Source organism: Balaenoptera physalus (genome assembly GCF_965194825.1).
Source record: "Balaenoptera physalus genome assembly, chromosome: 18".
Taxonomy (NCBI): domain Eukaryota; kingdom Metazoa; phylum Chordata; class Mammalia; order Artiodactyla; family Balaenopteridae; genus Balaenoptera; species Balaenoptera physalus.
In genome coordinates, this window is record NC_138899.1 from 26,696,354 (window position 1) to 26,984,711 (window position 288,358).

Here is a 288,358-nt window from a genome sequence, read left to right on the forward strand (position 1 = left end):
GGTGGTAAGCCCTCGGCTCTGAAAGGGCACCCATAAGATTGCCCTTTCCCAAACTTCCAAAGCCCTGGCGGCTCCTGGATCAGAGAAAGAGATACTGTGCCTTACAGCATCTACCTCCAATTGCCCTCTCCTGCAGGACTTGGGAGTCCAGCATTTCTTAGGGCTAAGAGGAAGTCTCTGAACAAAATGTGGTACCATGAGAGAAAGTCGCAAGACTGGTCTCACCTACCTGGTATCCGCTTGGCAAATAACTGCATGCCCATGAGCAAGTCACTCAACCTCCCGAGGCTTCAATCCATTCAACTATTCAAGTAAGAGGCTACAACCTATGATTTAATAACAGGAACTGTGACTGGATTCTTTTTTTAAAAAATTAATTTATTTTATTTATTTATTATTTTTGGCTCTGTTGGGTCTTCGTTGCTGCGCAGGCTTTCTCTAGTTGCGGCGAGCGGGGGCTACTCTTTGTTGCGGTGGGCCGGCTTCTCATTGCGGTGGCTTCTCTTATTGCAGAGCACAGGCTCTAGGTGCGTGGGCTTCAGTAGTTGTGGCTTATGGCTCTAGAGCGGAGGCTCAGTAGTTGTGGCACACGGGCTTAGTTGCTCCGCTGCATGTGGGATCTTCCCAGACCAGGGCTTGAACCCGTGTCCCCTGCATTGGCAGGCGGATTCTTAACCACTGAGCCACCAGGGAAGCCCAGTAACTGGATTCTTAAGCTGGAAACTAAAAAAAATACAGCATGAGTAAACAGCATGAGTATTGTTAAAATGCAGAGGGGGGTTCAACTCAAGTTGTTGAATCATCCCCTCATATATGAATAACATTCTCCTTGTCTTTTTGATAATTTTCTAGCAATCATTTTATTGTGTGCATGTTATCAAAAGGTGACATTGGGAGTTTGGGACTTCACCTCTGGTTTTATCTGAACTAGACCTTAAAGAGCTGTGCATCTTGGATGACTTGCTTAACCACTCTGGACCTCGCTTTTTCTCTACCTGAAAAACAAGGAGGGGAGAACAATTTTATGATCTTGAAGCTCTCTTCCAATCTATTCCATAAATGATTCCTGTTCCTAGCCTGGTGTCTTTGGGAAAGTCAAGGAAAGCAGACATAAGATGATTAGGAACTGAGCTTTCTCTTTGGCCTCCAACCTAGAAACAGGACACCTCAGGATCAGAAAACAGGAAGACAGGTTATTGTACATCTGATTTTTCCTTAAGGTGTGCATTTTCATTTACCAGGTACCATGTCCAAAGCCATCTCTGTACTGGGGTCTTTAGTTGTCAAATGTACAGCTTCTCACCTCTTAGTCTATTCGCAAGTCTCTGGCCTTTAAATACATCTCTCTGCTGCTTTTAGGATCTAACTACCAACTTGACTCAGCACTGTTGGATCTGCCTTGGTTGCTGTCAGAACCTTCGTCATGGATAGGGTGATTCCCTAGTTGAAGAAAAAGATAAAATAGCAAAACTAGTTTCCTACAATATACTGTTTCATCTGGTATATTCTGTGCTGTCTCCACTAATCCCCAGCCCCACATATATTTAAAAATGACAAGTGAGGTAGAGGTTGGTCTTTTCTCGGTCCGATGCAGAGATAGATGACTAATCAGACTCACAGCCACACTTAGGAGTTTGGATAACATCCCTGAAGCAAGAGATGGAGGCTTGTGGTCTGCAGTTTTATTAGGTCCCCAAAGTGTGTGCTGTCCCAGTTCAAATATTCCTGGTTTGTGCTTTATGCATCTTAAATCCATCCCAAAACTTTAATAAGAAAAACATGCTTTTATTAAAACAATATTGAAATTGCCTTTTTATCTTTTCATATGTTTATTTTTTCAGAGTCTCTGAGTTTGGTGTTTGTAAAAAAAAAAAAAAAAGATTTTGTTTCATTTTTTACAAGGAATACAAGAAATATTATATATACAAATCCTGCAATATAAAACGATTCACTTTTTAAATAAATCCATTTTCAGAAAAGACGTAAAACAGTGCATTTGTAACTAAGAATTTTCAGAGGAAATAGCTTTCAAATATTGGAAGTATTTCTTATATATATTTGTATATATATATATATGTATGTATTTGTATATGTTTGTTTGTCTTGTTCTCAGAAGAAAAAAAATGGCTGAATTCTTCTAAGAACTCAAATCAATAAACTTGAGAAATCAGGATTACAATTGTGACTTTATCATAAAACTGCCCTCTTATCTAGGGAAAAATTAAACTTTTTCCCCTTTTATTCCTTTTTTTTAAGAACTTTTCTATTTGTCAAGAGGCTTGTTTTAAAATTGAGTTTGTGTAGTTCAATGATTAAAGTATGGCTTTTTCTATCTTAAAATGCATCGCCACTATAAAAAGATAGTGAAAAAAATGAATGAATAAAATGAACAATATTTGCTGAATCCTATACATTTTTAAATGTCTGTGACATATTTGCAAGTGATGTTTGTTCAGTGACCCTGCCTATAAAATAGACATTTTGTCAACAATGCCCCCAATTAGATTGTATACTTAAGAGTTTATAGTTCACAGATATCAATCTTGATTAACCTACTAATGTTAAAGAAAAGATTTCTCAATAGGGCAAAAAACCATTAGTTAGTGAGCAAGATGTCGTTTCTCTGAAAAATTTCATTATGATAAGAGCCATATGATTCAGAAATGCCAACTAACCTTGTGATTCATGTATGATATTTAATGCTTGTGCAATCCTTGCCAATTAACCTTTGTCCTGGAATCAAATTTAAATTATTAGACTTCCTATGAACCTTCCTAGAGAGCAAGAAAATGTGAGTGCTTAGACATGCAGGAGGAATGGGATAAATACATACTTTTATGCCAATGTGAGTGAAAGTGAAAAGCATGTGTAGACATCATAATTATTGGATAATAAAAATCTAGATATGAAGGTCTAAGAATCATTTATACCTCTGATTATTAACCCAGTTTCATTCATTTAGGCAAACCTATTTACTGAATACCTTCTATTTTTGCTAAGTCCAATGCCAGATACCATGGATTCACAGAAGAATAGATCAGGACTTTTCCTCTTGGAGAGCTTACAAAAATTGTAATACTGTGGGTCAAGGCTAAAGGAGAGCTATGTAGAGGCTAAAATAGCGGTGTTAAGGGAAAAATGGCGGCAACCAAGCATAGTGTTTGAGAATGTGACTTCTGGAGCCCAGCTGCATGGGTTCATGTCCCAGCTCTGTCATTTACTACCTGTGTTCCTAACTGCTCTATGGCTTATCTACAAAACGGAGCATGATGATAACAGCTCTGGCCTCCTCGGGTAGTGACGATGAGAAGATGACTTAATATTTATAGAGTTCTTCAAATCATACCTGTCACATCATGAGCAGGATGCAAGTGTTTGTTGAATAAATAAAGCCCTATGGCTTGGGAAAATGATTAGAGAAGAAGAAACTATTTTGAGGTATGTGGTTCATTGTTCATGGTGAAGAAAGAAACATGTTATCCATACCAGGTACTTAGTCCTGGAACTTAGAAGTCGACACATAAAATAAGAATTCTCCCATTTAGCACAGAAATCACACACGTGGCAATCCCAGATGGGATTTTGTTGTTGAAAGTCAGATTGCCTTAAGTTTCATAACTTTATAAATGTTCCTTCCATGAGCAACTTTTGAAATTCTTCGGCTCTAATTTTAAAAATAGACATGGGGGGGGTGGTTAGAAAGTGTTAATCAATGCTTATGTAAGTGTGTATAGAAAATGGACTCTGTCTACATGCTTCATAGAACCAGTTACTCATGAATTACTACAGAATCAGATCAGCTCCTTTAAGGTAAGTTACTATTGCACCATATAAAAAAGGCAACACCCATCTCCCAAGATCGGTTGTCTCCCACCCCAAAATAGTCTCTGTGTAAATCAAAGGAATAAAACTAAATGAGAAATTCTGAGTACTAGGCAAAGGACCTTCTCTCCAATCTCACCTCTTATCCACAATGCATCCTGGTTACAATTGCATCTCTTTGTTCTTAGGACCCATCTGTAGGCATTAGAGAATTTCTCTGCAGGGAGCAGTACTGGAAGAACATTATAACCCTGTAGAACTGAAGACTATTACATCAATCTTTACCTTCCCTTTTTGTTCTCATGTTTCCACCACAACTTTAGAAGAAAGCAATCTGTTTTATCTTGTCTTCAGCTGTAACATCCGGACGTTAGTATTTCCATACTTAAAACCTAAACCGGTTCTAACACTGCCTACCAGATAAATTTTGAACATGATCGAATGTCATACAAGGCCCTCCTGAATATAGGCAGCCTCTCATCCCCCACATCTACAGCTCTGCCTCTCATCACCCCTTGAAGCAGATTCAAAATGGCCACACATTCTTTGACTCTTCTCCAATCAAAAATTTCCCCGGCGGCGCAGTGGTTAAGAATCTGCCTGCCAATGCAAGGGACAGGGGTTCAAGCCCTGGCCCAGGAAGATCCCACATGCCCTGGAGTAACTAAGCCGTGCGCCACAACTACTGAGCCTGCACTCTAGAGCCCACAAACCTCAAGTACTGAGCCCGCATGCTGCAACTACTGAAGCCCGCGTGCCTAGAGCCCGTGCTCCACAACAAGAGAAGCCACCGCAATGAGAAGCCCGTGCACCGCAACGAAGAGTAGCCCCCGCTCGCCGCAACTAGAGAAAACCCATGCACAGCAACGAAGACCCAACACAGCCAAAAATAAATATAAATAAATAGATAAATTAAAAGAAAAACAAACAAAAAAAACCAGTCCCCTGAATCTGGACTGGTTTGTGTCTCCTTTAACCAACAAAGTACGGTGGAAATCTCATCGTGTCAGTTTCAAATACAGGCCTTAGGAAACTAGCAGCTTTCACTTCCTGTCTCTTGGAACTGTCCCTCTAGGGGAAACTGCCAAGTTAAAGGTATGACTGCCCTGAGACCGCCATTCTGTGAGAGAGCCCAAGCTAGCCATGAGGAAGGGCCCCATGGACAGGGAGACACCTAACTAACATCTAGCTGTTCCAGCCATTGCAGCCCAGGAGCCAGACCTCTAGGTAAGAAGTCTCCAGATGAATCCAGACTCATATACCATCGTACCGCAGTTTCACGAGATCCCCCAGGTGAGCCCATCAAGCTCCACAATCAAGAGAGATAATAACAAGTTATTTTAAGCACTTAGTTTTGGGATAGTTTGTCATATAGCGACAGGTAACCAGAAGATTGACTTGGAACACCCTTGTGCCCCTATCTATTCTAAATTACTTAAGTACCCAAGCAGCCTAAGTTGTTTTTGAACAGCTTTTCTATGTACTCTTGCCTCTGCTTCAAGAGTTTCTGCTCCAAACCTCAAGATTCAGCATAACAATTACACTCTTAAAAACGTTTCTTTACTACTTGTCGCCAAGTGCAACCCCAGGCTGAAGCTGACTGTATGTATGTATGTATATATTTAACAAACACAAATAGCACTTTATTCAAGTATTTAATACATTCAGTCCCCTTATTATCTCCATTTTATAGATGAGGAAACTGAGGCACACAAAAGCTAAGGAATTTGTCCAAGACCAAACAGCTGGTAATTGGAAATCATGATTCAAACCCACAGAGTCTGGCTCTGATTTTGTGCCTGTAACCAGCACAGGATGCCTCCATCTGGAGCATTTCCCCCACTCCTTCTAGAGCTTCTCATGGCTGCCTTTGCTTTCCTGCCAGGTCTCAGCTCAAATGACAGTTCCTTGGAGAACTGATCATCTAAATCAAGTAGCTCTCCTCCCTCTGCCCCTCTCCCCAGGTGGGTCAGGTTCTATCTACCCTGCTTTATTTTCTGCCTAACATTTACTATAGTGAAAACAATTTGTTTTTGAACAGAGATATTGTCCTTCCTATTCCCCATTATATCCCCAGAATCTAGAGCATTGCCTGATGCATAGTAGGGCTTAATAAATATTTCCTGAAAGAATGAATACATGTACTTTCTGTCTTCTGCATCCTAACTGTGGACACAGGATCCACTCAAACTGATCATTATCACTAGCAATTTGCTTCATGACCACTCACTACTGTTATAGCAACAGTGTAACATGAGTTTAGTTCATATCAGTATAACTCAGCCACTTTTGTTTATTTATTGGTGCCTGAGTATATCTGAGTTCCTAAAAACATCCTGTAGCTAATGAAGGACACTGCTCCCTGATAACTGACTGCATCTTAATAACTTTCTCAGGAAAAAAAAAAAAAAGTGGTAGAGGGCTGTAGCGTCTAAATTATATTAAGACTGATACTATAATGCCTGAGACCAGTATTACCTAGAATTATGGTGGTGGTTGTCTGGGTATTACAGAGGTCATTCAGAGTTGGCTAAGATAAAAATAGAAAAGTTTAGGAAAACCAAGGATTCTTGGTAAGCAAGGTTGTTTTTTTTTTTGCCTAAAAATTTAATTATGTACTTTCTCTCTCTTTCTCTTCTATCAGCTTGCCTTTCTTCCTACCTCCTTTCTCCCTTATACGACCTCATCACATCCACACTCTCTTCCCACGCAATATCCTCCTCCTTCCTTTGCTACTCCATTGCATGCCATATTTGAGACAGGTCATCATATACCTTTGTTCTCTTGCTAGTGATCTTATCACTTAACTTCATGCCATCTTCTTTATCCTTCCTAACACTGCTTCAGGTAAGGCCCCTATTCTATCTTACCTAACCCAGCAGTAACCTCATACCTCTGTCTCCAATCTCTCCCTATCCTCATCCTACACTGAGCCTGTCACCAAAGCAGTGTCTCCACGGAAAAAGAGCTGATCTCATTATATGCTAGCAGCAGGGATCCAGGTTCCTACATAGTGCTTGCTCAGCCGATAATGGATTTATGAATAAATGTTCTGTAGTCGTTTCTTCGAATCGTTTAACAATGCAAATACTTGTTGGTTTGCCTTGTAATCACCATCACTGGAATCTATAAAGTATGAAGCGTTCCATTTATAAAATATCACATAGTTGAGGAAGGAATTACCTGACCTGTTTGTATGAAAGCCGAACTATGTCTATGGAATGAAATATCTGCTTCAAACTAAGGTCTTCCACAGTTGAGAAAAGGGATTTCTTATCAGAAGGGTTTGAATGCTGTTTGTTTTGCTTTTCCTGGTCAATAGCATTGCCTCAGCTCCTAGTTTTTAGCGTCACAATCATCTTGTCCTCAGGGGAGAACTATATCATGTGGACTCCGTAAATGCCCTACAATTTTATGTGCTTGCAAGATACTGTCTCCATGAGGTCTTAGAAGCGTCGGCCCATGTGTGTCCAAATGTCTGTAGTGAGTGATTTGGGAACGAATAAAAATCTGCTGAAGCTTCCTCTATGATTAATACAGATTATTTCTCAGCTAAACAAAACAAACTTAAAAAACAATTTTAGACTTAACAGGAAAGTTGCAAACATAGTACAAGTGTTCCTTTATAACCTCACTTCACTTCCCCTTGTGTAAAGATCTTACATAGTATAATTGTCAAGAACAAGATATTAACATCAGTACAATATTACTAAATGAGCAACAGTTCTTATTTGAACTTCACCGGTTTGCACTGATGTTCTTTTTTCTGTTCCAAGATCCATGACATGACATGTAAAAGGCTTCCATTTAAATTCTGCCCTTTGCCAAAAGTAAATTAACCTGGAGCACATTTGCAGTGACAGAGAGAGGTTTGCAGGTATTCATAAAGCAAACGATAGAGTAGAAGCCAGACTCTGCCTGGTGATTTCTGAGTGGATAGGAAGAGCAGGTGGCCTAAGGCACATCTTCTAACTTAAGGCTTCCTAATTGTGCCTCTGCCTTTTTGGAACTTTCTTTTAAATTATGGTATGATGATAACATCTTTGATAAGCTGAAGCCAAAGTTTTTTCTTACCCTGCTAGTACCAACTGCTAATTTTTACTGAATTTTTTCTCTGGAAGAAGCACTTCTAAGCATTGTACATTAATGGTCTCATTTAATCCCCCAGATGCTACTAGTATCCCCGTTTTTCAGTAAGGAGAATGATGCTTAGATATTAAGTCAGTTCTCAAAGTCACATAACTTGTAGGTGTTAGAGCCATCTTTGGAGCCCAGGCCTTCTGACTCTAAGATAACACAATTCATCTTCCTCCGCTCCTTCTTTTCCTCCTCCACTTTCTTCTCTTCTTACCCAACTCAGGATAAATTTCTGAACTATAATTCAAAAAGATACATGAACCCCAATGTTCATAGCAGCACTATTTACAATAGCCAAGACATGGACACAACCTAAATGTCCATCGACAGATGGATGGATAAAGAAGATGTGGTATATACATACACACTAGTTTTTTTTATGGCTGAATACTACTCAGCCATAAAAAAGAATGGAATACTGCCATTTGCAGCAACATGAATGGACCTAGAGATCTCATACTAAGTGAAGTAAGTCAGAGAGAGAAAGACAAATTCTATGATATTGCTTGTATGTGGAATGATATTGCTTATATATGTGGAATCTAAAAAAAAAAAAATACAAATGAACTTCTTTACAAAACAGAAATAGAGTCATAGACATAGAGAACAAATTATGGATACCAAAGAGGAAGGGGATGGGGAGGAATAAATTAGGAGTTTGGGCTTACAATATACACAGTACTATATATAAAATAGATAACCAACAAGGACCTACTGTATAGCACAGGGAACTATACTCAATATCTTATAATCATCTGTAAGGGAAAAGAATCTGAAAAAGAATACACATATAACCAAATCACTTTGCCGTACACCTGAAACTAACACAACATTGTAAATCAACTAACTATACTTCAATTTAAAAAATAGATTAAAAAAAGAAAGATAAATTTCTGAGCTCTAAGTCAAGGCCAAACGGACATAGTTTCAATATGAAGTATATATTATTGTACCTTCAGGATTTCCTAGGAGGTGACGAACGTGATTGACAATCCATTAATACATTAAAAAACCCAAACATTTAACAGGGATTTGCCAAGATGGAAATGCAGGTGCAAGCACTGGCAACCTGGGAATACAGCCTGGCTCTGTCCTAGGAAACTCACACATAGGAAAGGAGATGATAGCTAAGTAAATAACTGCCACGCAGAATTACAGGTGCAATAGTAGAGGTGAGCACAGGGTACAGAGTTGGGATAAACTCTGCCTTTACAATGGCTGACAGAAAGCTAAAAGGGCCTAAACATAAGAAACAAAGCTGAACTAGTTTATAATACATAATGCTTTCACAGGTAAAATAATTTCTGAACAAAACCCATACTATGCGTTATCCATTGCACTTACATTATTCCCAGCTATATGGAATATTAAGAAAACATAAAATGTCAGTCAACCCACTATAGGGACATTGAGGTTATGGATACCCCTCCCCTTAAGAAATACCCCACAATCACTGTGCCTATGGTCATTGGTCATATGGTCAAAAGTTGCTTCCTTTATGATACCGATATCGCAACTCCTCTAAAAGTTTTCATCTCTATTTGAGCTGCCCTTAGTAGTTAGGGTTATTTGAAAGAGACCTTCCTTGTCAGAACAGGACCCAAACTTTGAGGCCCAATAGGCAGGAAATTGATCTCTTGTGTCTGTCACAGAAGTATGAAGCTCTGCATGGTACAGTGTCGTGTTACGGGTGCAGGTGCATTGCTGAAATGACGTGCTGATGGCCAGGGGGTGAGGTAGCCCTGTTCTCTTTCATAGCTGAAAACAGAAATGTTGCAAATACAAGGAGGACAACTGGCATGCTTGACATTCTTCAGTGTTGAAAACAATCAGAGGTGGGGGAATGGGAGAAAAATCAAATTTCTACGAAGAGATGTCAGCAGTAAATTTAATGCAGGTGCAATATTCTCCAGACAAAGAACATTTTGTTTCTACCTTCTGTGGCTTCATGAAAACCGGCCCCTGCTGCCTCCCTGCTGTGTGTTTTTCTTTTTATCAGTGTAAGGTAGATTAAAGTGTTGATACCCTTCCTGGGCAAAAGTATTTTGAATGTTCTTAGTACAACTGTTGAAGAAGTATTAACTTCCTTCAAAGCTAAGCTTCTGGGTGTAACAGAGCTTTCTCTACCCTAAGGTTCAATTAGTTTGTTAAGCTTTGTACTTTCCTGATTGCTTCCGTGTATTACTGTGACATGGTTTTTACCGTTTGTTTGCCTTTGAATCTATAATAAAGAAAATAAAATTTTAGAAAGAAAAAGAAAAGAAGAAATTAAAAAAAATTAAAAGCCAAACATTTACCTAGCTAAGGTAGCAAATTTATAACTTAAAAAATAACAAAAATCCCTATCAAATAAAGGAGATTTTATGAGACATACACAAAATTGCAAGTTATTCATCCTCCCTTATTTAAAGGCTGTCATAAGCAGAGTGATTGCAGAGCAATCAAGAGGTGTGACTTTCTGATTAGTTTTACTTGGTGATTGCCTAGTGATTTGTTAGACTCTACTCTGATAATAGTTTACCAGAGAAGGATTTCCTGTGCCACTAATGGAGCTTAACTTCAGGCCTTACACAACTGTGTGAGAGGCCTTAGCAAGCCATTAGAACGCATTTCAAGTTTTTTTTGTGTAGAGACATTTAATTGGGGTTACATAAGCGATATGTCATGAATGTCATAATGTTATTACTCTAAGTGAACCAGCACAGAAGGCTGTAGGAGTGTTCCTTTACCAGGACAGCTAGCAATAACTGAACTATACTGGACGTGACTGCAAACGATGCGCTACGTACGTAAGGTTTCTCAAATTTGCAAAATTAAGACATTTCAATCCCAGTTGGCTGCCATTTCTTATTCCAACATCTCCTGTCAAGTTCACAGCACTTGCCCTTCCCCGCTTCCCCTCCCAAGTGGGAGTTAACATTTTGGGGGTTGGGCAAGTTGGGGAATATGGCGTTATGGCTTGCAGTCACTTCTGTGTACAGTTAGGTCATTGCTAGCCGTCCTGGTGTAAACACACCCACTGCCTACGGTGCCAGTGCACCCAGAGTAATAACGTGATCACATCCACAGCCTGTCACTTAGTGAGTGTCTCCAGCTAAATGAATCACTACACAAGAACACTTGAAATGCCCTCTAAGTCTACAGTTCGTAGGCGACAGAAATTTGATAGTTTCCAAACTTGATACAAACCTAAATGTTTAAGCAGTAGTATCAATACCATGTTGTGCAACTGAAAAAAACTTATCTAAAGTGTAAATAATAATAAATTAAAAAAAAAAATCAACACTGCAGGAGAAAAAGACTGAATTATCTTCTTGGTGTTTCTATAGAAAATATTACAAAATGATCATAACAAAACATTTTGTTCAACTGTTACCACATGGGGTATTGGCCATGTGAAAACCAAGGGTGTTGTGTTGTTAGGGAAAATGGTGGGGACAATTAAGAATGGTGGGATCTACTCTTTCTTTTTTCCTCTTTGAGCCAAGTCCTACAAGAGCTAAATGAGCTCAGACTATGATTAGACCATCTGCAAGCAGAGACGGATTAACTAACTTGGCTGTGAGACGCGCTTCCTGCAAATGACCTGGAAACGAAGTTGAGTGAAGCTCTCATGGTTTGAACCTTCAAAGATAGAACAAGCTAAGTTCTTCTCCATCTTAAACAGAGGACGGCTCAGAAGAGGCAGCTTTAAATTGGTACCTTGGGCCTTGCCCACAACTCTTCTACAAAAATTCTCTGCCAAATACGGGGAGAAAGTATTAGAAAAAAAAAATTGTTACTCTAAATGTTTGTATCCCCATCCAAGGTTGTTTCTAATTACTTCAAGGCACTGACCAGGAGGACTTTAGGAAAATGGTCAGGTCACAGAAACCAGTAGATAAAAGACTTAATGCATAAAGCTACGTCCACCTAAGATCCTTGGCTATTGTTAGTCAGAGAATTGACTGGAGCAAATAGCCTGAAAGCCTACTAAGTTTTGAGGGACCTATCTCATCTAAACAAACATCCTGGGACAGGACAATATCTGCTTGTGACTATTCTACCCCCAAAGCAATCCTTGGACTCTGAACTGCACTAAAAGCACATGTAGCCCTGAAGGTGCACTCCTACCCCAGGGCTCAATATTGCAGTGAAGGATGACAGACCAGAGAGATCTCCCAAAGTACCCAAACTGGGGCGACCAGCTGAGTCAAACCAGAGCTGCAGTTCTTATCGGCAGGATCTGATATACATCCTGAGTCATTGACTTCATTTTTTTTCCACGTGTAAATTTTTATTGCAGCTAATGCTGTTCCTACTCCACCATTGTGTACTGGAGGTTTTGCAAGTGGATAACTAGATTACTGGTTAATGAGATGTTACATTTAGTAAAAGTTACACAATCCCAGAAAGACTTTTATTTGACCTAGAAGAAGAACAATTATGAATTCAGGATATAATCCCCTTTCAGGAGAGTAGCATTCCTACATTTGAAAGTGTTTCCCAATGGGAGTCAATACTGGGATTCTGGGTGAGATAATTCTCTGTTATTCAGGATATTCCACAGGTTACAGGACAATTAACAACACTCCTAGATGCCAAATACTACTTGAACATACTGCCCTTCCCCAGTCATCTTGACAAGTAAAAATGCCTTCACACATTTTACAATGTTCCCTAAGGGGCAGGATACTACACTAAATGCATATATGGATGTTGGATATCTATAGGAGTAGACTTTGGCAGATATAACTAGTTGTCCACCAAATGTATATACTTTCATCTTCCTTTTTACTGTAAGAACCACCGTGTCAAGATAAGATGCTTATCCTTCCAGATTCCTCTGTACTTACCTGAAGTCCAAAAGAAGTATGCAGAAATCACTAGAAGGGACTTCCAGGAAAATCTTTTAAAGTAAGACAGACTTTGCTGGCATAAGGCTTTTGTCTGTTTCCTTTCCTTTGTTCCTTCTTGGAACATAGATGGGGTGAGTGAAGTTTCTAGAATTGTTCTATATTCATGAGGTTGAAGGCTATCCATTAGGTTTGGCGGGTAAGAAAAAAGGAAAGCCTGGGTCCCATGTGGTGCTCTTGGCTGCTGTATCAGCTTAGTCTACTCCTCCCCAGACTTCCATGAGCAGTATAAGCCACTTAAACCTCCGTTGGAGTTTCTGTTACTTGCCATCAAACTCAGTTCTAACTGATACAAAGTAAAAGCAACTGTTTCTGCCCTAGTCTCAATAAAGATTTCATGGTCTAAGGAGGCATAAAAAGGAGTGGAAGAGAAGAGCAATAAAGTAAGTTACAACTGTGTACTTTTGAGAAGTACACTCTGTCCCCAGAGTTCAGGCTGAACCCCAGGATGGACCTCTAGAAACCCAAGGTAAATGTGGGGATCCAAGGGAAGAGGGAAGCTCTTGCTGGATTTCTCTTACATCCCAATGAATCAGAGACTGTTTTATCAATATCATACATATAACTTGTAGGAATGCTCAAGGTAAATATGACAGGGGGAAAGTGGGAACTATTACTGTTACAAACTTTTACTCCATTCAAGGTAAAAATACATCCAGGTGGGGGGATAAATTAGGAGTTTGGGATTAACATATATACACTCCTATATATGAAATAGATAACCAACAAGGACCTACTGTGTAGCACAGGAAACTATACTCAATATTTTGTAATAACCTATGAGGGAAAAGAATCTGAAAAAGAGTGTGTGTGTGTATGTGCGCGCGTACACGCGTATAACTGAATTGCTGTGCTATACACCTGAAACTAACACAACACTGTAAATCAACTATACTTCAATTAAAAAAATACATCCTGTGTTGTGATAGAGGACTTTTCTCCTTGTTGCAGGTGTATTTTACATTTGTTCAAATGAATTGGTTGAGACCTGCCAACTATGAGTAGCTCATTGTAGGCACAAGTACAACTAAAGCACTCAATCCCAAGGGGGAAAAAAGTAGGAATGAAATAAACTTTCCCCTTTTTGATGAAGAACATATATAGTTTAAAGAGGTATTACACAGGAAATTTAAAGTGAAATCAATTAGTGGTGTCACATGCCTGTAATGTCTCACTCGGCAAATGTCCCTTAAGAGTTAAATGAAGCTGGAACCACATTCTGAAAACCCAGTTGCAACAGCTGCTCTCTGAGCCCCTTCTGCAGAGAGGAAAGAAAATAAGTTTTAATTAAATTGTATTAATTGGTTTAGCTGATCTGGAAATAGAGTAAGGGCTCTGCTCTAATTTTGTTTGTTGGCTCAAGTCCACTTATCCTTGACATGAGAATAAAGGAATGAAGCAATAAAATGCCTAGAAATGCCCCGGTAGAGACTTTTAAACTGTCCAAGGTTAAAGAGTGATGCTATCTCGGAGATGAACTTAAAATTCTCTTGCCAACTCAGAGAAGTCAGAAGTGCAAGCAAGAAAAGAGTGTGATTAAAAACCCTGCTTCCTTAAAGCTCTGCAAAGCTGCAAAGAAAAGGCAGGCATTCTTCCCATAATAGTGAGCACTTGTTATAAAGAAAAGGAGAAGGTTGTGAAAGCATCAGGGTATAATGACCTTATTTCAGGCCACTCGGCGTAAATGTTCGTATATAAGGTAACTGGGATTTTTAAGAGAGTGTAGCTTTACAGTTTGATGTTGTTCTGTGCAAAATACATTTTATTAACCCTTAAAACTATATTTGAATCCATGATCCCTGCCTGCATTGCAGCATTTTTTATCAGTACTATTTTTTAAAGATATTATTTTAAAGGTTTAATGCTATACAATCTACTTTTTTTTTTTTTTTTTGCTTCTGCTTTCCTACAAACTAAAAGTTTGAATGCAATCACAACTACCAGAAATCATTCTTTAAATGTCAAAATTCTGTGACACATAAGAGATACTCTACAAAGAATAGCTTGAACTTTGCTTTCTAGAAAACAGGTACTTGAAAGTTGGTATGGAAAAAATACAGAGGGGACGATAAGTCTGCTATGGACTGAATGTTTTTGTCCTCCTAAAATTCATGTGATGAAGCCTTAACCCCCAGTGATGGTATTTGGCGATGGGGCCTTTGGGTGGTAATTAGAGTTGGATGAGGTCATGAGGGTGGGGCCCTCATAATGGGATTAGTGCCTTTATCAGAAGAGACACCAGAGAGCTTGCCCCCTCCTGCAAGCCCCCCAACCTTCCTCCCCCCCACACACTCTCTCTCTCTCTCTCTCTCCCTCTCCACCATGTGAAGACACAGTGAGAAGGTGGCCAGAAAGAGAGTTCTCAAGCTCTCAACAGAAACCAACCATACTGGTACTCTGATCTAAAACTTCCAGCCTCCAAAAGTGTAAGAAAATAAATATCTATTATGTAAACAACCCAGTCTATAGTATTTTGTTATGGTAGCCTAAGCTGACTACTACAAAGTCAACCAGAGGGGGGGAAAAATTAACACATCATTTATAAGCAATGTTTGTAGAAATGAGATTGTATCTCTGATTTTTGGTTTTAATCCATGGTGGGGCTCTGAGAGTGTCTGATTATTAATCCCAGACTGCTCCTCACACACTCCTGCATCGTGATGCATTTTTGCTATAGTGTGACAACTGCTGAGAGCAAACATCTAAATGTCGGTGACTCAGGCAGGCACTAAGTATGTATTTCCCATCTGTCTTGTATGTTAGAACAAACTGTGTCCCCAGAATGCAAATCATATCTCTAGAAAGAGGTATATTTGCTGTTTCCCTTCTACTGGAAGGTCCATGTGTTTGTGCTTCAAGAGTTGTAGCCAAATGATGGTATGATTGAGAATGAATTCTCCACTAGGAAGAGGAGTGGTGATGGACATTGGAGTGGATACAGCTCCAGTGAGGGGTCAATGCTCTGCTGGAAGGAGAAACTTACTCAGGGTAGGGCCAGGAATGGGAGGAAGAAGGAGGAGAATTAATACACAGAAGGACCAGAGCCCCATCCCCCTTTCCATGTTTAGGTCCACTAAGCCACTTATGAGTTTTCTCCCTCCTCTTTGAATGCCTGCTCAACCTTAACACATACATAATTACACATATAGTTTCAAAAGCTGAGAATGCCTGGCTTTGGAAAATTCTGACATACAAAGCCATACAGAATGCTCACCTGGATGCAATTTCTTACTCCTTCCCCTGCTATAATATCTTCTCTCCTGGCTAAAGTAGTCAGTGGTCAAGGATGAACATTCCTTGCCCCTTCCACCACTATTACCTTCAGGGAATAGTTTCTGAAGGTAGTTCTCAGGTGGTCCTCCAGGGGTGAGGCCCCAGAGTTAGAGAGTAGAAGGTCACCACTCCTGACAGGCTGCTCTGTACAGCCTCCTCAGATAATATCACATGGTCAGCATTAAAGCCTTTTAATTCCATTACGTCTTGTGGGGTGGAGGAAAGAAAACTTCAGTGTCACAGTACCTCCTTTTTCTTCTTTCCTGGGCGGGTAAACTGTTACAGAAAATTGAAGATTTCTCGCAAATATATTTAAAGTAACTACTTTTATAAGCAGGTTTCTAATTCCAGGATGAATGCTCTTCTTTCCAGATCACTCAGTCTTCTAGGAGTGCAGAAGGATAAAAACCCAAATGCCGAAGTTTTCACAATGACCCTTCCCCCTGTGAGCTTGTGCAAATATTCTGTGCTATGCAGTGATGACATCTGCACCCTTTCCATTTCCCTCTTGCCCAGGGCAAAGGGTCAGCTTCTAAGGGTAATTGTACAGGAAACATTCACAAAGTCCTTTAGCATCTCAAATTCATTTTTTATTTGAATGTCCTTTTTAAAAAGATATTCACTGCTATGTTTATCAAAATAATACCTTCATGTGCTAGTCATTTATTACTATGTAGCAAATTACTTCAAAACTTAGCAGCTTAAAATAACACACATTTATTATCTCAGTTTTGGGGGGGTGGGTTGGGAATCTGGACACAGCCTAGCTGGGTCCCCTGTTTCATGTCCTCTAACAAGGCTCCAGTCAAAGCCTCAGCCCAGGGTCTCATCTGAAGGCTTGACTGAGGGAGGATCCACCGTGAACCTCAGTCAGTGGTGTGGTAGCCTTTGTTTCCTTACAATATTTGGCCTGAGGCCCCCTGTCCCTCACGGGCTGCTGGAAGCTGTTCTCAGGTCCTGGCACAATGGGCTTCTCCCACATAGTAGCTTGCTCAGCAAAGCATGAAAGTCAACAAGGTGACAGAGAAAGTCTGCTAGCAAGACAGAAGTCACAATCTTTTGTGATCTTATGAAAGTGACAACCCATCATCTTGGCTATATTCTATTGCTTAGAGACAAGTCCTGCCCACATTCAGGAAGAGGGGATTATAGAAAGCTGTGCATTCCAGAGGTAGGAATGATCGAGGTCATCTTAGAGGCTGCTTTTCACACCAATCATTAGAGAAAATTTAGAAGATGCAGAAAAATTAAAAGAAGATTATTAGTGTGACAGAAAGTCAACCACCCATGTTTATATTATTGCTTCTTTTTGTTCTGGTCTTGGCTTCCATGTACAAGTTAAAAAAAAAAACTTAACGATCATCATATTCTACACAATAAATTCTGCTTTTTTTTTAAAGTTACCACTAAGTTATAGTAAATTAATTTTATTTAAATTAGATAATTTAATTTAGTGTAAAGATGTTTCCATATTATTACAGCACTCTCTCTTTTGCATTAATGTCCATCAGACAATTTATTATTCTTTATTTAAACATTCCTTTGTTGCTGGAATTCTGTAATTATTTTCCTATTATAAATAAGGACACTGAGCATCGTTATGAACTTACTTCTTCCTCTGTAGTTTGGCTTTCCCTTCTAACGGACTCTTAGAAGTAGTCCATCAAAATTAGGGTTATGTTAAAAACATTTGATAAATATTCAGAGTAGTTTCCGACATTCCTACTAGTGAAATAGTATGGTGGCAGGTAATAGATGACACTTCAGACAGATCCTCGCTGTAAGGGAGGCGCTAAAGGGGGTAAACAAGTGATATCTCAGGAGAAAGTCAGTGAGAACATGATAATGGAGAAAATGGAGGCAGGTGAGGGGCAGAGAGTTGGGCAGGATGACAGTTTGCCTTAGGAAGACTGAGTAGACAGGGAGAAACAACCCTTGAACTAATGAAGAGAGAGTAGATGGGATGCCAACACAGTTATCCTTTGGTACTGGGTCCAGGACCCCCGTCGATACCATCTGCGGATGCTCAAGTCCCTTACATAAAATGGCATAGTACAGTCAGCCCTCTGTATCTGTGAGTTCTGCATCGGATTCAACCAACCACCGATATGGAGGGCTGACTGTACGTAAGAGAATGGACAAGTGACATGATGATAATTGGGAAGGATGAGTAGGTTATATCCAGGTAAATACTCGGGGATGGGTCAATATGTCTGATATTCAGCTATTGGTGACAAAGGGGGGGCACTTTGTCACTGGGACAGGTCAGAAGCCAAGTCAAGACAAGGGTAAACGAGGTTCATTTAATGTTGATTAATCAGAACTACTAAAATAGGGCTCCTTCAATTTCCCTCAATAACAAAAGGGTTGTTCCAACGTTTATAATTCAGCTGGATCTATTGATGGATTTAATTGGAGGGCAGAGGAATGGGGTTTAGGAAGCAGTCTGAGACTTTCAGCATCATTTAGGATCATTTTGTATGATGGGAACAAAGAAGCTGTGAAGTGGGAAAAAAAGAGTGCTCCAAGGAGCGTGAAAAATTTTATGAATTAGAAGGAGACAGTTATCTAATTTTTAAGAAATGTAATTTCAATCATGTTCTTGCGCAGACTTTTAAAAAATCCTTCATCTTACTTTGAGGAATGAAAAAGGAAAAGAAAATGTCCACCTGTATATGTGGATTTTGCACAAAATATTATTATGAAGTCTGTCCCAGGACCAAAGAAAGAGAAACATCCTACTTAGTGTTGTTTAAAACATCCTACTTAGTGTTGTTTAGAGTTCATACAGCAAGGATGTTTTGACCAAAAATACGGCAAGAATCAGAAATAACTTCATATGTTGGTCAGTAAGATCTAGCTAGAAGAATAATTCAATTTCTTAAATTTTCTTCTCCTAATGAGATAAAACAGTTGTGGCAATAATAATTAGCATTTCACTTCTCTACAACTAGATCTTTGGTAGAGAAAATAAAGCTCTAAGAGAAAAGCCCCCATACCTCGTGGGACAAGGTTAAGAGAGAGGGATCAGTGATGAGCCCAGTTTGCTGGGAGGAGCGGGGCAGCGTGATAAAAGGACTGAGGCTAAGAGTTTGGGATTCCAGCCACAGCGTTTGGATGTGCTGCACGGAGACTCAATGCTACTCTTTCATCTCTCTCTGGGACAGGAAATGGGGGGAACTGCAAAACTGAGCTCTGGGCCAAGAAAGGCCAATAATATCACGTTCAGAATTCTCCCATCCATCCCACGGAGGAGAATGCCAATACATGGGGGTATCCTCCCTTGGACTCTGGAAGGGAGAATGAAGGGTAGGTATTTGGTTCTATTTCTTTTCTCTTCCCCAAACCCAAATAAATAAACCTGTTATTATTGTTTGTAGGGACCTGTCCTAAGGACTGTTCAGTCTGCCAGAAATCTGTTTGTAGAAGCCTGTTGTAAAGACTGTTTAAATGGTGGAAGCCTGCGTGTGGGTGGACCAGGAAGAATTAAATAGAGCATCTATAAAATACTCTTCCTAGTTCAGAGGTCAAATACACAGCAGTCCATATGAGGAACCTGGACTTTATGACAAAGACAAAAGAAATGGCTACACAAACAAATCTGCTTATGTAAGCTAGCTGAATACTGAGAGCAAAACTTGAAGCGTAGGCTGATTATTATTTTGGAATTTTAATAGGATCACCTAATAAAAATTATTATTATAGAGCATTTATTACAGAATACTGACAGCACTAAATAGTAAAAACATTATTTGGAATGTGGACAAAATGCTGTCCAGAGACAAATTCATGTTCTTTAATATTTTTATTTCTACATATGAACGAATAAAAAAGAAATTAAACATTAAACTCACAAGTGTAGAAAAAGAATAACTAAGTAAGGTAAGTTATACTGTAGAAAAACATATTTAAGATAAATGTAAACTCTTCAGATAAATGTAAACTATTAAGGTGAATGCTCTCTGAAGCTCCTAACCGGTGCTTTAAGAATCACTAGTTTTGTTGACATTAATGTGAAAAATATCCCAAATACCACCACATTTACATGTGCCATTACCCAGAGTCATTTACTGTCTTATTTCCAGTATGTGGTCTTTTTAGGAGAGGTTCTGTGTCATAAGGTATCCCTAATGTCTAATTTAGTGCCAGGATGCTTGATAAAATTTTATTAAATGAACATTTTTTTTTTTTTAAAGATTGATTGATTGATTGATTGATTGATTGCTATGTTGGGTCTTCGTTTCTGTGCGAGGGCTTTCTCTAGTTGCGGCAAGCGGGGGCCACTCTTCATCGCGGTGCACGGGCCTCTCACTATCGTGGCCTCTCTTGTTGCGGAGCACAGGCTCCAGACGCGCAGGCTCAGTAGTTGTGGCTCACGGGCCCAGCTGCTCCGTGGCATGTGGGATCTTCCCAGACCAGGGCTCGAACCCGTGTTCCCTGCATTGGCAGGCAGATTCTCAACCACTGCACCACCAGGGAAGCCCCTAAATGAACATTTTAATAAGTAAGTTCTAATGCCATATGTTATTCAAATCACATATATTCTTGATCCAGTTTGTCACATAAATATTTTGTCATATTTAATCCATATTAGGATCTTTTCTCATTCTTCATTTTTCAGCACAGAGAATTCTCAAAGTCTAAGCGATAGAAGCATCTTCATTGTGGCTTGAGAACAACCGCATTGTACTTTTCCTAATATCTAACGTTGACTAATTCTCACATGTATTTCAGAAATATGAATAACATCTTCATGCAATTCCTATAAGGCACAGAAAATAGGTACCATTATTTCTGTTTTAATGACAGATTTTGAGGTTAAGGTGACTCATGAACAGCTGAGCAGTCAGTCAGCAGGAGAAACCAAAATAGAAGGGAAACGCCTCCACTGCCACCCCCGCGCTCAAACCTCCTGCACACCCTCCCTGGGGACTGCAGCGTGATGCGCCTGGGAGGGAAGCGTGCAGCCTTCCTGCAGGTTCATGCGCTGCAGAAGGATCAAGGGTCGGCTATCCCCATCAGTGAGCACGACTCACTCTCCTTCTAGCGGATAAAAATGGAAGACAAAGGGAACTCTGAGAAGCAAGCCCGTAAAACACGGAGCTTGTTTTGTTTGGAGGCGGATGACTCATTTACCTTTAACTGAGTAATTTTCAAAAATCACCATCTAAGTCACCTAAACAATAATTTTTACATCCCGGAGAATGTCGCCTTAAAAGGCAAACTACCTTGTGTGTTAGATGGACACTGCCCAGCCTTTTACTCTCTGTGAGGGGAAACAATATTTTATCAAATGGGTTTCTCTGATTCTTTTCACGTACCCAAGAAAAGAGTAGCAGGGCATGCTTCCATCGCAGGCTATGTATACTTAATTTACTTTTAAAAAAATAATCAATGATGGAATTAGCAGGTGTCAGTCTTTGACTTGCAAACAAATTATTCTTGGAATTCTTAAGGAGCTTAAGAATGTTCTTAGAATACTTAAGGAGCTTAAAGGTAATTTTAAAAACGTGTTTAAAAAATATTACCAGTCATCCTGTATCCACAAACAAAATGGCCCTGAGCAGATGAATTAAAAATTACATCTGTAATGTGTTTGATAAAGTTGAGATGCACCTCTACCTGCCCCATCCAATTCAAATAATCGTGTTGTCCAATGCAAATACGATTTTCCAGTAACTGAAGTCACTCCTTTCCCTACACCTCTGTAACTGGAGGCACGCACGTCTATCTTACTTACTGAGGCTGCTTTCATAATTCCAGTGGGCTGGGTTCTAAGGAAAATTTTAAAACTGTTTTGCTCTCCACCAAGTTTTTTTGCCACAGTACTATAGCTTACAGCAACCTACATCTCACAAAGAGGAGAAAAAGATAGTTACCAAAACCTTTGCTTAATTCACCAGAAAATTTCAAATACTATTACTGCCCATCCCATCCTCACATTATTGTTGCATCGTATCCCACAGCCTTACATGATGATTGATCCTACTTGTTTGATTTTCTCTGCTGAACACTAGTGCCTGTGGTTCTTCATTATCATTAATTTCTACTCTGAAGTTAAACTTCTAGGATTTATGTTCTCCGGTGTCCAACTATCCCACCTCCTCTGAAAAACAAGCATGAATACAAAGCAGTCAAGCCATTGGATATGAGGAGAAGAGCCTGTGAATGAGACAAGCACTTATAGAAAGTAAATCAGACACGTTAAACTCACACTTGGCTGTAAAGAACAGCCTGAGTCTGATAGAAGGACTTCAGCCAAAACAGAAGGTTCTTGTAGTGAGACGGCTGATACGGTCAGGCTGGAAAAACCTCTCCACTCCTTCCTGTGGGCACCTGAATTCCACAGGCTTGCAAATGGCAAGAGTCACTGAGTAACGATTCCTTAGAGTTTTCTGTGTGCCAGTTGGAGGCCTTGCACATGGCATGTGGCTCAGGACATGATGATTTCAGTTCCTTGAGCAAACTCAGATAAAATAGGGGGGGGGGGAAATACTTCCCTGCTTATCCTGGACACTGTCCCATGAAAGCGAGGCAGTACAGTCAAGTAAAGTTCTCTAGGGAGTCTTAGTAAAATGTGACACTATTCCAGTGTAATCTAGCTGGTAGGAGGTTCGATGGCTGCCAATGGCTTCACACACTACATATTTGCTGTGTACAAGCTAAGTGGCTATGAAGACACACTTTTCCTTACTTTTTGGATGAATCCAATGGAAAAATTGCATTTGGCCAATGGATCCCTTTTAAAGACCCTGTATCCCCACAGAATTTGATAGTAATTTACTTCTCCCTGGAAGCTATGAACACAGTGTGGATCCTGAGAAATTTCAGTAACTTTAGTTAAGATTAAGGCTAGATCTTAGAGAAGTTGGCTATATCTGGAGTAACTCCACTGCAGAAAAAGGATTCTTGGGGCAATTCTTTGGCTTTATATTTTGCCCTGCATGGCTTTGCCTAACCTAAAATCTTGCACAGCTAACACAGTACCAACTGTGTAGTCTCACTTCTGCCCATTGTAATGGGGAGTTTGATGCAATTGTTGAAGTATCAAAAAAGTGGCAATATTAGATGGAAGTTGACCTTCAGAATGAAATGTTCTCTGGGAAGATAAGGCTATCACTGATCAACCTCTAGAAATTTTTACTCAGGCCTTCATGACACCCTCTGATAGCAACTTGGATGAGATTCAGAGTATCTAGAGAATACCTTGAAATTATATGCCAAGTGATACCATAATATTCACAAAAGGGTGCATAACCCAAACCTGTTAAAACTTAGCATCTAGAATGAATCTTCTTATTTCATTTTTACCTTTTTTCGTTTGGTTTTTCCCTTCACCAATTCTTTTCCAAGGATATGCTATTACTTCCCCCACTGCCATTGCTTCTCTCATTCAGTTCAGCCTACTCCCCAAGATGCTCATTTTCCATCCATTCATTCACTCATCCATTCAACAAGTATTCGCTAGGGTGCAGGGCCTGTTCTGAGTGCTAGGGTAAGAATAGTGAAAAGAAAACAAGATCCATTGCCTCAAGAAGCTGTTGGTCTAGTGACGGGAGATGGTCAAAAACTAGAAAACAAGTAAATAAATAATTTCAGATAGTGATCATAACTAAAATAAATACTCTAATGGATCTCAGGTATGTCTTTTAAGTACACAGAATGATAAATGGATTCTAGGTATGTCTTTTACAGTTTGGACATGGGCATGGTAGAAAGACACGTATCAAGGATTTTATCTTGAGCACTTAGAAGGATGGTAATACCATTTTCTGAAATGGAGCAAACGCCTTTGGAGGGATAGAGGAAAGAGAGAACCAACGATTCTCTTAACTTTGAGATGTTACCATAGGTGCTTAGGAGTGAAACCAGGGATAGGGTTCCAGTCTGGTGAGTCATCGGCCTACAGGTAGTCTTCAAGTCAGTGGGCCTGGGAACTACCAGCTGCGGAGAAGACCAAGGACAGAGAGTTTAGAGGGCCAATAGATTAAGACAAAGGACCAACATACTTTCTTAAGGCATAAGCTGCTATATAGATTGCAAACATAAGTGATTAATACGTGTCAGACATTTAAATACGTACATTCCCGGACTTGAGAAACTTGTTATTCAATAGTGGAAATAGAAATAAATGGATAATTTCAGTATAGCATGTTAAGTATTTTTTTGTTGTTTGTTTTAGGGAATGGGTTGTCTCGTCCTCATGTATTAATCTAATACACATGTATATACAACTGCCTTAGATGTAGGTATAGATACAGATAGATATAGCAGTTCTGATCATATCCTGCTCTCCATTTATTCACAAATATATATTAGAGTATAATCTATTCCAGGCACTGTTCTAGGTTCTAGAAATACAATTGTGAAATTATGTGATTACCGGCATTATGTTTTAGTGGGGAAAATAGATATTTAACAAATAATCACAGAAATAATTGAAATTACAACTGTGCTAAGAGAGATAAAGGGTGAACACAAGGCTTTCTTAAAGGCTGAAGCTGGCCTAGTCAGACTAAGAAGTACCATTTTAAGCCTAGGCCTGCAGGATGGCTGGTGGAAATTCAGGAAGTCAGAGCCAAGAAGAGCAAGGAAGGGGAACAGCCTATGCAAAGGCACGTAGCTGAGAAGAAACTTAAGAAAACAGCATGACCAGAAAGCCATGAAGGAAGCAGGAACACTCCTCATCTCCATCACAAGACCCAAAAGAATATTGTGAGACTGCAAACAAAAAAGAATTCCGGGGATCAGTATCTGAGGAAATCAGAAACTGTTTGGAATTCCAGTGAATGGTTCCGGAAGTTGACCATAAATAGGAACCCATGTCTGGGGTAGTTCCTGGTGAACATTGGCTTTTAGAGGTGAGGATGGCGCCTGCCAGCTTTGGAGAGCAACACATTTCAGGATCCCTTGTGTACTGCTCTCATAACATCGATCACTTCTTTTTAGAATAATTCCCATAACTAGGTTGAAAACTCACCTTTGAAACTTGTGCATGCCTAACATAATGCTTTGCTCCCATTAGACAATCAAATGATGAATTGTTTAATTCAAGTGAGCAGTTTTATGGTCACCTGGGGCAACAGTCCTGACTAAGAGTAACATAGTGGGCAATTCGTATTTGAGGTCTCATTTGGAGCAGACAAGTCCATAGAGACAAAAAGTAGATTGGTCTACTCCCTTGGGCTTTGGGAGGGGTGGGAGGGAAATGGGGAGTGACTGCCCGTGGGTACCGGGTTTCTTTTTGGGCTGATGAAAAATTTAGAAAATTGATTGTGGTGATGGTTGTAGCTCTGAATAGCACTGAACACTTTATATGGATAAATGGTGTGGTATGTGAATTATATCTCAATAAAGCTGCTTTAAAAAGGAATGGGAAAGGCCGGAGGATTTGCCAGGGGAATTTCTATGATGTATTGTTATTTTATATCTGAAGCTCTTAAAAAGCTTTGAGAGTCACTTAAGAATCAGGAGGGCCCAGAATCCTGAACCCTACCAGGTTCTCCTTTGAGCTGTTCTCCTTAAACCTTGTTACTTGCCCAGACAGTATATGTTACCAAAAAATTGAGAAGAATAAATGGTCTCAGTTCCCATTGCCTGCAAATCTTGGTTGGATACGTTACTGGGACGGTTAGAGCAGTGGTGTAACTTGACATCATTGGCGTGGGAAGGAGGGAAGAGGCATGATGGAAGCCTCCATAGATGACCTCAGACTGCAGCCCTCCAAAAGGTGTATGTCAGTTGTGAATCTGTGGTTATCAATTATTCTGGAAGGAGGTTCTTTTATCACAGTCTCAGAGAAATCTATTGCACCCCTCCCCAAAGAAAAAAGAGGTAAGCTTTAAAATTTTGAAATAGAAAATGCAGACTTTAAAAAGAATACCACTTCCTAATTTAAAATAATTTTGTTTCACTGGTTGGGAAAGGAGGAGTGGAGAGAGGACAGGAAAAGGAAAGAGAGAGAGAGAGAACACTAATTCCTGATTTCTGAAAGGAGGAAGCAGCATTTCCTAAGGTGTAGTCTAAATTAGACTCAGTAGAGCAGGAAGGACTGATTGAATCTGCTTGTTCTCTCTTCCTGTAATCATTTTAGGAAAGGGTATGGTTTATAAGAATAAGCGTCAACTCTGATGAAGCAAATGAGATGAATGAGAAAGCCATACTTCATCTAAACACTGCAAATCAATGTTATCCCTCCTCACCCTCTCATTGAAGACGCCTGCCACATGAATGATTCATGGTGAGCCATCAACTCAGCACAGTCACTCTGCTAGAACACCAAGGGTTTGCTTACACATAATTACTCAGAACTGAGTAGGAGGAAATCCCTGTCTTGGATCATGGGAGATAATGGAATTCCAACTAAGGATGCCCTTGGCAAAGTAGAAGGACTTTCCCTTGGACCTTTGAAATCCTTAATGAGTTGAATCATGTCAAGTAACAAAATAAACAAGGATGGGAAACATCAGTTGGGTTTGGTCCAAAGTCTAGCCTGCTTAAGACTGGGCTTCCCCCATCACTGCTTAAACATAATACAGTTTTCTATCAGCCAAGCCTGCGGTTTCATTTCATTTTTTTTTTTTTTTCTTAAATCAGATTTCAAAAGCCAGACACTAGCTGATGGTAATTAGTAGGCTGAATTAGTAGGTTGAAGTTTATTCTTACCATTCTTTCCAGGCATGCATAATTTTTGTGAAGAGAAAAGAAAATCCAATTATCCCCAAATCCAGCCAGTGTGGCTCATCTGCTCTTGTGTTAGATCTTTAGAAATGGTTCTTAACAATTGAAAGGAAGACCTATGATATTTGAGAACAGTGTCTTGTAACCTCATTTATAATATTAAGGAATAAAAGCTCAGTCTTGCGATCATTTCCATCCCTCTTCACGAAAATCTGACACAAGAAATATCGATTCTATAAAACGTGTGACATAGAGGCTTGTTCATATCGTAAGGAATTTACTGGTGATTTTATTTCTAAATTCCCTCTTACATTTTAAACAATTCCCTTAAAAGTGCTTGACTTGAAATTTTCCAGGACCACTTACACAATGCAAACTAGAAACATCTGATATAATGTTGAAGGACTCAGATTTTTCACATCAGGGAAGGTAGGAATTTATACTCAACTTTGCAAAGGTTGGGTCTATGACAAAAGATTCAGTCAATCAAATAATCTCACTAATGAAATTCCTTCTTGAAATGCTGGTTAATTTTGGAAACTTCACTGATCTTTGAGTTCCTGCAAAGACTTTAGTATTACGAAAGTAAATATTAAACAAAATTTTGGTAATAAAATATACCCTTTATCATTTGGATTAATATTGTTTAGGTCATATTTTTCTTCTACCCATATTTATATCTAAGGAATAAATATGGTATGGAAGGCAAACCGTATCCAAGCTGCTTTTTTTTTCTTTTATCATTTTTTGCTCAAGAAAATTTTCTTATTCCAAACAGTGAAAACTAAGAAAAGAAAACTAATTGAAAAAAATTCCAGTTTACATTTTTAAATGAGCCTGTATCGAACCCGTGTGACAAAACCATTAGTTCAAGGACAATTTGCGTATATAATTGATCTTCATCACCCACCTTGTTTCTGAATAGATATATTGTTGGGTTCAAATAACTTCATGTCACAGACAAGCAGAAGGACAATCCCAAGATGGCAAGACCCTCTTTAGCTTCAGGGAATTTTTTTTTTTATTTTACTAAATTTGTGGCAAGACATTGATTATGGACAGAATTTTACAGTCATAAAAGCTTTTTTCTTGTCTGGATAATAGTTTGATCATACTATGTTTCTACTAAAGGACTTCTAAAAGACTCTGTGGGAGCAGAAATGGGAATAAGACACAACCTCTGTTTTTAGGAAATCACAGTTTAGCGTAGAACGTGGACATGTTAACATACGTGTGAAATAACACATTGTAGTAAGGGCATTCGAGATTTAATTAAGGAAGAGATTTATTTAAGGGAAAAACATAACCAGAAGAGATAATAGTTGATTGGAACCTTGAAGGATAGGCAAGAGTCTACCATAAGAATTTGAATTTTGTCTGGTAAGTTTATTAATGTATATTACAAGCCTTCAAACATAATTATTAAATGAAGAGCTAAGAAGATGCTGTGCTGCTTTTCTCCCCCCGACTCATTTGTCTTCCCTAGTTTTCTTTTTTACAACAGCCTTATGAAGTTCCTAAGGCTACTAGTGCTTTACAAATAAAATACAGACCCGAACGAAGCTGATCCAGTAAGCAGAAGATATGAAACTGTATTCATTCTTCTGATTCTAAGGTCTTTGTTCTTTCTACTCTGCCTTCCTACTCCCTCACCCTTCTTTTGAACTTCCTGACCGTTCCTATCACAAGGTGAACTCAGAACAGATACCCAGCAACAATTACTTATTGATAAACAGAGGCATATAGTTTTGATGCCAAAAAAATTCTTTTTATTGGAGTAGAGTTGCTTTACACTGCTGTGTCAGTTTCTGCTGTACGGCAAACTGAATCATCCATACATAAATATATATCCCCTCTTTTTTGGATTTCCCTCCCATTTAGGTCACCACAGAGCACCGAGTAGAGTTCCCTGTGCTATACAGTAGGTTCTCATTAGTTATCTATTTTATACATATGATGCCAAAGTTTTAAAAAATTAATTAATTAATTAATTAATTTTTGGCTGCGTTGGGTCTTTGTTGCTGCGCACGGGCTTCCTCTAGCTGCGGTGAGAGGGGGCTACTCTTTGTTGCGGTGTGCAGGCTTCTCATTGCGGTGGCTTCTCTTGTTGCGGAGCACAGGCTCTAGGCACTCGGGCTTCAGTAGTTGTGGCTCGCGGGCTCTAGAGCGCAGGCTCAGTAGTTGTGGCGCACGGGCTTAGTTGCTCTGCAGATGTGGGATCTTCCTGGACCAAGGCTCAAACCCATGTCCCCTGCATTGACAGGCTGATTCTTAACCACTGTGCCATCAGGGAAGCCCTGATGCCAAAATTTTAATACAGATTTTCCAAACACTCCAACAGCCTCTAAACTGGGCCTTTATCCCTCTTAAATACTTCCTCAATCAGGGCTAAATTGCTTGCTTGTATGAAAACAGAAGCATGTAAACTTTAAGCAGCCAACAGTGCCCCTTGTTGAAGAATCTCGCCCTGAGCTCTTGTCAGAGGAACGTTAGAAGCTGGAAGGAGAGGAGTGTCCACAGCCCTGTAGGAATTTCTCAGATGTCACTTATCTCAACGACGAATACTCTCAATGACCCTGTAAGGTTTCTCTGCAGCCCTAGCTCAGGGTGTGGGAACTTCTGGTTGCCCACATGCTTACTTTCCAAGGTTCCAGGTCACAGCAGGGATTCTAATTTCCATGACTGCATTCATGCGTCCGTTGAATTACTCCTTTCCAGAAGGAACTGAAAATTTTTGATTCATTGTCAAGGTTTCCCAGGTGTTTGTATTTGAGCACACACCTACGGTTAGTTGACTGGCAAGAAGGGGGGTGGTGACTGGGGAGAAATTCTCTGCTTTGAATTCTTGCTTCCCTTTCAAAGATATTCCTAGAACACTCCATTGACCCTTTGTGCTTGGGACGATGAAAGACATTCCTGGGTGGGCTGGTGTATTTTACACGATGTTCTCAGATGCTTTCCATGAATGACTCAGGCAAGTGTAAGCTGCACAGAATTCCGGTGCAGAGGAAGGGAGAGAGCGGTACTCTGCTCAACCACAGGTGTTCTCCTTCTGAGCAAGCTGAGTAATGCTGTGCTGAAGGTGACTTGTCCAAGGAGAAGCCAGGGAGTAGGAGTCAGGCTCTCTGACTTTAAACGTCAACATAAATGGAACAAATATGGGCAGGTGATTTAACTTCTTTGGGGCTCATTTTCTAATCTGTGAAGCAAGAAAATGAATACCTATTTGCTCATTTGTAGTGATGGGAAAGGTTAGGTGCAAAACCAGGTTGACCAGTATTTACTGACTGTTTGGTGAAAGAAGAGTGGCTGAAAATACTTGCAGTCATTAGAAAAGGTGCCTGAAGGAAAAAGAGATTGTTCAACCCATGTTTCGTGTCTGGTACTAGGGATATGGTAGTACCATACTACACTATGGTAGTGCCAGACACACAAAAATATGGCAAGATGTGCTCTTGCCCTCAAGGGCTCACATGGTAATTTAAGAGATAGACATTGAATAATTAACTGTGCATTTAATTATACAATTAAATTCGTGATAAGTACCACAAAGAGGATTATGGTATTAATATATGAGAATAGAAGAAGACTTAGTCTAGTCTCAAGAAGCTGTTCTATATGGGAGCGACATTTAAGTTGAATTATGAAAGATGAAAGGTAAAGAGGGAGGTGGCAAAGATGTGGGAGGTGCTTTTAGGAAGAAGAGGCACTGCATATGCAAAGGTTTGTGAGGCAGGAAGGCACATGGCAGGAATGTGGAATTGAAAGCAGGCCTTTGGGGCAAGAACAAAAAGAAGGAGGGATGGGAGAGTGGTACCAGATAAGGCTGAGAGCTAGGTGGGAACCAGTCCAAACAGGGCCTTGTGGGACAAGGTAAGGATTTGGAATGTTTATCTTTAGAAAAATGGGAAGCCTTTACAACCTACAGATCAGAGAAAACAATTGCAAACCATATCTTTGATAAAGGGTTCATTTCCAAATATATAAGGAACTCCTACAACTCAGTAGTAAAAAAATGAATAAACTAATTAAAAAATAGACTTGAACAGATCTTTCCCCAACGAAGACAAACACATAGCCAACAGGTATATGAAAAGCTGCTCGGTGCCACTGATCATCAGGGAAATGCAAATCAATACCACAGTGAGGTATTATTTCACACGTTAAGGTGGCCATTATGAAAAAAAAAAAAAGACAAGTGACAGTGAGGATGTGGAGAAATTGGAACGCCTGTACTCTGCTGGTGGGAATGCAAAATAGAGCAGCCACTATGCAAAACAGAATTGAGGTTCCTCAAAAAATTAAAAATAGAATTACCATATGATCCAGCAATCCCACTTCTGGGCATTAATCCAAAAGAAATGAAATTAGGATCTCCAGGAGATATTAGCACTCTCACGTTCATTGCAGCACTATTCACGGTAGTCAAGATGTAGAAACAACCTAAATGTCCAACTACAGATGAATGGATAAAGAAAATGTGGTATGTACATACAGTGGAACATTATTCAGCCTTATAAAAGAAGGAAGTCTTGTAATATGTGGCAACTTGGACAAATCTTGATGACATTACGCTAAGTGACATAAGCCTGTCACAGAAGGACAAACACTGTATGATTCCACTTATATGAGGAATCTAAGACAGTCAAACATACAGGAGTAGAGAGCAGGATGGTGGTTGCCAAGGGGTAGGGAGAGGAGACAATGGGAAGTTGTCGTTCAATAGGTATAAAGCTCAGTTATGCAAGATGAGTAAAGCTTAGAGATCTACTGTACAGCATTGTGCCTGTAACTAGCAATACCGTGTTGTACACTTAAAAATCTGGTAAGAGAGTAAATCTCATGTTAAATATTCTTACCACAGTAAAATTTAAAAGAAAGAAAAAAATAAAGAAAAATGGGAAGTCTTTAAAGGGTTTTAGTGAGAATGACATAATCAGATGTTTTTAATCACACTGAATTCATGCTGGAGAATGAATTACTGAGGTGTGAATGCACGAAGGGAAGCCAGAAAGGATATTTTGAAAAAGAGACTTTCAGTTCCTTCCTGCTATGGAACGGGAATCCAGTGCCGCCATTCTGGTGCCTTTTTTCAGGCTTGACCTCTTGAGTAGATTCTGAAATTTTTGTTCTCCTCTTTCACACCCATAAGACTTTATTTTCTTATATTCTATTCTTTCCAAACCTCTGTATGGTAAAGAAAATATGATTACTTCTTGATATGATCTTGATGGGAGATACACTAACCTTCCCAAGTAATGTAGCTGAATTCTAACAGTGCTGTTATTATCTTTCCTGATCATCGCACATTTATGAAGCAAATATAACCTATAAAGAAAAGTCAAGGATAGATAAATAGATGATAGATAGATCGATCATATCAATTAATATGCTTTTAGCTGCAAGAAACAGAAATCCCACATAATAAGAAGGCTTAGGGCAGGGTAGCTCTAGGTTGGTTCATTTGAAGACTCATCATTATTTCAGGGATCTAATTGTTTTTCTTTTTGTATTCTACTGTTCTCAAGCTCTCTTGATGGTGCAGAGCTAGACGTAGCACTATTACTAGCATACCCTATCATTCCAGATCCAGAAAAAGGGTTCATCTCTTCCAGATGTATCTTTCTGAGAGAAAAGAAATCTTCCTCAGAAGCCTCCGCTGACTTTATTCATGTCTTATACTAAATCATTCACAGGGGAATGGGATTATTATGCATTTCAACTATTAACTAAATTATCTTAAACTTATTAAAATTCTCATCCTAGGACTGGAATTGAAGGCAGGTTTTCCTGAAGCAAGAGGCTTTCGTGGTCCCTCGATACAATTAGGATCTCTTATCAAGGGAAAATGGTTGTTGGTGTCTAGAACATCAATAGTGACAGCCTCACACATAAAAATTAAAGGTAAATCACAGAACAATTGAGCAAATGAAGGATCTCAAAGTGTTGTCTTCAGAACTGCAGCATTAGCAACACCCGAGAGCTTGTTAGAAATGCAACTTCTCCAACCTATTCAGGGCCTGCTGAAGCAGAATGGATGGCCATGGGCCCAACAGTCTGTGTTTTAAAAAGCTTACAAGGATGGACTTCCCTGGTGGCGCAGTGGTGAAGAATCCGCCTGCCAATGCAGGGGACACGGGTTCGAGCCCTTGTCCAGGAAGATCCCACATGCCGCGGAGCAACTAAGCCCGTGTGCCACAACTACTGAGCCTGTGCTCTAGAACCTGTGAGCCACAACTACTGAGCCTGCATGCCACAACTACTGAAGCCCACGCGCCTAGAGCCCGTGCTCTGCAGCAAGAGAAGCCACTGCAATAAGAAGCCTGCACACCACAATGAAGAGTAGCCCCCTCTCGCTGCAACTAGAGAAAGCCCGCACGCAGCATGGAAGACTCAACGCAGCCAAAAATAAATTAATTAAATAAATAAATTTTTTTAAAAACTATAAAAAAAAAAAGCTTACAAGGGATGCACAGAAAAGTTTGAGAAGCACTGCTATAGAATTAGAGAACATGTTAGAAGGTTGTGTCACCCACAAATTGGCACTTGCCATTGGCACTTGCCATCTACCTCTACAAGGTTTAAATTATGAGCCACTGCAGCTGCTGACCTTCAACACCCCCTGAAAGGAGTTCAGGGTGGAGATCAGACATGAGGCACTCTGTGCTCTGGAAAAAACTGGCAGAACAGGTCTTCAGATAGATATTTTCAGGACATGATTTTATGAGCCCAATTCTTGCATCTCCTCATATCTAGAAAAGCACTAAAATCCTTCATGGTGACGACTGCTCCTTGTGACTAGCAGAAACCTTCTGCAAAAAATGTGTGTTTGATTTTATGTACTCCCCCTTCAGCATCACATATATACTAACCTTCCCCCCTACTTCTTTAGAGCAGTTTCTCAGAGCTATCTGAAATGCCATCTCTCGGGCTATAGTCCTCATTTTGTCCCAAATAAAACTTAACTCACAACTCTCACATTGTGCATTTTTTTCAGTCGACAGTTGAATGACACCAAGCAAGGAGTTGAAAATATCAGGCAGGGGTGTGGGAGAGAGATCAGGCCTGGAAAATGTGACAGGCCAATGAAAACACAGGCCTTACTTCATACCTCGTAAAGGAGACATTTTGCAAGAAAGCCATTTACCATCCTCTAAATCATATTACCTTTCTTATCTACCGGTTGAACCCATCCTGACTGCTGGAATAAGACAAATGGGTAAAGCTAAGAAAATATCCTGCAAAAACTATATGAAAAGGAAAGTATAATAAATAATTCATTGGGAACAGTGCCCAGGCATAAAAGAATTTGCGTAAGTTTAGAATTTGGGAAATTGATCGTGATTTCTGGAACATAAATATGGAAATGAAGACACAGAATGGTTGGAAGACATGCTATTGTACAGATCCAGAATAACAATTATAGGTTCTTTTTCTGGACATTTCCAGAATGATGATCAACGAAGAACACTTGATACGGCTGCAAACAGCCAGCAAATAAATCTATATAGAGATTTATATTCTAAATGGGAAATACTTTTGTGAAACTGAAATGTGGGGAAGGGATAGAAGTTTTCCTGTCTATTCTTTGCTTCTAGGAGTACATGTGGAAGCTACACATCTGCTCCGGATGTTGCTCAAAGAAACGTGGAAGCCTGGTTTGTAGCAGGTTGAAGTGTTTTAAACATGAAGTGCAGGAAATAATAGCACAGTTACCATCACGAAGGCCATCCTAGGCCAGTCACGTGGAAAAGAAATCCAAGGGCCTCAGCTGCCTGGGCAGATCCCAGCGCCGTGGCCCACTGCATCTAACCACAAAAGGCCAGCTTCGGAAGACAGGAAAGGGGAAAAGCAGGGTTCACAAGGGGATTGTTAATACTTCCAAGGTAAAAGAAAAACTAGCCAGGCTTCACGTAACAAGAACAATCATTTCCCAAAAGTGCCTGGGCTAACTTCAACTCTATGTGAAGTGTACTGTACAAAATTAGTTTGCATATTATTTGATGTTCTCTCTGGCTTTCTTTTTTTTTGTTTTTTTTTGCGGGGGGCGGGTTCAAGTAAAAGGCTTTTAATGAAGGTTTTAGAATTGAAGAGCTCCACGTTTAGGATGTATCATCTAACACCTCAATGTTCAGAAAGCCTGACTAAAAGAAACCAAACCAAAAGCAACCCACTCAGCATTAACATACAACTCTTTTCTTTTAGTTGAATTTTACTTTAATATAGAATGAAAACAAAAACAAAAGCCCAAAACCCTAATAGGTTAAAACAAGTCAAACAACCATTCTACACAAATAAAACCTTCACAAAGGTCAGCCGAAGTAATCTAGAGCTAAAACTGAATTGTGCAGATTTTCAATGAAGTCACCAGTCATGTAACATAAACAAATTATTTACACACTTGCAAGCCCTCTAAGAGATGTGCCTCAAGAAGCATTAACCTTTGTTTTTTTCATGTGCCATCCTGAAGACTTGCACATTTTATTTATCAGATAATTTAACATTTTTAATAGAGTGCGTTCTCTACCAAGTGGTAATGCTTTGGTACTATTCATACATGATTGCATATCCTAAAGATTTGACATTTCCCTGAGAGGAACTTTGATTCTGCTTTAGAAGTGTCATATAAATTAAAAACTTTATCAAATACCAATATGGAGGGAGGTGACACACGATGCAACATATGCAGTCAAGTTAGCTCTGTATATTTAGAAATTACTCCTTCAAGATATTCACACTAGAGAGCTTAGTCTGTCCTGCTTAATATTCAGTAGTACAGGTCTGAATCATCAGAACCTTGGCAACACCTTAATATTTCAAAGTTATTAACAACTATCTCTAGGGGCAAGTCTGTGTTTACTGAGTTATGACAAATTTATTATAAAGAAGGAAAACAAGTGTAGCCAGCCATCTTAAAAAATGTCCCAACCACTGCTTCTCAATATAAAAAGACTAAAACTACATATATTTGTCATACAACAAATCTCATCTCTGTCCCCTGAAATTCCCCTAATTTCATTCATTAGAAGGGGATTTTAAAAAAAGACTTAAAGAGCACCTTACAGCAGCATTCAGCTTTCCTATGAAATAACTCAGCATCTTAAATATTATGTACACTTCGTTTTTTCTTTTAGTAATCTAGATACTGGCTTCAGAGTTTGTGGAACTGGAGGGAAAACAACACACTCAAAACTACTCTAGGAATCTTCCTTTGGCAGAATAGTAGGTATACAAGTTAAAAAATAGGAGGGTCATTTTGTTGCTTTGTTTTCCAAAATTTAAATCGTTTTTTGTTCCCCTTCTACATAAACCTCAGTCACCACTCCTGAGTGGAGATGGGCAGAGGCTCTGGCCCCTGCTCCACCGGCTTCCCAGCAGCTGCTTTCTTATTGCTGCAGCAAGGCTTGAATAGATGTATGTCAACAAGGACTTCCCCCAAACGGCCTTTATAGATAGTGCCACAGCGTATTTTCTGTCTTTTCTAGTACGTGAGATCTAAAAAGGAAAACACTGGCGTTCTGTTAGAGCCAGAAGCCATCTCTGTATCTGAGCCATCATCTGACTGGTTACTATGACAAGGAGATTGAGCTGGAGAGGCACCTAAGGTGGTACTGTGAGCGTCAGAATGGTGACGTTTAAATTCCTTCTGCAGTTGACTGATCTGGTTGCTTTTTATCTTGTTTCCAGATAGAGTTTTCACTTTCTTTGGTTTCCGTGTAGTCTTTAGACTGGGTCCTGCCCTTGCATCTACCACATGATTCCAGTTTTTTTTTTTTTTTTTTTTTTTTTTGATCCTGCTGGCAATTTCTTCCATCTTTTCACAAGCAGGACACTGGCATTACAGATGTCTCCTGAGCGAGTCTCATGTAACCCAAAACAGCTCTGTAAGTCCTTTTCATAGCGTTAACTGTCAGCGAATCGAGAACTGGAGGATTTAGCTCTGCAAATATAGCAGCCCTCTATACTTCCCTACACCTTTGGCTTGTGAAAACCAAACATCATTTCTTCTGGGCAATAGTCTTAGTATGCTTTGAAGGACACCAATAGTCCCTCCAATGTAATAACTTCCCCAATTCCACTTTCTAGATTCCTTCTGGGTAGTAAAGTGTTTCTTATATTCAGAAATACCTTTCAAAACTCAAAATGCCACTGGATGGACCCCTGGGCGCGCGACGACGGAGACAGAGGCACCCAAACAGCAAAGAGAACAGCTCCCGGCGGCTCGGGGGGTAAACGCAGCATCTGGGGTGGGAGGGAGAGTTCCGGCGGAGAGCTGCCCTCCGGGGCGGGCCGGGGCGGGGTGGCCGGAGGGAAGCGCGTCCCGAGCCGCCGCCTCCCTGCCCTGCGCCTGGCCCTCTTCTTAAGCTGCGGTTCTCAGATTTGAGTGTGCATCACCGGGAGGGTCTAAACAAAAGCCCAGCTTCCGATCCAAGGAGGTCCACAGAGGTGCCTGAGAATTTCATTCTTAACAAGTTAGGCTATTGGTTCAGAACCACACATAGAAAACCACTGAAATACTATTTAAGATTCTTGAAGTTAAACTATTTTTTTGTTTTTTTGTATTTTCCACTTCTCCTTTGATATCCCATCACACACACACACACACACACACACCATAAGACCTAGAAATTTTTCCATAGTGTAGTCCAGGAATCTTGTGATAATTGATGGCTTAAAATAGCTAGTGTAACACCAGCTCTGTTACCCCTCATGCCGACCACCCAGTATACTTATAACATTAGAAGGGCAAAGAAGGAAGGCCTACAGGTGTGATGATTCTTTTTTGTTTACCAAACAAAGGAATGGGAGCGTCTTAAAATTCAAGCTAGAACATAGGTATTCTACTAGGAAGCAAATAAGGAAAGAAAGACAAGCCGTAACCAAAAATTAGTTTTTTGGTAGTTTTAGAGAATAGCATGCAACTCTAACAGAGAAATTGGATACATGATGTCCTGGAAATAAAACTGACTAATAATACATTAGAATTGGAACAAGCTGTGAGACCTAACGTTTATCAATATTTCAAAAAGGATAATCAATTTTACCAAAGACAGCTGAAGCTGGGCTAACTGAAAAAAGGGGGACTAGGGTATGAGGTTAGAGTCATTTTCTAATGTTTTCATTTGGAAGAAAAACATAGTTCACGAACTATGTGTGTGAAGATTAGTATTGCAGAGTAATTTTAAGTTTTAAAATGTATATACATTTTTGAAAATAAAATTTATTTTATTCCAAGTATAAAAAGATGAATACAGCATTTTTGGAAAATTTTTGGAAAATTTAAAACTAAAATTTTAAAATGTTTACCCATATTCTCACCTTACAAATACAAGTTTTACTATCTGGCTGTATTTTAGTCTTTTTTCTAAGCATCACTTTTACATAATTTTTATACAAAATTGACACATAATTTTTACAGTGTTTCTTTTTCTAAATATTATAACGAATGTTTACCATTATTCAAATATTTCATTAGCATATTTAATGTCTAAATACACATTCATAAAGTATCACAATTTATTTAAATTTCCTTTATTGTCAAACACTTTGTTTCCCCCCCCTTTTTTCCCTATTGTAAATAGTACTACAATGAGTACATTTGTACATAAAACTCTCTCTGTATTTAAGATGATTTTTTTTTTTTTTTAAGATGATTTTTTTTTTGGATAGATTCCCAGGTTTAGGATTACTTGTCTCAGCCTTGGACATTTAAAAGACCCTTTCTACATGTTGTCAAATTATTTCCCAAAGAGGCTATAACACCTTTTTTCTCTTTCTCACTAGCAATACTCTATGTCCAGTATTGAGCACTCCGAAATTTTTTATCTCTGCCAATTTGATAAGAAAAAATTGTCTTGTTTCATTTTTATTTGCATCTCATTGTTTACTAATGAACTGAATCTTTTTCATGTTTGCTGATGAGAGACATTGTCTCTTGTATGCATTTCCTAACACTTAATTCAGTTAATTTTCAATTATATAAATATTTTCATATTTATTTATGAGAAAAAATGAGTATGGATTTTAAGAATTTTTAAGAATATAGATTTTTAAGAATTTAATAAAATAAAACCTGAAGATACATAAAACAATTTAGTTGGTGTTAGAGAACCGAGTATTATACACAGAAGAGCTTGTGGTTCCAATTTTCATCTTTGGAGCTCAGATTTCAGTACTGTTTGAGGAAAATAATTTCAAAGTGAAACAATTGTCACATTAGGATAACTATATGCCAGTGCACTTGAAATCTTCCCAGCCTAAGCATAACATCAAAGACGTGGCCGATTTAGAGACTGTCACCCTCAAATGGAAGAAGTTTGCTCCACATTAAATGGTTTATGTTCTTTCCTTATGATCAAACTATTAGGGGGAGAGGGTCTAAGTGTTCAGTGCAAACATCCTAAGTAACTGCCCCACCGTTTCCCAAACTCTTCACTGACCACAAGAATAAAAACATCTATCAATCCATTGCTTACTAAACACTGCCTGGAAGAAAGCAAGCTTGTTGATTTTGGTCGGTTTTCAAATTTCCTTTGCCTGTGGAAAGGTGACAGAAAGGGTGTCAAAAAGGCCAATGCAACACCTGGATATGAACTGCATCTGGAAACCACTTTTTTCAAGATTCACCCTTTGGAAGAAATACTTGGCCTTGGTCAATGGGGCAATTGATCTCTGGGGCTATTGACAAAAGCCATAAATGTATGCTCATTATTCTTGTTCTGTCAACAGCCTTTGACATTTCTATTTGGCCCATCATAGATCAGTCATGGGGAAATACAAGGTAAGTGACTGGCTTTCCCTTAAGTTCAGAAATTTAAAGTATCTTAGAAATCGAATTCTTTACAATTTAATACTTTTGCTTTAGGTCTTTCTCAAGAGGTGAAGCGTAGTTAATGCTCTACATACATGTCTATATGTAAATAGTAAATAAATATATAAATATATACTTATTTTTTATTTTACAAATAAATATATGTCTATATTTAGTGGAATTTTTTTTCTATTTAAGACAGTGCTGTGATGATGTTCTATATAACATTCTGTTTATTAACCTTTATTAGAAGACATTTATAAATTTTAGAAGAATAAAAATTTTGAACAACCAATCATGTACAACTTTAATGTCCATGCTTCTGAAATCTATTTTATTTGTATCAGTTCGCATCAATGATATTAAGTTTCCTTTAGAAAATGAGAGCAGTGCTGATAAGGAGAAAACAATTACTTCATAAAAAATACAAAGATGAAACTCTTCTAACATTTAAGCATCTATGTTCAGTATGGAAGTGTTTGTGTGTAGCTATCCTAACTTTCCTGTCTCCTTTTCCTGCATGTCCAGTAGAGCGTATACAAAAAATTTAAAATACGAATTCCCAATTTCCCACATCTCCTTTGGGTGCCCCTTCTGCCAGCACTCCTCTTCGATGTGGATCGTCTCCAGGGAATTTTAATGGCTTTTGTTTCCAAAAGTCTATGCCCCTAAGGCAGTAGCTCTCCATGAAGGGCAAATGCACCAGGGCCATTTTGGCAAGGTCTGGAGATAATTCTCAGTTTCCACAATGCGGGTGCTACTGGCATCTCGTGAGTAGAGGCCAGGGATGTGGCTGAACATCTCACAGTGAACAGGACAGCTCTCCACACCCCCCAACAAAATATCCAGCCCCCAAAGTCAATAGTGCACCAGTTGAGAAACCCAGTGCTTGAGCAACAGTCAGGACTCTGTGCAAGGACAAAACAAATGTGAGGAATATTATAAGACAGTTGATCTCTCCCCTGCTACAGAAGATGATTCATTTGGATGAGAAAGAAGACAGGATGGATGGGAGGAAGCAAGTTGAACAGAGATAACCTTGGGGTCCCAGAGAGAGACATATGCTTCCTCCACCTCCATTCCCTGCCTCCGAGGTTGGGTCTCAGGAAGATAGGGGATGGCTGTGTGTTTGGTGTAGGCAGATGGGACCATAAGGAAATGACAATTCCTATGCCTCAGCACAGAAGCAGCAGAAAGTGTGGTTCCCTTGGCTGGGCTTGGAAGAAGCATAGAGAATGCCACTTCTGAATGAGACTTGAGCATGGGAACAAGAGACGCCTCAGCGGCTACCACGTGGGCCAATGACTGAGGCCCAGATGCGATGATGGATATCTTAGCAGAGGTCAGTCTTGTACCCCTCTAAAGTCCCTGGAACACAGATACGACCCTGGAAAAGTGGGGGAACCCAAACTGACTAGCCCTCCACCCCAATAAGAGAAGCTGAAAAATGAAACGGATTTAAATTTTTATGTTACACGTACAAGTTGCACGTCAGACATTGTGGTCCATGATCACTACATGCTGCAAGTGGAAGTTCCATTCCAAATTACTCAGATGATTGGAGATATATAAGTTTAACTCAACTAATTTAACTGAAAGCAATCCTCCTTTTCATTTTGTTGTATTGAGTCAGAATAGGTATTACTAACCATTCAACATGATATTGGTGTTTGATTCTGAGATCCCCACCTCTTCCATTACCAAAAGTGTTTTAGAATTTTACTCTGTGTTTGTGTATCAGGCCCAGTGACACAACTGAAGACAGTCTGGCAGGTTTAAAACCAGGGCTAGCTTAGTATAACTACCTGGTTCAAACCCATTTCACATATTGAATTGCTATAATTTTAAGGAGAGTTTAATTTAAAAAAAAATCATTATCTGGTATGACAAATGTAGTTTTGTGGTATTTGATGTGGCTCATTTTTTTTAAATGTAAGATTATGTAACAAGCTGTCACTGACACCTCTGTTAACTAAAGCCAGTATTATCTTTCAAGGGTGTCACTGTTCTATTGATATGAGTCTCCACCCAGAAACCTAGGAAATTTACCCAACTATTCATCAAGAATTCTGGACACCATTATCAAAGGAACAGGACACGTGTTGGCAGAGGACACAACACCCTCTGCTGCCAGTTCCGGCAACGATCCAATGTTTGTGCACCAACCCCCAGCCAGAGGAAGGCTTTGTTCCTATAGCACATCTACTACATTGTCCCCTTTGGATGCAAGCTGGTCTTCTCCCTCTGCTAGTAAGCAATCTGTTTATTTGCTTTTGCCAAATCATTTGGTGTCCTTACCTCTCATTGGAAACTAGATGTTAAGATGAGAACCTGGGAATTCGCCTTCCTCAGTGAAGACAATTATTTATTAGACAATCCTTGACAGCATACTCTTCTGCCATAGCAGCAAGTTGACTTGGGGATAACTGACACTGATACGCACCCTACTTTCCTTCCAGCAAATCTACATCTGCATTGGGTATCCTTTGCCAAAGCATCACCGCTTAAGGCTATCTATTTATTTACATTGATAATGCCTCCATTTATTTTTTGAGGCTCTGGGACATATTACACAAATTCAATAATAAAAACATTGCCCTGATATAAAGACATTTCTTGGAGTCCAGAAATAACAAGTTCAATCAGCGCTCAAAGTTACATAAAAGCATTTCTAATCTAAAGTCAATCTCCTCTCCTCTACACAGTCTGGAACTACTGGAAATGTGCCATGGTTTCTTCTCCTCTTGGGTTATATAGAAGTTGCTTTACTGTTTATTCTGGAACTGTTTATGGGAACATCTCTGACATGTCAAAGTGAAAGAGATTAGAGTGATTCCTGATCTGCATAGAACTTTATCTAGCATTACCCTTGGAACTTACTGAAATCTTATACCAGTTGGAGTCACCATAATTTTACAAAAGTGATATCACTGTAAAATGTCGTTTGTAGAAGAAAAGAAAGTCAGAAGGGTCTTAAATAGATTCTCAGGAGAAATGTTATGGTATAGAGGAGATGTATTGAGCAGAAGCTTCATAATTGTCTTCATATTTATGGAAAGTTATCATAGTTAAAGTACTTATATTATCCTTCATCTATGAAGAAAACACCAGGGAGGGGAAAGCCAGAATTTATGAGTAAGAAAAAATGGTACCAGTAGTAAAGATGGTTGGCAGCATGACATCATGGAAAGACTGTGGATTTTAATGTTAACACACCAATAAATTAGAATCCCTAGTATGTCAATATTATTAAGTATTAGATCTTGGGTGAGAAATTGACTTCACTTTTCTCATAAAATAGGAAGTAGTGATGCAGGATTTTTGGATGGCTTAAATGAGACAAGCATATTAATGCACTGAGCACAATACCTGACAAGGAATAAAACCTCAACTATGATGGTTTTTTATCTGACCTTTCTGGTCTTTGATTGATTTTAAAAGTTAATGACTTTCTGATTTTTTGACCCAGAGCTGTTGATAGTCACATGAGTCTGACAATAGTCCCAGAACCACAGAATAATTTAGGTGGTTGAGATGAAAAAAAACCACAACTTTTCAGTAATCTGCAGCTCTCTGAGTAGATAGTTCTCAAACTTACCCCCGGCAGAAAGGGCTGGAGAGCTTAGCACTTCCTACAGTAATGTCACCCCACAAACTACTTTGCTTAGCTCTCTCCATCTATGCTTCAACTCTTCTTGCCGAAGATCCAGCACTTAAATCCTTCACTATTGTACCCGAACTTGCATTGCTCACACCTCCCCTCCCTGCAACTTTCACTCCATTCTCGTCTTTCTTCAGCCCCCAATTACTCTTTTCCTAACGACTTTCAAAAGAACTGTCCCAGAGAAAGACAAATATCATATGATATCACTTATATGTGGAATCTAAAAAATAGTACAAATGAACTTATTTACAAAACAGAAACAGACTCACAGACATAGAAAACAAATTTATGGTTACCAAAGGGCAAGGGGGGGTGGGATAAATTGGGAGAAGGGGATTATCAGAGGCATGCTGTTAACAGATGCTACGTAAGATAGATAACCAACAAGGAATGGGAAAAAATCAGAAAGGAGTATAGATATATACATATATATGTATAACCAAATCACTTTGCAGTACACCTGAAATTAACACAATATTGTAAATCAACTATACTTCAGTTAAAAGAAAAGAACTGTCCCATGGTTCACATCATATGGAAATAAAATTCTCATGGTGACTGAAAAGTTATATGGGAAAAGCTTCACATAAGCTAAAATTTTGTATGGAACAAACTTTTGGTTAAGAATGGATCACTATACAACTTCAACTTGACCTTCCAAACTGCCTTCTATTAGTGGTCTCAAAATCTCTATTAGTTCTTTTCTTGGTTCCTTAATAGGCTTATCTCATCCTTAACAGCCAATGTTAGTTTTCCATTATTAAACTCTTACACTGTGGCAGGCACTCTACAACAGCCTAATCTCATTGAATGGTTATTGCAATCCTGCAAAGTAGTCCCATTTTTACCTACAAGGAAATTGAGGCTTATAGAGATTACATAACTTGCTCCAGATGATCAACCTTGGCTCTGAAATGGAAGCAAAGTTTATGGTAAAAAACAAACAGGATGGACAGTTGATAAGAACATCTCCAGTGAACAGAGGAAAATTCTGGTAAAGACTGATTTATTTTCCACCATGTTTCAATGTGTCCAAGAACCTCCAAGATTTCTGTTTTCCATGAAGCATGCAATTATGCTTATTCTAACACTACTGAAACCATTTCTCTGACTTATAAAATCTTTTTACTAAAAATATCATTTCCACAAGTCTTGAGTCCAGTCATGGAAATAAGTGGTACCAAGCTCAGACGAAAAGGTTTTCCTTACCTATTTCCTATTACTATATGAAAAAAGTGATACTGAATTTTATTCTTAGGGTAGATAGACATCCATATATATATATATTTATGGCTTAGTTATATTTTGGCTTGGAGGTAGAGAGTTAAATGACATAATTCCTGGTTGTTTTTAGGATTGGCTAGTTATAACAGAAACTCCAAATAATTGTGATTGAAAGAAGACAGATGTTTATTACTTTCTTTATTACTTTCTTTACCTTCAGTGTAAAAACTGAAGGAAGGAAGCTCAGGGCTGTTTTGGTGGCTCCATAGTTATTTGGGAACTTAGTGACTTCCAAATTTCCACTCCATGTTTCCCATAGTGTAGTTCTCATTCTCCTGGTCTAAGGTGGATGGATTCATTTCCTGGGGCTGCTGTAACAAGTAACCACAAACTTGGTGGCTTAAAGCAACAGAAATTTATTCTCTCACAGTTATAGAAGCTCAAAGTCTGGAATCTGGGATCAAACCAGGAAGGCTTTCTCTGGCGGCATCTTGGGGACAGTCCATTCCTTGCCTCTTCCAGCTCCTGGTGGCCGTGGCATTTCTTAGCTTGTGGCCACACCACTCTAATCTCTGCCTCCATAGTCACATGGTCTTCTCTTTTTTCTGTGGCAAATCTCCCTCAGTCACTCTCATAAAGATGGGTGTATGATTGCATTTAGAGCCCACAGGGATAATCCAATGTGATCGCCCTGTCTCGAGATCTTTAATTTAATCACAACCGCAGAGTTCTTGTTTGTAATATTAGGTAACATTCACAGGTTCCAGGGACTAGGATGTGTATCTCTTTTGGGAACAGGAGGGGAGAGACAGCATCCAGATTACCACAATAGATCTCTAGCCATTTTATCCCTGTTTCAAGAAAGAGCACTGAGGAAGGGGAAGAGAAGGGACATACCCACTCCCTTTAAGAACGTGTTTCAAAAATTGCAGGCATCATTTCCTCTCACTTTCCACCAGCCACATCTCAGTCACATGGTCACAGTTAGCTTCAAGTTAGGCTGGGAATTAAAGTCTTTTATTCCAATTGATTATGATCTCAGTTTTACATAGGAGGGCAGAAGAGATATTACAGGACAAATAACATCGGTTATCACCTGCCACTTTGGCCACCCAGATATTCATATACACCTTTCTTTCCAGAAACCCCTCCTCCTCAGTCTCTCTCCAAGGGAGAGATTTCCAAAGTGCATCAAGTCTGGGATATCTGCATTGATGGGCGGTTATCTCATCTCTAACAGACACATACATGGCTCCACATAGTCCAGTGATCTGCCCCCAACAAAAATATACCTCAGTGCTTCAAAAACGTGGCATCCACAATTAAAAACTCCCATTTAGAAAATGGAGAATGGGAAACAGAACCATCTTGGAAGTGATCGTATCTTGTTGGGCAGGAATAATGATGACTCCCTTCTTGTTAGTAGGGTAAGTTCCCAGGTTATTGCATCTGAAAGCGCCTTTGAGTGGACTTCCTTGATCACTGTTCTCCATGGCTCATCTGAGGTGGGCATTGGAGAGGGCGCCCTTTTAAAATCTGTATGGTTTTTGTAGCCTGCCCCTCACTGGTACTGGTTCAGAGGTCAAATGTTTGGTTTCAGTCCCAAGCTTTTGGGATTGAACAGGATTTGGGTTTTTCTGGTAATATCATTTCTTCAAAAATCGAGTGGACTTCCAGTTTATTTGCTTCTGGTCAGTTCTATGTGTTAATAATAGATAAATATCTTCTAGAGTCAGAGTTTTTAAGAGTGAAGAGACACAGGTCTTTTACTTATTGCCTCTGGGCTCTCTGCCCATTCCCCTTTTTTCATGCTTCAGCCTGGTTTTCTTAAAGCCATTTGAAACAAAGAACCAGGATGGGAGACAAGACTCTTCATCTGATCTTTGCCACTGAGCTGGCTCCCATTGTCTGGCAGAGAAAGATTAACTACAGGTGCTTGGGAAAGTCTCAGAGGCACCATCTTATCTTTTGCGAAGTCTGCACCTTTGCAGCCTTTACTTAAGACTGCTCCAGTCTGAGGTAGAAAAGCAGTTAGCTTTTTCAATCTTATAAGGTCCAAACTGCTGACTGTTAGGAATATGGACTTTGGACCCAAATTGCCAAGTTCAAACCAGGTTCCTCACTTATCAGATGTGCAACTGGCAACTTACTTAACCTCTTTGGTTCTCATCTGCAAAATGGGGCTAAAAACAGTATCTGTTTCATTGTGTTGCTTGAAGATTAAGTCACTTAAGACATATAAAGCACTACAATGGTGCCTGGCACAGAATCAGCAGCGTGTATCTGTAGTTAGTATTAACTTACTAATATAACAGTACTGGACTCTTGGTCAACTTGTATTGCAGGATGTAGTCTGTTACCAGACTGATTAGTACCCAAATGAGTTCACCTCTTTTGTAGACTCTCCTAAAGCAGTAAGAAGTAACAAACATAAGACCTCTTGAATTTTTCCTACGATTTCCCCTAATGCTAGAGCCATAGCCTGTGGTCTGCTTTCTAAGATGCCATAGGCATCATTTCATCAAATATTTTGCTGTAACATAACAAGAGTATTTAGCTTTTCACCTTCCATTATCTGAGGCATCAGTATCTACATTTTAGACTTTGTCACGACCAACTCTCTACTTTCAGGCATCCAATTCTGTATCCATTAGGGTTTATATTTGTCAGCTCCTAATAGAGATCTTAAATACAGGAAACATAAACAAGATGAATCTTCATTTCCTTTTGCATAAAAGTCTGGATTGAGGTAGTTTAGATGATTCCACAGTGATTCAATAGTCAGATCTGGGGCACACGATGCTTCCAGTTTTCACGTCACCATTGCAAGGATGCTTCCTTACCCTCACAGTTCAAGATAATAGCCAGCCATCACACCCATGTCCAAGCAGCAGGAAGGAGGGAGGGGAGAAGGAGGAAATGTTTCAGAAGTTGAGCATGACATATCCAGGACTTGTCACAGGGTCACACCTAGTCAGGGAGATTGAAAAATGTGGTGTTGCCTCCAGTGTGTTTGCCAAACCCAAAATCAGACGTTCTGTTATCATAGGAGACAGTGAAAACAAGCCCTATGAGATGAGCAGAAGCCTCTGCCACATTCACTGAAAATGGTTCATTCTTTAGCTTAACATAATGTCTTTAAAAAATGCCTAAGCCATGACCTTTCATTCTATCTTTATTCCCTACTACACAATAATGTAAAACCAGTGGGTGCTATGTATTCAATAAAAAATAAAACCCAATATCTTACATCAAATGACAATTCTATCCTGAAATTGTTATGGTTTTCCCTTAGGATATAACTGCATTTCCTAAAATTGAAATTAACTTGCATTTGTATTTTAAAAATAAAGACCAAACTATTTGCATGTTTGTGTAACATATGGTTGGTAGAGGTTTATTTTATTTACACTAAAAAAAAATACCTATTTTAACCCCTATGCTTCCTAAACTTGCATACAGCAAAATTATATTCTTAGAAGGTATAATAACCAAAATATCTGAGTTAAAATGAAAATCAGGATATTCCAGTATACTGAATATTTAGAGGAGATGTGAAAGACTGAACAGCTTCCATTAAATTTTTTTCTTTTCCTTTTTCAGATTATCTTCATGAGAAAAACAAAATTGAATTAGCAAAAAACTAATATTGGGAGTTTTTAACTGCCATAAAACTTCAAATTAAAAAAAAAATTACAATTAGCTAAAGAAGACTAAGCAATATATAAATGGCTTGTTTTGTTTCTTCATCAACCAACATTGCTGTATCTACGCCTAAGCTTTTTTTTTTTTTTTCTTTTTTTGGTTGGTTGGTTTTGTTTGGTTTTGTTTTGGGTGATGTTCAGCATTTTGTGTCCTGATAGGAATTTTAATGAATGTAAAACAAAAGCACTGGTACCAAGCTGAGCCCAGTGGATGAATCAGGTATGCGTGTGTATTCACTGCACTCATTACTGACAATTTTCTTGTGCCCAAATGTCAGTCAATCAGACATGTCACCAGAGAGGCATATTTTTAAAAGATCTGGACACGTTTTAAAAAATAGGTAGACTTCAGAGATGGAATTAAAAGGAAATTTACAAGACCACTATGCAAGTCTGAAACATTCTGCACAGTTTCCCTGTTTCAGACACAATGGAAGTAGAAGCAGGACCCGGCCTGAGAAAGCGTCTGCTTTGGACATAACTCTTCGACATGTCACTGAGATAAAGTGCTTCCTCGGAGCCAGGAGGCATTAACCATTTCCTTTTGCAGTCAGTCCAGTTCTTAAATAGAGTAACGGCTAATTTATTTTTTTCCTTCATCTTTAGAATACTAATGTGGGCCACAGGTATTCAGAGTTTATTGGTGTAACACATTTTACAACAAAAAAAGGAATTTCTATAAGTTTCAACAGGGTACAAAAGAGATATGACCCATTTCCACTGGTTAACACTTAGTTATATTTTACTTAACCAGAAAGGATTATATTTTACTTGTCCAGAAAGGATTCAAAGCAACCTACTGGAATTTTCAGTTTAACTCACTGCCCTTACCCTCATCTGAAGGTGACTTCAATATCTGAGCAACTCTTTCCAGGCCTCAGTTTTGCATGGTCTAAAACTAGGATGGGCCTTCCTCAGCTTCTGTTTTAAAACTCTTCAAAGGTTTTCATCCTCCAAGGTCAAGTTCTTTAACATGGCGTACAAGCCCTTCATGCTCTCACCTCCTCCTGCCACCAAAGTTTCATGTTTTCCCTGATAGCATATGACTTAGCCAGAACGTTAAACAAAATATTTTAAAGAACATTCTAATGGAAAGAAAGCAGATGCACATGAAAATGAAGTTTAAATGATGACCAAATGGTTTGTTTAAGGTATTGGCCAATTGTGCGTTATTTTGTTACTCTTTGTGTGTATTAAAGTATTTGTGTCAAACTTTAGAATGATTAGTGCTTTTTTAATTTATAATTCATTTTTTTGTTTTGCACTGCCATATAGCAAAAACTTTGAATAGCGTACATGTCCATCAAATTGTGGTTTGCTTAAATTAACTATAGTAGGTTATAATGTAGTGCATACATGGTATGATTTCATTTTACAAAAAAAATCAGTAATGTATAAGAATATATAGAAATCATATAAAAGGGCTTGGAAAATATTTGGCAAGATAGTAATAGCAGTTATCTTTGAATGGGTGGGATTACTGTATTCTTTATATTTACTCTATTTTTGTTTTTTTCCTGAAGTACTAATTCATTGCTTTTTTTTAATGAGGAAAAAGTAATAGAAGAAACTAATGATGAAAGAAGCTACCTTTTAATGAATGAGAGGTTACTGTGTGCTGGGCCCTGTGGGAGCTTTTAGTTTTAATTGTCTGTTTTAATCCTCAATAATTCTGTGAAGTAGAGATGATGAATGTCATTTTATCAATGTAAAAATAGGATGCCAAGTTCAGGTTCAAGGCCATATTGTCGCTATGTCCAGACATGGGATTTGCACACAGACCAACCATGCTTCTAAATAGTCATTATACTTCCTGCTACTGATGGATATTTAGGTTGTGCTTTCAACTATTAAAAATAGCCCAAGGAAGAAATAAATAGCTAAGCAATTAGTTCAAAATTTTAAAAAGCAAAATTAAAATTAAAAAGCCATTTTACAAATCAATAATGCTTCAAGCCATATGGACGATTTATTTCATAGTGCACCAAAATGAGCAAACTTTGAGGGGAAAAAAGTAACTAGCGACACTCATTTCAACAACAAAAAAATTTTTTAAGGGAATTGTTATGTTGATCATCTGTTCAAAAAAATTTAGAATCAAATTGCTTTAGAGACAAATTATCTAGAGTCCCCTGGCCCCCATAGGCACTTACTTGGCACCCACTGTAGCCATTTTGGACTACTTCATACTTCCACATGTAGTGAAGAATGGTTGGAATCTTGACCTTCATGCATGCCCTAGAATTCTCTTTCTACTACTTAGTAGCTCTTTTTTTTTTTTTTTTTTTTCTTAGTAGCTCTGATTAATTCTTCAGGGTTCTGACTCTACTCTCCCAACAGGCTTCCATTTCCAACTGAAGGTGAGTTAAACTCAATTTCACTGTCCTCCCACCTCTGAAACACATAACAGCTAACATGGCAGATCAAGTGGCCAAGCCAATATGGCCTTGGCTAACCAAAACAGAAACAGCCACGCAGAAGTCCCACTACAAACCTGCTGGAAAGATCACGTGTATTATCTCTCCAATAGGTACCTAAGCTACTTGAGGACAGAGGGCACCTGATATTTAATTTTATGTCACAGGGCATATTAGCTATACTGGAGCTGAATTAGGATGGCAAATAGAGCAGTTCTCAAGCATATACACCTCTTTCTTTGGTCTAGAATGCTCAGGGAACTTCTTACCCATCACAGAATATGTGGTATTCACAGAAACAGTGCTTTGGTTACCAGTCTGATTTCCCTGGAACTCCAAAATGTCATCGGAAAGCGCATGGAACCTGCCCACCATTGGTGTTCGACATATGCAGATATACCTAGTAAAGGGACGGAGGTGGGGAGAAGGAGCCAGACTTCATTAGAAGACTGTGGGGCCCTTAAAGGAAAAAGCCTCAAGTCAAATCTGGCAGGCAGGGCCTGACCCCTCAGTGGGCACTGTGTGAAAGGGGAGCAGTAGTTCCACATGTAAGTGAGATGGCTGGTGACCAATTCCCCACTCAGCACCCTCCAAACTAATCCAGAATATCTGTACCCCAGATGGAAGAAGGGTATTAAAAAAATAAAATTAGAATATTACCAGGGGTGCAAGCATTTCTCAGTTAGATCCACCCCTCTGTACTAAAAGGCATTGAGGTGAGAAAGGTAGACATGTCCTCTGGTCTGTGGAGAGAGAGTCATCAAAATTCAAAGTCAGAAATAAAAGGAATCCAAATCAGAAAAGAAGAAGTAAAGCTGCCACTGTTTGCAGATGACATGATACTATACATAGAGAATCCTAAAGATGCTACCAGAAAACTACTAGAGCTAATCAAAGAATTTGGTAAAGTAGCAGGATACAAAATTAATGCACAGAAATCTCTTGCATTCCTATACACTAATGATGAAAAATATGAAAGAGAAATTAAGGAAACACTCCCATTTACCACTGCAACAAAAAGAATAAAATACCTAGAAATAAACCTACCTAAGGAGACAAAAGACCTGTATGCAGAAAACTATAAGACACTGATGAAAGAAATTAAAAATGATACAAACAGATGGAGAGATATACCATGTTCTTGGATTGGAAAAATGAACATTGTGAAAATGACTATACTACCCAAAGCAATCTACAGATTCAATGCAATCTCTATCAAACTACCAATGGCATTTTTCACAGAACTAGAACAAAAAATTTCACAATTTGTATGGAAACACAAAAGACCCCAAATAGCCAAAGCAATCTTGAGAAAGAAAAACGGAGCTGGAGGAATCAGGCTCCTGGACTTCAGACTATACTACAAAGCTACAGTAATCAAGACAGTATGGTACTGGCACAAAACCAGAAATATAGATCAATGGAACAGGATAGAAAGCCCAGAGATAAACCCACACACATATGGTCACCTTATTTTTGATAAAGGAGGCAAGAATATACAATGGAGAAAAGAGAGTCTCTTCAATAAGTGGTGCTGGGAAACAGGACAGCTACATGTAAAAGAATAAAATTAGAACACTCCTTAACACCATACACAAAAATAAACTCAAAGTGGATTCAAGACCTAAATGTAAGGCCAGACACTATAAAATTCTTAGAGGAAAACATAAGCAGAACACTCTATGACATAAATCACAGCAAGATCCTTTTTGACCCACCTCCTCGAGAAATGGAAATAAAAACAAAAATAAACAAATGGGACCTAATGAAACTTAAAAGCTTTTGCACAGCAAAGGAAACCATAAACAAGACAAAAAGACAACTCTCAGAATGGGAGAAGATATTTGCAAACGAAGCTACTAACAAAGGATTAATCTCCAAAATATACAAGCAGCTCATGCAGCTCAATACCAAAAAAACAAACAACTCAGTCCAAAAATGGGTAGAAGACCTAAACAGACATTTCTCCAAAGAAGATATACAGATTGCCAACAAACACATGAAAGGATGCTCAACATCACTAATCATCAGAGAAATGCAAATCAAAACTATAGTGAGGTATCACCTCACACCAGTCAGAATGGCCATCGTCAAAAAATCTACAAACAATAAATGCTGGAGAGGGTGTGGAGAAAAGGGAACCCTTTTGCACTGTTGGTGGGAATGTAAATTGATACAGCCACTATGGAGAACAGAATGGAGGTTCCTTAAAAAACTAAAAATAGAACTACCATATGACCCAGCAATCCCACTACTGGGCATATACCCTGAGAAAACCATAATTCAAAAAGAGTCATGTACCACAATGTTCATTGCAGCTCTGTTTACAATAGTCAGAACATGGAAGCAACCTAAGTGTCCATTGACAGATAAATGGATAAAGAAGGTGTGGCACATATATACAATGGAATATTACTCAGTCATAAAAAGAAACAAAATTGAGTTATTTGTAGTGAGGTGGATGGACCTAGAGTCTGTCGTACAGAGTGAAGTAAGTCAGAAAGAGAAAAACAAATACTGTATGCTAACACATATATATGGAATCTAAAAAAAAAGGTTCTGAAGAACCTAGAGGCAGGACAGGAATAAAGACGCAGATGTAGAGGATGGACTTGAGGACACGGGGAGGGGGAAGGGTAAGCTGGGATGAAGTGAGAGAGTGGCATGGACATATATACACTACCAAATATTAAATAGATAGCTATTGGGAAGCAGCCACATAGCACAGGGAGATCAGCTCGGTGCTTTGTGACCACCTAGAGGGGTGAGTTAGGGAGGGTGGGAGGGAGATGCAAGAGGGAGGAGATAAGCGGATATATGTATATGTATATCTGATTCACTTTGTTATACAGCAGAAACTAACACACCATTGTAAAGCAATTATACTCCAATAAAGATGTTAAAAAAAACCCCAAAAAACCTTAGGCAAGGGACTTCCCTGGTTGTCTAGTTGGTAAGACTCCATGCCCCCAATGCAGGGGGCCTGGGTTCGATCCCTGGTCGGGGAGCTAGATTTCTCCATTGTAAGGTTGCCACTTTTCGTTTATTGTTAATAAGTGATATATGAGCTAATACTTTGAAACTATGTGAATAGCCTTTTCCCCAACCCAATGATTTTAGATCCATTGATGATCCTTATTTGAATAAATTATTACACTGAAAAAAAAAATTCAAAGTCAGATACATGAGCGCTCTAGGAGAGTGTGGGAATCCTGTTTCCCAAGGGTGTGGACAGACAGGACGTCTCCATCATAAAGATGCTTCATTATATTACTACAGCTGCCATAACAAACTACCACAAACTTGGTGGCTTAAAACAACACAAATTTATGATTTTATAGTTCAGAAGTCTGAGATGAGTTTCACTGGCCTAAAATCAAGGTGTTAGTGGGTCTGGGCTCCTGTTGAAGGTTCTGGTGGAGTATCTGTTACCTTGCCTTTTCCAGCTTCTAGAGGCCACTCACATTCCTCGGATGGTGACCCCTTCAAAAGCCAGCAATGGTGGGTCAAGTCCTTCTTATTTTGCATCAGTCTGACCTCCCCTTTTGTCAACCTCTTGCATCTAAGGATCTTTGTGATTACATTAGGCCTACCTGGATAATCCAGAATAGTCTCCTTATTTTAAGGTCAATTGATTAGTGACCTTAATGCAATCTGTAACCTGAATTCCTTTTTTGCCACGCAACATAACATTTTCATACGTTCTGGGGAATTAGGTCCTGGACATCTTTTGGGGGGGCCATTATTCTGCCTACCACACATGACTAAACAGATTATACCTAGGAAGACAAGAGCAGTAGCAGCATTGAGTGAAGGATGACGCCTGGATGGGCCTGGCTGTGACACAGGAACAAAGAAAGACCTCAGAGGAACATCAGACAAGGAGGCAGAGGGAAAGCTACCATCAGGCAGTGAGAGCAGGAGCCGCTGGAGCAGTGGACAGATGATGTGGTTACATGTAGGCAGCTCATCCGTATCCCCACCCCACAGGATTCCTAGAGAGTTAAGAAAGGAAGGGCCGACACACTGTCTCTTAGTATTTAGGAACTAATCGGTGAACCTATAGACAAACTGGAGAATATTATTATCAAGAACATACATATTGGTGGATTCTGGGCTACTTCTTGGCTCCACTTACAGAACCCTCGAGATTCTCTACTATTCGAGAAGGCACGGGCTTGGAGAATCAACATGTAGAATTGCTGAATGACATCAAATTTGTTCTCACTGACTGATCCATCATGGACATTACTCTTTAACATACATCTTCAAGGTAGAATAACATATGGTTTAAAGCAGTTTTTCAGTAATTACGTGCTAAATGAACACACGAGTGAATGCTCTCATCTCAGGTAGCATTTGGCAGAGTGGACAGATCGCTTCTGAGTAGTTTAAAAAAAATTCTTAAATTACATTTCTATAAAGATGAAAGTATATTTCCTCCTTTTCATTAAGCTAATCTTCTCTGGCATACTCAGCCCTTCAAAATTTGTTATTTATTTTATTTTTTAATGGGAAAACCAAACAAAACTTAATAACATGTATACATGGGAGAGACCCAGGAAAACTGAGTAACTCCTGTTATTTATTTTAGAATTGGAATTCAAATACATTTACAATTACATACTGGTTGGCCAGAGGGTGGACATTTGAAAAAAAAAAATCAGTGTTTGTAGTAGCTATGTGAGCTATAAAATCAATTTGAAAAAAATCGGTTATTATACACACAGAAAAGTTGTAAAACAATGGCTGATTCTATGACTTCATATAGACATATAAATCCAATGTGATTGTGGCTCTTAAATAAAAGATAAACTGCCATAATTATTATAATACATCTACCACATGATTTTCAACCTTAAAGTCATTTCTCCAAGAAAATTCTCTTAATTGAACATTAAAGGATGGGTTGTAGATCGGGGTGGAAGATGTTTTCTATGCTTTACTTGAGGATGACAAGAGGAGACAATTTATTTTACTCCAGACACTGAAATGTCTAATACCCCTCAGTGCTGTGCCTTGCCCTTACATCTCCCACTGCTAATCTTTGTCTAGGTGAATTGGTAGACAGAGCGCTTAGCAGCAGGACAGTGAGATGCATAGCTAAGTACAGCTACTCTATTTTCAGACAGATAAGTGATCACTTGTTCTGAGATATTGCATATAGATGAACACAGTAGACAGCAATATCTATAAACAGAAATTTGTGGGATTCAATTCATGGATCCAAAAGTTATTTTTATATTAATACCTTTCCTGGCTCATGTAGAATATTTATTTCCTGTCTTTTCTCATGACACACTCAGGGTTCAAGGAAGAAAACTCTTGATTTAGGTTACTTTATACAAAACCAAATGCATTTAGTCTACAACACACCATCTACGGTGATTCATGATCACACAAGTTACATGTCTGACTTCTAATTAGCTTTGCTTTACCAACTGCTAATTTTATAAGTAGCTCCTCGAGAGCCAAAAGCTGGATGATTTGCCAGGGATCAAAGTCATGAAAAGGGAGGCAGTTTCTTGGGTTCATTATAAGATTTTGACCAAGCCACCTTTCTACAAACAAGCTTATAATCTCCTGTTCTTTTTCTATCTCACAGGAATGTTGCAAAGAGAAATTGCAAACAATATGGTTGCTTCTAATTATAATAATATATTGAAGTTAATGTTAATTGAGATGAAGGCACAATTAAATGTTTTTATGAGGCTAAATTTCCCTTTTCAGTTTTAAAAGAACCCAGTCCTCTACATTTAGGTTTAAATATATTGCCTTAATTCAACCCAAACCAACAAGATTGCCTGGGAGTCAATTTTGGGGAATCTGCTTGAGAACATTCAAATTAACGTCAACATATAATATGGTACAGCAACTATACTTCAATAAAAAATAATAAAATAAAAATAAAATTTAAATAAGCATTTATCCCCATACACACACCCATTACAAATAAAAATAAACAACTGAGTTAGATAAATACAAAAATAAATAAATAAAATAAAACAGATAAGTAACAAGGATATACTGTATAACACAGGGAATTATACGTATTATAATAACGTTTAATGGAGTATAATCTGTAAAAATACTGAATCACAATGCTGTACATCTGAAACTAATATGATATTGTAAATCAAATATTCTTCAATAAAAAAATAAATTGACATTCAAATATTTCTATATAAATGAGTGGTATTTAAATCTGTGATCAAAAGAATTTTGAATATTGCTTCTAGGGCTCAGAGAAAGGGGCGGGGGGCAGACAGGAGCAAGAGTGGTGGGGTCAGTGATGCCTCAGAGGGAGAATATCACTGGGGTCTAGAGCATGAGCTTTAGGCTCAAGAAGACCAAGATAGTTTGAAATCCTGTCTGCCAAGTCACGATCTCTCTCCAAGCCTCAGTGTCCTTCTCTTTTAAAATAGGGGCAGCAGTAGTAACTCCTCATGGATTTATCGTAAGGAACACTGATCTAATGCATGGACGCGTCTTAGCACAATGCCGGACACTAGCAACTCTCCTGTGACGATCGGCTGCCTTTAAAAAACACTGTTACTATAGGAGAAGGAGAGAGAAGAGGGAGAGGAAGAAGAGAAGGAAGGAAAGCAGAGGATGGGGAAGGAGGAAGGAGACGGGGAGGAGGTCCAAGGGCATATCTCCTGGACGAGATAGCTCAGGGTATGCTGCAGGGCTGTGGCTCCCGAGCAAAGCTACAGACGTTAGAAAAAAGTGAACCAGGGAGGAAAGAAAGTGCCAGCCTCATGTGGAGACTTGAGTTGATACTGAGAGGAAAACCAAGGACACTGCATCCATTTAAAGCTCTAAAATGAATCAAGCCACAAAATGTCAGGGAGACCAGTGACCGGAGGAACCTCCAACATGCCTGGGAGACCCAGGCAAATGTCAGGCAGTCGTCAAGGGGAATTCAGGGAGTAACTCATGAACCCAGATGAGTCCCCCAGAGCACAAACCCTTCATCCAGAAGAGGGACAACCTGGGGGACTGTGGATGCTTAAATATTTTGTTTGTATTGTGCCCAGTTTGGTTTGGGCATCTGAGTGAGATCTACTTTGCAGAAGGCAATCACAGGGAAATGGTAATAACGGTCCTAGGAAAATGAGATAGTACCTCAAGGAGCTCACAGTAGAATGTGGAAAAGATGAATACATGAAAACTATACACAATGGTGCCAGCCATTAGATGAACACACAAACGGAAGCTGTATACAGTGGTGCAAGCGTATACCAAGTGTTTGGGGAGCCGAGAGAAGAGTGCAGTCAGTCAGCCTGGATGGAGACAGGAAAGGCCTGGAAGAGTATGCAACTCTGGAGTCAGAGGACACGTTCACCAGGAGAGCAGAAGAAAGGGACATTCTGAGTGAGGGAACAGCAAGAGCAGTCATGCAGGTGTGAAAGGGGATGGCAAATTTGGGACACCGGGTATGGTGGTGTCCCAACATCAAGGGTATGTGTACCAGTGACTTTAACATCAAGGGTATGTGTACCAGTGACTCAGTGACGGGAGGAAGGAAAGCAAAGGAGATGGGAGTGAAAGGAAAGCCTTGGCTGTTTTGGGAAGTGTCCCCATGTGTCATGTGTATTGATAAATCCGTTCTTAGAAGTACATTATTCTGTGCGTAATGGGTCACAATAATTACATGACCCTATGTATAATATATTTATGTGAGTATATTGATTTATTGTTTACAGAATATGTCTGCATCTTATTTAATTTTTATAGCAGCACAGGAGGATAGGTCGTGCCATCCCTGGATTTGCAAATGAGGACAAAGTCTGAAAAAACATTAGTAGGTTGCATGCCTGGGGTTGCTGTGCATTGACCAAGACTGGCTGCCTCGGTATTCATTCATATTCAGCAAACATGTACTGAGTTCCTACTCTACTTCCAAGTGCTCTGATAGACGCTGGGAATACAAAGAATGCTCAAATGAATATGCAGAAAGGAGGGGAAACTATTATATAAAGGATGAATTAAAATATAATGAAGTAAAAACTACTATAAGGATGTGCATGAGATTGCAACTCAGAATATGCACAGAGAGACATAGGAAGAGCTGCCCAGAACCGGTGCCACCCGAACTATGAGTGGGTGTTCAGGGGTGGAAGAGAGAAAGGTTGGTCCAGGCCTGGGACCTGCATATGTAAAGCCATGGAAACACGAGCGAGTATCACATGAGGCCAGACCGTGAGCAGTTCAGGGAGGATAGTCTTGGGTTGCAGATGAAAGACATAGGAGCTAGATCAAAAAAAGTCTTTGCAGGCTACATTCGAAGGTTTGAATTTTCATGCTGTAAGTGGCTGGGATCTACTGGAGTATTTTAATAGTGTGAGTGTCAAGATCAGATTTGTTATTCAGAAAGCACACTCTGACAGCAGTTCAGTGGGTGGAAAGGAAAGTGGTTACCCTGGAGACGGGCAGACCCAGTAGAAAGCTATGACAATAATCCAGGAGAGAGAAAATGAGGATAGTGGTTGGAGGAATGAGCAGATTCAAAGACATTTTGGAAAATTCACTGGCTATAAATGCTGAATGAAAGGAAGACTCAAGAATGATGGTCAGGTTTCTGGCTTGGACATCTAGGAAAATCATTAATCAAGATGTAGAGTTCCAAAGGAACAGAAGATTTGGAGGAAAATATTATGAGTATATATGGGATGAGTTGATTTTGAGGTGCCTCTGGGACTTCTGGAGGACATGGTTAATATAATATATTTAAAATTCAGAAGAAGATTATGACTAAAGACATAGATTTAAGAGTAATCATCAAATAGTTTGTTGTTAAAATTTTGACAGTCTCCAAAACTACAAGATCTGGGTACCATTGCTTCTACCCAATTCATTTGCACCATCTCTGAAGTAAGTACTAGATCAAGCTTTGTTCCAAAGTACAAATTAGCATAGCAGCTCAGTAAACAATGTCTCTGAGTTTCTGGAAAGAAAGATGTTCAGTCACCATAAGGCCCAGAATTAATGAAAATCATGGAAATAATAGCTCTATTCTCCAGTTGCTTTTGAACCTCAAATCACTCTTTGGCAACAAGGTAAGAATTTACAGAAACTGCTGAAAAGACCTTCTGGTAAATAGGGCAGCAAAAAGAGTTTGTTTTTAGTATTCATTCTAAACCATATATGTGGTTGTATTTTGAAACTCTAGTTCACATACTTGACCTGAATTCCTTTTCTAATTGGAAAGTCAATTTTGATTTTGATTATAGGATAAAATTTCTTTAGAAAAAAATCTCCCATGAAAGTTAGTTCCTTCTCATTATATTTTTTACTAGATAAAATTACAAGAATTGAATGATATGTGCATATGTAATGGATGTAGTATGCCTATATTTTATTAGAAGGCAATTCTTAGAGGAAAAATATTTTTGCTCAGCTGCGGATAAACATCAACAACATAACTTCAAATGAAAGTTGTTATTTCTTTCAGGTTGGGTAGAGATGACCATAATGTTAGAGCAGAGTGTTATAGTCATTAATGCTTGGGAAAAACACTAAAAATCAATATTTTGTCTCCAAATTGTCACAGATATGAAACAATCAATCCCACTACTTTTCTGTTCTTATCCCCACACTTCCGAATTTGGATCGTAGTGGAAAGAGGAGAAGATTAATTTGTCACTTCATATATTTTGTCACCAGAATGAATATCAAGAAGGAAGGAAGGAAATTACAACAGAAGCTTTACACATTTACTCTCCTCACATTAGTTTTCACAATAGTCACAGAGCTATACATTTAAAACTATTAAAACAATAATAGTAAAATGATTAAAGCAGTAACAATTACATGATAAATGCTCCATAAGTATTCAATAGTCTTATTACTAACTAGATATATCTCCACTCTTTACCTGAGGAATCCCATACGCAGGGGGTTAAATATCTCTCCAAAGTGACATAGCTAGTAAGGGATGGGTCCAGGATGGGAACCCAGGTTTGCTTGCCTCCAGAGCTTATGCTTTTTCTATTATTCTATACTGCCACTTAGTGACAAGTAAATTTAGTCCCTACTGAAAACAGTATTCCCTTACAGAATATTCTCATGGAGAGACTACTAAAATAGGTGTATAAAAAATAATCCAACTTCTATCCTTTGATAGCTGATTCCAAGTAATCTTTCGATTTACCTGTGTCTTAGTTTTCTCATTTGGAAAATAGAGATGTCATTACTTTCCTTCTTTGCCAATATACTATTCAAATATTCAATATACTGTAATAGATTACAGTTTCTATGTTACAACTTTGGTATACAGTATCTCTTTTGATCTTCAGAATAAACCTAATTTGACCTAATGGAAAGCACATCAAATTTCCAGTTCCACAAACTTGGGCACATTGCTTAAGTTAATGAAGTTTTTTGAGTCTCTGTTTTCTCACTTATACAAAGGCTAGAGGATGAATTAGATGTTCTCACTGGTCCTTTAACAATTTTATAAAATGGGGCTGTGTAGGAATTATTCCAAAGTTTAGATGTGGGAAAAGGCTCAGAGCAGATCAATGGTTTTCCCAGAGGGTGTTCAGAAAATAAATGATGAAATCCTAGGACCTGGGATTTTTGACTCCTAATGCAAGTTCCTTTCTATTCTACTGAGCTACACTTTATTCTGATGGGCAAAGACACATTAATTATGCTTGATATGAGTGATAATTCGACTCAACAGATGATTGCTTTGCCTTTAGGTAGATTGATAAACTTCAAAGTAATTAGCATCTACAATTGCTAAAGTGAGATCTGAATGACTTGGTGACCTGCCAAAAGAAAACAGTTGGCACCAGGCTTTGTGAGTTGCCCTTCATCAGCAAGCTTCATTTTAACACAGCAAAGTTCACCCTGCCTCTACCTGAATTGCCCTCTTGAAACAAGTAACCAGTGTATCTTTCTCTTGAATTGGCTGGCACTGCTGTGATATCAGTTATCACATAATATTCCAAAAGGCAATTGTGATCTTTAGCTTCAAGGTGTTGGCAATCCACTTGGAGAAAATGAAGTTTGATGTTAAGCACCTGGCAGTTTCTATCACAGCTGGATTGAACAAAAGGGTCCTTACATCACCTGGAATATCACTGAGTACTGTATAAATGTGACTCAATATTTAAACTGGGTGAGAAGTCATAAAACCTCAGGTTTCACAAAAGTAGAGCTTCAACTAACACAGCTATCAGGATCTTGGGAATCATTTAGTTTAGTCACCTTATTTTGTAAATGAAGAATTTACCACATTTATACGGGCAGGGGAAGAAGGAATTGGAGCTGGAGTTTCATTAGCTAACTTGTTTTAGGGAACTACAGAAGTAAATGGGTGCTTGGCGAACACCAACTACACGAGAGGCACCAGGCATTTTCTAAATGCGTGTTGACGTTCCTCGTATAAATCCAAACTATTCCAGCATTGCTTCGGAAGCAAGCATCGCAACCCTTAGAAATGCTGGAACCCAAGAGAGGTAATAAAATGCAGCAGCCCCTCCTCCTTTCTTGCTCTAACCATTATCCACCAGCTTCTCTGGTCCATTTTTCACATGGTCATTACTGACTATGTCCTTCCTAAGGCACTGTTTCCCCTCCAAAAACAGTCCGACAAGGCAACTCATACCCTACCTGCTATAGACTGAATGGTTGTGCCTCTCCAAAATTCATATATTGAAATTTGAACCCCCATTGTGATGGTATTAGGAGATGGGGCTTCTGGGAGGTGAGAATAGCTTCCTCAGGGATGGGATTAATGCCCTTATAGAACAGATCCCAAAGAGCTCTCTCACCCCTTCCACCAGGTGAGAACACAACAAGAAGACGGTTATCTATGAAACAGGAAGTGGGGCTCTCACCAGACACTGAGCATGCTGGCACCTTGATCTTGGACTTTACAGCCTCCAGAACTGTGAGAAATAAATTTCTGTTTTAGCCCCCCAGTCTATGGGATTCTGTTATAGCAGCCCAAACGGACTAAGACACTGCCCGTGTTTTTCTAATAATGTGCTCTCCCCTCTCTCCGTCTCTCTCAGTTGCCCTGTATCACTGTCACCAGTTCTGTTTATGGCTTGGAGAGTGGCAAGAATGCAAGGGCTCGCTATTGGATCTGTTTCAGATAAAAGCTAACAATTATTCTGGAGAACAAAATGCTATACTCATCCAAGTAATGCAGTGGAGGCTTTTCTCTAGGTCACGACTATCTTCAGTTCCCAAGCCTTCTCCGTCCAGCTGTGCTTAATAAGCCCAGGGTGCACACAATGATCTTCCACTTACATCTTCAACTGGATGAAAGATGATGGGGAGGCACATAGGTGGTCCAAGGGGTCAGTCTTCCAGAACGAAGAAAAAGAAAGTGGCTCTGATATCACTACCCAGGAAAGACCTAAAGCTGTTTGGTGTGGCCAGAAGAATATGATTTTCCTGAGTGACCTGCCAAAGAAGTCTCATTACTCTGTAGCACCTCCCTCTCTCTCTCTCACCATATGTGTGTGTGTGTGTGTGTGTATATATATATACATACATACATATATATATATATATTCAGAGCATAGTTTCTTTCCCAGCCCTGGAAAAGATGGTGGAACAGCCCGACTTTCTCTCCCTCCTTCTACCTTCAAACTGCAAGATATTAATTTTGTGTGTCTTTTCTTTTTCAAGGCTGTCTTGATGTTCACCATAACCTGAGCTCATCTGGATAAAAGCATGATTTAGGACAAGGTACTCAGAGAATCACAATCCTGAGTCCAGAGCCTCCAGGGAGGAGCCAGGCTCCAAAGCTTACCGAGGAAAGAGCCGTCTGATATAATTTAAGAGACAGAATTCTCACCGGCCTGGATGGAAAGTGAAAACGTGATCGAGCTGCTTCTCACTGAGAACATAAAACACTGGCACCAAAAGTCTTGTTTTCTGTTTAATAAATTAAAGAAATCATCACAAATGGAACCTAGAGCTGAATGACCACATCATCATACATTCATTGCATATGATGAATAAATCACCTGTGTTTGATGGAGACATTCCCCAGAGTAACACTAAAGTAATGAAAATCATTAGGGATTGTTCTTTCTAGAGAAAGATGATGCCACTGACCTACCGACAGAGTCAGAATTGTTTTCAGCAGTGAGAAAGGATTTGCAACATAACAAATGAGAACTAATTGAAAGTGCCACCCATAGCTGTGAAGCAGAGAACATCCCGCAGAAGTTTTAGCCACATTGGTAGGCGATCCCGCATCATCGCTGCCGCAGCAATTCCGATTCTGATACACTGAAAACGGAGGACACAGGTTTGATGAAACCTCAAAATAATTAGTGCTTGATGCCTGTCCCCCATACACACAAAAACAATTTTGGCCATGGCAGTCTTTCCCCCCAAATTACAATTGTGTAAGTGATAAAATCTGGTATTGAAATAATATATATACACACACACAATTGTATTAAAACACGCAAAGAAAAGGGAAATAGGGAAATGACTAACTGTGAAACTAAACATTTTCAAAAATAACAACCATATTCCTAGATTGCCATTCTCTAGATAGTAAGTTGAACAAATATGTATTGTAACATAAGCAGAGGTGAAAGGTATTTTACTGGTAGCATTTGAATATGGCGGGGGGACTTCTGTTTTTGGCTATGAGGAAGTCATTTGTATCAGACTCATTCTCTGATAGAACAACTATAAAATCTGTGTGTGTTTTATTTTAAAGAAAATACTACTTGAATATTACAGAAAGAAACCAATGCAGCCAAGAGTTGAGGACTCTAGATCCTGAATCCTTGAAAGTTTTGCCAGGATTCCAGAGAAAAAGAAGATACTTCGATGTGCGCCTCACAAGCCCTTGGGGAACAGTCTGATTTGGGACACAGAGCATGGAAGCAAAACAGAGAACAGTGGTGTAGGGTTTGTAGCATTCTCACTACACTGCAGAGATAAAAATCAAAGTTTTAACTGAGGAAACAAGAAAATATTTGGAAATGAGTGACATGTGCAACGTAGAAAGAGTAGTGCTTAAGGTGAAAAAATTTAAGCTTTAAGTAAATTTACTAGAAGAGGGAGAAAAAAGCTAAAAATCAGTGATCCAAGTATCCAACTCAAAATCTAGAAGAAAGAACAATTAAACATATTAAATAAAAAGGATGGGAAGGAAATAACAATTAAAAAAAAAGAGATCAGTACTCAATGTAATAAAAAACAAATATTCAATTGGAAAAATTAAAGGGGTAAAAGTTGGTTATTTGAAAATATTAATATAATTTATAAATTTCCAGAAATACAGATCAAAGAATGGAGAGAAGGGAAATATTAGAAACAAATGATTAATTTCGGGAATAAAAAGGGAACATCACTACACATATTAAAATATAGTAAGAGGAGGTCATAAATTTACATCAATTAATTTCATAAATTAGATAAATACCTTTCTTGAAAAGAACACAACTTATCAAAACTGATTTAAATAAAGAAATAGAAAGTCCAAATAATGTTATTATCTATCAAAAAGATTGATTTTAAACCTTTCCAGAGAGAAAACTCTGGGCCCAGATGCTTCAAAAGAGAAACATTCTAAATACTTTATGAAGAAATAATCTCACTCTTTCACAAACTTTTTAAAGTCTAGATACAGGGGGGATATTTCCCAACTCATGTTATAAGGCTATCGCAATCTTGACAGCAACACCAGACAAAGACATAAAAAAAGAAAAATTACAGATCAATCTTTCTTGTGAACAGAGGCACAAAGCATAATATATACCCAGAAAATTGGGTTTAAATCAGGAATGCAAGGTTGATTTATTGCTCAAAAATCAATTACTGTAATTCATTACACCAATTAATTACAATTAAGGAAAAAAGCATGTAACCATTTCAATAAATGCAAAAAAAAAACAAGTAAATAAAAACGTTACAAACATTCATGATTGAAACAAAACAAAGTAACAACAAATTCCTTTTAGAAAAATAGACATAGGAGGAAATTTCTTTATATGATAAAGACTTTCTTCAAAGAATATTTATAGCAAACATCATACTTGATGAAATATTGGAAAATTTCTTCCTGAGATAAGGATATCTCAGGAGATAATACAGCCCCATTGCCATTTCCATTTAACAGTGTCCTGGAAGTCTTTCCAAGAGGAGATATGAGAATGTACATAGAAACTCCAAAAGCTAAATGATTAGAATCAATAAGAGAATTTATCAGTCAGTAGATATAAAGTGAATATACAAAATAAACTGTATGCACAAAATACTAACGAATAACTAGAAAATAAAATTAACATCAAAAAATTAAGTATCTAGTATTATATTTAACAGTAGTGTGTAAAAAGGAAAACTATAAAATATTATGGAAAGAAATTAAAGAACTAAATCAATATAGCATACAATGTGTCCATGAGTTAGAATACTTTTATACATATATTTTCCTACAATAGTGTAGGAAAGCCATTTCTCTCCAGATTGATTTATAAATTATATGCACTCCTAATCAAAATCTCAACAGGTATTTTTGTGAAGTTTAAAAAGCTGATTTAAAACAATATGGAAATGTTAGAGACCAAGAATAGCCATGATGGCCTTGAAGGAAAACAAAGTTGAAGACCTATAGCACCAGATATTGAAACTTATAGATATTGTAAGTTTACTGTTGGTTAAAGGATAGACAATAGATGCATTGAACAAAATATTCCAGAAACACACCAACATATCTACCGATTCTTCACTGATGATGAAAGTGTCATCACAAGCAGTGAAAATTATAGTTTCTTTTGCATTCTGCTCCCAATAAATTGTGCTGTATGAATTGGATGTCCACAAACAGAAACAAAAATGAGCCTGAATACCACCTCACTATCTTATATCATATACAAAATTTAACTCCAGGTGGAACAGATTTCAATATAAAAAGTAAAATAATACATTTTCTGTAAAATAATACAAGAGAATATATTCATGAGCTTAGGAAAGGCAAAGATCTTTAAAACAGGACACAAAAACACTATTTATAGGAAAACGATAGATAGGTTGGACTTCACTAATTTAAGAACAGATGGATCGTTGATGCTAGACCCTTCCATGTTTTAAAAGAAGCTAGAATATCCAACTTTTAAAATTTATAACTATTTAAACTTTTCAAAAACTAACATATGGGTGAATTAACTATATCTAATCAGCAGAAATCTTGTGGTCTAAAAAAAAAATTAAGACATTTATTGAGGGACATGGAGTTTCTCAATAGAGATGCAAGAGACAACTACTTGATTGTAATTTAGTTAATCCTATTTCAAGTGATGTAGTAGGGAGCTAAGTCTGTTCTTCAGAAAGCTTTTCAAAATTCAAAAGTGGTTTAAAAGGGAAAAATTAATCAAAATGTTTGTGAACATCTGGCTTCACTCTTCTTTAGTTAGGCTTTTCTGAAGGACAGTTTTGACAGAACTAACCCATTGAGTTGCACCTTAAAAGTGGAACCAAGTAAACATTGAAAGACTATCAGGGAGAAAGCAAGTGAGTGTATGAAACATGCACAGAGATTCTTATCTCAGAGAAATAAGGCCAGAGGAATGTATTCAATATTTAGCATGGAAGTTAGACTTTAGAGTTCTATCTTATATCATTACCTATAATTAATAGATCATGTTGTTAAACTGTGTGTGTGTATTGGTTGAAGGGAGACCTAATTCCAAGAAGAGAAATAGAATACGAACAATACCCTGTCATCCGGAAGCCATGAGTTTAAATAAATCAGCCCCCAAAATGAGGCTATGCAATTTTTAAAAAGAAAAGAAAAACAAACAAAAAAAAGCCTTCATGCATTATAAAGCAAAAAGACAGATCTGCAAGATAATAGATCCAGCAGGCAGGACTGGCTACATAATTTGTAGGGCCCAGTACAAAGTGAAAATGCAGGGCTCCTTGTTCAAAAATGAGAAAGAGTTTCAATGGTTGGTGATAGCAGAGCATTAAACCAAGTGCAGGGCCCTTCTGGGCACTGGGCCCTGAGTGAGTGCCCCATGAGGCTGACCCTGTTTGCAGGCAAAGATTACACACAAAAATCAAGTTTTTCGGGGCTTCCCTGGTGGCGCAGTGGTTGAGAATCTGCCTGCCAATGCAGGGGACACGGGTTCGAGCCCTGGTCTGGGAAGATCCCACATGCCACGGAGCAACTGGGCCCGTGAGCCACAACTACTGAGCCTGCGCGTCTGGAGCCTGTGCTCCGCAACAAGAGAGGCCGCGACGGTGAGAGGCCCGCGCACCGCGATGAAGAGTGGCCCCCAGTTGCCGCAACTAGAGAAAGCCCTCGCACAGAAACGAAGACTCGACACAGTCATAAATAAATAAATAAATAAATAAATAAATAAATAAAAGAACGTGAATTTCTTTAAAAAAAAAAAAAAAATCAAGCTTTTCTTCCACACTTGCCTACAGGGAGAATCACACCATCAGCAGTGTTGTCTCTAAGTATAGAAAACTACAAAGTGAAGGTTTGGATTTGCTAAGTTTTTCGTATGAGGTTAGACAGGGAATAGGATCCTCACAGCGAGTCTTCACTGTGCTTTTACTTCTGAAAATCATAGCTTGCTGATTCAAGGCTGTGATTTTCGGAATGCATTCCCATTTCTGTTTCCAGTCTTGTGTTACTTAGACTGCACTGGGCCAATCAGAAATGACACACGTGCAGGGCTTCCCTGGTGGCGCAGTGGTTAAGAATCCACCTGCCAACGCAGGGGACATGACTTCGAGCCCTGGTCCGGGAAGATCCCACATGAGGTGGAGCAACTAAAACCTGTGCGCCACATACTACTGAACCTGCGCTCGAGACCCCGCGAGCCGCAACCACTGAGCCCGCGCACCTAGAGCCTGTGCTCCGCAACGAGAGGCCACTGCAATGAGAAGCCCGCGCACTGCAATGAAGAGTAGCCCCCGCTCACTGCAACTAGACGAAGCCCGCGCACAACAACGAAGACCCAACGCAAAATAAATAAAATAAATAAAGACCCAAAAATAAATAAATTTTAAAAAAAGAAGAAATGACACACGTGCACATAATATCTAGCTTGCTTTAATTCCATCAATTAACATAGAGAGTGAGACTATTTAGACTATTTAATACAAAGAACAAACCAATGCCATTACATGAAAAATGTAAGAACTAGTTTCAACTGTGTGCTATTCCATCCTGCTCTATCTAGCCACTTTATCTGCATGGATTTATTCCAGGAGATAAATCTTTCAATCGGAAGTTTTTTGTGACTGTAGTCCATGTCCTGTCAGGTTGTCTATCAATCAAAATTGCAGGTGAATTCTCCCCTCTTGATTCTGCTAAACTGGAAAAGGGCTTACAAAGCAAGAAATCTTAGACGCTTCATTCATTCTAGGCACTGAAAAAATGGTAAACATATTTTTCTCCTGCTAAACAAACTACCCATCTCCTGATATGTTCCCCTGGAGATACGACAAAGCACAGATATTTGCTTTATCTGAAGGACATAAAATGTACACTTAAAGTTACATTTCAGGGTTTAATTTGCTATTTCTTACCATTAAGAAACACATTTCCAAAATCAATATCTACTTCTATTTAGATTTCTTGGAAGGGAAGAATGAAATTGAATATGAGAAAATGTGACTGGTAATGAACAGTAAGAAAGGGGTATTTATACTTTATCTTCTGCAGTCCATCCTGTGAAATAATAATGAAGCCAGGGGATTGATGATAACGATCACTTGCTTTTATGTGCTAGGGAACCACCATCTCTGATGGTAGAAACCACTAAGGCAGAGTGAATGCTGCGGGTGGAAGCAGAGCCCTCGTGCATTATTTAGGGATCGTGTGTTACAGGAGAGACTTCATCAAGATGCATACAAAGTGAAGAACTAGTGCTCTGTGATGTCAAATAATTACTTGTCTTAGTTGAGGTTTTAAGGAGAGCAGGAAGAGGCATCGGCAAACTCCTTACATTTTGGATTATTCTACTTCTTACCACCATCTTTCACTTACTTTAAAATCTTTTCAACATTGGGTATTAGGTTTACTGCATTCTTATCTTACACAATTTTCTTCCATGCCATTTGATAAGCTCAGAAAATAAAAGTCCCTGTTTACCTGCTTGGGAAACCTTCCCACTGCATCTTGAGAGCCATTTTCCATTATTATTCCTTTAACCAGCTCTCTTCCCTTGTGCCGATCTTCTTGGTCTCTCAACTGGAATATTTAATGACCTTGATTGCCCTGGTTCCAGCCTTCTCCCCTTCTGATCTGTCACTCAGATGACTTCTAGGTTCTCTTTTGAAAATGCATATATCATCATGTCACTCTTCTGGCTCACAGGATGAAATCTTGGCTCCCATGTAGATTCAAAGGAAGCTGGCAGAGTCCAGGTGAGCAAGGCAGGGGAGAGTAGTCTTGGCCAAATCCATGTACATCTAGCTTCCCACCTCACCCTGGAGCACCAAAGGCTAAAGCCCCAGTGCTCATTGACACTTAAATTGGATTTCAAGGTTCTTAGCTAACTCTAACTAATCAAACTCTAATCTGGAGATTGCTCAGTGTTTTGGGGTCATGCCTGGCTTACCACTATCACTTTTCTATTCCAGGGAAACACACTTTTCAGGAAAAATATTCTGAGCTGAGCCAGAGATACAGATGGAGTTTTTACTGATGAATACCAGGTGGTCCTCAGGGGAAGGAGATAAAGCAGTCTGCTTGGACTAGCTCACGTTCTAGGCGTAAACTAAGGCACAATAGAAGTTCAAAGGTTCACATGCGGTCCAGGTCATATCAACAGGTTCAGGATTTCATTGGGATTTGGAATCAAAGCCCACAGTAATCAATTCTGTGTTTGAAATGCCCCCCTTCTGCGTATACCACTGGAGACTCCTCTTGATGAATTTGGAAATTCAGAATCCTGATATATCTCTTTCCATCAAGGTTCACTAACAAAGACTATCTACATCACATCAGCCTACAGTAGGAATTTGAATGGTTCTCCCAATGACATTAAATGAATTCAGTAAACAACAAAAGGGTACAACTCCAAAATGGAAATCACATTACCTACAACTGAATTTTATAAGCTTTTTTTTCAAAATCATATATTTATACAGTACTTACCTTAAGACTGAGGAGAAGGATATCGAATCTCTGAAAGATCTTAACAAATTACGTAAAGCTCACTTTCTTTGCAGTGTAGAGCCAAATGTTTCCTATTAATGAAAGATTTCTTTACCAAATTCCCATAATAAAGCCGTTTATGGTATTTTCTAAATGAACAGAGCCACGTCCGTCCTCAGTGCCACACTGTCGCCTTGTAGCCTTAGAAGATTTTTCATATTCCACAAGGGATTTCATTTAAGAACTAGGCTTTTAACAATTATGTCTTTCTTAATACTTTAACAACTTTAGAGACTTCTTGGGGTGTGGTGTTACACTGAAGTCTCTTCAAGCTTCACAAAAATGGATATAAAAACTCTCAGAACTATGCCCAGAAACAGATGAATCCTTCATGGGAGAAACTTCGATCATGGGATCACAGAAAACATCACTTTCTTGGTGGCACGTTAGGATTTCTGTACAAACTAATGTCTTCTGTTATTATCTTTACTTTCTTTTAATAGAAGAAATTTAATAACGAAAAAAAAAAAACCCTCAACCTGTAGTCCCTGGTATCAAGTGAATAGCTGACAAGAAGAGGACTTCATAACCACAGAGCTACTCATTTTGACATGAAAATACTCCATCAGAATGTGCACTCTGCTTCAATGCATGGACAGATACTGTTTTCCTGATGCTTTTTGGTGAGACTTCACAAGGAACTTGTCTTCATCATTTCAGTCACTTAAAACTGAACAAAAAGCTAAAGCTGTTGAGGCAGCAGAGCTCACAGTTTTGACAAATGGATAAAATGTTCCTTTGCTAGATTTGTAAAAACCTGGAAAACTGTTTCTGACATCCTTCTATGTCAGTGTGCACGCACTCCCACCAGGAAATCCATCTCCAACTTGTTGCTCCTAGAGCTCCTCTAATCTCTCCTCCCTCTTTCTGGCATCAGCATGTTTTCCATGACGGCAGTGTGAGTTCTTATAAATGAAGGTGCTGACATCTGCATTCGCTTCAGGGCCTTCGTCCTGATGTCTCAATATTTCTGGAAAGCATGACTGCCAACCCCCCTGACCACAGAAATCACAAGATGGACTTGGACTTTAAAAGTCTGACCAAAAATAATTTTAGGCCATGATTAAAGGACTCAGTCCAATCACAGCTCCCTTTCAGTGTGTTTGCTAAGATCCTATGTAGGCAGCATTTGGTATCATAAAGGTGTATAAAAAAGGCAACAGAGAACAAAATGCACAATGTCAATGGCTATGTTTTGAACCACTAATTCTGTTGGGTTTAAGAGTCAGTCAATGCACATGGTCCAAGAATAAAATTCCAGCCAGCACCAATATGAAAATAAAAGTAATTAACTTAAAAATTAGATAGGAAAGGATAGGTGTGAGATATATTCTGGGTGTCCACCTTGACCAGACTGAGATGTCAGGTCAAGTCCTCACGTGTTTTGTTTGCATTCAGGCTCCAGAAGTTTCTGGACAATATGATGAGGAAAATTTACAGAAATGATAATTACTGTCATCTCCAAGAACATAAATGTCACTGAGATTAATGCCCTTGAACAGAAATGTGAGGTGAGGTCCATCCACCAACAGGTGCCATGGCCTGCAAGGAACTTGCTCTGAGATGAGAAGAATCAAGTTTCCTGAGTTCTCTCCTGGGCATGGTGGTGTAGCACTTTGCAAATACACTCTGCCCCAGGCCCTAGGGAATCTTCCCTAAATGGTTTTAGGTAATGTTTTAAAAATTGAAAGAACAGGGTGGCTTTGAGGATAAGAAGAGACTCAAGAAAGAGCCATATTCTCTTCATGGCAAAGACATGTATGAAGAGAAGTGTTATGTCCAGAGTGAAGTGACAGGGGTACAAACAACAGGGGTGATAACCTCAACGTCCCTGGTATCTCCAGCACTCCTGTGCTTCATCAGTGGCATAGAAACCACTCCACAAGGCCGTTGAGTGGCACTCTCTGAATATAGGCAAAGGGAATCCTGGGGACAAATGTCTGCATTCTGGTTCTAGGGGCCATTGGAGAATAGGTCAATGGCAGATGGACCCCGGGGCCAGAATGGTTTTGGAGAAGGGATGAGTGTGGAGAAGAACAATTAACCACATCTGAGTGTGAAAGTAATCTCCCTGCCTCTGGTGCTTACATGGCATGAGTAAATTTGTTTTACTTCACTTCAGAGCCAAAATAGTGAAGTGAGGCAAGAAGCATTATGATGGGAGAAAATATTTAGCATTCTAAGATCACATAATTGGAATTTTTAATTTTCTTTCTTTAGAAAAAAATAATAAAATGCAAATTTTAGATTTCTCTAGCTATCATAACAACTTGAAATTATTCTTGGTTTTAATTTATAAATATCCAATATTATTTTAAAAGACTCTTTTCAAGGAGGGTTTCCATTTATAAACTTTTTATCCCACTTAGCAGAATTAACAATTGAAGCATTGAACAGCTGAACTATTGAGTCTATATGTATTGTAAATAGCTGTCTCAGGCATCTCAAGACCATTCCTGAACTCTCCACCTTTTTCCTAAGACCATCTTTTCTTCGTGTGTCCACATCCCAGAGGCTGTCACCACTATTAACTGAAAGGCCCAAGCCAACAACTGGAGGTCATTCTCAATTCCTGTTTCTCTTTTCATTCACTTATCCAATCATTCATGTATTCAATTACTTTTTTCACTCAACAAATATTTTGGAATACCACATATGTGCAGGGCACTTTAATAGGTGTTAAGATAAATGACTCAGACCACATTCCTGTAAGTACGGCACCTTCTACATCAAGTCAGTTACCCAGCCCCTTTGATTTAGCTTTATAAGCATTGCTTCAATCTGTCCACTTCATCCCATCTTCACTCTCACACCTTAGCTTAGGACAGAGTTTATCAGCTTTGGCACTCCTGGTGTATTGGAATGGATACTTCTTTTTGTTGGGGGCTGTTCTGTGTATTGTATTGTGTGTATAACACACATACAATTCTGTGTATCGTAGCATGTTTAGTAGTATCCCTGGACTCTACACACCGGATGCCAATGACACCCACCCCAGTTGTGACAACCAAAAGTGCCCCTAGACATTGCCGAATGTCCCCTCACTCCCGCCGACTGAGAATCACCCTCATCTCACTGCTGAGGTATTGAAATAAACACTTAACTAGTATCCTTTCTTTCTGTCTCCTCCTCCGATTTGTCATACACATAATGGGCACCTCCATTTGCTGAGCCATTTCTAAACTTGATCCAACCTCATCCCTTTCTACAAACAGGGCAATGAAGGTCCAGTGGAGTGATTTTCCCACGGTCACAGAATAAGTAGGAGCCAGTATTCAAAACCAAGATCTGATTGAATTTTAAAAACCCCACAAAACAAAGAAAAAAAATTTTAAACTGTGCTTTTAACCAACAAGTAATACTTTCCAGATTGTTTATTCTAATATTAAGAACCAAATACATTTTTCTCAGATTAAACTCGTTTCCCGGCTCCCCATGGACATTTTTCCCTCTTCTTAAGTTTTATGTCTTTGCTCCCTCTTCTCTGTGAGTAGTTTTTCCATGGCTCCCCGAACAGTTCAGAGTCATTAAGTATCAGTCAGAACAATTTTATTTTTAAGCCTGATTATTACTATCAAACAATTTGCTTCCCCAAACTCAAAGAAAATTATGAGAAAGTTACTAAAGACAAAACATCAAACTACTCATCAAATTACTTGGAGCAGAAATTGGTTTGGGGTTACAAATTCACTTAGCAGAAAAAAATAAATGTTTTCCTATTTATCATCGAGTAAAAAATTTCTACATTTATCATTAAAGACCAATTGTATGCATACTTTTACAGTCAGTGTTATTTTCCATCCTTTATTAAATTCTCCACTGGAAAAGGTATAGATAAGTTTTAAGAAACGATGCCATTTAAATGCAAATCAAAGCCCCTAAATCTTACCTAGATCCATTCCTTCCCATAATAATTTATTGAGTTGCTTGATGTTCCAAATAAAAGGTCACATTGTGCTGTGTTAAAAGAACTTCTTTTGAAAACAGAATTGTACACTAGGGAGATGGATTATGATTTCCTTGGGAATGGTGATTCTGAATTTTCAGACTTTGGAGTAACTGAAGTCTTATTCTTAACCTCATATTAACATAGTTTAGGGCATTAAAAGTATACTTTATTATTGGGAGATTTGGATTGACATATATACACTAATATGTATAGAATGGATAACTAATAAGTTATCCTGTATAAAAAAATAAATAAAGTAAAAGTCAAAAAAAAGTATATTTTATTATTTATTAAGCATTCGGTCAAAATTTTTCATACCAAAATGATTTATTTATTTATTTTTTAAGCAAATGCTTTCAAGCTTGAAGTTAAACAAATGCACTTCATTGCTCATTATTAGAGATAGTCTTGGTTTGATTTAGAAAAATATAGAACATATTGACCACAATGATTTCACAAGTAATTCTTCTTCTTTCGTCATATAAGAAAGTGTAGGACCAACATGAGAACTATGTTAGGCTCTTTCTAGCTAGTAGTTTAATAACCATAAAATTATATATTTTTTCTGCTGCTGTAAACTTATGAAGTTGGGTTAAAAGGAAATTATATATAAAATGTATGTATACACATGAATATGTATATAGATATAGGCACACGTTTTATATATAATTTATACACACACACATTTTCTTGAATTAGAAACAATTTGTTTTGTTTTTGTGTTTATTTGTAAAGCATTCTTGACCTATACTGAGTAGTGACTTTGTTATTACTGTGTTCCTTTGAAGCACTACAAATGAGTTAATTTGATAACAGACAATATCTGTATACATAAAACATAGCTGCTTTTTGTGATTGAGGATCATGCTGTGACAGCAGCTACTATTGTCATTAATGTTAATTTTAACCAGTTAGGAAATTGCAAGTAAAACTGGGCATGGGACCTCAGTGATGAGAAGAATATAAATGCCTTAGTCTTTACCTAGCTTCATATACCTTAGACATACATAAATGAGGCTCTGTTCCTTCTTTAAACAAATATTTATAGGCACTAGACTAAGCATTGAGGATAAAAACAATAAGACAGACTCTTCTCCTGCCCTCACATAACTTGCAATTTCTCAGGAAAGACAGGTGATTACACAAATAGAGTGTGGTGTGGGCTTTAAGATTTTTTTTTTCTTTTTTTTTTTAAACATCTTCATTGGAGTATAATTGCTTGACATTGTTGTGTGAATTTCTGCTGTAGAACAAAGCGAATCAGCTATATGTATACATATATTCCCATATCCCCTCCCTCTTGCATCTCCCTCCCACCCTCCCTATCCCACCCCTCTGGGTGGTCACAAAGCACCAAGCTGATCTCCCTGTGCTATGCAGCTGCTTCCCACTAGCTATCTATTTCACATTTGGTAGTGTATATATGTCCATGCCATTCTCTCACTTTGTCCCAGCTTACCCTTCCCCCTCCCCGTGTCTTCAAGTCCATTCTCTACGTCTACATCTTTATTCCTGTCCTGCCCCTAGGTTCTTCAGAACCTTTTTTTTTTTTTTGATTCCATATATATATATTAGCATACAGTATTTGTTTTTCTCTTTCTGACTTACTTCACTCTGTATGACAGGCTCTAGGTCCATCCACCTTGCTACAAATAACTCAGTTTTGTTTCTTTTTATGGCTGAGTAATATTCCATTGTATATATGTGCCACATCTTCTTTATCCATTCATCTGTTGATGGACACTTAGGTTGCTTCCATGTCCTGGCTATTGTAAATAGTGCTGCAATGAGCTACATGTAAAAGAATGAAATTAGAACACTCCCTAACACCATAAACAAAATAAACTCAAAATGGATTAAAGACCTAAATGTAAGGCCAGACACTATCAAACTCTTAGAGGAAAACATAGGCAGAACACTCTATGACATAAATCACAGCAAGATCCTTTTTGACCCAGCTCCTCGAGAAATGGAAATAAAAACACAAATAAACAAATGGGACCTAATGAAACTTAAAACCTTTTGCACAACAAAGGAAACCATAAACAAGATGAAAAGACAACCCTCAGAATGGGAGAAGATATTTGCAAACGAAGCTACTAACAAAGGATTAATCTCCAAAATATACAAGCAGCTCATGCAGCTCAATACCAAAAAAACAAACAACTCAGTCCAAAAATGGGCAGAAGACCTAAATAGACATTTCTCCAAAGAATATATACAGATTGCCAACAAACACATGAAGGGATGCTCAACATCACTAATCATTAGAGAAATGCAAATCAAAACTACAATGAGGTATCACCTCACACCAGTCAGAATGGCCATCATCAAAAAATCTACAAACAGTAAATGCTAGAGAGGGTGTGGAGAAAAGGGAACCCTCTTGCACTGTTGGTGGGAATGTTAAGTGATACAGCCACTATGGAGAACAGTATGGAGGTTCCTTAAAAAACTAAAAATAGAACTACCATATGACCCAGCAATCCCATTACTGGGCATATACTCTGGGCTTTAAGTTTTTATGGGCTACCAGGGAATGTTTCTCAGAGAAAATGCCTTTGAGCTGATGTCTGAAAGATAAATTAAGACTTGACTGGTAAAGTTTGAGGGGAGAGGGAGAAGGAACCAGGGCAGGGGAATAGGATGTATCAAGATCCAAAAGCAAGAGACACCATGGAGACTTAAAGACCCTGGAAAGAGTTTGGTGTGACAGTAGGACAGAATTGTGTGGGGAGGGCTTGGAGGTGAAGAGTCTTGGAAGCCGTGGTAAGTTTTAACTTTGTCTTAAGAATACTGGGAAAACTTACAACTGGTTGAACTGGGGAATGGCACAAATTGGGGAACTGGCATTTACAGAAGACTGTGGGGATTAAGAATGGATCCAAATTGTGAGGCGTTTTCAGTGCTCTAGGTGAGTGATGGTGATGGCATGGATTAAGGATGGTGGCAGTCATGCTGGAGAGTTGAACAAAATTGAAACATAATTCTTTTATTCACTATTGACCTCGTGCTTGATTAAGGAGTGAGAGAGAAGTCACAGATGGCCCCCATGTTTCTGACTTGGGTAATAGTGCTACCATTCAGCGACATAAAAACACTGGAGACACAGCATTGAGAAGATGATGGATTTAATTTCTGAAATGTTGAGTTCAAGGTTCTTAGATGCCTCTAACCAGAGCTATCCAGTCCGAAGTTGGCTATGTGGCTCCAGTTGTCTGCAAATAGGTCTGACTTAGAAATAAGATTTGGGAGACATTTCACAAAGCTGCTGAACAAAATCCACATTTTCTCTTTCATCATGGGGACATAAGTGGACTATATTTCTTTGTATCCTTTGCAGTTGGATGCTGCTGTGTGACTAAATCTGGCCAGTGGAATTTGAGAAGAAAAATACTTCACCTGTGAACTAGACCTATAAAAACTTCTCCCATGCTCTGGTCCATGGTCTTTTTCCCATGCTCTTTTTCTTTTTAGCAGATGCTGGAGATGGCAGGACCTCTGTCAGCCTGCGTTACTAAACAGCTGAGGAGGGGTCCTTCTGCTAACCTTTCCACTGACCCATTCCTGCTACAGGAGAAACATCTAACCTGTATTATGACTGAGGAATCATATATTTAGGGGGTGAGTTTGTTACAGCAACAAAGTTACCATAACTAATTCAGGAACCTTCTGATGGGTAGAGAAAAAATGACCTGAAGCCTCAGATGAGATTGTACAGGGAGAGGGTTGTCTTAGTTTCTGATTGCTGCTGTAAAATTATCACAAACTCAGCAGCTTGAATCAACACAAATGTATTCTAGTTCTGGAAGTCAGAAGTTTGTAGTAGGTCTTAGAGTGTCAAGGTGTCAGCAAAGCTGCATCCCTTCTGGAGGCTCTAGAAGAGAATATATGTCCTTACCTTTTCGAGCTTCTAGAGGCACAACCTGTGCGTCCATCACCACGTCTCCTTCACTGACTCTCCAGCCTTCCTCTTTCCCTTATAAGGACTCTTGTGATTACAATGGCTCAGTTTCCATCTCAAAGTCCTTATGTTAATCATATCTGCACAGTCCCTTTTGCCATGTAAGGTAACATAGTCACAGGTTCTGGCAATTAGGATGTGGACATCTCTGGGGGGAGGGGTATTATTCTGCCTACCGCAAGGTATGGAATGGCAGAGGAAAAGCATCAAGACTACACTTTGAGTAGCATCAAGTTAAAAGGTATGGGCTGAGGAAGAGGAGACAGCAAGGTAGCCATGAATGAACGTATACAGACACGGGGGGAGAACTAGGCAGTGCTGTGACATGGAAAATATGAAGGAAAGTATTTTAAGAAGGAGGGAGGTTGGGATTGACATATATACACTACTGTGTATGAAATAGATAACTAATGAGAACCTGCTGTATAGCACAGGGAACTCTACTCAGTGCTCTGTGGTGACCTAAATGGGAAGGAAATCTAAAAAAGAGGGGATATATGTATACTTATAACTAATTCACTTTGCTGCACAGCAGAAATTAACACAACATTGTAAAGCAACTATACTCCAATAAAAATTAATTTAAAAAAAAAGAAGGAGGGAGCAATCAGTTGTATTTTTATCAGTGAGAGATCCAGGAAGATAAAGACTTACAAAAGTTCTTTGAAGTTAGCTACAAGGAAATCGTTAGTGGTCTTTTAAAAATCTGCTCTGTGGGGCTTCCCTCGTGGCGTAGTGGTTAAGAATCTGCCTGCCAATGCAGGGGACACAGGTTCAAGCCCTGGTCCGGGAAGATCTCACATGCCGCGGAGCAACTAAACCCGTGAGCCACAACTACTGAGCCTGTGCTCTAGAGCCCGTGCGCCACAGCTACTGAAGCCCACGCACCTAGAACCCGTGCTCTGCAATAATAGAAGCCACCGCAATGAGAAGCCCGCGCACCGAAACGAAGAGTAGCCCCCGCTCGCCGCAACTAGAGAAAGCCCGTGCGCAGCAACAAAGACCCAACACAGCCAAAAAAAAAAAAAAAAATTAATTAATTAATTAATTAATTTTTTAAAAAAAACTGCTCTGAGTAGAGCAGTAAGAATGGAGCACCAAGTTGAGTCATCGTTGGGCAGGGGCGCTGTGGATATATCAGTAGACAGTTCTTTCAAAAAGATGGACTCTAAGTAGGGAAAAAAAAAACAACTAAGGAGAGAGCAGTGGGCAGAAATTAGAAACAAGAGAGTGTTTCCCCCACCACTGGGAATATATATGTACATTTAAATTGCCTGTGAAGAGGGAATTATTAAATATACAGAGAGAGATGAAATAATCAGAGTTAAGTCCCTAAGAAAAAGGAAGAGAATCTCTTTCATTTTAACGGGGGACAGAAGAAAAAGGTAGGGTTGTATATAAGTAAATTGAAGGAATTACTGTTTAATTTCATACTTGTTTTCTCTGTGAAACAGAAGACAAGATTAGAGGTTGATGGGGAAGGGGATCTGGGGAGGGAGCGGTCATACCTTTGAGAGATGTAGGTATTGTCTGAAATGCCACATGGAATTTGGCATGTTGACCAGGAAAAATATAATATAATATAATATAATATAATATAATATAATATAATATAATATAATATAATATAATATAATATAATATAATATAATATATAAAAATATAGTACATATTTTTTTTTATCAGGGAGCTACAGGTGCCTCGTCAAGATTAGAGACACAAAGCTGTGGTGGACCAATCCTGACTATTGTGTGACTTTTCCCTTGAAATGTCAATGAGTTGAATGCAAAAGTAGAGAGGGTAGCAATTACCTTTAGTAAGGTTTAAGGAGTTTTCTTCCATCCGGTGTGATGGGGAAACAATAGAATAAGAGGTTTCAGAATAATGGTAAACCAAGGGATGAAGTGATGGCATGGGTAAGGAGCTAAGTGAAGAGAAGAGGGACCTAATGGGAAAAGGGACAAGGGACTCCAAACAAAGATACAGAAAAGTCAAAGAACTGGTGTGTTGGGATTAATAATGTGAAAGAGAGAGAGAGAGTGAGGGGGCGGTGTCTGGAACACATGGTTAAGAATGAATGTGATGCTTTATTTGAGTGGCAGTGTGATCTGGCTGTGACGAGGTCTAGGGTGTGGCCATGGGGTGGGGCCTGAGAGGGGGACTGATGCCCTTGAAGGTGAGGCAGGCAAGGGAGCACCAGGCGAGGTTGTCATACTGAGTCACCTAGAATGACGTCAGGCTGAGGGTGGAGAAGATGACTGTTGGCCAGGTGTCGAGGTCTTCCAAGGATTTACCGACCATATCATCAACAAACAGGCAAGGAGAAAAAAACTCCAAAGTTGCCCACAGAGGCAAAACACATTTAAGCAATTATCTGAATAACTCAATTAAAAATCCTTCTTATGGCTTTTTAGCAAGAGGAGACTTTGCCTGTATTAGCCTAAATGAATTCACCTGACAATTTACAATATCTCCCCCCCACCCCATCATTTTTCCTGTCTGAATAGTTAGGAACTCACCGGCCACCTCTGGTCCCATCTGGCCCTCAGGCCTGAGAATGGATTAACACTGGACCTACTGCCAATGAATGTACGCAAGAGAATGCTGGTAACTCTCTCCTTTTTTTAGATTAGTCAAGTCACAAAGAGAGGGCTGTGGTGGAGAGTTTGGACTGGAGAAGGTGCAACGACACTGAGAGTATCCCTGCCCTAATCTGCGTTTTGCCCTCTGAGCTGCAAAGGAATTGCTTGCTCACACCAGTTCCCCAGGCCCATGATTCAGCCTTGTCATAAAAGAGTATTTTTAAAAAGATCTATAAGACCTTGCACTGTTTAATGTACTCTGTAATGCAGGACAAACTATCACTTTCCTTACCCTCCAGGAGTGAACAATTGTGTGCCTATTTTTAGTTGCCTAAAATCATAGATTAAACCATTTAGTTTACACTTCTACTTGATATGAGTGATGTGCAAGCAAGTTAGTGCCTTTAAGTGATGATAAACAGGGATTCTTAAGAAAGGGCCCATCAAGAATATCACCATCTGTCTTCTTCCAACTCAGGAAACTATAGCATACACTTACTGACCGCTTGCCATGTACCCAGGACTGAAGCAAGCACAAAAAGAAGGTACACACACATGCTTGCTGAGCACACTTATAGGCTTGTTTGGAACATACATAACATTCATAAAACATACGACTTTAATCAACTACCAAAATCATCTGAAATAAATAAATGGCATTTATTATAGGATGGATGAGCTCTGTTCACTTGAAGATGAGTGAAATATGGTTCCCGTTCTTGTGTAGCTCACAGTGTATGGGATGGGGACGAGGGGAAGCAGCATGTACACAGGGAAACCACAGAACCACAGAACGTTTCTAGAAGTCATATTAGAGACTTGGGAGGCAGAAAAGAGGAGTCGCTACTGGAAAAGTTAGGAACATTCTCTCAGGCGAGATGAAATTGGAACCAGGTCTGGAAGGCACTGCAGAAATTCGCTGGAGAAGGGGGTGGTGAAGGAAAGGTGAGAGACCAGCCCTCCAGGTATGAGCCTTCTTGGTAGCTTTCTCTGAATAACATCACTCTAACGGGTCCCTTGCTCAATAATCCATAGTTTGTTAAATACTTTTGGAACTAGAAAGAAGAAATGTTAGGGATTCCATGATTCAGAAATTCATTTGTGAACACTGAGATCCAGAATTTTATAAGTCCTTATCAGAGCTCATCAGGGGACAAACTGGGACTAGACAAATCAATAAATGTCTGTGGAATAAATGACCACACAGGCTAACCAGTGCTGGTACAAAATGTGTAGAAGAAGAGAATAAAAAAGGCAATAAAGGCAAAAGTTCAACATTGAACAGTATTTCTAATGGTTATGACAATGCTTATTTTTGTTGCTCTTAGGATTCTGCTCAATGCCATTCAATGCCATAGTAATTAAACTAGACATAACTTGGTTAAAGGAGGGTTTATTGTCCTGTTCCCTTGCACAAATGTTCTGTGCTTGCTTATGATATTTTTGAAATTGCAACTGAGTCTTTTAACTTGGGTGGGGATCCCAGGCCCACAGTGAGCAATTGTTTATTGGGAGGGACAGGCAAGGCAAACTCATGCTCCACAGTGAAACTTCCACTGCCTCAGAGGCTGACAATGAAGGTTTTACCTTTTTAGCTTATTGGACAAAGTGAGAACCAGATATACCAGAACTTCACAGTAATGTTCCTGATGACCCAAATATTGCAGAATGGGAAGATCCAAGCCTAGCCTACTGTAAGCCAACAATAACCAAAATTGATGGGGCTCCAAGGATGTTGTACATAAATGTGAGTATTTAGAAGAGGTCAGAGTGACTTTTGGTTTCTGGTCCGACATATCAAGAGCTTAGAAGTCACTCTTCCATCCTAACCAGTAAAAAGCTGTATGAACTGAAAAAACAACAACTCTTCTTAGACATGTCAGACAAGTCAGGTCAAAGGGAAAACCACTGCCCCCAACATTGGAGAGACAGACAGATGGATACAGAGAATCACAACTTACTGGAACATAAACCCACAGGCAGAAACTTCCATGGTACCAGTGCCTGGATAGGAAGACCTGAACTGTAATTGACAAATTGCTGGAGGCTCAGTGTGGACAAGTCTGAGAGTTAAAAATTCTCAGGGAGCCAAGTCACAGGGGATCCCCTGCACTTTTGTACAGACACCAAGCAGGGTAAGTGTTAAACAAAACAAAACTCTACACCTAGACATATATCATTTTCAAACTACAGAAAATCAAAGATAATTTTACCTTCAGAAGCTCTACCAGGTCCCCACAGTGAATACTGGAGGAAAATCCCCTCATGCTTCTGGAAGAGGAAGGAAAAAAGCAACTGTTTTGAAATATGTCAGAGCATTCTGTTCTTCTTAATAAGACCTGCCCTCAGGAGAAACTATTTTTACCAGAGCCTAAACCTGATGGGGTTTTATCAGAGCCTAACCTACAAGGGGGAAGGGAAATATCTGAGTCCAGCTCCCTCTACCCATCCTGCCCCACCTAAGGGAGGGTGATGGGACTGAGAAGCACTGGCAAAATTCACAGTCCAGGGGTACAGGCTCAGCAAAAGACTGAGACTTAATCATGGGACCACAGAACATTTTCTCTCCCTCACACACTAACACTGCATTATAAAGCCCTGTTTATTGCAGTTCCTTTTACCCACTATATCTTGCCCACCTATCAACAAAAAAAAATTATGAGGTACTTTAAAAGGCAAAGAACACAGTTTAAAGAGACTGAACCAGCATCAGAACCAGAGTCAGATATGGCAGAAATGTTGGAATTATCAGACCAGAATTTTAAAAAACAAACTATGACTAATATGCTAAGGGGCTTTAATGGAAAAAGCAGACAGCATGCAACAGATGCATAATGTAAGCAGAGAGATGGAAATTCTAAGAAAGAATTTAAAAGTAATGCTAGAAATGCTTCCCTGGTGGCGCAGTGGTTAAGAATCTGCCTGCCAGTGCAGGGGACACAGTTTCAAGCCCTGGTCCGGGAAGAACCCACATGCTGCAGAGCAACTAAGCCCATGTGCCACAACTACTGAGTCTGCGCTCTAGAGCCCGCAAGCCACAACCACTGAAGCCCGCGCGCCTAGAGCCCATGCTCCACAACAAGAGAAGCCACCGCAGTGAGAAGCCTGCACACCACAATGAAGAGTAGACCCCGCTTGCCGCAACCAGAGAAAAGCCCACACGCAGCTATGAAGACCCAATGCAGCCAAGATAAATAAATATAATAAAGTAATAAAATAAATAAAACAAAACAATTTAAAAAAGTGATGCTAGAGATCAAAAATATTATAACAGAAATGAAGAGTGTCTTTGATGAGCTCATTAGGGCATGACATGGCTGAGGAAAGAATCTCTGAGCTTGATGATATGACAACAGAAACTTCCCAAAAAATGAACAAGGAAAATACTGAAAAAAAAAAAAAAAAAAAGAACAGAGTATCCAAGAACTGTGAGACAACTACAAAAGGTAAAACATACATGTAATGGGAATTCCAGAAGAAGAAGAAACAGAGAAAGGAACAAAAGCAATATTGGAAGTAATAATGATTGAGAATTTTTCCAAATTAATGTCAAACACAAAACTATAGATCCAGGAAGCTCAGAGAACACCAAGCAGGATAAATGAAAACAAATAAATCTACCCTAAACATGTAATATTCAAGCTTTAGAATATCAAAGATAAAGACAAAAAAAAAATTGAAAGAAAACAAGAGGAAAAAAATCTTACCCTTAGAAAAGCAAAGATAAGAATTGCACTTGATGGGCTTCCCTGGTGGCGCAGTGGTTGAGAATCTGCCTGCCAATGCAGGGGACACGGGTTCGAGCCCTGGTCTGGGAAGATCCCACATGCCGCGGAGCAACTGGGCCCGTGAGCCACAATTACTGAGCCTGCGCGTCTGGAGCCTGTGCTCCGCAACAAGAGAGGCCGCGATGGTGAGAGGCCCGCGCACCGCGATGAAGAGTGGCCCCCGCTTGCCACAACTAGAGAAAGCCCTCACACAGAAACGAAGACCCAACACAGTCATAAATAAATAAATAAATAAATAAATAAAAAAAAAAAAAAAAAAAAAAAGAATTGCACTTGATATGTCCTCAGAAACCATGCAATCAAGAAGAGAGTTAAGTGAAATATTTGGTTCATTAAAAAAAAAAAAAACACACAAAAATACCCCAAAAAACAAAAAATACAACAACCTAGAATTCTGTACCCTGCAAAATTATACTTCAAAAGTGAAGAAGAAATAAAGACTTTCTCAGGAAAACAAAAATTGAGGGAATTTGTTGCCAGTAAACCTGCCTTGCAAAAATAATGTCAAAAGACGTTCTTCAGAGAGAAGGAAAATGATATAGGTAAGAAACTTGGATCTACATAAAGAAAGAAAGAACATCAGGGAATGAATAAGCGAAGGTAAAATAAAAACTTATTTTCTTATTCTTAATTGATCTAACAGAAAATAGTTTACATGAAATAATAGCAAAAATGTATTTGATTAAGTATGCTTATGCATATGTATATACTTCTGTGTAAGTGTAATGAATGACTGTAATGGTAAAAGGGATGGGAGGTGTAGGTATTGTTATTATAAGATATTTATACTGCTTGTGAGGTGGTTTAGAGTTATTTTAAAGTGAACTTGGATTAGTTTTAAATGTGTTTTGAAAACTTTAGAGCAATCATCAAAAATTTTTTTAAAAAGAGGTATAATTGATATGCAAAGAAAGCAGAGAAAACAGAGATTGGAGTGAGGGGGTGAGTGGGTAAATGGGAACTCTATACATTTTCTAGTCAATTTTGCTGTTAATTTTAAACTGCTCTAAAAAATATTTTATTAAAAAAAAAAAGAAGGGGTGGGTGACAGAATATTTAATACTTGGGTTCTTAGAGAATGATATCTAATAATTTGACCAGGAATTTGGGTCAAAAAAAGATGGGCACTGGATCTAAAATGTTAAATTACCTGAAGATGGTTTGAAACTGGAATATTGGGGAGCTAATCTATTGATCTTCTTCTTGGAAATATTGATGTTGCCTTACAATTCTCATCATTAGTATATTTATCATAAAGTACAAGAAATAAACCAGCCTTGGATTAGACATGTATTTTCAAATGTATAAGCACCCATTTATCCAATCTGGATGTCAGGACTAGATGGAAACAGGTGTGGCATAAACCACATGGATAGAAAAGGCAGAGATAGGACAGCTCTCCACTCTATGACAATAGTCTTGAACAGAAAGAAGTGATACGGAGAGTACCATTCTCTGGGCTCTGAGAGATACCACAGTCTTAACTTAAAAATTAAATGCCCAAGACTCTTTTGAGAGTCATCCCTCATTATTTAGATCATTATAATCATGCTAAATTGTTATTATAATAATAACTGATATTTAAGTACTTGCCATATACCAGGCACTGGTCTAAATAAACACTTTACTATATTACAGATGAGGAAACTGTGACACAGAGGAAACTTCATCACAGATGGAGTGATAAGCCCTAGGCCACACAGCTAGCAAGTGACAGTGAGGATTCTAAGCCAGACTTGCATCCAGAGCCCATGCCCTGAAGCCTCGTGCTAGACCGCCTCTCACTACACAGAAAGAGCCCAGAGTCAGCCAGTTTGGCTCATGCTTTGTGTGGCCTTGGTCACATTGTGTTGCTTTTCTGAGAGTGAGACCACTCACAGATACATCAAGCAGCCTCTGGTTGTTCTATCAGGGAAGATGGAAGGCATCAAGAAGCCTTGAATTCTTATCTTTGTTCACTTCGACTTACTTAACTCTTCCTAAATCCTAAATCCCTTTGGGAAGAAATAAAGTTATGTTTGGGAACTGATTTCTGCATAAGGTCCTGAGGGTCCAAGGGATACACCATGATTCAACACATAGTAGGCAGTCAAGAAATGCTTGAATGAATAAGTGACTGTATCAATGAACCAGTCAATTCAATTAAGTATCTAGATAGTTACGGATTTAATGACCTCCTTATCTCATTTTACAACCATTCTTCCCTGCATCATCACCATATTACCTTTAACATATATTATCTCAAACTACTTGTGTTCAAACACTTCAATCAAGTTTAACTCTTTGTTGCATTCGCCAAAGCTTTCTTCCTTTGTGTTATGCTGTCATCGCTCAGGGTCTTAACTGTACCCAGAATGCCCTACTTTGCCAAAGCTGAACGTTCAAATGCAACTTATGGTTAAGATCCAACTCAAACACAGCTTATCTCTACTAGAGAAAAGTAATTCATCCCACCTCTGATACCCTACATTATCATTACTCTATACCATATTCGGATCTGAATATGCCTTATCTCCCCACAGTAAGTTGTTTGACAAGAGATTACTGCTTTATTTTCTCTGTCCCTCTTAGTGGTTTTTGTGGTATAAGTGGCATCCAAAGGAGATAGTACTGGGTTTGAGTTGTTAGCATTTATGAATAAACCCTATATTCCATACGTTATATTCCTTATCAACTTTTGATTTATAATTCATCTTTTATCAACAGAGTATTAGTTAACTCTGATAGGAGTATTTCAAATTGTTTTGTCCTGTGTTCGTAATTGTATGTGCCTTTTGTGAATTAATTGCTGCAATGATGAAATCTCTTTAAAATTTATTAGAAATGAGATCCATTTTGTTTTATTATCCTAGAAAATTTGGGGTTACTAATGAGAAAAATACATTTGTAAGTGTATATTAAAATTTACATTTAGTACAAGATTTATTTTTAAATAAAAAGTATGCAATAAATGCAAAATTTAAAATCATATTTACTGTGATTCTTTTATCAGAAAGAAGACTCAATCAGTGTTGCATGTAGACCTTTGAATTTTCTGAATTTAGTTCCTAGGACATATATATATCACATGTAAGGAAATCAGAAAAGAGACAGTCTATCCTGATTATTCAAAGAAACTCTGAAAGAAAATAGTAATGACTATGATACCTAAATGTATTTTTCAAAATAAGTTCCCATTATTACACTATTCTATTTTGCAATAGAACTATACCTATAATATATTTATATCTGAGAATAATTTTGAACTATATGTAGCATTTTATTTTTTGACAAGATATTATTGTTGTAATCCATATTGTAATGAATTGTTTCCTTTTTTAAAACTGCATTTAAAAACAGAAATATATACATATAATATAACTGCAATGCTTATATGTACATAACACACATCATCCCATCCCAGAGGGCATTGCAGTCTCTACTCCTACATCTCTTTCAATCCTTTAGGAAGTTAATTTTTAAAAATCTTCATTTCTTCAGGTCTCTGAAATTCCTGGGAAACACTCACGCTCCTTCACCTAAAAAGCTTCATATCTTCTCCTTACTATTCTGATCTCTCACATCTTCTCTGTGCTGCCTTTTGCAACAGAACATCTTAGGTTGGTCTCTTCTAATACCCCAACACAGAGACACGGACGTGTACAGTACGCACGCACGCACGCACGCACGCACGCACGCATGCACGCCATCCCCACCATGAACAGGTCCCAGCTCTGAATTCCTCTGTAGTGAGAATCTGCCTGCATAACTTTTATCCTTTCCCTTTCTCCTCCATGGAGTGTTGGGTGTGGCGAGGGAGAAAAATGGAAAAGTCTATGAATACATGCATTATTAATTTTTTTCCTGTTATGTTTATCCAAACTAAAAAAGAATAATAATAAATGACCTTTATAATGCCTTGTGTTAAACTAATGCCAGTAGGGTCTGTAAGTAGTACCAATTTTCCCTGCTGAATGTAAGGGATATATTGTATTTTTAAGTCTTGGTAAACTATGTAGTTAATGTTTTAGAGCAGTTCTAGGTTTACAGAAATCCTGAGAAGATAGTACAGAGAGTTCCCATATACCCTGCCCTCAGTTTCCCTTATTATAAACATCTCACACTAGAATGACACCTTTGTTATAATTAATGAGCCAAAATTGATACATTATTATTAACTAAAATCCACATTTTCTTTCAACATCCTTAGAAAAGAAAACATAATGTCCGTTTTCTGTTCCAGGATCTCATCCAGGATACATTATTATATTTTGTTGTTATGTGTCCTAAGTCTTCTCTTGGCTGTAAGAGTTTCTCTGACTTAGCGTCTGATTATCCTGACACTTTAAAAAAGTATCAGGCAGGTATTTTGTAGAACTTCCTTCAACTGAGATTTTTCTAAATTTTTTCATGGTTAAACTAGGGCTGTGTGTTTGGGGAGAAAGAACGCAGGGGTAAAGTGTCATATTCATCCCATCATATCAAGGGCACGTACTATCAACATTCCTTGTCGCTGTTGATGATGATTTGATCATCTGCCTGAGGTATTGCTTGTCAGGTTTCTCCACTGTGACGTTACTCTTCCCTCCCCCACTTTCCACAGGTGAACTTTTTGGATTAGATTTTCTTCAGTGCAAACATGGATTATATTGCAGGCTTCAGAGCATAAGATTAGTTGATACTACTGAAAAAAAAAATCCCCAGCTAAAATGTTAAACAACAGGGAATTGGCATAATTTTTCCCAATTACACTTTTGTTTGTTTGCCACAATTTTAGGGATAAATATGTATTTAACTCCATTTTCTGGAGAAAATAGCATACAGAGTCTTTCTCAAGTAAGGTCAAGTCACTTCAGTAAAAGTTTATTAGATCATATATAGACTATTTGGTAACAGGAAAAAATCAGATTTCATTTGTAACAAAGCAAAAGGACTATATTTAACATGTACACACATACACACGTGAAGTACACATAAGTAAAAGGAGAAAGAATCTATCTAAAACTTAAGGGAAAATCTCTGGTCATAACAGCTGGATAAAGGTTTTTTTTTCCTATAATGAGATGATTTTTCATTATTATTATTATTATCATAAATGGTACTTATAACAAGAACCATTAAACTAAAACAAAATTAAAACAGGACTTCCCTGGTGACGCAGTGGTTAAGAATCCGCCTGCCAATGCAGGGGACATGGGTTCGATCCCTCGTCCGGGAAGATCCCACATGCCGTGGAGCAACGAAGCCCATGCGCCACAACTACTGAAGCCCGTGCGCCCTAGAGCCCGTGCTCTGCAACAAGAGAAGGCATCACAATAAGAAGCCCGCGCACCGCAATGAAGAGTAGCCCCCACTTGCCACAACTAGAGAAAGCCCGCGTGCAGCAGCGAAGACCCAACGCAGCCAAAAACAACAAAAAATTAAATAAATAAAATGAAATTAAACCAAAACTATGAAGATACGAAGAAACAACTCTGTATTCTTCCTCTCACAATTTCTCTTAACATCTTTTATGCTCTTTCCTTGCTTGCTTGCTTTTCAATATATGTCATGTTTAAGAAGACATTTTAAATGGTCACCTCTTACAATGGATTTAAAAAGAGTTGGTGTCTTCAGTAAAGAGATCCCCAAAGTTGAAACGTCTGTTTGGGTTAAAATTGAAATGAGGTTTTAGATTCTCTGTTATTTTATTTTCTACTAAGTTTTAAGTAATACAACATTAGCAAAACTCTCACATTGATGTGAAACCACAGAAGGATTAAGAAGCAACTTAGATGGGCAGGGTCCCAGAGCTCCAGACTGAAAGGTCAATAGAACATACTGGAATAAGTCAGAAATATGGTGCCAGTTAATTCAGGTTTCCTCATTCAACTTCTTAAATAACCAGAGAAATAAAAAGACATTGACTGGAAACAGATTTTTTTTTTAGGTCCTCACTGATACACCCTCTCTATAAAGAGCACCGTAATCTCTGAAGTCAGCTTGCACGTAGTTCTACAAAGTTAGCCATCTCAGCAGAATTTCTGAAAGCTAATAATGTCAACCTAGTCCATTTTGCTAAAAAGTTATTTGATTACCTAAATTTTAGGAGTTACAATGCCTCCCAAGAAGATGTATGATATGAGAAATAGCATGTAATAAAAATATGTAATAAATTCCTGATTTTGCTTTATTTATAAGATTTGTGAATTATTAAAGAGAATTAATACACATGAGGTGGAAAGACACTCCATGGTGTACAGTGAGAAGTCCCCATTTTTCCCCTGCCCCCCAGCTACCAGCTCATTCCTCAGAGACAACCATTTTCAGTTCCTTGGATAAACCTCATGCATTTATAAATTTATCTACAGAAATATTTTTTATATGGTAATATGTGATATATATGTTGTTCAATACTTTGTATTTTTTCAGTTAAAACATCTTGGAGAACGTTTCATATCATAAATATAGAACTTTATATTTTTAAAATGGCTCACATGGTACTCTATTGTGTGGTTGATCCATAATTATTTTATAAACACCTACTGATGGACAGTTAGTTGTTTATACACTTTGGCTATTATATTATAACTGATGCTCCAATTAATCTTTATTATGTATTATTTCTCATATATTCCATCTTTCCTGTGGAAAATTCCCTCTTGTATGCAATTTTTGTTCATTGGAAACCAGTTTCTCTTTAGACTCCAAATAAATATTAAACTAATATTTATGGAATACCAGTTTGAAGGGAGATGTGAGCAGTTAACCCACTGAGGGTTTGTGTACCTGAAACACAAATCAAGATACTGGGCCAGAAAAAAAGGGGTTTTAAAAAAGATTTATAAATGTATTTATATGAAGATTTTTAAACACTAGGGAAATTAAGTCCTATTTACTTATACATTTGAAAAATGATCAGTTTCTTGAAATTGGAACTCTACTGGAAATTCCATGGCTTATGGTTACCACCCACATAAATATGAAATGGGGAAGGTCGATGGCAGCATTTGGTGTGCTGAGGTATGAGAAAGCTTGCCCCACTCCATCCAGGCAGGCTTAGACTGACAGAGACCAGGTGTCGGACATCAATGACCTCTAGTTACTATAGGTCAATAGGCTTCTGTCAATAGTAAGGTAAGAAAATTTCCTGCCAGAGAAGAGGAGATACTGTTTGAGAAAAAAAAAAAAAATCAAAACATCTTTCTCATTAACTCTGAGTTCTTAAAGTGTTGACAGGGGAATAGACAAATGAAAATCTGAGAAAATGTCTCAAAACTAGAGCGATAATTTACAAGGGAAAAATGTGGCAATTAAATAGAATATTTTTGGAAATGATATTCATCGTGACATATGGATCCAAGTTGTAATGTAGGAGACCTTGAAGAACACTAAACAGGAGGACATAGGTGACCCACAAAGTTTAATTATTATTATTTAAAGTTTTTTGTTGTTGTTGTTGAATGATCTATATAATAACCTGTTTTTTTTTTTTTTAAGGAGTTCTAATGTCAGGTATTATTATTCTTTTTAATCCAGTGAGTTTCCTAAGGATATTGTTAAATATGATATACACATAAATTGTTAGGTTTTATTAAAAAATTTATGAATTAGAAATCATTTTTAAAAATCTGCCTTTACCCCAAGTGAAAAATGGGCAAGCAATCTGAACAAACATTTCTTCAAGTAATATATACAAATGGTCAATAAGCACAAGAAAAGATACTCGACCTTCATCATCAGGGAAATGTAAATCAAAACTACGAGATACCACTTCACAACCAGTAGGATGGTTGGAATCAAATGGTCTGATAATAACAAGGGTTGGCAAGGATGTAGAGAAATAGGGACAGCCCCCCCCACACACACTGTTGATGAGAATGAAAATGGTGCAGTCGCTCTGGAAAATAGTCTGGCAGTTTTTCAAATGATTAAACATAGAGTTACAATAAGACCCAGCAATTCCACTCCTAGGTATATTCCCAAGAAAAATAAAAACATGTTCCACACAAAAGCCCATGCATGAATGCTTATAGCAGCACCATCCATAATAGCCAAAATGTGGAAACAACCCAAATGTCCACAAGCTGATGAATAGATTAAAAAAATGGGGTATATCCATATAATGGGGTATTATTGGCCATAAACAGAAATGAACTACTAATACATGCTGCAACATGGATGAACCTTGGTAACACCTTGCTAAGTAAAAGATGCCAGTCACAAAAGGCCACGTACTATATGATTCTACTCATACGAAAATCCAGAAAAAACTATAGAGATAGAAAGTAGATTAGTGGTTGTTTAAGGGATGGGAGGAGGGGATTGGAGGTAGAAAAAGATTGCTAAGGGTACAGGGCTTCTTTTTGAGGTGCTAAAAATGTTTTAAAAATTGACTGTGGTGATGTGATGGCATCTAAAACTGAAAATATACTGACTTGAATATCCTAAAAACCATTGTGTTGTATGGTTTACATGTGTGCCTTGCATGGTATGGAAATTATATCTCAATAAGGCTGTTTTTAAAAAGTCACCCACCCCCGGGGGAAAAAAAAAAAAAAAGAAAAGAGCAGAACCCGCCGTTGTTACATAATACTTATTCTGCTATAGGTTATTTAGATAATCTCTGGTTTCTGGAAGAATTAGCAGTTTTGTAATAAGACAAGGACAGTTTTACAAAGAAGGAAATAATCACAGTGGTCTTTTAACCTTCCGTATAATCAAGCACCATTGAACACCCAGCAGCCTACTGTCAGAAGCAGCTTCTGCCAGCATATTCCAAAGCATTTATGAAGAACAAATTACTCTGATTTCTGAATTGTCAGAATGAGAAAAGGCACAGCTGCTTTCAATGGAAAGAAAATTAGATTGAAAAGAAAAGTGGCAAAGAAATATCCCTATTGTTTGTGAAATTCTCTTCCTCTCTAGATTCACTCATTCCGCGAGCTCTCAGGAAATGAAGCCCTTAACCTGATATTTCTGTATACCAATTTATAGCTACTTCTGCCCTGCACATACAGAAAAACCAGTGAGTTATTCCTCTCAGCGAAATCATTAGCGAAATTGAATGTTTATTGTGCACTCAGTCTGCAGTACAATGTAAGATGGGTATTTTTAGGAAATAGAAGAAATACTTGTCACTAAAATGATATGTCCAAAGCTATTTCTTCTTTCAGCACGGTATTTTTTCAAGCCCCCAGATCTGCATATACTTCAGGCAGGAAGCTAAGTGCTGTATATAAATTCTCATTTAATTTCACACTAATACTATGAAGCAAGTGAGTTAGTACAGATCCTTAAAATGCAGGACAAAGATGCTAAAATAGTGTACAAAATTCCCATAGACTCAAGGCTAGGAAGGAGCTTATACGCGTGGTTCATTCATTTATTTACCTGTTCGTTCAACAGTTCTATACTATGTCTCAGTGACTAGCTGTGCAGTGGTGAGTGAAACAAAGTGCCCTCCTATAGCTTGATGAGGTGATGGGCAATGAATAGCCAATCGAACAAATGTTGACAAAATATGAAACTGCAATAATAGAAGAAAAGTGTGCTACAAGGGAGAAGATCATGGGACTGTATTTAGATGGGATGATTAACGAAGGCTTCACTGAGGAGGGGGCAGTGATGGAGGGCAGGAATGTATGAGAAGGAGCCGAAAATCCAGGGAGGGGAAGACCATCTTTGCAGAAGGAAGATCGTATGCTCAAACCTCATTCAGGAAAGGGAGGAGTGGAATGAAGGGCCTGTGACTAGCACGTCGTAAGTGAACGGGAAGGGATGTGAAATCAAGTTGGAGACGTCAGCCGGGACCAGACCACATAGGGCCATGATAGCCAAGGTCAGAGGCTACTTCATTCCCTGTGCCTTGAGAAGCTTAGCCTAAGAAAGCAGAAGTGCCTGGAGGCAGCCTTGACCTGCCATTGATCCAAAACTTGGGTCAATTGAGCACCACACTTCTATTATGCTACAGAAATTGTGAGGGTAAATTAAATGACATTCTTGAAAAAGCATGCAATTATCATGGCTTTCATAGATTTAAGATAGCTGAAAAATATGATACATTTAAACTTCCAGGAAAAATGTATTTAATATCCCTATCAAACTTATCATCCTTTAAGTGCTGAAGCCAGAACTTGAATCAGATATTCTAAATCATGTTCTTTGCATGACATCACAAAAGACATCTCTTCCTTGGACCCAATCGCGATACTCCAGTGTTTCATTTAACATGAGGTTCACCAGAGCATCGCACGCTTAAATGGATGTACTGAGACCTTTGTAGGAATCCTCTCACTCGGTAAAACATCCCTGCAGTCTGACAGCATTATTTGCACGTCAGTCATTTTGATTACAATATCATCCTGCTTCATCTGCTTTTAGATGTTCTTACGGTTACAGGAAACCATGTCTCCCTCTGAGTTCTCCACTCCTGTTTGATCCTCACAATAAGCATGAAACTTTGGCCAAGTAAGTATTTTGTCTCCATGTTATAGATGAGGTGCAAGGCAACCTCACTGAGCTTCAGATTTCTCACCTATTAAACAGAGGCAATAATGCTCACCTGCCACCCTCTCATACTTACCAAGAGGAGCAGATAAAATAATGGATGGGAGAGTGCCTGAAAAACTAGAAATAAAAGGTAAGCTGTTATTATATTATCATAAAAGAGGACACATCTGTACCATATACTTTGCAATACAGACGTGCAAAAAAATGTACATAGTATCCATATCAGATCTGCATCTTGTTCTGAGGTCCCACGGTGATGGACTTGGGGGCGGGAGAAGACCTAAGCCTGCCAATTCAGAGTGATTCGATATCTTCCAGCTTAAAACAATCCCTTTTTAGGTTAATTTGGTCCATTCTTAGCAAAGAGTCAAAGTAAAGCTGAAGCTTCCCATCATGACTGTCTCCCTGATTCACAGATTCCCCCGCTCTGTTCCCAGATAACACATGAGAACAAGGGGAAGCTTACAGATCCTTACGGCCATACCGCAGGAACCCTGGTGTTAACCTGGCCCTGTGCTTCTCTTCTGGCCCCCGTTGGCCTTAGGCTGACGTAAACTCATCTTACCCGTCTCCATTTTGGTCTCTATCCTCTCTGCATCTGCTCATGAAGTTCTATAGCTGATGTAATGCTAGTTTCTTCTCTCAGTCCAGCCACGGTCCAGCAGTTCACACTCTGCACCTCAGCCTGACCTCATTTTCCTCTGCCCTTCGGATCTTCTGAATCTTGGCCTTGGACTCCATCTGATCCCTGGCGAGGCTGTCCTGTCTTCAGCCTCTGCTAGGTGCTCCCCTCGTCCCCACTGCTGCAGCCCCCTGGCAGGCCTGCTGCCTCTCAGCCTTACTCATCGCTGGCGATATGTGGGAAATTCTGGATTGCCCCAGTGCGACCAACAGGTGCTAGGGAACAAGAGGTTCTCTCTCTCTCTCCCTCATGCTATGCCACCATTTCTACACTCATTGTGGCTGTTCCTTGTTGGCAGAGAACAATTTCCCTCCATTCAGAGTCCCAAATCAGAAATGGGACACAAGCCCATTCTGGTTTTGGTTTTTCAACTAACCTATTCTTTTTATTCTACCTCCATTCCTCACCTTGAGTTTCAATGAAAAAATTGGAGAAGAACAAAGGACCCTTGTTGCTTCTCTCTCTCTTTCTCTCTCTCTCTCCCCCTCAACTCTTTTCCCCTTCCAGGAATTGTCATGAGCTACTTTACAACATATTTTCCTTCCTCTTTCCACGTGGTGAATAAAAGGGTAGCAGACCTGCTGATCAAAAAGGGACTATATCTGTAGGTATTATGCCCATTCCAGTCTTTGACACATCCGCCCTTGTAATAGACCCTCAAAAGCCAGAGACTCTGTTATGCATTTTTGCGTCAGCTGCATATAACCCAGTGCTTTGCCTAGGATTGACGCTCACTGAGTGTGTTGAGCATATCAGTGATCGAATCCCCTTAATTTATTGGTAAAGAAACTGAGGTGAAATATTTTGCCCAAGTTAAACATTGAGTTAGAGGCTTAACTGGGACTAGGTCAAGTACTCTTTTCAACATGACCTGCTGCTTTTTATTTAGTCTTCCTCAACGGCTGGCAATACAGAGCCTAGAATATAAGACCTAAATGTGAGGAAAGGAGTGAGGAAGGAACAATAAATCAAAAGTTCTCCCCCCAAAGAAGAACCAAGCTTTGGGACTGACATGTACACACTGCTATATTTAAAATAGATAACCAACAAGGACCTACCGTATAGTGGCAGGGAACTCTACTCAGTATTCTGTAATAATCTAATTGGGAAAAGAATTTGAAAAAGAATAGATACATGTATATGTATAACTGAATCACTTTGCTGTACACTTGAAACTAACATAGCACTGTTAATCAGCTATACTCCAATATAAAATAAAAATTAAAAAAATAAAATGAAAAGCTTAACACACTAAAAAAAAAAAAGAAAGAAAGAAAGAAAGAAAGAAATCCAAAGGCAAGTATCTGAAGGTAAAATATTGTGGTTTTTCTCTTTGTCTCTGCAACATCAAATCAGCTCAAATCTGTACTACTAAAATCTCTGAATAGGGATCTTACAGAATGCTGCGTTTCTGCTGTGATCCGACTATTTGTTCTTGGGGGATGGGTTACAGCAGAAATTCTTCCAGCCATTTTCCCCTACAGATATATATATGAAATTAGGAGCATCTCCTCCTAATAATAATATATGAAAGGTTTAAAAGAAATTAAATTCCCTTGAGACTGGAATTCTCCCGTTTTGCTGATTTAAAATTCATTAGTTGTTGAAAATAGTAACTGGCCGTTTCTCCCTCTAACAGATTGACCACATTCAGAAATCCTTTTGGAGAAATGGCTAACTACTACACACAGAGTAGTAACAAGATCTGAAATTGCAACATATGCTCAAATACAGCATCTTGATAAACACACACCTAAGAAATTTGGGCAGCTTAAGGTTTATGAGTTTGAAAGGTTATTTTCTTAACGAACAACAGTAGCACTATTCTCAGGAAGCATACCACAGGGGGAGGTGGGATTTTCGATCTATTTGTTGATGTTTCCAAAGGGGATTTAAGCAATCCGCTTTCGTACAGTATGTGCCCTAGCAGACCAAGGCAGCAACTAGGATATTAGTGGGGCATGTTTATACCAAAAGTTATGATCCTTTTGAAGAATGCAATGGTGGACAAGCAGGGGGAAATCCATTTGCCCCGCTTAGCTTCTGCTTCCTTAGTTCATCATCTTCTCTTTGCCCCTACATTGTTCATTTCTCCTTTTGGGGGGGTTCCAAGATGGGGTGACGTGTGTTGCTGAGGGTTTGGGGGCTCTAATCTCTTAAGACAGTCACACACAAGGGCCCTAAGCAACAGAGTATGTGTATACAATGACGTCAGTCCGAAGTATTAAACTTTGTCACCAGAATTGTTTTCCTATTTGGATAATGTAACACGACTACAGATAGTGACATAGTGTGTATGTGTGTGTGTGTCCCGTTAGGGAGAAAAAAACCCTTGTAAAATTCTTAGAAACTGAAAATGCATCAGTGAATAGGGCTTTATGTTAGATATTTATGGGGAATTTGGTTTGTTTTCTGATTCTGTTTCAACTTTTAAGGAGCACCGTTAATGTGATTAATTAGCAAGAATTTATTGACTCGAAAAATCTCGACAGCCAAACGTATATGATTTTTTTTTAATGTATTTTTTCAGGTGAAACTATAAACTGGAGGCCTAATTAAGACCTGCTGTTTCCTGAAATTTCGTGTGCACAGCTCTGGGAAGGAAAGTTGCATGGAACTTTACTTGAAGGGGTATGTGTAATCTTAGGAAAAAATCCCAGCATTCTATTCACTTCTTTCAGACGTAGTCCTTACTTAAGAGCCCCAGTGAATTTATGTCCATGGTGAACATGAAAGCCTGCTATGGAGTCAGCTTAGGGAAAACTCAAATCAGCTCAAACGTCACGAGTTGAGGACTTCGGCTGTTCCTAGCCAATATTTCCAAATTTATGCTTAAACACCATGATGGATCATGCAGTTTTAGTCTTTTGACATTTTCTTACATGTTTCCTTCCCATTACTTTGCTGAGGATGAAAGTCTCTCTAACAAGAGAGAGTGAATCAGCCTGCAAGAAACATAATAATTATACAAGAGCATACAGTGTAACAAAAAAATTTTCACTTCTGATTGAGGTTGCAGAAGGCCTTAGTTGACTGATTTCTGACTGCCACCCACTTTACCTGCTTTCATTAGAAAAATCTCTTTTCCTTTCCTAAGGTTGCGTTTTTATTAAATCGTTCTGATGTAGACTTTAAGCTGCAAGAATAAAAGAAATCTCTAATACATAATTCTAAAAACTGTCAAAGTTTTCTTAGCTCAGCAACATATTTATATGACTTATCCCCAGATGTCACTATCCGGAGGTGATAAACTTTTGAAATCAGAATTGCCTCAAAATAATAAGCGAATATTTTTTTACTCACTTAAAGGAAGCTCTCCTCTAATGCCTCAGGTAGAAAATATGAACTACTTAGAACTTGAGAACAGAAACCGATCTCATAGTTGTCATTCAGCTATACATTTGAAACAGGTGGTTTTGCAAATGTATTAAGAACGGTAAGGAGTTGGGGGAAAAGAGTCACAGAACTTTAAATTTTTAAAAAATATTTCTAAAAAACCATATCATGAAAAGAAAATTGTCCAGCTTGCAAATCTCAACCAAGAAACAAGTTATTTCCTTTAGATAATTCACTAAATATCAGATAATGGATACACTAACGATTCGCCGTCCCAGTGCATAATTCCGTTGCCTGTAAACTTGACAGAGCCAAACTACTTACTCACAGATAATACACAACACAAAGCCCCCTTTTCCACTTCATGGGTAAAGCCTCGTTATGTGCCTTCTTAAATGTGGAGGAGAATACGGGCTCTTCCTTCTCTTTACAATGCTGTATACAGTGCATTTTTCCAATAGCTCTTGCCCCAGAAAAGGTCTTGGTCATTTCCTATGAGACATTCTCCAGTGCCCTCAAAGACCTGGAGATAGAAACATCCGTGCTTGCCTCTTCAGACAAACAATTTGGCTTCCCTGGCTCCACCTTGCTGCCTGCCTGCCTCATCCCAGATCCAGCCAAGCTCTTGCTCAGGAGCTCAAAGCCCCAGGCCACACAAGGGTAGAGCAGGCACGTCAGAGCTGCTCCTGGCACCAAGGAAAATTATTTGCCCCGAGAGGCAAACACAGCTTGAGCAGTGTCCAGAGTATCAATTCCTCTCTTCTGTGTTATAAAAGGCCCTATTGTAGAAATACAAATCACTCGGAGATGGCATGTACGATGTCTAATCACTTGAAAGCTACTGGGCACCCACTGGGTACGGGGCCCAAACTAGACAGTGTCTGTAACCTATTCACTGGAGGAAGGCAGGGGAGAACATGACACAGATTTGTATTCATCTCCTGTTCTAGCCCTTCACACCATGGCAAACACACATCCTTTCAAACCAGTAGACAATTACAACCATAATAGACATGAAGACTGTTTTGACCTGTGAGTAGCAAGGTAAAGGACAGAACACAAGCTTGATATTCATCCTGACCTAGTTTTGAATCCTGCTTCTATAATTAATCAACTGTGTAAATTTGGGGAGTTTGCTGAATCTCTCTGGGATTTTCTCTCCTTATTTGCAAAATGAAAAAATAATATCTACATCATAAGTGCTGTGAAGAATACTTTCTCTAGTATGTAGAAGTGCCAAAAGCTCTATGTGGCATATAGTAGGCAGTCAATAATTTGAGTTCCCTTCCCCATCTCTAGAACTCTAAAGGCTCGTCAAGATATCTTACATACATTATCTGATTTGATCCTTACACAAATCCTACTCGCAAATATTTTAATCTTAGAGACAGAATTTTAGGTCTTTGCATTTCTTCTGTTTCCTTTTAGGAAACACTATCGAAAAGATACACTTGTTTTCTCCTATTACCTTAGCTTTATTCTTGGGCAAATTTTACAAAGTACCTGAAGTAATAAAAAGGGTTAATTTTATTCCAATGTTGCAGATATCTTCAGCACCTTGACTTTAGTAATACACTAAGAATAGTAAGTCTTTTTAATGAAAGTGAAAGGTATGCATTGTACTTAAATCTGGAACTTTTTCCTCCTGAAGAAACTCTGCCACTGGGACTGCCATCCCGCCATTTTAGACAGGATGAGATATGTTTTTGCTCAGGCTTACCCTTTTTCAGCACATTTCCAACCAACGGCAGTTGGTATCCAAGCAGTTAAAACTACATCAGCACTAATAGCTATGAGCTCATCTTGTATAAAGACATTTTTAGTTAAACACCACAATCTTGGGGGGAGAAAAAAGTTAGCATGCTTAACCAGGCTGGCTTGGAATAGCTCACAATATGACGCATACCACAGGAAATAGAGTGGTATGAGGCACCTACAAAATATTTTTCAAACAAGTCATTGACGCTGTAAGCCCCATGCCTCAGCTTTAGGAAGTCACTTATTAAGAATCAACACCGGCCGTGCCAAGCTAAGCTTTTGCTCTTGGTGATTTTCCAATTGAATATTCAGGGCCCTGTTTCAGTCTTGTTTTCAGGGGAGTACATGCCTGGAATGCTAGCAAGCTATTTGCTGGAAAAAATGCCCACAACAGGCCCAATGTTGATCACATTAATGCGTTTGAGTGAGTATGGAGTGCAAATGATTGAAAATGCTTCCAGATCCCCGTTGCAAGGGACAAAGCAGGCTCTGTTCTCTGATCTGATGGTCATTTTTTTTCCAGCGGAGGATGTGGTGCAGGAAGAGGGAAGAGGGCCAATCTCTGTCTAATGGTTCCAAACAGGGCCTGGGCCTAGCTCTCTGGATGCTGACGAGTGGGAAATGAAACACAGATGGGTCAGATGGGTAAGGAGAGGGGGATTACAGGTCAGGCCAAAGAGTTGGAATAAATTAAGTGCTTATGAGGTACAGAATGGCACATTGTTTAAGTGAATGGACAGGGAAAAAACATTCCAGCATTGTTCAGTCCACTGAGTGAACCCAAAGCTCCTCTTCCCAGGCGAGCGCAGGCCACAGAGAGCCTCATCGTCAGGATGTATGTGACCCACAGACGAAAACGTGGCCAAGTGGTGCCTGAAACATTCTTCTAGACTCCAGAGAAGCCAATTTTGCTCTATTACACATGAGATGTAATTTATTGGGAGAAATGTTTGGGTTCATGTGTCAGATCATGGAGAGTCAGATTTGGAGTTCCCCAGGGATCTCTGAGGAGAAGGTGAGTAACCACAAATTAATACAGCAGGGAAATAAAGTGACAAAAGAAATGTTTCATTGTGCCTGAAATATTGAACCAATTTCCCCCTTTTTAGCCTTTTAAACCTTTGCTCACAAATCAAAGAGTAGTGCAACTGAGAAAACTTAGCAGAGGCCTGTAATTCCCGATAACAAAAAAAGGGGTGGGGTTGAGTCCAATATTCTTCCTTACTTGTAAGTGCCTTCATAAAGTAGGGAAAAACAGCAAAAGGGACTTTTTCAGAGTGTTAGAAAATAATCCAAAAAACTAGATAACTGAAAAAAAAAAGGAAGCACCAGTAACCATAATAGATCTGTCCATTGTGTGTTCTAGGTGTATTAGAGAAATCATGAAATCCCAGAAGGTACACAAGCCTGATTATTTAATAGCAAGTCATCATAAGACAGGCTGGAGAAAGTGTGTTTTCCTGAAGGAACCAAACCAATAGAATGTGAGGGCAGAAAGTGTCACCTCAAAGGAGAGAGCTAAAGTTGCCGCTGCCAACGGAATTAGAAAAGTTCTAAAGCTTGGAATTAATGGTTTCTTTTTTAGAGTGGCAGAAATTATTTTCAGAAGTTTATTTTCATACCAGCCATGTTTCCATTTTATGGGCTTGACCTTTAACAGAATATCCCACAGGCAAAGCTGGAGACAGTGGTTGTCGGCAGTCATCAGGGCGCTCACGCTGTGAGTATGAAAAGCTTCTCAGTTTATCGATTGGGGCACTGCAATTCCAGAGACTCAGGGAGATGATTCCAGACAACCAGTGTGGAAAGTCTGGATGCAGCCCATCTTTAAAAGGCCGGTGATTTACATTGTTATTATTTTAGTAAGTTGGTTCAGTGAGTGATACCAATGATATGGACATGTCATCTTTTCTACTGTATAACTGTACTAGTTAGAATGTAAATATTTTAACTTTTCCCCCCAATCTTCTCCCCTCCAAAGCTTTTATTAGTCCTGTGCTCTGAATCTTGGAAAGGAACCCCAAGAATAAATAACCAGTTCCTAAAGCAAATTTGAAAAGCGATCATGACACCGGCATCACTATTAAGAGTTGGAGAGACAAAAAATGACTGCGGAGAAATTTCTAGCTTATGCTGAGCAAAATCATAAAACTATTATTCACGGAAAGAAGGACAGACCCATAAGAAACTAATGTCTGGTTTTGGTTGTTTGCTTTTTCCTTTCCAATAAAATGGATGAATTTTAAAAAAAAAATTTTTTTAGTATCCTTTTCTCTCTTGAATAAAAAAAAATGACAGTGGGAAATGTTTGTGGAAGAATCTGAAGGCAGAAGTTATTTTGATAATGCTGACATGGCTACATGTTATAAAATTAGAGTTCATTCTTTTCAGGAAGAAAGTATATGTAACAGAACAAGGCTCCCAGGAGACTGCTGGTTCATCCGGAACACACGTCCAGCATCCAGCGGGGTGCCTGAGGGTCAGGCGGAGGCCACCACAGAGCTCTCAACTCGACTCTCTGGGTTAGACCCTGAAGTATTAACCAAGGGGGTTGAGTAGCAGAGAGGTTTCTCATGTACCTAAGAGGATACTTAGGGCACCTGGCCTCATGCCCGGGATTACCAGAGGATGGAAAATGTACTTGCAAGCTAGCAACAGAGCCAGCCAAATCTCTGTGACTAGGGCATAAGCCTAATACAGGACGCAGAAGCTTCCATGACAAACACCCTTAAGCAGGGAAGTAATGATGAAGCTGTTGTCACCTCCAGCCACAGCTACCTAGCTGCAGCCATGCCTGACTATCCTCTCACGCCTGGGGACATCTTCTGAGGGCCGTGGTCCTCTGGCTTACCGGGCTGGAGAAAACACTACAAAAGCACAGCTCTCTAGAGCAGTGGGATAAATCTAACATGTATATCATCCCTGTAGTCAGCATGGTACAGTAGACAGCAATTTCAAGTGAATCTCTTAAAAGCATCCCCAAATTTTATAAGCTCCAGATCCCACAAAACCTGAATCCACGCCTGGGATTACCATTTATGAGGTGGAACTATAGAGAAAGTTTTCGGAGAGGGAAGGGAAGTAGACTTGCTTTCTTGATATGTCTGGCTTGAGGCCCTGTAGAATTCACACAAAGCCATTTGGTTGGTAAATACATGATCTGGAGAATAGGGCTGAAATCCAATTCTTCTAATCCCCACTACATGACTGTCATGGGACATCCTACAACTTTCATTTAACAAAGGATCTGGGCAGAAGCCTTTCGCCTAATCTAGGCATTCTCCTAGGAGTAAGTTAACAATCCCTAAGTACTTACTACTTCTTTTTTTCTTTTTGTCTTTAGAAACATATAATGCACACAGAAATGTGAGGACTTGGGGCCACACTGTAGGAATTTTATTTTCCACCAACCAGCTTCCGAAATAAGGAAGGAAATACAATCGTCGCTTCTTATCCACAGTTTCACTTTCCGTGGTTTCAGTTACCTGCAGTCAATCATGGTCTGAAAATATTACACTGAAGATTCCAGAAATAAACGATTCACAAGTGTAAAATCACATGCCGTTCTGAGTAGCGTGACAAAACATCGTGCCGTCCTGCTTCACCCTGCCTCATTCAGCCAGGGATGTGAACCGTCTCTTTTCCCAGAGTATCCAGCCTGCTGGTCACTTAGCAGCAGCTGGGTTCAGGTCACCCTTACTTTACTTAATAATGGCCCCGAAGCTCAAGAGTAGTGATGTTGGCAACTCAGATGTGCCAAAGAGACGCCGTAACGTGTTTTCTTTAAGAGGAAAAGGTGAAAGTTCCCGACTTAAGAAAAAACTCATATGCTGAGGTTGCTAAGCTCTACGGTAAGAACAGATCTTCTATCCATGAAATTGTGAAGAAAGAAAAAGAAATTTGTGCTAGTTTTGCTGTCCCACCTCAAACTGCAAAAGCTACAGCCACGGTGCATGGTAAGTGCTTAGTTAAGGTGGAAAAGGCATTACATTTGTACAATAAGATACTTTGAGAGAGAGAGGGAAGGAGAGAGAGACCACATCTGCATACATTTTATTATAGTATATTGTTATAATTATTCTATTTTGTTATTAGTTTTTGCTGTTAATCTCGTACTGTGCCTCACTTATAAGTTAAACTTTATTGTAGGTATGTATGTATAGGAAAAAACAGAGTACATACAGAGTTTGGTACTATCTGCGGTTTAAGGCATCCACTGTGGGTCTTGGAACGTATCCCCCTTGGATAAGTAGGGGTCTGCTGTATTGACCAACTATCTGCAAAGCACAGGCTTCATACTGTTTTCAAATTGTGGGGACAGATTCATACTTTTCTCCCTGGACTCTCTTATAAACAAAAGCAAGTGTTCACAAAGCATCCAACTAGGGCAGGATGTGTCCTACAAAGCTGTCTGTATGATACAGAGGCAAACACACCCCAGACTCCATCCTTCTTAGGAGAGGTTCAAGGTGCTCTACATTGTGATGAAGAATGCTCTGTCCTCTCAGAGGCTAGAAGGGAAGATATAGTGTTCTTCCTTCAAGGGGAAGCCCTGACATTACTATTCTTACAATGATTCTTTGGTAATAAATACAAGGAAAATACCATCACCCTGAAGATAAAAATTAATGCACAAGGGACTTCCCTGGTGGTGCAGTGGTTAAGAATCTGCCTGCCAGTGCAGGGGACACGGGTTCGAGCCCTGGTCTGGGAAGATCCCACATGCCGCGGAGCAACTAAGCCCGTGCACCACAACTACTGAGCCCGCGCGCCTAGAGCCCGTGCTCCGCAATAGGAGAAGCCACCGCAATAAGAAGCCCGCGCACCGCGACGAGGAGCAGCCCCCGCTCACAGCAACTAGAGAAAGCCTGCGTGCAGCAACGAAGACCCAATGCGGCCAAAAAAAAAAAAAAAATTAATGCACAAGAGGTACATAGTAGAGATTGCATTCAAATCAGGGACTTCTGTAACCCTGTCTGCCAGGCCAATATCACCTGCATCCAGTCACTTTACAGCACTTGGGTGTTTGCTGTGCGCTCAATTAAAATCCTACTCTGGTGGGAAAAACCAGGTTTCCAAATGGTAAGTTTATTGATTCAATAACATTTAAGAAATTCTGCTTATGGAAAAACTCATTAACCAAAACTAATAAATAAGAGTTTACCCGGCAGTCTGGTTCCTCTTTATTTGACAGAATTGAAAATCACTCTGGAACAACTTAGTTCATTTTTCACTTGTTAATTGAGCTTAATAGTTTAGTAAAATTCGCTTTCTGTTCTAAGCTCGTGAACTCTTCATTCTTTCTGGCACAACTGGCATTCTCTTGCTGTTAACTTTACAGAGCATACAGTTACAAAGAAGTTTCACATAAGTGAAGAGCATGGAGGAAGGGGGAAGAAAGGAAAACTTTTACTTGGACCAGTGTAATGACTTAAGGCTCAGACCAGCCTTGAGGTATGGTGTCAAATTACACCGCACTGTTAAGCTTCTACAGCATAGTTTCAAGTGCAATGTCCATGTGAGGGACAGTGTTATTATCAAATACTTGTCACAGCAAATTTCCACTTCTGTTCAACATCCTCTATAAGAAATTGCAAAAAGCCAAAATTGTGCATGCACTGGACAAAAACTTTCAATCTCTTTTACCCTCTGGCACAGAGTTTTCCTTTGGGAGGCTACTACTGTACAAATGTTTGTTTGTTTATTCCAGTACAAAATATTATGCCTGCTTTTTTTAAAGCAGGAATTTGTTAAAAGTAGCTTTGACGGGAATATGGATATGTTACGATCTTTGGGATAAAGTGCAAAGCTTGAGGGGCAATATCAGAGTTTGTCAAAATACTTTTGCCCCTTTTCCGTTTTCCCTTCAACCTCTGGATAGATGCCCCAACCTCATCTGTTCTAGCCATATAAGTCAGACCCCAACCAACCTAGATCCTCTGGACCAACCACTACCCACTAAACTGTGACCACTAGTCAACTCTTACTGTGTAAACCTTAAAAGTTAGTAGTTGTAGTAAGTCAGCCGGAGTTGTAGTCTTTAAAATATATCATATGGTTTAATTTTATATCTCTCTATGACCCTTTTTTCCACCTTAAGCTATATTGAATTAGGGAAAAATGATTTTTTAGGCAGGCAGGAACATTCAAACTAGTTCAATCATACAGATAAAAGTAAATAATTGTTTTGTCTCTGGATGTAAATTAAGTACTACTACTTAATAAAAAAAAGTGAAAGATGCACCTGAATGCAGCACTATTTACAATAGCCAAGACATGGAAGCAGCCTAAATGTCCATCAACATATGAATGGATAAAGAAGATGTGGTATATATATATAGTGGATTATTACTCAGCCATAAAAAAGAATGAAATAATGCCATTTGCACCAACATGGATGGACCTAGAGATTATCATACTAAGTGAAGTAAGTCAGACAGAGAAAGACAAATATTATATGATATCACTTATATGTGGAGTATAAAAAACGTATTTTCAAAACAGAATCAGACTCACAGACATAGAAAACAAACTTACGGTTACCAAAGGGGAAGGGGGGAGGGATGAATTGGGAGTATGGAATTAACAGATCCGCACTACTATATGTAAAATAGATAAACAGCGAGAACCTACCACATAGCACAGGGAACTATACTCAATATCTTGTAATAAGCTATAATGGAAAAGACTAGAAAAAAAAAGAATATAGACATATACATACATATGTATAACTGAATCCTTTGCTGTACACCTGAAACTAACACAATATTGTAACTCAACTATATTTCAAAAGAAGAAAAAACAGGAAAGAACCACCTGCCACAAAAACAAATAAAAAAGTGAAAAGAAAAGCCTGCACAAAATTAGATAGTGCCAAATTGTTTTCCAAAGTGGTTGTATCAACTTATGCTTCTACCAGCATTGTGTACATGTTACCATTGTTTTACACTCTTGCCAATTTAGATCTGAAATTATTCATAATTTTAAACATGCAAAATCACTTGAAATATGCAAAAGCAGTGAGTGTTTTTACTTCTATGTGAAGTTATTGAGATGAAGTCAAAGGGAAAATTGGTGAAGGATCTGGGCTCAGTCGTCAGCTCACTTTTCTTCTCTGTCCTCACATTCAGAGTTGATCTCACTTAGGTCTGTGGCTTTAACCACCCCTGGGTGACCTCCAAATTTCTTTCACCGCTCCTGACCTCTCTGCTGCTTTTCACTCAATTGCCTACTCAGGATCTCCTTTTGTATGTTTAGTGTGCTTCTCATTCACCTTCCCATTTCTATACTGGCCACCTGAATTTCACAGAAAAGAAGGTGACAACTATAAATGGCTAGATTGACTCATGTCAGCTCACATCAAAAACCCTCATGGTACCCTCATGTGAAGAACCAAATTTTTTATCGTTTATGAAAAGGATTCATTCTTGTCCCACCACTACATAGAGGTTTTACTCTTCAACCATTTTGATCTAAGTAACAAGTGAATCGATTTTAGAGCTTTTATATTTGCATAATTTCCTGCCAGTTGTGAATCTACTTAGTATGTGATTTGGCATCTTGAATTTTTACTTAATTTTATAGTAGGCACCTGACTTATTATCACAAATTCTCCTGAAAACACAAGTATAAATGTCTGCATAATATTCCACCATGTATATAGATAAACCATAAACTACTTCTTTGATTTCTCTACTGTTAGACACTTATATATTTCTAGATAGATTATGCTGCTTGATTTTCTTAATGATTTCTTTTTCCACTATGTTTATGCAGAGTATTTTTGCTGGTACATAGAAAAGTTATTAAATGTATTTATCTTGTGCCAAGTCAGTTCACTAAACTTTTTAAATACTTATAGTTTCTACTAATAATAGTCATGCAGTTGATTCTTTACTGTTTACAAGGATGTAGTACAAATAATATATAATAAAAATAATGTAAATAGAAATATTTTCTCTTTCCCAAAATATAATTTTTATTGGTTTCACACTCAAGTACTTCCAAAATAATGTTAAGTGATAACATTTATCACTTCTTGAGCATGAAATAGTACTAGGTCCTCTCATAATTTCTTCATAAATATTATATATTATTTATTAGCTCATTATTTCCTAGATTTTTTCCTAATTAAAAAAAAATCTCCAATATCCTTTTATATCTGATTAGCTACTGGTTTGAAACAGATATAGTTTATCATGCTAAGGCAAGTAACTTAAATTTCTTTTTTAAAAATAAGTTTTATAGAAAAGTTCTAAGGATAGTACAGAGAATTCCTATATACCCTCACCCACTTTCCCCTAATTTGACTGGTACATAGTCACAATGCGTTTGTCAAAACTAAGATATTCACATTGTTATATACTATTAAATAAACTCCAGATTTAATCCAGATTTCTCCAGTTTTCTCACTAATTTGCTTTTTCTGCCCCGAGATCCCATCCAAGGTACCCTAGTGCACCTGGTCCTCAGGTCTCCTTAGTTTCTTGCAGTCTGTGACAGTTTCCCAGTCTTGTTTTTGATAACCCTGGTAAGTCTGAAGAGTTCTGGTCAGGGATTTTGTTCAGTGCTCCTCAGTTTGAGGTTCTCTGATGTTTTTCTCGTGGTTAGAGTTATGCGCTTGGGGGAAGAATGCAACAGACAAGTGCCCTTCTTATCACATCGTATGCGTGAGTACATGATATCAGCCTTACTTGTCTCGTGTTAGTCTTGATTAAGGTTGTGTTTGCTAGGTTTCCCCATTGTAAAATTACTATTTCTTCCCTCTTCCATACTCTATTCACCAAGCCAGTCATGAAATCTAGCCTACCTTCACCTCCTAGGGGAGAGAGCACCTACATTTATTATTTAAAATTATTCTATAAGAAAGCTTGGCCCCATCTCTTCCATTTATTGATTTATAAAACATTGATTTATATTAGTATGCACTCACAGATGTTTATTTCATACTTTGGGTTAGAATCCAATACTACTACATTATTTATTTTATTGCTCAAATTGTTCCATCTTTGGCCAGCTGGCTTTTTCAGTTGACTCCAGTGTCCCTTTAACATGCCCCATCATTTGTTGTTGTTCTGTTTCATTCTGCTCCCTTTGTTTCTTTGAGCACTTCATTACTTTTTGGCAAGATTCTCCAGGCTTATCTTGTACTTTCATCACCCCAAATCTAGAAACAGTCATTTCTCAAAAGAGTCTTGGTTCCTTTTATTGGAGAATGGTATTTAGAAACCAAGATCTGAACACTATACATTGTGTTCTTTTTGCTTTTAAAGTGTTTTGTGCATCCCAATGTTCATGGCAGCATTATTTACAATAGGAAATATATGGAAACAACCTAAATGTCCATCAACAGAAGAGTGGATAAAGAAAATGTGGTACATATATACAATGGAATATTACTCAGCCATAAAAAGGAACAAAACTGTGCAATTTGCAGACATGTGGATAGACCTAGAGACTGTCATACAGAGTGAAGTAAGTCAGAAAGAGAAAAACAAATATTGTATGATATCGCTTATATGTGGAATCTAGAAAAATGATACAGATGAACTTATCTGCAAAGCAGAAATAGAAACACAGACATAGAGAATGGACATATGGGTATCGGGGGGGGAAGGGAGAGTGGGATGAATTGGGAGATTGGGATTGAAATATATACACTACTATGTATAAAATAGATAGTTAATGAGAACCTACTGTATAGCACAGGGAACTCTACTCGGTGCTCTGTGGTGACCTAAACGGCAAGGAAATACAAAAAAGAGGGGATGTATGTACGGCTGATTCACTTTGCTGTACAGCAGAAACTAACACAACATTGTAAAACTTCAATAAAAATTAATAAAGGCAGCTACACAGCTAAAAAATAAAAAATAAAACAAAGGAATGTATATGGCAAAACAGAAACAGACTCACAGATAGAGGGAACAAACTAGCAGTTACCAGAGAGGAGAGGAGTGGGGGGAGGGGCAAGATAGGTATAAGAGATTAAGAGGCACAAATGACTAGGTATAAAATAAATAAGTTGCAAGGATGTGATGTACAGCATAGGGAATATAGCCCACATTTTATAATAATTTTATACGGAGTATAATCCATAAAAATATTGAATCACTATGTTGTACACCTGAAACGAACAATATTTGAAGTCAAGTATACTACAATAGAAAAAAAAAAAGTTTTTTGTTTTACTCTTTAAAAAATTGTGGTTTACCATTGTAACCACTGTTATGTGTACAGTTTAGTGGCATTAAGTACATTTACATTTTTGTGCTACGATAACCACCATCCATCCACAGAACTCTTTTCATCTCACAAACATGAGGTTCTGTGCCCATTAAACAATAACTCCTTATTATCCCCTCCCTCCCAACCTCTGACAACCCTTCTAATTTCTGTCTCTATGAAACTACTGTAGGTCCCTCATACAAGTGAAATCATACCATATTTGTCCTTTTATGACTGACTTATTTCACTTAATATCCTCAAGGTTTATCCATGTTGTAGCATGTGTCATAATTTCCTTCTCTTCAAGGCTGAATAACATTGCATTATATGTATATACCACATTTTGTGTACCCATTCATCTGTTAATAAGACAGTTGGGTTGTTTGCAGTCCTTGGCTATTGTGAATAATGCTGCTATAAACGTGGGTGGACAAATGTCTGAGTCTCTGCTTTCAGTTCTTTGGGTTATATACCTAGAAGTGGAATTGCTAGATCATATGGTGATTCTATGGTTTTTTGGGGGTTTTTTTCAGGAACTTCTACACTATGTTTCACAGCAGGTGCACCATTTTACATTCCCCTCAGTGATGCCCAAGGGATCCAATTTCCCCACATCCTAACCATCAACTCCAAAATCATAGAATGGACAACACCAAGAGGAAACCCTAATGTCTGTACTATAGGTGTTGATGATGTGTCAATGTAGGTTCATCAGTTGTAACAAATGTACCATATGGGGATTTGTTGATAATGGGGGAAGCGCTATGCGTGTGTGGGACCCGAGGGTATGTGGGATATCTCTGTACTTTTCTCTCGATTTTAATGTGAACCTAAAACTTCTCTAAAGAAAATGAAGTCTTTAAAAAAGATTTAAAAAAATACACAGAATATTTCTCAACATTTCTCTATGGCCTTAGTGAGTCCATTGAATGATAAGTTGAACTTAGCCTGTAGGGATGGGCAAGCAATTGCATTGAGACAGCGTCAGCTGAAAGAATTAAGATATTTATTTTTAACAGCTTCAAATGAAACAAAGTTTATTTGACTTCTCTCTAGAAACCATTAATATTTATTCCCTCATGGTACTTATTCCTTAGCTCTACCTACAAATGAAATAGAAGTTTGAGGTTCATTTATTAAATCCATGGCAAGCTATTTGCTGTGAAAATGCTATCTAAGCAATCACTAGAGGTATTAATACAACTTTTAAAATAACTGGTAAGAGAATAAGCTGACAACTTAGCAAAGAATGTTGGGAGGTGAACAAACTTTTTGACATCGTACTCCTTTTCTTTGACAAACTCAGTGAGGATAAATTTGTGAGGATAAAAAAGCTTTTCAAATTGGCTGATTTAACAACGGCTTCTCACTAGAGAAAAATCTTTTCACTCTGATGAGGCTAAAGCAATCTAAATGGAAATATTGGTTCCCACAGATTTCTATTGGCTTTGATGATAAAACCTTTTGCCTCATCTATTGCCTTTTGATCTAGTTGAAAAAGGATGCTGGGAGAGGCTCGGACCAGGCTCCTTCAATGACCAGCTGCTGATACAGCTGTGGCTTGTTAAGGCCACGGGACAAGAAAAAGTTCCAGCATGTTTCCTGTTTTATCACATTCTTAAGTTAACATTATAGTACTGAGAAAAGTGATATCCACACAGATGCAGAAATATGGTATGTACTGAAGGCCAAATGGATTGTAAAAATGAGGGTCCAGCTACATATTTCAAGAAATTATTAAGATGTAAAAGCTTATCAATAGCACCTTTATTCCAACTTAGCAATTTGAAACAAAGATCTGCTTTTATATAGTTTACTTGTCTAAGATTGATGGGGAGAGAGTTTTAAGTCTCTGGAGAAACACACATTCTGGTCTCAAGTATCCAGATGGATTTGCATCCTAGATCCAACCTCAGAGGCTTAAGGAATGCTGCAGAAGGTCTCCAGCTGATAGGAGGCATCTTGACTATGACTCTCACCGCTTTCCATTAAGGAAATGAGAAGCAACTCACTTTTTACAAGGTGTTAACTAAGCTTGGCTGAGCAGCCCAACTGAAAAATCAAACATGCCCAAACACTTCATGTTTATAAAAACAAACTCCATTAACGTGCTTGGCTTCCCTTTTCATAAAATTGCAGATGATTTACTGCATATCTTAGTGCAGTCCAATTTTCCTGTAAAATGCATGTTCTGTATTATGTTTGGCACATTTTAGGCGATCAATGTGTAATTGCTGAATTGAATTAGAATTGATTTGTTTTCCATGAAAATTATAATGGAGGATTTTATAGAACCAGTGACTATCCAACTGGCATAAAAGAGAGTATTTATACAAGCTATAAGTACTGGTATGCACTCCTAAAAGGAAGTTAAACTTTTTTTTTTTTTTAATACCACAGTGTTCATCCTTCCAAAGTTGGACTTAAAAGGAAGAAGACCAAATTCTCTAACAACATGCTCCATCAAGTTGGGCCTCATTACAACAAGTCACTTCAGAGTAATTTAAGTGTCTCCAATCCCTATATACCTGATTATTTAAATCATTCCAGTAAACCCACTTCCAGGACTAAATTTCTTAAAATATTTCCAGGATAATATCTACTATTCCTCTTTATCCACTTTAAAAAAAAAAAGATATTCAATAATAAAGCAAGAATATACAGTAATCATCTCCGTACCCATCCACAGAAATAAAATATACAAAGAGAGTTGAAGCCCTCTGTTTACCCATCCCTGATCACAGTACCTGCCCTTCCCGCTCAGAAGGACCAATTTATCCAAGACTTAATTCAAATTTGCTCACAGACCTGTGGCCTGGGAGCAGGAAAACACTGTAATAGGTTCATAGTGGAAAGTAGTTTCACTTTTAATTTTCTGCAAAGCACAAACTTAAGTGAGGTTGTGATGATTTCACATATTCTTCAGAAGGCACTGGTCCTCTCCACCCTATTGCAGAGATATACTTACTAAACTTACTAAAGTGTTGGCCAAGAAGAGATGGACATTGTAGAGGCTTCAAAAACCCATGCTTTTTTGATTGTGTTAGCAATTTAGTTCCCTCCCTTGCACAGGCAGGTCATTGGCATTCTCCCTGCATGGCCAAAGGCACGTTTCTGCCCTTTTCTAACTCTCTACGTTGTCCTAAAGAGGAGAACAAATCGAGAATGATGAGATCCACAACTGTCCAGGCACTTCTCTAGAGCTGTGGTCTGTTCCCAAGTGGGGTGTTCACACCCAGGACAGAGCAAGATGAGCCATTAGGTTGTGGACAAATTCCATTTGAATTGCTATTTAAATTTATTTTTATCTAAAGCTAAGAAGAAATAGATTAAATATCAATAGAAGTACATGTATAACTTATGAATATAGGGGATGCATGCTCACAATTTTTTAAAACTCATAACAGTTTTTAATCAAAAAATGTTGGAGACCACTGCTCCAAACAACTCACGTTTACTATCTGTGTGACCTAAGAAAAAAATAGCTTCAAGACATATTATGTGATTTAAATCACATTCAGGTACTATTTATGTACCAATATATTTGTCTGGTTAAAATAAATTATGTTCCTCTACACCTATGTAAAGTGATATACTTCCTTGAATTTTTAGTTCAGCTAAGCAAATAGTACTAAACTTCCCTGATTCATCACCTGCACACTCTAGGTCTTGCAATAGATTTAAAACACTGTTTTATCCTCAGTGCCAAAATCCACATGGAAGGACTAATTGTACAATACACTTTCAGTCCTAAAGGCTGTTTGTTTGTTTGTCTGTTTTTGAGAATCAGAATCTAGAAGAATTTTTCAGTTAAGGATAGTCAAACTAAAATTATAGTTATATATTCTTCAAATATTTATGGAGCACCTACTATGATACACTGAAGATACAAAGGTTAATAAATATTTATTTAGTGTTTGCTTGTTTCAAGCATTAAGTAATGAGATTAAGTAATGAACAAAGTAGAATTGATGATTCCTGTCTTCATGGAGTTTACAAGCTATTGGAAAAAAGATACAAACTGAAATAAAATGGAGAAAGTTTTAAGCAAGATATGAACAAATCCTTGTAGATGGTTTCTCCATGACTACCCCTCTCTACTTCTTTCAGATTTCCTCTTCTTTGGCCACTGTTGCAAAAAAACAGATCGCTAGTCTTGTTCTCATTTGCTCATATCTTGGGAGTCCCTAAGTATTCCTGACCTTGACTTCCCACCTCATACTTCTCTGTATGTATTTTACCTGACCAACCTCATTTAGGTGACAACAGGTTATAATGAGTTTAATTTGACTGATCCTGGCTTTTCTGAAGTTCTTCCTGGAAATATAATGGTGTAACCCAACAGAAATGAGATATCCACAGAAAGTCCTGAGAAAGGGAGGCCAGGAGCAGGAATTGGGAGCACCAGAGCAGGCTTTTTTTTTTTTTTTAATAAATTTATTTATTTATTTTTGGCTGTGTTGGGTCTTCATTTCTGTGTGAGGGCTTTCTCTAGTTGCGGCGAGCGGGGGCCACTCTTCATCGCGGTGCGCAGGCCTCTCACTATCGTGGCCTCTCTTGTTGCAGAGCACAGGCTCCGGACGCTCAGGCTCAGTAGTTGTGGCTCACGGGCCCAGTTGCTCCGTGGCATGTGGGATCTTCCCAGACCAGGGCTCGAACCCGTGTCCCCTGCATTGGCAGGCGGATTCTCAACCACTGCACCACCAGGGAAGCCCCAGAGCAGGCTTTTGAGGTAGGCTTTTGAGGGAGGCATAAATCATTTCATAGAGGGCAGCCTACTCTAAAAGTTGCATGTAGGAAACCCTGTGGGTCCCACTCCCATTGGATATTTCCTTTGTCTTGAATGATTCTTAAATTATTTTAAATAATAATCATTTTAAACTGATGTATTAGTTCTCTTAGATTGGAAGCCTCATTTCACAGTCACGGCGACTTCCTTTGGATTTTTTAAGCTTGCCTTCTTCCCATGCAGCGCAAGACTCAATACTAAGCAAAGACTCATTCCTCCCAGGAACAGTTATTGGACGCTACCTCAAACAAGCCCTGGTGACAGTAATGTGGAGGACACAAAGCCATAACATGTCATTTTGACCAAGGGAACAAGGATTAGGTTATCTCCCTCTTACAAACACTCGGAAATGTTGTGAGCATTTGATACTTGAAAAATGACTTTTAGATATTGCTTTCAGCCACATATCACACAGCACTGACAAATATATTGTGTCAATATAATATTATTATGTTTCCATTCCACATCATCAGTCACAGCCTTATCTGTGTTACGCAGTCTCCATTTCAAAGCCTTTAGGAGACTCTACGGTGGGTAGTGATTTAAGAAGAGATGAGAATAGTTGCACATTTCCTAGAGTCGTGGGTCTATTTTGTGGGAATGGTGATGATCATGATCATGATGATAATGATAAGGTCCCCAGCTGTCGGTTGAAATTCCTTTCTGGGAAACAGCTGGAGATTCATTCTCTAAAGATCGCATCTGGCTTGATTTGCCAGCACTCAAATCCCATTGATCTGGTTCTGTTCTAGCCCTCTGTACTCACAGTTCAAAGAGCAGGGAGGCCTGTAAAGAAATTACTGCCATATTGTTCAATCGGCCACAGTGAGCAATATATACGATTATAATTAGGAACACATTAAGGGAAGCAGCTCAGTGGAGATAAGCTGCTTGACTGCATACGCTTTTTGATGAGGGCTTAGCGCCAATCCGAGAAGAAAAAGATTAAATGTTTGTTACCAATCCTTTTGAACTTGTGGCAGAACATGTGGTAAAGCATTTTTGATTCAAATTAAAAGCATCCTAGGATAAAAATAACCCTGTTCTCCCAGGCCTTTCCAAGTGAAACCATTTGGAGGCTGATTTATTGTCTAGCCCTTAACCCCTTTCCACCAGCATGATTAACGTAAGCATTTCTGAATCCCATGTAAGCCTGGACAGGTATTTGTCTTGTTACACATCTGTGGAACAAATGGCAATACAAATTAGACACTCAACAGATGCAAGTTTTCAAAGGCCAGGCAAATTTAATTTGACTGTGCATGTAAATAAAAAGTTCATTGAGCACCGAGGTCAGGGATGTGGGTTACAGGTAGAGAGGATGGTTGCTTCAGATGTCACCAAAAGGCCAGCAATTCAGAAACTCTGAAGAAGGGGCTTCCTAAACCAAGCAGAGAAAATACAGGCGGCTGCGGCAGGTCCAGAGAGCCAAGCCTGGGGAAGGCTGAGAAAGAAAAGGTCTGGGTTGACCACATCAGCGAGAAAGGCTTTCCATGGTCATTGGGAAGAAAAAAAAGACCAGATGACCATGTCAGATATTCTAAGCTGGTTTAGTGATGTCCTCTGGGAGTGGAGAATAGAAAGGTTATTCCAGATTCAGCCTCTTACTTCCTCTGTGGCCTTGGGCAAGTCTCTTAACCTCTCTGTGCCTGTTAATCCGTAAAACTGGGACACTGGTTTTTACCCACTGCCAGGAATCTAAGGGTCCTGAACGTCCTTCTGAAGTGATTGCTGACCTATTGAAAATGATACTATATATTTTTCACGAGTCTGAAAAGTTTGTAACCGCATTATCTGCCAAAGGAATACTTTAAGTTGGTTTTAACTATATCATGTGTTATTTTAATTTCTATAAACAGTGAAGTCCCTAGAAGTGAAGGAAAACGCAACTACAATATTTTCTCACATTCTCTCACCCAATTTCCACGCCACCCAACACACACACATTTCCTCGTCCCATTGCAAATTCTGAGGACTTTTCCCTATATAATTTCCTCCCTGGTTAGGTGGATGTCATCAATAGCAGTAATGCTGAACTTCTGAAAGCAGTACAAATCAATAGGTAATACCTAATAGGTAATACAAGCAAACTTTTTAGCACTTTAGTTATCAAACTCTATCAAGATGTCCATATTCTATTATCTAAAGTAGCCGCCAAGTTCCCAGGGATGTTCATAGGTGTTTTTTGTACAAAGATCTTTGATCATATCATTTTGGAACATATTTGGTTAAATCCAGTAACTTTCTTGAATATGATAATATGCATTGTGAAATTCTAAGAGAGGAAAAAGTATGAAATGCTTTCCTAACTTTTTTGGATCCCTTTACCATTCAATTCTCTCAGACTTACTGTTCTGACAATAACAATTGGGGAAATACTAATCTAAAGGGTTTTGTTAGGCTTTCGCTGTTTGAGAAAGGTGAATGAAAGTGGGGCTTTTTAAACAACAGGGAAGTTATTTCTCAATTCAAACGAGATTGATTGAGAGTAGGATTTACCTTTAGAAAGGAGATTAAGGCAAATGGACAGGTATTCTTTTATACTCTTGCTTCCACCAGGAAGATAATGTTGCTATTACAGTGGACCTTTGAACAACACGAGTTTGAACTGCATGGGTCCACTTATACGCAGATTTTTTTCAATAAATACATACTATAGTACAATCCACAGTTGGTTGAATTCACAAATGCAGACCCTCCAATGTGGAGGGAGGACTGTAAAGTTATACTCGAATTTTTTTTTTCTCTTATGATCCCTTTATTATTAAATGGTATCTTTTTCTTTTTTCTTTTTTTAATTTATTTTTTTATTGAAGTATAATTGAATTACAATATTGTGTTAATTACTGCTGGACAGCAAAGTGACTCAGTTATACATATATATACATTATTTTTCATATTCTTTTCCATTATGGTTTATCCCAGGATATTGAATATAGTTCCCTGTGCTATACAGTAGGACCTTGTTGTTTATCCATTCTATATATACCAGTTTGCATCTGTTAATCCCAAATTCCCAATCCAACCCTCTCCCACCCCCTCTCCCTTGGCAACCACCAGTCTATTCTGTGTGTCCCTGATTCTGTTTCTGTTTCATAGGTTCATTTGTATCATATTTTAGATTCCACATATAAGTGATATCATATAGTATTTGTCTTTCTCTTTCTGACTTACTTCACTTAGTATGATAATTTCTAGTTGCATCCATATGCATGCAAATGGCATTATTTCATTCTTTTTCATGGCTGAGTAATATTCCATTGTATATATGTACCACATCTTCTTTATCCATTCATCTCTTGATGGACATTTAGATTGTTTCCATGTCTTGGCTATTGTGAATAGTCCTGCTATGAACATACAGGTGCATATATCTTTTTGAATTACAGTTTTGTCTGGATATATGCCTAGGAGTGGGATTGCTGGGTCATATGGCAATTCTATTTTTAGTTTTATGCATACTCGAATTTTTGACTGCAGGGCTTAACCCCCATTGTTCAAGGGTCAACTGTACCCTTGTGCTTTGTTTGCTTTGGTTCTTTGCCATAGGAATAATAATAACAAAAATATTTGGAGCAACCTAACTCTATTATAAATCAATGCCAATTACTAGGGGGTCAAACAAACCAAACCTGTACTTGTTGATAGTTTTATAAATAAACATGTTATGTTTAAATGATCCTTATTGTTCTTTGAAATGCCAATTAGTCAGGAAACTCTTGCTGCTTTATAGCCATTAGTCAAGGAAAGTGGGACTTATGACTCCACAGGCATGTGAGAGTAACTCATTGCCTCACTCTTAAATGGCAAAGTTAAAAGGGAGCCAGGGACATCTTTCAGGCAAAAGTAGTATGAATGAAAATGAAAATCCATTAACAACTTTTACAGCCGATAGCTAGGTAACCACAGTGCCCTTCCTGTGAGTACCTTTACGTCATGTGTTTTTCGGGTCAGCCTTCCCCATTAGACTCTGAGTTCCTTGAGGTCAGAGACAACATCTTACTCACGTCCTTTTTCCTGGAATATTCCGTAGTGTTTGAGTCATAGTAGGCACCTGTCACACATTTACTGAATTGAACTGACATCAAGTGATTTGGAACTAGAATATTTACAAAAATATCTTTCAATACAATACTTAGAGTACCGAGGTTGAATCTTATTTTCAAAACGAAGTAGACAAATTTTATATTTACCTAGGTATTTCTAGCCAGAATGTACAGCTCATTTGTGGCTAAAAAAGATGACATAAAAGCATAAAGACCTTATAATATCTATTCTGGGTCCTAGCGACCGTGCTCAAATGCAATGTTTACCTACATGATTTTTTTTTTTTTTTTGATGATATGAGGAACATTACTGATACCCCAGGTAAATTTCACTATTTGATTATAACCTAATGAGGTGATTTTGAATCTTGACTTTTCTACCTGTCATGGAATCATTCCTCAGTGCTCTCTGTCACCTGAGTATGTGATAACCCTGTCCTCAATGTTATCACCCAAGACTTTGATGAAAATTTTAAATCCATGGCCAAGGGAAGAATTCAGTAGTAAGAAAATAATTTCATTTAAGTAATCAACAGCATTGGAATGTGGGCTTTTCATTTGCAGTTATGTTCTCATCTAGCCTGCCTTTCTTTGATATATGCAAGGATATTCCAACACTGTCAAATCTTTGCTGACGAAGATACAGTTTGAGTCTACTGTCATTGTAAATCTGTTACTATGACACCAGTCTCAGAGCTGACACCAGTTGCACAACTGAGCTTAAACAATCATGAAGATTGACGTGGTCAAAACTCATGAACCGAAAGAACGATGCCATCCAACTCGTGTCAGGCACGACACATACCTTCACACCCCTGTCTTCACTGACAATAACATGGTCACCGCCATCGTGCTCATAGTCATGAAACATGTGGCCAGTGGCAGGCTCCCTCATACTTCCCTGCCCTTGGGCTGTTTGTGATGTTAATCCTCTACTTTACATTTGTGTGTTGTAATGCCTTCCTTTTCCTCTGAATGTCAGGTAATTGTCACAGAATGCCTTTAATTGATGGCTTTTGCATTTTGAGAGCAGCCGCTTGAGATATTTTACTATTTATTACAATCTATACTAGAAATTCCAGGAGTTACCATCAGGCAGATTATGGTGCCAGACTACGAATTAAGGGATACATTTTCTATCAGTTTTAAGAAGCTAAAAACAACAACAGCAAGAACAACATATCAGAGAATTAAATGAGAGAATTCCAGTACATATGGGAATTTGATAAAGACAAAGTAGTAGTTTAATTCATTGGGAAAAGAATGGATTATTTAATCACTAGCAATGACACAGAGAAAGAAAATCAATCTAGCAGCATTTAATTCAGATGGACTAAAGACAATAGTAAATAATACATTGATTAAAAAAAATACTTGAAGAAGATCTAGAAGACCTCATGTGCAATTTTAAGCAACACAGGAAACAAAAGTTAAGAGAAAAGATGGACATGCTGTACTTTAGAAAAACTAAATTGGCAGAGGGTATCAGAGTTAAAGGACCAACCTAGAATAGAAAAAAATAGTTTTCAATCAAATAATAAAGGGCAAATACATAATGTTCACTGTGATAGATAGATAGATAGGCAGATGACAAGTAGGTAGATATTACCAATAAAAGAAAAAAGAACTATTGAGTTATACGAATGAGATAACTGTAGACAGCTCATGGAAGAGTAAATCCAGATGACTAACAATCGTATGAAAAGATGCTCAATTTCACTAACAGTCAGGGATGGGACAAAAATGTATCACTTTATCAATTTGCCCTCAAACTAGCAGAAGTTAGAAATAAGAACACTTTTTATAGATTTGGATAAAAGGAAATAATATGATTTGAATAAAAAAAGGGAACCCTTCCCACAGTGTTGGAAACAATGTGCAAAATCTGTTAAGTTAAAAATACTCTTCAATCCAAAATTCCTTCTCTGGTCATCCTATAGAAAAAAAAAAAAAAAAAAATATATATATATATATATATATATATATATATATATATATATATATACTACATAAGGATTTCATGCAACATTGTTTGAATATATTTCACTTAGGATTGTTTCAAGAGATAAAAAGAAAACTAAGTGGAAACAAATGAAAGTCTGCTTATAAGTGAATGGTTGAATCCATGTGGTGTAACCCTACCGTGGAATATTATGCAGCCACTAGAGATAAGAAAATAGAAGTAGACCATTGGATAGGGTACAAGTATTTTCATGTGGTATTGGTAAGTAAGCAAGTAAATTGCAGAAAAGTTCTATGATACAATCTCTTGATAAAAAATATCCCCATTATGCATATGCATAGGTGTGTGTGTATATATATGTATGTATGTATTACATATATATTTATGTGTGCATGTATGTATATCTGTATATATATTTTTGCAATTACCTAGACATGGTAAGATATATAAAAGATGAATGAATATAATATTTTTATGGGTCACTGGATGGGAGGGAAGAGGAATGTGAGAAGAGAGAAAAGGAATCACAAGCAAAAAAGTATAAGAAAAAAGTTCTACACTAAAAACCTCTAGCTTATATACAGCTATACACATATATAACATGTTTATACATTATGCAAAATAATACACAGGTATTTAAAGGTATGTTTGAATGAAAAGGGGTGTGTGAACAAGTCAAAATTCTCCTTCTAACTAGTTGAAACTACTAAAATTACAAACTAAATGAATCAACTTCTGACCCTAAGAGCACCTATGTCAGCTCTCCTTATTCACTGCTTTAGAGAGTACCAAATGCTTTCCCATGAATTGTCTCACATAAAACTCACAACCCCGCCTATGATTCAATATAAGGATGAAAAACAGCAAAAATCACTGTCATTATATGTAACTTGTATCCAATTTTGCAAATTTAGATTAAGAAATTGATATGCTTTCAGGTCAGATTTTAAAGTCCAAAGTTTAAATTATAAACTTTTATTCAAAATTCCCTGCCATCTTATAAGGCCACAAAATCTAAACGATACTAAAAGCAAACTATAGAGAAGAACGCTTAGAGGCAAAAGGCTGTGCCTGAGAATTTCAGTATTCTACCAATGAAGCTACAGGCACTAACATTCTTGTAAAAAGCCCCAGCTACGCTGGGAATGAAGACTCACAGCTTCTAATCTCGGTTTTGCTGAGAACTTGCAATGTGACTTTGAGTAAATCACTTGACCTTTCTGAGCTTCTGATTGCCTGTAGGTAATCATCCTGGCCTTATCTCCCTCATTGTTTCAAAAATAAAATGAGATGGAGGATTTATGTGAAAGCACTTTGAATGGTAAAATGTGGCATATTATTATTCAAACAAGGCATTATCCTCTCAAACCTACTTAGAAGGGGGTTGTAAATGAAATACTGCATATTAATGTGATCCTGGGCTTCAGAAAACTTGGCTTCTCTGGGCACCATTACAGTCTCGGCTCTTTTTCAGCTCAGCATAAATTATGTGCTCCAAACAAGTCTTCAATACCCCTCGGAAGCCTGAGAGGCGAGTGTGAGGCTGCTTAGTGCCCCCAAAATAGGTACCACTGAAGAGAAAGGAAGAGCGTTTAAGAAAACAGTGAACGGGCTCTGCCTGCCAAGTCTTTGCTCGAGCTGCAGTTTCTCATGTGCACGGGTATTGAGAATAAAGGAAGCATGTCTAAAAACCCAAGTCTAGGCAGGAATTTCCCTACCCTCTGGGTATTTTACGGAGTTACTATAATAGATGCATGTCCGTGCGTAAGTGTGAATATACACAAACATGACATTATAAAAGCAGATGGCTTTGCCACGACGTTACACACCCAATTCATGAAAAGGCATCAGTTCCACAAACCTTATTTGCTATTGTAATTGGGTCCTTTTGCAAGCTTGTTTTGTGTGTTTTTGACCCTAGTCATTTCCCCATTCTGCAGCATTCTAGGTATTCACAAAGTGCTTTTTTTCCCCACAGCTCTAGGTGTAGGTGACATCTCAAAAGTAATTATTTTCCTACTTACAAATCTCAGAAACTCCTGAACGGTTTGTTATTGTTGTTGTTGTTTTAAATATGAGAGCTTTGGAATGAGGCAAGACTTGGAAAGATTTGGTCATAGATTCTCTCAATCTGGGGACCCTGACTCAGTCAGGGAATTCTCAGTACCATTTTATTAAAAGCACCAAATCCACTCATTACCTGTGAGGTTTCAGAGGATGTGAGATCTCTAAAACAAGGTTTCACTTCTGTGCCCCTCCTTCCTGGTTGCCAGAGCCCTTGAGGCTGTCATTCTTTACTCCACAGGGCTCCTGATAGCCCTTATCACTGCCAAGAAAGAGTTTTTCTCCATGCAACAGCTTAGTGGTGAAGGGTCTGAGAGATTCGAACTGACATCCCAGATCAAACACTTATGTGACTTTGGGCATGTGTCTTAACCTCTCTGATCCTATTTCTTCATCTGGCAAATGAACATAATAGTTTCTAACTAAAAGGATGGTGGTGAGGATTAAATGAGATGGTGGCTTAGGATAATACCGGCAACATAATAAGTACTCAACCAATGGCAGCCAGTAGTTACAGCAAAATAGTAGCGATCACAGGCATTCTCACTACTGCTGCAGTAAGAAAAGTACACAGTTACAGAGGGGCCTAAGCCCTTTAAAAGAGAGAAAAGCAAAAAAAAGGAGTATATTCTCTAAACTTAAAGGGAGATGAACTATACACATCAATTAGTAAGAGTGTAACTATGCAGACGGCTTTCCTGTCCATAAATCACTGGTCAAGCTACATAAAGTATGTTCAAGGAAACCAGGAAGAGGGAATCTGCACTCTCTTGGGTGACTCCTGAACAGCTCCATGACACAGAAAGAAAGGAAAAATAAACCTTAAACACTTAGTACACTTGAGGTATTTTCATATGTAGCTTAAGATGTACACATTACAAAACACTATAGATCATGTGTGTGCTGAGAATTATCAGCTCTAGGTGGGAAGAACCAGTCTCCCTGCCCTTCGTATGACAGCTCAGGTACAACAGTGTCTTTGGTTTCGGTCTTGTCTTTTAAAGAACACATCAAGCTTATCTGTGTGGATCCTGAGGACGCAGTGGTAACACAGCTCTGTGGGCACAGCTTGGGGTGGGAGCAGCCCTGATTTGTAGCATTTGTCAATTTCCGTGATGTAAATACTCCCACCATGAGACTTCATTGAGAGCAAAATCGAGAAGCCATACCAGTACAAGCGGCTCCTCTGTACCACTGTGTAAGCGGAACTAGCCCTGGGGGCAGATGTGATTAAGAGGAAGATTTTGGCTCTCTGGATTTCTCTAGTCAATCTCACTCTAAAATTGTTGGATTCTATTTTTCTCTTCAGGCTGACTTACTTCCATCCCCTTCATTTGTCCCACTGATCTTACCTACTTGTCCTTGGTCCCTCCTATTGTCCTGCTATGAATCTTGAGGAACCTGCATCCTTCTGACCATGAAGATAATGAAAGAGAGGTATACAGAAGTTAGTCATTTAGGGAAATATAGAGAGACCTGGATTTCTAATAATGCTGTTACAAAATAAGCTTATTTTAATCAAGATTCACTGTAATATGTGTCCAGAGTAAATTGCTGATACTCAAGTTCAGGTCCTTACGGTTGCACATGTGGCCTATTTTCAATATGCATTAATGTGGTTTGTCACCTTCTCTCTCCACCCGATCCAGTCTGCACATTGCTGCCAGAAACAGCTTCCTGAAATAATACTTGGATCACATTTCCCATTCAAAAGTTCTAGTGGTTTCTCCATCCCTTTAGGAAAAAGTCCAAACTCTTAGCCCTCAAGGCCTTTCAGAGCCAGAACTCCAATGGCTTCGGGTGCCCACATCTCTCATGGTCTCTTTACACAGCCTGCTTGCCATCTTTTTCCGCACTTGGACTCCTGTCTTCCTTTGTGTAGAGAATGTTTTGATTTATCTTTGGCTGCTAAACTCACACTCTTTCTTCAGTTCCGACTTCAAATTCTCCTTTTTCTGAAACTCTCTTCTGAGTACTCTTTGTGATTTGATCTTTCTTCCTCTGACCTTATACAGGTGTCTTGTCTTTACTTCCCAAATTTCTCAGAATTAACACTGCTTGAAGCTATTTGTTTACATAATCTCTGCAAATGGACTACCAACATGGACAGCACCAGGACCATGTCTTTGACTGTTCCCCAGCACTTCCTGTAGAATCCTCTGTGATGGTGTAGATGTTTTTATCCACACTGTTCAGTATGGTAGCCACTAGCCACGTGTGGCTATCAGCACATGAAATGAGCTTTCACGACTGAGGAACTGAACTTTAATTTTATTTATTTCAATTTATTAAAATTAAAATTTAAATAGTCACATTTGACTAGTAGCTGCACATCGGACAGCATGGTTAGACCCTCCACAGGACATAGCACAATTGTCTTCTACTTTGCAGCTATTCAACAACTATTTGTTGACAGAATCAGTGAAGTTTCCTTATGACATAACCCCAAAACTGGTTCTAGCTCATCCTTAGTTTCTAACTCTTTCTTTCTACAGCCTGTGGCCAAGTCCCAATCTCCCAAAACCCTTCTGGTGACCTTGTTGACAATAGTCGCTGGATGGAATTTAAATGTTCACTAGAACACAGTCTGTTTCCAGCCCTCTAATCAGAGGTGAGTGCTGAGCTTGCCGGAATGGAACATTTGAAAGCAAACTATTTTTTTCCCCGGGCTCACCTTCGGTCTTAAGGGCCAGTGTGCCAAAGCCTGCGTGTCTTAACGTCTACACTGAGACTTTCTAGAAATTGTCCTACCACTTTGGGTCATTTCTGCCATGCTACTTAAACTCAGTAAAAGTCTACATTTCAATTTCTCATAGCTGAAACATGGTTAACTCTGGGTAAAAATATATATATATGTATATATGTACGTAATAGTTTAATTTGCAGCAAATATTCTCGTGTATTTTCGTTCATTCGCTTGCACAAATGGGACAACAGTTCGTTTGTAATTTAAGGACTTTAAAATAATATAAACACTCTGTTTCAGCAATGTTGAAGAAAAACTAGAAAATTGTTCCTCTCAAACAACTTGGGAAATGCTAAACTTCATTGAGTAATAACTCCAAAGAGAATTTTAAAGCACAATGGAACTTAGACCTCAATGAGCCCAATGCACCCACTCTACACTCAACAAATATAATCATGGTCATTTAGAATTATTTTCTTAAAGCTATTAGTAAATCTTTGCCTACAGCAGCGATAACCAGAAATATATTCTATTTCTGCAACACTCTCCATTAATTAACAGAATCCTAGTTTACTGGACTATTAAAATGTCTTTTATTTAAAATGGGCAAATTAAATTAGATCACTTCACTTTATAAACATAAAAGTAAAATGCTGTTTTCGTCCTTCACGCTGTAGTAGTCATTTAGAATAAGGTAACGTAATAACATCTGTCTCATACCAAAAAAAAAAAAAAAAACAATGTCCGTAAGGAAAGGAAACATTTACTTATTTGCCTTGTGTTTTTATTAGATACTGAACTTTGCAGATGTCACTTTCCCTGAATAATTCACCCCAGAATTTGGCCCAACTCCTTATGAGCTTCTCTTTCTCAGAAGACATTGAAAATTGCATTGCGTGGTGACCTAGCACATTCACACATGCACACACGCAAAAATGTAGTGTCAAGTGTACTTAACTGTTTTATAGGAAAACCTAATTCACAGAAGATATTTTTTACAAAGCTTGTATTATCCTATCAATACTCTTTGTAGAAAAATTAGAAAACATTCCTAAGCAACTAGTCATTTTGTATTTTGCTTTCCATTCCCAAACAATCTTTGACCTCCGATTATACTGAATTGTGCGCCTTGTTATGCTACTCAAAGATTATATTGTTCTACTGCAAGTCCCCAATTTCGATATTAAAAGGAATACAAATTCGCTTCCAAGATAGTGATAGTAAAATGTACTCACTGTCAATTGATGATTTCCCTAGCTCTAAATGTATTAGACTATAAAAAGAGATATTTCTGATAGCCAGATTAATTATACAGGATGCTTAAATAAATTCAATGTTATTATCTTTGAACTCACATAGTAACCAAACCAAGCCAAAAGATGTTACCAGAATATTTTCGCAGATAGAGGTTATGTAGCACTTTATGGTGTACTGAAGAATGTGTATAGAATTAATATAGTTTATATAGAGTGCCCTGATGAAGAGCTTATTGTTATTTCCTCCCCCCCCAAAATTTCCCCGCGCTCATCCACTTACCTTGGTTTTTCTCACTAATGCGCTTTTAGCCCCTTTCTACACAAAATACAATGGTCCTCTCTGGCTCAGTTTGTGATATTTATCTCAGATTACAAATAAATGGCAACTGTTTTCTTACAATATTACAGTGTACTAGGAATAATTTTTGTTGTTCTATTTTGGTTTAAATTCTCAGTCTAGCCTCCAGGAAAATCAATTTGGTCTGAGACACAGATATTTCCTACTTGAGAAATGCCTACATCTATGCAACCTTTTGGATGGATGGGCCGAAGCCATTTAGGGTTCATGTATTGAGCAGAACCAGTTCTACACTCCTGGACACTCACACTTCTGAAGAGCATGTTTACAGCCTAAAAGCTTTCTTTACTTGAAGCCCCAGCATGAGCTCTGTTCATATTTTAAACAAATTAGCTTACATTTATATTCAGGACAACAGACACTAGAATTGGCTAATGTGTTCCAACAGCATGAAGACAATCCGATGGCAGAATGTGGGTCTAACAGTTATGCTTGAGCCTATGACTCAAAGCCAGGCCCAGGGCATCATTGATTAATCAATTGCATAGCCCAATAAAAATCATTTCTCATGTTTAAAAAAGAAGGAATCCCTAAAAGCACAAAAGATTGTTTGGACATAATGGAAAGAAAATCCTGCTAAATAAAGCCAAATGCTTTCTTTACCAGGAGAAAAAAAAAAATTCTAACACCTCATAAAATTGAAAGCAAGATATACTAAAGTCAGTAGAATTTAGCATTTAGAACAGAAAAAGAAAACTATGTAAAAGATGTCAAAATATTATTATTATTAAGCCACACCAAAAGCACTCTGTAAAATAGTAAATACAGCATGATGTCATTTTTTTAAAGAAACAAATGTATAGAGCAAACTATTAATGGTGATTGTCTTCAGATAGTATATTGATTATTTTTTGCAACCTACCTGTGCTAAGTTTTTGTATAATAAATAGGTGTTCATTTTTAATTTAAAATTTAATAGAATAGTTTAAATAGTTTAATAGTTTAAATTTTAAAAAGAAATATTGATTGGAGCTAATAGCAGTACATCCTGTAGTAATAACAACAGCAATAACAATGATGTTGATAGAACATACCTAGATATGCTCTGCTTATTCCAATTATGCTTATTTTGTCATGAAAATATTGCTCTAGAGCCCAATTCAATATTCACAATTGGTTGGATATTTCGTATTCACACAGTCAATGTACATTGTCAAACTTGATGAATATGGTCCATTTTTTAAAGTGAAGTTTTCAATCTGCTATGATTTACTTCTCATGAGATAGTTTCTGTGCTGGGTAACATGCCTCCGCCAGAGACCTGACACTGATGATGAAACAAGATTTTTTTTCTCTGCTGCCTATTTGCCGAAAGGTTGCTTAGCAAATCACTTGATCCATTCATAGATTGAGCAGTTATGTGTCCCAGGCACAGTACTTGAGATACATACATGAAAGATACAGAAACATAAATATCACAAGATTCTGCCTCCTGTGGAGAAATGTTGGGGGAGGGAAAAGAAGATATGGAAACAACTAATTACAATATGGTGTAATACGTGCTAATAGAACAAAATACAAATTACTAGTGGAACGGTGGGGGAAGACTTTCATCTGGAAAATAAAGACATTCTTTCTTCTGAGTCTATTAAAAGCTCATTAAGAATACTTGTGTCCGCTAGGATCATACCACTTTAGCGCCTATGGATGCATCAAATTAATATACACAATCAGATATAAAATTCAACTGGGATTTACTGAAATTCTTAAGTGATATCATAATGGGGGTCAGGGAGACCTCTACATCTTCATTAGCACAGTTCTATTGGCAGGTATAATGGGAATAGCCAGGATATTAAGTCACTGTGCTGTCCTCCTAGATAATCCTTACTTCCTAGTTTTTCCATGATTCCTTATATGAAAAACCACACCTGGCTAATGCATATTTTAGAGTTTTTTCCCTTGTACAGAGAGTATATCTCTGGCACCCATGAAGGCTAAGACATGAGGCTTAGCAAAATAGATGAGGCCTAAGAAGTGTTTCAATCAGAAAGAAAGTGCAATGCAAAGCCACTTGATGAGCATGGTAGAGTATAAAAAAGTGGAGAAGAGTTAGGCAATAATGGCAGAACCAGATTCCTAAGTGTCTAATCCCTACCACCCCTTAACATCTTGGAAGATCCAAGAACATGAGTTAATGACCCACTCTCTCCGGTATAATTTGAAGGATGGAGAATTTGATTTAACTTGATGGATTTGTCTCTGTGTCTCATCCAATATGCCACCAGTATGACGATGCAGCAAGAGGAGAGATGTCCCTTGAGAGCCTGAAGGAGCACTTTTCAGCATGGGACGTGCCTGGATCCTATAAGCTGCAAAGAGAGCACACGGAAGTGTCGAGAAGTCTGGCGGGAGTCTGGGTTGCAAGCAAGGGCAGCAGAGCATAGAGACTAGAGACTGCAAGCAAATGGCTGGGCCCACAAACGTCAGGTGTGGATATCAACATGATTTTTCCAGAAACCACATGGAGCAGGGACATGTCAGCAGACCCCAGGGGGCCAGCACAGACTAACTCCCTCACCACAGAGCCTGAGAACAGCACCCAGAACAAGGACCTGCATTCACAGATGCTCCACTTGCCCGCTGCCGAGGGATTACACGATCTGCCCCGACCCCCAACATTGAGACATATGACAGCATCTTGGGGAAGAGAAGGGAAACGGTTGAGAAGTCTGAAAGACTGAACATTTACCCTAAAGAGACTGAGTCATCCAAAAGAAATAATCTAAACAGGAAGAGACAGAAATGCAGTTAATTAGCAAGATTAAAGCACCCCACCCCCTACCCTTATGCCACTAATAAGCAGAGTTAACAAGCTCAAGAGAAAAATTAAATCATTATCAAAAGATTCCCCCAAGCTTCTGAAAAGCCTATGAGAGGGAATTATACCAAGTAGTAGTCACAGGGCAAATGTCTTTTATCCTATTACACTAACACCCAGCACTCAAAAGCTGGTCTCTTTGAAGCACTGTGACCCTCACTCAGTTGACAACTTGAAGTGATCACGGTAGAAGAGAAGAGATGCTCTGTCAGTAAATCTTTGATGTCAATAGAGATCATTTTTTTCATCAGCTGCTTGCTGCTACTTGCTTCGCCCTGCAAAGTGGGTAGTCAGTGATGAGGGTTAGCCAGAAATACCTATCCCTGGCTTGGTTTCTCCTATGTTATTACCCCTAGACTCATATTTTGCAATTATTATGAGATGGATAATAAGAAAAAAGTAAAATGTATTCACGAATTGGGTACATGTTTTGGTAGAGTGTAAAAAATCTGGGCTGGGAGATAGTAGATGGAGTGGCTGATAATACTTCATCACCGACTTTCCAAGTTTTCACATAAGGTCTACCATTCTGGAGAAAGAATGTTGTCAAATGAGTTTGGAATGCTGAGTTAAGTAGAATTAAGCAGACTTCTTATCTGAAGAGCTACCGCTAATAAATCTAATGTGCACAGTGAAATTCCAAAAGGGCTAAATATGCGGTTTCTTAAACTTACTCCAGTAGCCTGCTGCAGCTAGCCGGTACCAGCTCATGAGAGATGTGGGCCTCTCTTCCCAACTCTGAGATATCACTGGGAGTTTGAAATTAGCCATGGTGGGAGCATTTACAACATAGAAACTGACAACACTAATAGGGTGTTTGTTTGTTTGTTTTTCCTAGAGAGCTGGTTCTTAAACATTTACCAGCATACCATCGTCTTAGAAACCGTTTCTTAATAAAACATGTGATAGCACTAGTATATTAGTATCCGGTTGCTGCTATAACAAATTACCACAAAGTGAGTGGTTTAAAACAACACAAATATATTACCTTACAGATCTGTAGGTTAGGAGTCTGACACTCAGCTAAAAGGCAAAGGAAGACAAGGTGCCAAATATATAAACAGCAAAAAAAAACAAAAACAAAAACAAAAAACAACATTTTCATAAGTAATAAAATCATTTATTTGAGATACAGGGAAACATCAATCAATTTAGGAATCAAAACTTAGGATTGAGAGTATTTAGTCTCACTGGGCTAAAATCAGGGTGTCAGCATTCCTTTCTGGAGGTTCTAGGAGAGAGTATATTTCCACGCCTTGTTTCCAACTTCTAGAGCCACCTGCATTCCTTAGTTCATGGCCCCATCTCTCCATTGTCAAAGCCATTAACAGCAGGTCAAGTCCTTCTCATGTTTGCACCATTCTGACCTCTTCTGCCTTCCTCTTCCACTTTGAAGGACCCTTGTGATTATATTGGGCCCACTCAGGTAGTCCATGATAATCTCCCTATTTTTGGGTCAGCTGATTAGCAACCTTAATTCCATCTGCAATAATCACTACCCTTTCAATGTAAATCAACACATTCACAGGCGCCAAGGATTAGGATATGGATATCTTTGAAGGGTCGTTATGCTGCCTAACATGGCTAGTGTTCCAAGGAACACATTTTAAGGAGTCACAAACATCCTTAAATGGAAAGTGCATTGGGCTACTCACTTTCTAATTTATCTTGCGTAAATTATTTATCTTTTTAGAGCCTCAGTGAATTGCTCCATGAAATGGGGATAATGTTTTATCTACTTTGAAAAATTGTTTGGCCATAGAAGTGATAATGTCTTAAAAAATGATGAAGCTCTCTACCTATATATCACTATTATTAATAATAATATAATACAAGGTTTTATTTAAGGTCAAAATAATTTTATAATTTCTAACTCAATCATCCCCTACATGCATATATCCTGAAAAACATGCAGCCATAGGGCTGGCTCTGGCCCCCTGCCAGGAGGACGGTGTAGAGAAGTAAGGACGTAGGTCCCTTTAGATTTTCACTTGAGCCTAGATCGAGATTAGATCTCCCCGAGTCCTTTGAATTAGTGAAAAACCTGGGTAAATGCAGGATCTTCCAGGCTCTTTGGGACTAGATCTGGGCAAATTCCTCTTAATGAGCTACTCTTTCCTCTCTCTCCTACTTCACCTTTGTCAATAACATCCTTAAGCCATAACACAGATAAGTGGGTTGAGGTGGGATAAAGAATGAAAGACATCTTTAATAACTGCTTCCTTTTAGACACACCTGAACCCCAGATCCTTTCCAGAGGGAGTCATAGAACTAAACACCCTCAGTCCTAGGTGTTGATGGCTAAATTGTTTGATGTTTCTCTGTATCTCAAATAAATGATTTTATTACTTATTAAAAATATACATATATATGTTTTGCTGCTTATATACTGAGCACCTTGTCTTCTTTTGCCGTATGTGTTGAGGTTACCTTACTTAGAATCACTTTCTACTTGCTAATTCACCCATGTGTGGATACTTTGTCTTCCCAGTGATTCCCAGCATTCTAGGGGTCTTATTACACATATTGTTTCCTGCACCATCCACCAGCCTTGACAAAGAGTAGATGCACAGCTGGAAAAAAGATTATTAAGGAATGTGTTTTTAAATGAACCATAGATTTGACATGGAAAAGAAATCGTAACGAACTGTGTATTCATTTGACTGTGTAGAATTTCAAACCATTTTACTCTGCCTTACAGAGAAAAACAAGATCTCTCCAAATGTTTCTGGCAAAACAAGTAGCTGTGAGATGTTAAGTTATCAGCCTCTGATAAACCTGACACTACCCCAGGTTGGTTATATAATCCACCACTCCCTGGTCCTGGAGACGGTTCCACCTTTGGAATCAGTGTCACATTATGCTGCCATCAACAAAACCAGCCAGGCTAGATGGTGACCTGGGCAGAGCTAAGATTACAAGAACAGGATCACTTTCTGTTTTGTTTTGACTCTATTGTAAGGATTCTAAGTGTCAGAGTTAGAGTCTTTGGTGTTAGGGCTTTTCTGATAACACCAACAGGTCCCAAACTAACTTGTCCTTTCTGGGCTTTATTCCAAAGAGCCAGCAGGGAATTGGTAGCAGCAGCAACATCTTGGCGAAAAGAGTCTTGAACCTGCCTTGGCAGCCAGTTGGGCTTCTGTGGGCCAGTCCTCCCTGTGAACCACTGTGATGGGTGCATTTTCATTCCCTTTGGCTTCATGACAATGACTAAGGCCCTTGGATTTGAAATGTATGAAATGCACTTGCACAAGAAGCAGCAGCAGGCCTTGAAACCTAGAACTGTTTCCACAGGAGATGAGAAAAGAAAATGCTAAAAACAAAAATGTATCAAGTGGGGAGAGAGAGAAATAATTATACAACCTGGGTGAGGCCTCTCTTACATATTCTTACGAATATTTTGAAAGCAGATATGTATATCTGACTTTCAGATTCTTCCTTCCACGAGGAAAAAATAACATCCATTGGGACTTTATTTTTCTACTTTTTCCAAAAAGTTTGGCTTAGGCCCTGGGCTCATTCAACAAAGATTGATATGCCTCCAAAATAATAAAGCATAACCAGCATAATATGACTGCTCAATAAAAACAGCTGTGTAGACTTCCAAAGAAACAGTATTGTTTTATGAAAAGTCTTCAGATTTTAAAACAGGTCTAAGAATATCCCCAGGGCACTTCTGGGGAACTCAGGAAACAGGCCTAAGAAGGTGTGGGCTGGTCATGAGATGTCAAGGGCTAGGCCGGCTCAAGGTAATCCGATTCCATTAAAATATAACTGGCACATCCTGGATTCTGCAGAATACACCAAGGCTAGCGGAACGTGAGCCTTGCTTTGATGAAATCTATGGCTTGGTAGCTGGAAGAAGGTGTGGGTTGGCGGAAGGAAATATATTATGTAGGAAATATTTCCAAGCAGTTAGAATTAGACTCAAAGTTTCATTCTGGTCAAAAAGCACACACCTCTGAAAGTGGACTTTCAAAATATCTTACCCTTTCTAAAACCTAGAGAGACCACTGGATCTTCCTCCGACTGTGATTTCTCTACCTCATCACCATGGAACCTGATTCCTCCCCTTCAGACTCACCTTCACCATTGAGCATTCCTTTTTAATATCACCTGGCTCCCATCTTTCATGCATTCTGTACCTAGTTCCATGTTTACATACTATGGGTAGCTTTACATATTGCAAATATACAGTAGCAACAGCCGTACAATTTTGAGAGGGTGCATCTGCTTGTCTACCTTTCCCATAAGATGGTAAATTTATTTAAGGACAAAGACTGTATTCCTTTCCTTGGAAGGTCCCACATCTTCTTATAAAGCACTTGACAATTTAGCTCTTCATAAATCTCTTTTTCTAATATTGATCAATATTTATCACAGAAACAGAAGTCTGAGTTCCTTTTTATCCTCTAGATCCTAATTTACTGTTTATTTCTATTGCCTTGGGAGACTGACCTAAGAAAACATTGGTGCGATATATGTAGATCCTAATTTACTCAAATCAACTCTTGTGAGAGAATCTCTGAGAGACTTTCTCTAGGAGTGGTGGTCAGACACATTTAGCAGGTCGGAGATGCATTGTCTTAGAGAAAACTGAGCCAGTCAAGTCACACCCTCTCCAAAATCTGACTCTGGCAAGAAGCCCCCCTGAAGGGTTCTAAGAAGTTTTACTCCCAGCATAGATTAGGCATAGTTAATGCTAACATGAGTTTAGTGGGAGTCAATATGACACATGTGATCAGTCAGAACTCTGCAAAATTTAGTTCTTCACCTTCTGTTCTCATGTAGGGGAAGGATTTACCACATGTTGAGTGAGAAGAAATGAATGCGCATGAAATAGAGTCCACAGGGAAGCAAGGAGTAACTGATCTCAGCCTTATCCACAATACTTGAACAAGGCTTTGTTAGAGGAAAACCATTCCTCCTTTGGCTGTTTTAAAGCATGGCTGGAATTCTTTGAACCACCCCCCGGCCAAGGGATGAGGTCTGTTCTTCTCCACTTGAATCTGGGTGGCTTTCTGACAGGCTTCAGCAACAGAATAAGCGGAAGTGATACTATGTGATTGCCAAGGCTAGGTCGCAAAGGCCATGTGGCTTCCGTCTTTTTTGCTGGAACGTACATTCAGAAGCCCAGAGCCACCACCTCAGAAGTCTCACTACTCAGTGGCCACCATGCTCAAGTCACTTAGAAAGCCCATGTGTTGGGCTCTGGTTGGTAGAAAAATCTGAGCCAAGCTCTCAAGTCATCTCAGCCCAGGGGCCAGACATATAAGTGGAGAAGCCTCCAGATGGTTGTAGCCTCCAGTGGGGTTTGATTCATGCCCAGTTATTCAACTCTTCCCTGGCTGAGACCTCAGACATGGTAAAGCAGAAACAAGCTATCTCTGCTGCGTCCCTTCTGAATTCGTGACCCACAAAATACATGAGCATAAAAAAATACTGTTTGATGCCTCCCTTTTTTCTGCTTTCAGGGAAGATTAAAAAGGCAGGTTCATTAAGACTATGTCATTTCATTAACTATCAAATCCCTCATTTTCATAATTCAGTGGCAAATATTAAGTTAAATGTATCACCAGAAGAATGCACATCTAGTTTATGGTTTCTGATACCAGAAACCACAGTCTGTATATCTTGTTAAATCACTAAAAGAGTTTGTCTCCAGTGGGCAAGTTCATACCACTTGCTTCTTCTTTCTTACACCAGAACACAGAGAGGTGCTTTCTTTGAGAAACTTAGGGAAGACAAGCATCCTCGCTCGCAGCTGGTATGGCCTGAAGCAGAAATGAAGAGCCACCCCAGCCTCATGGACCATACTCAAGAGATCAGATGTCACAGTCCTTACTCTTGAACAGATAATTAACAGAAATAAACAGCAAAATGTTTATTACTGAAATCACAAAAATTTTAGCAATGCTACTATATTAGCATGCTAATTGGGTAAAACAATATTTTTTATCCAAAGATACTTGGGCTAGAGATGCTCAGAATATTCATACTTTTCAAATATTGGAAGAAACAGTATTTAGAGTGAGAATAAAGGAAAGGTTAAAAATAGGAAAAAAGGTATAGCAAGCTAATAAAAGACAATCTACTGAATAAGAGTACTGATTAAACTAGTCTGAGAAATGTTCTGAAAAATAAATTATAACTATTACCAGGTGTACACTATTTATTTCATTGAATAATTATTTAGTTTCTATTTGTGTAACGCAAATATGTCAAACTTAACAAAACAGGCTACAGGCCAAAATGTGATATATTTCAATATGATTAAAGGACATTTTTATTATGAGGTTTAATAATATTTTCACTAAATAGCGGTGACTTCATTATTTTCATAATTTCATTGACCATATTTCAGACACCTGAATTTCAGACACCTGGGATTCCTAAGCTTTGGATTTGGCCTGATCAAACCAATTAGTGCAATTATTTTAAGAACACAACCAAGAACACCCTAGCATTAATATATTTGGAATTATTGAGGGGACGGTCATGACTTGTTAAACTTTAGTCAGCTACTACCCAAATCTGGTTGCTTACATGGACCCCGTTTCTCCCCAGACCCGATTCTGAGATTCCAACTCAATTTCTTGGTTGGTTAAAGTAATTTTAAATCTGACGCATCCATTTAACAGTGAGAAATGGTGAGCACATCACATTTTTCCACCAAGGAAGAGAGCATACAGGAGGGATAGATTATACATAGTCAGGTGCTAATGAGACCAAGGGTCCTTTGAGGTCTGGATTGATCCTGGGCTTCTTTCTAAAATGTAGTCCCAATACCTTCCCAAAGCTTAGAAAAGCTAACTCATAAATCTCTATTAGCAATAGGGAAGACAGTTGAAGGAGTGTGGGTACATGTGTGCAAATCTATCACTGTTCGTAGAAAAAGTATTCACAACACAATGAGCAATGTCAGGACACTTCTCACCAAGAAGATTCATTCTTCATCCCTCCTGCCCATTTTGCTCTGTAGTTGACAAGACCAAAGTGCTGTAAAGTGAACCATCTACAGGAATTCACCTGGAAGCCAGCAGATTAGCCATCATGTGCCCTAGAAATGCTGGAGAGAGAGCAGTAGATGCCCACAGAGTTTTTTTTCTTTCTAATTCTGAGCATTTCCACTTTGCCTGAGTATCATCTCCTCTGGAAAACTTAACTCTTAGAAATTCAGCTGAAGTTCCTGACATTGTAAATCCAGTCTAGCTGGCAAAGTCTCTGCTTTTGACAGTCTTATTCAATAAAAATGTACTATTTTCTGTGAATTTTTAGTACCTCTGTGCTGGCTATATCCAGAGGACACTTTTCATTAACGAAATGTGCATGCCCTGATGAATCATTGATAATACGCAATTAACCATGTCTCTTAATCTCCTACAAACTAATTGGCGAGTAAGAATTTAAATAGTACTGGACGGGAGAGGGAGAGTACACTGTGAAATATTTTAAGAACAATGTTAAACAGCAAGTTGAGCTACAAAATATGTCTTCTTCTGTTTAAATGCCATGTTCTTAAATACTTCCCTACCTATTTTTCTCTCTACTTTTATTTTCAGTTCAAAGTTGGTTTGATATCAACCTGTAAGATTAACTACAAACTGTCAATTTGCCTTGTTCTAAAATTCATGTGATCCTAAGAATGCCTACTATTATTGAGGCATATGTAATTATGCCCTTGAAATTTTAATTTGCTAAAACGGCACCTTTATAACCATTTTTCTGTAATCACTTGAATGAATATTGATCTGTAAAGCTGCATCAGTTCCAGTTAGGCATAGCTGGCAATGAAAATGAAATGTGGATTCATTCATATGGTGAGGATTATTTTATTAGGCTACTTGCCCTGGTTTTAGAGATACCATGCATTTAAATTATTCCCTTTTCTCGCAAGAGGATAAATCCTTGATTGAAATAACTTTCTCCTTTTTTTCAATCAGCTATAAAAGGGAAATAAATGAATTAAGCACTAGGATTAAATTGACGCTGAATGGAGCAGCTTATAACCACTTCTCAAATTTAGTACTGTTCATCAGGAAAAGAGAATACAGAAGAGAAGCATCAGCTGAAGACACATAAAGGGAGAACTGGACCATGAGTTAATTGCCTAAGGGTCACCTAGGAACTTTGATTAAAAACATTAACATCTTGATGTAACAAATCTACAGGACTTCTTCATCCCTCTCCCCCAAAGCTCCCACAGGCTTTTGGGGGCCTTCTGGTTGCCCTGGTCACAGAAGGTTTTCTTCCTTTAATCAAATCCCCCCTCCCCTACTCCTTAGTCTCCTGCTTTTAAAAAAAAAAAAAAAAAAAAGAAAGCCTTTGCTCAGCAGACCAGCTCCACTTTTATTGCTCTTTCCTCTGGCCTCTAGCAGCACAGAGCCCATGGTTGGCTGGCAGCTGATTCCACGGTCACACAAGGATTTCCAGGAGAGCTACCTGAAACGGGGACAAGACCTCAAAGCCCACTGGCTGAGAAGTTTCTAGGGGATCTGCTTAGGAAACTGTGACTACGTATCACAGATATCTGATTCGTATTTGTCTTCCATTCTCGAATGTCCTGAAGGTTGAGTCCTTAGTGCTCAGGTCAATAGTAGGAAGGAGGACGTCTAGTGTGATGGACACCTCAGGAATTGGCTTCCCTCTGGGTCTAGCTCCTCTTGGCAATTTCCAGTTCTCTCTACTGCTCTTTTCTGTGTATGATGTTTATCCTTTTCCCCTTTCTCCTCTATCAAGTTGAACAGTTCTAAAGAGTTACAACTGGGTCCCCTATTCCTCTTACAACCACAGTGGAGCAGACTTTTCTGTGATTTGAATGCTCCGGGAAAGCATTGCATATTCATCCCTCTGATTCCATCTTCTACCCCAACACCTTGTCCCCGCTAAACCCGACCCTGAAGTTCACTCTTAGAGCGTTGTCAGTCCAGTAATCCTCTAGAGGCAGAAGACGGCATAGAGCCAAAACACCCAGAAAGTTCTTTTTTTTTTTTTAAACCACAGAGACTTCCTTCCCATGGGAGATGTATCAGAATGGTTTGGAAGAGCAGAGTGATTTCTATAATTTGAAAAGACTGACCAAGAGGTGCTTATTCTCCTCCTCTTCCCCTTCCTTCACTACACACCCCTCCTAGAAACATCCTGAGATTATGCTGGGAATGAGGGCTTTAAGCTAAGCCTGTGATTACCAAGAGAAGGTCAACTAATCAAGTCACGCACCTCTTGCTGATAATGGTTTTTACTTCTTTCCTTCTTGTTCAACCTCAGGCAGCTTTTGGAATAGAATAGTCACCTTCTAAAATGCGGCTCTGATTAAAACCTACAGTGACTCTCCTTCATCTCAGAATGAAGCTCTAACTTCACAGTCTGTAGGCTCATCTACTGCGGTGTCTCTACATGTTCCCCATCATATAATCTCACTCTAATTTAAGGGACTACACACTGTTCCCACTTGGTGCTTCAGACATGATATCCTTTTGCCTTGAGTTGATCTTCACGTTTAACATCCCCACTCTTCCTCTCACTCGTCACGATTCACCCAAGAACACCTTTCTCCAGGAACCCTTTTGAAACCTCCAAAGCTGGGTTACGTGCTCATCTTAGGTCAGCACCTCTTGCAAACCTCCTGGACAGCACTTCTTATCACACTGTATTTGGAGCAAAGAGTCTGGCTCTATTTTTTGGGTGTTTGACTGCAGATAGCTTTTAAGCCCCATTCTTTCTTTCCTTTGTGTCCCACATTTGGACAAGCTGATAAGAAAGCCAGGGTGTTTCTCCTTTGGCGCCGGCAGGAGATTCAAACCATGCAAGCTCACATCCTCAGGCGGGACCTCCCACTCTGGCCTCACCCCCTGACCACAATCAAAACCCGAGCCAGTCTCCTTCCCTTGTTCTTTCAAGCATTTCAGATCTGCTTGAGAGGCTGCTCTGCTCGCCTCAGAGACCTCAATTACTTGAGCAGTAAAACTTTTCCTACCCTCTTGGTGTGTGTCGGGTCAGAAGTCTCAACATCTGAACTAAACTTTGGGTGGAAGGTCCATCTGCTGTTGAAAGTGACCATGACAGTACTGGAACCACTGATTTTCTTGCCCATCTTTCCCTCTAAATTATAAGTTATTTGAAGATAAGAACTGTATGTTGTTTATTTATGAGGCACCGCTGTGCCTCATACAGTGTCTGGCACAGTAGTGGATGTTCACAAAATATTTGCTTACTGTATAAAGCACGTCTTTAGCCAAATCTTTGTCTCCATTAAATAAAATATAAATAAGTTAGATTTTTATGATTTAAAGGGAACTCAGGTATCATCAAATACAACCCAAACTAATGAGGCATATATGTGGCAAAATACATATATAATATATATTATATGATATGTAAGTACATATATTAATATATATTGAAAAATGGATATTTGCCTGTTACGGCAAAACAAACACACCAAAGGGCTTTTGTTATTTTTGTTGTTGTTGTTTATAGTCGGCTGTTTCAAAGAGAAACGTACTAAGATACAAAGCTATTCTTTGTGGACCAGGCTGAGAGGCTATGAGATCACGACCCCGGGAGGTATTTAAACAGGCATCTCTTGGAGATGTCTATTCCAGTCTCCACAGCTCCAATGTGGTTTGTTAGGATTACCATTGATTTGGATAGTTTGAAGAACCTGGAAGTAATCATGGACACAGAGCCAGGTAGCAAATTATACATATATTTATTACACATTTCACAATTATTTCGAAAATGCTTTCAGATGGGATGCTTATATTTCAAAGCAGTCAGTATCAAAGTTAAATCTCTACCAGTAGCTGACTTTAATAGCTGCCTATAATACACTCAGATCATCATCTGCATCAATTACAAGGATAATACGTAAAAACTCTGGTGAACTGGCTACACAGCATAGTGAAATGAGGCAATCATCTCCCAGCGGTCACTGATTTGCACAGACATACCCCCAGCCCTGCTACCAAGCCTTCCGTAGTTCCCCAGGCATATCTCTGCGGGAAGAATATATTGTACTATGATGTAACCTTCTGTGCTCTTTTCCATCTTCCTGCTCTCTCATGTATCATGAAAGGTGAGATTGTCTCTGGTTCCCTGCTGCAGTCCCAGCTTCTAGGGAGATGCTAGCCACCAGGACTGCATTATGACTTCCTTGGGCTCTGGGCACTATAGGCTTTTAGGGTCCCTCCCTCAACAAACTAATTTTTAAAGTGATATTTTATGATCGTATTGGTAAAAAGAGGAATTCTATATTAAAATGTTCTCTTGGACCTAAAAATTCATTTTTTTCTTGTGATTATAAAAGCAATTAGAACACTTCTCTGGGCTCCCCAAAGTATTGTTGATCTTAGTGCCTATTGGGTAAGTTGGCCCTGCTGGTCATGCGAAAGGCAGTCAGTCACTGTGAATGGATGGATGACGGATGGGAGAGGGAAAGAGAATGCAACCAGCCAGCTAGCGGTCAAATACATGAGATCATATGCACATCATCAGTCTAAACCTCCCCTCCCCTCCCCACCACACACCCTTTGAGGTCATCAGACCCAAAGAAGTGGGACCGCTGCTGCGTTTCAGGGGCCCCTGCTCTTTGGAGTGTCATCTTTGATATTTTCTTCCAAGTCCCCATCTTGTGCCTGGGGCCAGCAGGGGTCACAATACTATCTGGGCCAGGTGCCCCAAGCCTTGGTCAGGACCCACAGGGACCCCAATTTCTGTTCCTCCTCTTTGAGGTGTTCTCTAGCCCTTTAACCCCCTTAATCTACCTCCCCCAAGTCAAATGCCCCAGGAGTTCCAGGACTTGTGCCGGTGGGATAGTCTGGGAGCTCTGTGGCTGGGACGAGGTTCCAGGAGGGTGACCTGGCAAGCAAGCAGGTCATTCTCATTGTCCAGTATGGCAACTGGGAGGCCAGAATAGCACTGCTGACATGCTGATTTGGATAGATTCTTATCCACCTCAGGCAAAGGGCAATGTCAGGTTTCGGGCTCACCCTTGGGCTTGAGGAATCTGTGTGAGTCCTTTGCATGTGCCAGCTACAGTATGGTCTTAGGTCTACAGCATCGACGATGACCTGGTGGTGCTGGCATCTTTTGACAGGTGTGCCCCTCCCTGCCCCAGGCTGGCACCCAGGATGGTCACCCCGCCCCCTCCACTGCCCTACACCATGTGGCAGGCAGTCCTCCAGGGTAGCCACACCTATCTTCCTGGGACATTCATTGCTTCCAACACCAACAGGCCCTCCTCACTGATGTGGTCACAGCGTGCTCTCTGGGTTGATCTTAAGCCCGATGAGGAACATATTTTCCTGGCTGGAATCACTTTTCTTGCTCTGGCCATGGCTCTCTACGTATCCTTCCTGCTGGTAACCATGGCTCTCTATGTATCCTTCCTTGGAAGGCAGGGTGATGGTCAAGATGACAAGATCTAGGAATGCAGTGATTATGATTTAATTCTTGATTAAGAATTCAAGAGATAATGTGGTTGAGAGATGTATTTGTTTTATGTTTACGCCACAAATTTCCAGACAATAAATTCTATAGGACCAGAAAATGAATTATTGTTCACATTTTCTGTGTACTTTGAAGAAGACTTGCATTTGTGGCCATCACTACTGAAGCCCAATAACAACCTTAGAGAGAAACTTCGGAAGCAGTATTTGTGGGCAGTGGGAATGGCAGCGGGAAGCCTGAGGCAGATAGTGAATAATGATGGGGACCAGCTTCAAATAAATGGAATACATGGGAATTTCAGAGGCAAAAAGATCAACATTGTTTTAATACGAACTGGATCCGAAGAGCCACAGTACTGTGAGGGATAACTCAGTTGAGACATTATTCTCATGGTGGGAATTAGTACACTTAACAATCAAGAACACGAAGAGATGGTGCCTGGTTCTGAACAGAAAGAGGTAATAACTAAACACTACACAGAACCTTCCTGTTTTTCCATTGACAATAAATAAGTACCTCTTCTCTACTTATTAGTCTAAATCTTCATTGATAAGGCACTGTGCACAAGTTCATGACTGTTGTAATAGAATTTTTAAAAAAATCATCCTTCTGTAGACCCAGGCCTTGCAAAAACTAAAAATTTGCAGACTTGGGGCTCTACACACCCTAGGGTGCTTTTCAGGTTTTTTTTTTTTCTGATTGAAGAAAAACAGTTGGAAGGAGCCTCCCTTCTTTCCAGGTAATGTATTCCTGCAAGGATGCAGATTGCATGATTTCTACCTTGATTTCTCACAAATTCTAAGCAACAGGAGGGATCACGTAATTAACATATCAAAGCTGTTTGCCCCCTCCCCTGCCATCCCCCCCACTCACACACTCACACACTCACACACACTTCTAGTGATAAGTCTGCTTTAAGCCTTCAGGCCCCAGCAGTTTATCATTTTCATGGGAACTGCCAGAAGTACCCTCAAATAATAGCAGCTCTTTGAAGAACTGTAGTGAAACTCAAGCCCTATTGAAAAGATCTGAAAATTGTGCTCTCACAGTAACGAGAAAATACTTTCTTTTCCAAGTGTCAGGAGAAGAAATTTAGTCATCACCACAGTTGCTCCATTTTCAGAGAACCGGGGGTGGGTCTCTTCATTATCTTACTATTAGCCGAAGCAAGCAGACACTTAAATGGGAGGGAGAGAATTTTTAGATGAAGAATCAAGCACCGTCTTCTTCAAAAGCGTCTGAACAAAGCTTGATAAAATACCACCATTTCTGATACTTCCCATTCCTTTTTTTTTTTTTTTTCATTCACAGTGAAAAGAGCATTATGTCAGCCAAGACAAAACTCAGGAATACAGCTGTTCAAAAATGAGATTCTGCCCTGATGAGAAGAGTCAGAACAAATAAAGGAAACATATGTTGGTGTTTATGAAATTACATATGATGATTTTATGGTAAGACAAACAATGCGATAAGAAATAGGAAGGGGAAGCTGGGCTCATGTTAATTAGCAAATTCCAGAAGCACTCTGCAAATGTCTTCAACAGTGAAGGTCTGCTATAATGTTTTACAAGAATCTAGTTTGATGGCAGGATGCACATCAACGCATATTTCTGATCCTAAAACCCAGTTGATTATTCCAAATAAAATGTATACATTTTTGTAATCCTTGAGATTTCACTAGATTCAACTACCTTTAACAGTATTGAGAAAGGGAGGCTAAGTCATTGTCCCATCATTTGTGAATAAGTAGGGTTGATAAGATAAAACATCAGCAAGAATTATACTGCACACGGTGTATCAGGCTATTTATAATTTAAACAACAGAAGAAACTTGAAAAAATTAGAAGCTGGGCTTGTCTAATAATGACGTTAAATAGAGAATCAAGAACCTACATAAGCGAGGGTAGTTAGTAATGGGTTTTTGCAAGAATGAAGAGGATAAGAACCAAGATGTGAGAGGCGGGTATAAGGACTTCATTTGGCATGAGGTAGGCTGCGTTTTTATAAGGAAGTGAGAATGTGAAAAGTACTAAGATCTCCAAACTTAATTTGTAATAGAAACATGTAAGAAAATAATTTAGAGATTATCAAAATGTCTGTGGTAGGCAGAACGATACACCCTCAAAAATGTCTACATCCTAATCCCTTGAACTTGTAAATACGTTACTTTCTATGGCAAAAGGGACTCGGCAGATGTGATTAAGAATCTTGAGATGGGAAGAGTACCCTAGATTATCCAGGTGAGCCCAGTGGAATCACAGGAGCCTCATAAAAGGAAGGCAAGAGTGTCAGGGTAGGAGAGAGATTTTGAAGATGCTATTAAAACTGCTGGGTTTGGAAGATGGGGAAAGGGGCCATGAGCCAAGGAATGCAGTCGACCTCCAGAAGCTAGAAAAGATTCTCCCTGAGGGCCTCCACAAGAAACACATTCCTGCCCATACCTTGATTTAAGCCCAGGAAGATGTGTTGAAGTAACAAAATTTTACGATGAAGATATGTTTTCTTTTTACTTTTTGCAGAAGGGATACTTGTAGAAACGAAAGTATCAACTGACTTATTAAAATTATTTGTGGAAGATTGAAGATTACATGAAGAAAGTAAATTTAAACATAAGAATGGCCCCTACTAAAATATAATTGTATTTTTTACTCTTCAGAAAGTTCCAAAAAAAAAAAAGTTCCTGTCTCCCTCTAAACTATTCACCACTCCTTTCCCAAGGCAGTAACTTAATCTTTGTATCACTAGCACTTAGCACAGTGTCCAGCAAAAAGAAGGCTCACTAATATTTGAGAGGGATAATAATAAAAAGAGCCTATTTGTATTTTTAACTATATTAAATTATTTAATTTCTACTAAAACACTCCAAGGTAAATATTAGCATGATCATTCATATTTTATATATTAAAAAAACTGAGGCACAGACAGATTTGGGAACACGTTGAAGGCAACACAGCCGAGATTTGAACTCAGGCATTTGGAGTCTAAAGCCTTAGCCACTGACCACTGTGCGCGAGTTCTTTGCATCTTAGGCAGCTAGGATATCAAGCTTCTAAATAGCCAGGGGATTGAATAACTATTCACAGCTAGGAAGCAAATCACAAAGGGAGCCGAGAAATTCTTTATTCACTGTTTCCTTTCAACAGCACAGTTTTATATGTGGGAAATAAATTCCTCCACTATAAAATTGAAGTTTTTTTAAACATGTAGTTTGAATAACATGCAGTTTTAAATATCAGTCATTTGTTGTTATTGTTGTTGTTGTTTTTCCCTAATACTTTAAGCCTGGAAGGTTTGGAAGGATTTCCCCACAGAGGCAAATTCTAGGTAGAGGTAAACCTCTGAGGCACGTGAGAAAGCAGCTAGAAATGTGTGTGGAATTACAAGGTCGGGTGTCTGATGGATGAGACGTGTACCAACCTTCATCGGGCTGAGCTACAAGAACAGGTTTCTTTCCTCTGTGACTCCTTCTTCGAGACTGTTTTTCAGATTTTTCACGACTTGTTTTTCCTATTATGGAAAACATGGCCCTTCTTCTGAGCTATAAGAAGGTTATTTTAACATGAAGCTCATAGATTTATCCCACTGGGGGTTCGCCGTGACCCGATGTCATGTCGGGGTGGTGCCTATGCTTGTGTGGACAGGCACATGGAAAATAGGCTGTGAAAGACACTCGTCATTTGCTATAATGACGCCACCAAGGTTATTATTTTTTCCCCATCAAATTATCCCCATCTTGAGAACCCTGGACGCAATTCTTTCTGGTTCTAGAATTAAGAACATTTCGGCTTTTCTTAAACTATTAGTTTGCTTATTTATTATGCACTGTCAAGAGAATTGTGTTTGCTTTTTAAAGGGAAGTTAAACCTTAAGTCAGAAGAATGAGGCTGGGAAGTTGGAACTTCAGTTAATTAGTCAGTGGGCAGGAAATAAAATTGGGGGGACTCTTCCTTTTTTACTTCTGAAATAAACCTAGCTCTGTCACATAGAACGCTGTAGCTCAGAAAAGTAATATGCCCTTACATAATATGAAACCCCCCAAAATAATCTAGCTACGTTGCACAAAGTAAGACAGTTAATGGAAGGATAACGATTCCGTCAGACATGTATTTTGTAAATTTTCTTTAAAAACCAAAAGAGGATAATGGATTTTGGAATGGGAATGTTCTAGTCTGCCTTAGCCTCCCACTCTATGAAGCCAACACTCAAAAGCAAACAAACCAAGTTGGTCCATGTGAATGGAAATCTAAATAATTTAAGTTTTCCTTGAAGGATCTATGCTACTGTATACATTTTTAATAGAGTGGAGTTCTGTATAGCAGAAAATTACATACCTTGGAGTAATTCATACATGTGAATGAAGAGATATGTACGAGAATATTCATAAAGAACAAAACTGAAAACAACCCAGGTGCTTATGACCGTGAAACTGGATAGATCTACTGTGGTTTATCCAACAAATGGAATCCTATGCAGCAATGAAAATGAATCATTTACAGCGGCACACCTCAATATGGATGAATTTCAGAATCACAAAGAGGAGTGAAAAAACTAAAAGTCACTACAGAACATTTACTATAGGATACAATTTGTATAAAGCCCAAAAATAACCAAAAAATTTTTTAAAGTTTGGGTATATGTAGATCTGTCATAAAATGACAATCAAGGGGCACAAAAATAAAACAGTGCTTGTTCCTGAGCAATACAGAAAGACACACAGAGATGGAGAGGCATGTAGGAGATAGCCACATTGGTAATATACTGTAGTATTTCTTAAACAGGGTAGTCATGTTACCATCCTTTGTATCTCCCACATATTTGTTTGCACTGCCTATGAGAAATACTTTATAATTTTAAAAAACTGGTGGAACCAACTAGCTTGCTTGGCCAGAAACTAACTAGTCGTTCACCAAACCGTTTCCTTTGTGTGTCTGAGTACACAGCTGGCATCCATCTTCCAGCCTTCCGCGTAGTTAGGTGTTGCCCTGTGATGAGTTCCAGATCAGGGATTATGGGCAGAGCAGGTGCAGAAAGGCTGCCAGGCACCCACCACACTGTTTCCTCCATGAACCTGCTAATCAGAGGCAGAGAGTCTAGTGCAGCAGGATTCCGTGGCCTGAGTGGCTGGGAGAGGCATTGTGTGGTAGCAGAACCCCTGCACCTGACTGTTGGGAGATTTGGGGGTGGCAACAGCAACTAGCTTACTCTGCTCAATACACTTGCTATAAAATGATGACCATTCAGCCTCTGTCTTCCAAATGGAATTAAGAAATTTAATAAAATCAGGGACTTCCCTGGTGGCGCAGTGCTTAAGAATCCGCCTGCCAATGCAGGGGACACAGGTTTGAGCTCTGGTCCGGGAAGATCCCACATGCCGCGGAGCAACTAAGCGCGTGCGCCACAACTACTGAGCCTGCGCTTTACAGCCTGTGAACCACAACTACTGAGCCCGTGTGCCACAACTACTGAAGCCTGTGCACCTAGAGCCCATGCTCCGCAACAAGAGAAGCCACCGCAATGAAAAGCCCCTGCACCACAACGGAGAGTAGCCCCTGCTCGCTACAACTAGAGAAAGCCCGCACGCAGCAATGAAGACCCAACGCAGTCAAAAAAACAAAAAAAGTTTAATAAAATCAGAATACAAACTAAAGTCTATTCCAGAGAAACTACATCAATCTCTGGCGATTAAGAAGATTCAAATCCATTTAAGAAGCTGGGCCCAGAAATTTCCTCCCTTAGAAAATCAACAAACAAGAAGTGAAAGAAAGTCAATACCACTTTACAAAACAAATAAGAGCCTTCAACTAGTTTCTTACTTCCGGTTGCCAGTTCATTTGTGAGAGAAAGAGAGAGCCACCATCGAAGTGTTTGTAATTTAGAGACCAAGCATTCAAAAAGCACCGGATGATGGGCTCACAATAAACATTCCACAGAAAGATTCCAAGGAGAGGATAAGCAATTACCTCTTTTGCACCCACACGACCAGAGCTGCAGAAAGTACCATTTGGAAGAGAGAAATAGCAGTGGCTAAATTTTAGGAGGACTTCTTTTAGGCCAGGCGTCCTCATTGGCTTGCAAACACATTTCGTCCTCGTCAATGTGACAGCGCTGTCATCACCAAGTGACAGATGAAGAAACTGAGGCACAGAGAGGAAAGTGCAAGGTTCAAGGCTTCTCGATACCCTATCTTAGACTATGTTAAGGAGCAAAATGTGACTCTTCCAAAATATGGGATAGGTACCTCCCCTTAAATATATCTGTTATACAGACGCCCCAGTCCTCCTTGAATTTTCTCTTCCAAATTCAGTGGGCCCAGCAGTAAATGAGAAACACCACTAACTGAAAGTAGCAGTAATAACTGAAGCCCATCCCTATCCCTCTAGAAGACCAATAATAGGCAGCAGAGAAAGGGTGCAGCAGAGAAGGGGCTTCAAGCAGTTTCTCATTTTCCGCCGTCCCTCTTGCTACTGCTTTTGAAAATTAGCAACCTTATTTGGAGCATGTTTTAGAACCCCTCATTTTAAAACAAGGAAAACGATTAATGTACATGTCCTGAGTTCCTATTGGGTGGGTAATGTTCCATTAGACACAAAATAAGGCTGGTGTTACTTGGGAAACAGGGTTCCCACGTCCGAGTTCCCACGATGCAGAATAAAACATAAACACGTCAACTACACCATTGGACCAAAGGAAAAAAAAAAGTCAACATCCTGTTTTCCTGAACCACGGAACTGCTAATTGCCTTTAAGTGAGTAATATATATCAGTGACGTCAGATGAGCTAATTGCCTTCCTTTCAGAAGCCTATCATAAGGCAGGAATGGGAAGGAGCCTCTGCTTTTATTAAGACTGTTTAAGAGGAGTATAAAATGTATGTCCTGAAGGTAAAATAAACAAAGAAATGAGGAAAGGAAACAATGAACAACAGAGACATAAAATGTAACTAAAAAGTGGGAAAAGATCTAGCAACTCTGGAAACATCAGGAGTTGAAAAGCATCAGAAAATATGTCCATGGATCCCCGCCACCGTTGCCTTCCCCAGTAATAAAACTCACCTAAACAGGTGCTTGTTCTTTTCCAGGCACTGCTATAAGCAGTCTATGTGTATTATCTCATTTAAACAACCAAGTTCTATGAGCACTATTCATGTTCCATGTTTTAGATGAGGAAACAGAAGCACAGATAGTTTAAGTAGCTGGTGCCAGCTTTTAAGAGACACAATGAATATTTTAAAATGAACGTGGGTGCGAACACTGAACCACCTCTACTCTGACCTGCTTTGGTTCCTTTGCTTAAATCTTCCCGTTTTCTAATGGCCTTAATGAATGCTGATGGTGAGAAGTCCAGGTAATTCTGATATGCATACCTTGAACACAGTTATCTGGGGAGAATGCTCATGAGTAAGTATGAAGAAAATTATAGCGACAGGGGAGTGAGCCGCAGTGGCTGCCGGAAATCCTACTAGATGGCGTGATGTTGTCAAATAGCATTGACTGATCGCTTGTGCATCATCTGGAGAGACAACGTGAGTGAGAGAGAAATAGAGGATGCCTGTGCCAGTGTGAGAGACCGGGGGTGGGGAACAGGAGTGAGAAAGAACAAAAGGTATGAATGATGATGTTATAGTAGTTTCTAGAAGGTTATGAGCCATATTGCAAATATGCATATTGTTATATGAATTGTATATGATTCTTACAGAATAGTAACTTTGCAGGAGACCAAAGGTATCAGCCACTCCAACTGCTGAAGTTAAGAAAAGTCAAGTTACAGGGCGTGAGGCGAGTTTTTTTTAAGTTATCCAGCTGGTTAACATCAGAGACAAGAAGAGAAATCAAGTTTCCTAACTTAGAGTTTATTGCTCTTTCCATAACCCTGTGCTACAGTGTCTAATAAACAATGTCAAGTTTTCATTATCAACATCTAAATCTCATATGAGCCATAGGCAGCAAAGTCTATGGCTTTTAGATTGTTTTCCTCCACCTGTGTGAAGTTGCTAATTACCTGCTGTCAATGGAAACAACCCTCGTGGGCCGCTGAAAAAATGGATTGGAAACAGGGGTTTGAAGTCATGTAAAAAACACAGGTGTTGCTTTGTTCAATTAAAGCCTAACAAGAAACATAGTGGGATGAAAGGGTGGGCGATGGGAGAGGAAAAGGAAAAAGTGACATCATCCTCGACTAGAATTGCTGGAGAAAGGAGAAAAGTAAGAAAATAGCTTCCTGAGCACTTCCTAAAAGAGAATTTGGAAAGCTGAGGATTCACAGGACTAAATTTTGTCCACGAAAAAATTTACGTTTCAGAAAAAATAATTTGTGAAAAGATTTCCCATTTTACTCCATCTTCAAAAAATGTAAATAGGAAGTCATGGTGGTTACAATGAAAGAAAAGATTAGATGCTGATGGAAGCAGGCAACAAATTATAAAGTTGAGGGATTTGGGTGTTTTGTGGTTTTGGAGGGGAGCAGGGGGATAAGTTCTAATTAATTTTTAAAGGTTAAAATTCACATACTGTAGAATAGTGTACTGTAGCAGGCTCTTCACCTGGGCTACTATAGTCAGCGTTAAGAATGTCTTTTTGGTTTGTTTTTAATAATAGTAATTTACTTTTCAGAAGTCTCATACACAATAGGCAACGTTCCAGAATTAAAATATATTATGTACTATTGACTCTTCACTTGAACACTGCCTAATTCTCATATTCCAGTTAGGAATTCCGTTTAATACAGGAAAACAGCAACATTTGTTTTGATTACTTATCTTGCACACTCCAAGGCAAGGAATTCTCAGGCCCTGTAGAATGTATGGAAAAGCTCTGGCGAGAAGCATTACTTAAAACTTCAGGAAGAAAAAAACAAAACAAAAAAAAACTTCAGGAAGCTCTTTGTGCCTCTTCCATCTCCATCATCTTTAAATCCAGGTACAATTGTCATAGGAATTTGTTCTTTGAAACCCTGCAGCAATATGTCTCTTCATATCCATGACAACAGCTCTCTATCAGCTTCTGAAGGAACTTGCCTGTATTGTAAACAAACCTCTCTTGGCAATTGGCCTATTTTCTTTCTCTATCTCAACTTCCATCTGCTCAAAGCTTTGCTTCAAAAAGAAATAAATTGCAGGTGTGTACTTTTTCTTTCTTCACCCCCTCCCTATTTGTTTCTGAAAGAGGTTGATCTGAGAGATTAAAATTCTCTTCACTAGGGACTTAACAAGCTCTCCAAGGAGACAGTACCTGTGTGTACCTGTGAACCGAATTTGGAGCCTATCAACAGAGAGCTTGCTTGGTTCCCTTTAACACAAGTCCCTTCAGCAATAAGAAGCTGACTAATACATTTCATCAAGTAAATTCTAACTGCAGGAAAAAACCCAAGAACTATTTAGTGCCAGCCAAAAATAAATCAGAAATATGGTTTTTTCCAAGATCTTTTTCATGAAAGACTAAAGTGTCTATTATAGACATAATTTAATGATAGAAACAGAAACTTACCACCCGTAATCAAGACGAGAAATTAAAAAAAAATTTTTTTTTGAAAAAAAGAGAATGTCTTATATGTTTAACTTGAAGTTCCATGAGCTCAAAATGGCATACAGTTTTAACCTCAGGGCTTGGAATTCATGTCAGTTATTGGTCCAATATCATAAATATGACATTTTCATAAGTTCACTTACTGACACTCTTAAGTCTTTTTTAATTCAGTATCCCAGCTATTCGATCAAGTGACTACTAGTATAAACACAATTATGGAGTGTGATGCCAGGTATCAAAAAAAAAAAAGTCCAGCAAAAAAAAAAACCAAAAACGATATATTTCCTTCACAAAAACACCAAATTTGAAGAGAGATAACTGGAAAGAGAGTGTTTGGCTAGAGTTTTAGAGAGGTTTGGGGCATATGAATCATGGTTTCAGGTCTCCATTGAAAATGTTGTTTTATTTGCTTGTTTTGTTTTGTTTCTAATTTTCCTTAGGGTTTGTGGGAAGGACCACATCACTGATAAAATCAGAAGAAAGATCTTTGAAAACTCCAATTTGGGAAGTTCAAGGGGCCTTCTCTTAGGTAAATGAATTTTCATGTTTTTATGGTCTAACTTTTGTATGTGTAATTACATAAATTCATATTCATATTATAAGGAGAAAATTCAAAATTCAATGTAGCTGTGGAAACAAACAACAATAAAAAGAGTCTTTTCACCTTTCTTGAACATATCCTGACTAATATCCAATTGTCAAGTGACAAAAAAAACAACAATGATTATTCAAGACAAAATACCTTTAACAATTTATATCAGGGGTCTCCAACCCCTGGGCCATGGACCACTACCGGTCTATGGCCTATTAGGAACCGGGCCGTAGAGCAGGAGGTGAGCGGCGGATGAGCAAGCAAAGCTTCATCTGTATTTACAGCCGCTCCCCATCGCTCGCAATACCGCCTGAGCTCCGCCTCCTGTCAGATCAGCAGCAGCATTAGATTCTCATAGGATCACGGACCCTACTGTGAACTGTGCATGCGAGGGATCTAGGCTGCGCGCTCCTTATGAGACTCTAATGCCTGATGATCTGAGGTGGAGCTGAGGCAGTGATGCTAGCGCAGGTGAGTGGCTGCAAATACAGATTATCATTAGCAGAGAGGTTTGACTGCACAGAGACCATAATAAATCAATTGCTTGCAGACTCATATCAAAACCGTATTCAGTGAGTGGCAAGTGAAAACAAGCTCAGGACTCCCGCTGATTCTGCATTATGGTGAGTTGTATAATTATTTCATTATATATTATAATGTAATAATAATAGATATAAATGTAATGTGCTTGAATCATCCCAAAACCACCACCACCCCCCGCCCCAGTCCATGGGAAAATTGTCTTCCACGAAACTGGTCCCTGGTGCCAAAAAGGTTGGGGACCGCTGATTTATACCCAGGAAGGTTACAGAGATGCTTGTTTATTGTGGAGAGAAAGATTATCTGGGGTTTATCATTTAGTTCTGATACTTAATAACTGTGTCCTTAGGCAAGGTACTTACATTCACTAAATCCATTTTTATGTATAAGTTTCCCACACTGAGAATGGGAATAGCACTTCTCTCCCAGCACATAATTGCAGGCAATAAATGCGAGTTTTATTCCCCATGTAGTGACTAGTGAAGATTATCATTGTGGGCAGAGACATTCTGGAGAGTGGAATCCAGTATAGAGTTAGTCTTTTGTTTTTAATTGAAATGTCCAACACTGTTTTATTAAAAAAACAAATTATAAGTGAGGTAGCATTCTTCACAGATACACCATTATAAATATTCTCCAGCAAAAGACATCAGCTCACGTACTTTGCACCATCGTTCCCTGGCTACTCACCTCTTGTTCTTCAGCAGTTCCCCATAATGTCATTTGCTAAGGGGATATAGAAAGTTGCTACCGTAAACTCACGCTGGCTTCATCTGGACACCGAATAAGGTAGAGAATTGAGTCCAGATTCTAAACAGGACATAACTTCCTATATGTTTAAGGGGGTCAATTGGAAAACCATTTAGACGTCTCAAGACAATAGGAGATGGGGATGGTGTGAAATTACATCAAGATGGAAAGAACCAGGGCCGATTTAGTGTACCACATCTAGCCTTGGAGAATCATTTTCGAGGCTGCTCTAGTAATTCCAAAGAAAGGAGCTGCCCAAGACCAGGAGAGAACTCATCAAAATCTGGCCGCCTTTTGGCAAACAGGTACAAGGTCATCACCTGTCTTGGAAAGCTCTGTATCTTCCTCAACGGCAGTCCTGTCTTGCTCTTAGGTTCACTGCTTACCTGTTGGTACCTCCCACTGTCGCCTACCCTGACTCCTTCATTGTGTTCTCACCTGGCTTTCTGCTAACGGTGGCTGAATTCATAGCTGCTTAAGGCATTTGGGAAAAGTGTCTTACATAAGACTTGTCTCCAGGGTTGTTTTTTTTTTAATATAAATTTATTTATTTTATTTATTTATTTTTGGCTGCACTGGGTCTTCGTTGCTGCGCATGGGCTTTCTCTAGTTGTGGCGAGCGAGGGCTACTCTTCGTTGTGGTGCATGGGCTTCTCATTGCAGTGGCTTCTCTTGTTGCGGACCACGGGCTCTAGGTGTGCGGGCTTCAGTAGTTGTGGCACACGGGCTCAGTAGTTGTGGCGCATGGGCTTAGTTACTCCGCAGCATGTGGGATCTTCCCAGACCAGGGCTCGAACCTGTGTCCCCTGCATTGGCAGGTGGATTCTTAGCCACTGCACCACCAGGGAAGTCCCAGTCTCCAGGGTTTTTAAAGGAGCCTGAAACCTCTAAAAGATGCCTGGATCTATGCTCTTTGTGCACTTTCTTCTCACTTACACCTATATGCATTTAATCATTCCCAAAATAGGTATTGAGTGCTTACTTCGTGCGAGGCACTGTGCTAACTCCTAGGAATGAGGTGGGGAATAAGGGCATCTCTATCCCCGTGCAGTTTCCTGGGTAGTGGAGGGTATATGTTTTAATCAAATAATCACACAAATGTAAAATTATGATATAAGAAATTTCGATAGAGGAACTTGACATCTAGCATTTGGAAATAATTTTCAAGGAAGACCTTGTAGAGAAAGTGAGTCTAGAGCTAAAATTTGAAGACATAGTAGTTAAGCAGACAAACAGTCCTATATAATGTACTTATTGCCTCTCCCTGCTCACTGGGATTTTAGCCCCACAAGAGCAGACTACTCTGTCTTCTCTGCCACTTATCCTTTGGGCCCATACTGCCTGATACAAAATTTGACACGCAATACATCTTTATTAAATGAACGAACTAAAATGTGTTGAAAAAGAAAAGGGAAGAGCAAGCCAGGCCGGCATTTGCAAAGTCTCTTTAGCTGGAGGAACCATAGAAAATAAGATACTGAAAAAGGCCGTAAAGCTAAAAAAACTGACTTAAGGTTTAGGGCCCTGGGGTGTTAGAGAGGTGTTTCAAATCCCTCACTGTTGAGGCAGTGGGTGGGGTCCTTTTGACTTTCTTCCCCCTTTTCCTCATTTATTTTTTCAATGAGCAGCCAAGATTCCAGGGTTTATCTGGGCTGTGATGCTTTCAAAGAAACGACCTCCTTCCCCTCTCGCTGTAGACCTAGTATCTCCCCTACGAAAACTGTGACCAGTTATTATTCTCATATAGAAATGAAAGGTAGTCTAATATACCCCTGGGGCAGGTCAGGGGCTGCTGTATAGAGATAAAATCTCTCCTCCTCCTCCTTCTCTCTGTCTCCCTTCTTCCCTCTTTCTCTCTCCCTCCCTCCCTCAATGACTATGCAGGGCATTCATTGCTCTGAAAAATAGTTGGTGCACATGTATAAAATACAAGAACAGGGCTGAGAGCAGAAAATATTTTGGCCTTGAGTTGAGTCAGTCAATAGTCATTGAATATTCCCTGAATGACCAGGTCTCTCCTGGACCCCAGTTTTGGGGGAGGACTCTCTCCATCCTGAGCAGGCATCCACTTAGTTGGAGAAACTGAAACAATATCCTCAAAAGAAGTTGCCAACAACAAGATTACAACTCAGGCGAATGAATTCTATGTGGCATTGTATCTAAGGGCACAGTACATGAGCTAAATCAAGAAGGCTTCGTGAAGAACACTGAGATTTTTTTTTTTAGTTTGATTTTGAAAGAGAAGAAGGATCTAGATCATCAGAGAGGAACAAAGAGGTAAATTCCTGGAGAGAAATATTTTTCTTTGCATAAAGTAAATGTCTTCAAAAACCTAGGATCACTTGGGGAAAAACTAATCACCCAGTTGAAGCAAAATCCTGATATGATCACCATAGTTCAGTGGAAAATACAGTGAACAAGGACAGCCAAAAGAATGATTTCCCTTATTCCTTTTCAAGGTCAAACAAGAGTCCTTTCCCTGGTACACCAGAGAAATGTGCACACGTTCATCCAAAGGGCAGGCAATGGGCTCAATAATAAAAGACGACATTACGAACCACATAGCAGCAAATTTCTTCAAGCTGAAAATCTCTTAACCTAAACTACAAATTATTCATTTTGATATTAACCTTTATGTCATCTTTCCTCTGCTACGTAAAAAAATTCAGTATTGCGGTATACCATTAACTATTTCTTTCAGCATGCATACCGTAAAATTTTTAAACATATTCCATAAGACAAAAAATGGAGACAGTGTGCCATTTGTTAGGAACCTTCTTACATGAAGGCACAAAAATTAATGCACACTGCCTGTAAGTTTATGCTGTGAGTGTTTTCACCTCTTTTTGGATCAACACCTGCTAGTCTGGTCTTGTGTCTCTGTCACTTGCTCAGATAGTATTTCACTGCTTAGAGGCCTTTGAAAGGCAACAGATAACAAACACTCTTTGGTCCCTTGCCTTTCAATAGAATAACCTGAAACTTCTTATCATGAAGGCCCAGGCAGACCATGATACTGAGGAGGGGCTGGGAGTCCCCAGATCCTAGTTCCATGTATAATTTGATTTCTTTTAAATAAAGAATAGGTTAAATTGAACCTAAATTCATGCCAAAAATAATTTTTTAAAGCAGCATCAATGACCTGCCTAGGTCGTCCCATTTTCTTCATTTCAAAACTTAGCTCTCTGTTTCCATCACATCATATGCCTGCACATGCGTGACACACACACAGGAGGCCTGGCTAGACATCACGGCGTCAAGGGCTCTGTTTCAGTGGGAGACTACAGTGAGTAAATGCGCATTTGCAGAGCTCCTGACGAAGGGGCCTTTAAATAGCCCCAAACAAGTTGACCAGCCCAATAGTCAATTCAGCAGGGATCGAGGAACACCCACCTATGGCCAGAGAGGAGATAAAATGATTTTGCCGTGCACACCCCACATTATGTGAGACATTTGCAAAGCCATTTTAGGAGAAAACCATTAGTCCAGCTAAAAGAGCTTTGGTTTTCAAATATTAACAAACAAATTGTGTGTGTGTGTGTTTAAAGGATTTCTCTCTAAGAACGTAATATTTACTTAGCGTGTTGTGATTTGCAAGAGATCAGTGCTTAGAAAACTATCTGCTTTAGAAACTACGACTTGCAATGCACACAGCAATTATTCATCATACATAGCCCAGGAATTTGCACCTTGTAGGCGCTCATTCTTTGTTGAATGAGTGAGTGAACGAGCAAATGAATGAACGAACGAACATCGTTGCCCATCCTATTCAAATTGAGAAACTCAACAGCACAATTGAGATGGGCTAGTATGAACAAACTGACAAAAGCTAACATGCAGTCTTCTCCTTGCTGAGCACACATGGAGTCTGTCACGGTCAGTTATATTTCTGGCGTGGCTGGCGATGCCTCTCTGAGTGGCCAGTGGCAAGTCAATTAACTTCTCTTTAGTTCTATTTCTATATTTGTAGCTTGGAAATGAAAATACAGACTGACCATCTTCCTCAGAGCCAGCATGAAGCTAAAGGAGACACTGCCAGGCAGAACAACAGAAGCCAACACAATTGGATCATCTGGATAAATCCACAGAGACAGAAAGGAAATGGGTGGTTGCCAGGGGCTGGGGCGTATGGGAGGGAGGATTGGGGAGTGACTGTTTAATGGGTACAGAGTTTCTTTGGGGCCGATGAAAATGGTTTGGAGTTAAATAGAAATGGTGGTTGCATAATGTTATGAAGGTACTAAATGCCACCAAAGTGTCCACTTGAAAATGGGTAATTTTATGTTATCTGGATTTCAACTCAATAAAAAATTTTATATCATAGTATTTATAGCTCTAAAGCATGCTTTTGCCAAGTCTGTGAAAAGAAAAGTGTGGTGAATGTTGTCTCTCTACATGTTTCAAAAGGACAACAATTGCTCCATAGTTTTTCGCTAAGCTTATGATGAGTTTATAGAGAATCAGAGTGGATAACAATGTCGAATGTGGTGATATCCTGATAAAGTGACACTGATCTGAGTGTGGACCTGAAATCAGGGCAAATTTTGTGACTTCTTCATACAGAATATTTCCTGGCAAGCAAGAAATTATTTACCTCCTTGATCATTTTAAAAGAAAACTCACTAATATCCATACATCACGTAGGAAAACCCTGTTGAGCAATCTTAATTTGGGATTACAGTCTATTTACACATATTCTCTGAAAGCAAGATTTCTTTCAAGGAAGCTCAGCTGTCACAAGGACATTTGAATTTCACAAATCTTGCTCTTCAATAAATCAACAGGTATTTACAGGGCTCTACTCTACATAGTGTGTGCCCAGCATGGCTGCCAGACTCTAAAGTGTGATAGAAAATGACAAAACAGGTTTTTATCTCCATTATTTTATTATTTACAAAGTTGGCCTTTATCAAACAGATAGTATCAAATGGTAATACTTAGAATTAAGCAAACAAATGCAACATAACCCTGCACTTATATAACTCTTGGCAAAATGCTTTGGCATCTATTACTCTTACAGCCAACGTGAGAGGCAAGCAGAGTAGGACTGTCTCTCACCATGCTGGAGGATTAGAAAGCTGCAAGGATACACAGTAAGTGGTACAGTCAGGAGTAGGATTCAGGTCTCAGATACCTGGGCTGGTAGTCCTTTCATGACAAGTAAACCAGGGGTCAGAAGATCTGAGTTCTAACTGTGGTTCTGCCATTAACTTGCTAGGTGGCATTGAGCGAGTCCCTCAGCCTCTTGGATTTCAATTTCTTCCTCTCTTAAACATAGCTGGGGCACATTTTCTCAAATGTGCTTTTTTTTTGGAGCCTGCATTCTCTGTTAGCAAATGCAGAAATTGCATGTACATTAGGGAACTATTCTTCCCTGTCATTTCTTAACCCGGGTGAGACTTTTAATGTAACGCAGCTCTCAGATGCAGTAACCCACATTTTTAAAATGCTCACTATGTAAAGTTTGTGTTTGCAAAGCCACTTCTATTAAAGTAGTCTGACAAAGAATTTCCTCAAACTCCTCAGCAGACAGCTTGCGAGCTTTTCAAGGTCACAGGGGTCCTATCCATAGGTAGCTTTCTTTCTTGCCTGCATATCCCTCACTGTATATGGCACTTCAGTCGTTGCAAAGTGCCTTTCCACTCTCTTGTCTTACTTGACATCACTAGTACCAGGCAAAGGCTCAGACTAAGCCCCACTATCTCTCCCTAAACTAACACGGCCCCATTCCCAGTCCTATTGTTAGCTGACAAGGATGGGACAGAGATAAGATGGGGTGGGAAACTGACCCAGTGACAGCCAATCACAAGAGCTTTTGTCTGTGGATCTGACCGGGGTGATTCATCAGCCACCAATCCCAGAGGCTTTCAATGGGAGAACAAAAAGTCCACTATTGCCCCAAAGGCCGTGCTTGGGTTTATTCCCTTGTGCAAAAGAAAAAAAAAAAAAAAAAGTTAACTGTCAAGAGCAACTTCCCACAAAACAAAGCTCAAGAGAGAAGATTCAAAAGAGACAAGCCAAGTGTATTGCTTCTGTGTCTCTACAGTTACAGAAAAGAGTAGAGACAAGCTGCATAATTAGGATAACCTGTCCCCAAAAGAATACCCCAATAACCTCATTTATCTTAAATGTCTACAAAATCATTGTAAAAAAATAAATTATCGAAAAGAATGACCTCAGCCTTCCAATCATAGATGGAGTCTTACTTGTACATCAGTTGTTTTTGGTCCTCCCTGGTTCTTATTTTACATGATTATGTAAAGACTTTATTTTTTCTTTTTTAGCTCATCTACTCTAAAGTATCTTTTAAAATACAAAATCAAGTAAGCTCTTTCTTTCTCTTATTTAAATTTTTAAAAAAGTTTATTGCTGTGTTTAGAATCTGGAAAATCTCTATCCATAATTTGTACCAGGGAACACAAAGTGTGCAGAAAACCATGGCCAAATGACGTGGGTGGGTAAGTATTCCAGAGAGTGGTAGATGGTGGAGGGATGACCTTCTCCACCCCGAGAAAGGCTCTGACCACCCTTGTCTACAACGAACTTCCAGAGTTAGAAGGGAGTGACATTGGGAAGGAAGGAAACAAAGCAAACAAATAAGCAAAACAAGTGGTCCTTTACAATATGCTAACATTATATTCAGGGCCTGCCTGCTTTATCTAGGTGTCAGCTTTTTCATTATTTCATTTTTTCGTTAGATGCAAAATGGTATAGCCCAAACCAGCCGTGGAAAGATAATCAGGAGATACAACCTCTGGCATTACTATTATATGTCCTCATCCTAGTCATCTCTCATTTATTTAATCACTCACCATTCAGTAGTTACTTATCACGTGTGTAATATTTTCCAAACACCATGCTGGCTGCTGGCTCCAAAAGCCTTCCGCGTTTAAGATTTCTTTCAAAGAAGGTGGTACAGGTGATTCCTTACGTATCAATTTCAGTGATTTGTCCTCTGAGACCCTGCTACCGTGACCATACTTGTTTGGATTAGGAATTGGCAGTTGATCCAAATGCAGCCATCTATTTGCCTTCCAGCAACTTATAAGAAACAGCCCAAATGCTTGTCTATACTGGATAATACCCAACTGAACCATTGTAAGAATCTCTCAGGGAGGTTAAATGTCAGATATACAGAGAGGAGAACAGGCAGTAGAGCAAAGCAGAAGGCAAGAAGGCGGGATACAACTTTATGCATGGCCGTGGGAACAGAATCCATGCCTCGGTAGACACGGTGAGTAGAGTGAAGACACTGGAGAATTGATAGCAGAAGAAGTAGAGATCTTGGTGAAGAATAACTAATACCTGCTGCCAGGAGGGAAAGAACCATGATAGCGTGGAGACATCGGAGAAGTAAGGGGCAGAAGAGAGCAAGGTTAATCTAGAAAGTTAGACAGAGGCAAGATCATACCAAGCCTTGAAGGTCATTTTAATGATTTGGGTCTTAATCCCAAGAACAGCGGGAAGCTGTCAAAGATTCCAATAAGGAGAGGCAAGCTGAGATGTGCATTTAAACTGACAACTGTGACGGTCACATGGGAATTAATGGGAAGGGCTCACAGTGGAAAGACCAGGTCGGAAGCTTCTGTAGGAATCCAGGGGAGAGTTGGTGACGGCTTGGACCAGGGGGCTGGCCAGTATCCTAAACATGCAGGGCTTCAAGGTGGGAAAAACATTTAATTCATCTCTGCATTTATACTGTGTGGCACAGGCCTGGCACCTAGTAAATACTCAGGAAAGTGTTGTTCAATGAATGGAGATAACTTTTCCAAAGTCAGTGGACAGTAATAGTTCAACGTTTCCTCTTCCACATTGAATCGACCCTAAATGAGAGAAGTCTCATGATGGAATTTCTGGTACTATGTGCTACTCTCTCAGAGGAGATATTTGAGAGTAAGGAAAAACTTTAGCCCCCTGATATGACCCCATTAAAGGTCTCTCTGTCCAAGAGGCAGAAAAGAATAGTGGTTAAGATCATAGGTTCTGGAGTCGAAGAACCCAAATTAGTCTCCTAATTCACCAATTTCTCATTGTGTTAAAATAGGTATACTATTAAACCCCTCTCTGTCTCCACTTCTTCATTTGTACAATGGAAATATTAACTGAATTAAAGCCTACCTCGAAGGATTATTGTGAGGATTAAATATGTCAATCATTTATCACAAGATGACATACAGGAAGTGCTCAATAACCATTATTATTATTATTATTCTCACCTAGACTGTGAACTTCTCAGAGGAGAGCACTCTTTATTAGGAGATAGGGCCTGTGACATATTAGCTACTCAACAAACCTGTGTAGTTGACTTTGCACCCTGATCCATCATCCTGAACGTGAGGATTTCATTTCAGCATGTTTCTTTCCAAGCCATCTTTTTTAAGCAGGTCTCCTAACATCTTTTGTATCCTGAAAGGGAACATTCTTCTCGCCCTGTAATTATCAGCCTTTCCATCCCCTTCCTCTTTTCCTGTTCCAAACAAAATTATTCAGTCTGCTTACCCTTCCCCCCACAAATCCTGCCATTTCAAAGTTAATTGCTTCTACTTCTATTATACACCTGCCTTGCTTTATTCTGTCTATTAAAGTTGCTTTCTTGTAAGTAGATTGTATCTATTCCACTTGTCCCCTTTCCCTTATTAATGAACTTCCTAGCCCTGGCATCAGTTGAGAGTTATCCTTCAACCCAGGCTTCTGAAACCAGTCTCCAAATTCTTTGCTGCTTAGGTGATTGCTTTTGGCATCCTCCTTGCTAATTCACCTTTGTTAATTCACCTCTGAAGACATCCCGTCCTTACAGAGTGCAGGAGGGAATTATTCCTCCAATTTTTTTTTAACTTTGGAGTTGGTTTTATTTTCTCCTCCCTTTGAATGTCTAGTAATCTGCATCTTCCAGCTAGAATTGCACATTGTCTATACCTCTGGCAGGTAAAGAAGAGAATAGCCTTACCTCCAGGCATTCTTCCAAAAGGCATCAAATAAAAGCCCACCCAACTCTGTCCCTCTGGGTACCTCTGAGCATAGGCTGGTTTCCTTCATGAAGATTAATTCTGCCTTTTCCAATTTTTGTGCTCTGCTGGCATTCCTTACCTTCTATATCTTAATGCTGTGTGGGTTGATTGTTCTCCTCAATTGTACTCTTAACACTGATTATATCTACTTATTCTGAACCTAGTTTCATGGTTCATTTGCAAACTATTTATCTCTCTACCCACCCCGACAATCTCTTGGATTTCTTTACACAATTCTTAAATGAGCTTCTTGAGATTTTGTTTGTTTGAATCATGTTTTTATGTGGGGACTCCTTTTTGTTTTGTTTTGTTGTTAACTCTTACTGGTATTTCTCTAGGGGTGGTTAGTGGGGAGGGTTGCATTTTCCAAGCTCTGTGTTTTTGGCTGCATTTCTGCCTTCACCCCTAAGCAGTCCACTTAGTCAGTCACTTGACTCATAATCAGTTATGTTCAAATTTGTCTCTTTATTTGCTGCTGGTTCAGTGAGAGGGAGGGTTACTGGATTGAGAATTCAAAAACCTTAGGGTTGAAAGAACCTTAATCTGGCCCAAAATTCTCTCCAAAATCATGTTTTCCTGACTGCCTTCAGATACTCCAAGTGACAAGAAGCTCACTGCTCTACAGGCAATACCTTCCACTTTTAGACATTACTATGTTGTACAGAGTACTTCCTAATCACTAAGTAAAATCCACCTGGCTATAATTTTCACATGTGTGGACCACTTTTGCCCTCCAAGTTGCAACGCACTACATTGACTCATCATTTTCCCTGAGTATTTCAGGTATTTAACAATAGGTGTCCCAAGTCCTTGATTACTACCCTTTTCCAGGCCAATTATCCCAGATTGCTTCAACCATTGATCAAGTGTGTTGGCCCCATCTCCCTTCCCCTCTCCTATAGAGTCCTTGCCCGTGAGTGCCCCCTTCTGATCCCTTCTGACCAGGAACCGAGTGCAGTGTTCCCCAAGGATCCAACCAGCTCAGACCATGGTGCAAGGATGAGCACTTCATTATTTTAATTAGCCTAAGATCATGTTAGCTTTTGAATGTCTTTACTTTTTAGCGACTCATAAAATGTTTAATTTCTAATTTCTATAAGAATTACTTCTGAATCAGATGCCTTCTACTCGAGAATAGCACAGCTAATTTTTGGAACCTAAATATAAGGCTTTGAACTTAGACTCACTAAGCCGCGTTTTGTGAATCTCAGGCCTTCCTTTCAACTTTTCCATTTTTAAAAAAAATTCCAGCTCTAATATTCAACAGAGTTACTCTGCCTCCACTTTTCTTCAGCTGTAAATTAGATAACTACTTCTCCTCCTATACCATAATACAAATCACTGGGGAAAATGTCAGACTAAGCGTCACCAGAGAATCCCACATAAAGTTGATTATCACGGAAACAACCATCACTCTTTAGGTCTACTGCTATTCAGGAGCTATAACTCTCTGGAATGCATAGTAATGCCCTCATTTCTTCAGGTGGTATACAAAAATAGCATCTGCATCATGTTTATGATAACAGCTAACGTATATAACGAGTCTTTCAGGGCTAGGTATTTTTCTAAGAGGTTTGCGTGCATTAGCTCATTTAGTCTTTGTAATAACTCTATGAAGTAGGCCATGTTATTATTCCCATTTTACCCATAAAGAAACTAGGACATAGAGCAATTAAGATGCTCAGTCAGACAGTGGTGGCAGAGGGATTTCAACTTAGTTCACAAAGACTCCAGAGCCTGTCCGCCTAACCCTTCATTGAGATTTTATCAAATAACATGCAAAAAATACAGGCTTTTTATGATTCTCCTGATTAACCCACCTAGTGCTTTCCAAAATAAGAAATACAGCTGGTTTAATGTGGATTCGAAGTGAATCTGAGTGAAAGAGAATGTGGTTTTTAGTGATCACAACTTCTTTGTAAATCATCACAAACCACATGTGCAGTAATCCAGAGCTATCGCTTTGTTGGGAGTAGAAACCAAGTTCACAGCTCTCTAACCTCAGGGTTTATGTTTGTTGCATCTTTTTACGCTCCACATGACGTGTGCAGTACAGCTACCCTGACAGCTTATTGACCGTGCTTCAGAGGCCATATTTCCTTGGTTACCCTCAAAAATAATAGAACAGTTTAAATATTTAGCCTATCACTCTTCTAATCAGCTCACCTTTCTTGAACTTCAGTTCTCTTTTAACCTTGACACCTGTGACCTTCAGCTGCAGAACATCTCTCAGATTAAAAAAAGAAAAAAAATCAGAAAAAAACCAGAAGTTGAGTATTTCTAGTCTCTTGCTGTCATCTGCAAACCTTACAGCATCTTTTCCTCCTAGTGGGCCTTTCTCCATTGCCCTGGAGGTTATAGTGAAAAATGTCAGTACCGCGGGACATCTACTTTCCTGCTCCAAATATGGCTGAAGGGAAGATTTTATCAAGGCATATAGCATGCTGGAATGTTTCAGGGACAGAATATAGTTCCACCCAAATATCATACACAATCCCTGTAGGAGAAGATGACGTTATGCGGAGTCCAGCTGCACTGACACAGTTCACCGCGAACGGCTTGACCAGAGTGGGAGCGGCCACGGCCATCAGAACCCACAGACAGTGATACAGAGCCCAAGGGAATCAGGGAAGTTGAGGGTTCACAGTCACTGGCAGAAGAAAGAATGGGAACTAAAGAAATGAAATATGAGACGATAAGGACCAAAGAAAAGAAGACGAAATGGGGAGAAAGTGATCCCTATGGGCTGGGGTAATTAGCGTGGGTCATGGGTGTCTTTTAACAGTCAGCTGGCTTGCCTTTCCAGCTCAGCTCCCAACGTTTCCCTCCCATGACCCTAGGGTACACCCAAATCTAAATGTTACCCTCACCTGAGCATCCTGGGCAGCACATCATGACATCGTGACCCTTTGCCTTTGTTCAGAGTTAAAGAAGATTAAGCAAGGAGAGTGTTTGGTGCTGTGCCTAGAATATAGTAGTTGTGCGGTTTTCATTATTAGTTATTTTCTCTGTGGTTCAGTGACACTCAACAGAAGGAAAAACTCACTTTTGCTTTAAACACAGACCAGTTTTAAGGGCCTTGCAGAAAATGGCTGGGATGGGAAAATCCAAGATTGGCCTTCGAATGACCTTGAGCAGTGGTCTGAGTATATAGACAGAGCTGAATCAGGCAGCCGACCTAAAGTTCCTCGACATTTATTTCATGTTTAGTATGTATATTCCAAAAGTATGCCTCTATGAGCCATTGACCACAAACATAAATTCTTTTTCAAAAACCACACATTTAAGCCAGGATGTAGTTAGTGCTCACTGTAGATGCAAGGACCCCCTCCACTGCCGCACCCCACCCTCAATACATTTCCAGAGAAGATTCATTAAAAATGTATTTTTTTTTTTTAATAAAGCAAACACTTTCGAAAAAGAACTGCATTGGCGGTAATCTAGCAACACGAGTTGTGCATTGGGCTTGACCTTTTGAATAGCGGTCAGTGAGAGAATGCGTAGCTCATGGTTTACAGAAAAGTATTGAGAAGAGTGCTGTTCACATACTGCTACTAAAACAACAGAAGTCGTTTTTGTCTCTAGATGTTTCAGGACAAATTGAATCCAAAAGAAATAAAGAGGGGGAATGTTTTTCCTGGCTGCCTCTCTCGTGGCTCTCAGCATCCTGGCTTGGTGGGTGCAGAATCACGTGACAATCTTTTTGAGATGGAGAACATAGGAATAGCCCTTTCTCAGACTGTGCTTGCGATCTGTAAATTCCAGCCAAGCCAGATTTCATTCTCCCTCTCCAAAACTGTTGCCAGGCATTAACACCGAAAGAATTATACTGCAGAGACTTTTTAAAGACATCAATGACAAACATCTTTTATCAGCCAAACAAATTCAACTACCAGAAATATTTTGTGTGAAACATATATAAAAACCCACAGTGGTTTTGCGTGGTGTGTACGGGTCAAACTTCTTTATGTGCCAAGGTAGAATATGATGAATGAAACACAACTTTTCACAATACACCGCATTTTTTTCTCATGCTTCCTCTGTGAAGGATTGTGAATGTTAAAGACCAGCAAGGGAGAACCAGCAGCCAAAACAGAATTCAGGGTCATTCTCGCTGACAACATTGTGAAGTTACTGAGGGAACGGCAAGATGAAGCTTTCAGCTTTTTTCAGTGTCTAGGAGAAAATATTTAGAAGTAAATTGTGCTTGGGGAAAGTTTTGTTAGCTTCAAAATCAAGGGAGAGTCAGGATGCAATTAGGCTGAAGGAAAGAATTGCATCTGAGATCCCTAAAGGGTGAAGCTGAATTTTCAAAGCCACTAATCAGAAAGGGAAACAGCCTTAGAAACACAGGGTCTGTGAAGAAATGTGTTATGTACAAGATGATCCCAAATTCTTTAATTAATCTACTTCCTACCAGCTACAGGTACCTGGAAAATTTGGTCAAGCTAATAAAAATGACTGGCTGTCACAGGAAAATTTCCATATATGGGAATCCCAAGTCATGTTCAATATTGGACCAAAATTAGTAGAAAAGTTTCTAGATCTTCTGTAGGAACCCCTCTGTGTCCAAACAGAAGGAAAAACAGGATCATAGGGATAGGTGACATCCTTTGGGAACTGAGGACACATGATTTGTCCTGTCCTCCATATGCTAAGGAGTCCATATATGAAAGTATAATACCCAGACCTTCCCTGAGATTCTCTCTGAGAAGAGCTAGTAAGCATCTCAAATTGAACATGTCTAAAGCTAAACTCATTCATCACCTTTCCTGCCAATTCTGCTCCTCTTTTTATGTCCTCTGCCTCAGCAAAGATCCACTCTGTTTATCCAAGCTAGAAACCTTTTTCTTTCTGAACACCTTGTATCCAGTTCTCATCAAGTCCTACTGATTTTACTTCCCAGACATCTTTTACAACTATACATACCTTTTCTTTCCAGTGCCACTACCCTAGTTTAAATCAAAATCCTCTTCCGTTCAGACCACTGAAATGGTCTTTTAGCTGGTCTTTCTGTCTCTTGTCATGACTCTTCCCCACCTCCACCCTCCATCCATAGTCCTTTCCTGCAACCAGCATGATTCTGAGAAAATGCAACCATTCAAAAAGAATTCCTTACCATTGTAGACACTGGTCTGGGAACTCCAGAAGCCAAAATTAGATACTGACTCGAAATTATAAACTGCTAAATTATGATTCCAATCAAAATAACAAACTCACTAGGTCTCTTGTGTAAAAGGCAAGGCACTGACTGGAAAAATAGGGCATCTGTACATTTGGAATAGGACTGGCTATCTACAAGAGTTCAGAGGACTTAAAGAACACTCCAACCCATATGTTAGTACTTCTTATTTGTTAATTTCCTTTAAGACCTTCTTCTCATTGTTGCCAACTGGATGGCCAGCCCTGGACCTCAGCGTGGTCCAAAAGATAAAGCATGGCAACCAAGTAAGGAGCTATTCCCAGACAGAATGACAGCAATTCTCTAATTTATATTTTTAAAAATCTGGGGGAAATAATGTCATACATTTTGAAGATGTTCAACCAAAGAGGATACAACATAACTTTGGATAAGGTGGCAACCACCAATGATAAAAGTGTAATCGCCAGAGTGTCTGAATTCAGTATGCTTGCCTAGGCAGCTGGGTACAGTTCAAATCAGTTGCTGGGCTAGCTAACTCAAACCAAGATTAAGCACAGGATTGCACTAGGTGATAGCACAAGGCCAGAAAATCCTTATGTTTATGTGGAAGGGGGCCTTAAAGGACTTAGAGGACTTCTGGATTCCCAAACTAGATTGGAACGCTCAACCCACTTTCTCATCAGTCCCTCAAGAGGGCCCAAAAGATGCCCTTCTCCTTTACCATAAGGAAAAGACTGAGAGGGTAGCAATCCAGCCTTTTTAATGCACTTAATAACTGAGTTTAGTGCTGGGACTGTTGATTGTATTCATTTGAAATGGAGAAGAGAAGTAGGAAGAAGAGTGGGTATAATCATAAAAATAGGCAGAGCGCCTAATTTGGAAATCAGATTTCAGAAAATGATCTGACCTGCAGATGTGTCCTACTGTGGCCATTTGATCTCGGGGATGTAGGTATTAAGTTGATGGCCTTATGTGACAGGCAGAGGAGGCCCCTCTAGAGAGTCCTGGCACCTCCCCAGGTGCCAAACCCTAGTCAGTCCTCAAGCCCAGAGCAGCTTGCATAAAAGAAAGGCTGGGCAGCTCCAAGGGTTAGCTCTCTTTTACCACCACACTGTTATACTGTGAATCTTGTTCCTGTCCTTTACCCAGACAAGGAAATCCTGAAAAATTGTGATTTCTTTTGGATACTGCCTCTAAGGTAGCACTGAGACCTGGGGTCTCAGAATGAAACTTATGGGTTTCACTTGTCAGACTTCCTTTTGGCTGGGTGTTAACACTGATCTCCCTTGTCCTTGCAGCAGGTATAGGGAGACTCAGACATATCCTGTGATCATTGCCCTAGTTTCCAGTGTCTAGATGAAATGGATGGATATCCTCAATAACTGCCAGAATCCCCACAGTGGCCTTTAGCCCTTAAAGTAATGGCTTAGTGGAATTCATTGGTTCAACTCCTCCCTACACAATGAGTACATGAAGCAATACTGCTCCCTGAGAGAAACTGAAGAGATTCGTGCAATTAAAAAGCCTCTGAATGGGCAGGTACATTGCTTGTTATCAGATTATCACTGAATTGCCCAGTTTGGCCTGGCTTAGAGGTGACGTGGGCACATACTAGGTGAAAGGAGAGTGCTATGGGATGGAAGTTTTTTCCAAGGCTAACCCTGAAATACAGTGGGGTACAGAGTAATCTTCAGTGCACATTTCATTCTCCACTTTGCCTAGAAGAACAGGTCCAAGGACATGAACTCCTTTGATTCCTAGGAAGCCGCTACTGATCCGGTTCCATGACCAAGAACTTGGAAAGAGACGTATTGGGAGTTGGCGACTAGAAATTTTGAGAAAGGGCTATGTGAATAGACTTCTTGGAATGGGTTCAAGGCCTGAAATTATGGTACATCATGGCAAGTTTCTCTAGAGCACACTCCCTGCAGAAGAAGGTCCAGCTAAGGTAGAATAGCCAGCTGTTAATGTTCTCACCTCCTTTGTGTTCCAGTAGTGAGACTGGAACATAGCCTGTGGTCGTTTCCCTGGATGCTCAGTGAGAACAAGATGGGCCATTTGGTGGGTGGTGTTAATCCTGCTCCTCCAGGCAGCCCAGGGCTTTCTCAATGGAGTCACAGGGAAGGAAGCCACATGGGCTCTCCCGGATATATCTCCCATCACCAAGGCTGATAAGGCCACTTCTACAGCTAAGGGCCCAAACTGACACTAGGAAAATGATCGAGATCCCACAGCACATTTCAAGGAAACCAGCCAGAAAACCAGCTAGTGGCACTTCCATTTCCCTGAACCCTAAATTGCAGCAGTTTGTCCTTGTTGAAGTAGAGGCTTGTTCTCCATGTTATATTGTTGGAAGACGTTTTCTTTCTCTTTACTCTTTCTCTTTATTCACATCCTATTAAGTATAGAGGATGTAATTGGTGGATAAATTTAACTGTTTTTCCTGTACGTTAAAAAATAATATAGTCTCATGATAGAACTAGCAGTGGAATGAAATATGATCTTTGCCTCAGTGAGCATCTGATGAGGGTAGGGAGATAAAACGAACACCAGAAAAAAAGAACATAACAATAAAAATATACAAGGATGCAGGAAGATTGCTCATGAAATAATTGCTTCCAGAAGGAGAGCTTACTGAGGATCTGAGAACTCTAGAAAGGGCCAGTGGGCTGGTGCAACAACCTGAGCTTGGTGGAGGGATATTTATATGAACGTAATGAAGCTGGACAGCAGCCATGAGGGCGAAGTGGCAAGAAGAAGGTATAAGCAGGGAGAAGTGAGGAGAACACATCGGTGATTGTGCATAGATCCAAACTTTGGGTGGGCAGGTTTCCATCTGGACACAGACTCAACTCTAAGACCCAGAATGTCCCTGGATCTTTTCTTTGTTCAGGAAGTATGTTTGCAAAATCATCATGTTATCTGAAACATGTTTTAGTATACTTTAAAAATGCATTCTTTCCTTTTCTGCCCTTTAATACCACATAATCTATTTCAAGTCCTCTAGATTCCTAAGGAAAATGTCTTTGTCACTCTCAGCTGCTAATACTCTTTCATAAAGAGGAGGTTTTATTCAAACCTGATAAAAATGCAAAAGAACAAACAATAATGTTCTGCATTCCATTGCATTTCCTTTCACCCAAAGTTCTTAAAGCACTTTGAAAATATTAATTATATCTCTGAATAGCTGTAATATAACTCTACCATCATCTCTTTTTTTAACCAATGAGAATAAAGCACAGAGCAATATAACTATTGACTCAAGTAAATGAGGTCCCAGAATCCAGGCTAAGAGCCAATACATCACTTTACAAACCAGGCCATGAAAAGGAAAAGAAACTAAGGATATAGGTCTTGCAGATTAAAAGAGGCAGATTCTTTTCTCCTTCTTAGAACATAAAAGATCTATTCAATTCTCAGTACTTTTTTCATCTGTGAAATAGGCATAATAACTTTCAATGACCTTGGAACGCGTGTACAACACTTAAGACACTTTGAGGGAGGGCAGAAAAGGAAGCTTTTCTATTTTCCAAAATTATTTTTCTTTTGCTGACAAGCATTTTTTACCAACAAGACAAATTTTGGCAAGATATATTTTTCCCCAATAAAAAGGAAATGAGCCTCATTTGCCTGAACTAGAAACACAAATGGTCTCTTTAGCCATTACTTCTAGCTATAATTTAAAGTCAGCTCACACCCTCTAATTTCCAGGAGAATTGATAGAGGATTTAAAGCCCCAGCTAACTCTGCTATGGAAATGTTTCCTTTGCATCCAGCGTTCCTGAGCATTTTAATCCAGCTTTGTTTACAGAGCTTTCTTGAGTTTCCAGAACAGCGTTTCACAGTTGACAGCAGGCAGCAGGGTAGATAAACTTTCCGCTATAACAGCATTTCCTCCCAGCAATTACAGTGTTAAATTATGAGCAAACAAGTTCTTTTTAAAATAAAGAACTCTACCAAAGTGACCACTTAATTAAGAGCATTCAAATCCCTTGATGCCTTGGTTAATTCACCTGCACCCTTTTCTGACCTAAAATAAGCCATCTAATCCAAAACATGAGATATTTTTTCCTGGGCCAATGAAGCCACAATTTGTCACTCAGGTCATTTAGTGCCACATATTGCCATAAGTCTCCCTAATGCACTGCAAAGTCATGGTTATGACATGTAGGGTTTCTGGGTAGCCAATTTTAATGAGGAATAAATAATTTCTCCTGTTCAGCTAATACCTGTTGGTGTAGAAAGGTAATCCAAATGTCACTGCTCCATCTCTTTCCTGTAGAAAAAGAATAATGGGCAACATCTGCTTTGAATATGTTCCCTGGGGGCAAAGGCTCGAGGTCTCTTTTCTAATCAAGAATGATCTCTGATGGGCTTCCCTGGTGGCGCAGTGGTTGAGAATCCTCCTGCCAGTGCAGGGGACACGGGTTCGAGCCCTGGTCCGGGAAGATCCCACATGCCGCGGAGCAACTAAGCCCGTGTGCCGCAACTACTGAGCCCGTGCGTCGCAACTACTGAAGCCCGTGCACCTAGAGCTTGTGCTCTGCAACAAGAAAAGCCACCGCAATGAGAAGCCTGCGCACCACAACGAAGAGTAGCCCCCGCTCACTGCAACTAGAGAAAGCCCACGCACAGCAACAAAGACCCAACGCAGCCAAAAATAAATAAATAAATAAAAGAATGATCTCTGAGAGCTGAGGCTGTGTACCCTCAAGAGTTACAGTGTTACAAAAAAAAAAAAAAAAAAAAAAACAGGAAGTTCTGGGAATAAAAGGCTGCACTATCATTACTGCTTACATGTGTTCACATCTCGGCTCAAAAAAGGTAGAAAAGTATCCAGAGGAGGAAACCGCATACAACAAATGTGTTTATTGCCCCTCTTTAATAAACACTGGGGATAAGAGGAAATTTGAGAGATCGTTTTGGTTCCTTCCAGCTTTAGCTTTGTCCACAGAGCTGGTGGGAACCTGGGCGGGATGCTCAAAAATGGACGAATTGGGGCTTCCCTGGTGGCGCAGTGGTTGAGAGTCTGCCTACTAACGCAGGGGACGCGGGTTCGAGCCCTGGTCTGGGAGGATCCCACATGCCGCGGAGCAACTAGGCCCGTGAGCCACAACTACTGAGCCTGCGCGTCTGGAGCCTGTGTTCCGCAACGAGAGGCCACGATAGTGAGAGGCCCGCGCACCGCGATGAAGAGTGGCCCCCGCTCGCCGCAACTAGAGAAAGCCCTAGCACAGAAACGAAGACCCAACATAGCAATCAATCAATCAATCAATCAATCAATCAATCTTTAAAAAAAAAAACAAGGACGAATTGACAATCTAGCCTCTGTAAAGAACCCCAAGCCGCATCTTATCCAAGTTGCCTTTGTGCCCTGCTCAGCACCTGTGACGCCAGGGGACACGGTGTCAGAGCCTGATGCCGGTCCCCACCTGCACCCATCAGCTTGCTTCCAATGGGGACCAGGCTTTTCCCATTTATCAGAAGGCTGAAGGCTTGTTTTGGTTTCTTGGCTTCTTTCTTTGCTGAGATGTCTGGATATTTAATTTTTCTCCTTTTGGGAGCATATACCCAGATTTCTCTAGATTCAGAAACAGAAAAATAAACTCAGTTACAAAATGAAGGAACATAACATGACACTCTCTGGGCCTTTGGCATCTGCTTTTTCCTGTTGTGTTTTTAATTTGGTCATTCCTCTGTACAAATTTGCAATGCACCAATGTTTAAAGTAAACAAATAAAAATAAGGCCTTCTTTTAAATACTAAGTCACCAACTATAATATGCAGCTCTCTTTAAGAAAAACATATATTACATATGCAAAGAACATGAAGCCAAGACTTTGTGTTTGTGTAAAAACAGAGATGTGGACTTCCCTGGTGGTCCAGTGGCTAAGACTCTGCGCTCCCAATGCAGGGGGCCCAAGGTCAGGGCCAGGTTTGATCCCTGGTCAGGAAACTAGATCCCACATGCCACAACTAAGAGTTCACATGCTGCAACTAAAGATCCCACATGCCACAACTGAAGATCCCGCATGCTGCAATGAAGATCCTGCATGTGGCAATGAAGACCTGGAGCAGCCAAATGAAAAAATAAATATTAAAATGAAAAACTAAATATTAAAAAAAATTGTTTTTAATTAAACAAATAAATAAAATAAAAACAGAGACGTGGTCAGTTGTTTAAACTGATAAGGAATTAACAAGAAAAAAAATGAAAAGAGCTTTGTTCTGTCCTCTTTACTTTAGATTCCATTATTCATTGAGGACCTGTATTAGCGTTATCTAGGTTAGGTTGCAATAAAAACATAAAAAAAAAAAAAAAAAAAAAAGCTAAATCTCATTGGCTTGCACAAGGAAGTTTACTTGTTTTGGTTTTTTTAATTTATTTTTTTACATCACACTTGTAGTTCAGATGGCTGCCCTGGGTTCTCCCCATGGTACCAAGCTAACTTTCTGACCCCTGTACTATAAGGACGTCCCTATAACACTTGCATCAGTAGGATCAGTAGGGTGCTGTAGGAACAGATCTCAGTGCCACTGGTTCCACACTGAATCTTTTTTTGGGACATTATGGTTAAATGAAGAACTTTTCCCTTAAGGCCATCAATTGAAAGTCATTCATAAAAACTAAATTTCAAAAGTAATTGGGGAAATGATGGCAGGGATGGTTGCTAATTATCTCATAAAAGTACTATTTCGGGCTTCCCTGGTGGCGCAGTGGTTGAGAGTCCGCCTGCCGGTGCAGGGGACACGGGTTCGAGCCCTGGTCTGGGAAGATCCCACATGCCACGGAGGAACTGGGCCCGCAAGCCACAATTACTGAGCCTGCGCGTCTGGAGCCTGTGCTCCGCAACAAGAGAGGCCGCGATGGTGAGAGGCCCGCGCACCGCGATGAGGAGTGGCCCCCGCTTGCCACAACTGGAGAAAGCCCTCGCACAGAAACAAAAGACCCAATGCAGCCATAATAAATAAATAAATAAAACTTAAAAAAAAAAAAAAAGAAAAAAGAAAAGAAAAATATCCCCCAGGAATCTGAAAACAAAGACTAGATTCCAAAATAATTACTGTGAATGTACAGGGAGCGTATCTTTAAAAAAAAAGTACTATTTCTTCTATGATTATCTATGAATTTATCATGTGATCTTTAAATTGTATGTGGCCAATGCAAAACACTGACCACTCCTTTATGTTATACTTTTCTTTGGATCCTGCTTTCTGTTTTTTAATTTTTAAAAAAATTACCTTAAAAAAATTTTTTTTCTGATAGGGTGTTTCTTATTGATATATAACATATTTATTGGTGTATTCTATTATATGTTATATATATTTATCTATATATTTATCTATATAAATATGTATGTTTCTAACATGAGGAAAACATAGCATTTCTCTATTCTAGCTTCCCAAAGTTTCTTAAATTTATTTCTACTTTTATGTGTTCCTAATTAACAACAACAACTACAAAAATCACACTTTGCTTAAGCAGCCTCAAATTCCATGGCCTCTTCACATAAGTAAATGTAAAATTTTTTTTAAAAAACTAAATAAGTATCTGATAAAGTAAAAATGAGCATCATGGGGGAAAAAATGAAGATATGACGTCACTGCAGCCTCATCTTGAACTGGGCTGCATGTCCTTTGAGAAGTCCACGTAGAATGCCAATATGTACTCATGTTCAGAGAAGTCTTTTACATTTTGAAATTCTGTCCTTGGCTGCTCTGAGAAGGATCTGTGGACAAGCATAGGCACCTTTTCTCTTTACCATCATCTGGGCACTGCACCAGTTACCATGAAGTTCATCCACAGATGTTCCTGGTTTTTTGGTTCGTTTCATTGTTCTTTGTCTTTTCTTTTCCTCCTCATGCTGGCAACATGCTATAGTGAACAGAACATGAGTTCTGGAATAAGGCAGGCCAGAGTTCAAAACTCTGTTCCATCTCTGAGATATAGGCCAGTTACTCACCCACTCAGATTATTTCTTCACTCACAAAATAAGAGTAGCTCTTGTGATTCAAAGGCACATTCACGGATCTTATAAGTCTTAAACTGAAGTCTTATAATGTAACTTTGAGAACATCTTCATATACTTTCTGGAGTCCAAGTCCAGGTAATCCTACACCAACTGAGGCAGTGCTGTCTCTATAACAATCTGAAGAATGTATTTTAGGAACCTAGCTGTGACAATCCTGGGCCCACTGGAATCAACCATATGATGTTGGACAAAGTGTGGGAAATGCTGATTTGAGAGGCACTGGGACAGTAAAGGATGACTGAAGACTGACATGCTTCACCTGTGTGTGTTTCCATTTGATTAGCAACCAACTTCCTTACAAAGGGGAAGATGTTTGACTCATTCCCAGCTAGAGATGGAATCATCCCATCTGCCCAGATCCAAGTCTGTTCCACCCTAACCTAGCTCTACACTGTCAACACTGACATCTTTATACCTACATAGGGTCCATCCTGAGAGAAGAAGACCCCGACATGAGTGTGGATGAAACTTCTGCCCCTACTTCTCTAGGAAGTCTCCAGAATAAGGAGACTGTCACAGGATGATCATCAAGGCTGCAGAGGGTGCATGGAGGAGCCTTGAATAAATGCACGATGATACACTCCTCAGTTTATAGGAGAGCTGAACATAAGGAAGTGGCCGCAGGTCCTTTGGGGGGAGGAACTGAGGTGAAGTTACTACGTACAATGGCCTTGTTGTTGCAATGCCATTTTCACTGGGATTCAACCTCTCCTTCAGTCAGTGGCTCTGAGTATGAGAACTTGGCTCAAGTTTGGAAACTAAGAGATCTTGATTTTTTTTAGGGGCAACTGCTCTCAGCCTCCTGGTCTCCCGTTCTCCCATGATTTTTTTTTTTTTGGCTTTTTTTTTTTTTTTAACATGAGTTGAGTAATATTCTTGTTGGCTGCCCATCTATCTTTCCCATAGAAAAGCACAGTGTTCTTTTAATCATTTCCATAACTCTCTGGCCCTGTGTGCCACTCTGACCTAGATGCTCATTTTGAAAATTGTAGTCGCTTTACTGCTGACAGATAAGCACAGCCACCTGGCTTTTATTATACTGAGATCTTTTTATCCTCATTGCTCTCAGAGAGTCCTGTTTTGTAACAGCATCTCCCACCATCAGCCTTGGCTTATAGAGGACAGTCATCCCTGACCTTTTCAACAATACGGGTGTCCCTCTTTCCAATGTCCTCAGGGCCCTCCTATGTAACTTGTTGAGCTGGTGGGTTTCGTGTCCTTATATAATATATCCACTCTTCCATGCCCATCTCCCTACCGCTGTCTGCCGTGGTAGTTCGGACATTTCTACTTGAGTTAATGTGTGCCATTGCTTTATCAAAGCTTTCAAAATCCATTCTATTAGTGTGTTAGCACCATCTCTCACCTTTGCTACGTGTTTAATCCCTATGATGAGAAAGTGCTCCTGTATTGATACATTCTTCCTTATCTATCTTTATGTCCCTCCCCCACTGATCTAAGTCCCTCAGAATCTAGGCCCACTAAGATCTTGATTGTACATATTAGCCTAGAGTTTATTTCTCCCTTAGCAGGCCCAACTTTTTCCCAGTTACTGGTCCAGGACAAGGGGGCCAACTGGTAGACCCTGTGGAGGCTGCATGCTATCTTGAAGGGCAGAAGCCTCTGCATTTTCTTCAAGCAATGAGGGGAGTGTTAGTCTTTAACAGGAAGGAGTAACAAGTTATTCAATCCCAAAGGCACAGGGGAATCTCAGGATTCAAGGTTCTTTGAGTGTAACAACCCAGATTTCCCTATATTGGAATCAGGACTTCTTCTTCCCAATCAGAGCACTGACCTTGGCATAGTAGACTTGGCCTAAGTGAGAATTGAATTTCTCTAGAGCTGTACCACTCTTCTAATTAAGTCCTGGGCCTAAGCCTTAGCTTTTGTTTTTTTAGTTATAAAAGATGAGAGTCTCCATAAGCTGCCAAGGAGGCCCTCTGGCTTTTAGACTTTACCTTAAATGCATGATTAATCACCCTCAGCTTTTCATTGTCTTTCTTCGATGCATCAGTAACAACTAGCCAGAGCCATCTGATTCTATAATCTTTGTAATTACTTCTTATACCAAACCTCTCACATGCCTGAGGTATAACACCCCACCAGTTATCTGTGTAGTCCCTCCCTCTGATATCCCATCCCAATTCACAGACAAGGAAAGTTTTTAAAAGTATATTACAACCATATGTCAATGTCCATCAGTGCTCTGTGTTCTACCAGTTATGTGGTCCTTATTGTCAGTCATCCAGTCAGCAAGGAATCTTATAGAAATAAAAAAAGATTATGAAGGAATACTATGAACAATTGTATACCAATAAATTAGAAAATTTAGATGAAGTGCCTCAGTTCCTGGAAAGACACAAACTACCAAAACTTACTCAAGAAGAAATAGACAATCTGAGAGATCTATAACAAGCAAAGAGATTGAATTAGTAACTGAAAATCTATCCACAAAGAAAAGCCCAGGGACAGATGGCTTCACTGGTGAATTCTACCATACATTTAAGGAAGAATTAATATCAATTTTTCACAAATTCTTCCAAAAAAAAAAAAAAAAAGAGGTGGGAACACTTTCTAATTCATTTTATGAGTAAGTATTACCCTGATACCAAAACCAGACAAAGATACTACAAGAAAACTACACACCCATATCTTTTATGAATAAAGACACAGAAATCCTCAATAAAATACTAGCAAACCAAATCCAGCAACATATTAAAAAAAGTATACACCCCGACCAGATGGGATTTATACCAGGAATGCAAGATTGGTTTAACATCTGAAAATCAATTGATGTAATATACCATATCAACAGAATGAAAAGCAAAAACTACATATTTCAATAGATGAAGAAAAAGCACTTGACAAAAATCCAACACCTTTCATGATGAAAACATTCAACAACTAGAAATAGAATGGAACTTCCTCAACCTGACAAAGGGCATGTAGGAAAAACCCAGAGTTAATACCATACTTAATGGTGAAAGACTAGAGGCTTTCCCCTGAGATCATGAAGAAGACAGGATGTCCACTCTCACCACTGCTATTCAACTTTGTACTTGTGGTTCTAGCCAGGGCAATTTGGCAAGGAAAAGAAATAAAAGCATCCAGAAGAAGATAGATGTAAAACTATCTCTATTTGCAGATAACACATTCTTGTACATAGAAAATCCTAAAGAGTCCACTAAGAAACTAGTAGAACTAACAAATGAGCTCAGTAAGCTTGCAGGATACAAGATCAAGATACAAAAATCAATTGTATTTCTATACACTAGCAAAAAACAATCCAAAAATGAAATTAAAAAACAATTCCATTAACAAGAACTTCAAAAATAATAAAATACTTAAGAATAAATTTAACAAAGAATTTCAAAACTTACACTCTGAAAACTACAAAATATTGTTGAAAGAAATTTTAAAAGATCTAAATAAGTGGAAAAACGCCCCACGTTCATGGATCGGCTGACTTAATATCATTAAGATGGCAGCCTTCCCCAGTTAATCTGTAGATTCAATTCAGTCTCCGTCAGAATCCCAGCTGGGTTTTTTGTAGAAACTGAAAAGCTGATTCTAAAATTTTTTATGTGATTGCAAGGGACCCAGAATAGCCAAAGCAGTTTTGAAACAGCAGAATGAAGTTGGAGGATACACACTTGTTAATGTCAAAACTTCATGCAAAGCAATGGTAATCAAGACAGTCTGCTGCTGACATAAAGGCAGACATAGATCAATGGAACAGAATCGAGAATTCAGAAATAAAGCCATGTGCTTCAGGTCAACTGAATGTTGCCAAAACCAGGTAAGGAAATGGAAAGGAACAAATCTGTACCATATGACATAAAATAGGTCAGGCAAAGCCTGACAATAGGAAACAATAGAATTGTTTCATAGTTGTGACCAGCTCTGGGCTCAGTTTCATCTGCTTGGAATTCCAGCAGGACATTCTAAGATGGCAAAGAGTCCCAGCTGTGACAAGAGTTGGGACACTCTTTCTATGTGGCCAGCACTCATGCTTTATCACCAACAAGATATACTAGTTATTTTGGTTTTGCAGAAGCAAAGGATAATACTTTCCATCTGGCCTTCTGGGTTGTAAAGAAACCAATTCTCCTCCTTTTGGCATCAGTGTATGTGAAGTGAGACTCCCTGAAGAAGAAAGGATGGTAGGAATAGCTTAAGTCTTCCTGATGATAAAAGAAAGCACCAAGCTCATTCCTTCCCTGGTAAAGCTAACTAAGTCCTAATCAACAATAAGAAAGCGTACCCCCTTTCAGAACCTTGGCCTCGGCTTGCTTTTGGCCTTAGGAAAACTTTACCTTTTTAGAAACAGAAGGCAGAGCAGCCACTTCTGCAGTCTCTCAGCCCCTCAGCTGAGGTTCAGTGTCAGAAAATTCTCTTGTTTTAATCAGCAAAAGAGCTATCTTTCTTCTGCTGTTAATGATTTTTTAGCACTGTTTGAACTCAATATTGTTTTTAACAGGAAATAAGATAAAAAGAAGGATCAAATCATACAGAGAAGCGGAAAGTGATTTTTACTTTACAACTCTCAGTATTCATACCACTTTCCCTGGGAGAGTTTAATTCCAAGTGCCACTAAGTTATTTTCCAGTAGAAAATGACAGCAGCCTGTCTGAGGAGAAAAAGGGAACAAACTACATTAATATATCACCTCCCCTGCTCCCAAACTCTGCCTGCCTTCCTCCTACAAGTGTGTCTGTCCAAGAAGCTAAGAGAGGGCATTTGTGGCTAAAATGTACTCTTATAGTTTGCAAGAAGCATTCTTTACATTCTTTACATTTTAAATACATCAGGGTCGGAGGAGACAAAAGAAGGAGCTGCCCTTTATTATATGGGGTGGATAATAATGGACAAGGCAAAAAACAAGAGGACTTCCATGTCATTTTTTACCTCACTTCTCCATGGAGTGGTCAATTTTAGTCCGATGACCAGTGCAGGGGGTGGAAGTCTTCCAAAAAAGAAGAAAATTGGATCCAGAACTTCTGCAACTTAAAATGCTCTCAAGTCAATAGGCAGAAATGGTTGGAGGTTTTTAAGGCTCTGCCAATTAGTATTTTAGAAAACTCAGGGAGACTGTGTGAAACACTCTTAAATCTGACACTACCAAGTCACCAACATAACAATCCCAGACTTCTTTAAAATGTTATCAAATGATCCATGTGTCGGAACTAAAGAGACCACGAGGAGCAAAATAATAACGACCAAGTAGATGGTCTTCAATCCCACTCTGTCTAGCCTCCAGGAAGGGGGAAATAATAGAGATATTTTGGCCCCAGGAAGTTCCCCACCTAAGCCTTTCAAATAAAATCTTAGTGCTAGATTTTATGACAACAGAGTACTGCCGTAGGTGAGTTGATAGTGTCCTGAATCCCATGGTGGCCACAAAAAATGGCCTTGAGGGCAGACTGAGAAGATTCTGTTTACCTTGGAGAACATGCACTTAGCAGGTCCCTCTTTCCCTGTTTTTCCAAGGTTGGATGTGAGAGACACTATTGTGGGAGGCTCACTTATAAGCTCCCAAATAACATAGCCTGCTGTTCCCAACTAAGCCTCCCGTTCATTGGTTCATGTCTTATCACCCTAAACCCCAGCCACACTGGCCCATCAGCCTGGGTGTGTGAGCTACCACCAAAGGCTGGGAACCACGTGCATGCTGTGTGATGATTTTGCACACTTTGGGGATGACTTTCAGGAGACAGGGAGTAGTGGACACAAAAGTAGATCTCTCTTGGATCAGAAGAGGGGAGTTCGTAGATTCCCCAGGGACAAGAAGAGTGGGGTAAAATGAATGCTTGAGTTTACCTAAGCCATGATCAGCACAACAGCTGGCAAGACATGGTGATCAAGAGCACAGACCCTGGAGACAGAATCTTCTGGGTTTGAATCTCTGCTGGGCGGTTAATAAGGTCTGTGCCCAGAGCCCCCCATGTCCAGCTTCTCTGCACCACAGTCCCTCAGATACAAAATGGGGGTAATAGAGCCTACCTCACAAGTCTGTTTTGAGGATTAAACATAACATTGTATATAAAAGCACAGTATAGGACACAGCCCTTAGTAGATGCTCAATAATTGTTATTACCATGACAATCCCATTACATGGGGGACACTATTTTTAAAAATTTCCCAATCCTTCCTGCTCTAAATCCTCCTTTGCAAAGCACATTCTGGGTTTTAAATAGTTTTCATATACAAGGGTTAGAAGCTGCCCTTCTTACCTGGCAGACGTCCCCTTTTGGTGCCCGTCTGCTTCCACCATCCTCTCAAGGTTTCTGGCCTAAAACTCTCAGATCAGATTTGAAGAAAAAAGTAAAAAGGGAATTCTTTCCCTCCTTTTCAAACCTATGAAGATGAATTGCTAATTCCTTCTCTTAGGAAATAAGGCAAAGTATGTTCAGTAATTAGTTGGAGGACAAAGCATGCTTGTCAAATTAGGCAAAGCAGATGTTCTCTTGGAGGAGTGACAAAAGAAAACTGGTGAGGGAGGAACAAGATAAGGGAGAGCAGGGCTGTCAGTCTGTAGAGAATGCAGGGCAGTGTGATCCTGCCTCAATGCTCATCCATCGAGGAGCACCGTCCAGAATGTCGACCTTCCATGTGGTCTCCATTCCCCAGACTGCCTCTACACGCAGCCCCCTGGACTCTATATGGGGGGGTTCTTCAAATCCTAACCTTGGAGAAAAACGCTGCAACTCTGAGCTCAATGCATTTGACTGCCATGCACCACGTTTGTGCCTTAGCTCCTAACACTGGTCTCAGCGAAGTTCCAAATTAAAGTCCCACAAAGTCCCACTCTTTTGGGATTGGACCCTTAAGTGAACACATTTTGGTATTGTTCTTCTCATGTAGAGAAATTGCATAATAACGGAAGAGAAGATGAATATATGGGTGGGCAAAAATTTTAAGTGCCTATAAATATCTCATGTATTTGGCATATTTAATCTTCATAAAATACTAAAGTTGGGATTGTTTCCTACATTTTATGGACAAGAAAGAGGCTCAATTCAGACTCATCAAGAGAAAAAGGGAGAAGGCCCAAATCAATAAATCAGAAATGAAAAAGGAGAAGTTACAACAGACACCACAGAAATGCAAAGGATCATAAGAGACTACTATGAACAACTATATGTCAATAAAATGGATAACCTAGAAGAAATGGACAGATTCTTAGAAAGGTACAATCTCCCAAGACTGAACTAAGAAGAAGTAGAAAATATGAACAATTACCAGGAATGAAATTGAATCAGTATTTTTAAAACTCCCAACAAACAAAAGTCCAGGACCAGTTGGCTTCACAGGTGAATTCTACCAAACATTTAAAAAAGAGTTAACACCTATTCTTCTGAAACTATTCCAAAACATTGCTGAGGAAGGTACACTTCCGAACTCATTCAATGAGGCCACCATCAGCCTGATACCAAAACCAGACAAAGATATCACAAACAAACACACACATACACACAAACTATAGGCCAGTATCACTGATGAACATAGATGCAAAAATCCTCAACAAAATACTAGCAAACTGAATCCAGCAATACATTAAAAGGACCATACACCATGATCAAGTGGGATTTATCCCAGGGATGCAAGGATTTTTCAATATGGGCAAATCAATCAACGTGATAAACCACATTAGCAAACTGAAGAATAAAAAACCAGATGATCATCTCAAAAGATGCAGAAAAAGCTTTTGATAAAATTCAACTTCTGCTTATGATAAAAACTCTCCAGAAAGCAGACATAGAGGAAACATATCTCAACATAATAAAGGCCATATATGACAAACCCACAGCTAATATACTCAACAGTGAAAAGTTGAAAGCATTTCCTCTAAGATCAGGAACAAGACAAGGCTGTCCACTGTCACCACTTTTATTCAACATAGGTTTGGAAGTCCTAGTCACAGTAACCAGAGAAGAAAAAGAAATAAAAGAAATCCAAATTGGAAAGGAAGAAGTAAAACTGTCACTGTTTGCAGATGACATGATACTGTGCATAAAAAATCCTAAGGATGGCGCAAGAAAACTACTAGAGCTCATCAATGAATTCAGTAAAGTTGCAGGATACAAAATTAATATACTTAAATCTGTTGCATTTCTATACACCAACAACAAACTATCAGAAAGAGAAAGTAAAGAAACAATCCCATTTACCATTGCATCAGAACAAATAAAATGCCTAGGAATAAACCTACCTGAGGAGGCAATAGGTCTATACTCAGAAAACTATAAGATGCTGATGAAAGAAATTGAAGACAACACAAACAGATGGAAAGATATACTGTGTTCTTGGCTTGGAAGAATCAAAACTGTTGAAATGACCATACTACCCAAGGCAATGTACAGATTCAGTGCAATCCCTATCAAAATACCAATGTCATTTTTCACTGAACTAGAGCAAATAATTTTAAAATTTGTATGGAGACACAAAAGACCCCGAATAGCCAAAATAATCTTGTGAAAGAAGAACTGGCTTCAGACTATACTACAAAGCAACAGTAATCAAAACTGTATGGAACTGGCACAAAAACAGACACATAGATCAATGGAACAGCATAGACAGCCTAGAAATAAACCCACGCACTTATGGTCAATTAATCTATGACAAAGGAGGCAAGATATACAATAGAGAAAAGAGAGTCTCTTCAATAAGTGGTGCTGGAAAAACTGGACAGCTACATGTAAAACAATGAAATTAGAGCATTTCCTCACACCATATAAAAAAATAAACTCAAAATGGATTAAAAACCTAAATGTAAGACTGAATACTCTAAAACTCCTAGAGGAAAACATAGGCAGAACACTCTTTGACATAAGTCACAGCAAAATCTTCAGATCTGTCTCCTAAAGTAAAGGAAATAAAAGCAAAAATAAACAAACGGGACCTAATTATATTTCAAAGCTTTTACATAGCAAAGGAAATCATCAACAAAATGAAAAGGCAACCCATTGACTGGAAGAAAATATTTGCAAATAATATGACCGATAAGGGATTAATATCCAAAATATATAAACAGCTTGTACAACTCAACATCAAAAAAAACAAATAGCCCAGAATAGGCAAAAGAACTGAATAGACATGTTTCCAAAGAGGAAATGCAGATGGCCAATAGACACGTGAAAAGATACACAACATTGCTAATCATCAGGGAAATGCAAATCAAAACCACAATGAAATACCACCTCACACCTGTCAGAATGTCTATCATCAAAAAGAACACAAATAACAATTGTTGGTGAGGATGTGGAGAAAAGGGAACCCTCCTACACTGTTGATGGGAATGTAAATTGGTACAGCGACTGTGGAAAACAGTATGGAAGTTTCTCAAAAAACTAAAAATAGAACTACCATATGACCCAGCAATTCCACTCCTGGGTATATATCCAAAAAAACCCCAAAAACACTAATTCAGAAAGATACATGCACCCCAATGTTCATAGCAGCATTATTTACAATTGCCAAGATATGGAAACAACCTAAGCGTCCATCAGTGAATGAATGGATAAAGAAGATGTGGTATATATACAATGGAATACTACTCAGCCATAGAAAAGATTGAAATTTTGCCGTTTGCAGCAACATGGGTGGACTTGGGGGGCATCATGCTAAGTGAAATAGGTCAGACAGAGAAAGACAAATACTGTATGATATCACTTATATGTGGAATCTAAATAATACAACAAACTAGTGAATAAAACAAAAAAGAAGCAGACTCACAGATACAGAGAATAAACTAGTGGTTACCTGTGTGGGGTTGTGCTGGGGGAGTAATATAGGGGAGGGGGAGTGGAAGATACGAATTATTGGGTATAAGATAGGTCAAGGATGTATTCTACAACATGGGGGAATATAGCCAATATTTTTCAATAACTGTAAATGGAAAGTTACCTTTAAAAATTGTTTAAAAAATTTTTTAATTAAATGATAATTTTAAAAAAGAAACACAAAAGAGGCTCACTGAGAGGTAAAGGCAGGCTTCAAATGCCGGGCTCCAAATCCTGTCTGGTGCTTGTCACCACACTGATTTGACTCCCTGTGGTATTACTGCAAACTGGGTATCCTTAGCCTCTTTCTAGCACTTTTATGAGCTTTTTCTCACTTAAAAAGTTTAGAGATTGGAATAAATCACCTCAAAGTTACTTCCCAGCTCTGTCACTTATTAAAAGGAAGGGCCTTCCTGTAATGGCGAGGCCTGAGGATAACAGGATTCTTTCAACGTTTGGAAACACCCAGCCCCCTCACTCAGGGTGGGAGACAAAGCTGGGATCCGTGGGGAAGCTGGTCGTGGGCTGAGAAACCAGGCAAGTGTGAATTCTAATCCTGGTGCTGACATTGACTTCCTCCTAATCCTCGCAGTCACTTTGTTTCTGGGTTTCCATCTCTGCAACAAGGTTAATAGGACTCATCAATCGCCCAGGAGGTGTTCACGTCTGCCCTGCGTTTGCAAGGAGCTAAAACCTCATTTCTGAATGCTTGTGGCTGTCTTACATGGAGGAACCCTCAGAAACAAAAATCAGGAATGCTGGAGGGCAAGTTGTTGAAAACCGCATTTAAAAAAATAGCATGTGTGAACCTGCTCAATGATCTCAAATCTAAAACTCATTTTAAGAAGCAGGAGTTCCATTATTTGTTCAGCTATTAGGGAAAAAATTTTGCAGCTAGAGTCCAGCCTAGGAGAAGACACATAGGAAAAAAGTTCTAGAATAATACCAGACATTTTGGAGCTCACACTCACAAAAGCAATGTACTCTAATCTCTTTCTTTTCTTCCTTTTTTTTTTTTTTAAAAAATATTATCTTTACCAACAGAATGACAGACTGAGTTGGAACACAGGATAGTCGTTTACATCCTCATTTAAATGGTTGACTTTTAACCCTGAAGAAACATTCTGGAAGAAGTAGAATCATCCAGAACTTGCTCAAAGTTTCAAATGGGTAGAAATAGCTGAACACAGCAGGAAATCCCCAGATTGTACGCTTGTCTGTGAGGTGAAACAATTTGCCGGGTGAGCTTCATCTTGTCATGCCTTTTGTAGATGAATATATACAAAACACACACACACATTCAGAGCATACAGCTTTTATCAAAAAGTTTTTCCTACCCTGCTGTGATGGGGCGCCTGCCGTGGAGAGTCGGGGGAAGAGAGTGGGTCAGCCAGCTGTGCACCTGCATCTGTAATTCCTCCGACCTGCGCATTCAAGGGAAGAGAAATTTCCTAATGTCTCTCTCCGTACCTTCTCATTATCCTCAAAGGCTGATCGTGTCTGCGCTCCCTCTTAAGAGCAGTGAGACTCACTTTTCTTTTATGCAGGTCTTCCTTATGATTCTTTTTCCATCCTGAACTGAATTTCTGACTGCTTTTCTCAGGCTGTGATAAATCAGGGACTTCTGTTTCCCACTCCGACTCCATTCTGCAATCACAGTAGATATACAACCCACAGAGTTAGGCAAACAAAAGAATTTTTCATTTTCTCTTTCATTCAATAAGGCTCCAATTTCTGTCACCCTCCAACCTTTTGACCTGTGTCCTAATGGCACCGGTCACTCAAGGGCAGAAGTTCAGCCGCAGGTTAAGTCTGTGTGTGTTGATGTGGAGGAGAGGGTGTGTGCTCACTTCCTGTTGTCTATGCCTGCACGGTGAGATTGCTCTTGCAGGGCCCTGAAATCCCACCTGCTGAGTGAGCTCCTTCCCCTGAAAGGTTAAAAAAAAGAAAAGAAAAAGGTTGTTTTCCCTTTTCTTTCCCTCTGGTCACCAAACCCTTTTGTCTTTGCTGCAGCTGAGCTGACATTAGCCAGCCTTACCTTGAAAGGTTTGAGGGAATAAGTGCTGTTATACTGACTATTCCATTTGGTTGTAACAATTTCCCAGTTTGCACTTCCTAGCATCTATTCATCTATGAATCCTGAAGATTGCATTCAAATGTGCCTTGGGTTGCTGTTTTAAGATGTTTGAAACTAATGGGAAACTATGTATTCAATAACTGAAGCACCATGGAAACACAGACTATATGGGGAAAGTTCTAATTAAGTCACATAATTTCCCTCATAGGATCTTTCTCTCCTATATGCCTGCTCTTGCCAGGTCACCTGCTACTGCCCTACTCTGCCATCCTACCACGCTGCTTCCAGGAGATAAACTCTCTACCTGCCACTAGCATTTGTGTTAAATAGCTGAACTGTTATGGAAAGTGTTGCTTTGAATCCGCCTGCCGATGCAGGGGACACGGGTTCGAGCCCTGGTCTGGGAAGATCCCACGTGCCGCGGAGCCACTAAGCCCGTGCGCCGCAACTACTGAGCCTGTGCTCTAGAGCCTGCAAGTCACAACTGCTGAGCCCGCGTGCCACAACTACTGGGGCCCGCCCGCCTAGAGCCCGTGCTCCGCAGCGAGGGAGGCCAGCACAGTGGGAAGCCCACGCACCTCGGCGAGGAGTGGCCCCCGCACGCCACAGCTGGAGAGAGCCCGCGCACAGCAGTGAAGACCCAATGCAACCAAGGATAAATAAGTAAATTAATTAAAATTTATTTTAAAAAAAAAGACAGGAGCTCTCATTTTTTGGTAAACAAACAAACAAAATTCATTCATTTATTCATTTGTGCATTTATCCAATCCGCTCAGTTATCCATTCAGCTGTTCATCTCTCCCTCTTCTAGGCAGACCCGGGCTCTAGACAGTGGACAGCTGTGAACTAGCCTGAGTAGTTCAGTATGGCTCCAGTATAGGGTGGGATGAAGGCCAGGTGAAACCATCCTGGAAAAGGACGTAGTATTCATTACCCACTCATAATAATATACACCACGCCTTATATCTCCTGTCTTCCCAAGACCTTCTCTGCACAGCCCACACCACGTGAGCAGGCATTGTGTACATAGCATGGCGGTGCCCTCCAGGGACCCCGTTCTCTCACATTCAGCTGGCCCCTGAAAGATACCACAGAAAGGATATTTAATTTGGTACCTCTCCAGAAACACTGATTTACTCTCCCTGCTGGTTCTCTCTTTCCCCTCCAAGTCTGTATGACAGACTCTAAGACAAACAATGGGCATGTAATTAACTACTTGACCTCTGCTCAGCTATGTGGACAGATGATATGTAATGCTTCCTTTCTTCTTTTCCGTTTTTGCCAGGATTCCAAGTTATGTGTGTCTTTCGGTTGCTCAGTCTCTTGTTTCGCCTTCCCCCATATGGTGTGACAGATCACTACAACAGACCATTATGGATGGGCTCCCATGTGGGAAGACTGCCTTACTGAGGCAGATTAATGATCACCCTGGAGGAGTGCCACAGTCTGCTTTCCAGGGACCAAATCCGGCTGCTACTGAGGAAGATATAAAAAATCTATAGGCACTTAATTGTGCAATGTTATACTTCTCAGTACCAGCTGGTGATCAAATTATGAGATGAAACAGGAGGATTTATAATCCTTGAAATTTCAGCTGAGCCTGTGTTGTCACAGAGGCAGTCTGACCATATGGTCCATCCCTCTTGCAAAGTTCCAAGAAACCCCCCCAGGGTACTGAGCCCCCAAGGGTTAATTTCATCGTCTGTTTACTTCCTATTAGAGCAAGAGATAAGATGCAGTGGGGTACTCCTATTCCATTTATTATTTTTCTTTGAATCTATGTTCTCATCAAATATGAGTGGCTCTCTCCCTAAAATATGTGACTCTTTTCCCCAAAATGGTTTAGCATTTCTTACTGTAAATCCTTCATCATACAGCTGTTCCCTGTTCTTTATCTGAACTGTCATACTTTCCTTCCTAGGATTTCTATCATTGTCTTCATTCTGGTTTACTATAAGCATTTCCAGAATTTTCATGGTGACTGTTTTTCTCGTCTCTAACTCAAGGATCTGTGCCAATATATAAATATATGGGACATAGTTCTCTATATATGGTTTTGTTCCAATATCAGCAGGAAAATAAAGTCCTTATGTTTCTCTCCCCCAACGTTCTTCTATATCTGTGTATGGAACTTAAGAGACAAAAATGTCTCATTCAAGATATAAATGGCAAACCTAAGGTATTTAGGAGATGTATAAAAATCAACGAGTTGCATTTTAGACACAAAAAACCATCATGGATCTCTGAATGGAGATATTGCAAAGGAAGACAGTGGCCAGCCTGGGAAAGAGTAAGATACCTTCAACTGGATTTCATGAGTAAGTGTTGCCCAAAGATGGATCTATGTAGAGTTGCAGGTACTTATAGTAAAAAAAAAAAAAAAAAAAAAAGAAAAAGTTTTGAAGGAGCAGGAAAAAGATGGGAGACTCAAGGTCAAAGTCATGGACAGTAATCTAACCAATGCACAACATTGAAAACGTCAGAGGAAAGTGGAAAAAACTATCTCCTCTGTAAAATGGTGATAAGAATAGTATTAACTCCGCAAATTGATCCATTGATTATGAGAACTAAAGAAATATGTTAAAAAATGATTTATATTTTATATGTATAATATATATATGTTATATATCTATAATCATATATATATATACATAATTTTTAACAGTTCCTGACACACAGTAAGCACCACATAAGGATTAGTTGTTGTTGTGTTACTATTGGACAGAACTAAGAAACAAGAAGGTACTATCACTATTTTGACCTTTGTCAAGCCAGCTGGCTTAGGACATAGCAATAAAACTCTGGACAGCTACATTTGCAGGATGGAAAAGGGGGAAAATGAGCCAAAGGGAGAAGGAAAGAATAGGGATGCCTTAAAAATAATCTCTGCACAGTTCACATTTTTTCCAGAGCTAGGTCCAACCAGACCCTTTATCCCCGCATTTTCAACACCTCAACTCCCCGTAACGGGGACTAAAAATGTAACTCACTGCACATATCTTCTGCCATCCTTCTGGAAATCACCTAGGATATTTGCTGTTTGTAATCAATTCTCTTTTAACCAGATTAGGTCCCAGTCCTCTAGCCTCTATGTGGATTCACCCCTAATCTCACTAAGAGGCAGATGAGATTCTGTAAAGGAGAGGTTGGTAGAAAATGCTATCAGTGTGAAGGGAACAGCTAGAGCGAAGGCAGAAAAAAATAGGAATCATGAGGGTAAATTCAGAGACCGTTTGGACTAGAACACAAGTACTTGAAGTAATGTAAAGGAGAAAAGGGAGCTGGGACCGGGCAGACTTGATGAATGCCAAGGTGAGGACGTCATGCTTAACCTGGAAGAAAACACAGGGGGGCCCTGGGGGCCTGGGAGGAGAATACTTGTTAGTATTCATAGTGTACAAGCAAAACGTTTAGGAGTCCAACCTGTTCACTCCCTAGATAACCTTGCTCACATTTCTTCTCTAACCCTCAGCGTCCTTATTGTTTCGATTTTTAAAATATGTCTGGAACTTCTACTTTGTGCCAAACACTATGTGAGGCCCTCTAAGTAATTAATACCAGCATTTGTACAATTAAAGTCAGACCAAGAGACCTGTTCTGCATGTTCCAACTCTAACATCTTATGATGCTATAATCAGGATCCAGCCAACCGGATTCCCAATCCCATTAACGAAGAACAGCCAAAATATTTACCAAATGTTGTTGCATATATTCTACAGACTATTAAACACTGAAAAATTTTGTTCAGATCTACTGCCACTGGCCTGGCAATCATTTTACTTTCTCCAGGTGAATAAACAGGTGAAGAAAACTGGATAAAGAGTGATTGCTTCTCTATACTGCCTAAGAAATTAATTACATATATGAGAATGAATAAAAAAAGGAAGTGTAATATGGAATGATAATCAGGAGGTACATTATCTTGCCTAATTTTAATCAACTTTGGAATTATATAAATAGAGGTCTAACTAGTTGGTTAATTCTTTTTCAGTTTGTGTGTTTTCAAGTGATTTGTGATTTTTTTTTTAAATGTCTTTCTCCTTTCCTTTTAAGAATCCCTGGCAAGTTGACATACATATGGTGAACATATGGCCTTCTCCTAATTGATTTAATTCAGAAGAGGACCCAGGGGAAAGCTCTGAGCACTATCTGTTTGAGAGGTTTGGGGAATGTTTATTTCAGAGTGAAGGGTCTAAGTGTGATAGCATCAGAGCAGTGCAATTGAAACAGGCCAGGCAGTACCCACACATGGTCGGAAGTATCAGTGGTATAAATCATTAGGATAATTTTAACTCAGAGTCTCTGAATTGGCAGAACATTATAAAAAATACATTTTTAAGTAAAAGAAGGAGTTACTGATTGTGATGTTTATTTCAAGAGGGTTTTTTTTTAATTGCTTGTACTAAATTTCCCCCACTTGTAAAACTGTCTCTCCCCAGGTGAAGCTGCATTGCCTAATTAACCAGTGGATCAATTTGCTTACATTCCAGAAGGAGACTATGTTTGCCTAATGCATCGTCCACCTGATAGAGATAATTCTGTAGCTAAACTACGGCGGAAGAGCTGGGGCAATCCACCGCATTCCTTCCCTACAGACGGCTATAAATAAAGCCATGTGTCTATCGTCTGTTTGCTAAATGGCTCCTAGATGATAGTAATCCAGCTGCAACAAAACCGAAACCAAATTGAGTGTACTCTCTTTATTGTCCTTCCTGGTTTGGCTCTACCAATAAAGTCAAAATACATGTCACTAGCTGATGATGACCTTATTGACTTGGAGTTTAAATCCTTAATATTGGGTCACAGGACTGAATTTTGAAAATGTGACATCTGGCCATGGTTCTATCAATCTAATGCCCTTTACCCAAAGCCTATTTTGCTTTGTGATGCAAATAAGGGACATACCAGATAAAATCAGCCCTTCTGAGTCAGGCACAGGAAATATATATAATATATATATTTATGTATTTTTATATATCTAATACATGTGTATATATGTAAATATTTAATGTATGTGTATATAAGTATATATGTGCATATATACATGTACATATATAACATATAAATGTGTATGTATATGTATATTATATATGTGTGTGTCTTGTTTCTTGTCTCTTTAGCCCTCAGCCTGACACATATGTTTTTAATAAATGTTTGTTGAATGAATAAATGGTTGGGTTTTTTCCCATGGTTTACATAAATAACCATCTAGTGGATAATTTTATAGTGGCAGTAGCACTAGTACTAGTAGTAATAATACTGCTACTACTAATACAGCTCCTATTAACTGAACTTTTACGAAGTCCAGGCGCTAATGAAAATGTGCTTAGAACTAAATACTCTGTCTCATCGAATCCTGATAATTGTCCTACAAGAGAGATCTTGTTATTCTCCAGATTATAGATCAGGGGGTTGGGGTGTGAGGAGTTTAAACAATGTGCCTGAAAACAAATAGGTGATAATATAGAATCCAAATAATCTAAATAGTCTGCTTGTAATCACAGCAAACCCAACTCAGGGGAGTACATTGTCATTTCAATGAGAATTCATTGGAAGTTTCAACACTATTTTTGTTTGAGCAATATAATTTCACTTAAAGATTCCTCCTCTGCTAGGAGTTAATCATATTAAATTGTTCTGACAAATTGTTAATGACCCTGTTTTCATAGACTATAAAATAGAAGGGGTAGGAGTGGGGCCTTTGATTCTGGACACAGATTGTAGTTAAGAACAGAGTAAGACAGGAGCCAGAAAATATTATATTTCTGAAGTGCCCTTGTCCATTTCCATGGGCCTGAGCAATTCTCAGAAAAAATTATTATTGTACCTAATTAGCAACCGTTGGATCATCTTCAAATCCTTTGCAAAGGAGTGGAATATCATTGCTTCAGCTCCATGGAATGTTTAGGAATTTTCTTTTAGGAATTCATCCTAAGGAAGAAGACTTTAAGATCTGCTCTGTGCAGCACATGCCAGAGTATGCTAGCACATTTTGATGTTTTGTAAAGCGATGCAACATAAGTGCCATAGAAAACAGCACCCCAGTCAATGACCCTAAATTAAAAATTCCCTTCCTGAATTCATATGACTATAGTACCAAGAGAAAAAGGAGACCTGATATATTTCTCTGTGCATCGTGACAGTACACTTTGTCTACCCAGTGGAACCCAAAGAGGGAAAATCAAACCAAATATTATTTCAGAACTAACTGTTAGCTCATGTGATTCATTTCACACAATAGAGTTACTAACACCTCTGGTGTCATTTCTTAATCAACTGGAACTTGACCCTCCATAGTTATTATAATTAATTGCATAATTTGAGCATAAATTGTACACTTAACATTTCTGCATTATCACAGCTATTGACTTAATAAGAGGAATAATGTAGACTCATACTAGAGGTCTCTTCTGGATACCTTGAATGTCATCTCTATTCGTGAACAGAAGCAGAATTGGAGTCTATCCCTTTGAAAGTCTTTTCACTGAATTTCCTCCAAAGCCTTTCCAGTTTCATCTCATGAACCTCTCTTTAATTTATAGGCAAGGTGATTATCCAGTGCAAAGTTTTCCAGACAACATAGTTATAAATATTCTTTTTCATAGGCCACATCTGCACACTCAGGGTGGTCAGATTGTGTGTCCCGATTTGAGGTTTGGAAGCCTGGCCACAGGACGCACGTAACGACTAAGCAGCATAAGGTGAAGACAGTGCCGTGTCTATCCCAGAACTGGACAGTATTTTGAAGGGAGTGGAACAAGACTCATCAGACTACAAGGGAATTCACACCATGGGAGCTAGTGATCCTGCTAAAATAGTCCCCTTGCTAAAGAAAGATCATTGGAGTAAATATTTGTATGGTGAACAGTCCACATTCTTCCTTTCCCGTAAATGTCTACCTATCATCAAAGATCCACTTGTCACCTGCACAAATTGCAGGTGTTGAAGCCAGGCCTGTGACCCTGAAGACCATCTTTGCCGTTTCTGAATGACCTATGCATCCAAAAATGTGCCCAACGTCTACAAGCAGTTGAGCTCCTGAAATGTTCTCGAAGGAATACAAAGCATATGCCATGCAGCTGGCTCACATATCACCCATGGTGTCAGACAACTGCTCTCTGAAGTGCTCTGGTTTTCTGATCAGGAGACACCTGTCATGCTGGTCATGCAGTGGGGAGAGCCTGGGGCTGGGATGCCAATGACTGGATTCTGGGCCTGACTTGGCCACCAGGAATGTTTGGGCACAGGAGAGATCCCTTTTTCCTAAGCCTCCACTTCCTTGCTTGACAGGTGGCTCTATGAGCTTTAAGGTCCTTAACCCAGTTCAAAACGCCTGTGCTCATATGATTTTATAATCAAACAGGATAGTGGGAACTTACTTCAATCTACTCTGCGAGCTTCTTTGGAATTCTACTGGTTATTAGATACTTTGGAGAATATTATTTTCAGAAAATTACTTTTTGGTAATTTTTCACTTGGAAAGAAAGTCCACACCCACCCTCCAACAAATCTACAATACGTTATGAACATCATAAACTACCATGTATACCTTTTCACAAGCACAAGCCCTCACTGCATTATCACAGCTATTGACTTAATAAGAGGAATAATGTAGACTCATACACTATGAGTCTCTACTACATTATATAAGTACACAAGGCCTTATAATCAAGCATACTTATCCATTTTGCAAATCTGGTTCAGCAGATTCATAATAGATGGAAGCTAGCACAAAGACATCCGAACTTATTTTATGGTGACAAAGAACTGGAGGAAAATAGAAAATAACTATTTTGTCTGCTTGAAGCATTTTGTCTGAGTGACTGGGATTCATTACCCAACCAGGACAAGTGGCAAGAAGTAGGTCCCTCAAAGAACTCCTGTTTCTGAATGGCTGTTTCCTCCAGCCATTCAGAAACATCCTGAGCCATGGTGATTTACCACATCAGCCATCAATGATCCCTCCAGTGTCAAGTTGACCCCTGTCTGAGAAGCAGCTCTTGTTTAAAAGCTCCCACCCAAACAGAAGAGTGCCTCCTCCTGAAGCACTGGGTACATAAACCATGACATCCCTAAATAATAGAAAAATAACAACATAAGAATTAATGTTTTCATGACAATTTACACTTAACAAAGCAATTTCACCTTCCCAATTCAAACTCCCCCCAATGATCTTTAGAAGACATTTCCCACAGAACAGGTGCTTTGTTTTGCTTTATTATTATAATTTTCTCTGCGTAGGAAATAGTATAGACACACAACAGACTGCAAAATCCAATTTTATCCAAAATCACAGACCTTGACATGCTGGAAGCTTTGAAAATGTTTTCCAATTTCAGTAACGATGAGAAGCTATGCACCCTGCACCTGTAAATGTAAAACATGAAATGGAAACAGGCAGCCATTCATCTGCTTTCCATTTGGAGCTGTAAAACTGTCCTGGGATGTGCTGAGGAGGCATCTAGGGGTGTTTCAGAGTAGAAAGTACTTGCTAATGGGAGACAAATTTAGGTGGCCAAGAGTTGAGGGAGAGCCAGATTTAACCCCTCAAAAGCAGATACAAGTTTGTCGGGAGAAGCTTTTAAATAAACCATAGCTCTAGTGATACTTGCTTTCATTAGGACTCATAGTCCCTCATGTAGGCTTTTTAACCCAGTTCAATAGACCCCTCCCGGTTTACCAGATGTCTCTACTCAGGATGGCCTCTGTAGACAAACCCTCTCTACTCTAGTATCTTTCCCCTTATCTCTTCCCGAGTTTCTTCCTTGTCAATCACCCACCCAGAGAGCCTCCACAGTCTGCCCTTCCCTCTCTCCCAGGTGGACACCTTCAGTTGACTTAAGGACATCTTGGTGTAGCCTGCTGTCTTGTCATCATTCTTAATACTGCTGCCTTTCTCTCTCAAAAGTACCTCTTTTTGGAAGATAAATTATATGGTTGCCTTCTCTTATCTTGCCTTCTTCCCTTGCTCCTTTTATAATATCTTTAATATCTATTTCTGTAGCATCAAAATACCGTGTCAATATGAATGTCTATTGGGTCACTCCTCCAGCCCTGCCTCTCCCTTTCAAGCTGCAGACAAACAGTTCCATTTCAGTGTTCTATGTCGATTTGAGTGTCCTTCTAGAACCATAGATCCAACAAATAATAAATCAAGTCATCTTCCCCTCTTTCTCAGACACATACAGTTACTCTCTGGCATTATTATTTCTGTTAAAGGAAACCAGTAAAGCTCAATATTGGAAAGTCATCTTATCAAAGGAATCATATGTCATTTCCCATAACTCCTTCTGGGTCAAGATGCTCCAAACCCATGTTTTATGCTCCCTTCCACTGGAAGCACCTCCAGCCCTAATTTCCTCACTCCCAGACTATTACAAATGCTTGCTCACAGCTGTTCAAAAATTAACCGTGATTCCACAGGACTGCTAAATGAACTTAAACCCCTTGGCCTGGCTTTCAAGGGCTTGCATATTATGCCTTCAAATCAACTTGTTGATCTATTTCAGCTCTAACTTACCAGAACTTTAGGATTCTAAATATCCTTCCTTATTTCTCAGTAGTAATCAACCTTGTATTCTATGCCTCAGGTGAATCTGTCTACCTACAAACAGGTTGTATTCATTTCTGAGAATAATCTGTAATTCCTTGCCTTTGTGGCCTCATCTGTGTCACTTTGTAAAAAAAATTTTTTAAACAAACTTTATTTTTCATAATAGAAAAATTCCAAAGATAGCACAAAAAGTTTCAATACACTGTGCCATTTCTTCACCCTGGAATGTTCTCATCTTTGTTTCTACCACTGAAGTCTACCCATTCTTCAAAGACCTATTCAAACACGGCTGCCTCAGAAAACCTTTCTTTCTCCACTCTCCCGCAAATAAGTAATGTTTTCTCGGCTTCATGTTCACCACTATTACCATCATTCTTTATTTTCAGAACTTTACATTATAGTGGCCTCTGAAGGTTTCACTTCCTTTCAATAATAGCCAGATCCAAATTCATTTTCCATATTGCTGTCAGGCTGATCTTTCTAAACATGAAACTCATCATAGCATTTCCTAGCTTAAAGGCTTTTAATGATTCTCTTTCCCACCGGACAAAATTCAAACTCCTCAACATAATATGCAACAATCTGGACACTATTTATCACTCCAAACTCAAGTCTGCATTTTCCCAATTTTCATCCTTTGGGCTTCAGCAACACTGAACCTCATAACTTTTCCCAAACAGACTATTGGGTGTTTTGCTATTGCCTCTCCCCAAAAGTCCTTTTCCTCCTTGTATACCTGGATAGCTCCGCTAAACTCAACTCTGATGATAATTGCCCTATGACACTGTCTTTGATCATCTACTATTTTTGCCTTCTCCACTCCAGACAAGAGTGATTATTTTCTTCTCTTGGTATTACCAGATAGTACTTGTATTATTTCAGTTATCACAATATATTTAATTTGATTAGATTTTTCTACTAGATTGCAAATGCTGTAGGAGGAGGACTTATGTCATGGATAAGAGTATGGACTCTGGAGAGAGAATGTGAGCTCAAATCTTATCTCTGCTACTCACTAACTGAGTGCTCTTGTACATCAATTAGTTGTGACTACAAGAATGCGGCATAACAAGCCACGACAAATCCTCAGTGGCGTTAACAACTCTTTTTATGCTCATGAGTCTATGGGTTGACTGGTAGTTTGGCTAATTTAAGTCAAGCTTGGCTGATATTGGCTGGGCTTGTTTATGCATTTGTGGTCAGTGGTGGGTCAGCTGGGGCTGGACGGTCTGGGATGGCCTCAGCTGGGATAACTAATTTCTACCTTTCTCTCATCCTCCAGCAGACTTGCCTGGACTTGTCATCGTAGTGGAAGCAGAATTTCAAGAGAATTTCAGGGATATACATGGCCTCTTGAGACCTAGACTGGGAACTACAGCAATGTCATATTTCTCCCAAATTACTGGCCAAACAACATACAGCCCAAATTCGAAGTGTTGGGAAGTAGACTCCAAATCTACCAGAAAAGATGCAGAGACACATTGCAAAGGGCATAGATATAGGGAGGCCATTACTGGAGCCACTTGTGCAATCAATCAACCACATATAAGGCAACTACAACATTAATAATTAACAAACTTTTTCAAAGCATTCACTACGTGCCATGTCCTATTCCAGATGACAAGGAAAAACAGTAATCAATAAAAACAAAAACCCAGTTCTCAAAATACGTGAATTCTAGAGGGAAGACAGGGTATAAATTAGAAAGGAAAGTTAAGCATATGATTTGTTAGTAGTGATGAAGGTTAAAAGTGAGTGAGTATAAAGAAGAGAAGGTAGAAATGAAAGTTGTGTATAGGGTATGTTTTAGATTGAGCGGCGAGAGAAGAGGATTAAAAGGGGTGAGAGCATGAATTATGAGGATTTGAGACCAGGGGCTATGGGGATGTGAGAGCGTGAACTATTGGGATGTGAGAGCATGAAGTGTGGAGATGTGAGAGCATGAACTGTGCGGATGTGAGAGCATGAACTGTGAGGATGTCAGAGAATATAAACTGTGGGTTGTGAGAGCAGGAACTATGGGGATGTGAGAGCACGAAACATGGGGATGTGAGAACAACAACTATGGGGAAGTGAGAGGACCAACTACAGGGATGTGAGAGCATGAATTTCAAGGATGTGAGAGCATGAACAGTGGGAACGTGAGAGCATGAAATATGAGGCTGTGACAGCACGAATTATGAGGCCATGAGAGCAGAAATTATGAGGATGTGAGAGCACGAATGACGGAGCTGTGCGAGCTCGAACTATGGGGAAGTGAGAGCATGAACTGAGAGCATGTGACAGCATAAACTATGGGAATGTGAGGGCATGAACTTGGGAATGTGAGACCATGAACTGTGGGGATGTGGGAGCATGAACTGTGGGGATGTGGGAGCATGAACTGTAGGGATGTGAGAGCATAAACTGTGGGGATGTGAAAGCATGAACTGTGGGGATGTGGGAGCATGAACTCTAGCGATGTGGGAGCAGGAACTGTGGGGATGTGAAAGCATGAACTGTGGGAATGTGGGAGCATGAACTGTAAGGATGTGGGAGCATGAACTATGGGGATGTGAGAGCATGAACTGTGGGGATGTAAGAGCATGAACTATGGGGATGTGAGAGCATGAACTGTGGGGATGTGAGAGCATGCATTCTAGGGATGTGAGAGCATGAACTGTGGGGATGTGAGAGCATGCACTGTAGGGATGTGAGAGCATGCACTGTAGGGATGTGAGAGCATGCACTGTAGGGATGCGAGCGGATCAACTGTGGGGATTTGGAAGCATGAACTGTAGGGAGGAGGGAGCATGCACTGTAGGGATGTGAGCGGATCAACTGTAGGGATGTGGGAGCATGAACTGTATGGAGGTGGGAGCATGAACTGTGGGGGTGTGAGAGAATGAACTGTGGGGATGTGGGAGCATGAACTGTGGGGCTGTGAGAGAATGAACTGTGGGGATGTGGGAGCATGAACTGTGGGGCTGTGAGAGAATGAACTGTAGGGATGTGGGAGCATGAACTGTAGGGATGTGGGAGCATGAACTATGGGGATGTGGGAGCATGAACTGTACGGATGTGAGAGCATGAACTGTGGGGATGGTAGAGCGTGAACTGAGGGGATGTGAGAGCATGAACTGTGGGGATGGTAGAGCGTGAACTGAGGGGATGTGGGAGCATGAACTGTGGGGATGTGGGAGCATGAACTGTGGGGATGTGAGAGTATGAACTATGGGGATGTGGGAGCATGAACTGTGGGGATGTGGGAGCAGGAACTCTGAGGATGTGGGAGCATGAACTGTAGGGATGTGGGAGCATGAACTGTACGGATGTGAGAGCATGAACTGTGGGGATGGTAGAGCGTGAACTGAGGGGATGTGGGAGCATGAACTGTATGGAGGTGGGAGCATGAACTGTGGGGCTGTGAGAGAATGAACTGTAGGGATGTGGGAGCATGAACTATGGGGATGTGGGAGCATGAACTGTGGGGACGTGGGAGCATGAACTGTGGGGATGTGGGAGCATGAACTGTAGGGATGTGAGAGCCTGAACTGTGGGGATGTGAGAGCATGAACTGTGAGGATGTGAGAGCATGAACTGTGGGGAGGTGAGAGCATGAACTATGGGGATGTGGGAGCATGAACTGTGGGGATGTGAGAGCATGAACTGTAGGAATGTGGGAGCATGAACTATTGGAATGTGGGAGCAGGAACTGTGGGGACGTGGGAGCATGAACTATAGGGATGTGCGAGCATGAACTCTGGGGATGTGAGAGTATGATCTGTAGGGATGTTGGAGCATGAACTATGGGGATGTTAGAGCATGAACTGTGGGGTTGTGAGAGCGTGAACTGTGGGGATGTGGGAGCATGAACTGTAGGGATGTGGGAGCATGAACTGTGAGGATGTGAGAGCATGAACTGTGGGGAGGTGAGAGCATGAACTATGGGGATGTGGGAGCATGAACTCTAGCGATGTGGGAGCAGGAACTGTAGGGATGTGGGAGCATGAACTTTAGGGATGTGGGAGCATGAACTGTGAGGATGTGAGAGCATGAACTGTGGGGATGTGGGAGCATGAACTGTGGGGATGTTAGAGCGTGAACTTTGGGGATGTGAGAGCATGAACTGTGGGGATGTGAGAGCATGCACTCTAGGGATGTGAGAGCATGAACTGTGGGGATGTGAGAGCATGCATTCTAGGGATGTGAGAGCATGAACTGTGGGGATGTGAGAGCATGCACTGTAGGGATGTGAGAGCATGCACTGTAGGGATGTGAGAGCATGCACTGTAGGGATGCGAGCGGATCAACTGTGGGGATTTGGAAGCATGAACTGTAGGGAGGAGGGAGCATGAACTGTGGGGGTGTGAGAGAATGAACTGTGGGGATGTGGGAGCATGAACTGTGGGGCTGTGAGAGAATGAACTGTGGGGATGTGGGAGCATGAACTGTGGGGCTGTGAGAGAATGAACTGTAGGGATGTGGGAGCATGAACTGTAGGGATGTGGGAGCATGAACTATGGGGATGTGGGAGCATGAACTGTACGGATGTGAGAGCATGAACTGTGGGGATGGTAGAGCGTGAACTGAGGGGATGTGAGAGCATGAACTGTGGGGATAGTAGAGCGTGAACTGAGGGGATGTGGGAGCATGAACTGTGGGGATGTGGGAGCATGAACTGTGGGGATGTGAGAGTATGAACTATGGGGATGTGGGAGCATGAACTGTGGGGATGTGGGAGCAGGAACTCTGAGGATGTGGGAGCATGAACTGTAGGGATGTGGGAGCATGAACTGTACGGATGTGAGAGCATGAACTGTGGGGATGGTAGAGCGTGAACTGAGGGGATGTGGGAGCATGAACTGTATGGAGGTGGGAGCATGAACTGTGGGGCTGTGAGAGAATGAACTGTGGGGATGTGGGAGCATGAACTGTGGGGCTGTGAGAGAATGAACTGTAGGGATGTGGGAGCATGAACTATGGGGATGTGGGAGCATGAAGTGTGGGGATGTGGGAGCATGAACTGTGGTGATGTGGGAGCATGAACTGTGGGGACGTGGGAGCATGAACTGTGGGGATGTGGGAGCATGAACTGTAGGGATGTGAGAGCCTGAACTGTGGGGATGTGAGAGCATGAACTGTGGGGATGTGAGAGCGTGAACTGTGGGGATGTCAGAGCGTGAACTGTGGGGATGTGAGAACGTGAACTGTGGGGATGTGAGAGCATGAACTGTGAGGATGTGAGAGTGTGAACTTTGGGGATGTGAGAGCATGAAGTGTAGGGATGTGGGAGCATGAACTCTAGGGATGTGAGAGCATGAACTGTGAGGATGTGGGAGTATGAATTGTGGGGATGTGACAGCATCAACTGTGAGGAAGTGGTCCCTGGAGGGGGGAGTTTCCTAGGCAGAGGGAAGAGTTCGTGCACAAGCAGTGAGGTGGGAGTGTACCTGGCACTTCCCGCAAATAGTGAGGCCACTCTAGCTAGAGAATCAGCGTGAGGAGTGGGAGGAAACATGCAGGGATAGGAGAATGGCATGGCCAGGAGGATTCTGTCTGTTACTCTAAGTTAGATGGGGAAGCCATTGCAGTGTTCTGCAGGAGAAATGACATAATGACTTAACAGAACAAGGAAGGCCGCTGCCAGAAATAGCCTGAAAGAGCACTGTGCAGAAGGAAGACCGGTTTGGAGCCTGTTACCACAATGCTTTGATATCCCACACAGACCTCACATTCTTCAGAGCCAAATGTGCCTTCAAATCCAGAGCAACTCAGTCTTTTTTGGTTTCTCTCACTGCCCACTCTTTCCTCCTCTCCTTCCTGTGCTTTTTATAGACGTGACATGACACAATTTTTCGTCCTGTTTCTACCACCTGCCCTCAACTGCCACCCCAGGGTGAAGGTCTTAATTGTCACATCGTTTCTCACAGGAACCAGCATCTTTGGAACTTTTTGAAAATGTACTTCTGAAATATAAAATATCAGAATAAACTCAACTTCTTTGTATTATTTAAAGCAATTTGAAACATTTTACAGACGATGGGATGTAGTAGAAAATTTAAAGTTCAATGTGTCATCTGAGTTAAAGGACATACCTACTAATTGTGTCCCCTTAGGAAAACAGCCAAACTGGTCTCTGCATCCCATACCATCTCCTTGAAAATGGGGATAAAAATACTGGTTATGATTGACGATGGCAAGGAGTAAATGAGAGAGTGCGAGAAGTCCTAGAGTAGTGTCTAGTGTGCATGATAATTCCCTCCTTTTCAAAATGGGTGATTTGGGGATGGGGGAGATCTTATGTGTGAGTAAAGTTATAAAAAGATAGAATTTAAGTCAATTAATGCTAAGGTGGGGTGAGTTCGTTTTATATCCCTGAATCTGAGTGAAGCTGGACTGATGGTAGGCATCAGATTGGAGCTCACTACAGTACTTTTGGCTGGTTTCGAAATTTTTTAACTCTGAAAAAAATTGACTGCCCCCAAATAACCCACAATTTGCCTTTGCCTTGGGCTGACTGCAGCCCAGCATTTGCCAGAGTTGGGGCATCGTCTTTAGGTCTCAGTGTGTTAAGGCCTTTGAGATTTGCCCCTACTTTGCCCTTGGAGCCCTTACTTTGCCCTTGGAGCCCCTACTTTATCGCCAGGGTCCTTAACGTGTCAGGCACTTTTCCTCCGTTCCTCACAGCTACCTCCACTTACCTTGTAGAAAACAGTACTACAAGCTCCCACTTCCTCCAATTTAAAAGTCTAAACAACAAAGAACAGGCAAGAGTAACTAAACAAATATATAGAGATTGCTAGAGTTCCAGAAATCACATAATGTGCAGCTCAAAAAAAAAACTGTTATGAAAGTTCTTGGCTGATTTTAGAAATTGTCTTTAGAAATCTGGCCCAAAACTATCTTGATTGGACTCTACATGGTCTTACTTTGGTGCCATTGTTTCCTCTAACCCCAAATCCCCCAATTAACTGGTAGGGAAATGGTTGATATTAATAGTAATAGTTAAAGGTATTGAGTACATGAAGTGTATAAGTGTGGACACACCCATTTAATCTTTACAATGCCCTATGACTTAAGTACTATTAAACCTACCCCTATTTAACAGACTAGGAGTCTTAGTGAGACACAGAAAATTCAAGTCACTTAATCAAGGTCTGTCTTGCTGGTAGGTGGCAGGATAGGGAGTTGGTCCCAAGATGTCTGTTTCCAGAGCCTGGGCATATTCCTGCCTATCAGACATGAATGTGACCCAATATGACTGTGAGGGAAAAACCAAAATCAAATGGAAATATCTGGATGGTGCTTGGGAAGATGTTTCTATCTCTACGACATTGTCAAGAATGTAAATTTCTAGCAGTGGTTGGTACATTCTTCTGTTCCTCTGGAGTATAAAAGGTGAAAGAAAAAAAGAAAACAGGGGGATGAAGGTAGAATTGGAAAATTCACTGTATTCAAGAAATATTATCTGACAAAAAAAGACTTAATTGGCAATCATTTTTAAATAAATGTACATGCTTTTTATCTAATTAACCATTTTAGAGTAACAATGTGAATAAATCAGAGTATTTTATGATGAGTGATAGGCATATGGAAATAAATCTAAATTATTGAAAAGAACAAAAGTATTAGTACACGTAATATCATCATCATTAGTGTATTGTCTGATGATGACAGAAAAATAACTCAGTACTCTTTGAGTGGCAGTCAACCAACTTCATTTACAACACTTTGCATTAGTGTCTTTCTTCATTTAGCTTTCTTTCTTTCTTCCCCTAATATGGAGTGACCTCTTTTTTCAGTTTTGAAAAGGGTCATTTTCCTGACGGATAAAAAATGTTGATTTTGAACTGTTGCTTACCTATCCTCTAAAAATGCTCTTATAAGCTTGAACACAGACACTCAAGATGTGGAGAAATATTTGCCCCAAACATTGCATGAGGCAGTTTAATTGGTATCTGTACTTTGAGCTCCTCTGATGAATATAGAAACAACACATTTAAAAGTAGATTCAGGGGTATGGTCCTGTGTAGCCTACAATTCAATGAACAGTAAATAAATTTTATTAAAATAGGCATTTAAAATTACTATAATCAACAATAACATATGTGGAATATCCTACTTAATTTTATGAGCTATCTTTACACAATTGAAATGACTGTTTCATTCTTAAGTATTCTATACAAAACCAACACAGTTTGATTCCTAAACCAAAGACTCTCAGAGTAGTCTTACATATTTATATGACAGTTTTACAGGTTGACTTGTTTCTGAAAAATAATGTGGTAGCATGAAAAATGGATAAGGATTCAGGCACACACATTTTTTATTGTCCATATGATTTCCACCAGAGTTAATGTGTATATCAAGTTTAAGGCCTCTGGTGAGCATTCTTATGTGCATAAACTAGAACATACGTTATTGAGGAGAATAAGATTTTTGAAACCTAAGGATTCAAGAACATTTAAGTCCAAAGAATCATTCTGGGTTGTCAGCAAGTCCAGAGTCTGATACATGTTGATAACAATCCTTATACCCCCTAAATAGAGTAAATAGATGTGTGAATTCAGACCCAGAGGCACGCACCGATACCCCAGACTGATGCGGATATAGGCGATCCTTTATGTCTGTTCTGACTTTGGCTTTTGCAGCTGCTGTTTTCTCAGTGTTGTCTCCGGGGCAGTTTCCTGTTGCCATAGCTGATGGCCTGCCCACGCCTGCCTGGGCCTTTCAAGTGTCAACACTCCCAGGCCGGCTGCAGTGGTCAAATGCTTGTTAATGAGATATAGCAGCTGGGTAGGGGTGAACCACTGAGACGGATAAAGGAATGCCTCTGGTGCAGGAAGCGATGCCTTTTGAATCTTTTCAGCAGGGTGAAAGCTTTCAAATCAAAGAGGGTATGTTGTATTCATTAATAAACCCAAGTTCCCATGCAGTCACATTAAAGCCAGCAGTTTAACTTTGCATCAGACAGGTGAATTTCCCCCCCGATTTTACCCTGAAAGACAATGAGCAAGAAAACAAGGCTTTAGGTTGGAACAAAGCAGCACTTCCTCATCTGTGAGGCTGACCGGACTGCTAAACCAAGCAGGGGTTGCTGCATTCTTTTTCAATTTATCCTTTTGTCCGTGTATTTGTATGTGTGCATGCACACGCACGCGTGCGTGTTTCAAAGCTCATAGCAACCACTCCTGCTCCCTTCTCTTGAGTCGTTTAGCCAGAGCGTTTCTTTTTTTCCCTTTCTTTTAACACCTGACTTCAAAAACAGAATTCACAACTTAACAACTACGTGTGAGGAAAAAAATAGACAGGCGTGGCTATGGGCCCATATCACCTCTGTCTCAGAAGGAATATACCTGCCACCCCCGCCAGTCTCCTACCCCCCTCCCAACCTGTCTCTGCGATGGTTTCTCCAGGGGCCTGTGGAAGTTGGCAGCATCATGAGACAGCTCCAACAGCTGGGAGAAGGCAGAAGGGGAAAAAAAAAAAAAAATACTGAAAGCATCTAAATCATCTGACTGGGGGAGTTCTAAAGATAGTGTTGAGGAAAGTATTATTATTTCCTTAAGTACATTTGCTAGAAAATTAGACTCACAGAGAATGCAAATAGCCACAATTAATAGATCAAAGATGGATTCTCTGTTTTAGGGTTGTGTAAGATAGTTCAGGATAAATGACACAATTTTAGAAGTGTGGATGCATAACTTGAACCAACAGAGATACAAAAATATTCTAGCACCACTGTCCCCATTTTTCCAACAATCTTGTGAATTAGCTAATAATTCACCAGGGCTATCTAATCACTAGAAAGCAAAGGCACTATCTATGTATTATCCTGATGACATTAACTACAAAGAAGACTAGCTATCCAAGGAAATAAATAAACAGAGGGGAAGAGATGCATTCTTCAAAGTACTTCAGTTTTTTGAATATTCACAAACTGATATATTTTAGGTCTCAATTCTTATAAGAAGGCTTTAAATAACCTACGTGAAAAAAGAAATGGAAATCCCATTTATTGAATGCTTATAATAATGTCAGGCACCAAGCTAGATAAACACTTTGAAAAAATGTATATATAAAAATATAGATGTAGGGCTTCCCTGGTGGCGCAGTGGTTGAGAATCTGCCTGCCAATGCAGGGGACACGGGTTCGAGCCCTGGTCTGGGAAGATCCCACATGCCACGGAGCAACTGGGCCCGTGAGCCACAATTACTGAGCCTGTGTGTCTGGAGCCTGTGCTCCGCAACAAGAGAGGCCATGATAGTGAGAGGCTCGCGCAGCGCGATGAAGAGTGGCCCCCGCTCGCCGCAACTAGAGAAAGCCCTCGCACAGAAACAAAGACCCAACACAGCCAAAAATAAAATAAAATAAATGAAAAATAATTTAAAAATATATATATATAGATGTAAATATATATAATCTCTTTAAATGTTAATAATACCATGAGTAATTTTATGAAGCCTTTTTTACTAATCAAGACCTTCAGTTGTGGAGAATTTATATCATCTCCCCAATGCCGTAACTGATTGATAATTTTTAAAAGAACACTCTTTACTCTGCCTGCAATTTTTATTTTGCCAAATTGCTTCCCTGACTGGTCTGATTTTGGCCACATCACTCAGACCTATCAAGTACTGCTTGGTAAAAAACAACCAACCAATCCAGAATATTCAGTGTTGTATGTAAGTGTGCATGTGAGTGTGTGTTGTGTCTTTGTGTGAGGCATGGTAGAGGGCTGCATTAATACTAAATAACCCAGAAATCTAAAGAAAGTGCCATAATGGGCTTCCATGGAGCCTGTATTTCCACTAGATTTAGCCTTGAGGTGACTATGGGGGATGTTATATTTATATTTCATATGTTAAAAGGCACCTCAGGACTATGTATCTTGATAGCACTCCAGAATGGGATTAGAATGAAAGAAGAATTGAGGAGGAGAAGTCAGGTCTGCAAAAGGTCCTTGATTAGAATCTACAGAGCATCTCCTTCTGGAACGCCCGCTGTGCCCAATCCCTCTTCTATGCCAGATCAGGAGAAGCCTTCCTTGTAGTAGGGATCTAAGGAGGTTCTGCACAGAGAAATTCTGCCAAAACTTGACAATTCATATTTATTTAAAAGACATCGTCCAATGGTTGGTTTTCTAAAATCTCATCTTCTGCCTTCACCCCAAGTTCTGAGCGCCTCCAAGGAGCTGTTGGGTCTTTTCCTTCCAGCTGCAATAATAGTCTGACTCATCTGGAGCCCCTGCCTCTGCCCTGGCTCCCAGGAATTGGCCTGTCTTCTTCATAGCATACAGTTCAACCCCATACAGTGGTAAACTGAGTAGCCACCAGTAGCCTAGAGTGTTTTCTCCCGCCCAGGGGTGGAACACAGAAGCACATATCCGAGCCCTGTAAGCAACTCAGACCTGAACTTTTTTGCCTGTATCCCTCTGTTTTTAAATTCACTGGATCTTATTAGTTCCTTGGAAAGCCAAGACCCTAAACAGCGCAAAATTATTACAGTTTCTATGTAAAACAAAGCAGAAATCCCATCCCCAGAACACACGTGCCTTTAATGTAAGTTTGGCATTTGATACACTACTGAATTTTGTTCTTTTCTTTTCTGCTTCCTTCCAAATCACCCCCACTTTACACCATATTCCCTCATATCTTTTGCTTTTTTTTTCTGGCTAAGAAGGTTTTGACTTAAAACTGAAAATATTCCAAGTGACAAGTAAGTAGCCCCTTCTCAAATAAAACCTGCAATAACGTGCCTGGGCTACATTAAGGAATGCTGGAGGGGATCCCAAAAACCAGTGTTTGAACAGTCAACCTAACAGAATCCTAGGACACCACTGAAAGGGCTCCAGTTACCTAACTGACTTAGAGCTAATCGGTGTAATCCGCATGACAATACATTGTCTGACTTCGGGAATCTGCTGCATTACCGGCAGGAGGGGGAGAGCCAGAGGGAGCCACTGGGAGTGTCCCAAGCCTCTGTCACACCAATGTGACAGCAGCTGCCTTGCCCTCTGGCTCTGCTTTTGAACAATGTGGAGCAAGAAGTTTCATAGAGTGAGATAACTTAGATTTATTAGGGCGAGTAAGCTTAACACGGAGACAAAAACAGAGAGAAAACCACAGAACGCGATCAATAGCTAACATCCAAATCCCAGGAAACAGAATAGCAGTGAGCGTAAGTTTCTTGGCAGGAAAACCAGATTGGTCTAGAAAGAAGTTTTGGGAAAATGACTGAACCAGTGTCAACGGAATGAAAATGTTTTTAAATGAGCCCTTTGACTAATTTTTCTCTCGGACAACGTGAAGACCAACTGACTGACGGCAAGGTTAAGTCTTTTAAGGGTAACTTAGACTTTTTTAAGGGTAACTTAGACTTTCCTGTGGCTATTTAACTCATCTCTGAGAATTTGTTTCAAGACTCTTTAAAGCATAAGAATGAAAGGATAAATTCTCAGTGGCGGTGGATCTGTCACCTCCTGGATCTGGGTTGAATCGGTAGGTAGCACAAGTCATCGTAGTACCAACAACTGTGTCTTTTGTCAAATGTCCCTCCCACTCAAGAAAGTACACCCAATATCTGCTATTGACACTTTTCAAAAAGAACACTTCTGTTGTGAGATTCTTGTTTGAAACTGTTTGATCAGAGAGGAAGGTATGTATATTCACACGCTGGTTTCGCTTCATTTCAGGCCATGCAGCCCATGAGAAGAAGGCAGGCTGATAGAGAATGGCACTCTTGTTTCTACTTACATCCTGCAGACACAACTTATGAAAAATAAAGGATACTAGAGGGAGGGAGAGGAAGAGAAAGAAGTTGAGAATTAGAAGGTATATTCTATGGCTTCTATATAATTTTGAGTGAGATTACTAATCTTCAGTGGCTTGAATAGCAAGATGGTCCTGTTGACTATCAGCACAGGCTACGGTTAGATTACTATTTCTTATCTCTTGTTCAAAGCTCTACTTCAAAGGACTATTATCAACTGTTCAAGTAGACAGCAAAACCTCGCAATGCCTTAGAGTACTCCAGAGTGAGGAAAATGTGAAAGCATTCTTTCTTGAGATAGAGGTAGGTCTGGGGCATGTTGAAGAGAAGAGAAAATGGCTGCTAATCCAGTCACAGTGTTAAAGTACTGATGAGTGAATAGACACCAAATAAGTCCATGGAAAATTACAGAACTTAATTAGAAGTCAGAGTAACAGGGAGTTTGGATGAAACTGAATTTAATTCTAATCTGGGGAAAGCTAGACACTGTATCGCAGCAAAACCATTCAATTTGTTCCAGTAATTTTCTTAATGATTCACTCATTCAACAAGTATTTATTGAGCTACTATTAGCTGCCCGGCTCTGTTGAGGGATTGGCAAAGCTGCAAAGAACAAACTAGGTGAGAATCCTGCCATCATGGAGCTTGTATCCTGGTGATTATTACCATTTTGCTATACAGTCAATGCAACCAAGCTGAGACTGCAAAGACTGGCCTTAGTCAATCATTCTGACCATTTTTCTCTAATAATTTATATTTAATATAGCATGTTGAAGTCTATGATTAATCTAATCTATGAAGAAAAGACACCTTTTATGTCAAAGTACTATTAATCAGAGCTTAATTTGACTGTATGTGTGTGTGTGTGTGTGTGTTTGAGTGGGGGTAGGAAGGCATTTTAAAATGTGAAATCCAGAAAATAATCACAGAGAAGAAAGTTATTTTAGGGAGAGAGAGTTGGTCTTCCTGGAGGCACTCTATATTTTTTCTCCAAAATCACAGTTTCCCAAGAGAAATAATTTACTTTCTAAAATCTCCTAGGACATTTCCTTCAGGGTCAAGTGGTTACAATTCACCCAACTCAAGGGAAAGGAGAATAGCTTCAAGAATATGCACCAGGGACTTCCCTGGTGGCACAGTGGTTAAGAATCCATCTGCCAATGCAGGGGACACGGGTTTGAGCCCTGGTCTGGGAAGATCCCACATGCCGCGGAGCAACTAAGCCCATGCGCCACAACTACTGAGCCTGCGCTCTAGAGCCCACGAGCCACAACTACTGAAGCTGGTGCGCCTAGAGCCCGTGCTCTGCCACAAGAGAAGCCAGTGAAGTGAGAAACCCGTGCACCGCAATGAAGAGTAGCACGGGCTCGCTGCAAATATAGAAAGCCCACGCGCAGCAACGAAGACCCAAAGCAGCCAAAAATAAGTAAATAAATAAATAAAAATTAAAAAAAATAAAAACATGAATATGCACCAAACACAGGGAATTTGTAATAAGGACAAAGTCCAAGGATATAAGAGAAGCCTATGTGTTGCAAAGGGGAGAATGAATCTGGAAATTGACTCTTTATTAAATATGAATTCTGCTAACTATTGTTTTGTGCATAGAAATAGACCAAGTATTACCTAATTATAATAAAACTTGAATTCAGAAAGAAGAAAGGCAGTAGCCTTTGAAAGATAAATATAAGTTGTGACTTGTTACATTTTATATAAGATTTGCAGCAATAATAAAATAATCATTGGGACAAATCCTTATCTTTAAAGATAAGGATTAAAGGATTCAATACAGTATACTATATTTTCAAGTGTAAGGACAACAAGGAAGTACTCTGTAGAAAATGCCCATCTATTTGAAGCACTTTCTTTCATTTTCCCACCTCTGCCTTATATTGGGTTCTTCCCTCTGCAGTGCCTGAAAAGGTATGTGGTACTTTGCTTTCCAACACATTCTCTTGAGGTACCTAATAACTTTTGTCCAGGGTTATAGACAGATCATAGCTGATTTGACTATGCAATATATTTATTTTATAGGTCATTGTCATTGTTTTTATAGGTCATTTGTTTTATAGGTCGTTGTATCCATTCTATATCCTCTTCCGTCCATAGAGCGCGTGCACGCACACGTGCACGCGTGCACACACACACACACACACACACACACACACACACACAAAGAAAAAAAAACCCTAACAGATCAATCGCAGACTGATCCCATAGGAGGAAGCCAACCCTTTGATTTTTATCTTAGGTAAGCTCCAGTACAAACAACGTTCAGCTGTTCACACTCAATTTCAATTTCAGCCATCTTATCTCAAACTCCAAATTTATGGATATTACCAGGTAACATAAAAAAACTATACCTCATTTTTCTAAAATTCTTTAACAGACATCTATAGTATAGATGCATCTATTCCAAACTATATTTTAACCATCTGTTTTCATTCAGTGAGTCTTGATGTTGGCATGCATTGAAACCTCTGTTCCCAAAGTGATGCCACTTTTTTCTTTTCCTTCTTCAAACTGCATCAGTGTAGTAAAGGGAAATAGGACATTTTCTTCACACAATAGAAAGAGCCCAACTAAATAATGAACATCAAAAAATATTCCCTTTGGAAATTATTAAATCAAATAAAGTTGTTTTTTCTGAGTGGTCAAAGGTCTGTATTTGAAGCAGACAGTCTTTTACTCTATATGATATTTTAGGATGGTTATAGAGGTCTAGTGGGTAGAGTAGCATCATTATAAGTTGTCTTGAGAATGAGGAAACCCAAAGGCTGGGTCCAGTTGACTGAATGTGGCTGATGCAATCCACTGACTTCCCAGTGGATTGAGCCACAAGTTATATAAACCATGAAGATGATTGATGTGATCAGATTAGTCATGCCATTATAGTTTAAGAATCACCAATAGACATCCAGCTAAAGTCCATGTTGCCTCAGCTCTCCCAGAACCTCATTGATTCTTGAAAGCATTGCTGAATTATAGGTGTCCCTCATCCAGGAAAACAGACTTAACAAAATCCAAAACTCTCAAAAAAAGTTACTACAAAATAATCCAAACTGCAATAAGATTTTCCCTGTCAGTTAGCCTTAAAGTATAAGTGCTTCGATAGTGAGAGGCCCGCGCACCGCGATGAAGAGTGGCCCCCGCTTGCCACAACTAGAGAAAGCCCTCGCACAGAAACGAAGACCCAACACAGCCATAAATAAATAAATAAATTAATTAAAAAAAAAAAAAAGTATAAGTGCTTTACACATGTAAGCATTGTGTGATTTGCAAAAACGTGAATTGTATTCAATGTTTCTGTGTCACATTCATTGTATAAAACAGATGGCACATGAATTAAAATCTCAACTTTTATGGAATATGAAGCGCAGAGGAACTGATTGGAAAATAATCTAGGTTCAAAAACCCATTTTACACAAAACAATGAAGAGCAAAGGATAACCAGTCTGACCAGAGCAGTCACAAACCCTAGAGATTGAATACAACCATCAGCACGTCTTAGACTTCTAAAATATCGAATGTTTTAGCCACTACACTCTTTTTTAATCTACATACTGTTGACTATAGTGTATGAATCATTCAACAGTCACAATTCAAGTTTGACCTTTTACTTTCTTATCTAGAGACAATTTCATTTTCAAGTGTCCAAGAATATTTAAACTATTTAAAGTATTTCAAGAGAACTTTTGGCCCAAGTCACCCAAGCTCAATAGCTAACAGTTGCTGCCACCTATAGGCCCAATCTCAAGAGAAGGAACTGGGACAAGAACAGAGGCTTGTAAGTTTCAAAGGCACAGCTCAACAAAGCAAGTTTTTAGGTTTTTTGGTTTTTGGGTTTTCTTCATAGAAAAACACAGTTGGTACCAGAGACTGTTGATGCAGTTCCCTGAAAAATTGTATTAGATATGACAAATTTCATTGGTTTCATCAACCACAATCTCCTTAAACCACGTCATGAGGGGCAAGAACTTTAAAGCAGCAGCCTCTCCACTCACAAAACAAGCAAATGAAACAAAATGAATCAAGTTAGCGAGGTCTTCAGTCACATCTAACTGTGATTGCCATGGCTATACAATCGTGTGAAAATAAGTGACAAGGAGATATTTTCTCTTGTGTCCATTAGCATGTATCACATGTGAGAATTGAATTTTTGGGGATAGACCCTCTCCCTTTTGGAGATTTTGTGAAACTTTCCCTGTGATAAATATATAGATAATATAAGTCCATCCTAAGGCTGAAAGAAAAGAAAAAGTTGTATACATAAAACAACTCGAACTTAAATCTCAGCTTCAGGATTTTTTTATCAGTGGAGATAATAATGACTACCTTCAAATGTCATTTAAAGATTAGAGACATTTTATTTTTATAGATTATATATACATATACATAAGCATATAAACATTTATATTTATTCATCGAATATATTTACACACATATGGATATATACATGTGTATATATATATTCTCAATGAGTAGCACATGACAGTTTATAAAAGTGTTACCCCAGTCACACCCACTAATTTTATGATGTTCTGTAAGTCATTTCATAATTGGACTTTTGCTTCTTTATTTGTAAAGTGAGGAGCTTAGACTAATTCCTAGATTCCTCCTGGGCTGAGTATTCTAGCATAAGGCATTTGAGTTTGGCATCCTCTCTACCCATACCATTTGGACCTGTTTCTGTGTTTGGGCTGCCCTTATGTTGGATAAGTGGTTGAGAATCACTGCCCTCTAGTCATGTGTTTCCTCTGTATTCTGTACTCGGAGACCAGAAGAGGAGGAAAGTCTTCTTGGCTGATGTCCATTTCACTATTCCTAAATACAACTGGCCCCCCTGTTATGAGCTGAGTTGGGCTCCCCCAAAATTGATGGGTTGAAACCCTAACTTCCAGTATCTCAAATGTGACTGTATTTGGAGACAGGGCTCTTAAAGAGATGATCAAGTTAAAATGAGGCCATCAGGGCAGGCCTTAATCCAATCTCACTGGTGTCCTTATAAGAAGAGGAAATTTGGACACACAAGATACACCACTTTGATACACCAGAGACACCAGGGTACAGGCCCAAAAAGGAAAGACCGTGTGAGGACACAGAGAGAAGGCATCAGGAAAAGACAACATCTACAAGCCAAAAAGAGAGGCCTCAAAAGACCCAATCCTGCCAACACTTTGATCTTGGAATTCCAGCCTCCAGAATACGAAAAGATAAATTTCTGTTGTTTAAGCCTCCCAGCCTGCCGTATTTTGTTATGGCAGCCCTAGCAAACTAATACACTTCTTGCCTTAACCCTGTGACTTTGATGAAGTTATGTATGTTCTCAGATTTCTTATACTTCAAATAGAGATACTTTCTTTGAAAGTTGTAAGATTAAAAAAGCTGATGTATATAGATAACCTACTATGTGCCTAACACAAAGCAGTTACTCAAACATTAATTCTTTCCCTTCCTGAATCCTGCCTCTGCTGCCAAGTGAACTTGAATTTATGGAATGTAATTTAACCTATTCTTCATTCTTCCAGTAGTCACATAGTCTATGTGTATGGAATTCAATGAAATATTTTAAAACAAATATGGATATGTAACATCATTTGTGAAACTATAAACATTAAATGTAATTAGTTATATTTAACAACATATTTTGTTGAAAAGAACAAATATATATGTGAAATAAAAAACCTCCTAATCACTCCAGATAGTATAGGTACCATATCTGGGTGAGCTCTAGGCTTGCCTTACAAAGCTTCATGGATTTCACCATTTAGATAAACACTTCAAAGTCTAACTGTTCATTCAGATCTCACCTTAGGCATACATGTATGCTGAGCTTCCAAAACCTAGTATGATCAAGATCATCTTAATATGTCTTTTTTCTCTTCCCACCTTCTAGCAAAGGTTCAAACAAAAATGTTGGTGCTTGCTTCTCTTACAGCCAACATCATCTCTCTACCTTCAGTTATATCCCAGTTTCTGCCTTCTTATGTCAGTGTAGGGTTAACTCAGTATCTTCCTAATATATTTTTTTAAATTTACTTCTGCAGATTTTATGAACTAGTAAAGCTTAGGGCTAATAAAAACAAATCAATTACTATACTTATAAAACTATACAAATTCAAGGAGGCAAAACTTTCAATAAGAATACTTACCCTTCTTATTCTTTTGGCCCAATTCCATAGTCTTTTTATTTCTCCCTCCTCCCTTTTCCTCCAAATCCAAAACCCAAAGCAGACTCTCCCCAGAAGCCCATGAGAAAAGAAAAATAATGCAAACAAATGTATGTTAAACTTTTTGCAAACTTCAGAAAATGAACTGTTCTGGTTCATTTCAAATTTTTTGGCAAAGATCCAGGATCAAATAAGAACCAAGATCAGATGTCCACCGTGAAGGGTGGAGAGTGCACCCAGTATAAAAGAAAAAGAAGAGCTGAACAAGTATTAATCTAATTAAGAATAGGGAGCCAGCTTTCATAATCAGGTAAAGTCAAGAATTTTCCTCATATATGACTGAGAGAATTATCTGCCATAACCCCACATTTAAGATTAAAAAGTAATATAGCAAAGTTCTCAAACTGACAACTGCTTGAATAAATAGATGACAAAACTTGAATAATCTTTACTTTAGCATAAATGGTAAATACAGGAAAAGAGAAAAATCATTTGAAATTAAATGTGTCAATCTGGTTCTTTAGTTCCAAGTAGCCCCAAGTATGACTATTTATTTGAGAAATAGCAATAGAATAAAAGACACAATTCAAAAAATAGAAGAGAACATTTATTAAAATTCCAGTTAGTATCTTTGGTGGACAGGGTTAATTAGCCAACTCGATCCCAATCACAGCTCCTCCTCTTTAAACACCTTCCAATGACTGGTCCATGGTTGCCATGTGACCCAATTCTGGATAGTGATATTTAAACAGAAGTCACCAGGTAGGACTTTCAGGAAAGATTTTTTCAATATATAGCTATCTTTAGATATAGAAAAGATACAAATTCATTTCAGCCTTTTGTCTTTATCTTTTTTCTTTTGTCGAACCTGACAAGATGCAAAAAAGTGCAGTAGAGCTGTCTTACGACCATAAAGAGATAAGCACAAGGAAAGAGGTCCACATGCTAAAGATGGCCAGAGCCCCAAGATGGAGAAACCCTCTTTGCTGGATCAACCCCAGGCTGCCTATCCCCAGACTCCTGCTTCAAGAGACAAACCCTTTTGTTTAGTAAGCTACCATAGTTGGATTTTCTACTACTCAGGGCCAAACACACTTGTAACTGATAAAATATCTTTAAAGAGATTTATAAGGTAGTTCATCCATAAAAACAAGAACAGGTTCCTATGAAAAAGGAACAACCAGAGAACTTGAAAGAATTCTTGTGATTTCTACACAAGATTGTCAAATTTTAAAAAATAATAATAGAAGGGTTAAAGGATAGAGTAAAATTGGGAATTCCCTGGTGGTCCAGTAGTTAGGACTCAGCACTTTCACTATAGTGGCCCGGGTTCAATCCCTGGTCGGGGAACTAAGATCCTGCAAGACGTGCAGTGGGGCCAATAAAAAATAAAGGATAGAGTAAAATCGATTTCTATGATTGTAAAACAAAAAGCAAAGATATAAAATTTAAGAGAAAAGTTCAAGGAAATGGCAGATAAATCCAGTAGGCATAAAATCTGGTCCAATAAGAGCTCCAGAGCAAAAGAAGAGGAAACAAATGGGAGAATATAATCAAAGAAATTGAAAGAAATTTATTTTTCCACTGAACTGAAGTTCAGTTCAAATTAAAAGGAATCACCAAATGTCAAACAAAATGAATGGAAAAAATATCTATACCTTGGTACCTTATAGGGAGGCTTTAGGAGTCTAAGAATACTGATACATCTAATAAGCAACCAGGAAGAAAATATAAGGATTTCATCTACAAAGAAATTGTCAACAGACTTTTCATCATCAACAGAAGAGGGTAGTAGAATATTTAGCAATGTATTTAAAGTTCTATAGGCAAATGATATTCAATGTAATGTTGTACATTCAGGTGAACTATTATTTTAGTATGAGGATATAATAAGAATCTGACTCCATTCTTGACATTGTACCACTGACAGTTTCCAATCTCCACCCCTCTTGGTTCCTTCGTGCCATACATCTAGGCAAACTTATAAGAAGGACCATGTACTTCCTCTCTTGGCACTGGCAGTGGTTCAAATGCTTACTCTAGCTTTATGGTACCTCTAATCACAATTAAAGCCAAAGCCACTTGTCCCTCCTTTCACTCAAGCCTCTTCTGACTGGCTTGGGTACCTGCCCTGCCATCTCCCAAGAAAGCCTCATTATGTAAGTGATCATTTTTCACACCACCCGGCTGAATGTATGATGGCACGTCTCAACATTTAGACCAATTTTGAGTGGGGGACTGATCCTGTCCACCTGGAGGCAACCACAATATACAAGGCCTGAAAAAGCTAACTTTCCATGTACCTTTCTGGAAAAAAAAATCTATTGAAGATGTTCTCCAGAAAAGTGTAAAATGTTCCCAAGATGATATCTATCTTAAAAAAGAAATATGTTTCAAGACATAGAAGACTTAATTCAGCAGTGTGATAAAAATAAATCCTGGGATTTCTATGGCAACTCCAGAAACGAGTTAGACCAAATCAGAACAGGAAGTCAGAACTCCAAGTAGTCAGAATTTCTAGAATAACTTCAAGACAAATGACTGAGAAGTTTAAACTTCTTAGTGACATGAATTAAACATGTTTCTTATGTCAATAAGAATAAGACAACTGAAAACTTCAGGGGGAAAAGAGCTCAATAAAAAAGTTATAATACAAACACGGAGCAAACTGAAATGAGAAATGATCTTGAGTAATTGACGGTAGGAAATACAAACAGCAACAATGCAAAGAATCTCTCTGGCACTGATATTCATTTAGCAATGTAGAGTTATTATTTCTTTCTCTGTGTGTCAGATCTTACTATTTGGTTCTTCAGGTAAAAATATATACATGCTATATTATGAATATTCTTCATTACTTTCCAACTTTAGGATCAACATACAGATAAAGCATAAAAGATATAGTTTCATATTAGAATGTCATTGTTAAAAATCTTAACAATGAAAAATAATATCTTAGCTAACAGACACCTGAAATAAAGATGGAGAGGGTAAGAGGAGACAGAGTAGATAATGTGTGTGTGTGTGTGTGTGTGTGTGTGTGTGTATAGACATAGATACACATATGTGTATATATATATACACACATAAAAGATATATAAAAAAATATGTATATATAAAAGATATTGTGTATATATACAAACAATATCTTCTTTATGGTTTTTTTTAATAAATAGAAGAAGTTCTTAATTTTAATGATGTCCAATGTATCAATGTGTATTTCCCTGGTGATGACATTCTGGGCCTGTAGTTTTCTTCTGGGTAAGTTTTAAATTATGAATTTGATTACATTAATAGATATAAGACTATTCATATTTTTCTGTTTCTTGTTGTGTCAGTACTGGTAAACTTATTTTTTAGGAATTTGTCCTTGTCATATAAGTTGTCAAAATTATTGTAATAAAGTAGTCTATAATATCTTTTCCTTACCTTGTACTAGTGTATGATATATACTCTTTGTTTATAGAATATATATATTCTCTATCTTCTTGAATTTTTAAATGTATGTATATGCATATATATACATATATATAATAACAGGATATATAAAGCACACTTGTGAAGCAGTAAGAAAATATTGACAAACCAATATTAAAAATGGGCAAAAGACAAATATTCTCAGTTTCTTTATCTATAAAACGAAAATAATATCTACTCCACAGAGCTGAATTAGAAAATCTTTGTAGAATAAAACACATGAAATGAGGCAATTATAATTATTTTATTATTGTTATCTAATATTAAAAGAATCTAAGAAGTAAACAAAGTTGGATGATAGATACAAAGACATAAGGAAACATAGCCTATTTCAAATTTTCATCTTTCAACTAGACGTGTTGTCCCATAAGGAGAGTCAGAACGAGAAAAAGAAAAAGAGAAAAAAATTTATCAATGTGGCCGGAAGATTCGCTACCAAATAAATTTAAGCCAGTGCAGGAACCACAGTCTGAATTAATCAATTTTCATTAATATCAACTCTTTACTCCATCAAGACTGTGTCACCATTTTCTAAAAGAAGAATGTCTTCTGATCTCATAGGAAATATTTTATAGATCCAGAGCTAGAAAGATAGGACACAAAACTTCTGATTTTTCAACTTCAGAAAAATCTCTTCATTATCAGTCTGCATTTATCAACTTTATCTGCTAAATGACATTGATAATAAACCTAAAAAAATACCTAATTTAAAAAACATATGTGCAAAATACCAATAAAATAATACCAGAATATAAAAATAGTATTCACTAAACATTTAGCAGCACTAGCTAAACCACACGGATTTGTTTTATATTGTTGCCAAAAAAAAAATCATTTCAAGGTTTGTCATTAGTTTAGACTCTAAAGCTGACAACACTTTGTAAAGTAAATTTTGTATTTATGTAAAGTATTGGACATGATTATACATTACCTTAAAAATTCCTCAGAGTTCATGAGTTTTTTCAACACCTATGCAGCTTAAATATATTATGGGATGTCATTAAAAGTGTGATGGATGGACATTTAAATGAGGTGCAGCCAGCTGCTGTGAGGCGGCCACTAACCTGAACTAGATCCCAGAGTGGCTCACTTTTTTTTTTTTAATTAATTAATTAATTTATTTATTTACTTTTGGCTGTGTTGGGTCTTTGCTGCTGTGCATGGGCTTTCTCTAGTTGCAGTGAGCGGGGGCTGCTCTTCGTTGCAGTATGCAGGCTTCTCATTGCGGTGGTTTCTCTTTGTTGCGGAGCACGGGCTCTAGGCACGCGGGCTGCAGTAGTTATGGCACGCGGGCTCTAGAGCACAGGCTCAGTAGTTGTGGCGCACGGGCTTAGTTGCTCCGCGGCACGTGGGATCTCCCCGGACCAGGGCTCGAACCCGTGTCCCCTGCATTGGCAGGCGGGTTCTTAACCACTGCGCCACCAGGGAAGTCTCGGCTCACCTATCTTGATTTCAAGAATTCTACATGGAAAATAATCCAAAGTGAAACTGGTCTTTAATCTAAATGAATAATAAAGCTGCACCAAAAAAACAAACAAAAAAAGCATCAGAGGAAGGCATTATTTATATTTTAACATCTAATTTTTATCCTAGAATTTATCTATGAACCTTACTGTTCCTTAATGGACTCACAAAATGTGCACAGAAATGTATTTTTAATGGGGAGTGTTAACTGAGACCATATTTTTATTTTCTTGTAAAACCTTATCCTCTGGAATTACTAAGTTTTGTTTGTTTGTTTTTGTTGTTGTTTTTGTTTTGGCCATGCCACACGGCTTGTGGGATCTCAGCTCCCCGACCAGGGATTTGAACCCGGGTGACAGCAGTGAAAGCCCAGAATCCTAACCATTAGGCCACCAGGAACTCCCAATAAGTTATAATTTTAAAGGGCAATCAGGCTGTTTCTCTAGAGGTAGAGCCTTAAATTCTGCTTTGAAGGAAAGAAATTTTTTTTTCCTGTTCTTTTTTCTAAGCATGGACATTTGGCATATTCAACACGAAAACCAGGACCTCTTCTGGAATTCTCTATCTTGAAATATGGAAGAGGTAGGCCATGAGGGGATTGTTTTCTTGTTGGTGAAGAGTGGCCTTAGTGGGCCATGATGCTTCCCAAAGTTCAGGTGAATGGATTCTGAGAGGGAAACTGGATGGGCAAGGACATTGACAGGGTAGATGTCCTGGTAGATGGGGGTAGAGAAGCCTGTTCAGGGGAAACATTGACAGATGGAGAGTGGGCTGGGGTAGATAAGACTACCTTCAATTCAACATGTTTCACTAAGGGTCACACTTGTAGCCATTGCCTGAGGCTGCATTCTGGATGTTTAGAGCTGAAGTTCAGAGTAGAAAAGGAAGGAAGGAGGCCAAAGGGGAGAAGATGACCATTATCTTCCAAAGTTCCATAAAGCTAGTTGCTGTGTAACTCTCAGTTTGAAGAAGAAATTAATGACTCAGATTAAAACTTGTTTTCCAGATAAATCTCTGTTATAATGTTCAGTTAACTAACGTGGATAGCTGTTTACTCCCTAAGTAAGGTATTACAGTTCACAACTTAAATAAGATAATAATAAGTAACTTTTTAAGTGAATAAACTTAACGTTCTTTTATGGAGGCCAAAGTTTGCTAGGATGAACAAAACAAAACCCCTTAATAATTAAAGAAAAACTCAAATTAATGGATACAGTAAGAATCAATTTAGTTTACAAACAACTTTTTACTTCACCTTCATTTTCTGAGAAACAGATAATATTTTGAAGAGTAGGCCCTAGTCTTCCTTCAAGATAAGGAAAAATCATAACAATTAACATTTATACAGGGACTTCCCTGGTGGCCCAGTGGTTAAGACTCCACGCTTCCCCTGCAGGGGCCACAGGTTTGATCTCTGGTCGGGAAACTGGGATCCTGCATGCCGTGCATGGCCAAAATATATATATATATTAGTCTATCAATAAAAATGTATGATTCCAATTTAATAAAAATGCACAAAACATTTTTTAAAAATTTACACAACCTTGGAATATGAAGTTTAACTTCCATTGAGAGTCCATGGATGGTATCTATGAACTTTGTGAAACTATGTGAAAATATTAGCCTTAACTGCATTTTAATGCATTTTTTTCTGAGAGAATATTCACAAATTTTTATCAGATTCGGAGTCCAACGTCCCCCAAAATGAATAAAATCCAGAAGCAGTCCCCAGAGGAGGCCACAGCCACCACATTGGAATAGATGGCATTGGAAGCCCTGATCTTGTCTAGGAGAGAACCAGTATCCCCACTGGGGGTCTCACTCTCCCCAGCGTGAGGCACTACTTTGTCTTAAGCAGGAAGAGTCTCCACCCTGTCTTTCTCACGGCTGTCAGCCACAGGGAACAAACAGAGGATACGAGTGGCCTCTCCATTTCCTCCTCTCTTGCAAAGAACATTCGAGTCCGGGCCCTGGGTCTGCCTTCTCGAGGGTTGGAGAGATAGGAAAAGACCCCTCATGCCACTGGCCAGAGTCTGATTTGCAGAACCCAACTCTTGCCTGCAGATGGGTCTCAAGGTTGAGTTTTGAGAGCTCATATTAGGTTCCCGCAATTGGCCTCAGGTCCATGCCATATACTTTAATGCAACTTTAGCTGGGAATGACAGCTTTGAGAATAATTGGACCCCCCATCAATACTGTTGATCTCCCTCTTGGTCCTAGCATTTCTTCTTTACTAGTTAGAACCCAGAAGAGTGGATGAGTAAGTACCTAGGAAGCCAGAACTCCAGTAGGAACCTCTAGAACAGACTTTGCAATTTACAAAATACGTTCACTTTCATTATCTCCTCTACTCTTTGTTACAACCCTAAAATTTAGATAAAGTATTATCATTCTATATATGAAAAATGTTCAGGTTTGGACAGCTGGTAAATTGTAAGGCTAGGGTTCAAATGCAGATCATTGACTCCAAGTGAATTGCTTTCTACATCTCCTCATCCCAACAGATACAGAGCCAAGGTCATTCCCCTGAGGATGGTGTGCGCCACTATGGTCCATTCAGATATCAGGATCTGAGGAGAACCTGACATCCGCCCAGCGAAGTGTGTTAAGTGGCCACCCTTTCCCCCTGATATTTAGATAAACAGCATTGCCCTCCTTATATCATCCTCATCACTTCTGTTACCTTAACTGCTAGGCATTTAAGTGGAGACTTAAATCACCAAAATATATGGAAGCAGAGATTAGAGAGAAGGGGTGAATATAGTACTGATGCCTTAATTTCCACAGATAAGCACCAAAGAAACTAAATTAACAAATTCTTCTCTAACCAAATACTATTGAATTATCATTAACGCTTCTTCCTTGGTTATGAGAAGAAGGACATATGTTTTAAGGGCCTCGGAGGGTAATGGGAGATTAGGCCCCATTATAAGGGAGCTACCCACCAATATTCTTTCTGTTACTCATACATTTGTCTAAATTCCCACTTAGTTCCTTTGATATTCAGCATCCTCATGGCTTTATCAGTCACCCCCACTCAGGCCACCTCATCCGTCTCTTCTCTCCTACCATGAATCAGCTCAATCCCCTCTCCTTACCTCTGTTCTCCCCTGAGCTCTGAGTGATCTGACCTTTCAGTTGGGTGCCCTTACAGGTTGCTTCTTGGAAGGATATTTCAGGGAGAGACAAGAGAAACCAGACCACTATCCAGACTAGAGGGATTAGTAAATCGGGATGTAAAACAGGGAGCTAAGTTTGTGATTAAGACTATAGGCTTTGGAGACAGATATACGGATGTCCAAATATTCAAATCCTACCCCTGCCACATATGCACTTTGAGTGTATCTCTTATTGATAAATTGGCCAAGCATCAGTTTCCTCATTTGTCAACATGAGGATAATAACACCTGCCTCATCTAGTTACTGTGAGATTAAATAAGATAATACGTGTAAAGTGATTCCACAATGTCTGCTACATAAAAGGTGTTTAATAAAGGAAAACATAACTTACTGTATTCTATGAAGATTTCCTTAGCCAGAACTGAACCTCCCTAAATCTTACAGCTTTTTTGCTCATGCTAAAAAATGCTATTTTATAGCCATTTATCTCAGTTATCGGTGTTCATGCACCATCTCATCTACTGTTCTTGAAACTTTTTGAAGGAAAATCTTGCGTCTTATACACTTTTGCATTTTCCTTAATGCTCAGCAATACTCCGCATAAAGTAAATATTGAAAGTTAAAAGCAATTTGCATTTAATAGCATGTCCTCACTGTAAGACTGATCTCACTACTTAGCTATGACGTGTGCCTTTGGCATTCAAAGCTGATGCCTCAACCACACCCAAACTTTCCCTTATCCGTGTTCTGCTCAAAGGAGCCAACTGAGAGGGGATGGGGGCTTCTAGAGGAGAAGGCCACCAGTCTGAAGAGGGAGACTTTATTCTACAACATTTCGCAACATTCTGAATTATTTTACTCAGTACTTAGTTAATTTTTTAAAGGAAGAGGAGGATTAGGAGAAAGAAAAGGAAAAAAAAAAAAAAACCGCTACTCTTGGTCACAGACCTTCCAAGGAGCAGAATTTGAGTTAGGGGGCCCTCCTTTGCAACAAAACACAGTTAAAACCTCCAGGGCTGAAGGTACAAAACCATGTGTTACGAATGACGGTCAGTGTGAATATGGCTTTTCCAAAGCGTACATTTGATTAGATTGTCCGTGGCCCAAAAGGCACTAAATTTTAAAATACAGTTTTATTAGGATAGATATTTATAACCAAGAAAGTGCTTTTATGAGAAGATTAACTCAAGGGAGATACATTCAGTCCAAGCAGAGCAAAATATACACTTTATTTTTTTTTCAATTTAACTGCTAATGAATCTAAGTTTTTTGGGTTTTGTTTTTCTTTTTTAAAGTGCCAAATGACCTCTGCAAATAGTCTTGCTAGTGCTTCTGAATGAATTGGGTTGCTGGTAATTAACATCCATTTAACATCCCCCACTGAAGAAGAGTCTGTAAGACAGTCTGGCCTGATTAAAAGCCAGTGATGGTATGTGTCTTCATGTTGCAGGAAACCTCTTAGAATGTGCCTGGTGTGCTGAGAAAATCCTATGTTTTGTAAATAACCTCCCTCAAGTCTGATCTGAAAGTGCTCTCTTCCTGATTTCATCAATAAGGTTACTATGTGACTTTAAAAAATTCCACTGCTCTAGGAAAACTTCTGTTTCCTTTTATGCCCAGATTTAGCAGGTTTTTCAAAGCCCTTCTTATTAAGAAAAGTTGTGGCTGGAAAAATGGATAAGTAGTTACAACTATTCCAGGAAGCTATAAATATTCTGGTTTAAGGCATTTAAGAAATTATCCTCTCCTTTATTGTCTCCCAGGGCCCACCTACAACTGGGTGCTGCCCTCCCAAATTGAAGTGGATGGTCCTAAATGATCATAGGTGGGTTTTAAAAAATAAACACAAAATTAGTTTCACACCTACTTAGACAGCTTAGAATTTTAATGTGTGAAGTATGCCAGGAATCTGCAGTGAAATAAAGCTTTGCATTCAAACTGATGTCAGCCAATCAGAAAACAGTACAGAGAGCTGCCCATTTCATAATTAGGGAGCATTACTCCAAGTTCTAGATTTTACTTATTAATGAATAAAGCATTTCTTGACCCAGTTTCGCCATTTATTCAGAAGGACCTTGTTTTCAAAAAGTGTTAAAATAGCATGAAGGCCCTGATTTATGCCCACCAAATCCAGGAAATTCAAAGTTAATCCTCAGAACTATTCGTGTCTAGTTTTGCAGCACACATTCTATATAATACTGTGCTCTGTTCGAGGATGATACAAAGTAAAGAGACCACGCAGGCCGTCCTGCAAGCTTGACTTTTACAGCTTCAAAACTTTAAGTTATACACTGACATATTTTCTATTGCATTTCTCTTTCTGCCATAGCTTATTTCAGTTTGTTTGCCTGTCCTTGATTATACCTTTGACATCCATGGGACTTCATCCAATAGTCAGGAGCAATGGCAACTTTGACCAAGAGTCCCAGTGGGGTAAGAACGCTCAAAGGCCAGGAGGTGATAACAGTTACAAAAGCTCTTCTTCTTCCTCCTTCCCCAAACTCCTCTCCCTGGAATCATTTTTAGACATACCAGATATTGAGGAAATGTTCTTAGTGAGAGGAACACAATACCAAAGTGATTGGAATATGAGTCAGGAGACCATCATTCCCGTTCCTTCCCTGGAATGCCATCTGCTCTATACGTCTAGACAGTCCAAACCCTCACTCATCCTACACATGCCGTTCACATGCCATCTCCTTCAGCAGGTTATCCCTGTCTTTCGGTTCCAGTTTCCCCAAGTGTGACATTAAAGGGGAGATTCAGATCTTGAAGGTCTGCTCCAATCCTGAGATGCTGTCTTTTTGTAACCTCCCAAGTACACAGTGATTTTCCAGGTCTGAACCTGGAAATTCAAGAACATTTTGTCCTATTCATGTGGTACTTAACATTTGCTGACTTATACTACTTCAAATCCCAGCTTTGCCACCGGCTACCTGTGAGACCTTGAGCAAGTTACTTAATCTCTAATTCTCAGTTTCCTAATCTGTAAAATGCAGATCATAATGGTATGCAGCATACATTACAGAATTGTTTTAGTGACTACAGGACAGAACACATAAAAAGAGCTCACCACCACGACTGACAATTAGTAAGCGCTCCATGAATATCAGCTCAAGCTAATTCTGGCTGTTTTTTCATGTATAAGTTCCCTGTCAGCCCAAACATGATCATAAGCTACTTGAAATTGAGAACGATATGTTTGTTTGTGTGCCCCCATCTTGCTTACTACAGTGTCCTAAATATAATAGGAATTGAACAGTGTTTTGTTGATTACTTGATTGTTACAGCTTTATGTCTGATTTTCAGTCATCAACTTTTCTGTACCTAGGTTTTCTATCTATGACGATGTAACTTCTGCCAGTTAGCTCTTAAAACTGTGTGGAGATAATGATCTATGACAATAGTTTAAATTGTTTCCAACTCCATTGCTATGTACATAATTTTAGAAGAGCAGTCTAAAAGCAAGAGCCTATTGGAATTAGGTTGGGCTCTGCCCTGCTCAGAAGGCACTCAGCGAAAAAAGGCTGAACCAAAGTTAATGGAAGCCATTGTGCTTCTCCATTACACTGTACATTGCAGTGGTTTTGAGTGTATTTGTGTGTTTGTCATTTGTTTTTGAGAGAAGGGAGGAGGAAAGGATGACGGGAGAATGGGAAGGGGAAAAGTGTATAGAGGAAGAAAGAAGGAAGGGGAGAGGAAGAAACCAAAAGGTAAGAACAGAGAAAAAGAAGATGGAATGAAAGGTGTTCTAGGAGAGACAGGGTGAAAGGCAAGGACTTGTGAGGAAGGAAGGGGAGATAAAGAGAAGAAAGGCTACTGTGTTTCCAAAGCTGTAGAGAAAACTCCATCTCCAAGTCCAAATGCGCAGCCTGCTTACCTGGCCTCAAAAATGTTAACAAGAGGCATGGGAATTACTTAAAGAGGGTTTCACTCTGAAGCTGAAAGTTGGCCAACTCTATTATTAGCTTACTGTTGTTATTTGATGGAGATTTCCATTGTGGAATAGAAAATGGTGGGTTTGCAGGCTGAGGGAACCACATCAAATCATTATTTCTAGTCTGACTTTTCTACAGAAGCCTCTTCACGATCCTGAGGAAAGTGGGTGTGCAATAGACATAGGTTTTTAGAGATTTTTTTTCTACCAGGTGCTTTTTTCCCCATTCACACATCAGAGACTTCTAAATTCCAAGTTCTGTAAGGAAAAAGACAGCGCTGCAGTGACTTCCCAACTGGCTGAATGCGCCCCCAGAAGAACCAGCATCATTTCACAAAGCAGTTTCAACAGTCTACACTGACATCTTCTGGGTTGCTGAATAGTTTGCCTTTCAGTTGACTTAAGAATACAGTGCTCTTAACCAAACCATGGCCCCACTGGGGAAACCAATCAGACACCAGGCTTAAAACCCAAAAAGTAACATGAATGGCCTTCTGTGAATCCGAGATAAAGGGTGGTGTTGTTAGGAATTACCCAACCTTCCAAGCAGATCTGCATGTATAGAAATTGATTAACACACCCCAGTCCCAATCCACCTACCTTTCGGGAAAACAGGTTTCTGCATCCACATAGGCGGCTTATCTCTGTGGGCTACAGGGATCTTCAGTGAAGATTAAGTGTGTTTCGTAGGGGAGACATCAGCAAAGATCCCTGTAAGACATGGCTTTCAAAGTCAGAACTATCAGGAGTGGGATTTGGAGGTTTTAACTGCAAATGTTACCAGCAAGCCTAGCGGCAGCTGCTTCTCTAACAAGCACACGGATTTACTGGATTGCCTTAGCTCCCACAAGGGAAGAAATCATTTCCTGAGAATTCTGAGTCCTGCAGGCTACTACCTCTCCAAAGGCTACATTCCTCTGCTGTGTAGCAGTGGACATCCCTGGCCCGTTTCCATGGAAGCACATCGCAGGAGACTCTAGTGCCTGGGTACCGGACCAAGAACTTTCCACTCTTAGAAAACACATTGGCCTCTAGAATTTCAGTGCCATTTGAAAACAGATACTTCAGTTTTTAAGAGTTCTCTTGTGAAATGTGCAGCTATGTCAGGATTTAAGTCATGCCTTATCATGAGATGGAAAAACAAGTCTACAAGGGTTAGAAAAGGTGAATTTACATAAACCTCCCTATATGTGCTTTCCTTGCACTGCTCTGGAACACTCTGACACTCTGAAACCAGGGCTATTTGAGACATTTTGGTATCAGGGAGTCAGATGGCTTAGGTTTCAATCACAACCCTACCACCTCTAGCTGTGTACCTTGGGTAAGTTTCTTGACTTCTCTGAGTCTCAGTTTCCTCATTTGTATAATACAGATTTTTAAAAACAACTGGACTTCTAGGGTTGTTATGAGAATAAAATGATATAATGTATTTGAGGCCCAGCATAGAAGAAGCCGTCAGTAAGTAATAGACTCCTCTGATGTGAGATCAAAGTGGGTAAGGAACTTGATATCAAAAGAGAGTCATTATGGAAACTAAAATTCATGTTTCCTAACTTGTTCAATGGCCTGTTAAACTACATCACCTCCCTGCCTAGTGGCTGTCTTTCTCCGAAGATTTTTCAAGTTAACTCTCACGTCATGTTACAGTCAGGTGGCTAAAGGATGTAATTCTGCTCCCCGCTACGACAGGAGTATTCTGATGCATATATGTTAACCTGGGAAAGTTTGGGTTTATTTAAAAAAAAAAAGTTTTTATCTGCCACCATCCCCGCCCTTGCTTGCTCCTTGAGCCCTTCAATCCAGGCCCCTGACTGTTTAGTTCCCCCACAGAATTCTCCCCTGACTCTTCTTCAAGCCTCACTCTTCCCTCCAAGTTCAGATTAAGATCTTTATAGTACACTCCTAATTAATACCACCCTCCTTGTTTTCTCTGAAATGCATAGAATTTATGGCCTATAAAAAACAATTTTAAGATGTGGTACATACGTACCATGGAATATTACTCAGCCATGAAAAAAGAATGAAATAATGCCATTTGCAGCAACATGGATGTAACTAGAGATTATCGTACTAAGTGAAGTCAGAAAGAGAAAGACAAATACCATATGATATCACTTATATGTGGAACCTAAAATACAACACAAATGAACATATCTACAAAACAGAAACAGACTCACAGACATAAAGATCAGACTTGTGGTTGCCAAGGGGGAGGGGAGGGAGAAGGATGGACTGGTAGATACAAACTATTACATTTAGAATGGATCAACAACAAGGTCCTACTGTATAGCACAGGGAACTGTATCCAATCTCCTGGGATAAACCATAATGGAAAAGAAGATGAAAAAAAAGAATGTCTCTATGTGTATCACTGAGTCATTTTGCTGTACAGCAGAGATTGGCACAGCATTGTAAATCAACTACCTTTCAATTAAAAAAAAGAAGAAAAAGAAAAAATTTTACATTTAATTATATCTTATTCTTACTGGTTCATGTATTAATTGTATCTCTAGCTATATAAGTTCTTTGAGCACAAAGACCATTTTCTGTATTCTTCCCCCATAATTGCCAACCTAGTTTTCAGCAGAGAAGGTGCTCAGTAAATACTTTTTTTTACTGAATTGAGAATTACCAATTGGTAGTTGGTATAGTTTTATCAAAATTATCATCTGCTTTTACATCAACCACCTACACAGAGTGTTTGCAAATGGGGCTTCAGCCATGGCAATATCTCGTCCGGTGCTTCTCTCTCTCTCAGCTCTACCTGTGACCTATACTTAACATCTATTACTATCCCAGTCTCACCAACAGTGCGACCTAAGCATGTTTCCACTTCCCCAGCACTGAATTGATGCTTCCTTGAGTTCAGGGCTCACAGGAAGGATACATAGCTATCAGGCACTAAAACATGTGATTTCTACTGTAAGAAATATTATAGAAAAAGCCAAAGCAGAACATGTTATTCAGGCCCCACATAGATGCCTTGGACCTTCAAATAATATAATACCTCTGTAGAATTCACAGAAGCAAGAAGCATGGGTAGGTCAGCCCAGGAAACAAATTAAGTATGGAGGAAGAAGGTGGTGCCTTCACGTTGGAGGAAAGTGAACCACCATGCAGTCTACTGCAGGGAAGAACACGAGCAAACAAACAGATGACATTCCATAAAATTGCACAACTCAAACATAATGCAGTTAACATTTAGTAGAGATGATTCCAATTTTGTTTCCAGGTAAATATATATATATATACATGTTTTTAAGTTGGGATCACCATGTACATAATGCATTTATGAAATAACATTTATTTCAATTAATAATTTATAATTATTTTTATGTCATTCTATATACTTCTGCAAGATTACTTTTAATTGCTCCAGAGTATTCCATTGCATTGGGTGGAGAAATTTCTACAAAATTTCCATTTAATGACATTATTAGCCATCCCGAGATACAAATTTATAGCTAAAACTTTTGTGTATCCTTTATTATATCCTTAGAAGTTCCTGGAAGTGGAATTTCTGGTACCATCAACTCTTGCTCTCTTAACTCTATATCTTCCCTCCTGTCACTAGTCCATTGTTGATCTTTGTGCTGCGTATCTTGCACTTAACTCTCCAAATCCACTCCCTGCCCCTCTTCTGTATCTCGGGAAATAGATCTGCATGAACTTCACTGACAAGCTCCCTGGCCTTCTTGCTTTTGTTTGGGTTCAGTCACTGAGGCATGAAACCAGAGATCGGAGAGATGGAGAGAGGAGAGTAAAATTGGGGTAGACATCCCCTTGACTCCTTTACCTGGAAGGTTGGCCATGGGCTAACTGCATCCCTCCACTGAGCACCACAAATTCCATCAGGGGGTCCTCTCCACGTAGCTCTTCTCCCTTTCCCTCTCCAGGTTCTAGTAATGACTCCCTTCTCTCACCTCTTCAGGTTAGGGTAGTAACAGAGCCCACTGTTAGGTTAGGCCCGCAGTACTGTGTTATCCTTTATGGTTTTCCCACTCCCTGTCCAAACCTTTGCAAACAGTCCATTTATTAAAATCCTACATTATCTAAATTGAATTTGCCATCAGTTCACTGTCATGCCACTGTCCGAGCCATCCCCTCTACAGCAAAACTCCTTACATGAGCTGTTCTCATTTATTGTCAAGGCTTTCTCTCTTCTTTTTCTTTTTTTTTAAATATTTATTTATTTGGCTGCGCCGGGTCTTCATTGCTGCATGCGGGATTTTCAGTTGAGGCATGCGGGATCTAGCTCCCTGACCAGGGATCGAACCCGGGCCCCCTGCTTTGGGAGCACGGAGTCTTAACCACTGGACCACCAGGGAAGTCCCTCTCTTCTTTTTCTATCTTAAGAAACTCCAGTCGTGCTTGTGTCCCATCACTATCACAAAACAGCAATGCACCTCACGTTGCCAAATCCAAAGCATAGATTTGAGCCCCACCTTTCTTGGCCTATCAGTAGCATTTGGTCCAGTGAATCCGTCATTCGTTCTTCAAACACTTTGGTCACTTCACATCAGGGACATCATTTATAGTTCACCCTCCTTTGCTGGTTCTTCCTTACCTCTCTTAACCTCTAACATTAAAATTGTAAGTGCCCCAGTCTTTGGACCTCGTCTCTTCTCTATGTTTACTTCTTCTTGGTGATTTCCTTTAGTCCCATGGCTTTAACTATCATCTCAATACCAACTACTTCCAGATTCATATCTGCAGTCTGTACCTCTCCCCCAAACTCCAGACTCACATATCCAACTGCTTACTGCTTACTCAACATCTCAATCAAAACTTATCTCTACTGTCTCATATATAAAACCTAACCCTTGATTTTTGTTTCTTTCCCCTGCAAATGTGTAGATGGCAACTCAGTTTGTCTAGTTCCTCAGACCCAAAACTTTGGAGCCATCTTTCTTTCTCCCATATTATGTGTCCACTCTCTCAGGAAATCCTGTGGACCCTGACATCAAAATGTACAGAAACCCACAACTCTCTCCAGTATGATTTCTCACCAAGGTGAGAGAAATGCCTCGGAACTGGTCTATTTTCCTTCTTGTTTTGTCCCTTCCCCAACAGACTCTTCTTCTTAGAGCAGCCAGATTATGTTATCCATCTGCCCAAATCCCAGTGGCTGATGTCTTTATTTAATGTGCAAGGCCCTAAGTCATCTTGCCTCTGCACACGTTCCTCTATTCTTTTCTCTTACTCCTCTCCCCTTCACAGATTGTCCTTGCTAGTTCTTCAACACACCAAGCTTGCTCTTAACCTCAGGGCCTTTGCATTTACTTTCCTTCTTCCTGGAATGCTCCTGAAATGTTTGTCTGCTAGATATTCACAGAGATTGCTTCCTGAGTTTCTTTATGTATCTGCTTAAATACCATGCCATCAGAGAGATTTTCCATAAGGACCTTGTCTTGAAAAGCACACAACGAATCCCCTTGCAAAATTCACTTAACCTGCTCCTGTTTTTATAGCAGTGATCACAACTTGCTGTATTTTATGTTCAGTTTTATGTCTTTGTAGCCTTTTCCTTGCCCCTAGGATTAAGCTCATTGAGAGCAGAGATACATTTGCTCCCTACTGTATCCCCAGCACTTAGAATTGTGCTTGGCACATAGAAATGCACTTAATGAATAAACAAATGAATGAAAAGATGTGTGCATTTCTTTTTAAATGTTTATTATGAAAGTTTAAAAACATACACAAATTAGAAGAAATCGTTTAATGCGTCTTCATTTATTCATTAGTGAACTTCAACGATTATGAATATAAGGTCAATTTAGTTTTATTCTTTCCATTCAACTTTCCTCCACTCACTTCCTACTAGATAGTTTTAAAGCAAACTCCACAAGTCATGTCATTTCATCTGTAAATTATACATGTATTTTTAATTGTCCTCTAAAAATGTATGCAATTTATACTCACGGTGAGCAGTGTTGAAAAAGCCTATTTCCTCATCTCCTACTCATACTAGCAGATATGATCTTATAAAAATCATCTTTGCCAGTTTTATTGGTGAAAAATCTCAATTCTTTCATTTTTAAAATAAAGAGAACAATAAATAAAAACAGTATTCCTGAGGTCTGTGATAATGTCCTCTCCCTTCTGTGACCTCTCACAATTCCAAAATACTAATAGACAAAAATGTATTAAATCATCTTTCCTTCTCTTAAAGTCTGTCTCGTATAATTATATACAATAACATATAATTATAAGATCAGAGCCCCATCTTAATCCTCTCAGCACATAATACTAAAAGGCATATTAGAAGCATCATAATTTTTTTTGGAAAAAAACCCCAAAAAACTCCTTCTTTGATTTTAACAGTTTAAGTAGAGGGTCTGGAGTAAATAGAGAAATTGCTGAGAAAAAGAAGGTGCATGACCCTAGCCAGTATCTTTTCCAATTGGTCACCTCCATGGTTAACCTTATAAAAAAAAATCTTTCTGGAACCTTGGCTTCATCTTTGAAGCCATCTTCCAACTGTGGATGGAGAAAATCTGTCCAAGGTGTCTCTCATCTGCTGGGACTGGAGACCCACTGCATCTTGGCAGTGCTGGGAGGGCTCAGGTTGGTGGCTCTGGAAGTCACACAGAGCAACTCTGCGACTCTCCCAGGAGAAAGCCTTCTGTTCTCGTAAGTGTTAGCATATTAAGCATCTACTGCATGGAACAGGATGGGGAGGGGTTCGGAGAAGAAAACGTGAAGACAAATGGGGATATTTAAAAGCAGAAAAGAAAATCTAGTGCTCAGAAACAGCATTCTTTAACTTAGACTAGCTATAAATTTTCTCTCTTGTTGATTTCCTGTCTTGGAAAGAACCCATTAATGGAAAAAAAAAAAAAAAAAAGTACCGGCTGGAAACTCAACTGTGATTTTTTTTAATGGTAAATCTGGTACCATTCATATCCAGGAAATGTGAAAGGCAGATTTGAAAATCGCATTTTGTCATTTTACCCAAAAGCTTCAACAACCTATTTAAAAGACAAAAAAACAAATTTACAATCCGGGCGGAGGTTGAGGAAGTGCCTTTCTTGCCTCTCCTCCTCCTCGCTTTACCAACGGAGCTTGACGCTTCTTAGTCTGTCGTCACATTTAACTCCACTCCTTCCCTGCCAAGAATCTGATGGCCGAGGTTCCGGTTAGACTGGGAGTAGAATAAATCTCTGTTGTAATTTGCTGGAGACCCTATCCAGCTAGATTTCTGGATGAGAAATTTACTGTGTCTCTTCACTGAGGGATATAACAACAGGTGAGCAATTTCCACACCCCATGTGAATGGACGTTCAGTAGACCATGGATGTGGTCAACTTACCCATCAGAGTGCAAATTTAATCGGAGGCAAAGGGTGGAAGTGGAGGGCTGCAGGGAATGAGACCTCCTCAGGCTGATCCTTTCTGCACTTCCTAAAAGGGCTCTGGGGTTTCCGAGCAGCTTCTCCAGGTACCTGTGGCTCCTGCCTTCCAAGTTCTGAGGGACAGACTGGTCCTTCCATGAGTTTCCAGAGGCCCTCAGAACCCTCTCACAGCAGCTGCCACCCAAAGTTCACAGACTGGCCTTCTGGGGTGCCTGCCCAGAGCCTTTTAGGAACATAAATCTGAATAATACCCAGAGTGCCAGGCTGCTGGCCGTTCTCTCAGCACCCTAGACTAAGGCAGGATGGATATTACGCCACCGACTCTGCCTTGGTTGAGGGTGCGTCCTCGCAATCCCCAGAGGAATCCTTTCCCAGGCAGGAGCAAGCCACTTCATCCACAGCGCAGAGCATGGGCCCTGTCTGTGCAAGAAAGCAGCCTGGAAGGAAAAGAAAGAAGAAGAGGACAGGAGGAGAAGGGGAGGTGGGGAAGGGGAAGGGGAAAGAGGGAGGAGGAGAGGGAAAAAGCAGGGCGTTTACTGCTTTCATTACATCTGTTTCTTGGTGTCATTCCAGAGACTGAAGACGCCAGTCCGAGATAGGGGCTCTTCATTTAATTGCTTGATAGATGTAGAAAGGTTTCAGTAGTACCTCAACTTACATAGCAGGTATGCTCCTCAAACTCTTTTTTCCTTCTTTAATTTATATAAATTCATATACCAGAAAGATTCCCTACTTAAAGGATCCCTATTAGGAACCTATTTTAAAAGTGAAAACTCCTTTTGAAACGAGAACAATTGCTTCCTATATTTTGTTTTATTAATGTAAAATTCCCTTTCACAAGTTATATAAAAACCAGAATTAAAATGTTATATTTAAATAGAACCTGACTTAGAAGTTAAAATAGACAGTTTTACTCATTCTTTAAAATAGCCTGATGAGGAAATAATATACTGACTCTGCCTCTGGCCAACAACACAGTTTACAATGTGAGTAGAACTTGGGTCCCCTGGCACTAAGAGTATTACCTTTGAGAAAAAGAAGTTGTAGCAATGCCTCATTTAATAACTTATTTGGGAATAAATATTTTCAATAACAAAGTCTCTTTTAAAAAGAAATAAATACTTTTGAAAAGAACAAAGATTTGAAGATAAAGCATTGCGTGAGGACTGCCCTCTGTTCCTCAATCTCCTCTTTTATTTCCTTTTCCATCCTTAGATGTCAGTCCCTCCCCATCCCACTCCAATTCTCCCTAAAGCTCTCTCTCACTTCCTTCCCTATTAATCACTTACTATCAGCTAATCAAAGAAAACTTTAATGTAACAGAGTTTCAGAGTATCGACCTAAACAACAATGGTATTAAAATAAAAGGTCTGTATTTCACTGTATTCGTTTAAAGTTTTTGCCTCCTGTAAAAAATACTTCAGAAAAAATACACGCACCCTAATGTTCATAGCAGCACTATTTATAACAGTCAAGACATGGAAGCAATCTAAATGTCCATCAACAGATGAAAGGATAAAAGAAGATATTATATATATATATATATATATATATATATATATATATATAATGGAATACTACTCAGCCATAAAAAAGAATGAAATAATGTCATTTGTAGCAACATGGGTGGACCTAGAGATTATCAAACTAAGTGAAGTAAGTCAGACAGAGAAAGACAAATGTCATATGATATCACTTATATGTGGAATCAAAAAAAATAATATAAATGAACTTATTTACAAAACAGAAATAGACTCACAGACATAGAAAACATATTTATGGTTACCAAAGGGGAAGGGGGGAGGAGCGATAAATTAGGAATTTGGAATTAACAGATACACACTACTAGATATAAAATAGATAAACAACAAGGATCTGACTATACAGCACAGGGGACTAGATTCAATATCTTGTAATAACAAATAATGGAAAACAATCTGAAAAAGAATATGTATATGTACATGTAACTGAATCACTTTGCTATACATCTGAAACATTGTAAATCAAATAAACTTTAATATAAATAAATAAATAAGAAAACATCAGACATAAGCAAATAGATAGTGCTACATAACTTTTTTAAAGTCATGAGGCCATATTCCTCCATGGATTTTTGGTGGTAGGGTGAGGGGCAGAATTAGCCCAGGATAACTCTTTGGAGCTTCATGTTCTGTCTAAATGTTTTCTTTCTGGCATGTTCTTCCCTCACTGATTTCCAATCTATATACTCTCTTACTCCTTTCAACCTCACTACCGTCACTGCTTCCACCTACTTAAGACTCATATTAGATTTTGATTCTAAGACTATCTTAGAGTTACTAGCGTTTTTATCTCAATTGCGGTGGCAAAACATAATTTTTGTAACTTAAGAACTGATTCACACAAATACACAATGAACATGTATAAAATTTATTCAACTCATTAATTACTGAGGACACCAGTAGATGGTAAAGTGGTTTCAAAAAATATTTTAAGGACCTGGCTATTTATAGGCAATTTGAAAAACAGGAAAGAATAGTAGGATAAGATTGCTAGCTTGACACAAAACTGGTTAATGTCCTACAAGGCAATAAACCACTGTGTATCTTTTCCATCAGACAGAAATCATTTGCATCGCTATCAAACAAAAACTACAAGTAAATATGTAATTCCACAGTGCCTGGGACCAATCAATAATAAATTTCAAAGTCAAGCAGTAGTACATTGGTCTACAACAGTAAATAATTTGGAAATGGGCATAACATATGACATTAAAAGATAATGCAGTTATTCTCTGGACCTTGTTTGTAGGTTTTGGATAATTTTTTTTTTTTAAGTAGGAATGCAAGTCCTATTGCTCTATCATTATTCCAATCCAGTTTATAATGTTTCTGATAATATTTAAGAAGGGTCTTTAGAGCATATGTTTGTCATTAGTTGAGGTATCAGTACATCTATGTATCTTAAATAGGAAAAATATTCAACTAAAAATATTTGCTAAAGGACACATCTGTCATGCCAGACAGTGGCACTCATCAGACTGGAGCCTTCAAGGAAGGTCACTAAAATAGAAAATCTGAGTAATCAGAAACCATGTCTGAGATGGATCATGGCAAGCTAGAGACTGGGAAACTGATTTAAGAATTGGGATCAAGGAGTATGCAGGGCTGGGAAAGCTAGAAAGCAAAGCTTGAGGATAGACTAAGTCAGATGTCAAGATCTATAGCCAAGATCTTAATTAGCCAACAGGCCTCAGAGGTCAGAACAGATGAGGTAGACAGACAGGGCCAAAGTACTCAGAGAGACTAAATCAAGGGTACCACCTAAGAAATGTAAGAGCTTTGATCTCAGACTATACTTGACACCCCTCATCTACCCACACTAGAAAGGTTGCTTAATACAAGGGCAGAGGCTCCATCCCAGGGTCAAGTGTTGCCCAGCTATGTGGACTCTTCTACATGCTCCAGTGTTTAGAAACTACAGATAAATTTTGACAACAGAAAAAAATAAGAGATAGAAGAATAATATTCCTGTATTCCCAAAGTCCTGGTTAAGTGGTCTATTTCCTCTCAAACTAACTGCTTTTAAAAGAGAAAACTGAAATGAAGTTAATACCTCCAGAAATCGATTTTTGAATCATTCCCAAGTTTTTATTGGATCCCACTGACATACCTTTCTGATGTCAGTGAAAGTATAACTCCTATTCTTATGTAAACAAGAATCTTCGTCTCTTTTGCATTGATGAGTGAAGGTAATTTGAATATTAAACAGTGAAATTAATCAGCATAGGAAGTTAACACGAAGAACACTTATCCTTTGGAGTGACGACCCAGGACATGACTATTTCTCTTTAAGAATTGCATCTCCCTCTCTACACATAAGGGTTGGCCCTGGCTGCCATGTTGATCCTGTCCCTTTGGCAAAACTGGTTGAACCAGGGGTGGTACTCACACAAGTTGGGCCAATCAACGTTTCTCTCTTGAGAAGCTGGAACTGGGATTCAAGGAAGCTAGTTAGTCTCTGCTCGTTGCTCAAACTGAGGGTGTGCAAAAGCAGGCACTCCTGGGGAGTGCTTTTATTATTTTGCCGTCTAACATGGCAGAGTCGAGCCTCATGTGGCCGTTTAAGTTTAAATTAAAATGAAAAATTCAGATATTTAATCACCCCAGCCTTATTTCAAGTGCTCAATAGCCACATGTAGCTAGCGACTACCATATTGAATGGTGCAGTTATAGAATATTTTCATCACTGCAGACATTTGTTGAACATCACTGATTTACCACATACTCGGAGAAGCAGAGAAAGCCTGTGTGCAGAGGCAGGGGAAGGAAGTAGATGTGTAGACAGAAGTAGAACCAAGAGACAAAGAAAAGGCAGGAGATTAGCTACCTCTATTTTTGAGGCCCTTGTTCTAGTCTCTAGTAAGACTCAACTCTTACCTGCCTTTAAACTCCGTGATATATGTGTCTATATCCCTATAATAATTTTTCCTTTCTCACTGAAGCCAGTTCATTTAGAATGTTTTACTTGCAACTCAAAGATGCTAGATTAACACAATTTGAACCATTTTAGCCTTCCCCATTTTCTTTCCCATCACACTGGTGCTGAATTTCTCGGATCGTTATTGCTGTTTTTCACTTCATTTTGTCTACAATATGTTTTTTACATTTATCTGCAGTGAAAATTTCAAAAATGCACTGAGCAGGGGGTATTAATTTTTAATTTTAGATCTTCAAATTAGATAGTCCAGGCTAATTCCTGTGGGTAAAACTTGGGTGGGTTAAAGTGAGGTCTTAGGTACAGAATTAATTGGAAGGTGACTTGTTTACTTCCTCTATCCAGAAAAGTACTAAATAAAGTGCCTCCCGGAGAAAGAAAGGACTAGTCAAGATGTAGCATGAGTCTCAAGCTTGCCACATACATATTATCTCAGAGAACTGCAGAGAACTGCAGAATCTGTGTAACTTAGGAGCCCCCTTAGAAAGATTTTATTTCCACTTAGTATCTTTCTTTGCTACAACGTTTTGGGAGAGAAGGCAGTGGCCTTATATCTGCAGACATAACTTTAGAACACACAGGCTTGCAAAGCAAGAGGAGTCTTGACCTCCGGCGGGCAGAATACCTTTGATCTTCACCAGCCACGTAGCTGCCTGAGATTATCTCAAATGCTAAACAGAGAGAGAGAGAGAGAGCTAGCCTGAAGCTACACTAACTCCACTACCTGCCCTGTGCAATGATCCTTACAAGTGAAGGGACTGCTGTGAAAAGCAACTCAAGTCCATGGGTGGGACGGTGAGGAATTTCTATCTGAGAAAGAAGCAGTTTGCCACCTGAAACTCTGCCTGTTGTCTAAGGGAGGTGAGTCACCTTCCTTATGTGTTGATGGGCTTGTGTCTGTAAGTTTAGGAGTAAGATCCAGAAGTACAAAGGGGAAGATAACTGGAATTGGGAAATCAGAGGAGAATCTGAGTAGAAAAAAAGAGGCGATACCAAGGCTAGATTCTATGAGAGGAAAAATCCAGAGAGAGAGAAAACTAACAAACCCAGAGAAGTGGCCCGGAAAACACTTTAAGGAGGAGAAATGTCTCATACTTTCAGGTTTAAAAGTTGTTTCTTGTGAGATGCTCAGTGCAAATGTTCACTCCAACTTCTCTCCTATAAAATTTTTGTAACACATCCTCCCAAATAGCAAAGGCCTCTCCTGTTCAGGGAGATGAGCTAACCTAACACAATTCATGAGAAGTGGGCCAAAGACAAATCCCTCAGTAGGAGGCTATTCTATGTAATTCTTCTTCATAATCAGTACTTAACTTTTATTAACAAATGATGGCCTTGAGTAAGCTTTGTGAAGCTGTTCAATCTCATAGGAAATTACATTTCAGCCATCTTAAGTTCAACCTTCATATTTTTGCCCAACAAAGGTTAGTTGGTGCTCAGATTTAACGTGAAGCAATGAAAAAGGAGCAGTAGTAATAAAACCAATAACAACCACTACAACAATAATGGCTTTCATTCACTGGCCATTTATTATATTCTTGGTACTGTACCCATCTATCTCATCTAATTCTCACAACAAACGTAAGTGGTACTGCCCTGTTTTATAGATGGCATAATTGAAGCCCAGTGGATTAAGTAACTCACTCAAGGTTAATCTCTAAGCGATGGAAGCAGAATTTGTATCTAGGCATACAAGTCATAGCTATAGTAAGAAATAAATGGCCCACAGGAAAATTGGAACTCAGGGAGTTTAATCAATGCATGTGGAAAGTATAGGGAAGTATTCCAGGGCTAGTTCCGGTGGGAGCCATCACTATCCTTGGCTCAAAGGGACAGGAGATGTGGTGCTTATCAGCAGCTGGTGTCTTTCAGAAGCTATGACCTTTGGTCAGGGATATAGGTAGCCCATGGTGACCATGGAGAGGAAGCTGGTGAATTTAGTACCCTGACCACACACTCTTCCTTCTCTCTACTGGAGCGCCCCCATCGGTAAAACTGAATGCGAAGCAAATGCTTTTTGTGAGCAGATTCTTTGAGGCTTTTGAATTTCACATCCGAGCCAATGGATAAACCACAGAAAGTGAGAACCCAGAACCACAGAAACTAAGAGGCCCACAAGATAACAAGGACAAGGAAATCTTGGGGAGGCTTAGACTTCCCCAGGTTATGGAATTAGGGCTTTAAGACTATTATGTCTAGATGTCAAGAGTTGGAGACTCTCCTGAGTTCCATTTGATGTCTGGTTTGCATAGAGATAGAGTTCACTTAGGTTTGAAGTTATATCTACTGATTGCTGAACTTTTCATTGTTCTGAAATATATATGCAGTCAGTTCTGCTGTATTCTTTGTTTTGAAAAAAACTATTTTTTTACAACATGATTGATATATTAGGGAACAATTTGAGCATAATTGCTCGTGCACAGTTTTGTCCAGTAGAAACACTAGAGTAAATACAGAAAGTTACACCAGCTGAACAAAGCTGCATAGAAATACACAAAACAATATTAATGCATGTATGTGGAACCTAGAAAAATGGTACAGATGAGCCAGTTTGCAGGGCAGAAGTTGAGACACAGATGTAGAGAATGGACATATGGACACCAAGGGGGGAAAACTGCGGTGAGGTGGGGATGGTGGTGTGCTGAATTGGGCGATTGGGATTGACATGTATACACTGATATGTATAAAATTGATGCCTAATAAGAACCTGCAGTATAAAAAAACAAACAAAACAACTAAAAAAAAAAAAAAAAGAAAAAAGAAATACACAAAACACACACACACACCTTAAACATCTACCAGCTATCTCAGTTCCTTGTATGTTATGAGCCACACCCATTCACACCTGATATTATAACTTTCCATGCAAATGTATGATTTTGCATAGCACAGTGATTCTTAGGAAAGAATATGTCACATTGTAGCAGAACTGGGTGTATGTATCACTGATGGGCCAAAGACTTATGTCAACAACTGGTGCTCCACTGCCCAACTTTTCCAGGCAGTCTCTGAAATATGAGATGTTCAGCCTAAACCATGGGTACTCTTAGAGGCTCTCCTACTTTTCCTTGCTCGTGTTTGAGCCCTTCCTTTCCCCAGATCTCTACTGAGGTCTTTTCTCCTCACATGCTTAGTAGATCATGGGAGAGACTGTCAAAAGAAAATAGGGCCCACTCTCTCTCCCTGGTTGAGAGGTGATAAAACTTGGGTTTAAATCTCTTCTGCTTGGTCTAGGCCAGAGGTTCCTCCTAATGTCAAACCATCAACTAGTGGTGGTTGATCATGAAGTTCCTATAGTCCTTAGGAAAATAAGAAAAACAAAAATAATGTGATTATTTTTTCATAAAATGAGATACATTGAATTTTAAGGATTATCTTTTATTCTGATCTTTTGTATATGAAATGGTCATTATTTGGGGTTCTATTTTTTTTCTTAACACCCTTACCTTCCAAAATGAAAACATTTTTAAAGTCTGTATCCCATTTTTTTTTTTCCATTTACTGTACTGTAAAGTTCCAACACTTAGGCATCACTTCTCCAGATATGCAATTTTAGTTTGCCAGCCCTCAGGGGATATGCTGGGCTCTATTATCTTCTTGATCGTGGCATTTTGGCAAATGTACTGTCAAGAGAGCAGACCCCGTAACTGCCCATGAAGAGACAATCTAGACCCCCTTAGTCCTCTGTTAAAATACTCAGAATAAAAGTTTTAAGTCAAACAGTTAATTTCCCATATTGTTTAATTTTCTGCATTCAAATAGTATGGGACAGCTGTCACTTGTAGACACAAAGAAAGGAAATCAGATGTGTATAATATATAAAAACTGTGTCCAGTCCCATGTCCTTCTACCCTGGCCCAGATGGTGAGGGAATACACCAAACCTGGGAGGAAAAACAGTCTCAGGACCAAAGTGGGACAGCCAGTGGAAATGAGATTTGGTAGGAAGGGGAGTGGTCTTGGAAGCGCTAATGGGGTTATTTCATTCTTATATGAAGAGGGCTACACCATCTAAAATTGAAAGAGGAAGTTAACACCAACAGACTGAATAAAGGTAATAAAACACTTGTTCTACACCTTTATCAATCACCTGTTTCATCCTGTCTAGCTCTCTGACAGATATCACAAGGGATTCTCAAACAACACACACACACACACACACACACACACACACACACACACACAAATATATAGAGAGATAGATATTCCCTGTCCTCAAGGAATCAAAACATGTTTTTCTTAAAACAAAACAAAACAAATATTGTTAGGAGAATAAACTAAATGATATAATAAGGACAAAAGTAAATCAAAGTCAGGAAAGAAAGAGAGAAAAAAAAAGAATGTGTGTTGGAATGATTAATTTCAGGAACTCCATGAAGTAGAAGATAGAACATGTGGGGAAACAGCAAATAAACCAGCTTCTCTGGGTGGAAGAGTCGGGATGGGGTGGGGTGAGGTGGAGAAGGCAGTAGGAAATGAAGTTAGATAAGAAGACCCAAACCAGCTTACAGACGGCCTTGGATGTAAGGCAAAAAAAACCTGCCGTCTCCACCTCCTCTTTTATTAGTTCGTTCCTTTTTAACATGTTCTCTTACTTCCAATGCCAATCTCTCTAATTCCACTGACTTTACTCCTTACTCAAAAGTAGGCAAAATGTACCAGACCCGAAGTTCTACAAACAGCTGTTCAACGCTTCTGGATAGCATCTTGTCTTTGCAAAGGTGTCCCAGCTCAAGTTAAGGAGACCCTGTCTGGAGGAGCCACAGGGCTGGCAGAAGCACCGGACACCAGGGGTTCTCCAGCTAAAGGCACGTTACAGAATTTACATTGGTCATAGTGATTCCCGGATTCCTATTATCTTTAATCTGCTGAACCATCACTGGGATCCAGGAAGGGAATTTAAGTCATGTGAAAAAAATTATCATTCTGAAATTCATTTCACTAGATATTTTGGGAGATTATATTCCTTGCAATACATCATCTTTGATAAATTACAAGGCTGCTAATACTTGACTAATACTTATTTTACTTTTACCTGTGAACTTTGATGAGATTTTCTGGGCATTTTAAAGCCTCTTTAGTCCAAAGTGGTAATGAATTATGAACATCTAGTCTTATTTCCTCCTCTGCTGTCACTTGCCTAATTATTTTTGGTGTCACGGTCTTCCATGTCTAGGATAATTGTTGGATAATTTCCCCCTTCGTTCTGGTACAGAGTTCAGTTGGAGTGCACACCATCCCTCTCCCCCTGGAAGGAATAACATGAATGTTCATGTCTTGTTTTAACAAGTGGATGATCTGCCCCAGCTTCAGAGTCAGAACTTCACACTGTAAAAAGGAGACCATTATGTTTAAATTTTTGCCCTGTGAGAAAAGCAGGATATGTCAGGCCTCCACTTAAGTTTTGCCTTTTATCCTTATGAGTTCCTCTCATGAGCTAATTTCTTTCACAGACTATATAAGCCCCTTAAAGAGTGGGACGGTTCCCTGACAAACACACTGGCACGCAGTTAATCATTAATTTTGCATGGTCCACATCTGCTGTCTGCTGGACTGTATATTGTTTGAGAGACTTCCTCCCATTAGTATAAATGCTACTGTGTGAGAGTCAGTGTGAGATGTTTATCTGAGCTATTATCAGCAGTCCAGACAGAGTCTCAGGCCTCCCCTTAACAAGTCCAACTTACAGTTCACAGGGCTTAAACCTACATGAATACAGTAGTATTTTTTATGGCAAAACAACAGCTGCAGGGGCAGACTCAGCAACACGCCAGGCTGAGTATGACAGACACTAAAGACAGGTGCACCTCATGACTCAAAGTGTTGTGCGCTGTAAAAAATTTAAAAAGAAAAAAAGCGTGACATTCATTTCTTCATCAGAGCAAGGTCTAAATAAAGTATGTATTGGGGGCACATAAAGGAATTCAGAAACTTGATCAGCTGAAACACCAAGGCTTTAAAAAAAAAAAAAAAAAAGAGCCATAAAGGTAGAACTTAAAATCGCCAGAGCAGGATTGCGTTTCTTTTACTGCTGGTGAGTACACTACCTTATAAAAGTCTAAGGAGGCAGCCAGCCGTGCACATAATAAAAGTTACTTTTTAATGGCAAGCAAATTAAATTATATCATCTTTCTTCTCTTTCTTGGTCTTGGTCTAGGGTTCCAGTTTTATACCACTTGGGGAAAAGTTGAAATTAGGCTTTGTGTGGGTGGAGGAGAGGCAGATTTGAATGTGATCCTGTCCAAATAATCTCTTGCAGCCTCGCTCTAGGGTGGGCCGTGAAGACTGGAAAGAGTGAGCCTCCCAGCCCCCGGCGGAGGGGCCACACCTCCGTGACCACGCTGCCAGGAAGGCTGCAAAGGCGGTGCCCAATAAATGTCAACGTTGTATGGCTCTTTCAACTTGAAAGCGACTTGCACAAGTTTACTTGGAAATTAACACTGCAGTCATACAGAAGGGGGAAAGGAACGTGTGTTGTTTCCAGACATAATTGAGATTGAATTCTAACCAATTCCGAAACAAGCGATACTTTCCGCAGCCCTGGAGCAGCCAGCTGGCCTCGGGCAGAAGGGAAGTATTGCAACCGTCGGGGACACAAAGCGCTCTGTATGCAGCTCGCAGAGAGAGGCGGCCCTGCCACTCGGGCTGGCCATTCATCTTTGTGTGTCCTCGTGACAGAGGTAGTGTTGAGAAGGAGATGTACACACCCCCCTCCAACGTGAGTGCTGCTTCTGTGGTCTAAGTGGTCCCCACAGCTGCGATTGAAGCATTGCTGACCCAGGAAAGGACCCAAGATCACTTTCAACCTGCTGTGTAGACATCAATAATGCAGGCCTGTCCCCCAGAGCTCTGAGCACTTCCCTGCCTTCTATGGAGCCTGACTTGTCCCCGGCTCTTGGGGAGGTCAGCAGCAGCCCACTGAGGAAACCAGAGACAACCTCAAGAGACGTGATTCAGCCCCGGCAGAATACTGATATGTGCAGGCTCTCCTTGGAGGCCTGCCACTCTTAGATTTGGAGACTGAGAATTCTCAAGTTATGTAAAAGTTGAGTAAAAATAACAATGCTGCTGCTACCTTTTATTATAGAAGTTACACATTTAGTCTCTTGCAACTCAACCCCTGGGGGTGTGAGGATGACTGCATTGCTGATTCACTGGCTTGGGACCCTCTGGGGTTTCTATCTTCAGTGGAGAGCCAGGCCTTTGATCTGGCGTAAAATAAGTTACGACGAATGGAGTAGTTTATAGAAATAATTTTCTTAGGCATCATGGCAGTATTTTGAAGCTATAATATTCTCAATGGTATAGTTTTGGTTTTTTTTTTTTTTTTGGATTTTTTGTTCCAAGGAAGATTATAAAAGTTTCAAGCAAGGGATTGAAGGGTTTTAGTTATTTTACTATCATGAGGTTACCACCCCTGACCCCCTCCTCACAATTCCATTGTCAAGAGAAAGAACTGAATTTTACTATTGAATTAACTGTCAAAAAGATAATTGATACAAATTCAAGTGTTTCTGAATGTATTTAGCTAAAATGTTTACATACTGATAAAACATTTACAAATGCAGATAGAAGTGGGTAGCTGCTGAAGCATGTTTGTCTGCCAAAATAGGACTAGTGAGCAGTCTGGGTTGGGACTGACAAATGAGACATTAACTCTCCCTCCATTTAGTTGGGGGAGAGGAGTTGTCAGAAGCAACTCAGCATTCAGAAGGTGGAGCAATCAGAAGAGTCCACATGGCATCATAACAAGGAGCATGGACTTTTCCCACAGACCGATTTACTTTCAAACCCAGTTCTACCAGTGGGAACCCTGAACACATTGTCTGAACTTAACCTTGTTTCCTGCATTTTAAACTACCTGAAGGCATGCTGTGCTGACTAAATTAAACAGCGGACTCCTGAAAGGTGTTATCTGATGTTGGGTATAAGCAAGAGTCTCAAAACCAGGCATGTGAAGCAAAGATGAGTATATCCAGGCTCCGAAACAGGTAAACAACTAACAATCAAGAGGTTGAGGAACTGTGGTGACAAAGAACAAAACTGAAGTTGCCAGAAGCCGTAAAAGTACCCAGACAGCTAGGGATCGAATGGTGGACCTGGTGATCAAGACTCAGAATTTCAAAAGTCTGGAGGTCAAGCAAAGAGAAACCTTCAGGCCTGAAGCCAAAATGTCACAGTGAGCAAACCTAGCATTGTCTCCATCCCAACAGGGCAGAGAGTGATTTGCAGTGAGGACTGAATTGAGCCCACGTGGCTCCTATAGCCAGCAAGGCAAAAAGGAACAAAGTAGCATTCAGCGGTCCCCAACTTTTTTGGCCCAGGGACCGGTTTCGTGGAAGACAATTTTTCCACAGACGGTGGGGGGCAGGGGGTGTTTTCAGAATGATTCAAGTGCATTACATTTATTGTGCACTTTATTTCTATTATTATTACATTGTAATATATAATGAAATAATTATACAACTCACCATAATGCAGAATCAGTGGGAGCCCTGAGCTTGTTTTCCTGCAACTAGATGGTCCCATCTGGGGGTGATGGGACTGCCTCAGCTCCACCTCAAATCATCAGGCATTAGATTCTCATAAGGAGCACACAGCCTAGATCCCTCGCATGTGCAGTTCACAGTAGGGTTCGTGCTCCTATGAGAAGCTAATGCCGCCGCTGATCTGACAGGAGGTGGAGCTCAGGCGGTAATGCGAGTGATGGGGAGCGGCTGTAAATACAGATGAAGCTTCACTGGCTCCCTAGCCCACCGCTCACCTCCTGCTGTGTGGCCCAGTTCCTAACAGGCCATGGACGACTACTGGTCCGCGGCCCAGGGGTTGGGGACCCCTGGTCTAGACAGAGGACAGGAATATTCTAAAGATATTTATCAGCTGTCACTTGCTCTCTAGATGATGTCATCCAGTCTTAAGGCTTTGTATTCGTTTCCTGTGGCTTCTGTAACAAATTACCACAAACTTATTAGCTTAAATCAACACAAATGTATTATCTTAAAGTTGTGGAGGTCACTGGGCTAAAAGCAAGGTGTCAGCTGGGCTATGTTCCTTCTGGAGGCTCTATGGGAAAATCCACTCCTTTGCCCCTCCTATCTTCTAGATGCTGCCTGCATTCCTTGGCTCATGGTCTCTTCCTTCATCTTCAAAGCCAGCAGCTTATCCATCTTCAAGTGCCTCTCTCTCCCTCTCTCCCTCTCCCTTCCCCTCTCTCTGACTCTGGCCCTCCTGCCTCCCTTTTATAAGGTCTCAAACTCAATATGTCAAAAACCAAACTACTGAATTCCACTCAACACCCTGTCCACAACAAAACCCGTCCTTCCTACTCCTTTCTGCTTCTCAACCCATGGCTAGTACATTATTTCTATGCTCAGACCAAAAACCTTGAAGCCATTCTTGATTTCTCTCTTTCTTTTATATTCTACAACCAATGGATATGTTTGCTCTCTCTGTATGTTCTTACAAATACTTATACACAAATGTTCATAGCAGCTTTATTTGTAAGAGCCCCAAACTGGAAACACCTCAAATGTTCATCAACAGGTGAATGCACAAACAAAGTATGGTATATCAGTATATCAGCATCGCATAATGGAATACTACTCATCCTGATAAAAAGAATAAACACATAACCACATGGATGAATCTCAAAATAATTATGCTGAGGAAAGAAAACAGACAAAAGAGTATACACTACATCCATTTAAATAAAATTTTAGAAAATTCAAATTAATCTAATAATTAATTTATAGTGACAATAAGCAGATCAGTGGTTTCCTGGATGCAGAGTTGGGGTCATGGGTAGGGGCAGGAGGGAGGAATTACAAAGGAGCACAAGGAAACTTTGGGGGGTAATGAGTATGTTCACTGTTTCAATTATGATGATGCTTTCGCAGGTACATGTATGTGTCAAAACTTATCAAATTATATAGATTTTGGATATGTGCAGCTTATTGTGTGTCATAGTTCAATAAAACTGTTAAAAATATTGTAATTATGAAAAAATATGCCTTGTTTTTTAAAAATGAGGTTATCTTCTTCCACATGGGAAGGTATTATTTAAAATGATTCACAGTTGAAATAACTACTGACATTTTGCCAAGAATTCAACACTGTTAAAACTGTTGAAATTGCCATGATTTCAAATTTGATATTATAGTTTAATTCTTCTTCAGAAAATATAGTTTTAATTCAAAGAAAAGAGGATATACTAAAATGACAAGGTTAAAATTTTCTGAGTGGGAAAACTATTCTTTTACAATTATGTTTTTATGTAATTTTTTAAAAGTAAATTATGCACTTCCTTTTCCTGAAAAAATGACAGAAAAGACAATCTGCAAAAAGGTAGAAATGACAAAATCTCCCATTGCAAAACATCTAGAAATTCTGGCTAAAAATCACCTTCATCCTTCAAAACACAAGGTGAGTTTCTATGGAAATATAAGGTGGTGGTATTTTACATATCAGAAATGACTGGAGAAAGAACTGAAAACCAAAGTGGTAACTTTTTAAACTGAAATTTCAACTGCTCCTATGGGGTTGTATGTGTTCATCTCAGTTTTCAAGAGTCTGAATTCTAATACCTACTTCATGGTCAGAAAATATGGCCTGAGTCCACTAGGAGCTAGAAATTGTAAGAACCTCATACAATGTCAGAACACTCAAAGGACTGTAATTTTCAGTAGTAAATAGAAAATAATAATCCAACCAACAACACAAGAAAACAACAGCAACAACAAAATGTCTATCTCAGTCTAGACTCTGGGTAGGAAAAAATAACCTCCTCTGAGAATTCCTCATCATGGGGCAAAAACTTTCATGGGTCTGGGATTTGAAACTATAATATTCATGTGGTCTTTGAATCCTAGAATGAGAAAGTAACATTAAAGATTACACAAAGTCAGTAATATGCTTGGGATACCTGGAAGAAGCAAACTCAAAATTCCTTCAGAAGAACAAATCTTCAGACAAGGATTCTCACAGATAAAGCCCCGCTTATGATGAATTCACAATCCAGAATTACTGAATGCATGAAAAAAAAAGAATCCATGTGAACAAGAGACAGAAAACCCAGCAGTGTTATTAGGACCTCCACTCTCATGAAATTCAAATGCTAGAACTCTCTGATATAAACTGAAATAAGTATGTTAAAGTTGATTAAAGACATAATAGAGAGACTTAAAAATCATTAAAAATAACAGATTAAGAAAAGAAGAAGACAAGGCGAATTTGAAAAATTACCAGATGGAACTTCCAGAATTTTTTTTTAAACCTATTTAAATGTAAAACCAAATGAATGGGCTAAGTGTTGATATGACACAGCTGAAGAGAAAATTATTGCAATGATAGATACAGCTGAAGAAATTATACTCTTATTCAGCACAGAAAGTAAAGTAGATGGAAAAAATAAGAGAAAAAAGAGACAGAGACACAATGAGAAAATCTAACATATGTCCAATAATATTTTCAAAATGAGAATAGAGATTATGTCAGAGAGGCAATACTACCTAAAGAGATAGAATTCTCCAGGATTTATGAAAGATATGAATCAAATTCTAAAATCATGTTTAATTCTAAGTAAGATACATATAAATAAACCCACCCCAGGCATATTGCATTGAAATTGCTAAAGGCCAGAGGCAAAGCGACTTAAGAGCAACCAGAGAGAGAAAGACAGATATTATACAGATATAACAATTAAAATCCAGAAGATAAGAAAAGAAGAATAACACCCTCCAAATTCTAAGGTGAAATAGCCATAATAAAATAATAAAATTCAATGACACTACATATAATTGGAATCTTTGAAGAATGAGATAACCAGTTGAGCGAACATTTCAGGTAACTGAAATTATCTCTTTAAATACTGTAGCGGTTTACGTTTTGGCTAAATGAAACCCTTTTTTAAATTACACCCATTCCTGAATCTATATTCAAAGCACAGTAGCTATAATGTAACTTTTATTGAAATCTCAAGCAGTATGCCATAATTGCAATTAAAAAACAAAGCATGAATAGGGAGGTTTTGGTTCAAGATAACAAACCAAGTACATAAGTTTACTATCTTCTCCAAATCAGTGAAATGTCAGTAAAGATGTATAAAAGGGAGTAATTCATAACAGTGCTGAGAGAGGGAGGGAAGCCCATCAGCATGCCAGAGACATGACAGAGCACCAGAAGAGAGAACACATATGGGAATCTTATTTCCAGGTAGCCAGAGTGGAAGAAGCTCAAGTCCAGAACCCTCAGTCCAGGAAAAGACCCAGCAAATGTGTGAATCTTTCCTCTTGACCATAAGTGCAGCTGTGGCAGGGATGGGTGGCAATACAGTAATCAACATATTGATAAGAGGGCAGTATATTAACCTCTGGGCCAGATCTCCTACCACCTCTCCTCTACACATACAGGAACCTGGAAGCAGGAACGTTTGCACTGTGACAAAAGCAGAGATGGATTTACTAAAGAAAATATATCATCTTCCAGGGAAGTGCTAGTATGAAGGTCATCCCCCAGGAGTAAAGTCCCTTTCATTTCGACGTTTGGGGTGGGGAAAGCTCTCTACTGTTGCTTTCACCCCAACAGCAAGTCAGTTAAATCCAAGAAGGAAAGTCAATTCATTTAAATAATTAATATGAAGGAGAGGGTGAGTTATCTTAGTAATAAGGTAAAAGTATACATTTCTTCTCAATAAGGAAAAAACAACTAGAAGCTGCAGAGTAGGAAAAATAAAACAGCTAAAACAAGAAAATCATGGTGTATATCTAAGGCGTACTTAATTGCAAAACGATGCTGAGCATCTAATAAAGCAGGAGAGAATCCTTTTGACATTGACTCTAACCCTCCCTTGAGCGGCCCAAGTTTTGTGAGAAATAATTTAATTTCTTTCTTATAGTCTGGCTATGAATAACAATCGCCAATATTTATCATTTTTCAATTTTAAAAACACGCCTATAGTCAAAGCACAGAAGACTAAATAATACTTACAAAGCAAACTGCAACATTTATAAACTTCAGCAATTTAAAAAAATACAGCTGGGAGATATATAGATCTGGAAAAGGCAGGATAAGGTAAAGAAAGAGAACAAGAAAATTGTCTGAAGTTGACAGATTGAGAAGTGGAAGCCTAAGAGATTATTATGTTAAATTATAAAGGAAATTTAATAGAATAAATTAAATTAATAGTATATCAAATATAATAAAATTTGGTAAAGAGGAAAAGGTAAGAGAAACTATAATTAGCTAAATTCTTTCTATTTCATAAAGGGAATTAATTAAATTCTGTCTAAAGTTGACAAATCAAGAAATGGGGCCTATATAAACACATTATTAATGATATCAAATAATCCCTGAAGTGCTGAAACCAGAAATGATTTTAAGTGGTTATTTCTAGAGAGAGCAGGAATTTTCACTATTTTACATAGTTCTGTTTTATCTTTTTATTCTATGCATTTATTGTTTTCGCAATTAAATAAAAATAATAATAAACTTACACTTCTAGGAAAGATTAGAGATTACCCTTATTCTGAAATATTTTTCAAATTTCATATATAACTAAATATCAAAATGTTTAAGTCTGAAATACATGAGAGAAAAATTTGAGAAGAAATTATGGCACAGATTCCTCTTAAGATGAAATAACACTTCAGCATATAATTATAATTTATCAGGGGAAAAATTTTAAGGTATTACTTTAACTTTAAAAACCACATAAGCATAAAATTATATACTGCATCTTTTACTTACTGTGTGCCCATAGGCGATTTATTTAATCACTGAATCTCAATTTTCCCAAAATCTCATAAATAAGCCTAATGATATCTGTAAAGGTGGTTGGCAGAATTAAATGAGATGATTTTAATGAAATTACTAGCTCATTTCAGATGTTCAAAACTGCTAGATTATTAGCACCAATATCTACATAATAAATACCTGCCTGTATATGAAAAACAGCAACAACAACAAAACAAAAAACCTTCAGGATGGTATAATGGAGAGATCACAGATTCTTTTTCTTTAAATAGAAGGTATTATAGATCTATTTGAGCTTTTTTTTTAAGTTTATTTATTTATTTTTGGCTGTGTTGGGTCTTCGTTTCTGTGCGAGGGTTTTCTCTAGTTGCGGCAAGCGGGGGCCACTCTTCATCGCGGTGCGCGGGCCTCTCACTATCGCGGCCTTCCTTGTTGCGGAGCACAGGCTCCAGACGCGCAGGCTCAGTAGTTGTGGCTCACGGGCCCAGTTGCTCCGCGGCATGTGGGATCTTCCCAGACCAGGGCTCGAACCCGTGTCCCCTGCATTGGCAGGCAGATTCTCAACCACTGCGCCACCAGGGAAGCCCACAGATTCTTTAAAAAGAGACTTGAGTTCACATCCCAGATCTGATACCTTGTAAGCATGTGACTTCGGACAGGTAACTTAAACTTTCCAAATCTCCCATTCTACATCTGAACATTGGGGGTGGTAATCCATCTCAATGATATCTTCAAAGGATATTAAGGTTTATGAGCTGGCTGCTTTCACTTATGTAGATGACCCCAGAGTGATGCAATGTTGTAGCTGGAATTTCTTTTTTCTTCTCTATCACTGTCTGTAGTGGACATCAGTCATGTAAAACAGATGGATCTGAAGTCCTTTATATGTTTGGAGAATGACCCACTTCGTAAGTCTTGGCTGAGATCCAAGACTACAGCGAGCTGAATATATTGAATACTTATTTCCCCGGCCTCCTTCTCCCTTGTACCCAGGGTGAGGCACGTAACCTTGACTCTGCCAATCAGAGCACCAGACTTAGATTCCAGACCTGGGACACAAGAGAACAAAGGTCTGGGGAGTTCACATTCTCCCTTCCTGGCGGTGCCTACAGTAACATTGCCTAATTGCTTAAATTCCTGATGGAGAAGTAGCTGCGGTACAAACTGTCACTTCTGGCAATCAGAGCGGGTGAGAGCAGCCATCTTCCCATGAGTGATTCTGTAGCCTTTCCAGTGAATCTTTGAGCTACCCAATATCTTTAATAAACATTTCGTTGTTTGCAACTAAGAACCTGACTGGTATGCTGTGTAGCGTCATTTCCTAATATTGTTGGTACCTCTCCTAGCAATCCTTAAACCTGCCCAATCCCAAATCTATGTCCAGAAGATGTTCAGAGAAACATAGGTCTATATGATAAGAATTTGCCTTTGTGCTCACAGAATTTCCGCTAAGATCAACATGGGGGCTTGGGAGAGGTACAGAAAGACCAGAGTGAGGTAAATGATGTAAAAGTTAGAAAAGGAGGGCTTCAGAAATTGCAGAAAAGTGGACCCTGCCAAAGTTCAAGAAAGGAGTGAACATCACTCAAGGGCTTTACTTCCTCTTTGGGGGAAGGAATTAGTGTGTTTTTGGTTAAACACAGCATAGTTGTATCATGTTAGGTAGAATTATGACCTCCTGATTTTCTTTATTTGGAGAATAAGGAGGTGGGTATGGGTGCCAGGTTGACAAGGGATGGACTTGTCATGGTTAATTTTATATGTCAACTTGATGGGGCTAAGGGCTGCCCAAATAACTAGCAAAACATTTCTGGGTGTGTCTGTGAGGATGTTTCTGGAAAAAATTAGCATTTGAATCAGTAGACAGGGTAAAGAAGATCACCCTCACTGATGCAGGTGTGCACGATCCAATCCATGGAGAGCCTGAATAAAACAAAAAGGCAGAGGATGGGAGGATCTGCTCTCTGCCTGGGCTGGGATATCCGTCTTCTCGTGCCCTCCGACAGGCTCCTAGTTCTCGGGCCTCCGGACTTGGACTGAATTACACCATGGGCTTTCCTGGTTCTCCAGCTTGCAGACAGCAGACTGGGGGACTTCCCAGCCCCCATAACTGCATGAGCCAATTCCTATAATGTCTCCTAAGATTAGATATAGATATAGATAAAGATATAGATATAGATATATAGATATAGATGTCTCTGGAGAACACAGACTAATACAGCACACTTAGAAAATCTTCAATGGCCGAAAGATTAATTCCACAAAGGATTAATTGATGGATTTGGAGCAACTGAAGAGAAGTCTCTGGAGATTTACCACTAGGCTTATTTCTATTGCTTGTCCTATTCAAGAGTTTTATCTGCTGCAGGTGAAGGCATTGAAGATATGCTGATGAAATTTCTGAATGACCCACAGCAGAGAGCTAAGGTCACTGTAGCAATATTGATTATAAACCATTCGGTCTCCATGGCATACAGCTATAGACTGGATGAAGCAAGTAGCTTGCCCCAGTTGGCTACATTTACTGTGTCGTGAGCATTCAATGGGTTAATATACGTACAGAGCTTAGAATAGGACTTAGCACATAAACAGTGTTCAATAAAGGTGAACTACTAAGTTACTATTATTGTTATTGTTATTAGACCTAGCTAACAAAGACCTAGCTTTTCATTCATAAGTCTAGGTGGCTGCAAAAGATCATAATAAATGTAGTAGCTGCAACAGATACAGTTTTCTGACCACAGAATCATTCACTCCCCTTGAAGGGGAGGTGGTATTACTGAGGGAATCACTATGGGGCAGAGGAGATGATAAGAGAGATTCCAGCAACAAAACCTGCAAAGAGACGCACAAGGTAATATAGACGCTCTTATAGTTCTCTGCACCTGGTGAGTGTTTAAAAATATCTGTAGTACGGAACTTCCCTGGTGGTGCAGTGGTTAAGAATCCGCCTGCCAATGCAGGGGGCATGGGTTCGATCCCTGGTCCATGAAGATCCCACATGCTGCAGAGCAACTAAGCCCCTGTGCCACAACTACTAAGCCTGCGCTCTAGAGCCCGCGAGCCACAACTACTGAAGCCCACGTGCCTAAAGCTCATGCTCTGCAACAAGAGAAGCCACCGCAATGAGAAGCCTGATCACCACAACTAGAGAAATCCTGTGCACAGCAACAAAGACCCAATGCAGCCAAAAATTAATTAATTAATTAATTAATTAAAAAAAAATCTGTAGTACATGTTAGTTGAGTAGTTTAGAGTGCATAGACAATGCAAAAGAACATTGAGAAAGGAAAGAGAGCCATGATGTGTGTATGTATGAGGCAGACTATATTGAGATTGTCTTGCCTAAAGTCAACGGTAAGTATTGGAAAGTAGAGAAAATAGGCAGGAGAGAGAAAATAGATGAATCAAACTAATGTATGATCCTGAATACCAAGCTAACGAATTTGGACTGGAATCTTGGTTCTGAAAGGAGGTGGATGGCACATAAGGAATAATGTTTTAGGGAGATTTTAGCAGACCTTAGGGCAACTTGGTAGAAGAGTCACGATAGGTAAAAAGAAAGGTCATGAATACGCTGTCAAAATAATCCTACAGGGTGATGAGGGCATTAACACGTTGAGATAAAGTCCACACGTAAAAGTCCTCATTTCTCCAAAAGTTAAATGAACGCTTACTCAATTTCCATTATTTAACTTAATTCACTTTGAAACCAAAGGGTCAAGCTGGTATATATTATCAGTTCCAAGTGCTTATAATTTGATGAAACTCTCTAAATTGCTTGTCTAGTCTTTTGACTTGGTCAAAAGAATAAACTTTTTATATCTGAACCCCTGAAAAACTCCATATATTTGAGAAATTAAACCATTGAATAAGGAGTCAGTCTTGGCCAAGAAAAACATATGTTTGTGTGTTAGAGGATCTAGAGGAAAAATTTGTCAAAAAGCACCAAAAGGTTTTTACTTTTTATGCATATGTTTGTTGAGCTTGCAACCTAAGTTACCTAAATGGAAAGAGGAAAATTCCCTATTTTAATGTGTTCGTCTAAAAATTAACACCCAGAAAAGTGATGTTAAATGATGTGTTTATTTATTATAGATTAATAATATATGTGTCAGTTTTGAGGATTTTTTCAAATTTTAAATATTTTAAAACCGTGCCAATAAAATATAATTTCAAATTTTCCATTCCATTTAGGTGCCTCTAAAGCATATGAAGTGTGCATGTTTTTCCTAGAATTCAAACTCACACAATCTGTTAAATTCGAGGCACGGACCAAAAACCTTGGATTTAGCACTAATTTCTCAACTTATCTCACAACCCACTTCCAATCCCTCAGCAGATGATGAGGATTCTACTTTCATAATACATCCAAAATCCTGACACTTGTCACCACTTCTTCTGCCAACACCTGATCTGAGCCACCATCATCTCTCACCTAGGTTGTTGCAAAAGCCTTCCAACTGGTCTTCCTGCTTCCATGCTGCCCCTTTTAATCAATTTTCAAAAGAAGAGCTAGAGTGATTGTGATAAAACCCCTAGTTTCCCCCTTAATACTCTGCATTCTGGGGCATGGGTCTTGCTCTTTGGGCAAGTCAGACACACATGTGACTCAGGGCCTTTGCACTTGCCGTTTCCTCCATCCTCCCCTAGATGTACAATGGGTTGTCTCTCCCCTCCTCCTTCAAGTATTTACTCAAATGTCAGTGACCAACATTATACAAATGGACACATCCCCCCAATACTCCTTAGCCCCCTTCTCTGCTTTCCTCTCTCCATAGCGGTACATATACCACAGTCATACCTTATATTGTACTCATTTGTTTTGTTTATTGTCTAGAATAAAGTTCCAGGTGGGTAGAGATTTTTGTCTCTTTTATTCACTGCTCTATACGCAGTGGCTGGTGTATTCTAAGCATCCAATAAATATGTTGAATCAATGAATTAATCTAATGAGTATTAATTCCAATATAATTCAGTGTTTTATCAATTGTTCATGAGGATTGGATCAGGAACAGCAAGGAAATATCAGGTCCTTTAAATATCATTGACACTATCGAAAGCCAGATTGAAAACATCCTGGCTTACAACACACACTTAAAAATCAGATATGGGTACAAACCCCACCTCTACCACCTTCTGGCTATATTATGGAGGGAATGTTATTTAATCTCCCTGTATCTGAGATTTTTCATCTTTAAAATGTATATGGGGACTTCCCTGGTGGCGTAGTGGTTAAGAATCCGCCTGCCAATGCAGGGGACACGGGTTCAATCCCTGGTCCAGAAAGATCCCACATGCTGCAGAGCAACTGAGCCTGTGTGCCACAACCGCTGAAGCCCAAGCACCGCAACAAAGGAGGCCAGTGCGATGAGAAGCCCGCGCACCGCAACGAAGACCCAACGCAGCCAAATGACCCTGCAGAACTACAAAGAATCATGAGAGATTACTACAAGCAACTATATGCCAATAAAATGGAAAACCTGGAAGAAATGGAAAAATTCCTAGAAAAGCACAGCCTTCCAAGACTGAACCAGGAAGAAATAGAAAACATAAACAGACCAATCACAAGCACTGAAATTGAAACTGTGATTAAAAATCTTCCAACATGGGACTTCCCTGGTGGTGCAGTGGATAACACTCTGCGCTCCCAATGCAGGGGGCCCAGGTTCAATCCCTGGTCAGGAAACTAGATCCCACGTGCATGCCGCAACTAAGAGTTCACATGCCGCAACTAAGACCTGGCACAACCAAAAAAAAAAAAAAAAAAAAAAACTTCCAACAAACAAAAACCCAGGACCAGATGGCTTCACAGGTGAATTGTATCAAACATTTAGAGAAGAGTTAACACCTACCCTCTCAAACTATTCCAAACTATAGCAGAGGGAGGAACACTCCCAAACTCATTCTACGAGGCCACCATCACCCTGATACCAAAACCAGACAAAGGTGTCACAAAGAAAGAAAACTACAGGCCAATATCACTGATGAACATAGATGCAAAACTCCTCACCAAAATACTAACAAACAGAATCCAGCAACACATTAAAAGGATCATACACCATCATCAAGTGGAATTTATCCCAGGGATGCAAGGATTCTTCAATATATGCAAATCAATCAATGTGATAAACCATTTTAACAAACTGAAGAATAAAAACCATATGATCATCTCAATAGATGCAGAAAAAGCTTTTGACAAAATTCAACACCCATTTATGATAAAAACTCTCCAGAAAGTGGGCATAGAGGGAACCTACCTCAACATAATAAAGGCCATATATGACAAAGCCCCAGCAAACATCATTCTCAATGGTGAAAAACTGAAAGCATTTCCTCTAATATCAGGAAAAAGACGAGGATGTCCACTCTCACCACTGTTATTCAACATAGTTTTGGAAGTCCTAGCCATGGCAATCAGAGAAGAAAAAGAAATAAAATGAATACAAATTGGAAAAGAAGAAGTAAAACTGTCACTGTTTGCAGATAACATGATACTATACATAGAGAATCCTAAAGATGCCACCAGAAAACTACTAGAGCTAATCAATGAATTTGGTAAAGTTCCAGGATACAAAATGAATGCACAGAAATCTCTTGCATTCCTATACACTAATGATGAAAAATCTGAAAGAGAAATTAAGGAAACACTCCCATTTACCACTGCAACAAAAAGAATAAAATACCTAGGAATAAACCTACCTAGGGAGACAAAAGACCTGTACGCAGAAAACTATAGGACACTGATGAAAGAAATTAAAGCTGATACCAACAGATGGAGAGATATACCATGTTCTTGGATTGGAAGAATCAATATTGTGAAAATGACTATACTACGCAAAGCAATCTACAGATTCAGTGCAATCCCTATCAAATTACCAATGGCATTTTTTACAGAACTAGAACCAAAAATCTTAAAATTTGTATGGAGACACAAAAGACCCCGAATAGCCAAAGCAATCTTGAGAAACAAAAAAAGAGCTGGAAGAATCAGACTCCCTGACTTCAGACCATACTACAAAGCTACAGTAATCAAGACAATATGGTACTGGCACAAAAACAGAAATATAGATCAATGGAACAGGAAAGAAAGCCCAGAGATAAACCCACACACCTATGGTCAACTAATCTATGACAAAAGAGGCAAGGATATACAATGGAGAAAAAATAGTCTCTTCAATAAGTGGTGCTGGGAAAACTGGATAGCTACATGTAAAAGAATGAAATTAGAACACTCCCTAACACCATACACAAAAATAGGCTCAAAATGGATTAGAGACCTAAATGTAAGACCAGACACTATAAAACTCTTAGAGGAAAACATAGGAAGAACACTCTTTGACATAAATCACAGCAAGATCTTTTTTGATCCACTTCCTAGAGTAATGGAAATAAAAACAAAAATAAACAAATGGGACCTAATGAAACTTAAAACCTTTTGCAAAGCAAAGGAAACTACAAACAAGACGAAACGACAACCCTCAGAATGGGAGAAAATATTTGCAAACGGATCAACGGACAAAGGATTAATCTCCAAAATATATAAACAGCTCATGCAGCTCAATATTAAAGAAACAAACAACCCAATCCAAAAATGGGCAGAAGACCTAAATAGACATTTCTCCAAAGAAGACATACAGATGGCCAAGAAGCACATGAAAAGCTGCTCAACATCACTAATTATTAGAGAAATGCATATCGAAACTACAATGAGGGATCACCTCACACCAGCTAGAATGGGCATCATCAGAAAATCTACAAACAACAAATGCTGGAGAGGGTGTGGAGAAAAGGGAACCCTCTTGCACCGTTGGTGGGAATGTAAATTGATACAGCCACTATGGAGAACAGTATGGAGGTTCCTTAAAAAACTAAAAATAGAACTACCATGTGACCCAGCAATCCCACTACTGGGCATATACCCAGAGAAAACCATAATTCAAAAAGACCCATGCACCCCAATGTTCATTGCAGCACTATTTACAATAGCCAGGTCATGGAAGCAACCTAAATGCCCATCGACAGACAAATGGATAAAGAAGATGTGGTATATATATATATACAATGGAATATTGCTCAGCCATAAAAAGGAATGAAATTGGGTCATTTGTAGAGACGTGGATGGATCTAGAGACTGTCATACAGAGTGAAGTAAGTCAGAAGGAGAAAAACAAATATCGTATATTAACGCATATATGTGGAACCTAGAAAAATGGTACAGATGAACCGGTATGCAGGGCAGAAGTTGAGACACAGATATAGAGAACAAACGTATGGACACCAAGGGGAGAAAGGGTCGGGGCGGGGGGAATGTGGTGGTGTGATGAACTGGGACATTGGGATTGACATTTATACACTAATATGTATAAAATGGATAACTAATAAGAACCTGCTATATAAAAAAATAAATAAAATAAAATTCCAAAATTCAAAAAAAAAAGAAAAAATGTATGTGAAGGCTCAGATTATTGATAAGGTTGAAGGCAATATACATATAAAGTGCTTAACACAGGGTGAGGCACATAATTAGTGATTTATAACCATCATCATCATCATTATAGCCCCTTGATTAGTATAACCAGAAAATGGGTACATTAATCCATTGGGATTCTTTATCCTTGTTTGTGTACCTGACCCAGTCAGCCCAAATATATCTGAACTGCATACATGAAACACTGAACTTTTTTCTATTTACACTTCAAAAATAACTAGGATGATAATGGAATTTTTCTATATCTTGATTATGGTGTTGGTTACATGACTGTATGTATTTGTCAAAACTCACAGGACTCTACAATGAAAAGGGTGAATTTTACTCAATGTAAGTTATGACATTTCAAAACAATAAATGGGAGCATTAGTGCAAATGTGTGGAACCAATCATAGTAGTCAGAATTAATTACTTGCTTTTCTCCAATGAGGAGCAAAAACCACTAGGGAAAATCTAATGCACAGGAGACATGAAATGGCTATGCTTGTCTAATTTTGAGTAAAAACAATTCTTTCAAAACAGAAACAAAACATGTGCTAGCATTGCAAAGCAGTGAACTGACTCTCTTCTCTCTCATACTGACGGAAAGGTGGCAGTTATAAGCCTCTATCCAAATACATGAAACAGCCTTATTATAAAACATGTATAATTTTATAGTTCCCAATGCTTTAGAAGCAAGTATAAATTAAGCTAAAAACCGTTCTTAAACGTAACACCACTCAGAAACTTTCATGGTTATATGATAAAGCAACATATCCAAATTTTTACTATTCTTTTGATGAATTACCTAGTGACCCATAATAAAGAGAAAACTTCTGGAATTTAATGATATTACCAGGCCAAATGAAATTTACACAAATATGTATCAATGAGTAGAATAGAAAACACATGTTTTTTTAAATATATGTTTGTAATTCAAATGTTCCAGTTTTCTCAAACATGAAAGCAGCTATAGTTTCTAATGTGGCTACATACAATGTTGTCAACAGGGAGGAGAGGAATCTAAGCCTTTATTTTTCAAAGAGATTACATGTCAAGGTAAACTTCCATTTAATTCATTTATTGTTAATTTTCCCTAAATTTTTGGCCACACTAACTGGCTGCCATATAAAGAAAAACAAATTTTTTAAAAAATTGAGAATTATTTGCTTAAAGCTAATAACCAAACTTTTATAGAAAATTTCTCAATAGTATGTACCTTAAAAGAAAAGAAAAATCAACAATTGGTATTTTCTAATCCCTGTTTAAGGACTCTGGCAAGATTACTCAGATTTAGCTAGACATGCTAAATAAATACGGCAGAAACGAGGCCCATTTGAATTGAATTTGAACAGCTGTCTGTGGTGTCTAGACCATAAATGATACTGTATTTCAAAAACAAAATGCTAAATGGTTAAGTATTTCCAGGGCCTAAGATAGAAACACAAAGTGAACTCATTTCTTTGTAAGCCGTTGGAGTTCCCCAGATATTTCTAAACACCTGTTTCAAGGAAATATTGTCTGTGTTTAAATGGTAAAAAGATTCAAATCAAGGAATAAGGTCACTATGACATGGGTCTGAATTCCTAAACTAATATGTATAGGAGGGTAATTGGCAAGGGTAGAATTTTTTTTTTTTTTTCTAGAGAAAGTAGTCCAAATGCAATTTAATAAAAGGCAGATGGCAAATTAGAGACAGTTGATGGTTAGAATTATGGAAGATACGCATTTCATTTTTTGTTGTGAAAACTATTTGTAAACACCAGATCAAGTATAATTTTTATATTTCAAACCACTGAGATTAATACAAAGCAGAGTAGTTTAGGGACAATCCTGATCCTTGTGGTGAAGAATTCCATCTTAGGTACTGATTAGCTCCACTGCCAGTGGCATAAGAGCTTCGGGCCAAGCCAGAATCTGCTCCGACATGGAGATGACTTAAAATAGTTTTAAAGCAGACAGGACAGTTGAATATAAAAGTAGAAGTAGGGTCCTCAGAGCCCCTATGGGATCTTACTCTGTGCAGCATGGAACAGTCACCTAAAAGTTGAGTACTTCGTACATTTCTGGTCTCCACCAATTACAAAAGGCATGGTGAATTTGCAGGATGTTAAAAGCAAATCAATACAGATAATTAAAGAGTTGGAAAACAAGGCTGATGGGCAAAGGCAAAAAGAACCACCTTTTTTAGTTCCCTCAGGGCAGTGATTTTGCATCCCATTTAGTTTGCAGCCCTCAGAGCAGTGAGTATTGATACAGTACACCAGGTAAAGTGAGTCCTTGGTAAAAACCTGTTGGTTAACCTAGGAGAAAAATTGAGAAGAGTGACATGAAGCGGTCTTCAGATATGTGAAGGACTGTTATTTCCTAAAAATGGTAACCTCTGTCTCTGCCTCTACCCAGGAGATAGAGCAAAGACAGAAGGCAAAAGCTAGTTGGGATAGGTTAGGGTTTATCAATAGGGTGAGCAACTTGTTCCAGTTTGCCCAGGACTTTCCCAGTTTTAACAAGAAAAGTCCCATCCGGGGGAGAAATAAAATATTGCCTGTCATATCAGTAAACGAAGGATGTTACAGCCATCAACCATCACATTACAGCCGCCCCAATGGTGAGCCCTGACGGAACTCAGGATGGAAACAAAGAATGCCCGCCGCCTTGCAGTCATCAGACTGCAGTCACCCCCGACAGTACAGCCTGAGGAACCTCAGGATGAGAAAACACAGGGTGCTATCAACCCTAAACTCCCAGCCATCGTATAGAATGGATAAACAACAAAGTCCTACTGTATAGCACAGGGACCTATATTCAATATCCTGGGATAAAGCATAAAGGAAAAGAATATAAAAAAAGAATGTATATATGTGTATAACTGAGTCACTTTGCTGTACAGCAGAAATTAACACAACATTGTAAATCAATTATACTTCAATAAAAAAATAAATTAAAGAAAAAGAAAGACAGAAAACACAGGATACCCGCCCCAGATAGCTGAGGTGCATAACAAAGGAATGATTTCAGTGAGCCCAGATTCTTGCATCTTCCCATATATATAGAAAAGTGCTAAATTCCTTCACTTGACATATCTAGTTTTCTTTAATTAAAAATAATCTTTCAACGTTCCGACTACCTGCCTTTTCTTGGAAAAATTCCTATATATCCTGGCTTCCCCCTCAACTCCTAGGACCAGTTTTCTCAGAGTTATTTGAGATGCTGTCTCCAGGGCTTGAAGTCCTAAGAATGCCCACTTAATAAAACATAACTCTCAACTTTAGGTTGTTCATTTTTTTTTAGTGAACACGGGGAAACCCCTTAACCCCTGGGCAAACCAGGCAGTGGGTCATCCGACACTGTAGATGTTTAAAACAGGAGAGATTCTTATCTGAGAATGGAGAAAAAACTAGTGCCTTTTCATGGGGTTTCCCATGCATATGATTCTACCAGTACCATTACTATCACAATTATTAATTATCAGGGCAATCATGACAGTGATAACAGCAGTTATCGTTTTATTTCTACCTGTCCAAGTAAGTCTGTGCTGACATTAGCTCATCGAAACCCCATGAAATTTGTGTTGTAACCTTGAGCAGAAGAGCTAAGCACACCTCCCAGTCATAAGGAAATAAATACGAACCACAAAAAGGAGTATAATAATTACTTGTAGTTGCATTACAAGCCAGTCTATGCTTGGTCATGCTTGAGGTTGATCAGGCCAAATAAAACATGGCCGAGTGGTTAACAGCAGGCCTTGGAATCATGCAGGTCTGGGTATGAGTGCTTATTAGATGAAATGGCCTTGGACAAACTACAGAACTCTCTAAGCATCTGTTTCCTCATCTATAATATGGAGATAATGTCATTACCTGGTCATAATAAGAATTTTATAAGACTTTCTTTTAGTGAACCTTCCTTCAAAGTGATGGTGTAATGGAAAACAGGTTTATGAAATAAGAACATAATTGGGCTCAGGAATCGTGGTCTCTGGTTACAATAACTGACATTTTAAATATTTTCTATGTGTCAGAAACTTTCTCAGCACTTATCAGGCATTACACATTGAATATAACAACGTTATGAGAAGTATTATTCTCATCCTCATTTTATAGATTAGGGAACTGAAATACAGAAAATTTAAGTATTTTGCCTAAGATCACATAGGTAAGAAAGCAGCAGAGTTCATATTCAAACCTCAGCAATGTAACCCCAGAACATGTACTTGTAAACACAACGCTATACTGTCCCTGGTCTATTTTCAAACAACCTGTGAAGGTATGCGTGAACTGCATACTCTTTAAAAAACAATAGGGCTTCCCAGGTGGCGCAGTGGTTGAGAATCTGCCTGCCAATGCAGGGGACACGGGTTCAAGCCCTGGTTTGGGAAGATCCCACATGCCACAGAGCAACTAGGCCCGTGAGCCACAATTACTGAGCCTGCGCGTCTGGAGCCTGTGCTCCGCAACAAGAGAGGCCGTGATGGTGAGGCCCGCGCACCGCGATGAAGAGTGGCGCCCACTTGCCGCAACTAGAGAAAGCCCTCACACAGAAACGAAGACCCAACACAACCAAAAAAGAAATAAATAAATAAGCCTACACTTTTTAAAAAAAAAACAATAAATAAATACAATTTCTCTCAGTAAAACTTTTAGTAAGTTTTAGTGGCATAGGGTCAAGGTTAAATCCTCTGATAAGTACCAAAAATATATTTTGTTGATTACAAGAATGAAATAGTCACACCTTCAGATACAATTTGAAGTGATAAATACATAGTACATCCAATCTAGTTTTCATCTAACTAAAATAGTGCTTTCTATTAGCACTATGTGTTACATACTCCATGTGCTAAATAACTATTTTTTGATCAATTTTTCATATAACCCCTGTTTGAATATTCCAGATTCAGTTAGCTCTCTATTTCATGAAGCAAACTACTCCTAATGATAGGTTAGCTTTAGGAGTTAAAAAGATTTTTATGATACAAGTTGATTTGGCTTTCAGTAGGGGAGTAGTTTATCCTTCAGAAACATAGATACAAATATCCTTAAGAAAATATTAGCAATGAAATCCCTGAATATGTAAAATGGATAATACATCATGACCAAGTGGGGTTCATCATAGTAATGCAAGGTTGGTTCAACATTCAATATGCAATCACTGTATTTTATTATGTCAACAGACTAGACAAGAAAAACCATACATATAATCTGAAATATATGCAGAGAAAGCATTTGACAAAATTCAAAATCCATTCTTGACAAAAACTCTCAACAACCTAAGAATAGATGGAAACTTTCTCAGTGTGATAAAGGACCTTTTCAGAAAGCCTACAGTTAACATCACAATTAGTGGGGAAATATTGAATGCTTCCCCACCTAAGATTCTGGGTCAAAGGAAAGGAAGAATGTCTGTTCTCACCACTTCTTTTCACCATTGTATTGGAATTCCTATTCAATGTAATAAGGTAAAAAAAAAAAAAAAAAAAATTAAAAAGAAAACTGCTCCATTTATTGACAATAATTATCTATGTAGAAATTCCTAAGAAATCTACAAAGCATACACTATAACTCATAAGTTTAGCAAGGTCTCAGGACACAAGAACAATAAAAAAAAAGCAATTGCATTTCTCTGTTCTAAAAGCAAATGATTAGAAAATATAAATTTTAAAAGCTATTCTCTTTACAGGCCATTTTTTAAAACATCAAATACTGTACTTAGGAATAAATTTAATAAAACTGTGCAAGACTTAAACACTGAAAACCTAAAAAACATTGTTAAGAGAAATTAGAGAAGACATAAATAAATGAAGAGATAAACCATGTTCACGAATTGGAAAACTCTATTGCTCAGAGGTCAATTTCCCCAAATTGATCTGTACACTTAGGCTCACTCAAATAAAAATTCTGGCAGCCTTTTTAAAGAGCAATTTATAAGCTGATTCAAACTTTGAATGGAAATGCAAAGGCTCTAAAATAGCAAAAGTCATTTTCAAACAGAAGAACAAAACTGAAGGATTTACACTACCTAACTTCAAGAACAACTATAAAGCTACAATAATAAAGACTGTAGTTTTGACGTAGGATAAATAAAACAGATCACTGAAACAGAATAGAGGGTTTATAAATAAACCCAGTTATATGGTCAGTTGATTTTCAACAAGATGTCAAGGTAATTCAATGGGGAAAGGATAATCTTCTCAACTGGCTATGCATATGGGAAAAATGAATCTTGACCATCACCTCTTGTATTCTAGTTTCCATTGCTTCCATTAAGAAGTCTTAAGAACACAGAAAGTCTTATTTTTTCTCCTTTGCTCACTGTAAGAGTTGGTAAAATTATCTAGTCAGCCATTACCATGAGTGGAAATCTGTCATAATTTCAACAATCGCATTTTATTTCTGTATTTTGGTCTTTTTAACATTTTAATGTATTCTTATTTCTTATTTTTCCAATTTCACCTTTTATTTATGTAATATGTTAAACATGGTTATATTTCAGAAAATTCCTATATCTGAAGTCCTTGAGGGCATAAATTTATTATTTTTCCTAACTCTTGTCACTTGTTTCCTCTTTTTTGTGGTAGTAATTGATTTGATTTTTAAATTTTAATCTGTGGAATTCTGGGTCTAGGATTCTTTTCTAGAAAGAGACTTGTGTTTGCTTCTACTGGATGTCAGATTACCTTACGTATCTGGAATGACATTTATTTAGTGTATTAGCTTGGGGTTTGTGAATTACCCTGCTAATATAAACCTGGACTCCAGGCCCACTTGAGAGTAGATAACAAGTTCTAATTTTCCTGAGAGCCTAGATAGAGACAAGCAAGTTTAATTTTTGCTAGAGCAAGCAGATTTTTTTTATGGCCACATTTTCACTGGAGGCATAGTTCCTTCAAGGGGCCCAGGATTATATGAAGGTCTTAAGTTCAGCTGCTCTCCTTAAAGGTCCATTTGGTTTCTCTCATTATCTTGCATTGCCATCAATATCCTTGACTTTGACGTTTGCTGCCAAGTTAGTCTGAGCTTCTTTTACCCACCACTCTTGTTTCGGATAGTTAATTTACGTTTACTATATTTTACTATACTTTCTTTTCTCTTTTTTATGTTCCTTAGAAGGTTCTCTTCCTTTTATGGGATGTAAGCAATACATTAAAAGTGGTTTTGCTCTTGTTGTTGCTTATCCAGCACCTACATATTTTTCAGTGTGAGGATTTTTCAGAATATGTAAGACATCCCTACTGCTGAAAGTAGGAAGCACACACAACATTTCAAGTAACTTTAACACTCCTTTAAATAACACAAATTTTAACCTGGTTCATCTCTTTACACTGATGCTTCAGAAAAGCAATGGAGTGAAGAAAGTCCTGTCTTCAGATTAGATTTCTTCCAAGTGATACCACAAAGGCCTTAACATGAAGTGAGGGAGAGAAAAAGTACCCCCAAAAGATTTTTATGTGAAGATACTCATAGTCCTCCTACAACACCTCAAAACTAGACTATTTTTAGGCTTCCATCTCAGGTTCTTCACAGATGGTGAGGCAATATACACAGCTGACTCATTTCAACTTCATGTGTGATTTTCTGATGGAGAGAATTTTTCTTTCCACTTGTGAGCCAAATTATACTTTCCTCACTACTAGTATGGACTCCACATGATGTTGATTAGATGTCCATACCATAGTTTCTTTAAATATAAATCCTTGGCATTATTAGTGACCCCTTTAAACACCATTGTCTTTTTTCTATTCCAATTGCCCTTTGTGTTCCTTTCACAGAATCAGTAGTTCACTCAGCTACATATAACTTACTGAAAGGTATTCCTTTAAGTCACTTCTAAAGACCATAATAATAAGTCTGGTCATGATAACTTCTGTAACTGTTTATTAAGTAGACAAAACCAAATATAAAGTTTATCTTTCTTGTATGTCTATTGCAATGAGACAAAAGGAGAATATGCAGACATCTGCTACAGTTAGAGTAAACTGGAAAAACTCTGGAGATTAACTGGATTGGACATCAACTTGGAAATATATCAGTATTATACATTTAGAAAAATGAAATCCAGAGTTGCTACCCAGGTTTTTTGAGAAAATGTTTTGCCAATTCAAATATAAATACATGTGGTAGTAATCAATGTCTATGGATTTTCTAGGCTACTATTAAAATGAATGCATCTATTTGTAATGGTATACTTAATTTAAAACTTCTATTGTTTAAAATTCTAATTGTTAAAATACAAAGTTTTAGACGCTTCAAATAAAGAGTACTAGCAGAATGAAGAGAATAAAGGAGAAGGTGAGAAAAAAGGAAGAATAAAAATGTGAGAGAAGAAGAAAGAAAAAGAGAAAGCATAGGGAGGGGTGAGATGTGACAGGGTGAGAGAGTGTCATGGACATATATACACTACCAAATGTAAAATAGATAGCTAGTGGGAAGCAGCCGCATAGCACAGGGAGATCAGCTCGGTGCTTTGTGACCGCCTGGGGGGGTGGGATGGGGAGGGTGGGAGGGAGGGAGATGCAGGAGGGAGGAGATATGGGAACGTGTGTATATGTGTAGCTGATTCACTTTGTTATAAAGCAGAAACTAACACACCATTGTGAAGCAATTATACTTTAATAAAGATGTTTTAAAAAAAAAAAAAAGAGAAAGCATAAAGTGGAAAAAAAGAATTGGGGGCGGGCAGAGAAGTAGCCTGAGAGTGAGAGAAAGTTGGAGGTTGAGAAGCAATAGACATAGTAAAATTATGCTGAGTGTGTCGTTAGTAACCTGTATGTAAAGCACTACCAAACTTATTTCTAATACTTATTCCTTTGATCTGAGCTCCAGATTAATGTTTATAATCACTTCCTGCATTCTCCCATTGGATGAATGAGACATCTCAAAAATCAACAGGTTTACATCAAACCACCATCTGTCCCTAACTCACTCTCTTCCCCCAAACATATATATCTAAAACCTGCTGCACCCAATACTTCTCATCAAAGTAACTAGTATCCTCTACTCATCTACCAGGTGAGCTGTGGCAAATCCTTTCTTTTTCTCCTTGCACCTAGATAGAAAATATTTTCCAGCATCTTTTGCAGTTAGGTATGGCCATGTGACTGACTCTACCAAAAGAATGTGGATTAAAATGACATATGCTACTTCCAGATCTTAATCCTTCACACTCTCTCTCCAGTGGAAGACTCAGAAGCTCTAGGATGAAGAGGCACTAAAAGGAAACAGCATAGGTCCCTGAATGACTTAGAATAAAGTCTTCCCCTATGGCAGACTCTTAGCAGACTGATACATGAGCAAGAAATACATCTTCATTGTATTAAGGCATTGAGGTTTGGGAGAATTATAAAGGCTTACCTTCCCAATTAAATTGGTATCTTGAAGTAAGGAACTCAGATAACAAACACCAAAAAAATACATGGCATTGACCTATCAGTTGGAAACCAAGCAGTAAAGAAGCAGCTGTCATAGGTTCTGAAAAGACGGTACTATATGTTATACAACGGCAAAATATTTAATAAAACTGTTGTCTGTTCTCCACATGACAAAAAATCTCAGCATCTAGGAGAAGGAGCTGGCAAGAATCAGAATGTTGTGTGTTACCTGCTACTGACTTCCTCAGGCAAGGTATTACAAGAAGGAGATGAGCTTTAAAAAGAATTGCCTTGTTTCAAGCAGAAATTAAAAAACAAGAACGTACAGAAGTTTATAAAAGCCCACTGCTACTAGATCACTAGTAATGAAAGCTTGATAAAAGCTTCCAGCAAAAACTGTTCAGTGAAACTTCTCAGTGAAACAAAATAACTCAACCTTGTGGCAAAGACTGAATAAGGGTCCTAACCTCGTCCCCATGTTTATTGTTGCGGAGAGCCTCAGGTTGCCTCTATTATGTTGAGACAGAAATATGAAAAGAACTAGGAAAGAGTGTGGTTATTGGTACATGGAACTGACTGGAAACAGTCAGATCAGGAGCCTACCTAAGGCATACCTCGTTTTTTGCACTTTGTAGGTATTGCATTTTTTACAACTTTAAGGTTTGTGGCAACCCTGCTTCCAGCTAGTCTATTGGTGTCATTTTTTTAAACAGTATTTGCTCACTTTGTGTCTCTGTGTCACATTTTGGTAATTCCCACAGTATTTCAAACTTTTCATTATTATTATGTTTATTATGATGATCTGTGATCTTTGATCTTAATATTGTAATTGTGTTGGGCCTCCACAAACCACGCTCGTATAAGACAGCACACTGAATTGATAAATGTTCATGTGCTCTGGCTGCTCCGCTGACTGGCCCTCCCTCTTTTTGGACCTGCCTATTCCCTGAGACACAACAATATTGAAATTAGGCCAGTTAATAACCCTACAATGTTCTATAAGTGTTCAGGTGAAACTTGAGCACTGCCTCTCACTTTAAATCAAAAGCTAGAAATGACTAAGCTTCGGAAGGAAGGCATGTCCAAAGCCAAAACAGGCTGAAAGCTAGGCCCCTTTCTCCAAACAGTTAGCCAAGTCAGGAATACAAAGGAAACGTTCTCGAAGGGAATCAAAAGTGCTACTCAAGTGAACACATGAATGATAAGAAAGCAAAACAGCCTTATTGCTGATACAGAGAAAGTTTTAGTGGTCTGGATAGAAGATCAAACCAGCCACAACATTCCCTTAAGCCAAAGCCTAACCCAGCGCAAGCCCTAACCGTCTTCAATTCTATGAAGGCTGGAGAAGAAAAGTTTGAACCTAGCTGAGGTTGGCTCATGAGATTTAAAGGAAAGAAGCTGTCTCTATAATATAAAAATGCAAGGTGAAGCAGCAAGTGTTGATGTAGAAGCTGCAGTGACTTATCCAGAAGATCTAGCTAAGATCATTAATGAAGGTGGCTACACTAAACAACAGATTTTCAGTGTCAATGAAACAACCTTATATCAGAAGAAGATGCCATGTAGGACTTTCATAGCTAGAGGGGAGAAGTCAATGCCTGGCTTCAAAGCTTCCAAGGACAGGCTGACTCTCTTGTTAGGGACGAATGCAGCTGATGACTTGAAGTTGAAGCCAGTGCTCATTTACCTTTCTGAAAATCCTAGGGCCCTTAAGAAATATGCTAAATATACTCTGCCTGTGTTCTCTAAATGGAAAAACAAAGCCTGCATGACAGCACACCTGTTTACAACACGGTTTACTGAATATTTGAAGCCCGCTGTTGAGACCTACTTCTCAGAAAAAAATTCTCTCAAATATAGTGTTCATTGACAATGCACCCAGTCACCAAGAGCTCTGATGGACGTGTACAAGGAGATTCACGTTTTCATGTCTGCTAACACAACATCCATTATGCAGCCCATGGATCAAGCAATGCTTTCAATGTTTAAGTCATTATTTCAGAGATACATTTTGTAAGGCTATAGGTGCCATAGATAGTGATTCCTCTGATGGATCTGGGAAAAGTTAAGTGAAAAACCTCTGGAATGGATTTTCCATTCTAGACGTAATTAAGAACATTTGTGATTCATGGGAAGAGGTCAAAATAACAACATCCACAGGAATTTGGAAGAAGTCGATTCCAACCCTCATGGATAACTTTGAGGGATTCAAGACTTCAGTGGAGGAGGTAACTGCAGATATGGTACAAGTAGCAGGAGAACTAGAATTAGAAGTGGAGCCTGAAGATGTGCTGAATTGCTGCCATCTCATGATAAAACTTAAATGAACGAAGAGTTGCTTCTTATGGATGAGCAAAGTTTGAGATGGAATCTACTCTTGGAAAAGATGCTGTGAAGATCGTTGAAATGACAACAAAGGATTTAGAATATTACATAAACTTAGTTGATAAAGCAGTGGCAGGGTTTGAGAGGATTAACTTCAATTTTGAAAGAAGTTCTACTGTAGGTCAAATACTATCAAGCAGCATTGCATGTGACAGAGAAATCATTTGTGAAAGGAAGAGTCAATCAATGTGACAAACTTCACTGTTGTCTTATTTTAAGAAATTGCCACAGGCCCCCAACCTTCAGCAGCCACCATAAGTCAGCAGCCATCAATGTCAAGGCAAGACCCTCTACCAGCAACAAATATTAGGACTTGCTGAAGACTCAGATGATGGTTAGCATTTTTTCACAATAAAGTATTTGTTAATGAAGGTAGGTACATTTTTTTAGCCATAATGTTATTGCACAATAGACTGTCGTATACTGGAAACGTAACTTTTATATTCACTGGAAAACCAAAAAATTTGTGTGACTCGCTTTATAGTGAGATATCCACTTTCTTGCAGTGGTCCGGAACCAAACCCACAATATCTCTGAGATATACCTTATTTTTTGAGACAGTTGTACTGACAAAGAAATTATGAACCTGGTCTAAATACACATGTAAGTGTTCAGGGAGCCTTCAAACATCTCTCAAGCAAGAATGCGCTATGAAAGCTGCTCATCCTTTAAGAAAGGCAAACTCTCCACCATCTACTTAAGATGCGGTCAAGGACGATACGGACAGGCAACAATCTCCCAGAGGACAGAACCAGGGGTCACGAACCAGGGAGCTTCTCTAAGACCACAGAATTGGGACTAACCAAGAAAATTCCCCTACCTCCAAGATAAGGGACCTTTCATAATGTCTACCCAGTGAATTTCAGAATTGCTACACACCAGTGACTGAGTGCTACCCATTCTGCCTCTTTCTGAATGGAAGTGTTTGTGCTTACTTAGGCTCTGCAACACCATTGTACGTGGGTGGAAGGCAGGCAGAAAATCTGTTATTTTACTCTGTAACTCACTGAACTTCGAGGAGCAACGTCTCTCACTATAAATCATCTAGAGATTCTGCAATCTGAGCAGGATGAATGACTAGGTGGGACTTTAGGTTGTTTCCCTTGCCAAAAGGATATCTTCTATATGAGAGAGGAATAGTGAAAAATACTCTTGGTGGTTGGAAGGGCAGACTGTGTTTGTGTCTTCAGCAAAGTTTATTTTCTCCTCCTTTTGGACATCCAAAGAGACTACATTTCCCAGGCTCCTTTGCAAGTAGGTGTGGCCATAAGAATAAGTTCAGACCAATGAATGTGGCAGAAGTGATATATACAATCGCCATGAACGGACACAAAGTCTCCCCACAATCCTCCGCGTTCTTTTTCTTTCTGTGTCAACAGCTGGATGGAGGATCAGAGGAGGACTCTGAGGCCCTATAGGATAGCAGAGCCAAGAAATGGAAGGAGTTTGGTTCCCTGAAGGAATGATTTGAAACGGTGACACCCCCGCCCAGCACTACCAATGTGCACTGGACGGTGCCATGAGAAAAAAAAAGAAATCTTTACTGGGTTAAGTGCACTGAGACTTGGAAGTTGTTACAGCAGTTAGTGTACCTTGACCAATCACTCTCTCAAGCTGAATACTGAAAATTAACCTCAATTTCCCACTCTCTCTCACCTCTTATGTATCATTTTTAAAATATGTCTATTTTGGTGCCTAAGTGTATTTCAAATCCTTCTCTTTCTCACTGTCTCTACTGCCACTGTCTTAATTCAGGTCCTCATAATCTTGCATCAGAATTATTGATACAGTCTTCTAATGAATAGCCCTGTATTCCAGTTCACTGTGTATACTCCTAATTGTCTTGGACACCACTTCCAGCAAATTTTCTAAAATGCAAATCTCCCTACTCAAGATCCCTCAGTGGCTTCTAAATGCCTTCAGAGAAATTCTAAATGCCTTAGCATGGACTGTAAGAGCTTTCACGATTTTCTCACTGTCTACTTCTTTGGCCTCGTTTTCCCCCCACTCCAGCACTTTGTCTCAGAACATCTTCCATACACGAGTATTCTCTAGGATTTCCAATTAGGCAGCTCCCTTAAGTAACGACCTATAGCCTGGGTGCCTGCTTCGGTGTGAATAAAAACCAGATTCCTGTTCTCACTAAATTACTCTGGAACCCTCATGTTTTATCCACTGGTACCCTCATCCCTCACTCTTCATCCATGACCCCAACTTCTTTTCCTTATTACTAAATCGTTGGTCCATTTTCTGTCAGCGTCTTAATTTCACACATACTTAGAATAGTGGCAAATCCTATTTCTCCTCACGCTAGTCTGACCCCACTTGACTTCATCCCTCAATGCTGTATTCCTAATAATGGATTTCAGGGTAACACCCTCCATTGTGCCAGCAGCTACCCTTTCTGCTCTTTCCCAAGACAATCAAGCCTTGACATTTCTCCTAGTTTTCCCACAATGGAAACTTTGTCTGTGCTCGCCTCCTGCTGGGAGTTGAGAACAAGACTGGAACCTGGGCTTCTTCAAACTTCCATTCCAGTGTCCATCCTCTTTATTTAGAATATGTCCTCCTACTATTTTGCCTGGAAATTCCCAGTCACCTTTAAATCCCTATTCAAACGTTACCTCTTTTGTGAAACTGTCCTTGATCTTCAAAGCAGTTTTACCTTCTTTTCTTCATACTCCCATAGCACTTTTTAATACTCCTATTTGATCACTAATTGATTGTATTTCAACATTTTGTTTCTTGGTCATCTCTCTATAGGGTATACATTGAGGACAGAACATTGTCTTCTTCATTCTTGCTTGCATGGTTCCTAGCAAAAGCAGGTGTGTTTCTTGAATAACTAGACTCATAAAATCACTGATCCCAAAAATGTAGTTGAGGAAGAACAAAAACAGTGGGATTCAGCTTGTCAGCATGGAGTATTAAAAACACTGAGCTGGGTCAAAAGACCTGACTCAGTCACTATCTCCAGGAGCAATGAGCAAAGCATCTTAAACTCCCTAGATCAACTTGAAGGATTTTCCAACTCCAAATTCTAGATACCACCCACACATATTCCTCCCATACCAAAAGTAGCGGGGGACAGGGACATATACAACAATTTACCATGGACAATACCAGACTCTGTGCAGAATTTTTTTTGGAGTTTTGTGTGGTCTAACTCTGACCAACTCACTCTTCACACATTAACACTAGTAATACTTTGTTAACCAGAATTGTATTTACTACATCTTCTCCCTCTAGTAAAATTAAAACTTCTTGGTTGCCTTCTCTAAACTCTGTATTTTCATGAACATGCCTTTTTTTATTTTGTCTGTCCAGCTTCCAAATTAGCAAGAGCTTCTTCAAAGGTTTTGCCATTTCACTGTTACTTCTGAATATGTAAACAGAAATACACTGCTTTTAAAAATAATTATTTCTAAGTCAGAAGTTAGCTGCTTCATGAGAAATATCTTACTTGTAGGAGAAAATTGCCAAAGATATTTGGCTTGGTTTAGCCCAACTTGGATAAGGGGTCCAAATCTGTCATAACTGATACTTGCCCAGGCTCATACTCAAAGAGCGAGGAACATATGTATGTTATCAAGCCATTATCTCATTACCGCCATCAGTTCTGCGTGTGTGCTGGGCAGAGACGCATCTGTCTGTTCTAAGCCTGAGAATGAAAGCTTAATGCCAACAGTTATCAGGCTGCTGGGAAAATGGTAAAAGCTAGACTGTGGTAAGATTAAGATTCAACTGTCTACACAAGGAAGTTTAGAAGGCTTGGGGGAAAAATTGGCCTAGTGAGAAAGTTGATTTTATGATCCTTTAACAAATTTAAAAGTCTTAATACACACACATAAATAAAGGTATCAAATTTTCAAAAAGGCCTGACATCTCACACACCTAATAGAAAGAAATTTTTATAGTTCTAACTACTGGTTATAGTTAAAAAGGTATCTCGAAGTTCCCACTATAGTTAGAAATGTGTCTTGAAGTCCTCTTTAAATTAATATATAATTTTAAATGTGTCTTCAAGTTCTGGGAGAGAAACTTCATCTTGTTCCCTTTTTATTTTAGGAAGATTTTAAAAATCAAAACAATGTCAGACATACGTAGAATGAGGATTTTGAATAGTTTTCCTTCTTTCGCACCGGGTCTTAATTATTGGGCAACCTAGATCCTAGTCTCCTATATCAGCATGGAGTTGCAGAAATGACACTAGCCAGACTGTGGGACTGTGGGAACATAGACCAAAGTATGACTTTTCCATGCACTTTTCTCCATTAAGCCAGAGCCATATAAGACTGTGGAAATTTCTGCTCTTTTTGGCTCCATTTTCCCAAATATACACTATCTGTGGTTTAAGATACAAGTCCTATAATTCTCTGAAATTCAAGAAAAGCCAAACTCCTCATAAAATTCATTAGTCAGTTAAGCAAATATCTAGTGTGTCAGTGCCTAGGAATATTCAGCAACAAATGTGATAATTGCTTCAGATATTTTTAGTGACCCTATTTCCATTCCTTTAAATTTAGTATCAGAGCAAAACCAATGGATACACATGTAAATTTTGATATCTTTAAAAACTCTACAGCAGATAGAGTTTCTGTTGCCTGATTGACTCCTCAGATTCCTAAAACTAAAATTTTTTTCAACACAGCATTGTGACATATTCAAGGAGAGGGGATAAAAGGTAAATCATGCCCGAATACCTTTAGCATGAATAAAATTATAAAACTGAGTCCACAGCCACAACCTCTCAACCCCCAAATTCCTCCTATTGAGCATCACAGTCTAATTCCCCCTCCTTGAACCGGGACTGGCCTTGCTGCACTGATTGATGAGTAGAATAAGGCAGATGGGTTGGGTTTTTTTTTGTTTTTTGTTTTTAATTTTATTGCATTTTTATTTATTTATTTATTTATTTATTTTTATTTTTTTAAATTTTTTTTAATATTTATTTTTGGCTGTGTTGGGTCTTCGTTTCTGTGCGAGGGCTTTCTCTAGTTGCGGCAAGTGGGGGTCACTCTTCATTGCAGTGCGTGGGCCTCTCACTATCATGGCCTCTCTTGTTGCGGAGCACAGGCTCCAGACGCGCAGGCTCAGCAGTTGTGGCTCACGGGCCTAGTTGCTCCGCGGCATGTGGGATCTTCCCAGACCAGGGCTCGAACCCATGTGCCCTGCATTGGCAGGCAGATTCTCAACCACTGCGCCACCAGGGAAGCTCAGGCAGATGGGTTTTTCTGTCACTTCTGAGACTAGGAGATAAGAAGCCTGGCAACTTCTTCCCAGACCTTTGGAACACTCTATGTGGGAGCCCTGAGCCACCATGTAAGACGTCTGACCACCTTGAGGCCACCATGCTGTGGAAGCTCAGGTCACGTGACGAGGTGCTGGAGGGTGAGACCCTGCACGGGGAGAGAAAGGCCAAGGAACAATCAAATATGTGGCTGAGGAAGCCGCCTTGTAAGTGGATTCTCTAGCTCTAAATGCCTCAGCTGATGCCACAAATGGATTAGAGACAAACCAGCCACTGAGCCTAGATCAGAAAATCCTGAGCAAAATAAAAGGGCTGTTTGAAGCCATTAGCCTTCGGGATGCTTTTTTATACAGCAATAGATAAAATAGAACAGAGTTTGGTACCTGAATTGGGATGTCATTATAACAAAAACTTCAAACGTGTGACATTGGCTTTTGGACGTCACAGTGAGCAAAAGTTGGAAGGACGTCTTCTCTGGGCTTGAGAGACTGTGAGGAAACGGTGACTGCAGGCTGGAGGGAAAGGCCACCTCTATTTCGTAATGGTAGGAAATTTGGCAACACTATGCCCTTGCGGAATTTACAAAAAAGAAAATATACCTCATGAACTGATGGATTTGTCTAAAGAAATTTCCAGTTAGAATGCTGAAAGTGACAAGCAGCCTCTTACACCTATGTATGAGAATGTACAAAAAGAAAGAAATGAATTTTTTAAAAAAGAACTGTTCAGCTTTCAAGCAGAACTGAGAGGAAATATAAAGGAGCCAGAACTTGCTGGATTAAAAAAAAAAAAAAAAAAACTTTTTAAATCCCAGTTTTTCCAATCAGCAAAGGACTCTCAAAATAAGAAATGGCTTCCAGGTAAGTACCAAATTTGGGGCACTACCGGCAAAGCATTGCCATAAGGAAACTAAATCAAGGATATGGGTAAGAAAGATTAAAGGGTGTGTATACTAGGGCTTCTCAAGATCTTAAGATCCTGCCTCTCAGATCCTTTCTCCCAAACAAAAAATCTTAAGGATATTGTTCCCAAGCATCCTGACTCTCCATCCTAGGTTTAAAAAAAAAAAAAAAAAAAAAAGCTGATTTTGGAAAGAAGCATGGTCTGGCTTTGGACTAATGGAGTGGATTATAATTTGATACACACAAATCCACAAAATTTTTAGAGAAATTATGTCAGTTTGAACTACAATTACAAATGAAAAGAAGCCTTTGAAGCCTTGAATTGGGGGGTGAGGGAGGAAGGAAAAAGCAGAATAAGAAAACTAGTCAGCTGGAAATGAGGACCACTCCATGTGGAAAAGGAAGGATAGCTCAGTGGGCAGGTCCCTAAGGCAGAGGAAATAGCCAGGGAGAATCATTCTCAGGGAGCAGGACGGGGTCCTAATCAAGGAAGTGGCAACACATGCCCAGCTGTATTTCATCATTGCTATGACCCAGTGACTGTCTGTATGGCTTCTATTCCCCCCCACCCCCTTTGAACTAAAATGTCTATTGTGGTTCTCCTATGGCAGGGCTACCATTTTATGTTGGGTGTTGCAGAGAGACAGAAAACTCACCTCTCTAGCTCACAGGTCTTCAGACTTGTACTCAAGAAACTTCACCTGAGAAACGTATCCATATCTGGACCTGAATTAGCTGATCAGATCCCAGACTTCAAGCTAATGCTGAAAAAGGATGAGATTGAGAGGCTTGGAGATATGTGAATATATTGTGTGTTTGGGAGGAAGTGTAAATAATTTGTGGCCAAAAGGCAGACTGTGATAGATTAATGTTGACTACAAATTCCTTGCTACTTCTCCTATTGAATCCTGACTGGCCTTAGTGTCTTGCTTAACCTACAAAATATAGTATAGGTGACATAGTGGAACTTCTGAGGCTAGATTATAAAGAAGGGCTTGCAGCTTCTGCCAGGGTCTATTGGAACACATTCTCTGAGAGCCCTGAGCCATCATGTAAAATATCTGACCATCTTAAAACCACCAAGCTGTGAGAAGCATAAGTCATCTGCAGAGACCCTGTTGGATAAGACACCATATGGAGTGAAAGGCTGAGGAGCACTGAGGTGCCAAATACGTGCATGAAGAGGCCATCTTGGAAGCGGATGCTGCCATCCCGAGCTGCCCTCGATGACATCATATGGAGCCATTCCCAAATTCCTCATCTACATTATTGAGAGGAAAGAAAGAAAAAGAAATGGTTCCTTTAAGCCACTAACTTTTGGGGGTTTTATTTATTTATTTATTTATTTATTTATTTATTTATTTATTTATTTATTTTTGGCTGTGTTGGGTCTTTGTTGCTGTGCGCAGACTTTCTCTAGTTGCAGCGAGCGGGGGCTACTCTTCATTACGGTGCGCGGGCTTCTCATTGTGGTGGCTTCTCTTGTTGCAGAGCAAGGGCTCTAGTAGAACGGGCTTCAGTAGTTGTGGCAAGTGGGGTCATTAGTTGTGGCAAGTGGGCTCTAGAGCGCGGGCTCAGTAGTTGTGGTGCATGGGCTTAGTTGCTCCGCGGAACGTGGGATCTTCCCGGACCAGGGCTCGAACCCATGTCCCCTGCATTAGCAAGAGGATTCTTAACCACTGTGCCACCAGGGAAGTCCCAAGCCACTAAGTTTTGATAGTTTGTTACACACCAATAGAGAACCAGAACATTTTTCTTGCTTATTTCCCTACCATGTTCCTTCCTAATTTAAAATCTATTTTAGAATCTTTCCCATTAGTTTAAGCTTTTGCTATAAGACACGTACTTCTAGAACTGCCCTAGTAGTAGAACTCATGGTGTTTTTCCTTTCACCTTAGATAAGTGTTTAACTACAAACATGAGTACTCCTTACTATTTTATGCTTTGAAAACATGCAGCCAAAACTGAACTCATAATTCCACAGAGTGCTCTGCTTTTTAACCACAGCATATGTTGACGTTACCCATTAGCTGGTAAATGCCACTTTGTTCCTATCCTTTTTTTGCTAAAAGCAGATAAAATTTCTGTACTATCTTACTGTACTGGTCCAGATTATTTTTGTCATTTGGCTTAAAGACTACAAGTTTTCTCTTCCATTTGACTATTGCAACTGAAATGCAGCATCTGTGTCGTGAGGAAGCCCAGGTCACATGGAGAAGCCTTGTGCAGATTTTCTAGAGTACTGTCAGGCAGTAGGAGTTGGCAAGACACATCCAGCTACATGTCAAGATTTCAGTGGACCCCTGCCTACTGTGTGTCTCCCATTTCCACCACCATTACCACCATTTTTGAATAAGGATGTCTACAGCAGTTATCCTATGCTTGCCCTTCCATGGCACATTAATTATTGGAGACGGGTAATTGTCTTTTTAGTTCACAGATCTTCTGACCAAGAAGAATGAGACTCAAGGAGCTGTACTTGATCCATACCCACAGAACTCATCAGAACTGGACCCCATTTTGATAGTGAGATTCTGGACCTCAAGCCTGACTGAGTCTGATGCTGAAATGAAGTGAGATTTTAGAAGTCTTAGAAGAAAGGTGAGTATATTTTGATGAAGAGATTGCTATTGTAATAGCCAGAATACTGACTGTAGACATTTTCCAAAAATGGCTATAGCAATATTTTTAGCCACACACGCTCTTCTGGAAACGGCTACTCCTCCATCAAGAATTAAGGTCTCTTTCTTTTCCCTTTGAAATTGGACTAGCTTTTACAACTACCTGAACGAATAGAAAGTGCCACAAGTGATGCTGTGTGACCTCCGAAGTTAAGTCATAAAAGGCAATATGGCGCACACACACCCCTCCCTCCTTGTCCCCCGTCTCATCTCTCTTCCAAAGTGCTCTCCCTTGGAACCCAGTCAATATGTTGTAAGGAAGCTTAGGCCACATAAAGAGGCCCACGTGTCTATGACATTTGGCCATAGTTCTGGTCATGGTCTCAGTTAGTCAACAGCCAGCACTAACCATCAGAATGGGGATGGACACGTCTTCAGATGATTCTAGGCTCCAGACTTCAAGCTGCCCCAGCTGATGTCACATGGGAAAGAGACTATCACCATCGAGTTCTGCCCAAACAGAACTCGATTTATGAACAAAATAAATGTTGTCATTGTTTTAAGTCATTAAGTTTTGGGAAATAGACTTTAGAGCCTATCAAGAAGACAATTTTTCTTCCTCCAATACCAGAAACACAAATATCCCTGCCACACCTGTGTTTATCAAAACTATTGCATACTTGGATGAAGAAAAATTGAAATTTTCTGTGAGGATCACCTACTGCAGACAATCTCCCAATCCTTGCCAGAACTGAAAGGACTATTGCTGTGCTTGAAAACACAGATGCTCCCTGTTTATTATTAAAGGCAACAGGATTCCTGGTTGGGTTGGAACTGAGACTCAGAATGTCACAGTGTGAGATCAGTCTCACCCTACTCCCCACATGGGCTACAACTCCTCGAATCCTCTCCACAATGGCAAACGTAGGTACTCAGTTCCTCCACGGAATTTTTACTGAGTGCCTGGAGTATGCTAAGGACGGTTCCATAAGCTGAGCATACATCAATAACAAATAAAATAACATCAAAAAAAAAAAAAAAACCCTGCTCCCCTGGACCTCAAACTTCTCTTCAAGAGAAACAAAATAAACAGGTAAATGAAAGAGTGTGTTAGAGATTATCACGCTGTGGATGAAATGAAGCCAGTAAAAAAGATAGGGCTACCAAGGAGGGAGCAATTTTAAAAACGAAAAGATGGCATGGAAGCAAAGCCATGAGAGAGGTAAGGGAGTGAGCCCTGTGGCTGTCGGGTCCGGGGGTGGCCTTCCAGAGCAAGGGCCAGGAGGAAGAGGTGTGTGTCTGGTGTCCTCCAGCATCTATGGTAGATGGAGAACCTTAGTGGAAGGCAGAGAGTACCCACGAACCTAAAATAATCATCAGTGAGGGTTTTTCATAGTACAGTAAATCCCCTACACATGAACGAGTTCTGTTCCGAGAGCACGTTCATAAGTCCAATTTGTTCTAAGTCCAACAAAGTTAGCCTAGGTACCCAACTAACACAGTCGGCTATATAGTATTGTACTGTAATAGGTTTATAATACTTTTCACACAAATAATACATAAAAAACAAACACAAAAATTAAAGAAAACATTTTTAGCCTCACAGCACAGTACCTTGAAAAGTACAGTAATACAGTACAACAGCTGGCATGCAGGGGCTGGCATCGAGGGAACAGGCAAGAAGAGTTACTGGCTGGAGGAGGGAGAGGAGGTGGGAGATGGTAGAGCTGAAGAATCGTCAGCAATAGGAGACGGCGGGCAAGCTGCAATTGCACTCGCACCTGTCATTGATGGCACAGGTTCTGGTTACTTGCTGGATTCAATTCTATCTACCCTCTTGAAAAAACGATCTAGTGATGTCTGGGTAGTAGCTACTTTTTTTCTCATCATAGATGACATCCTGGGCTTGAAATAAAGACACTGTACTACTGTACTCTATACAGTACTGTACAGTAAAGTACACAGAAGCACCACCACTTGTAGAGGATGTATGCACATGACAATGTACACCAGACACGTGAACTAACTTACGTGATTAGACATGCAAACACATGTTCGCATCTTTGAAAGTTTGCAACTTGAAAATTCATATGTAGGGGACTTACTGTAGCTCAGACTCAACATCATGGCGGTGAAAAGAACAAAAGCAATGATTCCAGGCCCAAGTGAAGTTGAACTTGAACCTACACTGGCCCAGCCTCCTGGAGTACTGTGCACTATGGGAAGGTGAAAGTTGTGTAGGAAAACTGAAAGTCCTGAGTCTAAGCGACCGTCTTAGGGTCTAAGCAACCCTAAGTCTATGAGACTATCCCCAGGCCAGGAACTGGGTGGTAAAACACAAATATTTAGGAAACAAAAATATTGTTAGGAACGTAAGTCATTCCATATGACATCTCCTTTCCTTTCCTACATAGGACCTGTGCTCTCTACTCCAACCTCATCCTCAGAAAAATACATGATTTTAAGCACTATTTATTTTGAATTAATCAAGCTTACTAAAATGTTGCAAAAATAGCTCAAATCACTTTTTTCCTAAACAACTTGAAAATAATGTGTTAATGGATGCCTCATGACCCTGGCATATATTTGTGTTTATTTCATACAAACAAGGACATTCTCCTACATAACTTCAATAATCACCATCAAAAGTATGAAAAAAATACTGATACTTATCTACATCTAATTCTTAGAACTGATTCAAATTTCACCAATTAATAAATACAATTTATGAAAGAACCGTGTGTTCTTCATTTATTGAGTACCTACTCTTCTTTCCCAGGCAGTGCTCTGACCACTATTCTAGGCAGATGCAATGCATCAGTCAGTGAACAAAACAGATAAAGATCCCTGCCCTTGTGGAGCTTATATACCAGTGGGTGGAAAGAGGAACAGACTAAAAAATGATAATAAGTAGATTACAGAATACATTGGATTTATACAAACAACTGCTATGGGGGAAGAAGTAGAAGAGGGTAAAGGAATCAGGGTGGTAGGGAGAGAAGTTTGCAATTTAAAACAGGGCAGCCAAGGTTGGCCTCATTGAGAGGGCGACAGACACTTTTCTCCTAAATCTCCAGAAGTTGTGAAGGAAACCAGGCATTTCACCATGGATGGAGTGTTACAGTACATGCAAGTAAAGTACAGTGAGTGAAGGGTGAGTTGCAGGAGATGAGTTCAGAATAGCAAAGACCTTCAGGTTTTTATAAAGACTTTGCCTTTGATTAAGAGTGAAATCAGGTGAATGGATAAACAAGATGTAATATATATATATATACACACACACACACACACACACACACACACACACACACACACACACGATGGAATATTACTCAGCCATAAGAAAGAATGAAATATTGCTATTTGCAGCAACATGGATGGACCTAGAGTTCATCATACTAAGTGAAGTAAGTCAGACAGAGAAAGGCAAATATCATATCATTTATAGGTGGAATGTAAAATATGATAAAAATGAACTTATTTACAAAAGAGAAACAGACTCATAGAGTAGACACAGAAAACAAACTTATGGTTACCAAAGGGGAAAGCTGGGGTGGGGGAGGGATAAATTAGGATTTGGGGATTAGCAGACACAAATTACTATACATAAAATAGATAAGTAACAAAGTCCCTGTCCTGTAGCATAAGAAACTATATTCAATACCTTACAGTAAACCATAATGGAGCCTCCCAGGCTTTCTCCCTGCACAGCCTGGGAGTGACAGCCCTTCCCTCGCACCTGACTGAGCCTCTGGGGCGAGGAGGTGCTGCATGAAGGGAAATCTGAGGCACAGAGAAGTTAACTGCCTGGTCCAAGATCACAGAACTAAGCTGTGAGACTTGAGTTGCTGTCCTTCATGCATTACATCTTCCCCATCACT

General features: G+C 39.3%; 1 protein-coding gene and 1 pseudogene across 5 annotated transcripts; both read right to left on the reverse strand.

Moving 5' to 3' along the window:
- Positions 1–413: 413 nt before the first annotated feature.
- Positions 414–191,929, reverse strand: LOC309647474 (uncharacterized protein). 4 transcript variants are annotated; one of them, XR_014256065.1, is made up of 4 exons: positions 189,104–191,929; positions 188,887–188,994; positions 188,692–188,778; positions 170,530–175,120 (listed from the first exon to the last, which is right to left on the reverse strand). XR_014256065.1 is itself a non-coding variant. In XM_082434908.1 (3 exons), exons 1-3 carry the CDS (start codon positions 188,998–189,000, stop codon positions 861–863), a joined length of 336 nt encoding a protein of 111 aa, XP_082291034.1. In that variant the 5' UTR covers positions 189,001–191,929; the 3' UTR covers positions 414–860. The 4 variants fall into 4 exon arrangements, 2 of the variants coding, with proteins under 2 accessions (XP_082291034.1, XP_082291035.1); XM_082434908.1 differs by lacking the exon at positions 170,530–175,120 and adding an exon at positions 414–995 and having other exon boundaries at positions 188,887–191,929; XM_082434909.1 differs by lacking the exon at positions 170,530–175,120 and adding an exon at positions 52,546–63,890 and having other exon boundaries at positions 188,887–191,929.
- Positions 28,815–36,984, reverse strand: LOC309647600 (SIN3-HDAC complex-associated factor pseudogene; annotated as a pseudogene). Its single transcript has one exon. The product of its transcript is annotated as an SIN3-HDAC complex-associated factor pseudogene (transcript).
- Positions 191,930–288,358: the final 96,429 nt, after the last annotated feature.

What these genes read in the sequence shown, in the direction of transcription:
- LOC309647474 (XM_082434908.1), bottom strand. Translation starts at nt 189,000, where the DNA reads ATGGAGTCGGAGTGGGAAACAGAAGTCCCTGATTTATCACAGCCTGAG. An exon ending in AAGACCTGCATAAAAGAAAA is followed by an intron (nt 188,779 to 188,886) that starts GTGAGTCTCACT and finishes TTGAATGCGCAG; the next exon opens with GTCGGAGGAATTACAGATGC. An exon ending in AGGCGCCCCATCACAGCAGG is followed by an intron (nt 996 to 188,691) that starts GTAGGAAAAACT and finishes CTTGTTTTTCAG; the next exon opens with GTAGAGAAAAAGCGAGGTCC.